Below are 272,715 nucleotides of genomic sequence, written 5' to 3' on the forward strand. Positions count from 1 at the left end.
ACAACAAATTATTTGTTATAGTTTTTCTATAGGCAGTAGTTTTTAGATTAAGTTTGTCAATATTAAGTGTAACATCCAAAAATGTAAAGATTTTCCCCCATATTTATTTGTAAACAAAATTTTTGCAATTTTTGAATTAACGTTTGTCCACACTCTCAGGAACCCCTTCACCTGAGTTGTGAAACAGTTCCTGAGATATGTGGATGACGTCTTGATAATTTGGGACGGTACAAAAAATTATTTTGAAGACTTTGTCAGATATTTAACCCCTTAAGGACCGGGCGTTTTTCGGTTTTTGCTCTTTTGTTTTTTCCTCCTTACCTTTAAAAAATCACAACTCTTAAAATTTTGCACCTAAAAATCTGTATTATGGCTCATTTTTTGCGCCACCAATTCTATTTTGTAATGGTATCAGTCATTTTACCCAAAAATCTACGGCGAAATGGGAAAAAAAATCATTGTGCGACAAAATTGAAAAAATACAGCCATTTTGTAACTTTTGGGGGCTTCCGTTTCTACATAGTACATTTTCCGGTAAAAATGACACCTTCTCTTTATTCTCTAGGTCCATACGGTTAAAATGATACCCTACTTATATAGGTTTGATTTTGTATTACTTCAGAAAAAAATCATAACTACATGCAGGAAAAGGTATATGTTTAAAATTGTCATCTTCTGACCACTATAACTTTTTTATTTTTCCGTGTTCAGGGGGCTATGAGGGTTAATTTTTATGAGGGTGATCTGAAGTTTTTGTTGGTACCATTTTTGCATTGATCTGACTTTTTGATCGCTTTTTATTCATCTTTTCATGATATAAAAAGTGACCAAAAATACGCTATTTTGGACTTTGGAATTTTTTTGCGCTTTGCGCGTACGCCATTGACCGTGCAGTTTAATTAGCGGTATATTTTTTTACATTTTTAATCAGACATTTCCGCACGTGGCGATACCACATATGTTTATTTTTGTTTTTATTTACACGGTTTTGTTTTTTTTATTATTGGAAATGCCGGGTGATTCAAACTTTTATTAGGGGAAGGGATAATTCAAAGGGTTAATGATTTATTTACACTTTTCTTTTGCAATATTATAGCCCCCATAGGGGGCTATAACATTACATTTACTGATCTTTAACCGTGTTCAATGCATCTCCATAGGGATGCATTGATCAGGGTTTTCGGTGATTGCTCAAGCCTGGATCTCAGGCTTGAAGCATTCAATCGGCGATCGGACTGCAGGAAGGAAGGTAAGAGACCTTCCTCCTGTAGTACAGCTGTTCGGGATGCCGCGATTTCACCGCGGCGATCCTGAACAGCTCCCTGAACTAACCGTCACTTTCTACTTTCACTTTTAGCCGCGTGGCTCAGCTTTGAGCGTGCGGCTAAAGGGTTAATATCTCGTGGCACCGCGATCAGTGCCACGCGCTATTAGAGGTGGGTCCCGGCTTCACTATGACGCCGGGCCCGCCATGATATAATGCGGGGTCACTGTGGGACCCCGCGTTATATCACGGGAGCGGGACCAAGGACGTACTCATACGTCCTTGGTCCTTAAGGGGTTACAGTAATGATATGGACATGTTGTTTACACATAAATATGGGGGGAAATCTTAAATATTTTTGGATGTTACTCTTAATATTGACAAACTTAATCTAACAACTACTGCCTATAGAAAAACTATAGCAAAACATTTGTTGTTACATTATCATAGTTCTCATCCTTTTATATATAAGAAACAACAGTCCCTATTCCCAGTTTATTAGATTAAAAAGCATTAACAGTGATAATACTCAATATTATACACAAGCAGAAGAACTGAAACATTGATTACAGGAGACAAAATATCCTAAATCCCTTCTTGAAAAAGGGTTTTTAAGAGCCGAACAGAGATAGAAAAAAGCTTCTGGTCCCAAATAGGTTTAAAAGAAAAGGGGAAAAAAAAGATTAAAAAAATTATTTTTTCTTTTGAGAACAGCCCCATGAACAGAATAATAAAAATGCCATTTATTCTAACTGGTATATGTTAGAACAAGATCCGTTACTCAACAATATAGCTAAAAACAAAGCTATAGTAACTTTCAGAAAAAATAAAACTATCCATAATTATATTAAAAATAACAAAAACATCAAAAACATACACTGAATCCAATTGGCTCACGAAAAATGTACCAGTTGGTTATTTTCCACGTGGGTATTGTAACTATTGGAAATACATTCTCAAAAAAAAAAGTACATCCAATTAGGCAGTTATACAGGTAAAATTAATCAATTTATCTCTTGCAGATCCAACTTTATAGTCTATTGCTTGACTTGCACTTGAGGTTGTTTTTATATAGGAAAAACAAAAATAAATCTTAATGTTAGATTTTGAGAACACCTATATTCTTTACGAACAAAAATAGGTGCTACTCGATTTATTACTCATAGAGACAACCATCACAATGGAAAAATTGAAGATATATACGTTTTGCAGGTTTACAACACATTCTACAACAACCGCAAGGTGTGGACAGACATATAAAATTGCTTCAATATGAAGCAAAGTGGATCATGAAATTATAAGCGCTTGGCCCTTTAGGTCTGAATGAAAGGAATGATTTCAGCTCATTTCTATGAAATAGCAGGATAATTTATGATCTCTATTGGTTTTATTATGTATATACACCTTGTAAGCTATGTATTCATGTTGGTGAAGGGTCACTCCTCCCCCTTTTCCCATATATAACTGGTCAGTAATCCAATGGATCAGGAACCGGATGATGTGTCATTGACACGAAACCGCGCTGTCCATCTTCTGTTACGCTCTGGCTGCCGGTTGGTAGCTGCCCTCCCTCCCTGCACCTGGGTGAGCTCCATCTGTTTATCGACATTGCTTGATTTCTGTCCGAATGTGTTTGGTACATGGACATTACTTCAATAAAGTCCGGACTTCTTGTATCTTATATGGTGAGTGCAGCCATGCTTTTTTCCTCTTTTTGATATCTTTGTGGAATTGCAGGTTTTCTATTATTGTGCTGCATTAAGGCTATCACACGTGTGCATTGCCCATCCCCCGCTTTGCTCCTTTTTCAATGTCAAAAGAGAGCCTATAGACCTCTAGAGATTCAATGATCATCAAAAGTGGGTATTTTAATATACTCAATGAATGTCAAGAGAGCCCATAGTTTTCTGTAGAGTCAGTTTATACCAAAAGAGGGTCTATAGAGCTCTAAAACCCAGTGATTGTCAAGAGAGGGTCCATAGACTCAGGAATGTAAAAATAGGGTCTGTAGACTCAATAATTTTCAAAAGAGGGTCCACAGACCTTTATAGACTTAATAAATGTCAACATTCGGTCGATAGACCTTTAGAGACTCAATTATTGTCAATATTGGATCCATGTACACACTCAATATATGTCAAAAGGGCATTTCTATAGACACAGTGATTGTAAAAAGAGACAATTCCATAGACTAACATTGGGAGTCCATCTCAGTCACTTGACACAGAGCTGGTAGAAAACATACTTAACTCACACTTCTTTCTGGCCCATTCTAGTAAACAGTTGAGGTCTGCAGACTCAGATCCTGAATGATCAAAACTTTTAACATTTCTCTACGATATGTCAAAAGTTGTTTAAAGTAACGGTGCATAGCAACCTCTCCTATTTATTGCTGCAGTGCTGGTTTAGGTAGGAATAGGGGACTCCACCAAATGTAATCAGTCTTTGTTTACATGGTCCCCCCCAGATTAAACCTTCCTCCTGTCTCTAGATGGATCCTGTTCGGGTCGAGACAACAGCTGATCACAGGGGGCTTGGCTTCTTCTTGTCTTCCCTAACAAGACAACCCCCTGTTGACATGTGCAGTCCAGCTGTATGAGCCACTGCGCCAGCCTTCAATGCATCGCCCGCTGTCTGCAGACTGCTCAGATCACATGACAGCAGGGAATCCATTGAATGCCAATGAGGTGGCACACACTACAGGACCACACACGTCATCATGGGGCTGACTTTTCAGGGAAGACAAGAAGAAGTCAGCCCACCTGATCACCTGTTATCTCTAACCAAACATGATCCCAGGAACGGCTTGAAATAGTCATTGACAGACCGGGGAAAACCATGAAAAGACAAAAAAGGGGTTCATCCACCCCACACATGGAAGGCAAGTAAATGTACTTAAGCCGTAACTTGGCATCACAGGAACTATGGTGAAAAGTTAATAAAACTTGGAATACCCCTTTAAAGATCATAGGGATCACTAGTGCAGCAGGTTCTGTGGATCTGGGGACTTGACTACACGGTATGTACACCAAAGACCAAAACATACTGCCCCAAAGCCCAAATGTGAATTGCCTCTATGGCACCGGGCCCCTTATCAATGAATTGAAGTCAGCGAACATGCCATCTAAATATATAAAGGACCTTTCTAATAATTCTCTAATTCCTATGCTATTTACGTTGGAGATCCCCCACCACCACCGTCTTGTATAGTGTTTAACTCTTCGTGAAGGGACTTTGTTTAGTTTCCTGCATTTGTATAGCCTTGTATAAATTTCCTTAGCCCCACAAGTAATTAGTGTATTGTTGAGCGAGTGATGCACAGGAAACCGTATCCCTGGAATTGTGTTCCACCCTATCTGTACTACAGGCCATGCACTTATATATTCTACTACTCACCCTGAGTCTGTACTCAGGTCCCTATGTCCCTCATGAGATGAAAAGGGCTTGAGAATCTCTGCAGACTGTAATGTAACTCATGGCAAACACAAGCGGTAAGAATACCCTGTCCATCTATTTGCTGATCTTGTGAAATTACCCGGGCTTTGAAGAGTAGCCAAGGAAACATACTATTCATATGACATCCCATTAAACACTTAGCTGTTGGGTGGGTCTGCATGGCTGTCCTTTTAAGCAAGGAATGGAACGTGCAGATCAGTCTTGAAGGGGACACTGACGTCCTACTATAGAAAGAGACTTTATGGCTTATTATAGGCTTATTATAACATAACCTGTATAGGCTTTTATGTGACTATACGATCGAGTACAGCTTTTGTTATCGGCCTCTGATCTGTATGATTCCAGGGAGAAAGCATGGATAACTTCAACTGGGGAGTACGCCGACGTTCTCTAGACAGCCTGGATAAGTGCGATATGCAGCTCTTGGAGGAAAGCCAGCTCTCGGGTAGCACGCACAGCCTGAGCAAAATGAACCAGGACGACTCAGATGAGTCCTCAGAAGAAGACCTCACCACAAGTCAAATCCTGGAGTCCTCCGACTTGGTAAGTCCAAGGATGGGGTTACTGGAGAATATGCTCAGCCCAGACAGAATTCCTTTCATATTTGTAATTGTTCACTGCATAGTAAAAGTCAGACTGTAGATTTTCTCGATAGGAAATGCTAGAATAACTGCAGATTTTGTGTTATACAGACTCCTTTATTAGGAGGGTGGGATGTATTTATATAGTTATTAGCCAATTTCAGCTTTGCATCCTTTTAGAAGCTACCGCACTTTAAGCAGTTTTTTCCAACCAGGGTGCCTCCAGCTGTTGCAAAACTACAACTCCCAGCATGCTGGGAGTTGTAGATTTGCAACAGCTGGAGGCATCCTGGTTGGAAAAAACTGACTTGAAGGATCGGTGGTCAGATTAAAAAATACCATTTTGTAGCGTCAGGTGCCCTGATTCAACACAATATTTATTTTGTTGCTACAATTCTAATATATAGGGGTAGCATTAACAACCCTTTTTGAAGTTCAAGACCATTTGACTATTCAGGTAAAACAACCAAATAGTAAAAATCCCTGTATTTTAGGAACAGTGGGTGTAGCAACTAGAGATGAGCGAAGTTACGGTACTTTGATTCTGCGCAAACCTCATGGCTCGGTGGTTGCTGAGTTTTGCCTGCATAAATTAGTTCAGCTTTCAGGTGCTCCGGTGAGCTGGAGACTCTCCTTGGACTGTATCCACCTTTTCCAGCAGGCTAAAGTCAGGAACCGCTGAGCTGCGAGGTTTGCGCGAGGTTTGTAGCAACAGTAAAAAAAAAAATTAAAACTTAAAAAAAAAAAAAAAAAAATTATAATAAAATATATATATATATATATATAAATATTTTATTATTATTATTATTATTATTTTATTGTACGTATTTCTTTATTTATAATTTTTCCCACTGGGTTCCCAATTTCTAATGCTCTTTTTAATTACCCGACCACAGGTCCTTTAAAAAAAATTAAATTAAATAAATAAATATTGCTCTTTTGCTGCATAAAGTGTGTGTAATCTAGATATATATATATATATATATATATATATATATATATATATATATATATATATAAAACTCAATGGGGGAGATTTATCAAAGCTGTCTATGTCCCGCATCAATATAGACCAAACAACAGAGGGTTAGGCCGGTCTATTGTGCGCCTAATTTATCAAAAGTCGTGATAAATTCTGCGCGCAGACTTCGGGATCTATGCTTTAGATTGTATTTAAACCTGCTCCAGCATGGTCTGACATTTCGGCGTACTTTCAGCCGATGTGACTTGTCGCTGAAAAGTTGCTTTTGATAAATTCAGCACCAATGCATTTCCGTCTAAAATAGACTAGAATGCATGTTCTAAAAATCCTCTAAAGCAAAAGTCGCGAAAAAGTCGCACATATTTAGACTGCGACTTTCTGTGCGACAAATTTAGACGGGAAAAAACAGTCTAAATCCTTTGGTAAATCTCCCCCAATGTGTGTATGTATGTGTGTATGTTCCAGCATCACTTCCAAATGGCTGAAGATAGTAACATAAAACTTGGTTCACATGTTACTTATATATCAACAACAAACATAGGATAGGTAAATTAACTCTTACCCACCCCCATTTGTTAGCGTTGGGGTTTTTGTTTAACCTGTTAATGACCATGGATGTGTATACTCGTTCATGTGCCATTAACGGGGTATGGCGAGCCCGCGTCATGCCGGCCGGCCCCCAGCTGTTTCCTGTAGCTGAAGGTCGGCCTTAATAGCCGACATTCGGCCGGCTATTAAACCTTTATATCACCACAGTAAAAGCTGACAGCGGCATCTAAAGGTGCCTTTATCCCATCCCTGGTGGTCCAGTGGGGTGGATCTCCCCGCCCCCCCCACAACGCGGGGGGGGCCATCCACTGCCGAGGTAGGCTGAGGGCTTACCTCTCCTTCCATTTTGGCTCCTGCACTGAGAATGATAAAGCCAGGCAGGACCAGGCTTTATTAATCGAGCACAGAGCACACAGATCTATGTGGTTTTACGGAACCACATTGATCTGTATGAGGAATCAAATGATTCATCCTAAAAGTCCCCTAAGGGGACTAAAAGTGTAAAAGAAAAAAAAAAGTTTAAAAAAAGTTTAAAAACACACACATTAACAACCCCTTCCTTTTGAAAAGTTTAAATCACACCCCTTTTCCCAAATCCCATATAAAAAAATATATAAATATAATAGAAATAAAAATATGTGGTGTCACCACGTGCATAAATGTCCGAACTATAAAAATATATTGTTAACTAAACCGCACTGTCAATGGCGTACGCGCAAAAAAATTCCAAAGTCCAAAATAGCGTATTTTTGGTCACTTTTTATACCATAAAATTTTTTATAAAAAGCAATGAAATGTCTGATCAAAACAAATATGGTACCGATAAAAACTTCAGATCACGGCGCCAAATATAAGCCCTCATAGAGCCCCGCATGTGAAAAAATACAAAAGTTATAGGGGTCAGTCAGAACACGACAATTTTAAATGTATTAATTTTCGTGCATGTAGTTATGATTTTTTCCATGAGTTGAGACAAAATCAAACCTATATAAGTAGGGTATCAGTTTAATCGTATGGACCTACAGAATAAAGAGAAGGTGTCATTTTTATCGAAAAATTTAATGCGTAGAAACGGAAGCCCCCAAAATTTACAAAATGACGTTTTTTCTTCAATTTTGTCGTACAATTATTTTTTTCCGGTTTCGCCGTACATTTTTTGGGTAAAATGACTGATGACATTACAAACTAGAATTGGTGGCACCAAAAAAAGCCCTCACATGGTTTTTTGGGTGCAAAATTGAAAGGGTTATGATTTTTAAAGGGTAAGGAGGAAAAAAATTAAAGTGCAAAAACAGAAAAACGCTTGGTCCTTAAGGGGGTAAAGCCCCATACAAGTATATGGGAAATTTATGTTACTGCATAACTTCCAAACAGCTGGAGATATTTTGATAATACTTGGTCACATGTTACTTAAATGTCAACTAAAAATATAGGATAGGTAAATTAACCCTTACCCACCCCTATTTGCGAGGGTCAGGTTTTTTGTTTAAAGTCCCATACAAATCTATGGAAAATGTTCTTGCATAATTTCCGTAAGGCTGGAGATATGATAATACTTGGTACACGTTACCTATATGTCAAATAAAAATATATGATAGTTAAATTAACCGTAACCTATCCCTTTATGTGAAGAATGGGGTATTTGTTTCAAGTCCCATGCAAGGATATTGTTACGCCGAGCGCTCCGGGTCCCCGCTCCTCCCCGGAGCGCTCGCTTCACTCTCCCCGCGGCAGCGCTCCGGTCACGTCCTCTGACCCGGGGCGCTGCGATTCCGCTGCCAGCCCGGATGCGATTCGCGATGCGGGTAGCGCCCGCTCGCGATGCGCACCCCGGCTCCCCTACCTGACTCGCTCTCCGTCTGTTCTGTCCCGGCGCGCGCGGCCCCGCTCCCTAGGGCGCGCGCGCGCCGGGTCTCTGCGATTTAAAGGGCCACTGCGCCGCTGATTGGCGCAGTGGTTCCAATTAGTGTGTTCACCTGTGCACTTCCCTATATCACCTCACTTCCCCTGCACTCCCTTGCCGGATCTTGTTGCCTTAGTGCCAGTGAAAGCGTTCCTTGTGTGTTCCTTGCCTGTGTTTCCAGACCTTCTGCCGTTGCCCCTGACTACGATCCTTGCTGCCTGCCCCGACCTTCTGCTACGTCCGACCTTGCTTTTGCCTACTCCCTTGTACCGCGCCTATCTTCAGCAGCCAGAGAGGTGAGCCGTTGCTAGTGGATACGACCTGGTCACTACCGCCGCAGCAAGACCATCCCGCTTTGCGGCGGGCTCTGGTGAAAACCAGTAGTGGCTTAGAACCGGTCCACTAGCACGGTCCACGCCAATCCCTCTCTGGCACAGAGGATCCACTACCTGCCAGCCGGCATCGTGACAGTAGATCCGGCCATGGATCCCGCTGAAGTTCCTCTGCCAGTTGTCGCTGACCTCACCACGGTGGTCGCCCAGCAGTCACAACAGATAGCGCAACAAGGCCAACAGCTGTCTCAACTGACCGTTATGCTACAACAGTTACTACCACAGCTTCAGCAGTCATCTCCTCCGCCAGCTCCTGCACCTCCTCCGCAGCGAGTGGCCGCTCCTGGGATACGCTTATCCTTGCCGGATAAATTTGATGGGGACTCTAAGTTTTGCCGTGGCTTTCTTTCCCAATGTTCCCTGCATCTGGAGATGATGTCGGACCTGTTTCCCACTGAAAGGTCTAAGGTGGCTTTCGTAGTCAGCCTTCTGTCCGGAAAAGCCCTGTCATGGGCCACACCGCTCTGGGACCGCAATGACCCCGTCACTGCCTCTGTACACTCCTTCTTCTCGGAAATCCGAAGTGTCTTTGAGGAACCTGCCCGAGCCTCTTCTGCTGAGACTGCCCTGTTGAACCTGGTCCAGGGTAATTCTTCCGTTGGCGAGTATGCCGTACAATTCCGTACTCTTGCTTCAGAATTGTCCTGGAATAATGAGGCCCTCTGCGCGACCTTCAAAAAAGGCCTATCCAGCAACATTAAAGATGTTCTGGCCGCACGAGAAATTCCTGCTAATCTACATGAACTTATTCACCTAGCCACTCGCATTGACATGCGTTTTTCCGAAAGGCGTCAGGAACTCCGCCAAGATATGGACTCTGTTCGCACGAGGCGTTTCTTCTCCTCGGCTCCTCTCTCCTCTGGTCCCCTGCAATCTGTTCCTGTGCCTCCCGCCGTGGAGGCTATGCAGGTCGACCGGTCTCGCCTGACACCTCAAGAGAGGACACGACGCCGTATGGAGAACCTCTGCCTGTACTGTGCTAGTACCGAACACTTCCTGAGAGATTGTCCTATCCGTCCTCCCCGCCTGGAAAGACGTACGCTGACTCCGCACAAAGGTGAGACAGTCCTTGATGTCTACTCTGCTTCTCCACGTCTTACTGTGCCTGTGCGGATGTCTGCCTCTGCCTTCTCCTTCTCTACAGTGGCCTTCTTGGACTCTGGATCTGCAGGAAATTTTATTTTGGCCTCTCTCGTCAACAAGTTCAACATCCCGGTGACCAGTCTCGCCAGACCCCTCTACATCAATTGTGTAAATAATGAAAGATTGGACTGTACCATACGTTTCCGCACGGAGCCCCTTCTTATGAGCATCGGATCTCATCATGAGAGGATTGAACTTTTGGTCCTCCCCAATTGCACCTCGGAAATTCTCCTTGGACTTCCCTGGCTTCAACTTCATTCCCCTACCCTGGATTGGTCCACTGGGGAGATCAAGTGTTGGGGGTCCTCTTGTTCCAAGAACTGTCTAAAACCGGTTCCCAGTAACCCTTGCCGTAACTCTGTGGTTCCTCCAGTAACCGGTCTCCCTAAGGCCTATATGGACTTCGCGGATGTTTTCTGCAAAAAACAAGCTGAGACTCTACCTCCTCACAGGCCTTATGATTGCCCTATCGACCTCCTCCCGGGCACTACTCCACCCCGGGGCAGAATTTATCCTCTCTCTGCCCCAGAGACTCTTGCCATGTCCGAATACGTCCAGGAGAATCTAAAAAAGGGCTTTATCCGTAAATCCTCCTCTCCTGCCGGAGCCGGATTTTTCTTTGTGTCCAAAAAAGATGGCTCCCTACGTCCTTGCATTGACTACCGCGGTCTTAATAAAATCACGGTTAAGAACCGCTACCCCTTACCCCTCATCTCTGAACTCTTTGATCGCCTCCAAGGTGCCCACATCTTCACTAAATTGGACTTAAGAGGCGCCTATAACCTCATCCGCATCAGAGAGGGGGACGAGTGGAAAACGGCATTTAACACCAGAGATGGACACTTTGAGTATCTGGTCATGCCCTTTGGACTGTGCAACGCCCCTGCCGTCTTCCAAGACTTTGTCAATGAAATTTTTCGTGATCTGTTATACTCCTGTGTTGTTGTATATCTGGACGATATCCTAATTTTTTCTGCCAATCTAGAAGAACACCGCCAGCATGTCCGTATGGTTCTTCAGAGACTTCGTGACAACCAACTCTATGCCAAAATTGAGAAATGTCTGTTTGAATGCCAATCTCTTCCTTTTCTAGGATATTTGGTCTCTGGCCAGGGACTACAGATGGATCCAGACAAACTCTCTGCCGTCTTAGATTGGCCACGCCCCTCCGGACTCCGTGCTATCCAACGCTTTTTGGGGTTCGCCAATTATTACAGGCAATTTATTCCACATTTTTCTACCATTGTGGCTCCTATCGTGGCTTTAACCAAAAAAAATGCTGACCCCAAGTCCTGGCCTCCTCAAGCAGAAGACGCCTTTAAACGACTCAAGTCTGCCTTTTCTTCGGCTCCCGTCCTCTCCAGACCTGACCCTTCCAAACCCTTCCTATTGGAGGTTGATGCCTCCTCAGTGGGAGCTGGAGCTGTTCTTCTACAAAAAAATTCTTCCGGGCATGCTGTCACTTGTGGTTTTTTCTCTAGGACCTTCTCTCCAGCGGAGAGGAACTACTCCATCGGGGATCGAGAGCTTCTAGCCATTAAATTAGCACTTGAGGAATGGAGGCATCTGCTGGAGGGATCAAGTTCTCCTGTTATTATCTACACCGACCACAAGAACCTCTCCTACCTCCAGTCTGCCCAACGGCTGAATCCTCGCCAGGCCCGGTGGTCTCTGTTCTTTGCCCGATTTAATTTTGAGATTCACTTTCGTCCTGCCGATAAGAACATTAGGGCCGATGCTCTCTCTCGTTCCTCGGATGCCTCTGAAGTTGAACTCTCTCCGCAACACATCATTCCACCTGACTGCCTGATCTCCACTTCTCCTGCCTCCATCAGGCAGACTCCTCCAGGAAAGACCTTTGTTTCTCCTCGCCAACGCCTCGGAATCCTCAAATGGGGTCACTCCTCCCATCTCGCAGGTCATGCGGGTATCAAGAAATCTGTGCAACTCATCTCCCGCTTCTATTGGTGGCCGACTCTGGAGACGGATGTTGTGGACTTTGTGCGAGCCTGCACTATCTGTGCCCGGGATAAGACTCCTCGCCAGAAGCCCGCTGGTTTTCTTCACCCTCTGCCTGTCCCCGAACAGCCTTGGTCTCTGATTGGTATGGATTTTATTACTGATTTACCCCCTTCCCGTGGCAACACTGTTATTTGGGTGGTCGTTGATCGATTCTCCAAAATGGCACATTTCATCCCTCTTCCTGGTCTTCCCTCTGCGCCTCAGTTGGCTAAACAATTTTTTGTACACATTTTTCGTCTTCACGGGTTGCCTACGCAGATTGTCTCGGATAGAGGCGTCCAATTCGTGTCTAAATTCTGGAGGGCTCTCTGTAAACAACTCAAGATTAAATTAAATTTTTCTTCTGCATATCATCCCCAGTCCAATGGACAAGTAGAAAGGATTAACCAGATCTTGGGTGATTATTTGCGACATTTTGTTTCCTCCCGCCAGGATGACTGGGCAGATCTCCTCCCATGGGCCGAATTCTCGTATAACTTCAGGGTCTCTGAGTCTTCCTCCAAATCCCCATTTTTCGTGGTGTACGGCCGTCACCCTCTTCCCCCCCTCCCTACTCCCTTGCCCTCTGGTCTGCCCGCTGTGGATGAAATTTCTCGTGACCTTTCCATCATATGGAGAGAGACCCAAAATTCTCTCTTACAGGCTTCATCACGCATGAAGAAGTTCGCGGATAAGAAAAGAAGAGCTCCCCCCGTTTTTTCCCCTGGAGACAAGGTATGGCTCTCCGCTAAATATGTCCGCTTCCGTGTCCCTAGCTACAAGTTGGGACCACGCTATCTTGGTCCTTTCAAAATTTTGTGTCAAATTAATCCTGTCTCTTATAAACTTCTTCTTCCTCCCTCTCTTCGTATCCCTAATGCCTTTCACGTCTCTCTTCTCAAACCACTCATCCTCAACCGTTTTTCTCCCAAATCTGTTCCTCCCACTCCTGTTTCCGGCTCCTCGGACATCTTCTCGGTCAAAGAAATTTTAGCTGCCAAAAAGGTCAGAGGGAAAAATTTTTTTTTAGTGGACTGGGAGGGTTGTGGTCCTGAAGAGAGATCCTGGGAACCTGAGGACAACATCCTAGACAAAAGTCTGCTCCTCAGGTTCTCAGGCTCTAAGAAGAGGGGGAGACCCAAGGGGGGGGGTACTGTTACGCCGAGCGCTCCGGGTCCCCGCTCCTCCCCGGAGCGCTCGCTTCACTCTCCCCGCGGCAGCGCTCCGGTCACGTCCTCTGACCCGGGGCGCTGCGATTCCGCTGCCAGCCGGGATGCGATTCGCGATGCGGGTAGCGCCCGCTCGCGATGCGCACCCCGGCTCCCCTACCTGACTCGCTCTCCGTCTGTTCTGTCCCGGCGCGCGCGGCCCCGCTCCCTAGGGCGCGCGCGCGCCGGGTCTCTGCGATTTAAAGGGCCACTGCGCCGCTGATTGGCGCAGTGGTTCCAATTAGTGTGTTCACCTGTGCACTTCCCTATATCACCTCACTTCCCCTGCACTCCCTTGCCGGATCTTGTTGCCTTAGTGCCAGTGAAAGCGTTCCTTGTGTGTTCCTTGCCTGTGTTTCCAGACCTTCTGCCGTTGCCCCTGACTACGATCCTTGCTGCCTGCCCCGACCTTCTGCTACGTCCGACCTTGCTTTTGCCTACTCCCTTGTACCGCGCCTATCTTCAGCAGCCAGAGAGGTGAGCCGTTGCTAGTGGATACGACCTGGTCACTACCGCCGCAGCAAGACCATCCCGCTTTGCGGCGGGCTCTGGTGAAAACCAGTAGTGGCTTAGAACCGGTCCACTAGCACGGTCCACGCCAATCCCTCTCTGGCACAGAGGATCCACTACCTGCCAGCCGGCATCGTGACAGATATGCTAGGAGCTTCAGAAACCGAACAACAGCGCAGTATTCTACTTCAGGATAAGAAAAGGAGAGTCAAAATGACAAGGGCTGCAGAGCAATTTGGCTTACTGTTTGAAGGATTTAACTACGCCCGACAATAGGTCTACTCACAACATGCCAGTGTTACCATTGGAAAAATGGACATAATTTGTAATCTCTGTCAAGCCAAGAAATTTTAATCAGAGTCACCTGGAATGTGCTGCAAAAATGGGAAAGTGAAACTATCTCAATTGGAATCACCACCAGATGGACTTTTGTCTTAAACATTAGGAGATACATTGGAATCAAAGCATTTTCTCAATAACATCAGAAGGTACAATTCATATTTTCAAATGACATCTTTTGGTGCCACATCAATAATTGAACATCCTGGCTTTTCATCAACATTCACTGTGCAAGGTCAGATTTACCACAAGGCTGGATCATTCCTGCCCTTGCCTAACCAAGCCCTGAAATTCCTACAACTATATTTTATGGGAGACGAGCAATTGGAGGCTGACCAATGATGTGACTACATTTTGGGAATAAGGCATCAGATTGTATTAAACTTACAAAGGATGTTTCATGAGCACAATTGTCTAATTAAAACATTTAAAACAGCATTGGAACGTATGCCAACGGATGAATATAAAGTAGTCATTAGAGCAGACCGAATACCAGCAGGACAACACGAGCGACTCTTCAATGCTCCTCAAGTAGAAGAAGTAGCAGTCATTATATCAGGCAACGAATTTGATAAACAAGATATTATAATTCAGCGATAAGGCGAGTCATTGCAATATATTTCAGAAACACATTGATCTTATGATGCTCTACAGTACCCAGTGATATTTCCCAGAGGGGAAGATGGGTATCACTTTAAGGCAGGTCAATCCAGCAACAGGTGAAACATGCATACAGGCTAATGGTTCGAGAAAATGAACAGAACCACATATTAAACTGTAGGCAGTTGTCTCATCAGTTCATCGAAAATTGAAAGTGAGCGCCTTCTATTTATTTGTTTAAATCAGAGTAAACTAAGAGTAGAAGAATATATTCACCTGATAGACACTGTGGCAAATTACGCGAACGTTGAAGACATTGGGACCTTAGTTACAGGCAGACACATGCACATATATACTCAGGATACTATGACATATGTGAGGACATATGGTAGACCAGATTTATTCATCTCCTTTACATGCAATCAAGGTTGGACTGAGATAAAGGAAATGCTCAAAAACGGTCAAGTACCCAGTGACTGCCATGACTTAATTGCGAGAGTCTTCTGACAGAAACAGTTAACATTGATCAAACTTATAACAAAGGCCCATGTGTTTGGAGCACCAAGATGCTGGATGTATACATTTGAATATCAAAAGCGAGGATTACCACACTCACACAATTTAATCTGGTTGGCAAGCAAAATCCAACCCACACAAATAGATGAGGTTATATCTGCTGAACTCCCAGACCTAGGAGAGGATCCCAATCTTCAAACAGTGGTAACTAAAAATATGATCCATGGACCCTGTGGAAATATAAACCCCAATTCACCATGTATGAAGGATGGAAAGTGCAGCAAGTGATACCCAAGGGAAATTATTCAAGAAACATAAACTGGAGTTGATGGTTATCCTCGATATAGATGATGAGCTCCACAAAATGCAGGGTTCACGGCGAAAGTAAAGTTACAAGGCACAGAAATAGAAAAAGACAACAGGTGGGTTGTGCCATTTTCACCTCTGCTTTCCAAAAAGTTCCAGGCACACATTAACATTGAGTACCTCAACAGTGTAAAATCAGTCAAGTATGTGTGCAAGTATGTAAACAAAGGCAGTGATATGGCTGTGTTCAGCCTAAACAATGAGAAGACAAACAAAGAAGTCATCCAGTATCAGTTGGGTAGATACATTAGCAGTAGCGAAGCAGTGTGGCGGATTCTAGGGTTTCCAATTCATGAAAGACACCCTACAGTTGTTCACCTGAGTGTTCATTTAGAAAACAGTCAGAGAGTTCCTTTTACAATGGAGAATTACTCCTAGAGTAGTTGAACAGCCACCAAACACAACTTTAACAGCATTCTTTAACTATGTCAAGAGGATCCTTTTGCAATTACATTGCTTTATCCTCACGTTCTTCGATACTATACATCGGAGGAAAGTTTTCTGTAGAAGAAAAGTTGGACAGCACCTCCCTGGACACAATATAGTTGAAAGTGATGCCTTGGGTAGAGTGCGTACAATTCACCCCAACAATGCTGAATGTTTTTTTCTAAGAATGCATCTTCACACAGTTTGAGGACCAACTTCTTTCTCAGCGCTAAGAACAATAAATGGCGAGGTGTGCCAAACATACAAAGAAGCCTGTCAGAAGCTTGGTTTGCTTGAAGGAGACCAACACTGCGATAATACATTGAGAGAAGCAGAATTAATTTCTTTACCAGACCAAATCAGAAACCTGTTTGCTATAATACTAACAACATGCAGTCCATCAAATCCAAACACTTTATGGGAGAAGTATAACACAACATTAGAAATTACTTTTTGTCCCAAGATTTTCAACAAGGTGTTAATAATTTTAGAGGACAAGTGTATTGCCATGATCAATAAGACATTAGTGCAGACATTGGTGCCTGCATGCACCAGTACGAGACCAACAAGATGTACTGAATGCAGATTACATGAGAGAGAAGAACTACAACATCGAAGAGCTGCGTGCATTTGTGGCAGATAAAAACACACTTCTAAATCAAGATCAAAGAAAGGATACCAAATCATTATTGATCATTTAACAAGAAAACAAGGTGGAATTTTTTTTCTCGATGTCCCTGGGGGTACAGGAAATTTTTTTTTACTAATTTACTTTTGGCCAAGATTCGTGCTCAGGGAGAAGTTGCTCTTGCTATTGCCTCTTCAGGAATTGCAATGATGCATAGAAGAAAAAGACGTATCCGCACTCACCACCGGGATTGGCGAACGGCGCTCCTAAGTGGAGTGGAACATCTGACCGAGACTGCAGAGACAGTTTGTGCGGTCAGAGGCTATAACCTGTTATTTTGCGCATCAGCGCTTCATCCGCTGGATGAAGCGCTGATGCGCGAAATAACCGGTTATAGCCTCTTAGCGCACAAACTGTCTCTGCAGTCTCGGTCAGATGTTTCACTCCACTTAGGAGTGCCGTTCGCCGATCCCGGTGGTGAGTGCAGATATGTCTTTTTCTTCTATGCACCATTGATATTACAAGTCTATCCTTTGTATTTATCACAGCACCACCACCCGGCACTTGAAAGCCTTGGCTCAACCTAGCGAATGCATCCAGCTGCAAGTATTTTACCCTGAAGTCTGTGTATTGTGCATTTGGTGCCTTCTTGTCATTCCTATCTACACGTATCTTCAGGAATTGCAGTTACACTTATGGAAGGAGGGAGGACAGCCCATTCTGCACTAAAATTGCCACTAGACATCGCAAGGCAACAAAATCCTTCATGCAACATAAGCAAGGCAAGTGGTCAAGCACAAATTGAATAAATTAATCGTCTGGGATGAATGCACCATGGCCCGCAGAAAATCTCTCGAGGCCCTTGACATAACTCTTAAAGATTTGACAGGGAATAACAAATTTATGGGAGGAGCTCTGGTGCTTCTCTGTGGAGACTTTAGACAAACCCTGCCTATCATTCCAAAATCAACACCAGCAGATGAAATATATGCCTGTTTAAAACATTCAGTTTTTGTGGAAAAGAGTCAGAAAAATCAAATTAAAAGAAAATATCAGAGTACTTCCAAGGGATCAGAACACTCAATTTTTTTCAAACACACTTCTTGAAATCAGAGAGGGTAGACTATCAGTTGAATCTTTGGGAAACATAAAACTTCTGTCTGATTTTTGCAAACTGGTATCCATAGTTGCAGAACTAATAAATGCAGTATACAATAATATTTCAGACAACTTAGACAATCTAAACTGGTTGTGCGAGAGGGCTATCCTTACTGCTAAAAATGAGGATGTCCATGAAATTAACAATCAAACACTTTCTATGATACCGGGAGCAGTTACTAAGTACAAATCTTTTGATACCATAGTAGATGCCGATGAGGCTGTGAATTTCCCACCAGAATTCCCTTGATCAGGCTGGATTGCCACCACCTCGTCTATCACTTAAAGTTGGATGTCTTATTACTTTATTACGAAACCTTGACCCACCAAAACTGCAATGGAACAAGGCTGTGTGTGAAAAACATGTTGCCCAATGTGTTGGAAGCTACCATCTTGACAGGAAAGGGAAAGCGAGAAACAGAATACCTCTTATTCCAACAGATCTGCCTTTTACTTTCAAGAGACTACAACTCCCAGTGACACTTGTATTTTCCATCACGATCAAGAAGTCACAAGGGCAGTCCATTCGGTACTGCAGAGTTGATTTAAGATCACCATATGTAGCGTGCTCCAGGGTGGGTTCCACTAATAATTTGATCATTTTTGCAAATGCGGGAGAAACTAAGAATATAGTATACAAACAAGTATTGCAATAATATGTTAGTCGAGTTAACCTCACTTTTTAAGGGTCTGTGAGTCAGTACTAATCGGCTTCATTGTACCATATTTTGCTCTGTTTCAACATTCAAACCTGAAAAGGAAGATGTTGTAAAAGGGCCTAATGTTGTAAAGAAGTTATGAAATACAATACTCTATAATCAAATAGAAGATATTTGTATTTTTATCTGTCATTTTTAAAATTAAACACTGTGTTATTTATATATTATTTATTTACATTACTATAATTTTCCTCCCCAAAAGGTTATGGTAGGAAGACCGGGCAACGCCGGGTATTCAGCTAGTAGATATATATAGAGAGATCATGGAAAGAAAATAATCCACTAGTAACATGGATGGCAAAATGCCTGTGACCTCTGTTACCTGGGGCCCAGAAGAGTCTCGGTTTGTTGCAATAGAGAGAGATGTAGATTAAGTTGAGAGATATATGTCCCAATACACATTTGAGGCTAATATAAGAAACTTTATATACATGGCTGCTGTACCGCTCTGTACAGTATTTACCAACCAGGGTGCACCTAGCTCTTGCAAAACTACAACACCCAGCCAAAGGCTGCCCATGCCCCAATAAGGAACCTGTGACTTCTATGTGGCCCTATTAAGCTTGAGGCCTAAATGAAAACAATTCCTAATATAGATTCTAACAAGTTACAATGTCTTTGTTTTCTTCTTCTAGATCATAAGCCTTTCTCCTTCAGAAGAGACAAATCACATGGAGTCTCCTTCCACATCATGTGACACAACTTCTGCTGATCCCCATTCCCTTAACACAAGAACCTCTAGTTTTGATGCGTCTTTGCCTGAAATCACTAATCCACTCTTATCTGAGGATTCTAAGGTGATGGAGTTTTGGTAGAACTGAAATGTTGGCCATGGCTGAATGAATGCTTCTTCCATCTGATTTCTCAGTAACCCTATCTATCAATTATAGTGGGAGACTAATACGCTGCCTAAACACCATAGAGCTAAGCTTCTCTTACTTCTCTAACTGGAAGAAGGTCTGGGAGATAGTTCCGGGTGCTTTATAGCCATAAAAAATTGACTAACATTGATGGCTACTAATTTTGATCTTGGCCTTGTAGCATATTTCACATGTATGGACATAAAAAAAAAAAAAAAAAAAAATTTTTGTTATGAAGAGACCACAGTAATGCCGAAGACGCTAAATGGTGTCTGGTGACGCATGTTGGTCTTTACAAACCTGTGCTAGAAAATCTCTTCCATGGCTTCCAGCCAGTATCTGTCCTACGTGTGTTGGAGGAAATCTACACTGTGAAATTTTACTTGAATCTAAAAAACTGAAAATTATGTTTTTTAAACAATTTTTCATATGTACATAGCATGGATCAAATACTTATCTGTTGTATTAATATTCTAGAATATAGTTAATAGGGTGTAGGAAAGAAACAGCAACAGAGGATTCTATTGGTCACTGATCAAGTTAATATAGGACCTTACATTGACATTGTAATTGACATTAATGAATAGGAACATATTGATTACTACAATAGTACTTTATTAGTAATAATTATTCATTATGTATGTACTGTACGGAGCACTAACATATTTCATGGTACATAAGTTCAGATAAAGTGACCCAGGGCCAAACCTCACTATATAATATTCAAATGTCTTCTACAAATCCGATTGACCTAATTATTATTTTTTTATTTATATGTAATTTTTTTTAACCCATGCAAACAGGAGCCCTGGTCAGATAAAACCCCATGTGCCAAATGCTGGAAAGTAATAATGTTTTTTTTTTGCATGGGAGTGTAGACATAGGGGGTACAAAGGTAGCAGTCACACTTCAGTCCAATTACCCCCTGCCATGAAAGAAGACGTCAATCGTACAACTGGCACATGTAGGTGAGGGGGCCTTGTGACACATTTTATATAAGTAGGTTTACAATTGGTCAGTGTAGAATCCTCAAAAAATCGACTTACTGTATACTGTAAAGATATATTACATGTGAAATATGAGTGCCTTCCATGATGAATCCACGCCTGTGTTCTGCTTGTTGCTTGTTCACACTTCTCTGAATTCCTGCTGCTTAATATATGACGCTAATCCGGCTGAAACACTTCTCACATAGACCTCAGTTGATTTTTTTATTTTGCATGTTGGACTATGAGATACACAAAGTTAGTGGTCACTGGGCACAAAATGCTTTTATGATGTGGGCTGCATGTTCTTTACGTGATTTATTTTCCTATGTGGGAGCCTATTGTGCATAATGCACATTTGAATCTATTCATGCCGTTCTGGCACACTATCAGAATATTAAATTCTGACCACAGTATTTTGCTAGATTTGCACAAAAACTGCTCTATGCTGCTGTTTGAAGGCATTGGTGCATTGAAGACTCCATTCTTTCATTATAAAAGGTTGGTGAAAGTTGATCAATGTTTTCTTTCCTATATATAAGCTATTAGCAGACTGCAGCATACACATCAGCACATTTCACCTAATGGAAGATCACAAACATACAAACAAAAGAACATCCATAGCTTTTTCAGTAGTCACATAATACAGGATCTGTTTATATTCTGACGTGTATAGTGTTAATGGGCTGGGGCCTAACATCATTTTACTATGTACCGAATGAGCATCTAAATGCAGACTCCTTGGATGGGCATTTGTTGGCATTTCAATTAACCATTTTCTGTCCTCACCCTCATAATGTTCCTTTCATTAAGGTGGTTCTGTAGTATTTGTCCGCATACACAATCTTGGTGACAGAATATTCCACTAACTGCATGGACATACTGGGGCAAATCTCTGAGAATAGCTACCGTACTCTGTATTTTAAAGTAGAGGGAGTAGAAAGTAATGCACAACATAAATTGCTACCAATTATCTGATGTCAGACCATTGTTTATTGGCTACGTCTGTAGATACATTTACAAAAAATTCAACTGTGTCTTGTTGACATCTGGATACTGTCAGTACTAACAGTATTGTCTGCTGTACTGTTTAGTGTAAAAAGAGTGAAAATGTCAGATGTATTTTACTACATTGGCTTATGGTTGAGCATAAGTTTTCTTTTAGGAAGAACAGTGACATAAAGATGAGCTGAGATCTCAGGTTAGGGGGCATCTTATTTTTTAAGTTAAAGTGAAACTTTTCCTTAAGAAAACTATTGACTTGTTATTGAGACATGGCAGAAGCTTATAGGGGTTGTCCAGGGAAAATGAACTTATCCCTATTCACAGGATAGAGGATAGGTGACTAACTGTAGGGGCTTACCGCTATGACAACCCGCCATCTCCAGAATGGGGCCCCGTTCTGATCCCCCTGTGATCAGACACTTATCCCCTATCCTGGTATACGTTGTTTTTCACTGGACAACCCCTTTAAGTGACATGCTGTCACTGCTCACTTGTCGAAGATTGGCGAGGAAGAACAGCACTCAGCTGAACTCTATTGTGCCCTTTAGCAATCATTTGGAGTCTCAAGACTTGAACCCCAACCAATCAAAACTTCTAATATGTCTCAATGACATATCTAGTTTTCTTAGTACAATTACTTAATATTTTTGGTGCAATATCTTAGCATTTTAATGTGTTTAAAGGGGTACTCCATTGGCCAGCGTTCAGAAGTAAATGTTCCGAACTCTGTTTTTGCGCTGCGGTGTTGGCCATGCCCCTCGTTACATCAAAGCCACGCCCCCTCAATACAAGTCTATGGGAGGGGGCGTGGTGGCCGTCAGGCCCCCTGTACCAATACAGCAATCTGACATGGCAAATTTCTTAGGTAGATTTGATGGTTTAGAGAAAGAAGTTTAATTTCTAGTATTAAAGTTAGTCGAATAACACATGTTAGGTGTTGTCTCTAACCTTATAAAATCTTACTGGTGGGTCAGTCCAACAATGCAAACTAGAGGCTTTCCTCCAGAGCCTGAGACCTCAAGACACTTGGTCCATCAGGATCCACCACATAATTTGTAAACAGAAATGGACTGAAGGAGAATTATTTTATTACATTGAAAAGCTATGTAACTATGACTTGGCAGGTTATTACAATAGCACCTACATGTCATGATCATTAAAAAAAAAAAGCCACAAATCAATGTTAACATCAGAAACCACCACGTAAATTTTTGTCAGGTAAGAGACCATACCAAGCTTATTTTCTCATGTTTGTCTCTCCAAATTACAAAGGGAACTACTCAAGTGGCATCAGTTTCGTCTGGCCTGGGGTGACATATACCGTACTTTGATATGTAAAGTAACTAGACATGAATACTTGATGATTATAGCTTGAAGTTGGGTCAACATATTAATATTTATCACATTTTTACATTTTAGGCGGATGCTGCTCTTGATGAAGATGATGCAACTGTCCAAGAAGATGACCTGTTGGGGTCAATGAGCGAAATGCCAGTAGTGTTTGAATGTAATGATAGCTTCAGCCTTGAGATGGCTGAGGAAGAAAAAGATGATCGAATGATGGAGCAGTATGCACTGACACAGTATGTTTTTAGATGTTTTTCTTTCCATCTATTTTTTTCAGACAATTTTTTACAATGTATATAGGTGTGGGAGCTCTACATAAAACGGAAGGGGCCTAAGTAGAGGATACTGTGTTGCACATACCCAATGTGCCAAATATAACACTATAAAATATAAATGAAACAGTCCTACTAGGCTATAGGCGGGAAAAAAAGGGAGAAAAATTGGGACAGTTAGAGTGAGAAAAGGAAGAAAGGGAAATCAGGATTGTGTCTAATAAAAATAAATTTATTGTGAATAGTAAATTATATAAAAGTGAGATCCCAAGCAGGGCCCTTGTTTAGGACACCTCACAATACAAGTAATTTATAAATAGTAATTGTAAACATTAAAAACTAGCGATGCACAAGATAGAATTAATGAAATAGTGGGGACATATGTAAACTGCGCTATAATGAGCGCGATACGATAGTCCAATTTATACTGGTGACTTATTGCTGGGGTGATATGAGTCACAGTTCATTAAACAGTTAGTTGGTGCAGTATGGGGCTGCTGTATACTTCATGGCTGTGCTCAGCAGCGCTGGAGACTCCTGAATGGGAGCCCACTGAATCCTTGTCTGTGCAAGGCTGGTCGGATGCGCTATACCCCGACGGCACAGGGACAAATGGTAAGGGAGAATAGGAAGTCCGGCACTATGTGCCTCTTACCAGGTCTGTTGGTGCCGGGTTGGTGATGTAAATCCAGTATATTGCAGCGTAAAAGGTCCTCAGAGATTCTCCCTCTCTACCCCTACGGCACGGGGAAAGGTGCGAGAGTGGGATGGAGGTCCTGTGCTGGAGGCTTCTTACCGGCTTTGCCTGTATAAGGTTGAGATACTTATCAATATCTGTAGTGATGGGTCCCAATCTTTGTGCATGCGTGCAGTCTCGGACCAGATGCGTTTCGGGGAGCCTTATCCCCCTTTTCAATGGTGAGAAGGAAAAGACTATAGCCTAGTAGGACTGTTTCATTAATATTTTATAATTTTTTACAATGGCCATGCAATATGTTAGATGTACTGTATAACCACAGTGTTAACCACAGACCTCCTGTGGTGTACCTGTGCTGGCATCTATATTGGTGGTCAGTGTTGTGTCTTCAGAAAAGTTATTTAGTTGGGTAGCAAGCAATATTGACATTTTTCTTAACGTTAAAGGAGCTACATGCCAGACCAACGCACAGTAAAAGGCCAAAAAGTGGCTTGTAAGCCGGACCGACACATTCACCCAGAGATGCGGAGAATATGACATATGGCCATCGTCAGTTTTCTTTTCCCAGAACTCATCCCATTCATTTGAATGGGACAGTTCACAATCATCCAGCGTCTCAGTTTAGACGCTGGATCATTGGACTAGTCGGACCGGCACAGACAGGAGAACGCATCTTGCTGCATTCCCCTGTCACAACCAATGGACGCCGGATGATGCACAACTGATGCACTTCTGGCATCAGTTGGTGCATCAGTTGTGGCAATTTTCACCCAGTTTCGCCAGAGCAGGATGCCAGATATGTGTAAATCTAGCCTAAGAGATAGTTGAAGGATCTGAGATGTGGGTGTATCAGGCGAAAATGTTGTTTTCAGCCTGAAGTCAAAACAAAAAATAGGACCTAAAATAAGAGGCATGGCTTGTGGGAGGGGCTTGCAAGCTGGATTGACACACTCTCCAGGAGATGGAGAGCTTGGGGAGAAAGGTACCGAAAGTCCCATAGACTTGTATGGGACTTTAGACTAAAACCCTCACCCTTATCCTATATTTTTAGTTGACATTTTTAGTCAACTAAAAGGAACAAGTTTATCGATATATATGGGGAGATTCATCAAAACTTGTGCAAAAGTTGAGGAAAAGTCGATTAAAACATGAGGAAAAGTCGACCAGTTGCCCATAGCAACCAATCAGCTCTCTTCTTTCATTTTTAAAAAAGGCCTCTGGAAATATACACGCACATTTACAATCCTTTTTTTTTTTTCACTTTTCTTCAAAGCTTTGGAGATGGAGACCGAATTACACCACCTCCTCCCTCACCCTTCTTCTCTGCCATCTTGGCTGCATTTCAACCAACAGCATGTGACGATGCAGAGGAAGCATGGCGGAGTCATATTAACCAGCTCATGTCTGATTCTGATGGGTCCTGCGCAGTTTATACCTTTCACGTGTTTTCATCTTTGTTCAAGGTGGGTTCTGCCAGTTACATAGTTACCTAGTTACATAGTTAGTACGGTCGAAAAAAGACATACGTCCATCAAGTTTAACCAGGGAATTGAAGGGTAGGGGTGTGGTGGGATATTGGGGAAGGGATGTGATTTTATATTTCTGCATAAGCATTAATGTTATTTTGTTCCAGGAATGTATCTAACCCTGTTTTAAATTTATTAATCGTTCCTGCTGTGACTAGTTCCTGAGGTAGACTGTTCCATAAATTCACAGCTCTTATGGTAAAGAAGGCGTGTTGCCCCTTGAGACTAAACCCTTTCTTCTCCAAACGGAGGGAGTGCCCCCTTGTCCTTTGAGGGGGTTTAACCTGGAACAGTTTTTCTCCATATGTTTTGTATGGGCCATTTATATACTTCTGTACATTGATCATATCCCCCTTAAATGTCTCTTCTCAAGACTGAACAATTGTAACTCCTTTGATCGCTCCTCATAGCTAAGATGTTCCATGCCCCATATTAGTTTAGTCGCGCGTCTCTGCACCCTTTCCAGCAACACAGTGTCCCTTTTATGGACTGGTGACCAAAACTGAACAGCATATTCCAGGTGAGGCCGTACCAATACTTTATAAAGGGGGAGTATTATGATAGACAGACTGAAAATATCTTGGATTTTCTTGTTATATTGTTGTGTGATTTCAAGGTGTAGTGCTTTCCAATCAGTGTGCCCCCTGCTGTTGCAAAACTACAACTCCTAGCATGAGCCAAAGGCTGTCTGGGCATTCTCGGAGTTGTAGTTTTGCAACAGCTGGAAGCACACTGGTTGGGAAACACTGATGTAGAGGTCCTAGAGTGTAGAATTGGTGAATCTATCCAATAGGGTTTGGTTGGAAATAGTATGCACACATATTATTTTTTTTTGTTATTTGTTTATCTGCGGCATCTTCACTGGCATCTTTTTTATGGCTATATGACTTTATTATATTTTAGATGGGTAGGATGTTGTTGTTTTTTTTTATTTTGCATTTTTTATAGGACTTCAAAAGTGCTCAAAGCCTGCATGTTCCTAGTTTTAAAGAAATAAAATAAATAAAAAAGGCAGCCAAAAGTAAAAAAAAAAATTCAATATGGATTCTTGAAATGTAATATATATTAGACTCGGGCTACAAGATTGCCAGGAAACTTCTTTCTTCCAGACTGCACAATCGGAGGACGATTTTCAGGAAGTCCCATAAACTTTGCATGGGACTTCCAGAAATGTGTCCACTGACAGCATCAGATTGCCTGGTAGCTTTAAACCTATGGAGCAACGTGTCAGGTACTATTTAACTAGAATTGTGGGATGACCACATATCACATCTTGCTATGGGACTGGCTTACTATGCTGATCCAAGTATTAATAGTATTAATAAACCTCTGTTCCCCACAGAATATCCAGAAGAGGTTCTGCTTCCTGACATGTGATGCTGCCTGTTATCTTGGTGATAGTCTTCGTGGTATTGGGTCAAAATTTGTCAGCACATCACAGCTACTGACAATGTGCTCTGAATGTCCAACTCTCTTTGTGGATGCAGAGACTGTGAGTACTGTAAACCCATTTTGAGTATGTTCGCTTTGTTGCAACACCCGTGACTTTCAGTATATCTTCACCCTTGGGGTTAATAGCAGCCCACATGCTTTCAAAGATTTTTTGGGACTTTCTTGTAGGACCATGAACACTCACGTGCCAACTACTGTCTTGCAACCTTACAGATGTACACTGCTGAGTGTTAATGTTTTATTATAGTGAGGACATGTCTAGTAAAAGCTTCTCTACCAATGAAACAAGGATCATCATGTTAGTTACTTCTTTCCCAAAATCTCAGCTGTCAGTCGTTCAACCCCCCCCCCCCCACCTCATACACATTTGTAATCATTAACCAGTTCCTCTGATATAGTCAAGCTTAGCTCTCCATCTATTTACAGTAAAGTGAGCCGAAAATAGTGTAAACCAAAGATGCTTACCAAATATAATCTTGTCTTTCAGCTGTTGTCATGTGGGCTTCTCGAAAAGTTGAAATTCAGTGTTTTAGAACTGCAGGAATACCTGGACACTTACAACAATAGGAAAGAAGCTACAGTATCTGTAAGTATAAGACTTAATTAACATGGTGGACAGAATAGAGTAAAAACTGAGTAGTAAGTTGTAGTACAGTCACAAATACACTGTATATATACATAAACAAACACACATCAACACATATCCAGAAAATGCTTGCTTACTCCTTTTGATATATTTTCTTTTAAAGCGAACCAAGCAGCAGATTTTACCATATATAATGCTTGACAATGCGTTATACAGTATGTGGTAACATTTTTATCCTCACCATTCCCAGGGGAAGGTTTTGTCCCCGGGATGATGAGGATAAGAAGTTATAAAGTTCCCCCCAGATGCCCTGTATGTAGTGCCCTAGGCGGGGAGTTAAACTTACCTAGTCGTGTTGCTGCGGCCGTGGTCCTGCCCCGCTTGATTGACAGCCCGCATCATCACTCTGCTCCCTAAGCAGACGGAGCAGAGTGGTGACACGAGCCATCAGTCAAGCTGAGGCGGCCAGGGGGGACTTTATAACTTCATATTCTCACCATCCCTGGGGGGCGAAAACATCCCCCGGGATGGTGAGGATAAAGATTTTACCAGATATAACATGTCGTCAAGCGTTATATAGGGTAAAAGTTGCTGCTTGGTTCCCTTTAAAGCACAACTGTCATGAAATCTGGGTGCAATAACCTGCACAGCCTTTGTACTGTGTGCAGGTGGTGGGTTTAGCAATGTTTTTACCTAATATTTGCAGGCTTTCATGACCCCAAAAAATGCTTTTGATCAAAGCCACTGACTGTCTGATAGGCATAGCGCGAGGTACGCGATGCCCCGCTGCCACACCCACCCCCTGTATGTCAGTGCTGGGACCGCTGTGTGATTGACACACAGGTCGCAGTGCATGCACCTTTCAGCTAATCTAACGTGTGCGCCGCTGTGTGTCATCGTGCAAGCGCTCGCTCCCACCGCCGTCTTCATCCTCAGTGCGCCTGCGCAGTGCTAGCTGGATGGCACGCAGTGGCGCGCACGTTAGATTAGCTGAAGGGTGCATGTGCTGGGACCTGTGTGTCAATCACTCAGCGGTCCCAGCACTGACGTACCTTGCGCCACGTCTATCCGACCATCAGTGGCTTTGATCAAAAGCTTTTTTTGGGGTCATGAAAGCCTGCGAATATTAGGTAAAGACATTGCTATACCCACCACCTGCACACAGTACAAAGGCTGTGTGCAGGTTATAGCACCCAGATTTCATGACAGTTGCGCTTCAAGGTTTTTTAAGAGTTGCCTGATGCTATATTTTTTATTTTTTTCAAGTTGACTTGAAAATAGAAATTTATCCATACTAACCTACCTGATAACCGAGGGTTCTGAACTTGCTCGATCCTTGCTGATCAGTGCTCCCTGGTGATGTTTTGACATAAGGAAATGTTTGCACAGCCAATTGCTGGCTGAGGCAATAGCCACACTGCTATAGCCACCGACAGGCTAAGCAGGTATTTTCTGTGTTAGGATATCACCAGGGATCGGCCACAGCAATGAGGGATTGGGTAGGTTAGTATGGCTTTCTTTTATTTTTAAGCCAGCCTGAGCACTTAACATATTTCCTCCTTAAATGTTATAACAGATGAGTTGACAGTGTTTGTATAATAATAATAACAATAATAATATTGTAGTAGTATTTTAATTAATATTGTTACTACTAATAATAATATGATTATTGTTATTTCAATTAATATAATCATTTCAAATTTTTTTCCAATCAGTGGCTAAAAAACTGTAAATCCACCTTTGCGGGGGGCTCAAAAGATGGAGTCATCACATGTCAACCAGGAGATTCAGAAGAAAAAGTAAGGAACCTCACTACTTTATCTATCATGAAGCATACTTATGAACAAGCTGTTGTATTTGATAATATAACTTTAGTCTCCAGTATAAAATACATTAATACAGAAAATAATGAATCTAAATTACACAGTATTATCCAAAAAAAGCTCCAGAATGAAATCTTGATGAGACAACCCCTTGTCAGATTGAAGATGTCCCAGCGAATAGTTGAAATCCGCAGGTGCTTGAAGATGAATGCCTGACAATGTAACATATGGACAGGCTATGTCTGCCAGTTGCTCTGGCTAATATAGAGGGTTAAAGGGGTATTCCAGGAAAAAAACTTTTTTATATATATCAACTGGCTCCAGAAAGTTAAACAGATTTGTAAATTACTTCTATTAAAAAAATCTTAATCCTTTCAGTACTTATGAGCTTCTGAAGTTAAGGTTGTTCTTTTCTGTCTAAGTCCTCTCTGATGACACCTGTCTCGGGAAACGCCCAGTTTAGAAGCAAATCCCCATAGCAAACCTCTTCTAAACTGGGCGTTTCCCGAGACAGGTGTCATCCGAGAGCACTTAGACAGAAAAGAACAACCTTAACTTCAGAAGCTCATAAGTACTGAAAGGATTAAGATTTTTTAATAGAAGTAATTTACAAATCTGTTTAACTTTCTGGAGCCAGTTGATATATATAAAAATGTTTTTGCCTGGAATACCCCTTTAAATATGGCAGTCATATGGAGATGAGTTGTCTTGATGAATTGACCTATTGTAGAATTGTTTATGATTTCAGCCCTAATACTGAACTCACTCTTCACATCTGCCTGTCTAAACCTAAGCATGCATGGTACGTCAGTTTACTTGTCCTTTATCTAAGGTTTGGTTCACACCACATTTTTTAATACAGTTCCCGTTTACGTTTTCAATTTGAAAACCATATGGAACCGTATTGTAAACCATATACACTGACTCTCCATTGAAAACCGTATACCAAAACGATGCATCCGGTTGCATCCATTTTGCGTCTTGTACGGTTTTGTCCGTTTTTTTTTTTCCCGTACCCAAAACTGTACCATGGTTTTTGGTCCGGGTGAAAAACCGTATTGAAACCATATATGTTTTTTTTTAACATGGGAGTCAATGGGAACCATGGAGAATTGTATGTGCGTACGGTTCCATCCGGTTTGCACTAGGGATCGACCGATATCAATTTTTTTAGGGCCGATACCGATAATCTGTGGACTTTAAGGCCGATAGCCGATAACTTATACCGATATTCCGATATAAATTATCAGCTATTTCAGCACACACATCCCCCAACATCCCCCAGATAATATCAGCCAAACCGATAATCGGTCGATCCCTAGTTTGCACCATACGATTTTTGACTTTGCACAGTTTTTTTTTCTTGGAATTTCAATGAAACAAGTGAAACTTTAATTATAATGGAGTGAAAAGTTAAAAACGTATCCTTTTTTTTCTTTAAAAATTGATGCCACCGGACATAATTTTTCATACCGTATATGGTTTTTTACACGTTTTGATACAGTTTGGTCCGGTTTTGAGGAATCCGTTTTTCATCAAATACCTGATACGGGAACTGTATTGCAAAAACGTGGTGTGAATGCAGCCTAAGGCAGTGTTTCCCAACCAGGGTGCCGCCAGCTGTTGCAAAACTACAACTCCCAGCATGCCCGGACAGCCTTTGGCTGTCCCTGCATGCTGGGAGTTGTAGTTTTGCAAAAGCTGGAGGCACCCTGGTTGGCAAACACTGATCAAAGGTAATACATGGGGGGGGGAAATCCTGCATTCATTGACATCTTCCCATCCTATGGACTTTGGTCCCTGTCCAATGTCAAGTGATCCTGGTGTTCAGATGTCCTTGGCATTGGATTTGTTTTTTAGGGCAATTATTGGATATGGGCAATGCTTTATATTTAGCAGATGCTTACTTTCATAGTACGGATGTTTTTTTTTTTTCATTTTTTGCCTTATCAGTTTTTATAAAACATGTCAGGTTTGTTCAGAATCTGTATGGTGCTGGTATTGCAAAGTATTGTAACCACTTGGATTGCTATATTGAACCTATTCATTCATTTGTATGGTAATGAAATTAGTTTCACCTAATTCTATTTATGCAAAAGTCAGGATGTGCTTGACACCACAAGTTGCATCAGGTTCCGTCGGAATTGTACGTATGTCATACCTTTCCGGTAATCCTGGCATGGCAACGGCAGTCTCCGCTTGCAATACGTATTCTATCCGCCCCCCCCCCCCCCCTACTGCTTCTATTAACCCTTTAATTTAATTTTTACACATATATATCATTAAAATTAAGCTGACATGGCAGATTCAGACTTTTCTGTATAGACAAATTTCCAAAATTCGACTTTGAACTTCTTAAACCCACATTTTCCCAGTGTATTTGCTTTTCAGTACATATTGCTTCTGAGTCACTTCTGCCGGAGCTTAATTTAATGTTTATCTGGAAAATGGTATTGGTGTCTGTATCCCCCTTGCTTTAAAATAGAATTCATGCCCTAGTCCATGCCCTAGGAATCAGGTGTTTATTGTAAGTAATATATGAAATTTAGTTTTTTTAGTTCCATTCCTTTTGGTAATTCCCTTTGAACTCCAGCTGAATATTCATTCCATTCAATATCTATTGGCACTTAACTCCGCCCCTAGACATCTTATCACTTATCCAAAGTGCGGGGGTCGTGACCCTCATGGCCACACCCCTTCAATGCAAGTCTATGGGAGGGGGCGTGAGGTGCGCCATGCCTCCTCCCATAAACTTGCATTGAGGGGGTGTGATGTCACGAGGGGTGTGGCTGTGGCGTCACAACCTCCGCTGCCCGCTCCAAACGTTCAGAACAAAATGTTCTGAAGGCTGGGGCAGTGGAGTACCCCTTCTCAGTCGCTCTTCATCAGGAGACACCGATATTGATGGGTATATGCTCTTGCCACTAGGAGGCGCTGACACTAGAAATAAAAGTCAGCTCCTCCATGGCAGGATATACCCGCCCTCTGGAAGTGAGGTAATCAGTTTTAGCTAGTGTCGGTAGGAGGCAAGACACGTCTGGGAGCTCCCCAGACCTGGTCTTTTTTATTATTTTCTAGTAAGGGCTGTTTAGTTAGGTTTTTCCTCCCTTTTGTTTCTCATTTTCAGGTGGGGGTTCAGGAGCATGGCGCTTCCTGTTCCCCCATATGCGACAAAGGGGCACGGAACATAAGAGTATGGGCTGTGAACCCCTTCTTGCCAGCGGCCAGCGCCTGGAGGTTGTACCCTGGGTCCAGGTCCCCCACTTGCCCCTTCTCGCCCCGCTATATTAGCCTGGTATGATGCAGTGTGTCCATAAGCTGGCTTAAGCCGTCTAGATGAGTATATGAAGTTGGAGTCCGCAGGTGAGTATATCCCCCCCCCCCCCCCCCTTTCCGGGGACTTGAGGGGTTAATATTCTCCCTGGGTATCTTTGAGCGCAATAACTTTGTGGACTGGCGTTTGTAGCTTGAGCATCTGCCAGTCCTCAACGGGGCAATTTAAGGGGCCATGGTCCCGATCTTAAATGGGGTCTGGATTCCCACCTGTAGTCTCACATGTCTACAGGTCGGGATTTACGGAGGCCATTCTGTGTCAGGGCAGCCACCGGCTTTTGCAGCAGCTCCGTGTACTTTCTGAGCTGCCGCAGATTCCCCCCCTTTTGTCGTGGCTCTTCAGCTCCTCCCGTGCTGTGCTGGCCAGCAGGAGCCATAATGGCAGCAGGTAGCTCCACCCCCTTCCGAGTTAAGCGCGGGAATCGGGGGGTCATTTGAGGTGGGACTCTCCCCCTGCCCTGTCGGCGCTGCCTTCAGAGTGTCCGTCAGGGAAGGATCGGCGCCTTTCTGCCTCTCATGAACGGAGCTAAGCTCCTCCCCTCTCTTCCCCCAGCAAGCCCCACAGGCCCCTTAGTGCTACCAGGGATGTCAGAGGCTTTATCCTCCTCTGACTCCCGGGTTCAGGGCTGTAGTCTCCCAGCCCGGTGGGAACCTTCCCAGCCCGGCACCGCAGTTACCCCCCTGGCTCGGAGCGGCGGGCGCTCCTACAGCACGCTGCTCGCTGCTCCTTTGAGGCACCAGCTGCTTCCCAGCAGACTTCTCCGCTATTTCCCCCTGTCAGCGCACGGTAGGAGCAGAGGTTGGCTGCTCTCTCTCCTGCTGCTGGACAGATGGGGACTCGGAGCCTAGCTTATCTCCGTCCCCTCTCCTTTAGAGCGGGACCTGGCAGTTTTATTTTTCTCCCCACCCAGCAGCCATTATGGTTGGGGAAAAGATAGCTCTGCCCTCCATTCACTCACAGGTGCCAGCAGCCGTGTTGCTGGACGGGGACTCGTAGCATATCTCCGTCCCCTGCCTCCTCTCCTGCAGTGGGAAAGTGGGGTTGTATTTCTCCTTCATTTCTCCTCCCTGGCAGATTGCTATTATGGAGGTGGCGGAGTCGGCATAGCTCCGCCCTCCTTCCTCTCCTCCCCCCGGGAGGAGGAAAACATAATACATAAATAAAAAATAAATAAATACATACATTCGCTTTATTGCTCAAACATTTGCAAAGTATCCGTACATTTAAACTTACATTTATGGATTCTTGTATAAGTGTCATTTGCTCAATGCAACTTCTTATATTTGGTGCATATTAATTAAAGGGGTTAACCAGGAAAAAAAACATACCAAGGCATATAGGAGCCAATTATGGCCCCAGAGGGATCTGAATCCTGGACACTGGAGCTGGGAAAGGGTACAAGACAGGACTACGAATGCAAGGAAGAAGCACACGCAGCAACCTATAGCGTTAGGTGAAACCCTGGACCCTGAAGGGGGGCAGAAAGTATATCAATGGAGCCATCCTGGCCATTGACTAAGGCAACAGAGCAGGCGCCTGAGCCACCCTGCACAGGAACCCAGGAAGATACCTTGAGGCAAAGAGGGGCTTCAGAACAGACTGTTGCCCCATCAGGCCCCCTGCCAGAACAGTGGTGCTTAACCGCTGCACACATTTGGAAACAAAATCACAGGAAAGCCCGAGGCACACTCCACTGAAAAGGAGGGGAGGGGGGCTCAACACAAGCAGAGTGTCCATAGCCTATGTAGGGACACCGACATGGTTACCTCACAAAAGTAGTGGGGTACCAAGACTACACCCACAAAGGAATCACAGACCTCCAAATGTCCGGCAGAATGGAAAACAGGCTCAGCGCCCAACGGCGTGTCACATTGATTCCCTTAACAGACCAACGTAACACCTGTAGAAAGGGGAACTGGGAGTGCTGCTGTTACTGTGCAGGTCCATAGAACCAGCAGGAAACACCCAGACCCCATCTCTCAACGGTGCCACACACCAGAACTGTGGTCGCAGACAAGGAGATGATGTCTGGCTTACAGGTATAAAGGTCCAATGAACCCACAGAGTTAATTTTCTGGAACTTTACTTTGAAAGTGAGTCACCGGACTTAAGCCGCGGGAGCGGCAGGAATGGGGGAGGTGACCTGGTGGATTAGAAAACCATGCAGACATAGTCTGGCCAATTGGCATAGGGACCATGGACTCACCGGGTCCCTCATTCAGAACCACACACTGTAAGTAGGTTACGAGCCCTATGTCGTGAGAGCGGCAGGCATGTGGAGAACGACCTGTGGAAGTAGGAAACCTTGCGAACCTCAATGTGGGGCATTGTACAAGTAGTAGTAAACCATGCAGACAACCGTCTGGCTGACTGGTATAGGATTCCTGAAGGCACCAGGTCACTTCTTCAAACCCTCCCACAGAAAGTGGGGTATTGGAGTGTGGCCAATCCAATGGGCAACCTGGTGGTGTAGGAGACCATGCAGACAATTGTCTGGCTGACTGGCATCAGTCCCGTGTACCTGCAGGGACCCTCTTCCAGATTCCTCCCACCAGAAGAGGTATGGGAAACCCCAGCCATGCACGCGGCCGCCCAGAGAAGGGAGACCGACTGTGGCGGAAAGCACGCAGACAATAGTCTGGCTTAACGAGTACAACTCCAGGCAATGGGGAAAAGGGGACAACTTCTAGATAGGAAAGTCATAGGCCCACATTTATCATTGTAGTGTAAGTGAAGCATTTTTTTACACCCTTTTTTTTGTGCTGCTAATGTGTAGTAGAACCAAATTTATTAAATGGTCAAAGAGCATTTGATAAATTTTGTGCAGGTCACATTTTCTGAAATTTCTGTCTACACATACACCAAAAAGCTACACCATGTCTGGGCTGGTGTAGTTTTAGAGACTTTTCAGTGGCTTTGCGCCTTTTTTTGCTCCTTTTTACAAAAAGGTACAATGATAAATCCCTTCCATATCATGTCTATTGCCAAAATTAGTGGATTGCAACTCAAAATCAGTGGATTGCAACTCAAAATCAGCAGAAATGTGTAAACAAAAAGGTGCAAAAATAGGCGCAAAAAACCCTGCTTGTGCCTTTTTTGCCCCTTTTTTAGACACAAAAAACTGTCTAAAGACAATGATAAATGTGGGCCATAGTATACAACAGGTTCATAGTATACAATGGGTAACTCCTTTGGACACCTTGCACTGGCAGTGGGGTACCGGAATGCCAGCTGCGGATGCGGCCTGTGGAGGAGGGAATCATAGAGTATAAATACGCCAAGAACCTTTCTCGATGGATGACCGGCAGATAAGAAAACCACTGCTCCGGATGCCCAGTACCCTCTCAGGAATAAAAGCCGTATGACGGACTCCCGAGGCACAGGAGCATGGTAAATGGCAGTAGGGGAAAACAGACAAAACGTGTATCCCCAGGGTCTTCCAAGGGAGCATACATCCCTGGAAATGACCCGCCACAGCGAGTTGCCTTAGTTCTGCCTGTGGGCAGGGGCTCAATTAGATAGGTAAAAGGGCCGACATGGAGTGGCTGCAAGGATGCAGCACACAAAGTTGCCATCAGAGGGAGGAATACAGTAAACGACCCCAAGGGGGCATTTGAACACACATTTATATATATATTTGTTTGTTCCAAAATTTTAGACAGTTTGACAAGATAGCCATAAGTAAGTTTCCCCCATTATCTCTGATCTATGCATGTTACATATGTATGTACTGTATAAAAGAAAGAAAGGGCTACTTTTCCCCCCCAGAAACAACTCTACTCTTGCCCGACAAAGCTCATAGACAATAGTGACACTGGTATTGGAAAAATAGATCAACACTTTTCTATGAATGGGACTGCAGTACCTTGCACAGCCAGTACTAAAAGTATGGTGATGCAGATATCAGTGCTGGCATTGCTACGGCAGTCACGTGAGCACTACGTGCCCCTGGCACAAAACTGATTGGCTGTGTGCCAGGGGTCCCACCTATCTAATTGTATTGGCCATTCATTTTATAGGGCTGGATAAACTTTTTTAAAGGGTTATTCCGGCTTTATACATCTTATCTCCTATCCAAAGTATAGGGGATAAGATGTATGATCGCAGGGGTCCCTCCGCTGGGGACCCCCACGATCTTGGAGCAGCCCCAGGCCGTCACGCCCCCTCCCATAGACATGAATGGAAGGGGCGTGGTGTGACGTCACTAGGGTCGTGGCCGTGACGTCACATCCCCGTCTCGGTAGCAGTGCCCAACACAGAATGCATCTTTTCCGCAAGATGTATAAAGCCGGAATACCCCTTTATCCATTGTAACTTTTTAGAATTGTGTTCCTGTACATTTAAGGACAGTTGGCGTGTATCTTGTAAGCGTATTCTGCATATATACTGTATGAGATTTTTCCTATTTATAATGTGTATTTTTTGTGTTTGCCACAGAAAAGCAGAAGTTTTTTTAACTGTTAAGTAGTATTCAGATTTTTAGGAAAATTTTCAAACAAACGATGGCTTTGCAGCAAATACTGACTCTAAAGTAAAGCTGTCTCATTCTGCCTCAGCCGCTAATATAGAGGACAATCACACGGAAGGAAGGAATCATGACTCATTTGGTATATTCTACAGGAATGTTCCAGAAAACTCAGCCAGCAGAACATTATTACACATAAAATTAAGACCTGACATTTGTGATTTTTTTTTTTTTTTTTTGTAAGTCAAAATGCAATTGACACGTAGAGTATCCTGCACATATTTGATGCGCAGGATTTTATGCTGCAGGAGTTAAAGGGGTTATCCAGGAAAAAACTTTTTTTTATATATATATCAACTGGCTCCAGAAAGTTAAACAGATTAGTAAATGACTTCTATTAAAAAATCTTAATCCTTTCAGTACTTATGAGCTGCTGAAGTTGAGTTGTTCTTTTCTGATGACAGTGCTCTCTGATGACACCTGTCTCGGGAACTGCCAAGTTTAGAAGCAAATCCCCATAGCAAACCTCTTCTACTATGTGCAGTTCCGGAGACAAGCAGAGATGTCAGCAGAGGGCACTATTGCCAGACAGAAAACAACAACTCAACTTCAGCAGCTGATAATTATTGAAAGGATTAAGATTTTTTAATAGAAGTACGGTAATTTACAAATCTGTTTAACTTTCTTGAGCCAGTTGATATAACATTTTTTTTTCCTGGAATACCCCTTTAATGTAAACTAAATGATTGAACACAGCTTCAAATCCTGTGCATATTTTATGCGCAGGAAATTGCATGTGTGAACAGACCCTTATAAGGAAACTGTCAGCAGTTTATACATGGTAATAGTGAGGGTGATGCTGAATCTAATACAGGTGATACCATTCCCGAGAAAAATTGATAAATATAAGTATACAAATGCTGGTTTTGACACCAGACCACAAGTGTGCATGCACCGCTTCCTCTTTTTGTGCTGAAGAGCAAAAGATGAATATTTAGGAAGGGGCTGGATTACAGGGACCAGCCGGATGGGCAGAGAAGTGCACCAAGGGTCTGGGAACGCCCCCCTGTGCGCCAAAAACGCCAACAGCTGTCCGGGCATGCTGGGAGTTGTAGTTTTGCAACATCTGGAGGTCCGCAGGTTGAAGACCACTGGTATTGGAGGTTATACTCACGTGTCGCCGCCGCTCCGGACCGTCACCGCTCGTCACCACTGCCCTGGATGTCGCCTTCCATCGCTCCGGCAAGGCCTCTGCTTCCCCGGCATCCTCGCTCTCTGTTGCCGCCATCACGTCGCTACGCACGCCGCTCCTATTGGATGACGATGATGGAGAGCGCCGACGATGCAGGGGATCCTGAAGAGGACGCCCCGGAGCCCCGAGGACAGGTAAGTGATCGTCAGCGGACCACACAGGGCACTGTAAGCGGCAGCTGAAGCAGTCAGTGCTGCCGGATAGCCGTTTATGCGATGGCCCCGACATACAAAAGCATCGTATGTTGATGCTGCCTTCAACATGCGATGGCCTCAGAGAGGCCATCGTATGTTGAAATGATCGTATGTCAGGGCCATCGTAGGTCGGGGGGGGTCACTGTATATACTTGGATTTAGCAATTTTTCTTAGGAATGGCGCAACAGCGGTAACCTGCATTAGATTCAGCATCACCCACACTATTACCATGTATAAACAGGTTAACAGATTAGAGGGGTATTCCAGTGAAAAAAAATGTTTTTTCATATAAACTGTCTCTTGAAAATTAAACAGATTTATAAATGACTTCTATTAAAAAATCTTAATCCTTCTAGTACTTATCAGCTGCTGATGTAAAATGTTTCTTTTCTGTCTAACAACAGTGCTCTCTGCTGACACCTCTGTCTGTCTCAGGAACTGTCCAGAGTAGGATAAAAATCCCCATAGCAAACCTATCCTGCTCTGGACAGTTCCTGACACGAACAGAGGTGTCATCAGAGAGTACTGTAGTCAGACTGGAAACAACTACTCAACTTCAGCAGCTGATAAGTACTAGTAGGATTAAGATTTTTTTTTTTTTTTTTAATAGAAGTAATTTACAAATCTGTTTAATTTTCTGGAGCCAGTGGATATGATATGTGGAGCCTCTTTGAAGAGACCTCCACAACATAGGAAAATAGTCTTCTGGAGGGGGGTTGTATCGAGCAGTGTACACAAGAAGAATGGGCACGGTCTTCTTAAAGAAGACATTTTTACTGAGTTTTGATGAATGGAAACCGGTTTGTAAAAAGAGGTAGAATTTAAAAAAAAAATTAAAAACAAAAAAATGGTGTCTTGTATTGAATCGTCAGATTAAAATTGTAATAAGAACTGCATCAATACTTTGTACGTATGGCCTGTCCTCAGACTAGGCCATCAATATCCCATTGGGCACAATGACCAGAGCAGTTTTTCTTCTGACTCCTTTCACAGTGTTTGCCAGTATTTCCCGAGCAGGTGCCTCCAGCTGCTGCAAAACTACAACTCCCAGCATGCACGGACAGCCAAAGGCTGTCCGGGCATGCTGGGAGTTGTTGTTTTGCCACAGCTGGAGGCACCCTGGTTGGGAAACACTGATGGATGGGGACGATGTGCTGGGAAGCAGCTGGTTGGACCTCCACCGGTCAGATCTTGATGGCCCAACATGAGGATAGAACATCAATAAAAAATTCATGGAAACCCCTTTTAACATATTTATTATGGGAATTGATTCCCGAATGGGGATTACATAATGGCCCAGATTTATCAAACTGTGTGAGAGAAAAAGGGGAGTGATTTTCCCACAGCAACCAATCACAGCTCAGCTTTCACTTTACCTCAGCTCATTAGCTGAGCTGTGATTGGTTACTGTGGGAAAATCCCTCCACTTTTTCTCTCACACAGTTTGATAAATCTGAGCCAATGTCGTTTTTACTAGAGGCTCGCCAGTGTTAAAAATGGCAATCTTATTTGACTTTTATTCATGCCTATAAATACCAAAGGAAACAATATATCTATACTCCTAGACCTTCGTATGTTAGACTCTTACTTCTAAGGCCCTAAATAATGCATGTCCCGATCCTGGAACTGGTGTTCAATTATTTAAGAAAAGGAGAACCTAGCTGGCTGCAGAATAGGAAATCTAGTTTTCGGTTTTACGGTTCCTAGATGGTCAGTCGTCTGGAGACTGCGGTAACCCATCGCCAGGACAGTGCCTTAAAGGGAACCTCTCATCAAATAAACTTTTGATATATTTTAGATCAATGAATGTTGAATAACTTTCCAAGAGCATGTTAATGAAAAATATGCTTCTTTCTATTGTATTTTTCCCGATCAGTCCTGTCAGCAAGCATTTCTGACTCATGCCGGAGTCCTAAACACTCAGAGCTGACAGCCTGCTTTGTTCACAGCCAAACAGGCTGTGAACAAAGCAGGCTGGCAGCTCTGAGTGTTCTCCTTTGTGAACAAAGCAGACTGGCAGCTCGTAGTGTTTAGGACTCCAGCATGAGTCTGAAATACTTGCTGCCAGGACTGGTAGGGAGACCCCTAGTGGTCATTTCTTCAAAGTGGAAAATTAAATAGAAAGAAGCATATTTTTTAATAACATGCAATGGTAAAGTTATTCTGCATACATTAATCTATAATATATCAAAAGTTTTTTTGATGAGAGGTACCCTTTAATACCAATGAGCATATGTCACCAAATTCTAACGTTACTGTCACTATTCCTTTTTATCAGCTTGTGTGACTGCCCTGCATGCTTTAGGTATATACTATTATGTTTTTCAACCCCTCCAGTGGTTGAAAAATGACTGCTAGCGCTGCTTTATGTCAAGCTATGCAGATCTGGGTACTTTGTATTGCATGAACTGACGTCAACCTGTCCTCTCTTCTCCTGTTGTCTCACACCATGCTGTCTCACTAGCAAATGGAATCTCTTGCAGTAAGTCTCCTTTTCTTTTCTATTGTACTTTGATGTTTCCTCAGAAGTGCTATAACTTTATACTAACATACCTAACTTGAAGTGTACATGACCATTCAGTGTTGGCATAGTCACCTACCCCACAAAATCTTAAAGGGGTATTCCAGGAAAAAACTTTTTTTATATATATATATATATATATATATATCAACTGGCTCCAGAAAGTTAAACAGATTTGTAAATTACTTCTATTAAAAAATCTTAATCCTTCCAATAATTATCAGCTGTTGAAGTTGAGTTGCTCTTTTCTGTCTGGCCACAGTGCTCTCTGCTGACATCTCTGCTTGTCTCAGGAACTGCACAGAGAAGAATAGGTTTGCTATGGGGATTTGCTTCCACTCTGGACAGTTCCCGAGACACGTGCCATCAGAAAGGACTTGAACAGAAAAGAACAACTCAACTTCAGCAGCTCATAAGTACTGAAAGGATTAAGATTTTTTAATAGAAGTAATTTACAAATCTGTTTAACTTTCTGGAACCAGTTAATATATATATATATATATATATATATATATATATATATATATATAAAAAAGTTTTTTCCTGGATAACCCCTTTAAATATCAGGGGCATCACAAGAGGGGGGGGGGGATTTATCATTGACCAGCTGTTTAATGGGCACTGTTATCAAATTTTATTTTTGACATATTATTCCTTACATTATTTAAAACATATTCTTAATATTTTATCAGTCAATTCTCTCTCTCAATTTGTGTTTTTTTTTTTTTTTTTTTGCCTTTTGAAAGGCCGACCACTAGGGATCTCCCTCCTAGTGCTGGCTGCAGCGCGGTTGACGTCACCTCTAAATTCGGACTGATCCAGGCCAGGCATCAGTCCAAATTCAGTCAGTTACCTACTGTCCTGTCTGATTGAAAGGCAGGGAGCAAGCGCTGGACAGTAGGTAACTGACTAAATTCGGACTGATGCCTGTCCTGGATCAGTCCGAATTTAAAGGTGATGTCAGCCGCACTGTAGCCGGCACCTAGGAGGGAGACCCCTAGTGGCCGGCTTTTCAAAAGGCAAAAAAAAAACACACAAATATATAGAGAGAATTTACTGATGAAATATATTTGGTATATGTTTCAAATAATGTTTCTAACAATATATCAAAAATAAAGTTTGATAACAGTTACATTTTAAGGTCAGTCTTTTGCTGAGGTAATGAATTTATCAGATTTTAAAAGAAAAAAATCAAAAAATGTTGCGCAAACACAAAAAAAAAAAAAAATAACAAAAATACACCAGCCCAGACATGGCTTAGCTTTGTGTTGTATGTGTAGAAAAGTTGCAAATGTTTGTGCAGCGGGTTAAAAAAAGAAAAATTTGCTAAATTTTGTGTAATGATTAAACCAGAGAAATTTCAGGAAACGTGTACCTGCGCAAAATGTAACAAATTCCCTTCAACCAGTCTTACCAGCACACAAAATAATGGTGGACTTAAATGCTTCACTTACCCCCCAAGGTTCCTATGAGTTCTCCTGGTCTTCTCCTCTTGAGCATGACCTAGTCGTCTGCATAACTAAATGGTTCCATTTTTATATCAGCAGAGGGATTATTTGTTTATTATGATTAATTGTATGGATCATGGAAATGCCATTTTGGGTGTCATGCTCCTAGTATAGTTGGATGGATGGCAACATTACCAGTTGGTAACGTGAGAGGACCAACACTTAAAGGGGTTATCCAGGAAAAAACTTTTTTATATATATCAACTGGCTCCAAAAAGTTGAGGAGGGTTGTATTGTTAATATATTTAACCCCTTAAGGACTGAGCCCTTTTTCACCTTAAGGACGCAGCCCTTTTAAATGACTTCTATTTAAAAAAATCTTCATCCTTTCAGTACTTATGAGCTGATGAAGTTAAGTTGTTCTTTTCTGTCTAAGTGCTCTCTGATGACACGTGTCTCGGGAACCGCCCAGTTTAGAAGCAAATCCCCATAGCAAAACCTCTTCTACTCTGTGCAGTTCCCGAGACAAGCAGAGATGTCAGCAGAGAGCACTGTTGCCAGACAGAAAACAACTCAACTTCAGCAGCTGATAATTATTGAAAGGATTAAGATTTTTTTAATAGAAGTCATTTACAAATCTGTTTAACTTTCTGGAGCCAGATGATATAAAGAAAAAAAATTTCCCCTGGAATATCCCTTTAATAAATAACTGCCTAGATCAGTGTTTCCCAACCAGGGTGCCTCCAGATGTGGCAAAACTACAACTCCCAGCATGCCTGGACAGCCAAAGGCTGTCCAGGCATGCTGGGAGTTGTAGTTTTGCAACACCTGGTTGGCAAACACTGGTCTAGATGCTGTGGTTGCTATTGACCGAGGCATCTAGATGGATAAACTGCAAGCAAGGGTTGGTCGTAATATACAAATGATAAGCGTCACATATAAAGCAGCTCAGCTAATGTTTCCTAATGTTCATAAAAATGCAGGAAAATAATATAAAGATGTGGATAGAAATAAAAAGACTTTAGAATAAAAGAACGCTCTATAGTGACTGTAAGATATGTACCATAAGCTTTCCTGAGACTTATGATCCTACATTTTCCTACCTCTACCCGTTGGTTCTTTCTCTTTTTTTTATTGTTTTACATGACGTACTTATGCACATAGCTTATGTTCAGCAGGAAATGATGCCTTCTGTGCTTCTAACATGATCATTTTCTCCATTCCTTTGCAGCAATTGGAACTCTGTCAAAGATTGTATAAGCTTCACTTCCAGCTGCTATTGCTTTTTCAGTCTTATTGTAAACTAATCGGACAAGTCCATGAAGTCAGCTCCATGCCAGAGGTATGAAAGCCAGATACTATAGTATCAGGAGCAGTGTTTCTCAACCGTTGTGCCTCCAGCAGTTGCTTGTTGGGAATTGTAGTTTTGCAACGGCTTAAAGGGGCACTCCGGTGAAAAACCTTTATTTATTTATTTATTTTTTTAAATTAACCAGAAAGTTAAACAGATTTGTAAATTACTTCTATTAAAAAATCTTAATCCTTCCTGTACTTATTAGCTGCTGAATACTACAGTGGAAATTCTTTTCCATTTGAAACACAGAGCTGTCTGCTGACATCATGAGCACAGTGCTCTCTGCTGACATCATGAGCACAGAGCTCTCTGCTGACATCTCTGTCCATTTTAGGAACTGTCCAGAGTAAGGGTACGTTCCCACATGGCGTATTTGCTGCGTATTTGCTGCTGCGTATTTTATGTTCCCTGTTGAAGTCAATGGGTAGGAAAATACGCAGCACCAAATACGCAGCAAAATACGCCACGTGGGAATGCACCCTTAAAGGAAATCCCCATAGCAAACATATGCGGTTCTGGACAGTTCCTAAAATGGACCGAGATGTCAGCAGAGAGCACTGTGCTCATGATGTCAGCAGAGAGCACTGTGCTCATGATGTCAGCAGACAACTCTGTGTTTCAAAAATAAAAGAATTTCCGCTGTAGTATTTAGCTGCTAATAAGTACAGGAAGGATTAAGATTTTTTTTTATATAAGTAATTTACAAATCTGTTTAACTTTCTGCCACCAGTTGATTTAAAAAAAAAAAAATAATAAAAAAAAAGTTTTTCACCGGAGTACCCCTTTAAAGCACCCTGGTTGAAACTCTGATCAGAAGGATAACATTTTTTATTTAATCTTTGCATGTATTTGGAGAAATATAATAACACCTAAAGTTATAGGTTGTTGGCAACACATGTCTGCAACATTGAATTTTGTGTCGCCACATAGCTAAAGTGACCTTCCATGCTCATTTTCCCCAGTATATAGGTTCTTCTCAAAAAATTAGCATATTGTGCTAAAGTTCATTATTTTCCATAATGTAATGATAAAAATTAAACTTTCATATATTTTAGATTCATTGCACACCAACTGAAATATTTCAGGTCTTTTATTGTTTTAATACTGATGATTTTGGCATACAGCTCATGAAAACCCAAAATTCCTATCTCAAAAAATTAGCATATTTCATCCGACCAATAAAAGAAAAGTGTTTTTAATACAAAAAAAGTCAACCTTCAAATAATTCTGTTCAGTTATGCACTCAATACTTGGTCGGGAATCCTTTTGCAGAAATGACTGCTTCTATGCGGCGTGGCATGGAGGCAATCAGCCTGTGGCACTGCTGAGGTGTTATGGAGGCCCAGGATGCTTCGATAGCGGCCTTAAGCTCATCCAGAGTGGTGGGTCTTGCGTCTCGCAACTTTCTCTTCACAATATCCCACAGATTCTCTATGGGGTTCAGGTCAGAAGAGTTGGCAGGCAGTACAGTAATACCATGGTCAGTAAACCATTTACCAGTGGTTTTGGCACTGTGAGCAGGTGCCAGGTCGTGCTGAAAAATGAAATCTTCATCTCCATAAAACTTTTCAGCAGATGGAAGCATGAAGTGCTCCAAAATCTCCTGAGAGCAGCTGCATTGACCCTGCCCTTGATAAAACACAGTGGACCAACACCAGCAGCTGACATGGCATGTTCAAAAGTGGCAGCTGACATGTTTCTGGTTCAAAAGTGGTTTGACCTGGGGAATGCGGCACCTGTAGCCCACGGTGGCTCTGGATGTTTCCACTCCAGACTCAGTCCACTGCTTCCACAGGTCCCCCAAGGTCTGGAATCGGTCCTTCTCCACAACCTTCCTCAGGGTCCGGTCACCTTTTCTCATTGTGGAGCATTTTCTGCCACATTTTTCCTCCCCACAGACTTTCCATTGAGGTGCCTTGATACAGCACTCTGGGAACAGCCTATTTGTTCAGAAATTCCTTTGTATGTCTTACCCTCTTGCTTGAGGGTGTCAATGATGGCCTTCTGGACAGCAGTCAGGTCGGCACTCTTACCCATGATTGCGGTTTTGAGTAATGAACCAGGCTGGGAGTTTTTAGAAGCCTCAGGAATCTTTTGCAGGTGTTTAGAGTTAATTAGTTGATTCAGATGATTAGGTTAATAGCTCGTTTAGAGAACCTTTTCATGATATGCTAATTTTTTTTTATAGGAATTTTGGGTTTTCATGAGCTGTATGCCAAAATCATCAGTATTAAAACAATAAAAGACCTGAAATATTTCAGTTGGTGTGCAATGAATCTAAAATATATGAAAGTTTAATTTTTATCATTACATTATGGAAAATAATGAACTTTAGCACAATATGCTAATTTTTTTTTAGAAGAACCTGTATATGTGTTGCTATACCATAGTAGGTGTGTGTAATGTATGATGATTATTTCTTTGCCATACTGGACATCCTTTCTCTATGCACTGACTTTTTGGTGAGCTTGTGATTGACTTGTGTTATAGACAGAATCTAACCTTCCACTGCTCCCCTGGTGTCACTGGAATTGCTCTCCCATCCTCCAGCCAGGTCCTTTTCCAGCTTTTAGGGCTGCAGCGATGTCCCGCCTTGACCAATGATAGGCTGAGCGACGGTGTCATGTATCGGGCCTGGCCTTTTTCCTGGTGCCTGTTACATTACATTGCTGCTCAGGCTATCACCGGCTGAGGCTGGACATTGCTTCGGCCAGTGTTTAGCTGAGCGCAGTGTGACGTCTTGGGCCCCAAATGCATGAAGAAGACCAGGGCCAGAGGGTGGGAGAGCAATTCCAGCACCACAGGGTGTAACGGCGGAAGGGAAGTTAAGGTTTATTATTTTACTTGCGGCAGCCCGGGAACAATGACAAAATAAACATTTTTAATAAATACAAAGGAGCCCCCCCCAGGGGTAACCAACGCTAAAAAAGTGAATTACCAAAAGAACCAATTTGTTTATGTGGATCAAGAATTATACTTTATTACAAAAATCTTGTAGACAAACAATTCAATACAATACATGATGAAAACATTTAAAATGACAAAAATGACCAAAAGACTCATCCAAAGATACTAGTTCAATGGACCAGAACCAAACGGGTGGGGGCTAAGACACATAAATAATGTATACACTTGGGATGACTGGATCAAAAAAGTATCTCTAAGTAAAAGACACCAGGATGTAACAAAATAACATAATAAAATAACAGTATAAAGGATTATGCAGCCAACAAAGTGCAACTTAATGCAATGCATAGAAGTACAAGGAAATTACAGAAATATAGTAGAAAAATAAATAAATAAACACTAAAGTACAATAATAAGCTAGTGTGAAGTAATACTAAGCTACAACAAAGTACAAAAAAGAGGCTCCTAACACCAGAGCTTAAACAAGACTAAGGTGCAAAAAAATGAGGTATGTGTATGTAACACTGAGCTCCAACTGACTTACCAAAGGCTGGTGCTAGGAGTAAATGGCTGTAAGTAAAACATAGACACACATCAGCATAGTAACCAATATAGCCTAATATACAACCTGGTGTATGTGACCTGGCAGACACACCGAACCTGACGTTTCGCTGGACACTTCGACTGGGGTGTCGAAGCGTCTAGCGAAACATTGGGTTCGTTGGTAATATAATATCGTATCGTCAGCTTATAAAAGGATCTTGTTATTCTCTACCTTTATACCAAACCCCCTTATATCTACCGACCTCCTAACTGCCTCATCCAGTGGTTCTATAAATAATACAAAAAGGAGCGGGGAGAGGGGGCAGCCTTGTCTAGTTCCCCTAGGAAGTAGGAAGGAGTCTGTCAATCTTCCATTAATTACAGTGACCCCCCCGACCTACGATGGCCCCGACATACGATCATTTCAACATACGATGGCCTCTCAGAGGCCATCGCATGTTGAAGGCAGCATCAACATACAATGCTTTTGTATGTCGGGGCCATCGCATAAACGGCTATCCGGCAGCGCAGACTGCTTCAGCTGCCACCGGATAGCCGCTTACAGTGCCCCGTGTGGTCCGCTGACGATCACTTACCTGTCCTCAGGGCTCCGGCGCGTCCTCTCCAGGATCCCCTGCATCGTCGGCGCTCTCCATCGACGTCATCACAATGCTGCGCACGCCGTCCCTTCATCCAATAGGAGCGGCGTGCGTAACAACGTAATGGCTGCAACGGAGAGCTAGGATACCGGGGAAGCAGAGGCCTTGCCGGAGCGCCGGGGACACCCCGGGGACGCGGCGACAGCGATGGAAGGTGACATCCAGGGCAGCGGTGACGAGCGGTGACCGTCCAGAGCGGCGGGGACACGTGAGTATAACCTCCAATACCAGTGGTCTTCAACCTGCGGACCTCCAGATATTGCAAAACTACAACTCCCGTTGGCTGTCTGGGCATGCTGGGTGTTGTAGTTTTGCAACATCTGGAGGTCCGCAGGTTGTAGACCACTGTCCTATACTTTACATTGCACGGATCCCTCAACATACGATGGTTTCAACAAACGATGGTCCATTTGGAATGGATTACCATCGTATGTTGAGGGACCACTGTATTATACTAGCAACGGGGTAGCAGTATAACAATTTCACCCATCTAATAAATCTTTCACCAAACCCAAACTGGTCCATAACTCGCCATAGAAACTCCCATTCCACCCATTAAACTCTAACTAAAAGTTACTGGTGATGGCAGGTGAGTGAGAAAGAGTTCAGGTTGGACCATGTAAAATAGGTTAGTTCTAGTTATTTTACTCAACCCCAGAATGCTGCAGTACAGTGGATAATAAACTATTTTACTTATTTATAAATATTCTTAGTCTTTCATAGAATAGCAATAAACATGGTCAAATAGTCCATTAACTGTTATGGTTAGAAATGTTGTTATTAAAGGGGTAGTCCATGAACTTATTAGAATTAGAATTAGACACTTATTCCTTGGGATAAGTGTCTGATTGCGGGGAGTATGACTGCTGTGATACCCGATATCTCCTGCTTGGTGCCCCGTCTACTTATCCTTCCTCTGTGTGCTCCGACCCCAGCCGTTGATTGGCTGAATGGGCCGTCACCTTCATCCAGGAAGGTGAGGGTTGGAGTGCGCAGAGAAGGTAAGTAGCCGAGTCCTGTACAGGAGATGGAGAGGTCTCAGCAGTCAGACCCCCTCAATCAAAAACGTATCCATTATCCTGTGCATTGGGGATAGGTGTTTGATAAGTGCAGTTCCCCGAACTACTCCTTTAATAGAAATTATTTAATCCTGTGATTTCATTAAGTAGTCAATTCATCCTTATTGATGCTTCTCTCTGCAGCTACTAAACATGTCAAGAGAACTGAATGAGCTCAAGAAGAACTTAAAGGAGGCAAGTTTATACATCGCAGCAGAGTCTCTCAATATAGATTCTGCACCATACGAGCCAACCTTCAGTTCCACAGAGTTCGCCATACAATCCATGCTGGAGTGCTTAAAGAGCAACGAGCTTGGGAAGGCAATACGTCAGATCCGCCACTGCAGGTGAGTCTCTGTGTAACTTCTCCAGCCTTTAGAGCAGTGTTTCTTCACCAATGTGCCTCTAAAAGTTGCAAAACTACAACTCTCAGCATGCCCGGACAGCCAAAGGCTGTCCGGGCATGCTTGAAGTTGTAGTTTTTGCAACAGCTGGAGGAACACTTGTTACAGGACACTGCTGCTCATCTTACCGCCGGCCACTGCCGATATCACTGCCACCAGCGATAATTATCAGTGAAAGGAGTACTCTGCTGGAAAACATTATTTTTTTTTTTTTTCAAATCAACTTGTGCCAGAAAGTTAAACCGATTTGTAAATTACTTCTATTTAAAATTCTTAATCCTTCCAGTACTTATCAGCTGCTTTTTGCTCCACAGGAAGTTCTTTTCTTTTTGGATTTCCTTTCTGTCTGACCACATTGCACTCTGCTGACACCTCTGTCCATTTTAGGAACCACAACCCCACACACACGTTTTAAAATTATCAGCAGTTCAATGGTGGTATCATGAGGGAGAGTGTTAGAATCTCCATAGAATGTGTCGGCAGATAAGTACCATTTGGCCCATCTAGTCTGGCCCATTAAACTCTCCATTTTTTAATGATGGGACACTTATAAGCTCAGATGATTACATGTGCTTGGTGTGCTTATGCTTCCTGCTCACCATTACTTACAAGCTTAGCCCCTATCTTACTTTCTAATAACACTGTTAGAACCGCTGTTTAAAACAAACGGCTAGCCTCCCCGACGTTTCGTTGGCGAATCAGCTTTGTCAAGAGCTATGAGGCTACTTGACAAAGCTCATAGCCCTTGACAAAGCTGATTTGTCAGTGAAAGGTCGGGTAGGCTAGCAGTTGTTTGTTTTAAACAGCTGTTCTAACAGTGGCATAAGAAGTTAAGATAGAGGCTAAGCTTGGAAGTAATGGTGAGCAGGAAGCATAAGCACACCAAACACATGTAATCATCTGAGCTTATAAGTGTCCCATCATTAATAAGGGAGACTCTAACACTCTCCCGCACGAAACTACCATTGAACCGCTGATCATTTTAAAACGTGTGTGTGGGGTAGTATTTAAAAAAAAATTATTATAATAAAGTGACAATTTTAAGGGAGGGTTTCTAGTAAGGGTTTTCCCCGCAAAGGGGCAACCCCTTAAAGGGGTACTACCGTGCTGACAACTTATCTCCTATCTAAAGGATAGGGGATAAGTTGCCTGGTCGCACGGGGTCCCGCCGCTGGGGACCCCCGCTCTCATCAGGCTCCGGGTCTGATGACCGGGCCGGTGATCGGGACGTCACAGTTCCGCCCCCGTGTGACGTCATGCTCCGCCCCCTCAATGCAAGTCTATGGCAGGGGCGAGACAGCTGTCTCGCCCCCTGCCATAGACTTACATTGAGGGGGTGGAGCGTGACATCATATGGGGGCGGAGCCGCAACGTCACAATACTCCGGCCCCGTGATCAGCAGTCATCAGACCCGGAGCGATGTTCGCTCCGGGGCCTGATGAGAGCGGGGTGCTGCGTGCGAGATCACGGGGGGTCCCCAGAGGCGAGACCCCGCACGATCAGGCAACTTATCCCCTATCCTTTAGATAGGGGATAAGTTGTCAGCACGGTAGTACCCCTTTAAGGCTAGGATTCCACTGAAGTTTTTGCACTGTGTTTTTTTAGGCTTAAAAACGCCAGAAAACTGCCACTGTTTTTCCCTGCGTTTTGGCATTTTTTTCTGCCATTTTTACCTTTGTGTGGAATTTGCCTTTTTTGGCCCCTTTGGCGTTTTTTTCCAAATTTTTTGGGCACCAAAAAAAGAAGAAAAAAAGGATGCAGTAGTGATGGAAAAATGTATTTAACGAAATTTTCATAAATTTTTAATAAAGTTTGTATGTTTCCCTTTTTTTTCTCTATTTTTTTACATTTTATAGGTAGTACTACTACTCCCAGCATGGAACAAACTGTTCCATGATGGGAGTAGTAGTACCTGTACTAATGGACAGATCACTCGGGGTGTTACTCCTGACACTTGATGTAATCGTCCATAATAAAGCAGAGATGCGGAGCAACTCTATACAGCGCTCACATCTCTGCACTATACTCCGGGCCGGTCAGTGATGTGAATAGAAATTCCCATCACTCATTGGTGGCAGTCAATCCCCGCTCTCAGCGGAAAATATGAATGAGTGATGTTCTATTCACATCACTGGCTGGAGTATAGTGTAGAGATGCGGAGTGCAGGAGAAAGCAGCTCCGCATCTCTGCAATAGAAAGGACGATCACAGCGGATGTCAGAATGGACACCCGCTGTGATCTGTCCTTAACTGCGGGTACTACTACTCCCTTCATGGAGCAAACTCTGCTCCATGCTGGGAGTTGTAGTACCTGCATTAAAAGACAGATCGCGGCGAGTGTCACTCCTGACACCTGCTGTGATCCTCCTTTATAATGTATAGAGGCGGACGCTCTTCTATGGTCCCCCGCACTGATGTATATATACACCTATTCATATTTCCCGTAGAGGGTTGTGATTGGCTGGAACCATCTGGTCAATCACAGCTCTCTGCGGGAAATATGAATAGGTGTATATATACGTGAGTGCAGGGGACCATAGAAGAGCGGCCGGCCGCATCTATAAATTATACAGAAGGATCGCAACGGGACCCATGGCGATCTGTCAATTAGTACAGGTAGTACTACTCCCATCATGGAACAGTGTGTTCCATGCTGGGAGTAGTAGTACTACCTACAAAATGTACGAAAAAAAAAGTGAAAACACACACACTACATTTTTATTATTGGTTGCTACATTTTTATTGCCCTGCCCGCACACATAAATTGATCCCTGTTTAAAAATTTATAAAAATTTCTTTATAAAAATTTTTTTTTCTTTAAATACAATTTTTTCCATCACTACTGTATCTTTTTTATTTTAATTTTTTTAATGGTACCCTATGGAATTTTAATAAAAAAAAAAAGGTATCTCAATCACTTATTTGGATCTTTAAAGTCCAAAAAAAGGATAAAAACCGCCGGCAAAAATGCCAAAGTTAAAATCAACATGGCATTTTTCTTGGTGTTTTTGCTCTCCCATAGACCAGCCTCTGAGCCCAAAATAGCTGAAAAACGCCAAAAGGATAAAAAAAAAAAAAAAAAAGGCCAAACTGAAAAACATCAAGTGGATCTGGCATTTTGCAGTTTACTATAGACTTGCAGCTAACATCTGGAAGCTGCATTTTTCACCAAATGGGCCAAAATGGGTGTTTTTTACTGCATTTTTGCTAGAAAATCCTCAGTGGAATTCCAGCCTAAAGGTTGTTTATGATTAATTTGCCCTGGAACCTTCAGGGACTTTTCATGGGTATTTCATTTTAGGAACTGTCCAGAGTAGGAGCAAATCCCCATAGCAAACCTGTCCTGCTCTGGACAGTTCCTGACATGGACAGAGATGTCAGCAGAGAGCACTGTGGTCAGACAGAAAACAAATTCAAAAAGAAAAGAAATTCCTCTGTAGCATACAGCAGCTGATAAGTACTGGAAGGGTTAAAATGTTTAAATAGAAGTAATTTACAAATATGTTTAACTTTCTGGCACCAGTTGATTTAATATTTTTTTTCCAGAGGAGTACCCATATAATATGCAGGTCACACATTCATTAACCATATAGCTTAATTGCTAACAATATGAATTGATAGGACGGGTTATCCATGTTTAAAATGTGATTAAACCAAATAGTCATTACTCACCAATCTTATGGGGTTACTCTGCCAATGTACAAGTTCCAGTGGGTGTCCCAGTCTTTATATACAAGTGGCTAGCCTGTGACAGCTGCAGTCAGTCATGTGCCAAACATTTTTTATTTTTTTGCTGTTCTTGTTGTTTTATTAAATTTCTTTCTGTTTTGTTGTTATTGTTGTTTGTTTTTTCTAACATGGATAACCCCTTTAAAGTTTGATCTTGCCCTAGTAATTTCTTGTTGGGGTACATGAATGCTGGAACCCTTCCTCTCTATCCAATGAGCTGATCACAACTGTCAGGCAATGGTGTTACCAAGGCACATAATGGATGAAGCAGTGGTGCATGGCTTCTAGTGACCCTGGAAGTTACTAAAACAGCTGAAGCCCCAACTTGCACTTATTCCCTATCCTGCTGTACATGATCTATAAGGCCAACCATAGCCTGCTATATTCTCCTTGGGGAGATTTATCAAAACCTGAGAGAAAAAGTTGCTGAGTTGCCCATAGCAACCAATCAGATCGCTTCCTTCATTTTTGAAAAGGCCTCTGAAAAATGAAAGAGGCGATCTGATTGGCTGCTATGGCCAACTCAGCAACTTTTCCTGTGAACAGGTTTTTATAAATCTCCCCACTTGACTCTATTATGTTACTATAAAGTGCATGATACTCATTGATACCTATTGTGTTTCAGGAAACTATGGCCTAATGACATATTTGGGAGCAGTGCTGACGATGAAGTGCAAACACTACTGAACATTTACTTTAGACACCAGACACTTGGACAGACTGGCACTTACGCCCTTGTAGGCTCTAATCAAAACTTAGCGGATATCTGCACCAAGCTCATGGACCTCAACATGGAGATTCGAGACATGATTCGCCGCGCTCAGAGCTACCGTGTCGTCTCAACTTACCTCCCTGACTCCAACGTTTCTGGCACTAGTCTCTGACAAGAAGCCAGCGTCTATCTTCTCTCCTCAACTGGAGATGCTGCCCTGTAGGACTGAGGTCGCTCAGTATCTACTCAATATTGGGAAGACTCCGTCACACTGTTACCATTCCTGCTAACCCTAGGCCTGTCTATCAAGAAAAGTAGACAGATGAAGGCTTCTGCAGCAATAGTGTATAGGGGTGTGTCGTGATGGCACAACAGCCCCGGGTGATCTTTTTCCCCCTGACCAACTACTTGGAACTGCTGTTCCGCTTGATCTCACTACTAAAGAAGTGACTTCCATTGTGTACCAAAGCCTATTATACCGAATCATTCTTCCTCTCTATAAACCTTAACCTTAGGAAGGCAAAAGTGCAATGTTTCACAAAATAATATATATATATATATATATATAAATACACTGCTCAAAAAAATAAAGGGAACACTAGGATAACACATCCTAGATCCGAATGAATGAACTAATCGTATGAAATACTTTCATCTTTACATAATTTTTGTGTGATTTTTGCGCATTCAACTATCAATGGAAATCAAATTTATCAACCCATGGAGGTCTGGATATGGAGTCAAAATCAAAGTGGAAAACCACACTACAGGCTGATCCAACTTTGATGTAATGTGCTTAAAACAAGTCAAAATGAGGCTCAGTAGGGTGTGTGGCCTCCAGTTTCTCTGTTCTGGCCGTTTGAGTGGACACATGCACATTTGTGGCCTGCTGGAGGTCATTTTGTAGGGCTCTGCCAGTGCTCCTCCTGTTCCTCCTTGCACCAAGGCGTAGGTAGCAGTCCTGCTGCTGGGTTGTTGCCCTCCTACGGCCTCCTCCACGTGTCCTGGTAGCGCCTCCATATTCTGGACACTACAATGGCAGACACAACCTTCTTGCCACAGCTTGCATTGATGTGCCATCCTGGATGAGCTGCACTACCTGAGCCACTTGTGTGGGTTGTAGACTCCGTCTCATGCTACCACTAGAGTGAAAGCACCGCCAGCATTCAGTGTTGCTTCCTGAGTGGACAGTGTGATTTCACAGACATGTGATTGACTTGGAGTTACATTGTGTTGTTTAAGTGTTCCCTTTATTTTTTTTGAGCAGTGTATATATAGTCTATTTTTTGTTGCTGTTAATATACTTTTCAGATACTTTTAATTTGTCAATGAACAAGTCAACAGGCAGAATGAGGCTGGCCGTAGAAGAATACTGTATATTGTGATTGGTCAATAGCTGAGAGCCTGTAGATATGAAGGCGGATTGAGAGCAGACTACAATGATGTTGTACACTGTAATTTGGAGGATTACTGTATTTCACGCTGCTATGACAGACATTTCCTAGAATTGCTAGGCTGCTGCGATTATTGTACTTGATCATAGTCGAGAACTGTACCAGATCACCCCCGATTGATTTAGGTCCATTTTAACTTTTTAAAGGATTCTGGCTGCCTTTTATTACACAGATTTGCTTTTTGAACTATTTATACAATGAAAAAGAAGGCTGATATGACTTGACTACCATATTGAAAGTGGAAGTTTGAAGAACGACGACATCTTTTTCATCTGTCGCGCATGCATTTTTTCCTCTTCTGGTTTTATTTAATGTATATTTGGACTATAAGTTTAATTGTTGCAATGAATAGTTTTGGGTTCTTTTTTTAAGTTGAAACAGCTTTTTTGATTTATTATATGCATATTATATTAATATATATAGATATATTGGTATATATGCATGACATTTTCCTCCTCGGAATTTCTGCTGTTGAGTGTGAATTGAATCGCATGAAATTCTTTTGCACATCTGAGTCATTTCCATTCACGCCTAATCTATGTAACTTATTCACTCTGTACATAATACTGAAAGTTTTGTGAAGTAATTAAGATTATTTTTGTTGAGTACATTCACTGAAATATATGATAAAGTTGTTCAGTCACTAAACGGATGCAAAAGTCTTTTTATGTTCTTTACCTTGTGAATGGCTGTTAATATACAAGTGTTACAGAAAATGGGATCAAATCACAGAAAAAAAGGACACACGTCAGTTGGCTATACGTGCTTTATAGGGGTACTCCCCCCCTAGACATCTTATCCCCTGTCACCCCAGGCCCCCTCAATGCCAGTCTATGGCCGCCACGCCTCCTCCCATAGACTTGCATTGAGGGGCCTGGTGGTGACGTCACAAGGGGCACGGCTGTTCCTGTCACGACCCCCGCCGCCCGCTCCAAGTGTTCGGAACAAAATGTTCTGAACACTGCGGCAGCGGAGTACAGCTTTAAGATATGTTTGCCAGCAGCTATCTCTTGATTTGCCCCATCTGGAACCAGGCGCACATGTACTCTGGCAGCAGCTTTCTACCCTCTACCTGTGTCAGCTTTTCTTGGCCCAAAGGGATTGGACATTTTGAAATCTCCAGCTGTGCCGGAACATAGCGGCAATCCGCCGCTACAAGCAGACATACAATGATCTGCAAGTCGACGCTCGCATGTGCAGTGTACTTGCAGACATTGCGGTGGCTCCCCCTGCTTTCTGAGCTAGGCCGAGAGCTGCCGGGTGTTTGTGAATATACTTTTCATGTGCACAGCGACTCACAGAACACTGTGTGTGTCTGCTCATAGCGGCAGATTGTGAGCAGGCACACTGTAGGGTCCTTCATCAGCGGATTTGCAGTGTAAAATATGTGGATAGGGGATAAGTGTAATGCCGCTGCAGTTGTCCTTTAAGCCACACATCACATAACGGAAGCTTGTATCTTATCTCATGAAAAGTAGGTGTAGGAGTATTTTGTTAGTATCTTGCACCTGTGCAACCTCCCCCATATTTCATTGCGGCCTGTCTGCATCTGGTCGGAAATTGATATTTAAAGCAAACTGTACCTGTTGTTTCGGGATAAGCTGCCCCCTGTGTGTCAGTACGTGATGAGTAGGGCTATTTTTTTTTTTGGCTATTTAAAAACTTACGGCATTTTTTTCCAGTTTTCTGCTATGTAGAATCCACCTCAAAATTTTAGTTGTTACGGAGTTTGTGGAGTCTAGCCTGCATGGCAGAGCTTTCCAAACTTTGAGACACAGTAATTCGAATCATTTTGAGACACAGTAATTCGGTCTTATCCTGTGTATGTATGTCTTATGTCATACTCCCATCTCTAAATTGAACCAAATAACACATACTGCGTATGATTCCTGAGTGTTATGACAGAAGAGGAAACCACAAAAATACATACAAGTTGGTATTGCTAATTTTTCCGTGACACACCTACAAACTGCAGCAGACACACAGTTTGGAAAGCTCTGCTCCCTGGTGTATGTCAGACCCTAAGAAACTGTAGCAGCTTGGAGGGCATTATAGATCAACAGTGAGCAGTAACTTATACTGACCATGTACATCTAATTATTATGCACCTAGATTTATTATAAAAATTCCTCTTTTCATTACCTCACAGGGTTAGGAATCCTAAGGCATGTCCCTTCTTTAGGTGATTGGTGTGTCTGCTCATGCAGCCTTGTCCATGGGTCATCTCTTGTCCATGATTCATGGACAAGCCTGATGCTGCTGTACTAGTGTCCCAGTAGGTATGGGGACCCCTAGTGGTGGGATTTTCAGGAGCGGTTTTATTAAATATTCAACATTTTTTAAACAACTATTACAAAAGGTCTTTATTTTCATCATTAACATATAGAAAGCTTTTGGATCTGACAGTGCCCTTTTAAGCTACTCCAGACTGAATGGGCGTTTAATGGGAAGAAAAGTGCCTTGCAGAAAAATTGCTAGAATGAAGGGACACCAAATGCTTCCCAGGGCCATCTTAGGTTCAGACTCTCACTTTGTTACATGCTCAGCCAGCCGAGCAGAAATGAAGGTACAAGGAAACTCAGTAAAAAATGATTATGGGTTTGTACCACACTCCAGAACTACTGCATAAACTTAACCCCTATATTCCCCCTCAGTGCTGGTGCTTTGGGGTGGGGTTGGGTACAGTGTTTCATATTTTCTGGTCCTGTCCTCTCATAACGGACTATTGGAGTATGGTGCAGCACGTAATTTCTGAAGCCCTGGGTGTTTCTGTTCCTCTTGACCCCCTTTACTATCTTCTTAACCTTTCTCACCCCACTTTATCTAAGAAACCTTTTAAACTCTTCATGACCATTGCTTTGGCTACTAAGACCCTAATAGCCAAATGTTGGAAGAGGACTCTCCCTCCCTCTGAAACTGACCTGTTAAACCGTATTTGTGAGATCCGCTCCTTGGAATTTCTCACGGCCTTTTTACATGACTCCATTCCCTCATTCCTCTCTGTTTGGGAACCCTGGGATCACTTTTCTGATCGTCAACCATCTTGATCCTCCTACCCTATCGTCTCTATTACTCTTCTCCTTATTTTTTTTTTCCTTCTTTTCCCTATTGGTTCTGTGATTGTTCGTCTGTTTGTCTGTGTGTTCCCTTTTGTTCCGTCCTCCCCCACCCTCCCACCCCCTTCCTCTGTTGTGGCCCTCTGGGTCTGTTTAATTCAACATACAGGTTTCTTTTTTTTTTTTCAACTGTAAATTTTTATTAAAGAATTTTTCAGAAATACAAATCCAAGAAAAGATAAGAGCATACAGGCCACATCAAAAGGGCTGAGGCCCAAAAAAACAGCAGCATGACAGGGTATATATATAAACAACAATAAGGAGTACCTCAGTAGGCAAAAGACACCCTATGCATATGAAGGAGGCCTCCATTGTTGGGGTGCCAATAACACAAAAACAACCTTTGCAGTAATTGTAAGAAAACTAAGGGAGCTTGGTACACCAATCCACAAAGACGCAGAATCGGTCCCAAGGTTCCCAAACAGAGAGGAAAGAGCGGATAGAATTGTTCACAGAGAGGCCGTGAGGAATTCCAAGGAGCGGATCTCACGTATACGGGCCAACAAGTCAGCTTTAGAAGGAGGAAGGGTCCTCTTCCAGCACTTTGCCACCAAAGTTTTAGCAGCCAAGGCTATATGCATAAATAACTTAAACAGCTTCTTAGAGAGAGTAGGATAGGTGAAGTAGGTATGTCAGAGGGTTCAAAGGGACCAACACACCCAGGACCTCAGATAATAAACGCTGCACTATTTTCCAAAAGTCTATGAGGAGAGAACAGGACCAAAAAATATGAAGCACTGTACCCAACCCCACCCCACAATGCCAGCATTGAGGAGGGATGTCAGGGTTCAATCTATTTAAAAACTCCGGAGTGTGATACCAGCCCATAATCAGTTTATACTGAGTTTCCTTATAGGCCGTGCAAATGGAGGCCTTGGAAGCCCTCTCCCATATGACACACCACTGTGGCAAGGTGATAGTAGTGTTCAGAGCTGCCTCCCAACGGCCCATATAACGGTGTGACGGGGGGGGGGTTCGCCATTAGGGGGATGAAGAAGCAAAGAATAGATCTCGGAGAGAAGACCCCTCGTCTGAGGTCTGCCACGGCACAACCTCTCAAAGCCAGTAGGCAGAGAGACCACAGCGGAACCAATCGTGGAGGACATAGAGTACCGCAAATGCAAGAAGTGGAAGCGCTCAGACGAGGGGAGCTCCCATTGAGCCATCAACTGATCAAAGGACAGGAGGGAACGAGAGATAGGGTCTACCACATCAGCACAGCAGAAAAAGTCATCGAGAACCCCATTCCCGGACCATAACAGATGACTGACCAGGAGGAAAGGCAGAATGATAGAGGAAGGACCGCAGAGGGGAGGAAGGAGAGAACAGCTTAAATTTGACTGAGCAGTACCCCCCACACATACTTAGAGAAGGATATAGGGCCAAGCAGAGGGGAGAGAGAGAGAGCAGATGCCGGGGGGACCATAAAAGAGCATTAGGGTGGATAGGGGCCAGCCAAAGCGTCTCCAGCTCCATCCAGCTGAACGCATGGTACGAGAACTATGCGGATAGATGGCGAAGGTGAGCTGCCCAGTAGTATTTCACAACATTTGGAACTGCCAGCCCTCCCATATTCCGACTAGCCATCATGACAGACATGGGCAAACGGTGTCTCTTACCATCCCAAAAAAAAAGAAAAATCGCCGATTGGAAGGAGTGAAGGGCCAAGAGCGGAACCCGGACAGGCAACGTCTCAAAAAAGTAGAGCAGTTTCGGAAGAATCGTCATTTTAACTGCTGCAATTAGACCAAAAAAAGAAATATATTGGGACCGCCATTTCTCCAGGAGTGCCCGGAGCTCCCGGAAAAGGGGATGATAGTTGGTAAAGAGAGGGCTAATATCAGGGGGGACAACAGATAACCCTGACGAGTTCCATTAAATAGAGGGAAGGTAAGGGGTGAGGCGTGCGGAAGTTTAAGAGAGGCAGTGGGAGAGGAGTAGAGACCCCGCAGTGCAGTCAAAAAGTTGCCTGTGATACCAAATTTCTGGAGAGTGGCAAAAAGAAATGGCCATCCCAACCTATCAAAGGCTTTCTCAGCGTCCAAACTTAAAATCAACTCCGATTGATCAAGTCAACAAGATCCACTACCCTCCTGGATAAACCCGACCTGGTCCTTATGGATCAGAGAAGGGAGAAAGGAGCAGAGTCTGACAGCTAAGACCTTAGAAAAAAGTTTTAGGTCAGAATTTAGGAGGGCAATAGGCCTGTAACTAGAGCAGTCATGAGGATCCTTACCGGGTTTAGGTATCAGGGTGATCAATGACTGCAAAAAGGACTGCGGGATCTCCTCTCCCCCAATGAAAGAATTAAAAAGAGGAACAAGGTGAGGAACAAGAATAGAGGAATAGGTCTTATAGTACAGGTATGTGAAGCCATCTGGGCCGGGGGAGCGACCTGCAGGAAGAGATTTGAGAACCTCCAGGAGCTCCTCCTCAGAAATGGGAGCCTTGAGAGCCTCACGATCGACCCCCGACAGGGTAGGAAGACCGCATCGAGAGAGTCTAAAGCGGCCGCTCGCGCCACCGGGTCAGACGGAAGCTGAGAGGGAAGAGAATAAAAACTAGCATAGTAATCTGTAAAAAGGCGAGAAATATCAGCGGGTGGTAGTGAAGAACACCAGAGGGGTCCTTCAAAGCAGAGGGAGATTGAGCTGCTGCACGATCCCGTAGGCGCCTGGCTAAAATGGTGTGCGCCTTATTGCCTTTTTCATAAAAGCGTTGCTTAGCAAACAAAATCTGTCTCTCTAATCTGTGGAGAGCCAGGTCACCCAACTGGGAGCGAGCAGCAATCAAGCGCCTCAGGGTGGACAGAGGGGGAGAGGACAGCAAGAGGGCTTCTAAGTGGGTGATTTGAGCACGAAGTTCCCAGGAGCGGGCCAGAGCGCCGCGCTTAAGTCGTGCACCCAGAGCAATACAATGGCCCCGGATGACCAACTTGTGAGCCTCCTAGAGGATGGCCTGTGAGGAGACCGATCCCCCGTTGGAGGCAAAGTAGTCCACCAAACACTGCTGGATGGACTCCCGGGAAGGTAGCGACTTCAGAAGAGAGTCATTAGGCCGCCAATGGCAGCTCCTAAGACAGTGATGGTGAACCTTTTTGAGCCCAAGTGCCCAAACCGTAATGCACGCCAATCTTTTGTTCCATCAAAGTGCCAGCACAGCAATTAAATCAGAATACTGATGTGTGTGGGGTGATGTATGTTTGAGGGGTGCTGTGTGTGTTTTTGGGGTACGGTTTGTCTAAAGGTGCTGTTTGTGGGGGTGCTGATTGTGAGGTGCTGTTTATGGGGGTGCTGTGTGTGTGTGTGTTTGAGGGGTACTGTGTGTGAGGTGATGTGTGGCCGAGGGGTACTATGTGTGTGTTTGAGTGGTGCTGTGTTTGAGGGGTGCTGTGTGTGTTTGAGGGGTGCTATGGGTGCTGTGTGGGGGATGGGGTACCTAATACAAAATACATACATAAAATACATTAAAAAATGTTATTTCAGCTACCGTGTTGCATACTAAGGTGGTGCTGCAGTAGTTTTTAGTATTTTTGCTGGTAGAAGAGCACGGACTGCAGAGAGTGGGCCGTGTCCTGTGTATCAGAACAAAGGAAACAAAAAAAGGTGCCTCTTTCAAGGTGCTTGCAGTTTTAAAACATCAAACCTTTAATCTGTATGCATTATAAATAGAAAAAGGGGGACATCAATCATAAAAGAGAAGCAAAACTCCAACACGTTTTGAGCTAAACGTAGTTTAGCTCAAAACGCACTGGAGTTTCACTTTTCTTTTATGATGTCCACCTTTTTCTATTTATAATACATACATATTAAAGGTTTGATTTTTTCATATTACATGCACTTTTATCCTTGGAAGAGCTGGAGGCAACTTTCTTTTATCTTTTGTTCTGATTCATAATACATGTATACATACGCCATACATACATACACAGATCATACACACATAACATACATTTTTATATATATATATATATATATATATATATACACACACACACACACACATCATACATACTATATGCATACATACAAACATCATACATATATAATACATGCATACATCATACATATATAATACATACATCATACATACATATGCACATTATACATACACAAAGCCATGATATATACATATACACATCATACATAAATACTTCATACATCCATAATACACACCATACATATTACACACATGTCCACGGTCGCCTTACCCCAGTCATTTCTCACCAGCTTTGCACCATCGCCCACTTCTTCCTCACGCCGAGGAATGGACACCAGGAGTTGCGGCCAGGATCATTCCAGGAGGTCTAAGCAGACGTGCGCAGCTGCGGGGCAGCCCCTGCGCCTTCCGTTAGCGCAGCAGTGTGCGCGGCCGGGGAAGGGGGGAGGAGTGGCCGGAGGATTGGGGGATAGAGCGTCCGGAAGACCGGGGGGATAGAGCAGCCGTAGAAGAGGGGGATAGAGCGTCCGGAGGACTGGGGGGGATAGAGCGTCCGGAGGACTGGGGGGATCGTGCGTCCGGAGGACTGGGGGGATAGAGCGGCCGTAGCCGCAAGTTAAAAATAAATACATTTTTAGACATTCCGCAAAGACAGACGGCCAGCCAACCGGTGTGCCCTCAAAGGCATCCATGGCGACCTATGGCCGCGTGCCCACAGAGGGGATAAGATGCCTGATCGCAGGAGTCCCGCCACTGTGGACCCCCTGATCTTGCACGCGGCACCCCATTTGTAATCAGTCCCCGGAGCGTGTTCGCTCCAGGTCTGATTACCGGCGACCACAGGGCCGACAGCGTGTGGCGTCATGCTCCGCCCCTCAATGCAAACCTACGGGAGGGGGCGTGACAACTAACACGCCCCCTCCCGTAGACTTGCATTGAGGGGCGGAGCGTGACATCCCACGCCGCCCACCCTGTGGTCGCCGGTAATCAGTCCCGGAGCGAACACGCTCCGGGGACTGATTACAGACGGGGTGCCACGTGCAAGATCCCGGGGGTCCCCAGCGGCAGGACTTCCGCGATCAGGCATCTTATCCCTATCCTTTGGATAGGGGATAAGATGTCTAAGCACCGGAGAACCCCTTAAACAAGGCAATGAGAACTTGGCGGGGAATTCCATTGGATGCAGAGCAAGGCCAGGGAATCATGGAGGTCCCGAACCAGGAATATCAGCAGAAAAATATGCGGGCCAATTCAGCCGCTCATGGGGGAGCCCAGGGAGGAGCCCCAGGAACCCAAGGGGGAGATGGCTTCTGAGCCCCCGACCGGCGGGACCGGACAGGTTGCCACACTGGAGGCAGAGGTGGAGGAGGAGATATCAAGTTCCAATCCACCATCTGGGGTTCCGAGGTGGAGCAGAAGGCTGGGAGATCGGAGAAGGAGCACAACATAGCAGAGCGTCCATCCCTACGGGCATGCAGGGCAAATGGAAAGTTCCACCAATAAGGCACTTGGTGAGAACGGAGGACTTCCAGGAGCGGTTGAAGCATCCGCCTCTTCCAGAGCGTCAGCCAGGACAAATCTTGGAACAGTTGGTCCAGACCCCACCGAGTCCAAGGATGCAGAGGCACAGAGGTCTGAGCCCCAGGTAGAGGGAGCAGAGTTGGGGAGGGCTGAGGCAGGGGAAGATGGAAGCAGGTTCTTCACAAGTGAGGCCCAAGATGGCGGCACCTTGCTCTGGCTGAGGGGGGAATGGGAAGCAGGGCAGCACTACAAGGGGCACAGTCACACAGAGCCTGGCTCGAGGAGGCACTCTTCACCGGGACTGGCAAGCTAGGAGCCGCAGCAGACCCCTCAACTGTGTCAGCAGCAGCTGCAGGGAGCTCACGAGGCATCACAGCGGCGCTGTGCAGGAGGGGCTGGACCACTTCACCGGAGCCGGGCAGAGCAGCGGAGGCCGAGTGCTGCAGCCTGAGAAGTGCCCCCAGGTCCAGTGGAGCAGGCTGGACGTAGGTACGAGGAGCTGGGCAGTTGCAGGGGAGCGGGGGCCCAGTACAGGGCCCATTGCAGCAGGGAGGCAAGCGGGTGCAGAGGCCAGGGGCGCCAGTAGGTATTGCAATATGCCTATGGGCGTGGTAGAAGGGAGCCGGGGTGCAGAGGGTGGATTCCGGGTCTTGTGGGAGGTCCTCCCCATCAATTTGGCTGGGTCACCAGGTGGAAAAAGCTGTGTTTAAGGCCTTCATGCGGCCATCTCCTTTGGCACCAAGCCACGCCCCCCTCAACATAAAAGTTTCTTGTGTCTTCCCCAGGGGCATTTGTTTAACTTGAATTGCTTTTATGGGCTTGTCGTGGCTCCCTTTATGTTCCACAGAAATGTCATTTTCTGACCGCTACTGGGTCTCGGCCCTTTGAAATGTTATAGGCCTGTTTTATTTTTGGATTGATTTTGTATACATGAAAAATCTTTAATAAAAATTTACAGTTAGAAAGAGAAAAAGAAATGGAGTTATGGCTGTCATGGGAGAGCTTGAATTTATTCATTGTAGTAATCGGTGTAAGGGCTCAAACCCCCACTGATCACAAAACTGGCACATCTCTACAAGAGATGAGTTATATGAATGTTTAGGTAAAACTTTTAAATCTGTAAATTTTGCAGTATACCCACAAGACCTACCCCATGTATGAGAGAACCCCAAAGAGAGCATATGGATAGTATAGATAGCTGACTGCCATTACCCCCTTTAATTTGAGGACAGGGACCCAAGTCCCCACTGATCCATTTCTTTTCAATTGGAGTTGCTGGAGATAGACACTGACCCTACACTGCGCCTCCTCGTAGCAGCAATCTGCCACTACGACAAGATAGACGCACAGGCGGAGATCTATCAAAACCTGTGTAGAGGAAAAGTTGACCAGTTGCTCAAAGCAACCAATCAGATTACTTCTTTCATTTTTCAGAGACCTTTTTAAAAATAGAAGCAATCTGGTTGCTATGGGCAACTGGTCAATTATTTCCTCTGCACAGGCTGATTAATCTCCCATAGTGTTCTGCAAATCGCCCTGTGCATGCGCAGTGTACTCTTACACATCGCAGCTGCTCTCTGCCTAGCTGAGGGTGCAGTGGGTTAATAAATTTGGGGACCCCCTGCAAGACCTACTGAGGAGGCCCCTAAGCTCTTCCCCCACAAGGTATGCCACACCCATGCCAATATCCACTACCCATACCAAATTGCTCTGCCTATACTTCTATGCACTGCCCATGGGCATTTTTCTGTGGATGTATGAAGAGCATCTGTAATTAATATTAATATCACCGTAGTGTACAATATATAGAAAGGAGGTATGGAATAGCGCAGTGTTAGGGACCTCCAAGTCCCTGGGTGCCAGTCCTCAAGCTTCACCAAGGCTATGTAACAAGTAGAAAGAAGATGGAAGACAGCACTCCAATGATGTGGTGTCCAAAAAGCGGGGCGTTTTATTGGCCCATCAATATACAAGGTGATCGCTTCTCGGCCTTTTGGCTAAGATCAAGTGTAGTATCTGTTCTTATCAGTGGACCAGACACCATCGATGAGAGACTGGTGAGGACAGGTGCTGCATGGAGGGGACAGGTGTACCAGGGCTGGTTCTGAAGAATCAGCTTGACTGTTGCCCAATGTAACCTGTTTCCCTCCAGGTCTCGCCATGAGGCCGAGAGGGTCTAAAGCTGAGGTACTTCAGTGCCTCGGAGAGTGGTGACCCCAAGGTGGCAAAACTCACTGGGAGTATTGGCTCACTGAGTGGAAGCACTGGCAGCATGAACTCTTCACCTTGTGGCACTCACCTAGTGATTCCCAACCTTCTGGCTAGGATCAGAGAAATTTTTATAAATCCAGCCGGCTGTCCGGGCAGTATATCTACACACACTTATTTCTTTGTCACTTTTTGCATTTTGTGTGACCACAGGATTTTCAGGATGCAGTAGCCCTTCTGGCAGTCTAGGGGAGGTGTGTGGCCATTAGGTTCCACACCTTCCTGCAAAAACCCCAGCTACTCCTGCATGGGCTGGGTACCATACCGACTTAACAGCTCTGCAGGCATATACCTTGTCTGACACCAAAGGGGGATGCCGGGAGCATTTGTAGTCCCTCAGCTTCAGCAAAAAGGGACATTGAACCTGGAACCTTGTAGGTACCTTTTGGTCCAGAAGCAAAGGGTAAGGGTTTGTCGGAGAAGGGCTTGCAATAGACTGCATCCTTTGTGCATGTTTCCACTTTGGTTGATTCGAGAGCACATTCCTCAGCTCTAAAACACGGTGATGCATAAGAAAGCCCATATTGTCAGGACAAGACGCTGCATCACCTTGTATAGTGATGGGCCAATGAAACTTTGCTATTTGGACACCACATCATTGGAGTGCCATCTTCTGTAGTGTACAATATATAGGGGAATATTTATCAAAACCTGTTTAGAGGAAGAGTGGTGCAGTTGCCCATAGCAACCAGATCACTTTTTTTAAGGAAGCCTCTGAAAAGTGAAAGCAGCAATCTGATTGGTTGCTATGGGCAACTGCTCCAATTTTCCGCTACACAGGTTGACAAATCTCCCCTATAGCCTTTAATTTTAAGAAAGTATGCGGGTTCTGCTCTCCATGGGTTTGTTGCAGTGTAAGGAGTTAAATAGTGATGCTATTATCTCTGCAGCCTGTACAGTGCACCGCTGTTTACTGTATAGGAGCCCTGACAGGAGTCCCTGCTCTAAAAGGGAATTCCAGTTCTCCAGTGCTTACACATCTTATCCCCTATCCAAAGCATAGCAGATAAGATGCCTGATCGTGGGAGTCCCGCCGCTGGGGACCACCAGGATCATGCACGCGGCACCCCGTTTGTAATCAGTCCCCGGAGAAGTCACGCCTCCGCCCCCGTGTGACATCACTCTCCACCCCTCAATGCAAGCCTACAGGAGGGGGCGTGATAGCTGTAACACCCCTTCCAGTAGGCTTGCATTGAGGGGCAGAGCGTGACATCACATGGGCACAGAAGTGACGTCACACACCACCAGCCCGGTTGGCGCCTGTATTCAGTCCCGGAGACTGATTAAACGGGGTGCCGCATGCATGATCCCGGGGGTCCCCAGCGATCAGGCATCTTATCCCCTATCCTTTGGATAGGGGTAAAGATGTGTAAGCACCGGAGAACCCCTTTTAAGGGCAGAAGGCTCCCGAGCTGGGAATAAAATGTAAGCATTCTGCCAAGAAGGAGTTAAGAGGAGATGCCGTTCCCCCTTACATCTTTTGTGGCCAGACAAAGCAGTAATATGGTGTATATATTAGCTATACAAAATACTTATTAGAAAGAAAAAAAAATGCCCCATGCCCCTCTATCCATCCAGATAGTGAAGAGGAAGGCATTTATCTATACTGAGGCTAAGGTCACGCGTACAGGATCTTCTGCATATTTGAAGGTGCAGGTTTCAATTTAAACTAATTGACTCATAGCTTCAAAGTGCACATCATATATGCAGAAGATCTTGTATGTGACCCTACCCCCAATAGTATTATACCTATATTTAAGGGGCGACAGGTGTAGAGGGGAAGGAGTGAAGTACCTGAAGCAGAGTTGGCCTCTTTGGATCCCAGCTCCATGCTCAGTGCCACACCTGCAGCATCCCCGTCCAAGAGCGTGAGCACCCAAGGCAAAAGCTAATTTTGCCGCCCCCCTGGACTCCCCCCTTTGACACACCTCACCACTGGGGTGACACAGTAACAAACCTCATGTAATCTCCTTACTACTGGGGGTGACACGCTGTAACAAATCTCCTGTAATATTACTATTGGGGTGACAGTAACAAACCCCCTCATGTAATCTTACTGCTGGGGGGGGGGGTTGAGAACCCCCAAAAATATGGATTATATTCAGGCTGGCTAGGGCCCCCACTACACCACTGTCAGTGAGCAGTCTACAAGTACACATCACACGTGCGGAGACTTTCCAATTGCAGCTACGAGCAGGCACAGCTGGAGGCACACTAGGGTCTGTCATCGGCAGATCTGCAGCATAAAATATGCTGCAGTTCCGTTCGGGTTCAATTGTTGGTAGGGATTAGGTTAAAGTTGTTATAAAACTAGTGTAAAAAGAAATTTTGTACAAGACACATTTGTAATAAAAGCACTGACCACCACCACCACCCCCACCCGCATCTTATAAGAGCTACACAACCTATACCATCCATAAGCTTTTGTTCTTTAAAGCTGCTTGTAAAACATCCCCAGTGATGACAACACTTTCGGCATTCTAATTTTTAAATAGACTTTATTTACATGTATACAAAAAATAGTGCCACTACAAGACCGATACAAAAAGCTTTAGTCCATTTTCCAGTGCCGGGTCATAGCCATGATTCGATGCCAGTTCAAGAAAGTGCTACATGCATGGAGCAAAGTGCGTGTCGGAGCCATCAAGCTGCGCTCTGCATCAGACAATGTACTTGAAGCTGTAAGTGTTGTCACACGAAAGCTTTTTGTTTTTGCAGCGACCACATAACTCCTGGCGGTGTGGCCTCTTCAGGTCTATGTGTCTTTTCTTTTGTGGACAAGAGCAGCGAGACTTTGAGCACATCTAGAGATTAGAGAATGGAAAGTGTATAACATGAGTTCCACGACACCAAATTTCTACATATTCATTAACCCCTTAAGGACTCAGCCCATTTTGGCCTTAAGGACTCAGACAATTTAATTTTTACGTTTTCCTTTTTTCCTCCTCGCCTTCTAAAAATCATAACTCTTATATTTTCATCCACAGACTAGTATGAGGGCTTGTTTTTTGCGCGACCAGTTGTCCTTTGTAATGACATCACTCATCATAAAATGTATGGCGCAACCAAAAAACACTATTTTTGTGGGGAAATTAAAACGAAAAACGCAATTTTGCTGATTTTGGAAGGTTTTGTTTTCACGCCGTACAATTTGTGGTAAAAATGACATGTGTTCTTTATTCTGAGGGTCAATACGATTAAAATGATACCCATTATTATATACTTTTATATTATTGTTGCGCTTAAAAAAAAAATCACAAACTTTTTAACCAAATTAGTACGTTTATAATCCCTTTATTTTGATGACCTCTAACTTTTTTATTTTTCCGTATAAGTGGCGGTATGGGGGCTCATTTTTTGCGCCATGATCTACTTTTTTTGATACCACATTTGCATGTAAAATTTAATACATTTTTTATAATTTTTTTAAATAAAATGTATTAAAAAAGTAGGAATTTTGGACTTTTTTTTCGTTCACGCCGTTCACCGTACGGGATCATTAACATTTTATTTTAATAGTTCGGACATTTACGCACGCGGCGATACCAAATATGTCTATAAAAAATGTTTTTACGCTTTTTGGGGGTAAAAAAGGAAAAAACGGACATTTTACTTTTTTATTGGGGAGGGGATTTTTTTTTTACTTTTACTTTTCAAAAATCCCCTCCCCAGCAGCCGGGATCAGCCGCGCATGACACGGGCATCGCTCTGATGCCCGCGGTTATGCTTAGGACGTAAATGTACGTCCTGGTGCGTTAAGTACCACCTCACCAGGACGTACATTTACGTCCTGCGTCCTTAAGGGGTACTCCGGCGCCAAGACAAAAGGATAGGGGATAAGATGCCTGATCGCCGGGGTCATGTCGCTGGGGACCCCCCCGTGATCTTGCACGCACCACCCAGTTACAATCAGTCCCCGAAGCATGTCCGCTCCGGGTCAGATTACTGGCGATCACGGGAACTAGAGCATTGTGACATCACAGCCCCGCCCCTGTGTGACGACACACTCCGCCCCCTCAATGCAAGCCTATGTGAGGGGGCGTGACAGCTGTCATGCCCCCCCTCACATAGGCTTACATTCAGGGGGCGGAGCATGACGTCACAATGCTCTGGCCCCCGTGATCGCCAGTAATCAGTCCCCGGAGCGAACGCGCTCCGGGGACTGATTCTAACAATGTGCTACGTGCAAGATCACGGTGGTCCCCAGCGATCAGGCATCTTATCCCCTATCCTTTGGATAGGGGATAAGATGTCTTAGCGCCGGAGTACCCCTTTAAATCTTTGTAACATAGCAATTGCTTGATGAGTCTTTGACACTGACTAGTTTACAGATTCTACAGCAGTGGTCTTCAACCTGCTGACCTCCAGATGTTGCAAAACTACAACTCCCAGCATCTGGAGGTCTGCAGGTTGAAGACCACTGAAGTACAGTGCTTTTGCTGAAATTGATAATTGGGATAGATATATCTGTAGGTATAATGATTTTTCTGGTCACATTGGGACAATAGACTTCATGATCAACTACCTGGGTGTCAGACATGTTCAGAGTCCGGTTAGTAAACCCCCTAAGGCAGTGTTCACACGGCAGAATTTCTGTATGTCAGCATCACTTCCACATCCGCATTAATTTTGGCAGAATTCTGTATCTTTCCCGCATTTGTGGAATCGATGCAGAATTCCCAGATGTTTCTGCATGATTCCGCAGCACAGTTAAACAGGGGGCCTTTTTTTAGGGTGCGTTCCCCCATGGCGTATATGCAGCATATTTCCCGCTGCGCAAAATTTACGGCAGCAGTGGGAAATACGCTGTGTATTCCTTGCTCACTATACACAGGGCTTTCCGGCGGCAGCTCTATGTGTGCAGTGAGTTTTGGAGGTGGAGCTGCGCATCAGTCATGCCAGCACACGGCCCCGCCTCTAAAACTCACTAAACGCATAGGGCTGCCGCCGGAAAGCCCTGTGTATAGTGAGCAAGGAATACGCAGCGTATTTCCCGCTGCTGCCGTAAATTTTGCGCAGCGTGAAATACTCTGTGTATACGCCGTATGGGAACGCACCCTTAAGCAAAGTTTGAATTTCACAAATTCTGCAGAAATACGAGCCCCATCGACTTCAATAGGATTCTGCAGCCAAAGTCCAGAAAAATTATAAGTCCAGACTTCTCTGCTATGTGACTGACCTTGCGGAATCCCATTTAAGCAAATGGGTAATAAATTTAGGTGAAATTCTGTGCAGAAAAATCATACAGAATTTCAGTGGAAAATTTCTGCCATGTGAACACTGCAGAATTTCTGCACGGAACTCTGCATGAATTTATTGCCAATTCACTGCGGTGGAAATTTTGTATGAATTGAACAGCAAAATCCCATTGAAGAGTATTTGCTATAAATTCATGCAGAAAGTGTTAACATAGCCTAAAAAGTACCTGGCGACAAACCAACAGAGCTGACGCTCATTAGGTCCAGAGGGAACCTACATGAAGATTTCCCAATTCTGAATATAGTGAATCAGCTGTTCATTTAGTCTTATAACTCATTCTGATTTCCAAGTGTTCTTAGTCATTTTTACTCCATTATGGAACATGGCCGGTCATTCTACAGAATGCCAGAACCAAAGTTCCATCTTCCCCATAAAACGTACCAATAAAGCTACAGTTTGGCATGTTAGAAAACAAGTCCAAAACAGATGACCCAGTGAGCTGCACATTAAAGGGGTACTCCACTGGAAAACATTCTTTTAAAATCAACTAGTGCCAGAAAGTTACAGATTTGTAAACTACTATTAAAAATCCCAATCCTTCCAGTACTTAGCTGCTGTATAATACACAGGACGTTCTTTTCTTTGAATTTCTAATGTCTGACCACAGTGCTCTCTGCTGACACCTCTGTCCATGTCAGGAACTGTCTAGAGCAGTGGTCTATAATCTGAGGACCTCCAGATGTTGCAAAACTACAACTCCCAGCATGCCCGGACAGCCGTTGGCTGTCCGGGCATGCTGGGAGTTGTAGTTTTGCAACATCTGGAGGTCCGCAGATTGAAGACCATTGGTCTAGAGCAAGAGCAAATCCCATAACAAACCTCTCCTGCTCTGGACAGTTCCCGACATGGACAGGTGTGTGCACGTTTCTACGGAAAAGGTGCAAAAAATAAAAAATAGCAAAGCCACAGAAAAGTCTATTACTACACAAAACCCAGGCTTAGCTTCTTGGTGTATGTGAAGAGTTAAACTTCAGAAAATGTGTACCTGTACAAAATGTATCAAATGCTGTGCTGCAGCAGCAGCAGCAGCAGCAACAACAACAACAACAACAACCACAACAAATTATATAAAAAAAAAAAAAAAAAAAAAAAAAATAGATGAGCGAGTTTACAGTAAATTCGATTAGTCACGAACCTCTCGGCTCGGCAGTTGATGACTTTTCCTGCATAAATTAGTTCAGCTTTCAGGTGCTCCCGTGGGCTGGAAAAGGTGGATACAGTCCTAGGAGACTCTTTCCTAGGACTGTATCCTCCTTTTCCAGCCCACCGGAAAGCTGAACTAATTTATGCAGGAAAAGTCATCAACTGCCGAGCCAAGAAGTTCTTGACGAATCGAATTTACTGTAAATTCACTCATCTCTACCTACAATGATGAATGTCCCCTATGTGATGAACCCCCACCTTTATTATCTATACATGCCTGTACCTCTTTAATGAGCCCATGGGTCACCTCAACTACCCGAGGCATTTCACAGCTGCCACTTACCTGGCATTGAATCGTCTCCACTCTGTAAGGGTTAAATCCTTTTTGGCACTTGCGACAAAGTTGTTTAAAATAGACCTGTAAGAGATTTGTTGTTAAAATGCTTGCAATATATCAAAAGAAAAAAAAAGGAATGAAAAAGCTTAAAGGACACCTGTAGTGCTCTGAACTTTATCCCCTAGTGGATAAGTTCTATATTGCGGGGGGGTCCGAGCGCTGGGGCCGCGGCAATGTACAGGAAAGGGGGCGTTCCGTCCCAGCATGATGCGGCAGCCGGTACGCCCCTCCATGTATCTCTATGGTATTCATGGATGCCATGTCACGCAGGGATGGAACGCCCCCTTCCTGCACATTACTGAAGCCCCATACAGGAGATCGCGGAGGGCACCAGCGCTCAGACCCCCGCGATCTAAAACTTATCCCCTATCCTTCAGATAAAGTTCAGAGCACTACAGATCTCCTTTAAATTTTGCTTTGACTATACTACATTGGGGAGAGGTTATCAAAACCTGTCCAGAGGAAAGTTGCCGAGTTGCCCATAGCAACAAATCAGATCATTTTCACTTTTGAAAAGTCCTCTGAAAAATGAAAGCAGTGATCTGATTGGTTGCTATGGGCAACTCAGCAACTTTTCCTCTGGACAGGTTTTGCTATATCTCCGCCCATGTGTAATACACCGGCATTACTGGGGCAGGTTTATCGTTACGTGTGTTGGTACACAAGCTGTAGGTCTATACAGAATCGCTGAAGTTGTACATGCGCCAATGTTATCCAAGCGTTGCACGGACTATGATAAATTGGTTGCACGTGGACAGGTGTGGTATTTTTGCATCTGTGACGTGGCCGTCAGTCTCACCTTGTTGCTTCCACAAATACACCACACGTAGGCGCTCTCCCATCGGGTTCGGCAGTCTTTGCAGTGGAAGTAGCCATATTTTTGTTCCAGGAACTGAAAGAGATCCCCAAGTTTAGCATCCATGGCAGTGTCCACTAAGGCTAGGTTCAGACTACGGAATCGCCGGGAAGAAAATTTCCGCCCGGAGATTCTGAGTTCCGCCTGCGCCGACTGAATAAGTCGGCGCTAGGACCTCGCGGACACTGCAGTCTCCCGTAGACTGCAATGTGTTCTGCGAGGAATTCCGCCTGAAGAAAGAGCAATGCCTTTCTTCAGGCGGAAATTTCTAAGCGGATTTTCCGCTTCACAAATTCCGAAGTGTGAATTTGTGAACAGAAAACCATTCACTACAATAGACATTTTAGCAAGCGGAATTTCTGACGGAAATTTTACGAGTGAATTTCTGTCGGAAATTCCGTAGTCTAAACCTAGCCTAATACATATAGTTTAGACCAGCTTTGATAAACCACACTATAGGGATGTCCTAAAGCAGTGGTCTCAAACTGTGGACCTCCAGATGTTGCAAAACATCAACTCCCAGCATGCCCGGACAGACGTTGGCTGTCCGGGCATGCTGAGAGTTGAAGTATTGAAATATCTGTAGGGCCAAAGTTTGAGACCACTGGCTAAAAGGTCATGCCATGTTACCCAACATAGAGCAACACCTTCACCAGGACCAGGGAGCATAAGGACACCCAAAGATGTCACTGCCTTTGCTGCAGGAGACCTGCTGGGAATAACCCTTACGTAGTTCCAGTTGTGTTTGGCCCAAGTACCAGAAGAGAAAACCAGCTGGGCAAGGAGTACATTACCCAAATTGAGGAATCATGCAACAAAGCTGGACACACTTCAGAAAGACATCAGCTATTCCTCCCAAACCTTCAGCCCAGCAGAGCACGAACTCAATGGAAAAGGAGAGTCGTAGGCAGATCTATGGTGGCAGCTTATCTACAATCATACCAAAGTGATCAGGAATGTTACACTCCAACTGCCTGATCCTTCTATACTAAAGATCGGCCATTGAGAGCCAGGACATCACTCCCCCAATACACATTAGACATCAGCTGGTTGAGCCAACAATGTTCAAGGCCACCTTAAAAAGGAGAAGAATAGTGAAATATAGCCAGCGGTTTCAACTGCTGGGACCCCCCCGTGATCTCCTGAACAGGGCCCTGGCATTCTGCTGGAAGGGGGCCTGCCGACCCCCCGCATGGAGCAGCAGCCAACATACCCTCTCTATGGGATACATGGAGGAGGGGTATGTTGGCCGCAGCTGTTCAGGAGATAGGGGACCAACCACGGGGACCAACCACGGGGACACCCCCCCCCCCCCCCGCTCTCCCATACAGGGCAATGGCTCTCCGGCCAGATAGCACGTGTGGACCACCACACAAAGCGGCAGCCGATACCCCCCTCAATACAGCACTATGGCAGAGTGGGAATTGCTGAAGGCTCTAGCTCTCTCCCATACAGTTGTATTGAGAGGGCTTGGCAGCCGCTGCTTCAGGCGGTGGTCAACATGTCCCCTTCCCATTGACTGCCCCAGCGGTCAGACCCCCCCCAGCTAAAAAAAAAATAAAAATTCTCTTTAGGATCGGAGGGATACGTTTTTTTTTTATCCTGGAACACTCCTTTAAGTCCCCATGGGAATGTATGCAGTTATTAGATTGCCATGTACAGCCTGCACAAGAGGATGGCCCATCCTACACATACAGGCAAGACCTCACTGCACCTGAGGGCCCCACTTAAACCGACATGTTTTCCTATAGATTCTGTGATCAATGCAGATCATGTCATCTATAGGGTTAATAGCAAACATACATAACAGATTATATCGGCCACTATCAATGAGTCCCTGGCTGCTAGGAGCTTCGTAAATACACGGTGCTGTGTAAGCAGCGCAGTACATTTATGGCCCATGTGCCTATAGGGATAAGGGGACCAGGGGTGTCAGATCCTTGTAAAATTTACTACACCCCAATACATGATCAGAGCCGAGTACCTGGAATGCCGATCTCTTCTCGTCCGTGTCCGGCTCCTTCTCCGGGACAGGCTCCGTGTTCTCCCGCTTCTCCACCACCTCGGCCGGTTCCTGCGGTTTTACCTCCGGCTGCTTGTGATCTGCCGCCTGTCCGCCCGCCTTGTACGGAGGCACAGCCGGGCTTCTGCGGGGTACACGGCCGCCCTGCGGGAGGGAGAACACCCTGCGGTCCACCACCGGGGAGTACAAGGCTACCGGCTGAGTGAACCGCACTGGGTCGGACGCCGGTCTGAGGGCGCTGTTGGCGGGCGGTGGGGGAGGAGGAGATCTGCGCAGTGTGCGGGGCCCTAGAGAGCACTGGACCCCAATCTCCACCCGAGGGTTCACCTGCACCCCGACCTCCTTGGTGTTGGCTTTGCGGAGCCGGGGAGAGAGGTTGGGGTTCACCTGGGACAGTATGGCCTTGAGCTGGGCCCGCTGGTAGTTGTCCAGGTAGTCCGCGGCCTCGGAGCCCTTACTCGTCTTCCAGGTCGTCTGCTTGTTCCTGGCTGCAGACTGCGGCGCCTGCCCGAAAGTGCCCCCATAATTCTGGTAGGTGTTATAGGGCGAATACATGAACCCCGCCATAACAACTCTGTATGTGAGGAGCGGTGTGTGCTGGGGCTCAGCTTTATCCTGAGCGAGTGCACCTGCCCCAGCTGCAACCAGTCACATCCTAATTACCCCTCATTACATCCCAATTACCCCATACTACATCCTAATAACCCCCACTACATCCCAATTACCCCCTCACTACATCCTAATTACCCCTCACTACATCCTAATAACCCCCCACTACATCCCAATTACCCCTCACTACATCCTAATTACCCCTCACTACATCCTAATAACCCCCCACTACATCCAAATTACCCCTCACTACATCCTAATAACCCCCACTACATCCCAATTACCCCTCACTACATCCCAATTACCCCTCACTACATCATAATAACCCCACTACATCCCAATTACCCCTCACTACATCCTAATTACCCCTCACTACATCCTAATAACCCCACTACATCCCAATTACCCCCACTACATCCCAATTACCCCTCACTATATCCTAATAACCCCCACTACATCCCAATTACCCCCACTACATCCTAATTACCCCTCACTACATCCTAATAACCCCACTACATCCCAATTACCCCCACTACATCCCAATTACCCCTCACTACTGTTACGCCGAGCGCTCCGGGTCCCTGTTCCTCCCCGGAGCGCTCACGGCGTCTCTCTCCCTGCAGCGCCCCGGTCAGTCCCGCTGACCGGGAGCGCTGCACTGTCATGGCCGTTGGGGATGCGATTCGCACAGCGGGACGCGCCCGCTCGCGAATCGCATCCCAGGTCACTTACCCGTTCCCGTCCCCTGCTGTCATGTGCTGGCGCGCGCGGCTCCGCTCTCTAGGGCGCGCGCGCGCCAGCTCCCTGAGACTTAAAGGGCCAGTGCACCAATGATTGGTGCCTGGCCCAATTAGCTTAATTGGCTTCCACCTGCTCCCTGGCTATATCTGATCTCCTCCCTTGCACTCCCTTGCCGGATCTTGTTGCCCTTGTGCCTAGTGAAAGCGTTCCCTTGTTTGTTCCTAGCCCGTGTTCCAGACCTCCTGCCGTTGCCCCTGACTACGATCCTTGCTGCCTGCCCTGACCTTCTGCTACGTCCGACCTTGCTCTTGCCTTATCCCTTGTACCATGCCTATCTCAGCAGTCAGAGAGGTTGAGCCGTTGCCGGTGGATACGACCTGGTTGCTACCGCCGCTGCAAGACCATCCCGCTTTGCGGCGGGCTCTGGTGAAAACCAGTAGCTACTTAGAACCGGTCCACCGACACGGTCCTCGCCAAACCCTCTCTGACACAGAGAATCCACCTCCAGCCTGCCGATCCGTGACAGTAGATCCGGCCATGGATTCCGCTGAGGTGCCGCTGTCAAGTCTTGCCGACATTTCCACGGTGATCGCCCAGCAAGCCCTAAAGATCGCCCAACGAAATCACCAGCTGGCATACTTGACCTCCGTGACACTGCATCTTCAGTCACAGATACAGCAGCTGCAGCCGCAGATACAGCAACTTCTGTCACAGACACAGCAGCTGCAACAACCATCTCCTCCGCCGGCTCCTGCAACTCCTCCGCAGCAACCGGCCGCTCCTAACCCCTGCTTGTCCCTGCCGGACAAATTTGATGGGGACTCTAGACTCTGCCGTGGTCTCCTTTCTGGAAAGGCCTTGTCTTGGGCCACACCGCTCTGGGACCGCAATGATCCTGCCACAGCCACAGTCCAGTCCTTCTTCGCTGAGGTCCGTGGTGTCTTCGAGGAGCCTGCCCGAGCTTCTTCTGCCGAGACTGCCCTGCTGAACCTGGCCCAGGGTGTTTCTTCCGTTGGCGAGTACGCCATTCAGTTCCGTGCTCTTGCTTCCGAGTTGTCCTGGAATAGTGAGGTCCTCTGCGCGACCTTTAAAAAAGGCCTATCCAGCAACATTAAAGATGTTCTGGCCGCACGAGAAACTCCTGCTAACCTACATGAACTCATTCATCTTGCCACTCGCATTGACATGCCTTCTTCCGGATGGCGTCTGGAGCTCCGCCTGGATATGGACTTTGTTCGCACGAGGCGTTTTTTCCCCCCGGCTCCTCTCTCCTCTGGTCCTCTGCAATCCGTTCCTGTGCCTCCCGCCGTGGAGGCTATGCAAGTTGACCGGTCTCGCTTGACACCTCAAGAGAGGACACGACGCCGCATGGAGAATCTTTGCCTGTACTATGCCGGTACCGAACACTTCCTGAAGGATTGTCCTATCCGTCCTCCCCGCCTGGAAAGACGTACGCTGACTCCGCACAAAGGTGACACAGTTCTTGATGTCAACTCTGCTTCTCCACGCCTTACTGTGCCTGTGCGGATATCTGCCTCTACCTTCTCCTTCTCTACTATGGCCTTCTTGGATTCCGGATCTGCAGGAAATTTTTTTTTGGCCTCTCTTATCAACAGGTTCAACGTCCCTGTGACCAGTCTCGCCAGACCCCTCTACATCAATTGTGTTAACAATGAAAGATTGGACTGTGCCGTGCGTTACCGCACGGAACCCCTCCTAATGTGCATCGGACCTCATCACGAAAAAATTGAGTTTTTGGTCCTCAGGTTCTTTGGCCCCAAGAAGAGGGGGAGACCCAAGGGGGGGGGTACTGTTACGCCGAGCGCTCCGGGTCCCTGTTCCTCCCCGGAGCGCTCACGGCGTCTCTCTCCCTGCAGCGCCCCGGTCAGTCCCGCTGACCGGGAGCGCTGCACTGTCATGGCCGTTGGGGATGCGATTCGCACAGCGGGACGCGCCCGCTCGCGAATCGCATCCCAGGTCACTTACCCGTTCCCGTCCCCTGCTGTCATGTGCTGGCGCGCGCGGCTCCGCTCTCTAGGGCGCGCGCGCGCCAGCTCCCTGAGACTTAAAGGGCCAGTGCACCAATGATTGGTGCCTGGCCCAATTAGCTTAATTGGCTTCCACCTGCTCCCTGGCTATATCTGATCTCCTCCCTTGCACTCCCTTGCCGGATCTTGTTGCCCTTGTGCCTAGTGAAAGCGTTCCCTTGTTTGTTCCTAGCCCGTGTTCCAGACCTCCTGCCGTTGCCCCTGACTACGATCCTTGCTGCCTGCCCTGACCTTCTGCTACGTCCGACCTTGCTCTTGCCTTATCCCTTGTACCATGCCTATCTCAGCAGTCAGAGAGGTTGAGCCGTTGCCGGTGGATACGACCTGGTTGCTACCGCCGCTGCAAGACCATCCCGCTTTGCGGCGGGCTCTGGTGAAAACCAGTAGCTACTTAGAACCGGTCCACCGACACGGTCCTCGCCAAACCCTCTCTGACACAGAGAATCCACCTCCAGCCTGCCGATCCGTGACAACTACATCCTAATAACCCCCACTACATCCCAATTACCCCTCACTACATCCCAGTCACCCCTCACTACATCCCAGTTACCCCATCACTACATCCTAATAACCCCTCACTACATTATAATTACCCCTCACTACATCCCAATCACCCTCACTACATCCCAAGTACCCCTCACTACATCCAAATTACTCCTCACTACATCCCAATTACCCCTCACTACATCCTAGTTACCCCTCACTACATCCTAATAACCCCTCACTACATCCTACTTACCCCTCACTACATCCTACTTACCCCTCATTATATCCCAATTACCCCTCACTACATCTCAAATTACCCCTCACTACATCCCAATTACCCCTCACTACATCCTACTTACCCTCACTACATCCTAATTACCCCTCACTACATCCTACTTACATAGTTACATAGTTAGTATGGTTGAAAAAAGACATACGTCCATCAAGTCCAACCAGGGAATTGAAGTGAAGGGTGTAAGGGGATAAGGGAAAGGGATGTAGTTTTATAATTCTGCATAAGCTTTAATGTTATTTTGTTCCAGGAATGTATCTAACCCTGTTTTAAAGCTGTTAATTGTTCCTGCTGTGACCAGTTCCTGAGGTAGACTGTTCCATAAATTCACAGTCCTCACGGTAAAGAAGGCGTGTCGCCCCTAAACCTTTTCTTCTCCAGACGGAGGGAGTGCCCCCTCGTCCTTTGGGGGGGTTTAACCTGGAACAGTTTTTCTCCATATTTTTTGTATGGGCCATTAATATACTTATATATGTTTATCATATCCCCCCTTAAACGTCTCTTCTCAAGACTAAACAATTGTAACTCCTTTAATCGCTCCTCATAGCTAAGATGTTCCATGCCCCATATTAGTTTAGTCGCATGTCTCTGCACCCTTTCCAACTCCGCAGTGTCCCTTTTATGTACAGGCGACCAAAACTGAACAGCATATTCCAGGTGAGGCCGTACCAATGCTTTATAAAGGGGGAGTATTATGTCCCTGTCCCTTGAGTCCATGCCTCTTTTGATACATGACAATATCCTGCCGGCTTTGGAAGCAGCAGCCTGACATTGCATGCTATTCTGTAGTCTGTGATCTACAAGTACACCCAGATCCTTCTCTACCAGTGACTGACAGTTTAATCCCCACTAAGACATACGATGCATGCAGGTTATTAGTACCCAGAGTAGAGAGACATGGAAAGAGTTAGGAATACGGAGAGAGGATGGCAGATGAAGTTGGTAAGAGACAGGGTTGATTTGTTTTTTGACTTTGAAAGGGCCTAAAAATCGGGGGCCCAACTTGTAACTGGGTACACGGAATCGAATGTACTTAGCAGAAAGCCATACCTTGTCACCAGGGGAAAATACCGGAGGAACCCTTCTCTTTTTATCAGCATGCCCCTTCTTTTGAGATGAGGCCAGTAGAAGCGACTTTTGAGTCTCACGCCAAATGGAAGAAAAATCTTGTGTCAATTCATCCACGGCAGGAACCCCAGAGGAAGTGAGGATGGGGAGGGGGAGAAGCGGGTGACGGGCGTACACCACAAAAAATGGGGACTTGGAAGAAGATTCAGAGTTTTTAAAATTGTACGAAAATTCAGCCCAGGGCAGGAGGTCCACCCAATCATCTTGGCGAGAGTAGACAAAATGTTGCAGGTAGTCACCAAGTATCTGATTTACTCTTTCCACTTGACCGTTGGATTGAGGGTGGTAAGCAGAAGAAAAATGTAGTTTGATTTATAATTGACTGCAGAGTGCCCTCCAAAATTTAGAAACAAACTGGACGCCTCTGTCTGAGACGATGTGCGTGGGAAGCCATGAGCCATTTTAGAAAAACGATCAACGACCACCCAGATGACTGTATTATTGTGGGATGGTGGCAGATCGGTGATGAAGTCCATAGCAATATGGGACCATGGCTTTTCAGGTACAGGTAAAGGAAGGAGGAGACCTGCCGGCTTCTGGCGTGGAGTCTTGTCACGGGCACAGGTAGTACAAGCCCGAACAAAATCAGTCACATCCTTCTCCAAGGAGGGCCACCAATAGTGTCTGGAAATCAACTGCACCGACTTCTTGACACCAGCATGTCCGGCCAAAAGAGAAGAGTGACCCCATTTAACCTCTTCAGGACATAGGGCGTATGGATACGCCCTGCATCCCAAGTCCTTAAGGACCGAGGGCGTATCCATACGCCCGTGGGAATTCCGGCCCCCACCGCTAGCCGGTTGGGGACCGGAGCCGGATTCCTGCTGAAATCGTTCAGCAGGCATCCCGGCATATCGCCCAGGGGGGTCATTATGCCCCCCCATTTTGGTGATCGCCGCAGATCGCTGGACAATTCAGTCCAGCGATCTGTGGCGATTCCGGGTCAATCGGGTCTCCAGTGACCCGGTGACCCGGAATTACTGGCTGTTCGGGGCCGTCTCTGACGGCCCCGAACAGCCAGAGCCTGCAGGGGTGAGGTGGCACTGGTGCCACCTCACGATCGCCCTGATTCGTCAGCCGGATTACCGGCAGACCAATCAGGGCGCCTGCTGCGGGTGTCACTCCCGCACCCGCTCCGCCCCTCTTCCGGAGGACGTGAGCGGGTGCGGGACGTGCACCCCGGGTGCTGGGGACCCTGATCCCCGGCGTCAATGTTGGGATCGGGGCCCCAGGAGCAGCGGCGGCGGCGGTACTGACTCTCCGGCGTGGATCGTTGGAGGTGAGTGACAGCCTCCTGCTGTTGCTTAGCAACAGCTCCCAGCATGCAAAAAGGGCATGCTGGGAGCTGTAGTTATGCAACAGCAGGAGGCAGACCACCACAACTCCCAGCATTCCCTTATGGGCATGCTGGGACTTATGGTTTTACAACAGCTGGAGGCACATTTTTTCTATGGAAAAGTGTACCTTCAGCTGTTGTATAACTACAACTCCCAGCTTGCACAAACAGCTAAAGTGCATGCTGGGAGTTGTAGTGGTGCATCTGCTGGTTGCATAACTACAACTCCCAGCATGCCCGTTGGCTGTCGGTGACTGCTGAGAGTTGTAGTTTTGCAACAGCTGAAGGCACACTGGTTGTGAAACTCAGAGTTTTTTTTTACCTAACTCAGTGTTTCACGACCGCTGTGCCTCCAGCTGTTGCAAACTACAACTCTCAGCAGTCACTGTACACCATGCACCGTACATGCTGGGAGTTGTAGTTTTGCAACAGCTGGAGGCACACTGGTTGTGAAACACTGAGTTAGGTCACAAACTCAGTGATACATAACCAGTGTGCCTACAGTTGTTGCAAAACTACAACTCTCAGCAGTCACCGACAGCCAACGGGCATGCTGGGAGTTGTAGTTATGCAACAGCTGGATGTCCCCCCCCAATGTGAACGTACAGGGTACACTCACATGGGCGGAGGATTACAGTATCAAGTATCTGGCTACAAGTTTGAGCTGCCGCAAACTTTCTGCTGCAGCTCAAACTGCCAGCGAGAAACTACTGTGAACCCCCGCCCGTGCGACTGTACCCTAAAAACACTACACTACACTAACACAAAAAATAAAATAAAAAGTAAAAAACACTACATATACACATACCCCTACACAGCCCCCCTCCCCTCCCCAATAAAAATGAAACACGTCTGGTACGCCACTGTTTCCAGAACGGAGCCTCCAGCTGTTGCAAAACAACTCCCAGTATTGTCGGACAGCCGTTGACTGTCCAGGCATGCTGGGAGTTTTGCAACAGCTGGAGGCACCCTGTTTGGGAATCACTGGCGTAGAATACCCCTATGTCCACCCCTATGCAAGTCCCTAATTTAGGCCTCAAATGCGCATGGCGCTCTCACTTTGGAGCCCTGTCGTATTTCAAGGCAACAGTTTAGGGCCACATATGGGGTATCGCCGTACTCAGGAGAAATTGTGTTACAAATTTTGGGGGGTATTTTCTGCTTTTACCCTTTTAAAAAATGTTAAATTTTTGGGAAAACAAGCATTTTAGGTAAAAAATTTTTTTTTTTTTTACATATGCAAAAGTCGTGAAACACCTGTAGGGTATTAAGGTTCACTTAACCCCTTGTTACGTTCCCCGAGGGGTCTAGTTTCCAAAATGATATGCCATGTGTTTTTTTTTTTTGCTGTCCTGGCACCATAGGGGCTTCCTAAATGCGGCATGCCCCCAGAGCAAAATTTGCTTTCAAAAAGCCAAATGTGACTCCTCCTCTTCCGAGACCTGTAGTGCGCCAGCAGAGCACTTTTCACCCCCATATGGGGTGTTTTCTGAATCGGGAGAAATTGGGCTTCAAATTTTTAGGGGTATTTTCTGCTATTACCCTTTTTAAAAATTAAAAATTTTTGGGAAAGCAAGCATTTTAGGTAAAAATTATTATTATTTTTTTTACATTTGCAAAAGTCGTGAAACACCTGTGGGGTATTAAGGTTCACTTTATCCCATGTTACATTCCCCGAGGGGTCTAGTTTCCAAAATGGTATGCCATGTGTTTTTTTTTTTGCTGTTCTGGCACCATAAGGGCTTCCTAAAGGTGACATGCCCCCCAAAAACCATTTCAGAAAAACGGACTCTCCAAAATCCCCTTGTCGCTCCTTCCCTTCTGAGCCCTCTACTGCGCCCGCCGAACACTTTACATAGACATATGAGGTATGTGCTTACTCAAGAGAAATTGGGCTACAAATACAAGTAAAAATGTTGTCCTTTTACCCCTTGTAAAAATTCAAAAATTGGATCTACAAGAACATGTAAGTGTAAAAAATGAAGATTGTGAATTTTCTCCTTCACTTTGCTGCTATTCCTGTGAAACACCTAAAGGGTTAAAACGCTGACTGAATGTCATTTTGAATACTTTGGGGGGTTTAGTTTTTATAATGGGGTCATTTATGGGGTATTTCTAATATGAAGACCCTTCAAATCCACTTCAAACCTGAACTGGTCCCTGAAAAATACTGAGTTTGAAAATTTTGTGAAAAATCGCAAAATTGCTGCTGACCGTTGAAGCCCTCTGGTGTCTTCCAAAAGTAAAAACTCATCAATTTTATGATGCAAACATAAAGTAGACATATTGTATACAATACAGGAATATGGGTGCACTACTGTGGTAGATGTAAACAATACATTGGCTATCCCTCAACACTGATGTTAAAATTGAGACATTCGCCAGTGTATCCTTATATGAAGGACACACCAGAGCCCGCACACCAACGCCAAGGTTTCTCAAATTGGTGCGAGACCTAACGCTAATCCTACCTGTGCTTGATAAACACTGGCCCCTGTTCTGTTTATCAAGCACAGGTAGGATTAGCGTAGGTCTTGCACCATCTTGAGAAACCTTGGCATTGGTGTGCGGGCTCTGGTATGTCCTTCATATAAGGATACACTGGCGAATGTCTCAATTTTAACATCAGTGTTGAGGGATAGCCAATGTATTGTTTACATCTACCACAGTAGTGCACCCATATTCCTGTATTGTATTCTAATTGTTACACATCCACACCGTTTATCTGGTGTAGGATTCTATTGTGGCACTTGTAGTCCGCTGCAGGCATCCTCCATTGTATGCATTTTTATGCTGGGGATCGCCCCTAGCAACGGACTACAAGGGCAGGATCTGCTCCCTCAGTATAAATGCACAACCGCATTTGGGGTTGAGCACCTCCAGCCATTTGAGACCACGTTTTTTGTTGTTTGTAGACATATTGTATATGTGAACAAAAAAAAATGTATTCGTAATATCCATTTTCCTTACAAGCAGAGAGCTTCAAAGTTAGAAAAATGCAAAATTTTCAAATTTTTCATCAAATTTACGGATTTTTCCCCAAGAAAGGATGCAAGTATCGACAAAAATTTACCACTATGTTAAAGTAGAATATGTCACGAAAAAACAATCTCGGAATCAGAATGATAACTAAAAGCATCCCAGAGTTATTAATGTTTAAAGTGACAGTGGTCAGATGTGCAAAAAACGCTCCGGTCCTTAAGGCCAAAATGGGCTCCGTCCTGAAGGGGTTAAGAATCTTGAGGCGAAGGCGTGGAGGTACAAAAGTCTTCCCTGGAGGAACTTGCACAAGAGTGGTAGGAGTGGAGGAGATGAGACACTCAGGAGGTATTATGTGCTGTGGAGGGGCTTCAGATTCGGAAACATCGGCTCTGACGTTCTTGTCGGCTGGACGAAAATGAATTTCGAAATTGAAGCGGGCAAAAAACAATGTCCATCTAGCTTGGCGAGGATTTAATCGCTGGGCAGTCTGGAGATACGATAAATTTTTATGGTCCGTGTAAATGATGATGGGATGCAGGGACCCCTCTAAAAGATGTCTCCACTCCTCGAGTGCCAATTTAATAGCCAAAAGCTCATGATCTCCAATCGAATAATTTTTTAATGCAGAATAGAAGGTCTTGGAGAAAAAAAAACACGTGCGATTTTTCCCAGTAGTGTTTTTTTGAGTTAAAACGGCATCGGCACCGACAGAAAAAGCATCTACTTCGAGGATAAAAGGCTTTGAGGGGTCAGGCCTGGACAGAACAGGTGCAGAAGCGAAGGCAGCCTTGAGAAGATTAAAGGCCTCCTCCGCCATTGGTGGCCAGGACCTCGGGTTCACGTCCTTTTTGGTCAATGCTACAATAGGTGCAACGATGGTGGAGAAGTGGGGAATAAATTGACGATAGTAGTTAGCGAACCCGAGGAAGCGTTGGATAGCTCGCAATCCAGAGGGGCGTGGCCAATCCAGAACTGCAGAAAGTTTGTCAGGATCCATTTGAAGGCCTTGGCTGGACACAATGTAACCCAGCAAAGGTAGACTGCTGTGTTCAAAGAGACATTTTTCAATCTTAGCATAAAGGTGATTTTTGCGTAGGCGCTGTAACACCTGACGGACGTGGAGGCGATGTTCCTCAGGGTTAGAAGAAAAAAGAAAAATTTCATTGACAAAGTCCTGGAAAACTGCTGGGGCGTTGCAAAGGCCGAAAGGCATGACAAGATACTCAAAATGACCATCACGGGTGTTGAATGCAGTCTTCCACTCGTCTCCTTCACGTATACGGATAAGATTATAAGCCTCTCTTAGATCGAGTTTGGTAAAAATTTTCGCTCCCCGCAGATGGTCAAACAGTTCAGAGATAAGGGGGAGTGGAAAACGGTTCTTAACGGTAATTTTATTTAAACTGCGGTAATCGATGCATGGACATAGGGTTCCATCTTTCTTAGCAACGAAGAAGATCCCTGCTCCAGCAGGAGACGAAGATTTTCTGATAAATCCTTTTTTTAGATTTTCTTGAACATACTCGGACATGGCTTGTGTCTCTGGGGCAGAGAGAGGATAAATCCTGCCATGAGGTGGAGAAGTACCAGGAAGCAAGTCAATAGGCCAGTCAAAGGGTCTGTGTGGTGGTGGTAAGACCTTGGCTTGCTTTTTTACAAAAAACATCGGAAAAGTCCTGGTAGACCTTAGGCAGGCCTGGGAGAGAAGAAGCAACGGTTGCTTGACTTATGGGTAAGGTCTTAAAGCATCGCTGGTGACAGGTAGGACCCCAACTTCTAATGTCCCCAGAAGACCAGTCGAGCGTAGGTGAGTGGCGCTGGAGCCAAGGCAAGCCTAGTAGAACTTCAGAAGTACAGTTGGGAAGCACAAAAAATTCAATCTCCTCATGATGGAGGACACCTACGTTCATGCGCAAGGGCTCTGTGTGATAGCGCACGGTACAGTCCAGATTCTGTCCGCTCACAGAGGAAATGAAGAGAGGCTTGTCGAGACGGGTCACAGGGATGTTGAATCTGTTGACTAATGAGGCATCAATGAAGTTACCTGTTGAACCAGAGTCCAGAAAGGCCACGGCAGAAAAGGCAGATTTAGCAGGCAAAGAAATCCGTACAGAAATAGTCAGGCGTGGAGAGGTAGAATCCACACCCAGTAACGCCTCTCCCACGTTTACTAGGTGCGTGCATCTTCCCAGACGCGGAGGACGAATAGGACAGTCCTTCAGGAAATGCTCGGATGCACAGTAAAGGCAAAGGTTCTCATTCCTGCGGCGAGTCCTCTCAAGTTGGGTCAGGCGAGACCGATCCACTTGCATAGCCTCCTCGGCGGAAGGCACAGTCACAGGTTGCAGCGGATGCTGGAAGAGAGGTGTTAGGCGGGGAAACCGCCTGGTGTGAACAAGATCCTTTTCTTGGCGTAGCTCCTGTCGCCTTTCTGAAAAACGCATATCATTGCGGGTGGCCAAATGGATTAGTTCAGACAGGGTTGAGGGTATCTCTCGTGCGGCCAGAACATCTTTGATGTGGCTGAATAAACCTTTCTTGAAGGTCGCGCAGAGAGCCTCATTATTCCACGCTAATTCTGAGGCAAGAGTCCGGAACTGAATGGCGTAATCGCCCACTGTAGAGTTTTCTTGAACAAGATTCAACAAAGCCGTCTCGGCTGAAGAAACCCTGGCTGGTTCCTCAAAGACAGAGCGTATTTCTGAGAAGAAGGTCTGGACTGAAGCGGTGGCAGGATCGTTGCGGTCCCAAAGTGGAGTGGCCCAAGACCGCCTTTCCAGAGAATAAGCTGACCACGAATGCCACCTTTGACCGTTCAGTGGGAAATTGGTCAGCCAACAGCTCCAAGTGCAGAGAACATAAGCCACGGCACAACTTAGAGTCCCAATCAAACCTGTCCGGAAGAGAAAGACGGTGCTGGAAGCGGCAGCTTGCAGTTGAGGAACTGGCGGAGAAGATGGCTGTAGAGGCAGAAGTTGCTGAACCATTGCACTCAGTTGTGACAACTGATGTCCTTGTTGGACTACCTGTTGAGACTGTTGGGCCACAACGGAGGTAAGGTCTCCAAGGCTTGGTAGCGGCACCTCAGTGGAATCCATGGCCGGATCTACTGTCAGGATCCGGGCTGGCGGAGGGTGAGGACACTGGAAGTGGATCCTCTGTGCCAGAGAGGTGATGGCGTGGGCCGTACCAGGGGAACGGAGTCTAAGGGGTTACTGGTATTCACCAGAGCCCGCCGCAAAGCTGGATGGACTTGCTGCAGCAGGTAACCCCCAGGTCGTTCCACCCGGTAGCGACTCAACCTTTCTGGCGGCTGAGATGGACAAGGCAAGGCAGGGTCAGACGTAGCAGAAAGGTCAGGGCAGGCGGCAAGGTTCGTAGTCAGGGACAACAGCAAAGATTCTGGAAACACAGGCAAAGGACACACTGGAATGCTTTCACTAGGCACTAGGCAACAAGATCCGGCAGGGACAGGAAGGGGAAGTGATGTTTTATAGGGAAAACAGTGATTGGACTTGATTGGGCCAGGCACCAATTAGTGGTGCACTGGCCCTTTAAATTTCAGAGAGCCGGCATGCGCGCCCTAGAGAGTGGGGCCGCGCGTGCCGGGACGGGACAGAGGAAGGACGGGGCAGGTGAGAAAAGACATGGGATGCGATCCGTGAGCGGGCACGTCCCGTCCCACGGATCACATCCCTTCCGGTGACAAAAGTTTAACCCCACTTCTTCACAGGGGCCAGGTGTGTTTACAAAGCCCCCATAGTGCCAAAACAGTGGACCCCCCCCCCCCATATGTGACTCCATTTTGGAAACTACACCGCTCATGGAATTTAGTGAAGGGTGCAGTGAGCATTTACACCCCACTGGCATTTGACAGATCTTTGGGACAATGGACTGTGCAAATGAAAAATAACATTTTTCATTTTTATGGACGACTGTTCAAAAAATCTGTCAGACACCTGTGGGGCGTAAATGCTCACTGCACCCCTTATTACATTACGTGAGGGGTGTAGTTTCCAAAATGGGGTCACATGTGGGGGGGGGTCCACTGTTCTGGCACCATGGGAGCTTTGTAAACATACGTGGCCTACAATTCCATATACATTCTCTCTCCAAAAGCCCAATGCACTCCTTCTCTTCTGAGCATTGTAGTTCGCCCGCAGAGCACTTTACATCCACACATGGATTATTTCCATACTCAGAAGAAATGGTGTAACAAATTTTGGGGGTCTTTTTTCCTATTACCCCTTGTGAAAAAGAAAAATTTGGGGTAACACCAGCATTTTTGTGAAAAAAATCACATTTTTCATTTTCACGTCCATCTTTAATGAAAATTCGTCAAAGACCTGTGGGATGTTAAGGCTCACTACACCCCTTCTTACATTCCGTGAGGGGTGTATTTTCCAAAATGGGTTCAAATGTGGGTGTTTTTTTTTTTTTTTTTTTGCGTTTATGTCAGAACCACTGTAATGCTGTAACAGCCACCCCCTCAATTTAGGCCTCAAATGTACATGGTGCACTCTCACTCCTGAGCCTTGTTGAGCGCCCGCAGAGCACTTTACGTCCACATATGGGGTATTTCCGTACTCAGGAGAAATTGTGTTAAAAATATGGGGTCTTATTTTCCTTTTACCTCTTGTGAAAATGAAAAGTATGGGCCAACACCAACCAGCATGTTAGTGTAAACAATTCAATTTTCATACGGGGTAAAATGAGAAAAAGCCCCCCCAAATTTGTAACACAATTTCTCCCGAATAGGGAAATACGCCATATGTGGCCCTAAACTGTTGCCTTGAAATTCGACAGGGCTCCAGAGTGAGAGAGCGCCATGCGCATTTGAGGTGTAAATTAGGGATTTGCATCGGGACAGACCCAGATGGAAGAAGTACACTTGCCTCCGCTGTCAAATTACGCTTCGGCAGTGTTTCCCAAACAGGGTGCCTCCAGCTGTTGCAAAGCTCCCAGCATGCCTGGACAGTCAATGGCTGTCCAGCAATACTGGGAGTTGTTATTTTGCAACAGCTAGAGGCCCCATTTTGGAAACAGTGCTGTACAAGATGTTTTTCATTTTTATTGTAAGGGGGTATAGTGTTTTACTTTTTATTTTCTGTAGTGTAGTGTAGTGTTTTTAGGGTACATGCACACGGTCGGGTTCACAGCAAGTTTCTTCCCACTGGGAGTTTGAGCTGCAGCAGAAGTCTGAAGATGTTGCAGAACTAGAATGCCCAGCATGCCTGACTGTCTGGCCATGCTGGGAATTGTAGTTTTGTAACATCTGGAGGGACACAGTTTGGAAACCACTGTATCTCCAGTTGTTGCAAAACTATAACTACTAGAATGCCCAGACTGTCCAGGCATGCTGGGAGTTGTAGTTTTGCAACTGAAGGGCCAGATGTTATAGAACTACAACTCCCAGCATGCCTAGACTGTCTGGGCATGCTGGGAGTTGTAGTTTTGCAACATCTGGAAGGGCTACAGTTTGGACATCACTGCACAGTGGTCTCCAAACTGTGGCCCTCCAGATGTTGCAAAACTACAACTCCCAGCATTCCCAGACAGACTTTGGCTGCCTGGGCATGCTGGAAGTTGTAGTTTGGCAACTCCTAGAAGGCAGCAGTGAAGATCACTTACCACTGATCCCCACTGCTGCCTCCGCCGCCGCCTCCTTACTGCAGTCGGACCCGCCGCTGCCTGTCACCGCTCCCTCTCTGCTCCAGCACCCGCAGCCATTCCCCCCCCCCCCCCCCCCGCTCTGCCAGGACATCCAGGTGTTGGGCAGAGTTGAGATTTCAACTTTAACCCTCCCCGCCCCCAACTGCCATTGGTCGGTCAGTCCTAACTGGCCAATGGCAGGGGATAAAGGGAGGAGGTGACACCCCTGCCACCTCGCTCCTATCCTTCAGGATGGTTGGAGCTGTGTCTGACCCTTAAGGTCCCATTGGTCCTTAAAGAGTAGCTATCACTAAACTAAATTTCCCTATTCCCCCTCCCCATCTGTCCCTGACACTAACTACATCTATCACTGTCTTTATTTCTGCCCAAATCCCCATGAAATTACCTTATCTAGAACGGCTGGAGGAGCTCAGAGTTGAGCTCTCTGGCGAGCACAGGAAGTGGGCGGTCCCGGCAGGCACAACGTTATCTGAAGCCTGGCCGGGGATCACTTCCGCCCGTCTTCTCTCTCTTTCCTGCAGCTCGCGCGCTGCAATGAATAAGGAGTGGGAGATGCAGGGGTGCGGGGATATTTAAATTTCGCGTGCACGCACGCGAACGAGCGCTGTACTCACTCTCTGCCTGTATAGGAAACAGGCAGAGCAGGAGCACAGCGCTTGTGCACGCGGGGCGCGCAAAATTTAAATATCCCCGCCCGCCTTGCATCTCCCTCCCCTCATTCATGTGAACGCGCGTTTCGGACCACGCTGGGCCACGCTGCCCGGCCAGTGTTGGTCCGAACGTGCTGAACGTGAGGGGAGGAAAAGTAATCTTGAGCTATATAAAAACGTAAAAAAAAACACATAAAACATGATTTTTTTTTAAAGGGTACCTCTCATCAAAAAAACTTTTGATATATTATAGATTAATGTATGCGGAATAACTTCACAATTGCATGTTATTAAAAAATATGCTTCTTTCTATTAAATTTTCCACTTTGAAGAAATTACCACTAGGGGTCTCCCTACCAGTCCTTGCAGCAAGCATTTCAGACTCATGCTGGAGTCCTAAACACTACGAGCTACCAGTCTGCTTTGTTCACAAAGGAGAACACTCAGAGCTGCCAGCCTGCTTTGTTCACAGCCTGTTTGGCTGTGAACAAAGCAGGCTGGCAGCTCTGAGTGTTTAGGACTCCAGCATGAGTCAGAAATGCTTGCTGACAGGACTGATCGGGAAAAATACAATAGAAAGAAGCATATTTTTCATTAACATGCTATTGGAAAGTTATTCAACATTCATTAATCTAAAATATATCAAAAGTTTATTTGATGAGAGGTACCCTTTAAATAAAATATATTAGAAACTTTTTTTTTTTACATAATCTTTTTAATACATTTTTTTTTTTTATGAGATTACCCATTTAAGCACCAGGGTGCAAGGGCGTACCTGTAACTTTAAAAAAAAAACTTGATATGTTGTAGAGGCATGTCAAAAGTTTTACTTGGTTGGGGTCTGAGTTGAACACAACCAATAGCTAAAACTAGCTGGGAGAAGACCTTTTGACATCTCTCTAGGACATGTTAGGACTGCAACACTTTGCAATGTTTTTTCAATCTGAACCTTTTGCCAGATTTTGGCATCAGGTGCAGGGCAGCCATTTGGGATCTTCTCTGAAACAGTTTTTCTCCAAAAGGCTGTCCGGGAATGCTGGGAGTTGTAGTTTTGCAACAGCTGGAGACACACTGTTTGGAAAACACTGCTCTGAAGGGATTTTTTGAATGTTCCATTGAGAGCGGACGACAGGTAAAAAGTTAGATGCCCCACAATGTCACTTTTTTTTATGGATTCAAAAAATACATCAATTTTTTTAATATACTGTGTGCACAGACAACCATTTTCCTATATACTTACACAGAGCACATTCATTTTGCAAAAACAAATGCAAATTTTTGCGATTTTACAGACACATTTTTTTAAATAAAATACACATGAAAATACACTGTCTGAACATAACCTAAACTGCACATATATCTTAATTCCACATTTATCAAGCACGGTATAATTATTGCACGTTACATAGTTACAGTGGTTGAAAAAAGATGTATTTCCATCAAGATCAGCCAGGGAATTGAAGGGAAGGGGTATGGGTAAATAAAGGGGAAGGGATGTGATTTTATATTTTTGCGAATGCATTCATAGTATTTTGATCTAGGATGTATCTAACCCTCTTTTGAAGGCCTTTAAAGGTGCACTCCGTCCCTATACATCTTATCTCCTATCCAAAGGATAGGGGGTAAGATGTCTGATCGTGGGGGTCCCGCCATGCCCGTGTCATCTGCTGCACGGAGTGAAGTTCGCTCCATGTCTGATGATGGACGATGCAGGGGCTTGAGTATCGTGACATCATGACCCCGCCCCCTTGTGACAGTTCGCCGGAATGGGGCGTCTCGACCACCGCACGAAGCGGAGGCTGACACGCCCCCCCAATACAACTCTATGAGAGAGCCGGAGCGCTGCCTTCGGCAATCTCCGACTCTGCCATAGCGCTGCATTGAGGGGGAGTGTCAGCCGCCGCTTCTTGTGGTGGTCAACATGCGCTATCTGGCCGGAGAGCTGGAGCCCCGTACTGGGACCCCCCGAGATCTGAAACTTATCCCCTATCCTTAGGATAGGTGATAAGTTTTCCAATACTGGACTACTCCTTTAAAGAGTAGCTCCCACTATCCTTTTTTTTTTCTTTCTGTCCCTGCCTATTGCCCATCTATCCCTAACCCCCTTCCTGCCTTTAATTTTTTTTACTAGATTAAAAATGCCTTTTTGTTTGCCTGGTAGTGTACTCACTAACCAGGCAGACTTCCCCAGCAGGCACAACATCACTGATGCCTGCTGGGGGGGCGGATTTCCGCCCTTAGTACACCTATACAGTGTACCTCCAGCTGTTTCACCACTACAACTCCCAGCTTGCCCTGACATCTATTGGCTGTCAGCATGGGAGTTGTAGTGGGGAAACAACTGGAGGCACCCTGTAGTGAAAACAATATCTGTGCTACGGTGATGGTCGCAGCTGCCGCACATCCCACTCCCCCGATCCCCACCGCGCAACCTGCTCCCCCCAGCCTCCCTCTCTACGCCCGCCTGACCCACAAAGACTAAAGTGCAGGGTGAAATTCTATCTCACCACGGGAAATGGGGCCGGCTAGTGAGGTCAGGGAGCCTGCGTGCATCCTCATAGTTCAAAGCGCTCGCTCCCGCCTGTCTGATTGAAAGGCAGGGAGAGAGCGCAGCCTGACTTAATTTGGTCCGATGCCTGGCTGGGATCGGTCCTAATTCATCTGTGACGTCACAGCAGGCTGCAGCCGGCCACTGGGAGGGAAACCCCTAGTGCCCGGATTTCAACATTAAAATAAAGTATTTTAATTACAAAAAAATAATTAAAGTATATTAGAAATATGTTGTAGTACATCAGTACTACAACATATATAAAAAATATGTGCCTATTTAAAGGGGTACTCTGGTGGAAAACATTTTTTTTTTTTTTAATGAACTGGTGCCAGAAAGTTGAACAGATTTGTAAATGACTTCTATTAAAAAAATCTTTATCCTTCCAGTACTTTTTAGCAGCTGTATGCTACAGAGGAAATTCTTTTCTTTTTGAATTTCTTTTTTGTGTTGTCCACAGTTCTCTCTGCTGACACCTGATGCCCATATCAGGAACTGTCCAGAGCGGGAGAAAATGCCCACTGCAAACCTATGCTGCTCTGGACAGTTCCTGACACGGATAGAGGTGTCAGCAGAGAGCACTGTAGACAAGACAAAAAAGAAATTAAAAAATAAAATAATTTACTCTATAGCATACAGCTGCTAAAAAGTACTGGAAGGGTAAAGATTTTTAAATGGAAGTGATTTACAAATCTGTTTAACTTTCTGGCACCAGTTGATTAAAAAAAAAAAAAATTTTTTCCACCGGAGTACCCCTTTAACTGTTCCAGCTTTGACCAGTTCCTGAGGTACAATGTTTCATAAGTTCACCATTCTTATGGTAAAGATGGCTTGTCGCCCCTGGAGACTAAACCTTTTTTTCTCCAGTCAGACGTAATGTCCCCTTGTCTTTTGAGGGGGTTTCACCTGGATCAGTTTTTCCCCATATTTTTTGTATGGTCCATTTATATGTATCTCTATGGAATTAGTGTTTATTTCAACAGTTCTTTATAAAGAAAACCTATTCATTTCTACAGTGTCCATTTTAGGACATCGTCAGTCGTACCTCCGTCAGGCGAAACAGTGTCCCGCCTACTCCCAATCTCCGTCAGGCATCAGCCGCAACTCCCTCCTCCCTCCTTTATCATCCTAAAGTCTCTCATCCAAAACTCTGTCATCCTAAAGTCTCTCATCCAAAACTCTGTCATCCCTCAGACGAAAAACCTTCCTGCCGTGTAGCAGAGTGTCAGTGTTGGCTCTGCTATACAGTGCTGTGCAGCGTTGGCTCTGCAATGCGTCTGAGGGAGAATTGTCTGAGGCATGACAGCGTTTTGGATGAGGGACTTTCGGATGAGGAAGTTGTGGCTGAAGGATGACAGCGATTGGTGTGAGGTAGGAGGCGGGACGCCGTTTCGCCTGACGGAGGACAGAGTCGCCGCTGACGACTGACGGCGATTGGTCCGAGGGAGGAGGTGGGACACCGTTTCACCTGACGGAGGTACGGCTGACGACTGACGATGTCCTAAAATGGACACCGTACATTTCAGGTCTAGCAAGAATAAAGAACTCATTACATCTTCTGTTATGTTTTTCTCTATCAGTAATAATGTTCATTATAATGTTGCGCCACTTAGTGGCATCCATTTTACATAGGGTCACATGTTAAAAAAAATGAATACTGTGCAGTCTGTTTTTTTCACAGAATTTCACAAAATAGAATAGCGCAGCAGTCTGGACTATGCAACAGGGAAAACCCTGGCATTTATGTCCCAAACAGTTGCAAAAAAATCCACACAAAAAAGTGGTTATGACAAAGATACTACTACAAAGATTTTAGGTCACAAAAGTGCCTTATGTGCTGCTCCAAAACCCATCCTACGTATAACGTCACCATCTAGTACCCCGCCCCCTTATTCCAGCGCCCATGCCTCCCTCCCTCACACGCCACGGTATTTATTTACGCGCCCCATCCCAAATCAGCATTATGGGAAATGTAGTTCCATTGGAGAACTGTGTGGTGTCAGCCAATCACAACTCACGTCTCCTACGTGTAGTGGGCGGAGCATCCTGTAAGCTGTACTGTGATTGGCTTAGCGTATTGAGGCAGTGCTGAGTGACGTAGTGTGCTGCTGCTGCCGCGGGAAGTTGAAGCTGTGTGACCGACCGGAGCCCCGTGCACTGATCTGTGCGGTACCGCTCCCTGAGTGTCTGTGAGGTGACGTGCGGTACCATGAGTGTGTATGAAGAATGACATGGCTTCTGTACAGCCCGCCACTTCTGTCTTCTTCCAGCTGTTCAAGGCGCACTGCAGCAACACAGGTGCATTGATTCATCACGACCACTTGTGCAACTTATGTTGCAAAACTACAACTCCCAGCACTCCCAGTAGTTTTGCAACAGCTGGAGGCACCCTGGTTAGGAAACACTGCTGTAGAGAATGACTAGATGTCTTGATACTTGTATCAGTACTGTGCAAATATCCCAGATACCTGCAGACCAGAAATTAAATAAAATGTCCTTTCTCCTCTCTATGCTCCCGCCTCTTCATAGTCTGTTATCCCCAGTGGCGCAGGACCTGCCGCATGATGATGTCACTTCACTACATGGCAGGTCCTGCACCACTCCGGCTGACAGGAAAAGGTCCTGCAGGTAGTATACTGAGGCCTCAGCACAGGAGTGGAGGGAAGGTGAGTGGGAATTCTATTATTTTCTTTGGAGGGGGGGAAGACCACTTAATGGGGGAATCTACCTGCCTACTGGGAATCTAATAGGAAGAATTCCCTACTTACCTATATTCTGGGGGATCTAGTTACCTACTGAGGACTTCTACCTAATAGGTGGATTCCTTACCTGCCAACTAGGGGCTTCTACCTAATAGGGAGAATTCCCTACCTAACTACTGGGGGCATATCTTAATTATGAGTAAGGGCCTAATGCTTGACTTTCGTCTACAGCCGCCTCTGCTGTCACATGACTTTAAAAAGTATTGGTAATTGGTATCTGTGAGTACTTAATACTTTTGGGAGGACAATTCTCCTGCGTTCTTGTAATCAGTGGTCAGTCCCCCACCAATCATCTTTTTCTCCCCCATTCAGAGGATAACTTAGAAATGGGAATACTTTGAAGGCAGACTTGCCATGGTGTATGTCTCATGGCTTTCTGTTAGCTGCAGCATACAGACATAACTTGATGTAAATGCCTTCTTAAAGGGGTACTCCGCTGCTCAGCGTTTGGAACAAACTGTTCCGAATGCTGGAGCCGGCGCTGGGAACTTGTAACGTCATAGCCCCGCCCCCTCATGATGTCCCACCCTGCCCCCTCAATGCAAGTCTATGGGAGGGGGCGTGATGGCTGTCACGCCCCCTGCCATAGACTTGCATTGAGGGGGCGGGGATATGACATCACGAGCTCCCGACACCAGCGTTCGGAACAGTTTGTTCCAAACGCTGAGCAATGGAGTACCCCTTTAAAGTGTGACTATCATTAGTAAAAACTTTAGAGTTCACACCTCACTGCGATTGTGTATTATAACCCTGTGAAGTGCACAACTGGCCGCTTTGTCCGACCCATTATGGGGGGGGAGATAAAAAAATAACAAGAAAGAAAAAACCCTGAAACACCCACCAATTCTAGGTGACATTGGTGACATAGTAAAAGTTTGTTTTGTGCTGTATTGATTGGACAACAAGGCTATACTTTAAACATTTCTTTCTTTACAGACTTGGGACCAATAAACGTAAACTGGTTTGAGGATCTGACCAGAGAGGCTCTACGTCTTCAGCCCAAGCTACGTGAGGAGGATGACAAGAGGGGAAGCTGGCAGGATGACAACCTCTTCAAGACCCCACAGCAGAAGCCATCCCAGAACAGCCAGCTAGAGTCTACACCCAATATTTTTAGAGAGCAGAGTTTGTGTTCCCCTCTGTTTTTCTCACCAACTAAAGATCATGATAAAAAAGTTACAGAGGGTGAGATTGTCTGTTTCGTTTTCTCATTGGAATAAAGTCGGCAATACTTAAAATGGGATTTTAATCTCTTTTAAAGGGGTTCTCCGGTGCTTACACATCTTTTCCCCTATCCAAAGGATAGGGGATAAGATGCCTGATCGCGGGAGTCCCGCGGCTGGGGACCCCCAGGATCTTGCACGCGGCACCCTGTTTGTAATCAGTCCCCGGAGCGAACGCAAGGATGCGACGATGCCAGGTCCTGTCAGGCTTTATCATGCGCAGCAGCCGACACAGAAGGTGAGGTTATACCTCAGCAGTGAATCGCCCCCCTGCGATCGTGCTGCATTGGGGAGGTTGCAATCCACCACACTTGACCACCAGGGAGCAGTTAAAGGTACCTTTAGACGCTTCTGTCAGCTTGGACAGTGGCGATCTAAAGGGTCAATAGCTGGCCGCAACGATCGCCGCATGTCGGCTATTAACTCAGGCCCTCAGCCACAGGAATCAGCTGAGGGACGACCTGTATGATGCGGGCTTGAGTCGGGAGCCCGCGCCATACCCCATTAAAGGGGTACTCCGGCGCTTAGACATCTTATCCCCTATCCAAAGGATAGGGGATAAGATGCCTGATCGCGGGGGTCCCGCCGCTGGGGACCCATGTCATCTTGCATGCCGCACCCCGTTTATAATTAGTCCCCGGAGCGTGTTTGCTCCGGGTCTGATTACTGTCGATCACGGGGCCGTGAGCAAGGCTCCGCCCCGTGTGACGTCACGCTTCACCCCCTCAATGCAAGCCTATGGAAGGGGGTGTGACAGCTGTCACGCCCCCTCCCATAGGCTTGCATTGAGGGGTCGGAGCGTGACGTCACGCGGAGGCGTAACCTCACACGCCGCCGGCCCTGTGGTCGCCGGTAATCAGACCCGGAGCGAACACGCTCCGGGGACTGATTATGAACGAGGTGCGGTGTGCAAGATCACGGGGGTCCCCAGCGGCGGGACCCCCGTGATCAGGCATCTTATCCCCTATCCTTTGGATAGGGGATAAGATGTCTAAGCGCCGGAGTACCCCTTTAATGGCACAAGGACGTGTATACATGGCCTTGGTCGTTAACCAGTTAATGGGCAGTGTCATAAAAAAAAACTAAAAACTTTCCACCTGTCCTAGAGACATGTCAAAAGTTTTGATCTGTCGGGGGCTCAGTGCTGAGACCCCCACCAATCAGAAGAATAAGCAAGTTATTGCTTTCTTTAAACCCTTTTGCGTTCTTTAATGCTTTTATCCTGGGAATAGGCATAAACCTTTTAAGACATTACCCCAAAATGTTATATACAGGTGCTGTCACCTCTAGCCTGTTTATTATCTTCTTTACTTGTCTTGTTGAAGTTATTAATAGTTATATATCTATATTTTTTCATATAAATTTTTTTTTTCCACAGAAAATTTTAGAAATGTTAAAACACAAAGGAGTCCTGGCACTTCAGCACCAGCCAATGAAGTCTTTGGTACCTCAAATAGATATTTACCTGACAGGTAAGACTTTACAGTCCTCGCCCTTAATGAAACAGAGACTATGCCTTGATATAGTAGCAGTCACAACATCTCTGCTAGGGGTCATTAAGGCTTGTTTGTGTGTCACACCTTCAGTAGTATGGAGAATAGGGGCAGGGTTATGATGCTATTTGACAGCATTGCATTCCAAGGCTCTGTTAGTTGTAGATCAGACCTTATTGTGTAATATGCATTATGGGCGAGATTTGTCAAAACCTGTGTAGAGGAAAAGGGGTGCAGTTGACCATTGCGACCAGATTGCTGCTTTTATTTTTAAAAAGGCCTATGAAAAATGAAAGAAGCCATCTGATTGGTTGCTATGGGCAACTTTTGTACAGGTTTTGATAAATCGCCCCCCCCCCCCCCTCTATGTGTCACTAGGCACCGTTGGCCTTTATACCTGCTGTGTTAACTTCCTGTAAAGACTTTATGAACTCCCATTTATACAGCATTTTTCAGAGAAGACACTGATGTATTCCTCAGCAGTTCCTTAGGTTGGGTTCACATCAACATTTATCATTTCCATTACTCAGTTTTGGTGAAGAATTTGAGAAACGAATGAAACGGAAGTTAACGGATCCCTTTCATTTCAGTGGGTGATTTTTTCATCTCCCGTATCCTTATATTTCATCAGTTACTTAATGTTTAGACATTTTAACGGAAAATATACCCAGCATCCACTATTTTGTTTTCTGTAAGAAATAACAGAAATTCTAATATAGTTAGTAATTTAACGTTGAATTCTGTGGTGTTGCATAATAAGAAAAAAATTAGTGGAAATGGTTAAAAAATAACTGACCTTAAGGGTGATAAACAGATGTTTAATGGATAATAACGGATGTTACCGGTCCATTATGTTATATTTAATTTTAACATAATCTTTTAGTATAATGGACTGATGACTTCCGTTAACAACCGTTTTAGATCCAATACGAATGACCTCTGTTATGTGACAGTAATGGACATATCATAATGGACTCGCCCAATACTGATGTGAACATGGCCTCTGTTATTAACCAGCTGTTATACACAGCGTTTTTATATAAAATCTGCCAATTACTGTTTGTATTTCAGCCCTGTTGTCATGGAACACTTGTTTAAGGCTCCCTATGATGATAGACGATACCTACAAAGAACACCACAGCAATATAGGAAGTTCGGTAAGTACTTGTCATTATCTTTGCAAGTAGTAGAATTATCCCAGTTTTCTGACATAATTGTATGGTAGAGAATAGGGCTCGGGACAAATGCAATATACACTCATTTACGCACAAAAAAACGAATCCAGAATTGTTGGAATGCTGCAAAACTCAGCATGCAGTTATGCTGACTATCCTGCACAGGCTATGTCAACCCCTTGTATTTTTCCTGGATTTTAATGTGTTTGTATTTTTTATGTGAATTTAAGTACGATCTCTCTATTTAATCATGGTTTGTGTATACCTATATTGTAGTAGGTTTTATTATTCCTGTTATAAGTCAAAACCAGGAGTGGTTCCAGGACACAGGAAAAGGTGGACCATTTTAGCATTATAACTTGCATTATAATCTCTGTCTGTTCCACCAACCAAAATACTGTGGAGGTCATATTCAAAAATCTTAAAGTCAAAAATTTTGCGTGTTTTACATGGAAATGATTCAAGGTTAACAATAGTCACGCCAGTTTTGCAAAAGTGGATGTGGTAATGTAAATTTCATGTTTACATATTTTCAAAGGGCTGAGAGTCCAATTTACATAAAAAAATTATTTGTTTTATGGTCACTGCCCCTGCACTTGCATTTAACCCCTGGATATGTTTTATTCATACAGTTATATCTTGTCTGGGCTCTAGTAATCATGGAAAATTATGTGAGATGATTCTGCCAGAATTTTCTGGGATTTACTATTTGGCACACAAGTCTGCAACTTTGGTGCCAAACTCTGCAAAATTTGGCAAATAAAATTCAATATGGTGGCAAAAAAAATTTGGCACCACATTCTGCTATTAACTCTCACATATTTTCAAAGCAGCACAAGAGACCTTTGAAAATGTGAGGAGAAAAACAGTGTGATTAATATAGCTGGAATAGAAATTACAGTAGTTTTTGAATATCTCCCCACCTATGTGTGAACTCGGACTTAAAATTGGCAGATAATGCCTGATGTAGCTATCTGTTATATCTCACAAACTGCTTTATCCATCTCAATACAGCTCAGTTGTATTATAATATCAGTAAATATTAGGGATCAACCGATTATTGATTTTTTTAGAGCCGATACTGATAACCTGTGAACTTTCTAGGCCGATAGCCGATAACTTATACCGATATTCCGTGCATTTTAATTTCCCCCCCCCCCCAAAGTATCCTTGGTAAAATGAGGGTGCGTGTGTGTGTGTGCGGATATACTCTGATAAACTGTTTCTGGCGGGCGCTTTAAATCAATGAACTGCAGCGACTTTTGCGGGGTCAGAGACTGCCGCCGCCGCCTCCCACCTCTCTCCCCCTGCCTGTTCTGAGTCCAACCACCGCCGCTGCCAGAGACCGCCGCCGCCGGTGCCCCATTGCCTCCCCCATCCCCGGTTTTATAATTTCCTGTTCCCGGAGTCCGCGCTACTTCTGGCTCCGGCGGCATCCCTGAGCTGTCACTGTGCGCCGCGCCGCGGATGGGGGAGGCAATGGGGCACCGGCGGCGGCGGTCTCTGGTGGCGGTGGTTGGACTCAGGACAGGCATGGGGAGAGAAGCGGGTGGCCGCGGCGGTCTCTGGCAGCGTCAGTGGTTGTACTCAGAACCCCAGGACAGGCAGGGGGAGAGAAGCGTGTGGCGGCGGCGGTCTCTGGCATCGGCGGTGGTTGGGCTCAGTACCCCAGGACAGGCAGGGGAAGAGAAGCGGGCGGTGGTGGTGTCTGGCCCCACAAAAGCCGCTGCAGTTCATTGATTTAAAGTGCCCGCATTATCGGCAAGGTAATTGCCGATATCGAATAACTTAGAAAATTGTGAATATCGGCCGATATTATCGGCAAAACCGATAATCGGTCGATCCCTAGTAAATATACCCCAATGTCGACCTAATGCTTAGTGTACAAACTTTTGTTTCTTTCAGATATTTCTGATAGTTTACTGTGCACACCACAATTGATGAGGGTAAGTATATACAGTACCTTACACCTACTTTTTCTTTTCTTTTGTCAGAGCATGTCTTATGGCATGGACTTCTGTCCATGTGACTTATTAAGGCATATGAATGGCTTGGACACCACTCTTTCATGCATTATATGTAGAGATGAGCGAACTTACAGTAAATTCGATTCGTCACGAACTTCTCGGTTCGGCAGTAGATGACTTATCCTGCATAAATTAATTCAGCTTTCAGGTGCTCCCGTGGGCTGGAAAAGGTGGATACAGTCCTAGGAGACTCTTTCCTAGGAATGTATCTACCTTTTCCAGCCCACCGGAGCACCTGAAAGCTGAACTCATTTATGCAGGATAAGTCATCAACTGCCGAGCCGAGAAGTTTGTGACGAATCGAATTTACTGTAAGTTCGCTCATCTCTAATTATATGGTTGGTCAACAGACCTGCGGTTGTCAGATGATTATTATGAATCTTATACACTTTCAGTGGAGCGGCACTGTGTATGGTTGACTGCTGCCCTCTGCAAACTTCTCACTACTATTGCACAATGAGAAGAAATGGAGAACTCTGCCCCATACTCAATCAGTGAGGGTTATACATTAAAGGAAAAAAATTGTTGAACCCTTACTGATTTTGTACATTTGCCCGTTGACGCGCTGACAAAAAAATTATAATTTTAGTGGTAGGTCTATTTGGACAATAAAAGATAACAACAACAAAAATTCAGAAAAACACATTTCAGATAAGTTGTGAATTGATTTGCATTTTAATCAATGAATTAGTGTTTGGTCTCATCAATCGGCAAGATTTCTGCTCCCCAGGTGTCTTATTAAAGGGAGTGCTCTCCACCAGAGACCATAGAGCTGTCCAAGGATGTCAGGGACAAGCTTGTAGACCAACACAAGGCTGGAATGGCCTACAAGACACCGTCAAGCAGATTGGTGAACAGTTTACAACAGATTGTGCAATTATTTACAAATGGAATAAACAAAAAATACCTGTCAATCTTCCTTGGTAGGGGCTCCAGGCAAGATCTCAACTCGTGGAGGTTTAATGATCATTAGAACAGGGAGAAATCAGCCCAGAACTACATGGGAGAATCTTGTCGATGATCTCAAGGCAGATGGGAACATAGTCACCAAGAAAACAATTGGTAACACACTAAGCCATGAAGGACTGAAATCCTGCTCCTCCTGCAAGGTCTGTCTGAAGTTTAATCATGAACATATAAATGATTCTGAGTTTCATTGGCAGACTTCAGTCTTGGCAACCTTTAGCTCATTTACAAGATCCTCCCGTGTAGTTCTTTGCTGATTCCTCACCGTTCTCCTGACCATTAAAACACCATAAGGGGAGATCTTGCATGGTGCCCCCAACTTCTTGGGCAGACTAGATGGGCCAAATGTCGACACATTCTATGTTTCTATGTAACTGAGGGAGATTTGTATTTTGTGTTTTTTCCATTTGCAAATAATGGGCAAACTTACAAAATTAGCAGGGGATCAAATTTTTTTCTCACTTTAGCAGTGCAATCCCCATTGAACACACGTTTATCACCTACTAGCTGAGTACCCGGCGTTGCCCGTTTTTTCCTTCCTAATCCTTGTTGGGGAGGAAAATAAACAAAGGAGGAAGCTTTTGACTTCATATGCAGTCCTCATATATTGTTGTCATATCCCGACCTCCTATCCCCTCCTCCTATCTCGACCTCCTGTCCCGACCTCCTATACCATCCTCCTGTCCCGTCCTCCTATCCCGTCCTCCTATCCCGTCCTCCTATCCGGTCCTCCTATCCCGACCTCCTATCCCGACCTCCTATCCCGACCTCCTATCCCGACCTCCTATCCCGACCTCCTATCCCGACCTCCTATCCCGACCTCTTATCCCGGTCCTCTTATCCCGGTCCTCTTATCCCGGTCCTCCTATCCCGGTCCTCCTATCCCGGTCCTCCTATCCCGGTCCTCCTATCCCGGTCCTCCTATCCCGGTCCTCCTATCCCGGTCCTCCTATCCCGACCCGTAATATGTGTACCAAGCATTGAAATAGCTACAGCCGTACGGAAATTATATGAGAAAATACATTTCCCATTGATTTGCATGGGACTTTAAACCAAAACTCCGACCCTCACAAATGGGGGTAGTTAAGGGTTAAATAAACTATCCTATATTTTAAGTGGACATATAAGTAACATGTGACCAAGTATTATCGAAATATCTCCAGCCGTTTGGAAGTTATGCGGTAACATATATTTCCAATTGACTTGCATGGGACTTTAAACATAAGCCCTGCCCCTGGCAAATGAGGGTGAGTAAGGGTTAAATCACCTATCCTATGTTTGTTGTTGGCATATAAGTAACATGTGTGCCAAATTTCATGTTAATATCTTTAGCCGTTTGAAAGTTTTTGTGGAACATACATACACACGTTGAGTTTTATATATACAGATTCTGTGTTTAACTGCCAGTGAAGTGGATCAAACATGGCTGCAAAGCAGAGGAGCAAGCGCAGACCCATACACTTCCCACTTGTTTTAATGATTGTGGTGGTCTGAGCATTGAGAGGGTCCATTCACATGGCAGAATTTCCACACATCTGCACCAATTCCGCTTCTGCATTCATTTGGGTGGTTTCTGGCTTGTGCATTCATTTGAGGTGGAATCTGCATGAGGAATCTGTGCGGAATTCCGCATGCGGAAATTCTGCCGTGTGAATAGACCCTGACTGATCCAAAACTGTTGACATATCTCTGTTTTTAACCCGTTAACGACCAAGGACGTATATATTTACGTCCTTGGCCGGCTCCCACGATATAACGCGGGGTCACGCGGTGACCCCACGTCATATAGAGTCGGTCCCGGCATGTATCTGAAGCCGGGACCCGGGGCTAATAGTGCGCGGCAGCGATCGCGGTGCCACACGTTATTAACCCTTTAGACGCGGCGTTCAAAGTTTAACGCCGCGTCTAAAACGAAAGTGGAAGCTGCCCGGCTGCTCAGTGTGGCTGACCATCGGAGTGAAAATACGGTGTCCCGATCGGCTGGGACACGATCAGAGGTCCTCTTACCTTCCTCTGGCGTGTCCCTTCGGCGATATTGATTGCTCCAAGCCTGAGATGCAGACTTGAGCAATCGACCGCCGATAAAAATTCCAAAGTCCAAAATAACGTGTTTTTGGTCAATTTTTATATTATGAAAAAATGAATAAAAAGTCTGATCAATACAAAAATGGTACTGCTAAAAACTTCAGATCACGGCTCAAAAAATTAGCCCTCAAACTGCCCCATAAGCGGTAAAATAAAAAAAGTTATAGGGGTCAGAAGATGACAATTTTAAACGTATAAATTTTTCTGCATGTAGTTATGATTTTTTACAGAAGTATGACAAAAATCAAACCTATATAAGTAGGGTATCATTTTAATAGTATGGACCTACAGAATAAAGATAAGGTGTAATTTTTACCGAAAAATGTACTGCGTAGAAACGGAAGCCCCCAAAATTTACAAAATGGCGTTTTTTCTTCAATTTCGTCGCACAATGATTTTTTTTTCCGTTTCGCCGTAGATTTTTGGGTAAAATGACTGATGTCACTGCAAAGTAGAATTGGTGGCGCAAAAAATAAGCCATCATATGGATTTTTAGGTGCAAAATTGAAAGGGTTAGGATTTTTAAAAGGTGAGGAGGAAAAACGAAAGTGAAAAAACGGAAAAACCCGTGGTCCTTAAGGGGTTAAATTAACAGGGACATTTTAACTCCTTAAGGACGCAGGGCATATCTGTATGCCCTGCGCCCTCTTCCCTTCTATTATGCAGGCTCAGGAGCTGACCCCGCATCACAGCAGGGTGTCTAATGCCAGACATCATTGATCGATGTGATGCCCAGCATTAACCCCTTAGACGCCGCAATCAAAGTTGATCACGGCGTCTAAAATAAAAATGTAAAACCACCCCGGCAGCTCAGTGGAGCTGATGGTTACCACCGTGGTAAAACCATGGTGTCCCGATCAATTGAGAGGACGACCGGACCACCCGATCAATAATCTGATGATCCAGCCAGCCATGCCAGGCTGGAGCAATCCAGCACCGATAACACTGATCAATGCTATGCTATAGCATTACATTGAGCAGTGTATGCAATCCAAGGATTGCATGTAATAGTACCCTATGGGGATTTAACCCCTTAAGGACCGGGGTTTTTTCCGTTTTTGCATTTTCGTTTTTTGCTCCTTGCCTTTAAAAAATCATAACTCTTTAAATTTTGCACCTAAAAATCCATATGATGGCTTATTTTTTGCGCCACCAATTCTAATTTGTAATGACGTCAGTCATTTTGCCCAAAAATCTACGGTGAAACGGAAAAAAAAAATCATTGTGCGACAAAATTGAAAAAAAAACGCAGTTTTGTAACTTTTGGGGGCTTCCGTTTCTACGTAGTACATTTTTCGGTAAAAATGACACCTTATCTTTATTCTGTAGGTCCATACGATTAAAATGATACCCTACTTATATAGATTTGATTTTTTCGGACTTCTGGAAAAAATCATAACTACATGCAGGAAAATTAATACGTTTAAAATTGTCATCTTCTGACCCCTATAACTTTTTTATTTTTCCGTGTATGGGGCGGTATGAGGGCTCATTTTTTGCGCCGTGATATGAAGTTTTTAACGGTACAATTTTTGCATTGATAGGACTTATTGATCGCTTTTTATTCATTTTTAAATGATATAAAAAGTGACCAAAAATGCACTATTTAGGACTTTGGAATTTTTTTGCGCGCACGCCATTGACCGAGCGGTTTAATTAATGATATATTTTTATAATTCGGACATTTCCGCACGCCGTGATACCATATATGTTTATTTTTATTTACACTGTGTTTTTTTTTATTGGAAAAGGGGGGTGATTCAAACTTTTAATAGGGGAGGAGTTAAATGATCTTTATTCACTTTTTTTTTTTCACTTTTTTTTTGCAGTGTTATAGGTCCCATAGGGACCTATAACACTGCACACACTGATCTTCTATGCTGATCACTGGTTTCTCATAAGAAACCAGTGATCAACGATTCTGCCGCATGACTGCTCATGCCTGGATCTCAGGCAATGAGCAGTCATTCGGCGATCGGACAGCGAGGAGGCAGGTAGGGGCCCTCCCGCTGTCCTGTCAGCTGTTCGGGATGCCGCGATTAGCCGCGGCTATCCCGAACAGCCCGACTGAGCTAGCCGGCCACTTTCGGTTTCACTTTTAGCCGCGCGGCTCAGCTCTGAGCGCGCGGCTAAAGGGTTAATAGCGCGCGGTGCCGCGATCGGCACTGCGCGCTATTAGAGGCGGGTCCCGGCTTCACTATGACGCCGGGCCTGCCGTGATATGACGCGGGGTTACTGTGTAACCCCGTGTTATATCAGGAGAGCAGGTCCAAGGGCGTACCTGTACGCCCTTGGTCCTTAAGGGGTTAAAAATAGTGTAAAAAAAATAGTTAATAAATGTGATTTAACCCCTTCCCTAGTAAAAGTTTGAATCACCCCCCCCCCCTTTTTGCCATTTGAAAAAAAAAAAATGTAAACAAAAATAAACATGTGGTATTGGTGCGTACTTAAATGTCCGAACTATAAAAATATAATGTAAAATAATAGAGTTCCCAGTCCTCAAATACCTCAGCCAAAAAGGTTGTACAATGGATGTTGGGAAAGATGCATAGATTTTATTATAAATAACTTTTACACGCAAAATTTATCACAGGGCCCGTGTGATATAACATAAAATAACATGAAAATATATACTTGATAATAAAAGGGAAACCTGTAAGATACAAGAAAAATGTCCAGTGTGTATGGAAGGACACTTCTGAATAAATATATATAACTGCAATAGTGATTGACCGCAATTCACATTCAATAGCAGTTCGTATTCAATAATGCGGTATCTGAATAACTGATGGTACTATGTATCTATCGCTCACCGCTCCTTGAATAATCGCCGTCCAGCACTCTGTAAAGCCTCCGCCGATGTATGAAAAAATTGCCGGTGTACAGTAAATAATATTGTGACTCTGCCGGAACAGTATACAGACAAGGTGCTCCAGACCGGGCGCGTGTAGATGATAAGCTGTTTCTGCTGCGGCCGGCAGCTGCAGAGCTCAGGTGATTTTGAAGCTCTGGAGTCACATGGTGGTATGCAAAGTAGTACCTGGCAGGGTACACAGATTGAAGCACACACAGTGGTGTGCGGTGGTATATGAAATAGTACCTGGCAGGGTACACAGATGGAGGTAGCTGGAACAGTGTGGTGGTAGGAGTGGCAGAATTTTCAATCTAATAGCGTTCAGATAGTAATCCAGGTAAAGTTCCTAAATAAAAAGTCCTTCCTTAGCACCTTGTTCAGACAGGATAGGTAGGCCAAACAGTGGCAGTTATTCAGATACCGCATTATTGAATACAAACTGCTATTGAATGGGAATTGCGGTCAATCACTATTGCAGTATATATATATATATATTTTTTTTTTTTCAGAAGTGTCCTTCCATACACACTGGACATTTTTCTTGTATCTTACAGGTTTCCCTTTTTATAGATTGTCCATTTATTATCAAGTATATATTTTTGTTATATCATACGCGCCCTGTGAGAAATTTTATGTGTTAAAGTTATTTATAATAAAATGTATGCATCTTTCCAAACATCCATTGTACAACCTTTTTGGCTGAGGTATTTGAGGACTGGGAACTCTATTATTTTACATTCCATTGTCATTTCACCTGATGGTACAGGTGTGCTCAGTTAACCTCGTACAATTTTTGTTGTGAGCTGTCCATCTATTTTGATATTTTTATAAAAATATAACTTTAATTAAACTGCACGGTCAATGACGTATACGTAAAAATACCAAAGTCCAAAATTGCATATTTTGGTCATTTTGTACACCTTAAAAAATGTATAAAAAGCTATCAAAAAGTCCCATCAAGACAAAAATGTTACCAATAAAAACTAGAGATCCCAGCGCAAAAAATAAGCCCCCACACATCGCTGTATAAAAAAATTATAATTTTTTTAACAGAAGTAAAACAAAATTCAACCTATATAAGTTAGGTATCATTCATTTTAGTGTCAAACAAAATAGTTTATTGAGAACGTAAGAAAAGGTACATACAGTAAATCCAGCGTCCTCATACTAGGGCGCAGCAAGTACAAAGTTTGAGTCTAAAACACAGTTGCAAAGTACTTCAAAACCGGGTTAGGTAATAGGAGTTGGGCAGGCGCGACATAAAATAGGGGAGTAGGGGATGAGAGAGGGGTAGGGCAACACAGGTCTACAAACAATCATATAGCAAAACACTAAATAGTGTAGGACAGACAAGCAATCCAAATATATACAGTCAAAGGCGCAAAAAGAAGGAGGCATATGAAGAATCCAGCCACGGCTGCCAAACTCTGAAGAATAGGTCAAGGTAATCTTCCCAAACTGCCGACATTTTCTCAGAAAGCATGATGACATTAATCCAGTCAATCACCATCGAGAAGGAGAGAAGAGGAAATCGCCATCTGGAAGCAATATGGATTCTAGTCGCCGATAACATGAACTGAACTAATTTTAAAGGGGCATATCGCACATGAGAGGGCCTGTCACCCAAGAGACAAGCTGCCAGGCTTAGTGGCCATCATGCACCCAAGATCGAGGAAATAAGGTTGACAACTTTCCTCCAGAGGGCGATAACAGGGCATTGCCACCAAATATGACTCATGGATAACAGAACAACCCCTAAAACAATCAGGAGAGACAGTAGAATATATAGAATGCAGACGGGCAGGGACATAAGTGTGGTGGAGAATCTTAAAAAGGTACTCCGGTGGAAAACTTTTTATCAACTGATGCCAGAAAGTTTAAACAGGTTTGTAAATGACTTCTATTAAAAAAAAATCGTAATCCTTCTAGTACTTATAAGCTGCTGTATACTACAGAGGAAATTCTTTTCTTTTTTGGATTTATTTTCTTTCACGACCACAGTGCTCTCTGCTGACACCTGTCCATGTCAGGAACTGTCCAGGGCAGGAGAAAATCCCCAATACAAACATATGCTGCTCTGGACAGTTCCTAAAATGGACAGAGGTGTCAGCAGAGAGCACTGTGGTCATGACAGAAAAGAAATCCCAAAATAAAATAATTTTCTCTGTAGTATTTAGCTGCTTATAAGTACTGGAAGGATTAAGAATTTTTAATAGATGTCATTTACAAATCTGTTTAACTTTCTGGCACCAGTTGATTAAAAAAAAAAAAAGTTTTCCACCGGAGTACCCCTTTTAACAGCTGTCTCCACTAAGGATACCTGCCACCTCCCCTTAGTCAGATGTTGACAACAAGAATGCCAGTGGGGTAACGAAAATGTAAAGTGCAATTCAGATTCCCACTTGGCCATAAAAGGAAGTTTAACCTCAGGAGGAGGAGAATATATTTGTGAAAGGGACCAAGGGAGTGGGGGGTATATAAGGCCATGGCTTCAAAATGGGTAGTGGATATGTCCGAGGCAGACCCCGTAATGGAGTGCAAAAAGGAAAAAAATCTGAGTCTAAATGACTCAGACTCTGGGAGAGAATCGGGAACGAAAAATAAACAGACACGAGCTTCTTCTCGACTAAGTCCTTCAGACGGAACAACTTCTGGGAATGCCACCAACTGAAGTTCACAGGACACAGACCAGGAGGAAAGGAGGGATTAGAAAAAAGGGGGAGAGATAGGAGACTGCAAAGAAAGCTTGACTGATCGCCATAAAAGGAGGGAATAAGGAGGAAGAAGAGCAGTGGTAGGAAGAAGTAGACTTGGTGAGCCACATCAAGGAAGAGAGTATAGGGCGCCACCAGATTGTTTTCAAATTCAAAAAGGTTTTTATAAAAAAAAAAAAAAAGTGAACATAAGAAAAGACAAGCAATACAATAACAATCAAGCCCTACGGCCAGGTGAGGCCGGGTATACAGAAGGCTACAAGTCACAACAATGTAGAAAAACATAGGCAGAAGCAGGTGCACCAAACAGTCCGCAAGGTACGGCACATATATAAAGAACATGACAGAAATTAGGATATAACCGTGAGCAATTATACATTTCAATAAACACAAAATGAAAAGACCAAAATCAATAGCTGCTCATCAGATGCACGTGCATACACAGGCAAAATCTCAATTCAGGGGGAGAACTATTTAAAGTCAACAAAGAACAGAAAGCACACTCATACATCGTAACACACAAAGAAAAGATCCCAAAGAGGGAGAACACAAGAGCGTAGAGAAACAGAACATACAAAAAAAGAGAGGGGGGGGGGGGGGGGGAGCCAAGAAGGAGGGAGGGAGAAGGAAAGAGAACACATATCCAGAGACTGCAGAGTTGGGTTCAGTAATGTGCGGAGGGACCCGCCAGCGAACAAGAACGCGCCAAGAGGCCAGGGGTAGAGGACTAAGGAGATGCAGAAGAGTGAGTCATGCAAACTAACCCTCCTCAAGACATGGAACTAGCGCACGGACAAGCAAAACTCGCCCCAGGGGAGCCAGGTGGCACCTACCCTCTCCACGTCGGCAGGGAGAACCGCAAGCAGTTCTTCCATACGATGGGTCTGCGCTACCTCAGCCAACCATTCCTCAATAGTAGGAGAGTCAGGAGACTTCCATCGCCGGGGTATAACTGATTTGGCCGCCTGGAGGAGGTGTCTTACTAGGGATTATTTATACCTCGCTTGTGCCATAGGAAACATAAACAGTAGTGTAGCTTCCGGAGTGTTGGGTATCCGCACCCCCGTAACCTCCGCCACCACCCGGAGAACCGTGCTCCAGAACTGAGTCAATGCCGGGCAAGCCCACCATATATGCGTCATCGTACCCTCCGCAGTGCCACATCTCCAACGCGTGCTAGGTACAGAGGGATACCAACGATGCAACATCGAAGGCACTCGGTACCATCTAGATAGAACTTTGTAGCAGGTTTCCTGGGATTTCGAAGCGATACCCGCATTGTGTGTCAGATGGAAGCAGCGTGACCATTCTTCCTCAGAGAATGATTTACCCAATTCAGTTTCCCAGGCCCGACAATACGCCGGAAGGGAGCGTGACCTAGGGGACAGTAATAGTCCATAGATCAACCAGATTGTTTTCGAGGGAAACCCACCTAGGGCAACCCGTCCTGGCATTACAAAGGAGAAGTTGCGCCAATCTGGCAGCCTGGTAGTATTTCACAAGATTAGGAACAGAGAGATCTCCAAGTGATTTGTGATAGTACATAAGCTTCCTCGAATTACGAGGAAGTAGGCCTCGCCATATTAATATAAAGACATTAGTTTGGAGAGCACGTACGTCCGAGGCCTGAATAGGAAGAGTCCGAAAAAAGTAACAAGGTGTGGCAGGAGGATCATCTTCACAGAGAGGATACTACCCATCCAGGAGATGTGCGGAAGATCCCATTTGGCAAGGTCCTCCCGGAGCGCCTTGTAAAGAGGAGGGTAGTTTAGTTTATAAATGGAGGAAAGAGAAGAGGGAAGAGCGACACCTGAATAAGTAATAGAAGAGGAAAAGGAGGGTAAATCAAAGTTAAGAGAGATAAGTTTTTGAGTAGGCCATTCTGAGGCTGGTGGTTGCTCCATGCGGGACTCTGTGACCCAGACCCCTTTATCTACTATAGTGGCGGCCAATGCTGCTAAAACATTTAGTCAGTTTTGCAGATCTGAGGAGCCGTCGGGCAGTGCCATGCCTATGCAGGTTGGGTCGGTGGCGGACTGTCCCTCTGCCCCGTCACCTCTTCCTTGTCCTCATAAGATGCCATATGATGGGGCTCTCATGGACCTGCCCTTTACGGAAATTCTATCTACCATAACCTCCTGTCATACTTCTATTATCTCTAAGGTGGATGAGCTTCGACAGGAATTTGTCATTCTACGCCATGAGACTCAAAAGCTAAGGGAATGCACCACGGAGGTGGAGTACAGAGTTTCTACGGTTGAAGACACTCCGCCCTATACCTCAACAAATTTCTGACATGCAGCGGCAGTTCTGGGGTATGGTGGATAGAGCGGACGACTTTGAGAATCGATTGAGGTGTAACAATATGCGGCTGATGGGCCTTCCAGAAAATGCAGAGGGTGCTGATCCGGTGGCGTTCTTGGAGTCCTGGCTGAGGGGGTGCCTGGGGGGCCTCCGTGACCATTTCTAGCAAGGGTTCTCCACTTTAGAGACACAGACGCTATCCTGAGAGCTTTGAGGATCAAGGGAGAGATGCTCTTTGGTGATAGCAGAGTCTCCTTCTACCCGGACTTCTCCGTGGAATTGAGAAAACAGTGCACCCAGTTTACGTAAGTCAGGGCCAAACTTCGCTTCAAGGGGTATCGCTATGCTGTACCCGGCCCGACTGAGGATGGTGGATGGACGTACTGCCAAGTTCTTCACCTCGCTTGCGGAGACGATGCAGTGGGTGGAGGCTGTACCCAGAGTGCCTCAGCCGCCGGACTGATGTTCCTGATGGACTGCCTGCTCTCTTAGTTAGCTAGTGGGTAGGGTGTAAGTGCTAGCTGGCCAAGGTTCGAGCTTCCCTCTAGGAAGTCACTTATTAGTGGGTCAGGGGGTTCTATCCTTAGTTAATGGGGGGGGAGGCGGTGGTTGGTGGATTGCAACAGGCTCCTGCACTTGCTACGAATTTCTAGTTTTGGTTACAGGTCTTTGGTAGGTATGTGATCTTGCATTGTGCGTTGTCCTCCTTTTGCTTTAATCTACTCTCCTTGTACGTGCCTCCTCCCTTTTCATGTGACCCTCTTAGAATCGATTGTGGAAAAGCTGACTTCCTTCCCTACTGACCCTGTTCTTTTTATAGGAGATTTCAATGCTGTTCCTGACCCTCGGCTAAATCGCACCAGTGCTCTGGACCCCGGATCCTCTGCATTTGCTTCTTGGCGTCTGGGGTGAAGCCTTACTGACCTTTGGAGATGGAAATTCCCGGAGGATTCGGTCTTTTGTTACTACTCATCGGTGCATAGAATCTTCTTCTGTATCGATCTCGCCTTTGCTTTGGCTGACCTGCTGCCGGTGGTGAATGAGTTGTGCTATACTAGTAGAGGGATCTCAGATCATTTTGCCTTGATAGTTACCCTGTCCCTGTGCCCTAGGCCCTCCTAACGTTTATGGAGAATGCATCCTGGGTGGTTTCAGGCGGATGAAATTTATTTTGCCTTGGAGTCTGCTCACTCTGACTATTGGGCCTCCCATCCGGATGTTCTCATCCAGTGGGATGCTTATAAAGCCACGGTTCGGGGAGCATTTATGGTGGGGTTGGTGGGCAGAAGGGCGTCATTGGAAGCCCGAGAGCGGGCGCCACAGACTGAAATAGGGGTTCTTGAGGCGGAGGTGGTGAGGGACCCTACTCCAGAGGACGTCAGGGAATGGACTAGGGATCAGAGGTCTCTGCTGATTGTCCTGAAAGATTGGGTACATTTGAAACTAGCAGCAAGGGAGGCATCCATATTTGAATTTGAAGATAAGAATAGGAATTTTTTGGCCTACCTGTCTAGGGAGAGCCGCCCTGTGGCCTCTATACCATGTGTACGCGCTCAGGATGGGTTCCTCAGATCTGATCCCTCGGTCATTAATGAAGTATTCCGCTCCTTCTATAGCTCCTTATATTCTTCCTCCTCTGGGATGGCCCCTGAGTCTATAATGTCCTTCCTGAGAGAGCTGCCCCTTGTCCCGCTGACCTCGCTCCAGTCCTCTGGACTGGAGGCTCCTCTGACGGATGACGAGGTGTCCAGAGTTATAAAAGACTTGCCCTCTGGGAAGACTCCGGGACTTGATGGTTTGGTGGGGGACTGGTACAAGCTGAATGAGGAGAAATTGATCCCCATACTACTTAATTTATATACGGTGGCCTTGGAGTCTGGGGCCCTGCCTGACTCTGAGGGAGGCTTTGATTGTAGTATTACCTAAACCTGGTAAAGATCCGACTTTGCCAGACTCTTATCGCCCCATTTCCCTCCTTAATGTTGATATCAAAATTCTAGCGAAGGTCCTGGCGAACAGGCTCAGAGGGGTCATTTCCTCAGTAGTTCACCCTGACCAGACTGGGTTCATGCCTGGGAGGGCGACTGATGTTAATGTTAAAAGACTCCAGCTGAACATTTCCGCAGCGGAGGAGGGCAGTTCCCCTGGTTACGTGGTTAGCCTTGATGTCTATAAGGCTTTTGATTCCGTTGAGTGGCACTATATTTGGTGCCTGATGCGCATCCTCCGCTTCGGACCTGTTTTTCGGAAATGGGTTCAGTTACTGTATGACTCCCCTAGGGCCCATGTACGAACTAATTTAGAGATCTCCGGGGCGTTCCAGTTGGGCAGGGGCACTAGGCCTTTCTCTTTGCTTTAGCTGTAGAGCCCCTGGTGGCGGCGATTCGCTCCTCTACCTCAATTATGGGGATCACTGGGGGTTCCCTGACCGAGAAGATATCTCTATATGCAGATGATACCTTAGTGTTCTTGGCTGACGTGTAGGACTCCTTAGATGCTTTATTCTGTCTCTTGGAGAGGTTTGGGGAGGTCTCGAGTTTAACAGGGCTAAGTCATCCTTAATGTCCTTGTCTCGTACTGGGGTTTTGCCCTCTGTACTTTCTAATGGGTTGCAGGCTGTTTCCCGCTTTAAATATTTGGGAGTGGACGTGTCCCCTACCAACTCTGAGTTTATGGCCCTTAATTTGGATCCCCTACTCACCACTACTCTTACTCGATTGCAGGTGTGGGACTCTTTGCCCTTGTCTTTGGCTGGTAGGGTCAACATTTTTTTAATTATCTTTCTTCCCAAGTTCCTCTATTTCACCTGTCCCCTATTATTCCTCCCAAGGTTTTTTTTTTTGTTAAACTTAACCTGGCTTTGAGATCCTTCTATTGGCAGAATAAACCTCGAGGCTGGGACAAGCTCTGCTCCAGGCACCTAAGCAGCAGCACCTAGCCACCCCTAATATGCATAATTATTTTCTAGCCTCACAGCTGGTGTACGCGGCCTGGTGGATCGACCTGGACCTTTCCAATACCTTCACGGCTTTGGCGGGGGCTCTTTTGGGTTCTTATGAGATGCTGACTAATGCATTATACAGGTATGTTGCCTATTATGACGGTGGCGGTGGTCTGGTCGGTGGTTACCGGTCGCTTCCCTCAGCCGGTTGTCTCCCCAAGAGCACCCCTGTGGGGTAATCCACATTTGGAACACCTACGGGAGTTGGAGGCAGATGGATTTTGGAGCTCCCTGGGAATCAAGTTTGCCATGCACCTGTTTTGAGATGACTGTCTCTTTCCTTTAGGAAATATCCGAAGAAATTTGACAGGGTTTGGGCTCCATGGTTATTGTTAGATGTATCTACTTGTCCTCCAAATCGGGGAGCCTCTCAGACGTAGATTAACTGAATGGGAACCGAGGAGCACTTAGGGAATGTTTGGATGTGTGTGGGTGAATGGAATTGTCTGCAGTGTGGTGTTTATGTGTTGTTGCTCTGTGTGGCCTCCCTTCCTCGATTATGCAAATTAGTTTGTTCTTGTATAGCTGTTCCTTTGGCATGTCTATGATGGGAATGGAGGGGGAGGATCTATTGGAACTGTTTCTATGTCTGTTATTCAGTTGATGGAAAACCAATAAAAACATGTTTAAAAAAAAAAAAGGAGGTAACCCCGGATTTGATCTGGATCCTGTGAACTCTGATAATGCATTGCCTCTGCCTCCGCATGCCAGCCAGAAGTTTATCCGGTTTGTTCGGCCATCTATAGTAAGTGGCTTGGGTCCAGTGAAGACCCCTCTCCATACGGTCAGATAGGACGGCATGTAATTGCTGTTTAGTAGAACGGATGGCATGAAAGAGATACGGGCTAGGGAGTTGTTGGTGGACTGTAACTAAGGGAGCCAATTTGTGCTCAAGGATGTGCTGAGTCTTCCAGCGGGCACGCTTAAGACCGGAGGCAACAGCAATCAGCTTCCCTCTAATCGTGGTTTTGTGAGCCATCCACGTCCACCCAGGGTCTGCCTCAATGTTGGCATTGTTAGTAAAATATGCAGTCAGCGAGGTACCAATTTCATCCCTAATATGAGGGTGGCACAGCAACGACTCGTTCAGCCTCCAGGAGTAAGGGGTGGCATCTCTAGGTTGGAAATGAAAGACAGCAAAGACTGTCATTGTCCGACCATACACAAAGAACATGGCAGGCATATTGCAGCACCGGAAGAGAAGACTTTTTCACTAACACCCAATCAATGCGTGTGTCTAACTTATGGCCCGGGGAGTGGTAAGAATAACCTTGTTGGGATAAATTATGCTCACGCCAGGTGTCTGCCAGATCAGTCTTGCGGAAAGAGTGCTGAAGGAACCGTTGCTGGACTCCTGACCACCTAAAGGCCGTGGTATGGGACCTATCCAGGACCCCATTAAACACCATATTAAAGTCGGGTATTATTGATTTTAATCGTATAGACCTACAGTATTAAGTTGTCATTTTTACCAAAAAGTGCACTCCGTAGAAACGGAAGCCGCAAAAAATTACAAAAGGTGTTTTTTTATGTCACTACAAAGTAAAATTGGCAAAAAACATGCCCTCATATAGGTCTGTAGGTGGAAAGCTGAAAGCTTTCATGATTTTTAGAAGGTTAGGAGGAAAAAAGTTTAAGGGGTTAAACAACTGAAACAAAAATAAACAATGAAAAGAGAAAATATGTACACCAGTGTTATATAGTCAATGAAAATTACTGCTACCGTAAAATAGGAAAAGATGAAACAAAACAGCTCTCACTGCCAACCTTTCTCATTATTTTATAGAACCAAAGCGCAAAAAGTATATCAGAGAGTCTTGGTGTAGAAGTAGATCCCGAGATGTCCTGGTCGAGTTCATTAGCTACACCACCCTCTCCAACTTTGATTATTGGTAAGATATGTAAGATATATACATTTATTTCACATTTTGTGTAGTTGTAAGTACATGTGTCAAGTAAAGGCATGTAGGTGTTTTGCCCATATGGTGGAAACATTATACTTTAAGTTTCAATGGATTTTTGTGAAGTATACAGGGAATGCTTTTTTAGTAAAGCTTTTTGTGAACTATTTTGTTTATAAAATATTATCTATATTATAGTATAGTCATATTGTAATGGTTGGATGAGAATTAGATGAACTTTTTTTATGTAAAATATTTTGACTTGCATGTGTCTTTACTTCCTCACTCCAAATAGTTATGAGGGTTATCTCAAGAATTAAAAGTATCCCCTAGGACACAAGAGAAGTAATTGAATGGTAGGGCTTGGCACTCCCAACCTATAATGAGAACAGATATCAGTTGCCCCCTAAGTGAATGGAGAAGCGTGTATGTTCAACCACAAGCCATTCACATTGTGTTGGAATTCCGAACTTTGCTCAACATTAAACTCTGCAATGAAAAGAGGAGTGGATGATCACATGCGCTGCTGCTTAATTCACTTGTAGGACATTTATGGAAAGGGGATAACTTTTAACCTTGGGATAACGCTTTTTAAGTGTCTTTCAGCGAATATTTACCTATGTTTTTGTGAGATAGGACTTTAAATTGTGAGCCCCATTGGGGTTAGGTTCTGATGTGATAACAACCTCGGTTCAATGCCGTAAAATATGTTGGTGCTATATAAACAGCAAGAAATATACACTGATGGATACTCTTAACACCTTGGCGCTATGGAAAAAATGATGTGCCCCACAGCAGCTTATATTGCCGATCTAATGGATCCCTGTATAACCATTAGAATAATAGATACAAAACAAAGTTATTTGACTGGCAGTAGCGCTAGTAGAGGTCTTACAAGAGGAGGAAACTATATTTTCCAATTATCCAAAGCTGAATGCAGGTGGACTTTCAACCTTAACACACTGGTACCGTATGGCCTCAACGTGCACTTTGAGATGTTCGCCTTTTTGGAACAATAAACCATAAAAAATTTGGAAAATTACACAAAAATCCTTACGACTGTATTCACATGTTTTTTTTTGTGTGCGTTTTTGTGCACAACAAATATGGATTGTGCTAATTATGTCCAGAATTCAGAGTCAGACAGCTGAATATGAACTGTGTACAAACTACAACATCTCCTTAATACATGTAGATAACCAGGTAATCAGGGTGAATGATATATATAGTCCAGTCTTGAGAGGCCAAGTCATCCCTGAGGAAGGAGAACGATATTCTCCGAAATGCTGTTGGATTTTTTTGGCCCAACTATCTTTGTAGTGACGTCACTCAAAGCTACGGGACTTACTATCATCTTCACTCTGAAGCACGCAGGTAGAGACGCCGCCGGCCGGGGCAGATCTCCCTGCAAACGGCAAGGATTACTATACAGTCCAGTATCATCGGCAGAAACATTGCGGTTACTGGAGGAATAGGATCGGACCAGAAATACACTTCGATAAAGGTAAAATATCTTCCCATATATATTCAAAAACTTGGTTAAGGTGTGACAAGTACATCTCGCTCTGTAACATAGAGGCGCGGGTGTGCATACACTACTGTGCGCACTTATGCACATACGTATATCTGACAGCAGAACAATTTGTAAGACCTCTACTAGCGCTACTGCCAGTCAAATAACTTTAAGAAATATACACTCACTGGCAACCTAAGTACACCTGTTCAATTCAGGCAGTCTGCCAATCCACATGACAGCAACTCAATGCATGCAGACATGGTCAAGACAACTTGCTAAAGTTCAAACAGAACATTAGAATGAGGAGCAAAGGGGATTTAGGTGACTTGGTTGTTGGTACCAGATGGGCTGGTCTGATTATTTCAGGAACTGCTGATCTACTGGGATTTTCACACACACCTTTCTCTAGGGTTTACAGTAAATGATCCGAAAAAGAAAAATATCTGTGAGCTGCTGTTGTGGGGACAAAAAATGCTTTGTTGATGTCAGAGGAGAAAGGGCAGACTTATGTGACATGATAGAAAGGCAACAGTAACTCAAATAACCACTTGTTACAACCAAGGTATGCAGAATACCATCTTTAAATGCACAACACATCCAACAGGAAACTGAGACTACGATTCACACAGACTTACCATAATTGGACAATGGAAGAATGTTGTCTGGTCTGATGAGACTTGATTCCACCTGTGACATTCATATGGCAGGGTGAGAATTTGGCTTATGGTGTGGGACATTTTCTCTGCACACCTTGGGCCCCTTAGTACCAATTAATTAAGTCCATTGTCCAATTAAGTCCATTGCTTAAATGCTTTGGCTTTAAGTACTATGTAAGCGGAAATGAAAATCAGCGGCACAGCAAGGAAGAGGTTACTCTAAGCACTGAAGTTCTGCTGGTAATTATGATGACTTTTTATGAGATAAAAAGAAGTGGGTGCTAACTTTATGGTCGCTGCGTTGTGCACATAAAGTAGTATGATCATAAGGAACAGCTGCCTAGAATTTAATGGTTGGTCAGAGATAAGAGGAAAGCCCCGATTTCTCTCTTCCAGCTCAATGTAGATTCTCTAGAAGAAGCAGATAGGCTCAGATTGCAGGTACACAGCCCAGGCTCTCTCCACCTCTTTTGCACATAGCAGTAGCTCAGCCTTAACTTCACTTCCTGTGCACAGTCTTGGTTTGTCTGTTACTAGAGACAGATTTCACCGAACAGTCCGTACACAGTAGATTGCAGACAACAGAGATGCCTAGTGAGCTAAGATTTAAGAGATTTATTTTCTTGTGTAAGGAATTTTTTTGGTTAATGAAGTTACTTACAGATATTAGAGATGAGGGAACTTTTGAAAAATTCGATTTGGCCGATTTGCCAAAATTTCCGAAAAAATTTGGTTCGTTCGTAATTTATTCGTGGCGAATCTGTATTTCTGGCCTACAGGGAGCCTCAGTAGGGGTGTAGAACACTTTGCCTTGCTGGGTGTGTGCTGGGTTAGTGAAATAATACTGTTATTCAGTATGAAATGCAGATTAGAGGCGTCGCTATTAGAATCACCGGCACAATCACAAAGCCTGGAGGTGGCATCAGTATGAGTAGACCATATAGTGTCTGAATGACACAGACTGGAGTTGGCAGCAGCAAGAGCAGACCATATAGTGGCTGGCTGACACAGCCTGGAGTTGGCGGCAGCATGAGGGGACCATATAGTGGCTGAATGACACAGCCTGGAGTTGGCGGCAGCAAGAGCAGACCATACAGTGGCTGAATGACACAGCCTGGAGTTGGCGGCAGCATGAGGAGACCATATAGTGGCTGAATGACACAGCCTGGAGGTGGCAACAGCCTGACGAGACCATAGAGCGTCACAATTAAAAAGAATAAATATATTTTTTAACATTTACATTGAAGATTTCAAATAGATGAACCTAAAAAGTTTTATTTAATGTGTCAGCAGAATGAGGAGACCACATGGCGGTACAGTGACACAGCCTGGAGGTGGCGGAAGCATGAGGAGACCATATAGTGGCTGAATGACACAGCCTGGAGTTGGCGGTTACAAGAGCAGACCATATAGTGGCTGAATAACAGCCTGGAGTTGGCGGCAGCATGAGGAGTCCATATAGTGGCTGAATGACACAGCGTGGAGGGGGCAGCAGCATGAGGAGACCACATAGTGGCTGAATGATCCAGCCTGGAGGTGGCAACAGCCTGATGAGACCATAGGGCCTCGCAATTGAAAAGATTAAATATATTTTTTTACATTTAAATTGAAGATTTCAGATAGATGAACCTAAAAAGTTTTATTTAATGTTCCAGCAGCATGAGGATACCACATGGCGGTACAGTGACACAGCCTGGAGGTGGCAAAATCATGAGGAGACCATATAGTGGCTGAATGACACAGCCTGGAGGTGGCAGCAGCATGAGGAGAACATATGGTGGCAGTTTGAGACAGCCTGGAGGTGGCATCAGCAGCATCAGGAGTCCTGAAAGTGACGCGGTGACATAGTAGGAGTGGTGGGTGGCAATACCAGTAGCCGGTGACTAAAGTGGGTGAGAAAAGGAGAACTTGGCATCTGATGTGTGGCATCAGGCGGGTGGCAGGATCAGAATATTAGCTGAGGCAGGTAGGCAGAAGAAAACGGTCTCTTTTCTAAAAGTGTTAGTGTGCACAAGTAAGTATTGAGTATATGCATTACGTAAAACTTAACTTTTAATAATATTTTTAGTATAAAATATATGTACCCAAATTTATTTTTTAAATCAAACAAAAGGAAAGGTGTACAAAAAACACCATGTGCCACCTACACCACCAAGTATTGATGTGATGCAAAGACCTCTAAAAGGTGGAAGGGAATAACGTATGGTTCATTGTAACCGGTGGGGGTAAAACTTCCCCCGGAAGGCCCTACTCTCGCACTATTAATTCCCTTCTTGGCAAGTGTTACTCGCCCTTAAAGAGTGGCCCCACACAGGAACCTCTCCCTATTTCCACCTAAAAACCCTGGGAAATGGCAGTGTTTGTAGGTGGAAATAGGGAGAGGTTCCTGTGTGGGGCCACCCTTTTTAGGGCGAGTAACACTTGCGAAGAAGGGAATTAATAATGCGAGAGTAGGGCCTTAGAGGGGAATTTTTTTTTACCCACACCTGTTACAATGAACCATACGTTGTTCCTTTCAAACTTTAAGAGGTCTTTGCATCACATCAATACTTGGTGTAGTAGGTGGCACATGGTGTTTTTTGCACACCTTTCCTATTGTTTGATTTCCCAAAAATTTTGGGTACATGTATTTTATCCTAAGAAAAGTTAAATGGGTTATCCACCATAAGGTGATTTTAGTACGTACCTGCCAGACAGTTATGGACATGCTTAGGAAGGATATGCACTTGTCTTGGGGCTAAATGGCTATGTTGTGAGATTACCATAACACTGTGGCTAGCTTTTTGTGAAGTAGTATTTCCTGTTTGATTTTTCTTTTTTTTCTTATTGCCTACAAATCCCATAATTCCATTTTCCTCCCTCCTACACATCAGCCACCCCACCCATTGAAACATAAATTAGCTGCATCCATTCAACAGACCTGTGGTTTCAATCAAGGTGCCTACAGCTGTTGCATTAGTTGCAGATTGATCTCTCTCCCACCAAGCGATCGCTCCACCCATTGAAGCAGACAGGCTCCCTGTCATCAGCTGACTAGTGAGGTCAGGTCTCGGCCGCATTGCAACCTAGGAAAAATCTGAGACAACAGTCATTTTGTATGCTGGTAAAAATAAATATTGGGGTTAAAATCACAGAAGAATTGTGAGAAAACCATCACACACAGGTACAGACACTATATTATGAACTACACTAACTTTACAGCCCCTGTAGCATAGTCAAATAAAAGAAATTCCTGGAATACCCCTTTAAGTTTTAGCTAATGCATATCCTCAATACTTATTTGTGGTCTGATGCGGAGGAATGTCTGTAACTGGGGAGCAGCACCTTAACCCCTTAATGACCAAGTACGTATATTTACGTCCTTGGCCGGCTCCCGCGATATAACGCGTGTCATATCGGGTTGGTCCTGGCATGTATCTGAAGCCAGGAAACGGGGCTAATAGCGCGTGGCAGCTATCGCGGTGCCGTGTGCTATTAACCCTTTAGACGCGCCATTCAAAGTTAAACATCGCGTCTAAAACGAAAGTGTTACCTTCCCGGCTTCTCAGTGGGGCTGATCGGGACAACCGCAGTGAAAATGCGGTGTCCCGATCAGCTGGGACGCGAGCGGAGGTCCTCTTACCTGCCTCCGGCGTGTCCCTTCGGCGATTGATTGCTCCAAGCCTGAGATGCTGGCTTGAGCAATCGACCGCCGATAACGCTGATCAATGCAAAGCTATGGCTTTGCAGTGAACAGTGTTATAGCCCCCTATTCCAAAGTACAAAATAACATTTTTGGTCACTTTCTATATCATGAAAAAATAAATAAAAAGCGATCAAAAAGTCCGATCAATACAAAAATTGTACCGCTAGAGATCACTTCAGATCACGGCACAAAAAAATTAGCCCTCATACCGCCCCGTATGTGGTAAAATAAAAAAGTTATACGGGTCAGAAGATGACATTTTTAAACGTATAAATTTTCCTGCCTGTAGTTATGAATTTTTCCAGAAGTACGACAAAATCAAACCTATATAAGTAGGGTATCATTTTAATCGTATGGATCTACAGAATAAAGATAAGGTATAATTTTTACTGAAAAATTTACTGCATAGAAACGGAAGCCCCCAAAATTTACAAAATGGCGTTTTTTCTTCAATTTCATCGCACAATTAATTTTTTTGTTCCATTTTGCCGTAGATTTTGGGGTAAAATGACTGATCTCACTGCAAAGTAGAATTGGTGGCGCAAAAAATAAGCCATCATATGGATTTTTAGGTGCAAAATTGGAAGGGTTATTATTTTTAAAAGGTGAGGAGGAAAGAACGAAAGTGCAAAAACGGAAAAACCCGTGGTCCTTAAGGGGTTAAACATGTTTTGCACTATATGTATTTGTGAAGTGTTGGTGTGGCACCATGGTCAATCTACTCTGATGAATCTGGCATTAGTGGGTGGAAATCCAGGCTGATCCATGCCTGATTCATCTTCACAGAGGTCAGTCTTTCCACATTTTTCGTGGACAGACTAGTTCTCCTTGGGGTGACTATGGCCCCCGCCGCACTTAACACCCGCTCTGATGGCACACTACTGGCCGGCAGGACAGCTTTTCCAGGTCAAAATCTCCTGGTTGCAGCAACGAATCAAGTTTGGCTGCCCAGAAGTCCAGCGGATCTTCAAGGTGTGTTGGCATCGTCATGTCAAGTAATGCCACCACCTGCTGGTTCAGGTCCTGCTCCATGTCTACCTGCTTCTACATAGTAACATAGTTCATAAGGTCGAAAAAAGACCAGAGTCCATCACGTTAAACCTATAACCCTAATGAGTCCCTACTGAGTTGATATAGATCTAGAATCCATAACGTTGTTGTTGTTGTCCAAAAATGCTTCCAGACCCCTTTTAAATTCTTTTACAGAGTTCACCATGACCTCCTCCTCAGGCAGAGAATTCCACAGTCTCGCTGCTCTTACAGTAAAGAACCCCCGTCTGTGCTGGTGTAGAAACCTTCTTTCCTCTAGACATCGAGGATGCCCCCTTGTTATACATACAGTCCTGGGTATAAATAGATCATGGGAGAGATCTCTGTACTGCCCCTGATATTATTTATACATAGTTATTGGGTCGCCCCTAAGCCTTCTTTTTAAACTAAATAACCCTAATTCTGATAATCTTTCTGGGTACTGTAGTCCTCCCATTCCCCGTATTACTCTGGTTGCCTGTCTTTGAACCCTCTTCAGCTCCACTCTATCTTTCTTGTACACTGGTGCCCAGTACTGTACACAGTATTCCATGTGTGGTCTGACTAGTGATTTGTACAGTGGTACAGTTATTTCCTTGTCATGGGCATCTATGCCCCTATTGATGCACCCCATGATTTTATTTGCCTTGGCAGCAGATGCCCAACACTGGTCACTACAGCTAAATTTACTATTAACTAAGACTCCCAAGTCCTTCTCCACGTCAGTCATCCCAAGTGTTCTCCCATTTAATACATAATCCCAGCCCGGATTTTTCTTCCCCATACCTTACATTTATCAGTGTTGAACCTCATCTGCCACTTCCCATCCCAAACCTCCAACCTATCCAGATCCATTTGTAAAAGTGCACTGTCCTCTATAGTGTTTACCACTTTACAGAGTTTAGTATCATCTGCAAAGATTGCTACTTTACTATTCAACCCCTCTTCGAGGTCAATAATGAATACCGTATTTATCGGCGTAAGTAAATTTAAGTAAAAAAAATAAAATGTAAAATAAATGACTTGGACTAAATGCCACATCATCCCCCCAACTTCATTTTCTTCTGCACCTCAGTTTGGTCCTGTCCCCTCCAGTGCCAGATCATTCCTTCCCTTTTATCAGTCCCTGTGCCACATTTATCCCTCTCATCGCCACCCCCATGTCTCATCATTCCCCCATGTCTCATCATTTCCCCCTGTCATAGACCACCACTAGCCATACAGACATTAAGCATTTAATGCCTCCCCCACCATCATTTCCTCCTGTCTCATCATCCCCCACCCTGTCTCATCATGTCCCCCATCATTCCTCCTCATCATCCCCCCACCCTGTCTCATCATGTCCCCCATCATTCCCCCCTCATCATCCCCCAACCCTGTCTCATCATGTCCCCCATCACCCCCCCCCTCATCATCCCCCCACCCTGTCTCATCATGTCCCTCATCATTCCCCCCTCATCATTTCCCCCTGTCTCATCCCCCCATCATCCCCCCCCTCATCATTTCCCCCTGTCTCATTCCCCCCCCCTCATAATTTCCCCCTGTCTCATCATCCCCCCATCATGTTCCTCCTATGGCATCCAGTGGTCTTCAACCTGCGGACCTCCAGATGTTGCAAAACTACAACTCCCAGCATGCCCGGACAGCCAACTGCTGTCTGGGCATGCTGGGAGTTGTAGTTTTGCAACATCTGGAGGTCCGCAGTTTGAAGACCACTCTTCCCCTTTCCTTACTTGTCTGCGCTTCGGCTGTCTTGCGGGGTCAGTGAAGCAGATGAGTTACGTCCTCTCCCGGCTTCTCTGTGCGGCATGTCACTTTTCGTCGGCGACTACAGGAAATGAAAAGTGACGTGGGTGATGCCGCACAGAGAAGCCGGCAGAGGACGTAACTCATCTGCTTCACTGACCCCGCAAGACCCTCCGCCTGACCTGACCTGCCGAAGCGCAGACAGGTAAGGAAAATAAACAAAACTATAAAAAGCTGGTAAAGGGGGAATGATGAGGGAGGGGGGAGGGAGGGAAAATGAAAAGTAAAACTCACTTGTCTCCCGCACGATCCACAGGTACTGGTGGATTGTGCGGGAGACGCTGATTAAAAGGTAGCGCAGATCCGGGCAAGGTAGAACTCATTTTAATCAGCGTCTCCCGCACTATCCACTACACCAGTACCTGTGGATAGTGCGGGAGAAAACAAGTGACAGTGCGGGGAGGAGACGCCGCTAGTCACTGATTTAAAGTGGCCGCGGCCGTGCTGTTAATACTTAACAAGCAGACGCTGCTGCAGCCGCTTCAAATCAGTGACCAGAAGACTTACCGGCGTATAACACGCAGGCAGGCTTTTTGCCTTAAATTTAAGTTTTAAAAGTGCGTGTTATACGCCAATAAATACGGTATATTAAATAGAACAGGACCCAAGACTGACCCCTGTGGTACCTCACTAGTAACAGTCACCCAATCGGAATAAGTACCATTGATAACCACCCTCTGTTTCCTATCATTGAGCCAGTTACTCACCCACTTGCACACATTCTTCCCCAGTCCAATCCTTCTCATTTTATGCACCAACCTTTTATGTGGCACCGTATGAAATGCTTTGGAAAAATCCAGATATACGATCCCTCATAAAGCCATTCAGATGTGGAGTCATACATTTATTTTTATCAAAATACTCCAAAATAGCATCCCTTAGAAAACCCTCAAACAATTTACATACAATGGAGGTTAAACTAACAGGCCTATAATTCCCGGGGTTACCTTTTGACCCCTTTTTTAAATATTGGCCCTGCGCCATTCCCATAAGGTATATACATCTTACAGTGAGAATTTAAGATATTTTTAAAAGTCTCCCATTTAGTGTCAGTATAAGTTGCTTCACTATGCGGGTGAAGAAAGCTACTCATCAGCAACGGTAGACTCAGGCTGCTGCTGATGGAGCTGGTACTGCTCCTGCCACCCCACCCCTCCCCAGCAGCCATGGCAGTGGAAGGTGAGTGCAGATGGCCCCTCGATTCAGACCTTCGAGAGGATGGACGATGGTGCAGATAGGCATCGACCAACTGACTACGGAGGATGTCTCTGTAGTAGGTCAGTTTGTCCTCTCTCTCAGTGGTTGTACAAAACCCACCATTTTGTGTCGGTAGCAAGGGTCCAATAAGGTAGAGAGCCAGAAGTCATCCCGCTGCCGAATGGTGACAATTCGGCGATCACTATTCAAGCAAGTGAGCATACATCGTTCCATTTGTGCAAGTGACTCGGAGGGACTCCCTGTGTCTATCTCCACTGCATACTGCCACAGTGTGTCTGGATCCTCTGTCTTGCCTTCCTCATAACCCTCTAGCCACTCTGGCTGCTCCTGCTCCTCCTTTCCTGTCAGATGACTAGAAAAGCACATCTCGCGAAACCTAAACTGTGCTCCACCGTGCCTTCCCCCTCCACCTTCAGTTCAGCTCCCACAGGGCTCATGTGGCCGTGAGATGTGGGCGCCACTTCACCAGAGCAATGACCAGTCATTGTTTTAGTTTCAACTTGTGTTGTAGTAAATGAAGCAGTGGAATGATGTCGTTCATCCCATAATTCTGGCGACTGACTAATAATGTGGCTTCCTTAATGGGCCTGAGCAAACAGCAGGTTTCATGTATGAGCTGCCACTGGTTGACATTGAAGTTACACAGGGGAGTCCCCCTATCCGCTTGGATCATCAAGAAATCGGAGATGGCTTTTCTCTGTTCGTATAGTCGGTCCAATATATGGAGGATGGAATTCTAACATGTGGAAATGTCGCAAATCAGACTATGTTGGGGGATACCGTTCTGACACTGTAGCTCAAGGAGGGTGTGCTTTGCGGTGTACGAGTGGCTGAAGTCCATGCAAAGTTTCCTTCCCATTGTTAGGATATCTTGCAGATGGGGGGGAACACTTCAGGAACCGCTTGACAACCAGATTGAACACATGTGCCATGCAGGGCATATGCCTCAGGCTTCCTTGTCACAGTGCAGACAAGATGTTCTTCCCGTTGTTAGTCACCATGGTTCCCATTGCCAGTTTTTGTGGAGTAAGCCATGTTTCGATTTCTTGATGAATTACTTTTAGTAGTTCCTCCCCTAAGTGACTCCGTTCGCCAAGGCAAACCATGTAAAGAACTGCGTGACACTGCCGTGCCTTGCACACATGGTATGCTGGAGGGACACTGAGACCTGTCTGTGCAGTGAAGGCTGAGGACACGGTGGAGGATGAGGAGGCGAAGTCGCACACTGTCACAGAACCAACGACCTGAGAGCATGGAGGCGGAAACGGCGGGACCTTTCCAAGTTGCTGTTGTGGCTGTGCAGGAACCACATTCACCCAGTGGGCCGTAAAGGACATGTATTGTCCCTGACTGTAGTTACAGCTCCACACGTCGGCACTGCCATGAACTTTGATACACACAGACAAGCTCAAGGACTGGCCCACCTTCTGTTCCACAAAATTGTGCATGGCTGGTACTGCCTTCTTTGCAAAGAAAAGAGTGCTTGGGACTCTCCACCCCGGCTCGGCACAAGCCATCAGTTCTCAGAAAGGTGCAGAGTCCACCACTTGAAAAGGAAGGGACTGCAGCACCAGCAACTTGGACAGGAGCACATTCAGCCTCTGTGCCGTTGGATGAGTGGACGCATACTGTTGTCTCTTGGACATGGCTTTGCTGATGGATTGCTGGCAGAATGACTGACTCGAAGTAGGGGGAGCAGGAGCATCTGGAGTGACAGAAGATGGGTATGACACACAGCTCCCTTCGGCTGAGGTGGTGGAGCCTTGGCTGGCTGAAACAGGGAGGGGCGTGCCACTGGGTGATGCAGCAGGCTCGACCACCACATCGGAGCCACGGTTCTCCCAGGCCGCTTTATTCTGAGGCTGCATATGTTGACCCAGGGCCGTGGTGCCAACATTGGGACAGTCTTGCATGTGGCCAGGTTAACATCCTCCGAATACTTGATGGAAAACTACCACACGGCTGAGTAGCTGATTTTCCCACAAACAATCTGCATTGACTGCTACTGCTGCTGACTCCAGGAACCCCTGTTCCACTACCTCTGGGGAAGGTAGGCTGCCGCAAAGCAGGTGGTCTACCCCGGGCACGTTTGGCTCCAGAATTTCCACTTCTGCCACCATGCTGACTGCCAACCATGCTACCACCTTGTTGGTTCAGCTGCTGCCTCACAGGCAATCTGCAACCCTCTTCTGATGATGATGAAGCCCCTTTTGCACCCAGCTCCCAGATCGGCTTAATCATAATTAACAAGTGTCTGCACGTCACTGATGTCCTCCTTAGGTTCCTCAACAGTGTCTGCTTCAGGAGCCTGAACGCTCGTAACACCACCTCCCACGCCACTCTCCTCATCACTACTTGCCCCCCTAGCGGAAGAAGCGGCGTATGTCTCCTCCACTTCTTGGCTGGGCAGTAGCTGCTGACTGTCCTCTAGATCGTCCTCACTAAATAGTGGAGCTGAACCCACAGCATAAGATACTTCTGTGGGGGAAGGAACAGCATAGTACAGAGGCAATGGAAGGACAGGGACTGCTCCCAGGCCATGCCAACTGAGGGTTGTGTCTGAGGAACCCCCAACTGTTGACTGGGGGTGTCAGATGTCACTTGTGATGAAGATGACCGTGCTAACCATTCGATGATGGCAGTTGGTTTGCTGGTAGAGACACTACCGCTAGCTGATACCGGGAGCTCAGGCCTCTGGATGCGACTCCTGCTGCCACTCGCCCCTAGTCTGCTGCAACTTCTGATGAATTTAGGCCTCTGCCAATCCTCTGTGCACGTCCTTGCACTTCTCTGCCTAACATACTAAGTGCATATATGAGGGGAGTACAATACGCTTCCCTACACTTTAAACAGTATTTGTCTAGAACAGTAGCAGGTGTGTACCTTTGCCCGGCCTTTCACAGTATCTAGGCCCTTAAGACTCTAAAGGGGTAGTCCAGTGGTGAAAAACTTATCCCCTATCCTAAGGATAGGGGATAAGTTTGAGATCGCGGAGGGTCCGACCGCTGGGGCCCCCTGGTATCTCTCTGTACGAGGGCCAGGCTCTCGGGCTAGATAGCGGGTGTCGACCTCCGCATGATGCGGCGGCCGACACGCCCCCTCAATACATCTCTATGGCAGAGCCGGAGATTGCCGAAGGCAGCGCTTCGGCTCTGCCATAGAGTTGTATTGAGGGGGCGTGTCGGCCGCCGCTTCGTGCGGAGGTCGACACGCCCCTTCCCACGGGCTGTCGGGGCTCTGTACAGGAGATCGCGGGGGGCCCCAGCGGTCGGACCCCCCGCGATCTGCAACTTATCCCCTATCCTTAGGATAGGGGATAAGTTGTTTACCACTGGGTTCACCACTGGACTACTCCTTTAACAGGAACAAAATGGTACACCACTTATATGTACCTATGTGGTATGCACTTATGAGGGGAGGACAATGCGCTCCAGTATGCTTAAAGGGGTACTCCACTGGAAAACATTTTCTTTTAAAGGAAAACTGTCAGATATTTTCTCCCGCACTATCCACAGTACTGGTGGATAGTGCGGGAGACGCTGATTAAAACGCGCCCTACCTTACCCAGATCCGCCTGGCTGTTCGCCCGCAATTGTAGTTTTATTCTATGTGTATATCTTGCTGTAACTGGCACCGGCGGGGCTTCTGCAGGTTAACTGGCACTGACGTCAGCGCCGCTTATGAATATTCATCCCTCCTCCCTCCAGTTCTCCCTCTCTTTGCCGCTCCTAACTGGAGGGAGAGCGGATGAATATTCATAAGCGGTGCTGACGTCAGTGCAGGTTAACCTGCAGAAGCACCTTTCACAATATCTAGACCCTTAAGACTTTAACAGGAACAAAATGGTACACCACTTAGATGTACGCACAGCTTACACTTAATAGAGTACAATATGGTTTTAGTGCTCTGCTCACCCTAAATGGCTGGCTAGTATTAGCTTTTCAATTGTTGTACATACCAGTGCTGTAGCACGCAGTCACTGTGTACTACCCCAAAATTGCACTCTCTCTCACTCCCTTCCCTATCAGTGCTTCTAGGCTAGATTAGGGCTTGAGGTGAATCACCGCTGTAATACACCCAAAATTTCACTTTCTCTCTTAATCTCTCACCTTTCCCTATCAGTGCTTCTAAGCTGGATTTGGGCTTGAGGTGAATCGCTGCTGTAAAAAAAGCTTTTCTGTGCAACACACGCTGCTCTCTGTCCCTCTCTCTGCAATAGAACGCGTATGTGACTGGGAGGTGAATCACTGCTGTAAAAAAGCTTTTCTGTGCAACACACTGCTCTCTTTCCCTCTCTCTGCAATAGAAAGCGTATGTGACTGGGAGATGAATTGCTGCTGTAAAAATGCTTTTCTGTGCAACACACACTGCTGTCTGTCGTTCTCTCTCTGTAATAGAACGCTGATGTGACTGGTCGCAAGATGGCTGCTGATTATATAGGGCTGTGACATCACGGGGTGGCTGGCTGCTGATAGGCTGCATGTGATTCAGGGTCATCCCGCCTTCCCAAGATTCCTTGCCCCATATCCTCACATGTGTATCTGCCATTTTAGATGTCCTGGAGCCTGGACCGCACTAAATTAAGTTTAATGAAGCGATTTGTGCAATCTAATCGCGGTGATATTCGCATTCGTTGCAAATCAAATTTATCCTGAAATTCTTAATGAATTCGCATTCACCACATTCGATTCGCTCATCCCTAACAGATATGTTAAGAATCACAAAAGCTATCACATGGTGTGACCATTTAATATGCTGGTTTTTAGGATTATGTGGCTAGTAAATATTTTTTATTTTATTTTAAACCTATATGTACTAGTATCTAGTGATAATAGTGTATGTACCTGTTCATTATGACTGTAAAAAAAAAAGAATACTATTGAGGTTCTTGAATATAATGCTTTTAGACAACAGTGGGTCACTGCTAATGTTTCCCCCTCCCATACAGCAGGTCCTGATCTTGAGACCCTGCAGAAATAATGTTATAGGGAGAAGCTGAAAAATAATAAAGCATATACTCAAATCTCTTCCCTTCCCCAAATTCTATACTTGCTTCACAATGTTTTGGCTTTATTGCTTTGCAGATCAAGCAAAAGAAGTTTCTAAAGCAAGGGAATTTGGTAAAGAAGATGTAGTGGTAAGATACTTTTTTTAAGTTTAGTACTTAGTACAAAATAATTTTCATTTGTTATCAAAATATAATAAATTATGTTGTTTGCAGTGAAAATATATAATAATTGATGTGCCCTTAAATAATTACTTTGTATAAGGGACTCTGTCAGCTCTAGATGATGCTCAGAGCTTAAAGGGGTACTCCGGCGCTTAGACATCTTATCCCCTATCCCTGCGGCAGGACCCCCGTGATCTTGCACGCAGCACCCCAGTTAAAATCAGTCCCCGGAGCATGTTCGCTCCGGGTCTGATTACCGGCGACCACGGGATAGGGGATAAGATGTCTAAGCGCCGGAGTACCCCTTTAAGTGCCAAAGAGGCTGAGCTGCAGGATGCATAACTACTCCCTCCCCCACCCCTCCCTGTCTTGATTGATTGACTTACAGGACTTAATTTCCAGCACTGAAATGTGTACGTCAACCCTAGGTCGAGGGAGGGGGAGTTAATCCTGTAGCTCAATACAGCCTTCTTGACATGTGATCTCTGACCATGATCTACCACTGAAAGATTTTTATGGGCAGTTTCAGTATTTTTCAACAGATCAATTTGCATCAGCTTGGACCCATGAGGATTCAGCCAAAGGGTGGGGAGAATTGATTTTGTTTTCTGCATACCAGAGCATGACGGCAGCAGCTACATCTAAAGTATTTGTTTACTCACTGAAGTGCTGCCCTCTCAATTCTGCTGCCCTAGGCACAGGCCCATGGGTGCTTAATGGCAAATATAGCCCTGACAGGATTACTCCATGACAAAAATCACCAGATTTGTTTCCTGTATTTGTCAGGATCAGTAAAGAAAAGACGAATACGTCACGTCTTTCATTTACAAATTTTCTAAGCATTATGATTTATGTAATCTTTTACAACCAACACATCTCTGGAATCTCTAATTTATTACTTTTAGATTGTACGAAGTCTGTTTTCCAACATGAACGGTGTTGCTCAAGTTTCCTCAGCTCCACCGTCTGATCAAAAGATTGAAAGCAATAGCTCAAAGCTTGGTGAGTTCTAAAAGAAGTAGAACCTTAATGTTTGGGAGGCCAAGCAGTTATTAGCTCCAGAATCCCTACAAAATATATATTTGCTCACTATTGTTTAAACTCATAAGCCAGTACTGGCCTTTCTGCTGTCAGCTTTTACTGGTTGATACATTCTTCTGCTTTAATTGGGCATAATAATAAAAGTTGAATCAGCAAGTGGTATACCGTACAACCATCTACTCCACTTGCGGGGTGTCTCTTAAATGGAACCTTTCATGTAGGTTATGCTGCCCTCGCTAAGAGATGACATCCTTTTTTCAGAAGTCTGTCAATGGCACTGTAGCATGCTGTAGTTCCCGGCACTGTGCATAGGGAAATCATCGGTGAAAGGGCTGGGTCTGCTCCAGCGGATTCACCTTGTAATCTGCTGTTGCAGATCAGAATTACCCAGGATGCTATGGTGTCAGGGACAGACAAACGGCGTTGTTGTCTGTATGTTATGCTGCCCTCAGCAAAGAAGGTGCTAACACAATGGTATACCTTTCTCGCCTCATTGGGGAACACAGAGACCATGGGTATTATGCTGCTGTCCTCTAGGAGGCAGACACTAGGCAAAAAAAGAAGTTGGCTCCTCCCCGCAGGATATACCCGCCCACAAGCACTGAGCTAATCAGTTTTAGCTTAGTGTCAGTAGGAGGCAGACACAGGTCTGGAGCTCTCCAGACCTGGTCTTTTCTCTTTTATTATTTTCTAGCTAGGGATGTCTAGTTAGGTTTTTTTCCTTATTAGTTTTCTAGGTTGGACGACAGGAGCATGGCGCTACCTGATCTCCCACATGCGATGAAGGGACACCGTGCATAAAGTATGGGCCATCAACTCCTTCTCGCCAACGGTCAGCGCCTGGCGGTAGTACCCTGGGTCCGGGTCCCCCACTTGCTCCTGCCCACCTCGCTATGGCAGCTTGGCATGATGCCGCTCGGCCTTTAGCTGACTGAAGGCTTCAAGGATGAGTATAAGAAAATGGAGTCCGTAGGTGAGTATGAACTACATTTCCCCTCTCCCTCCCTCCCTCCCTCCCTCTCCCTTCTCTATGCTCTTCTGGGGCTCCCTTTTGCATACAGGCCCAGCTCCTCAGCCACCATTACACGTGATAGTGCTGGCCCAGACCCCTCATGACTAGCAGCGCATTACTCCAGGGGATGGTCCTCCCCCCTTCATCGGGCCACGGATTTCTGTATTTCCTCTCCCCCTCCCTGACGCTCCCCTGTGTGCCTACTGCGCTCCTTGTCGGCTAAAGGGGGGGGTCATAGGTTCTCCCATCCTTTCGCTGCACATGTTTTGCGGCCACTCTTACATGCTGACTGGAGACCCTCTGACATGCTGCCCCAGGTCTCCTTATTTATTAAAAATTATAAAAAATAAAAAAAAGATTGTCATGGGCGCTTTGCACCCACCAGTGGCTGGATGGTGGTACAGCACTGTCCTCTCTCTTCGGTTAGGCTCCCCTCTAGTGGACAAAAATAGCTATCAGTCTGCATGGCTTTTCTTTGGTATTTCCCCAGATCCTTTGCCTTTTGGCTGTTCTCAAGTCAAGTTTAGTATTTGTTCTTGTCAGTTTACCTCCTAAAGTACTTGCTTTTGCAGGACCTATACCAAATAAATAAAAAATAAGTAAATAAATAAATATAAACATATCTATATATCTTGGAATGCTACAGAGTAGATTAGCTTGACCCTGCGCTAGGATGATGCAAGTTTGTGAAGCGTTCCATATGAGTATGGACCATATATTAAATAGATTTTTGAGGACAGGGGCTGATTTCGAAGCTTGCTTCCATCACCCTATGCATTGCCCGCTATCGCAGTATCTTCAGTTGCAGTGCTCTAATTCACCTTGGCTCATAGCTTGAGCATGAGTGAATTGCCATATGGGGTTGTATCAGTCAGAAGTGTTACACCTGACCGTCCCCTTCCAGCATTTGAAGTGCTCGGCCTTGGGTCCGGGTGTTTGGCACATGACCTTCTGTACTGTACCTATTTGCATTTGTTGCCTGGAGTCCACACTACGTGCTTTCTAGCCTGTTTCCTGAGTAACTTCTTCATCTTGGTCTGTTTTTTGCAGCAACCTGTTGGTCTGCTTCACGGGGGTTATGTCTTTTTTTTTTTTTACACGTGCACAGACTTAGGGATGATTTTCAGCGTGGCTCGCCACACTGCCCTTATCGTCCCTTGGGGAATACCAAGTAACCTGGTGGTAGCCTGCCTGTTTCCTTCTCCATCGGTCGCCTATACCGATTTGTGGCTTACACTCAATCACCCCACTACCTGTGCGAGGTAGCTGGATGGGGGGCCCTGGCGTGTGCAACGGACTCTTTGCAGCTACCACGGGGGTAATGTCAAATGGACCCTCTGCCATTTGCCGCAGTTCCGGTTCCTCACTATACGTGTGAGTAGACCAATGTAGCATGGTCCCATTACTACGCCCATGGAGAGCATGATGTATCTCGCAGCTGCAGTACCGGTACTCCACTGTGAGTGAGAGTTGACAGTTGTGCAATGGACCCTCTACGTCTCCTGCGGGGAGCGTGTTGCTTGCCGGATCCGCGGTTGCAGTTCCGGTACCTCACTATACGTGTAGGTAGACTGATGTAGCATGGACCCAAGGAGAGCAAGAGGTCTCCCGCAGCTGGAGTTCCGATACTCCACTATGAGGGAGAGTTGACCGATGTGCAATGGACCCTCTACGTCTCCTGCGGGGAGCGTGTTGCCTGTCGCATCTGCGGCTGTAGTTCCGGTACCTCACTATACGTGTAGTTAGACCGATTTTGCATGGACCCATTACTGCCCCACTGAGCACATGATGTCTCCCGCAGCTGCAGTTCTGGTACTCCACCTGTTTGTGTTGCTGAAGGGGTGACCCTGCGTATTCAACGGACTCTCTACACCATCCAGAGGATTGCGCAGTCCTCCGCTACCAGTGGCAGTTGTCCACTGAATGTGTCCCGGGAGATGCAATGTAACTTCTACAGCGGTGGTGACCACTTTTCTGCCTCCATGGATGGTGTACCTTTGGTTTGTAGAGTAATCGGCCACTGTTCTGGCTGGAGGCCGTGCCATAATTGCCTCTGCGGTAGCAGTTGTGGTGCCCTGCCACTAACATGGGGGGTCCAGTGGAGTGGCCCTGTGTATACATTGGGCACATGTCAGTGATGGCATGTGCCCCCATCCATATGTTGAGTATCTGTGGCCTTCCATGGGCAGTAATTCGCATGTTATTTGCTGTAGCCCTCACAGCCAGCGCACTGCGGTGTACCTGCACTACAGACATTTAGTTTTCATCCTTCACTTTCTCCCTTCCATGCAGTGTGTATTTGTGGTCTTGCGACCTGCTACTATTGCTGGTAGGGTGTCTATGATTACTCATGTGGTCATTGTTGCCCCCCCCCCCCCCCCGGTATAAGGGCACGTGTTGTAGGTTGCCTACTATTTCTCATGTTTTCATTGCATTTCTCCTCTCTATGGGAGGTATTGTTAGCCTTATATGACCCCTGCTATGACTGGTGCAGCCATCTCGTTAACCCCTTCCTCTGCTGGACACCCAGTAGCTTGGTGGGCTGTCGGGCTTTCATCCCTTCCACTTCCCCTGCCTTGAGGGAGTTATGCAGGTCTTGTGCGTTTCCTGCCTTTGCTTTTGCAGCCGTCGTCCTTTGGCCTCCTATTATCCGATGGTTTGCGGCTTTGGTTTCTGTTCTTCTTCTCCCTGCCATTGGCCTTCACCTTCGACAGAGTGCTGCAGGATTTGGCATAGTTACAGTTGTTTCTGTCCTAACCTTCTTTTTGCCTTTCCTTAGGGGCTCGTTGGCGCTGCTGGGGAAGGCCTTTTGGTCATCCAGGTTACCCCTGTCAGGCCAATATGCGCTTCCTACACAGGCATAGTCCTTCCTGTGATGCACTTTTCCCCACCTTCCAATGTACTCTTTGAGTTCCGCCTTCTTGCTGAGCGTGCTCCTGTCGTTGAGGCTGGCCTCCTTGCAGGGCTTTCCCTTCGAGCATTTCCAGACAGTTTCTCTTATGGCGGTTGGTGTCTCCTCGCCATGTTTGCTTGGATGTATCTCTGAATTGGGTTCTCTTATCGCTCTCGTCCACGTTGGGCCAGGCCTTGGTGGTCCTGCGTCTTGTGTCTTTTCGTCGGAAGGCAATTCCGCTCTCCTTCCAGGACTTTGTTTGGCCCAGCGGGCCTCCAGGGCGACCATTTCTCGTCGCATGTGATCGGCTGTAGGGTCCCAGTCTCTAGAAGGCTTCCTCCTTCGTGTCCTAGTCTCACCTCATGTTTTGTGGGGGCTTCCAGGTGGTTGGTTTCTGGATTCCAGTTTCCTCTGGGTCTTGACCACATTCCTCTGCAGATGGATCTATACAGTCTCTGGACTGGCCTTCCTTTCTCTGCCGGTTGTTTTTCCCACCCCGGGGACTGCTTTGGGGACATCCCATGGTCTCGGTGTTCCCCAATGAGGCGACCGAGAAAAGGAGATTTTTTCTTTTGTACTCACCGTAAAATCTCTTTCTCGTAGCCTTCATCGGGGAACACAGCACCCACCCATTTACGGTGCCTGTTGTTACTTTCTGATGTCCTTCGGACGTATCTACTTTGTAGTTTGGCTTCTCCTACTGCTTTGTGACACAACTGATTAGCTCAGTGCCTGTGGGGCAGGTATATCCTGCTGGGAGGAGCCAACTTATTTTTTTGCCTAGTGTCAGCCTCCTAGTGTACAGCAGCATAATACCCATGGTCTCTGTGTTCCCCAATGAAGGCTACGAGAAAGAGATTTTACAGTGAGTACAAAAAAAAATCTTCTTTTCTCCCTGCTTGAATGGAGCAGGCTGGGTTGCTGGCACTTGTGCTATGTTGAGACACCACATGCGGATAAAACCATGCTTGCATGCAATGGCCCCATGATGTTGCTGCTACATATGGCTTCCGCAAAAAAGTACAGGTTTCGGCAACAGTGGGGGATTGATGGTAGGCAAGTTCCATGTTTCCATTTTTTTTTTTAAAGAGGTACTCTGCCCCTAGACATCTTATCCCCTATCCCCTGTCCCAGCAGTTGGACCCCCCAGCGATCAGACATCTTATCCCCTGTCCTTAACCCCCACCATTAGCACTTTGAAACAAAGAAGTATAACATACAGAGTTTATATTTTCTAACATGCACTATTGATTTATGGGAAAATAATAAATAGATATGAAAAGTTGAAAACCATCCTGTCTAACTGTGTTCCTATCTGTTATTTTACAGCAGACACTATTACTACTGAAAACATGGCAAAGTCATCTGATTGTCTGAAGGCACAACAGAAGAGAACTGTTCTGAATGCCGTTGGAGATGGGGACGCCTGCCAGGTGGTGGAGAATGCAATTGAAGGAATGGAGGATGTTTTATCCATCTTTTTTACCAATGAAAAACCACAAGAATTGAGAAAAGTAAAAATCGATAGACGAATTAAAAGAAAAAATAAACCATTCAATAGCATGCATGAAAAAAATGATTCACTGATAGAAAAAACAGAGGAGCAAAATACATTGTTAGATTCAGACAAACTTAATGTAAACAGCAATTTAGTACAGCAGAAGACAAGAGAAATATCCTTATCATATGAGTGGACTCCACTGAACCTCCCGGATACAACACAAGAGAAAACTGTAACTATTGAAATTGGTGGTTGTGGAGATCGTAATGCGATAGAAAATTCAACATCGACCGATTCAGAACAGCACAGGAATGAGACTAAAACAAAAGGTTGTAATGAGACCGATTACACTAATGGGGATTGCATTATAACCATTTTACAACATAAGGAGCACAAAACCAAATCTGAAAAACTACCTCACAATTTCTCAGGCAACAATAAACATCTTGTGGGACTTATTTCCGATGATCACTCGTCATCTTTGGCAGCTGATGGTGACATTTCTTGCAAAAGTAGCAGTATAGCTGACCAGATACCTAAAGCCATCCTGCCTACACTGAGAAAGACGACCAAATTCTTGTATAACCTTAAAACGGATTGTCAACAAAGTCAAACTACTGAGAATATTAATAGGACTGTGTACAGCAAACCTTTATATGGCCTGGAAATACCTGATGCCAAGTCCAGAAGTATGTGTTTTCTGTTCATTTATTCTTTTACCATTTCATAGGTTGTTCATTACATAATTACTTTCAGGATAGTCTAGTTTACAGCATGGCTGGTGTCCTAGACAAAGGAGACTTACTTTGCAGTTCTTCCAGACATTATTGCTAATTGCAGCAGAGCCATTTGTGATCATTTATATGCTAGCTACCAAAACAGAACAACTCCTTCAAATAATTTTTTTTTTATAGGATAAGACAATTAAATGTTTACTTAAATGTATAGCAATTTATTTTTATATTAAATTTTGGCTGGGCTAAAAAAATATATATTAAAAAGCTGTTTTTGCCTCCCATGGTCCCTGCTGCTCACCATCTCCTTCTGTCCTCTCTACACAAGAAAGTGCCCACTCATTGACCGCACTGGTGACCTGCCTCAGCCAATGCTTAGCTGGCTGGGCAATTCCTTATCTCAAAAAGACAGTATGGCCACAACCCCTTTTAACCCCTTAAGGACCGGGGGTTTTTCCGTTTTTGCATTTTCGTTTTTTGCTCCTTGCCTTTAAAAAATCATAACTCTTTCAATTTTGCACCTAAAAATCCATATGATGGCTTATTTTTTGCACCACCAATTCTACTTTGTAATGACGTCAGTCATTGTGCCCAAAAATCTACGGTGAAACGGGAAAAAAAATCATTGTGAGACAAAATTGAAAAAAAAAACGCCATTTTGTAACTTTTGGGGGCTTCCGTTTCTACGTAGTACATTTTTCGGTAAAAATGACACCTTACCTTTATTCTGTAGGTCCATATGATTAAAATGATACCCTACTTATACAGGTTTGAATTTGTCGCACTTCTGGAAAAAATCATAACTTCATGCAGAAAAATTTATACGTTTAAAATTGTCATCTTCTGACCCCTATAACTTTTTTATTTTTCCGTGTATGGGGCGGTATGAGGGCTCATTTTTTGCGCCGTGATCTGAAGTTTTTAACGGTATCATTTTTTGCATTGATAGGACTTATTGATCGCTTTTTATTCATTTTTTCATGATATAGAAAGTGACCAAAAATGCACTATTTTGGACTTTGAAATTTTTTGGCGCGCACGCCATTGACCGTGCGGTTTAATTAACGATATATTTTTATAATTCGGACATTTCCGCACGCGGCGATACCATTTATGTTTATTTTTATTTTTATTTACACTGTGTTTTTTCTTTTATGGGAAAATGGGGGTGATTCAAACTTTTAATAGGGAAGGGGTTAAATGATGTTTGTTCACTTTTTTTTGCACTTTTTTTTTGCAGTGTTATAGGTCCCATAGGGACCTATAACACTGCACACACTGATCTTTTACATTGATCACTGGTTTCTCATAAGAAACCAGTGATCGATGATTCTGCCGCATGACTGCTCATGCCTGGATCTCAGGCACTGAGCAGTCATTCGGCGATCGGACAGCGAGGAGGCAGGTAGGGGCCCTCCCGCTGTCCTGTCAGCTGTTCGGGATGCCGCGATTTCACCGCGGCTATCCCGAACAGCCCACTGAGCTAGCTGGCATGCTTTCGGTTTCACTTTAGACGCGGCGTTCAACTTTGAACGCCGCGTCTAAAGGGTTAATAGCGCGCGGCACAGCGATCAATGCCGCGCGCTATTAGCCACGGGTCCCGGCCGTTGTTAGAGGCCGGGCCCGAACCGCTATGACGCGGGGCCACGCCGTGGCCCCGCGTTATAGATCGGGAGTGGACACATGACGTTCCAGTACGTCATGTGTCCTTAAGGGGTTAAGGGATTTTTTGACAAGTGGCTTGGGTTGCACTAAAAGTAATAAAGAATTATACTTACTCAGCCCCCACCGCTGCTGTTTTCCTGATCACCATCCCCACTGTGGCCCTCTTTTTACTGGTGTGACATTTAGAATTAGCAGGAACAGTGTTTGGCTTTTCCCAGTCTAAACATACAGTGGTCCCTCAACATACGATGGTAATTCGTTACAAACGAGCCATCGTTTGTCGACTCCATCGTATGTTGAGGGATTCGTGCAATGTAAAGTATAGGAAGCTGTACTCACCTGTCCCCGCCGCTCGAGATGGTGTCCCCGCCGCTCGAGATGGTGTCCCCGGGCCTCCGCTGGGCTCTCCTGGTCTTCTCCGGTCCTCCGCTGTCTTCTCCGGTCCTCTTCTGTCTTCTCTGGTCCTCTTCTGTCTTCCGAAAGGCCTTACTGGGCCTGCGTAGTGACGTCATTACGCCGCTGCGTACGCCATTCCTATTGGATGGCGTGCGCAGCAGCGTATTGACGTCATCGGAGAGGGCCGAGAAGACACCGGAAGACCAGCGCTGGACCTGGAGGGCACCCGGGAGCATCGTGGAGGGGTGAGTAATACTGACCGCACCACACGGGGAACATTAAGCTTCTATCCGGCAGCAGCTTAAGCATTTGGCGCTGCCGGATAGCACTGCGATGGCCCCGACATAAAAAAGCATCGTATGTCGATGCTGACATCGACATGCAATGGCCTCTGAGAGGCCATCATATGTCGGGGCCATCGTAGGTCGGGGGGTCACTGTACTTAGAAATCCACATCAGAGATGCTAAATATTAGATTGATGAGAGTCTGACTGTTCAATATCCCAATGCCACCAAACTGAGAGACCCTGGTTCACTGCAATACTGACGGCTGCCCAGAGAAGCGAAAAATGGATGCAAGGTTTGCTCCACTAACAGAAAAATACTATTATACACTGCTTTGCGGTTCCTTTTCTATTTTCTCCCCTCCTTAGCAAAATTGACACTGAATGAGAAACAAGGATCATACATTTCTTTTCTGCTCCTTTTAATTAGACTGCCATGGTGCCTGTACTTTATATGCTCAGCTTTCGACATAAAGCTAAGCAGAAAGTGAGGTAAAAAGCTCTCAGCCAAGTGCTTCTTTCTCTTCTATCTACCAATTAGTGGGGGTCTCGACAGCCGAACCCCCAAATTACAATTTTTAACATGCCCCTATGACATACAAGAAGTTGTTTAAGACTTAAAGGAGATCTTTGGCAAAAAAAAACAACGTATCCCCTATTCACAGGATAGGGTGTAGATGATCGCTGCGGGCCCCTGCTATCACTGTGACGGGACCCCAGTGCTCAGTGAGGAGCGCATGCTGCAGCCAGCATGTGCTCCATTCATTCCTATGGGAGTGCCGAAAAGACCAGAGTAAAGCTCTTGGGAATCATCAGCACTCCCATAGGAATGAATGGAGCGTGTGCCATTTACCGGTAGGTTACACGCTCTCCTGACTGAGTGGTCAGACCCCTGCGATGAGCTACTTAAACCCCTATCCTGTGGATAGGGGATACTTTTTTTTTTTTTGCCGGAGTACTCCGATTAGCCTCACTTTCGGCTTTTCCAGCTCCTACAGCAGCCGGAGGTTGTCAGGAAAGCCACTGAAAGCCGCTGACTTTAATAGGAATTACGCAAATGACGTAAGTGACTCCCAAAGTTACGTAGACAGAGTAACCTGTGGGGCTACGCCATTTGCACAACTCCCATTAAATTCAATAACTTTCCCACTTCGGCTGCTTTCAGCTTTTTCGGCTGCTTTCGGCATTTGCGAACAGGCCGGAGGAGCTGGGACTACGGAGATGGGACAAACCCTTTAAGTTACCATGGGGATTCCAGCAGATGGACCTACACTGATCTGTCATTTCATATCATCTGTCCTATGGCGTATATTTCTGTTGCACTTACTTCTGAATTAAACTTTTTATAATAAACTTATGGATTTGACCTTCTCTTTCCCCACAGGATCATTGGATTTAAAGAATACTTCCTTGGCTCATCACCTGACAGAAGTAAAGCTAGTTGTAAATGAAGATGATGATGACTTTAAAAATAACAGTTTAGATCTCCAAGAAATTGAAGAGACTTTCATGAATGTAATGCAGACAGGTCCCACAGATTCAATAGAAACCTCTGGGGTGAAATCGATCTTAAAAAGAACAGCTGTTCCCTCAGATGGAGGTGATTCTATAGAACTTCAAGTGTCAGAAACAAAAAGCATCTCACGGCTACAAGATGGAGCATTACAGCACTCAGAGGACATGTTGGCTCACAACAGTAACAAAGTCATTGTCTTAGAGTCTGTGGCAAGTCATCGGGATAAAAAATGTAACTCACAAGAAAATCCTTGTATCTCAAGGAACAATTGTGATTCCTTTTGCACAACTCCGCACTCTGAAAAAGCAGAAAGTAAATCAATTAAAACAAGCTGTAATTTACCGGTGGACATAAATTTGGAAGGCTTTAAAGGATTTGAAACAGCCTCAAATAAAAAGATAAACATCTCAGAAGAAAGTCTAAGAAAAGGAGAACTTATGTTACAAGAGGATAGCGCTGAAATCGGAGTCAAAACCCCTTTAATTTTAATGGCTAAAGCTGATGATACTATGATGCATAAAGAACTCCAGACGCCATTACCTAAGGAAATAATAGTCACAGAGAGTGGAATTGCTAAAGAAAGTATTGTATGTCAGGTTAATGAACAGGAAACAAACAAAAAACACAAAACAAATAATGTCAACATGAAGTCTGAATGGGATGAAATGGCTAGCAGCATAAAACCGCTTGATTCAATGCAATTGGATGGAGAATTGTATAAGGAAAACAAACCATGCAAACTGTCCTCTTCGGACAAAGGAGACATAGGCATTCAGATGTCAAAGGAAAATCCTGTAAAGATTTTGAATGCTTCCTCAAAGATCAGCAGTAGGGGCTTGCAGGGTTTATCCAATGGAAGAGAATCTCAGTTAAATGACATCTTTACTGAAAGTCAGAAAGCTGAAATCAGTGAACTTTCTTCTCTTTTAGAGAACGCAGGCAGTCAATTTGACTTTACACAGGTTAAAAAGCTAATTATACCTGGATTAGATAATGTGCAAAATCCAAAGATGAGCGACAGTGACTCTCAGAAGCTCAACACGTCAGATGTCTGGAAGGACGTGGACTTTAATGATAGTTTTGCTGCTGGAGAAGGAAATGCAGAAAGCAACGGTTTTAGCGTCACATCAGGATCTGAAAATAAAAGTAACATTGGATCAAATGCCTGTGACACTGCAGATAATAAATCTGTACTAGATTCATTTGTCAAAAACAGAGAAAGCAATGTTGGTGGAGGAACAAGTGTTAACATTACTGATGAGGATCTAATAAAAGCGATATTTTGTGATTTAGAAGAAAAGGCGAAAGAAAAAACTACAAAGACCACACAAGATATGAATTGTTCACCTAATCCTGAAATGTCCAATGTTTTACATGTTACAGCTGAAGGCATGACCGCTACACTACTTGTTAATAATTCATCAAATATTATACAAACAACTGCTGTATCATCTCCTTCACAGACCAAAAAGAACTATTTCCCAGATACCAGACTGTCCGATAAGCAAGAACTTAATTGTAAGAGTGATGAAAACCATGTGACCAAGCAGGCTGAAATGAAGAATAGTGAGAAATGTTGTCTATTAGAGTCAGCACATGTGCAAAATTGTGAGGATGCATCCAATAGCAATGGAAACCACACTTTAGCTTTAGGTCTGTCTACAGCTTCAGTCGGTTTTGCTACTGCAAAAGGAAAACTGATTAGTATTAACAAAGCTTCTTTAGATAAAGTAAGCCCCATGTTCTCTGATATATTGGATACGTCTGACCCACGTGAAGATCACTGCAGAACAGGCACAGTGCACAAACCATCAAATGTGTTAATAGAAAGAACGTCACATAATGCTAGTACCAACTTTGTAGGAAAGGAAAGACGTCGGTCAACGTCTGACCAGCCTCCAGTGATCTTTAGCAAAGAAAATGATGCATCTAAAGTAATTTCTGATGGTCCAGTCCAGAAACCAAAGCAGATAACACATGTATTAAGAAAAGAGGCAACCAGAGAGTCATGTCCTCCTCAGCAAAATAATCCAATATCAAATATGTCATTGTTTAGTACTGCAAGTGGTAAACCTGTTCTGTTGTGTGAGGAGAGTCTCAAAAGGGTTCACAAGATATTTTCTGAAGTAGATGGTAGTCATGTAGAAGAGCAGCAAAATAATGAAATTGTTTTGACAGATTCTGTAGTAAATTCTGTTAGGTCACATGACTTACAGAACAAAAATGTTCAAGTGCAAGAAAGCACTTTTAACATTTTACAACCAGGTTTCAGCACAGCAAATGGTAAAATGATAGGTAATTCTAAAAAATTTCTCCAGAAAGCACAAAAATTATTTGCGGATATTGAAGAACCTAATGTTTTAGATGTTTTCCAAAGAACTCATAGTAAATCTGAAGTCAGTGATCAGGAAAAAGACAAAGATTGTGATGTTACGGATTCCCTAGTTCACAGAATTAACTCCAATATAACACAAATCAGAAAAATTGAACCTTTAGTTAAGAATTCAGCAGGGCTCAGCTCTGAAGTATTGGCAGATATATCACCATTAAATGAGATCTCCCATAAAGAAGGGTCTAATAAAGTTGGTTCACACAAAAGGGAAGTTCCAAACTTAGGCATACCATCTTTTATCAGTGCATGTGGGAAGTCTATTCAGATGTCTGAAGACTCATTGAAGAAGGCTCAGGGAATTTTTCATGATATAGATGACAGACTTTTGTCAGATAAAGGAAAACTTGGTTCTTCAGTCAACCAACATGAGAGCAGGAATCCCAAATTTACTGTGCCATCGCTAGGTTTCAGTACAGCAAGTGGTAAATTGGTAGAAGTGTCTCACAACTCCCTCCAGAAAGTAAGACAAATGATTGCAGATGCTGATGATGCTGTATTAGAAGCAGGATGTATATTTCAGTCCAACAAGACCACAACTAAAAATGTTGATTCCTTGGAGCCCAACCAAAGTGTATTCTCCACTGCAACAGAAATGAAAAATAGAAAACCTTCTGCAAACCAATCTTCTAATGCTCTTCTAGGAAAGGTTCTAGTAAAAGGAGTGGATAAAAGCACGCGTTTACCTCAACAAGAGACAAATAAAAAGATGGCATTTTTTAGCAAAGCAAGTGGTGGTCACTTTAACGTGTCAAGTAAGGCTTTACAAAAAGCTAGAGAGATGTTCTCTGATTTAAGTGATGTACAGGTGAATGATGATTCACACAAGGAAAGTGTCCCAACTGGTCCTGTAATGAAGGAAAATGAAAGATTGCCTGGCATCTCTTCCATCACCAGTAGGAATGTTGATAACATACATTCTATGAAAGTAAATGCCCCAGTTGTCATCCCATCTTCCATAGCTTTCAACACAGCAAGCAAAAAGCCTGTGACAGTCTCCCTTGATTCACTACAAAAGGCAAAACAACTTTTCGTTGATACTGAAATTATTCAGAAATTATATTCTGAAGTAGATAACGTATCCACCTCAAAGCAAGATGTTCCTGTAGATGTCCAACTTAGATCAAAGTCTTCCACAGAAGAATCTCCACAAGAAAAATCTGTGGTGGCCAACGCATCAGAAACAAAACATTTTTCTAATGTGCCCGCCAAACATTCATTTGGATTTAGCACTGGTAATGGAAAACAAGTGTCTGTATCAAACGATGCGCTGCAGAAAGTTAAAGGCTTGTTTAAAGAATGTAATACTAACTTAGAAGGCAGTCTAAATGAACCTCAACCCAAGATGCCATGTTTTAGCACAGCTGGCGGTAAGTCTGTAACTGTGACTGAGGAGTCATTGAAAAGGACACGGAAATTATTTTCTGAATTAGATAATGTATCCTCACCACATGATGTTCCTGAAGATATCCAACCTTATCTTAAATCAACATCTGCCACAAAAGTATGCCTACAAGAACAAACCATGGGGGCTAGCACATCAGAAATAAAACATTTCTCCAAAGTGTCTGCAATCAATTCATTTGGATTTAGCACTGGAAGTGGGAAAGAAGTGTCTGTATCAGAAGATGCACTAAAGAAGGTTAAAGGCTTGTTTGAAGAATGTAATACTAACTCAGAGTGTAATCTTAATGAAAATCAGGATTGTACAAGAATGAACACACACAACCCATTACTGAATAAAAAACCTATAAAAGACTCTGTTCACAAGCTTGGCTACTTACAGAAGAACACTGCTGAAGGTAATGGAGGGAAACTAAATGCTTCAGCTAGGTCTTCTGCCTTTTCTATCAGTAATGTTCAATTGCCAAGGTTTGTAAAACATTTAACACCTCTCTCTACTGCTGGAACAACAAATTTGTATTTTACATCGTCCCACACTCCAGAAAATGACTTTGAGATCGAAGCAGCAGAAAGCGCAAAAGCATTTATGGATGATGAAGATCTGACCGACGCTGAAATAAGGACAGATGTTGTATTTCCATGTTCAGACAAGCTTCCAAATATTAGAAATGGAAAAAGATTACGATCTGATGATGGAGTTCCACGTGGTATGTAATTTCTTTGTATTGTATACTTAAAGCCATGGGCTCCTTTTTAGTTCATCATTTTTTTATATATTTTTTTGAACCGGGTAGATCAAGTGCTAAAAAATGTTATAGTTTTTTTATTAAACAATTTGCACCATTTAAAGAGTACCTGTCACCAAACTAAACTTTTCATATATTGTTCCTTATATAATTATAAGACATATTGTTACCTACTTGCTGTTAAAATTCTCAACCTTTATTTTTTTTATGTGATTGAGATTGGTGCCTCTGTTCTGTTCCCTGCGCAAGTCAAAAGTTTGGTCTCCTCCCTGCCTGGCAGGAGACCAAACTCAGGAAGTGCATGCAGGGCATGGGGAGGCACAGCTCTCGCAGGCTTCAGTGACGTTGCGCCTGCTGGGGAACAAACACTTTCTCCTACCATGAGCTCACACAATGTGAACAAGGGGAAAGGTATGATACAGAACTTTTTAAAGCTCGGAATTTTATTTTTTTTTAAAGGGTACTACTACCGTGGAAAACTTTTTTTTTTTTTTTTTTTTTTTATCAACTGGTGCCAGAAAGTTAAACAGATTTGTAAATGACTTCTATTTAAAAAAATCTTAATCCTTCCAGTACTTTTTAGGGGCTATATACTACAGAAGAAATGCTTTTCTTTTTTGATTTCTCTGATGTCACGCCCACAGTGCTTTCTGCTGACCTCTGCTGTCCATTTTTGGAACTGTCCAGAGCAGGAAAAAATCCCCATAGCAAACATATGCTGCTCTGGACAGTTCCTAAAATGGACAGCAGAGAGCACTGTGGTCGTGACATCAGAGAAATCTAAAAAGAAAAGCATTTCCTCTGTAGTATACAACCCCTAAAATGTATTGGAAGGATTAAGATTTTTAATAGAAGTAATTTACAAATCTGTTTAACTTTCTGGCACCAGTTGATTAAAAAAAAAAAAAAAAAGTTTTCCACGGGAGTACCCCTTTAAGGGCAGGAGGGGTGTTAGGAGTAGTTAGGGAATATAATCCCTAGTTAGTTTAGAAAATATGGTTTGATGATAGGTACTCTGAAGATTTAACTTCTGAAGCTTACACGTTTTATAATAAGGCTAGGTCCACACTGTTTTGTGGTTACAATTAAAGTTGCAAAATTTTTTCATAGTTTAATAAAACGATTGCCTTGTAAAATCTGCAATTGGGGATTTTACAACTGTAGATGCACAACTTCAAATCAGCAGTGAATCCGGTGTGGGAATACACCCTTATGTTTCTTTATGTAATTTTGCTGTATATTCAACTACGCTATTATATAGAACAAATCATGCAGCATATGGCATGCACCAGGCAATGCATCCGTTTGAGGTAAAGGTTTTTATCTCTTTTAATAGCATAAAATGCATATGTTAAACGTAAATATTCAAGAGTATAAAAATATGTTAAATGTAAACATTCAAGAGTATAAAACATTTATGTTAAACATAAACACGAACGCAGTGGGAACCCAACCTAAACAGTTCGATGGCATTCAAGCACATCTAAGCTAAAATGTAATCAAATTAAAGGTAATTGAAGAGATTATACCACACGATATGGCATAAGTGTCGGATCGTGAAGAAGTTTGACCACGGGGACCTCCTATGTGATCTTAAAAGCTCTTTAAAATGGAGTAGCAGTCATGCACGCTCACTGTGGCTTCATTCATTGTTTGTGGGTGCAGCCAGATATGAGTGCGGTACTCGGCTATGTAGGCTGTAATCGGTTCCCATAGACAATGGAGCTGCATTGTGTATTGTAATATGTACAACCTGCAGAAGCTAAACTGCATAATTTTGGGATTGGTAAAGCAGCTGTTAACACCTTAAAGGAGAACTCCAGAATATAAAAATTGTCCCCCATGCTGGCAGTAAAAAAATTAAGATGTACATACCTTCCTCCGCTCCCCCGGTGCCTCCGGTAAACGGCTCCGGTCTCCGCCACGATCCTCTTCCGGGTTGCCGGTGGTGGGAGAGTCTTACTGCGCTCAGCCAATCACCAGCTGCAGTGAAGTCCCGACTCGGACGGCGATAGGCTGAGCGGCAATGTGACGTTTTCGGCCCCGGCAGCAGGTGCCGGTGTAGTGAAGTATTTTGTGTCCTGAAGCGTTCTCACACTGCCACTCAGCCTATCGCCGGCCGAGTCTGACTTCGCTGCGTCTGGTGATTGGCTGAGCGCAGTATGATTCTCCGACCACCGGCAACCAGGAAGAGGATCATGGCGGAGACCGGAGCCGGAGGAAGGTATGTACATGTTTATTTTTTTACTGCCGGCAGTATGGGGGACAATTTTTATATTCCGGAGTTCTCCTTTAATAATGTTTTTACACACAGGAGAACCTCCAATCAAAAGGCAACTTTTACCAGAATTTGACAGATCCTTGGAGAATGAATTTAAAGCAGCTTTGAAGCCCCTCACAAGCAGTCCTTATGGTATGTTTTCATTACTATGAAATTATGTTTTATGGGGTGAATTTATTAAGCACCTACACCTGCTTTTTAGGCATGAAAAACTCACACATTTTTGGGCAAACTTTTTTCCCATTTTACCCTACTCACACTGGTTTTTTTTTTAAGTGGGTGTGGCCTGTTGTAAAATGGGGTGTGTTCTAACCCACACATCTAATGTAATACAATATACACCAAGCTAGTGTATATTGTAGCTAAAAATCTACACCAGCTTGGAGCTGGTGTAGATTTCAAAGCAAGGCATGCGGACCGTAGCCTCTTGTGCAGCTTAGGTTTTCTTTTGAGGCTCCTTGGTTGGATCCATTGTAGTTAGTGACTGACAAGGTGGCCATAACATCAAAGTGAACCCATCTGAGTCAACTTGGCACAGTGCGTTCCTGTTGTTTCTGCCACTTCATTCAAGCAATTGGCAGGAGTCACAACAGCTAATCAGACTTTAGTGGCAACCGCAGCGTTGGGCTACCACTGTCTGATGAGACAATCTCTGTATGTTATTTTACCATTCTATTTGCCACTCAGTTTGTTAGCTTTTGTGTAGTGGAAAATAAAATGCAGTGTTTAGATGTTACAATTTTTGTTGAAACAGATTCATTTGTAGCAGTGCACTGTACTCTATTGTTAACCACTTTACAGAGTTTAGCATCATCTACAAATATTAACACTTTACTATAAAATCCCTCTACAAGGTTAATTATAAATATATTAAAAAGAAAATATATAGAAGTGCAAATTTTCAAACTTTTTTTCTTAATAGAAACATTTATGCAAATAAAATCCAAACTGTTTTAACTTGCATACAAGTAAAAAGCAAGTGCCCTCCTCTGATGCTTTTGTACCTATTTTGAGTTATGTTTTTTTCTCCCCTACTTTCATATTCCCCCTGCTTTACAGAGAGCCTAAAGGACAGAAAAAAGTATTTCCAAAATGTTACCTTACAACCGTTATCCTCTGATCCTGCCAGGTAAGTGCAATCCTCGGGATCTATATGTAGTTCTGAGTTTATAGCCAGTGAGGACGTACTACTGTCCCTTTTTATTCCTTCATATTGTTTCATTGCCTTAAAGGGGTACTCCAGTGCTTGCACATCTTATCCCCTATCCAAAGGGTAGGGGGATAAGATGCCTGATCGCGGGAGTCCCGCAGCTGGGGACGCCCGTGATCATGCACGCGGCACCCCGTTTGTAATCAGTCCCCGGAACGTGTTCGCTCCAGGTCTGATTACGCTCGACCGCACGGCCGGCGGCTATCACGCCCCCTTCCTTAGGCTTGCATTGAGGGGCGGAGCGTGACGTCACACAGGGGCGGAGGCGTGACGTCACACGCCGCCAGGCCCTGCGGTCGAGCGTAATCAGACCCGGAGCGAACACGTTCCGGGGACTGATTACAAACTGGGTGCCGCGTGCATGATCACGGGCGTCCCCAGCTGCGGGACTCCCGCGATCAGGCATCTTATCCCCTATCCTTTGGAAAGGGGATAAGATGTGTATGCACCGTAGTACCCCTTTAAAGGTAATGTGTCATCAGAAAATGGCCTATTGTCTAAATCAAGATTTTATGTTGAACTTATTCTTGAAGAATTTTTAGTTTTTTTTGTTTTTTTTTCAGTCTGGCCAGTAGGCCTAATATTAAGCTGAGAATTCCTGTTCAGTTTGTGAGTATGAGGGGGCGGCTGCTGGAAAATGGTCTGTACAGAATCACAGTAAAAGGTGACATTAGTAGATGGTCCTGGTGTCATCACCAAGATGTGATTAATTCAGGTCACTTGATAACCAATCATGTCTCCCACAGCAAAAGTATTACTTTCTCGTTTGGCTCCATTGGGGGACACAGGAACCGTGGGTATATCTTGCTGCCACTAGGCATTAAAAAAAGAGGTTGGCTCCTCCCGGCAGGATGTACCCCACCCACTGACTCTGAGCTAATCAGTTTTTAGCTTAGTAGGAGGCAGGCACAGGTCTGGAGCTCTCCAGACCTGGTCTTCTTTTATTATTTTTTAGTTTTATAGAGTTTCGATTTTCTCTCCTTTTGTTATTTTTTCTAGGTTGGGGCGAGAGGAGCATGGCGCTTCCTGATACCCCCACTTACGAAGGAAGGGCACGGTCCATAGAGTATGGAACGTTAACCCTTTCTCGCCACCGACCAGAGCTTTAAGGATGTACCTTGGGTCCGGGTCACCTATTGCCTCTGCTCACCCCGCTTCTTGCAGCCTGCTATGATGCACTTGGCACCTGGCTGGTCGAAGACTTCAGGGGTGAGTATATGGGATATCTTCTTAGGTAAGTATATGTCCCCTCTGATCCTGACCTCTAATTAGGGCTCTCCCTTTATCCTGTGGTCACTCTGTAGCTGCATGCTGCTCCTGTGACCGCTCTCTCACCTGGGGCATAGCCTGTAGAGAAGTCTTCCTTTTATTTCACAGAGTGCAAAAGAGCGCTCTCTAGTCCTGCTTCGCGGCAGCCTTCTGGCTGTCGCATATGCGTCCGCTCAGTGCGGACCTTGTGATTAGTCCTGGCTGCCATCTTCTCCTATCGGAAGACTGCTGCCAGGCTCTGTACTCTCCCACAAAGTGAGGCATGGGTAGCGGGAGTCGCGGCAGGCGGCCGCCCTAAAATTTAGCCCGCGGCTTCGGCCTGTTCTCCTCCCCGGGTAGCTCCGCAACTTTTTGTCCGCATGTTACTGCGCTCCCAATCCCATGCTAGCGTGCGCAGTCTCAGCCTCTCCCGGTCTTGCGTACGCTGCAGGGGTCACCTGTCTCCTCCCTTTGTTTCTCTTAGCCTATCGGAGGCCATTGAGATCCGGCACAGGGGGTTACTTGCTCTGCACTGAGCGCGCTGGTGCTGATACTGTGTTCAACAACTCACTTCACCACAGGTCTGTCCGCATGCTATTACATCTGTTGCTGCAAGCTGCTCCTGTGACCACTGTAGGCTGTCCTGTAGGCTGTTGCTGCAAGCTGCTCCTGTGACCGCCGACTGCTCCTGCTGAGGCTCCTCCTGTTGCTGCAAGCTGAAGCTGTTCCTGATACTGCAAGCTGATCCTGTTGCTACAAGCCGCTCTTCTGCTTGAGTTCTGCTCCCTGCAAGACTACTGCGACTTCAGGACACAGGAACCTGGGTGAGCTTGTTCCTTTTTCTTTTTGTCTCTGGGATAGCTGACTTATCTGTTCTGCAATGTCCATACCCAGTTCTGAACCTTCTAACAGATTGGCGGTCTCCGCTTTGGTCACTTACTATGCTGCCAGGTGGTTCGGCTGAGTCCACCTGTCCTGCCTGCTCTGCCTCACGTCCCAATCCCCCTGCCCAGGATAGCTCCCTGAAGCGCATGGTCTCTAGGTGGCTACTGCCTTAATGCATTCCTCCTTGCATCCTCCTTCCCAGGAGGCGAGTTCGGCATCCTTGGGCCACCGGCACTCTCACAGGCGTCCCAGGGTCATTTATACTGATTCCTCCCCTGAGTGTAGGTCTCCTCGCCGCTCTCGCTCCAGGTCGCCATCTTCTAGGCAGCATCCTCGCTCGCGCGGTCGCTACCCTAGGGGCCGTTCCCGATCTCCGACCCACCTAGCCAGATCCTTGTCACCTAGATCTTGAGCCTCCACTGCGCGTTCCCGGTCTCCTGGGGAACTGATGGACTCAGACTCTGATCCGCAATCGGAATCTGAAGAGCTGTCATCCATGTCTGACATGGTGGACAGCTTGGTGTCGGCTGTCAGGGACACCTTTCACCTACAGGACCCTGGAACTTTGGATCCTGCTCCAGAAGTTTCCTTTCACCACACCCACGCTCTCCCAAGGTCTTCAATTCTCATAAGGAGTTTGATGACTTGCTGGAGACTGCCTGGAAGCAACCGGAGAAGCACTTCCAAGGGTCTAAACGGCTGAAGGCTATGTTCCCATTTACCTAGGACCTGGTCTCCAAATGTACAACCCCCCCCCCCCCCCCTTTAGTGGACCCTCCAGTCTCTCGCTTATCCAAATCCACCACTCTTCCTCTGGCGGATGCGGCTTCTTTCAAGGACCCCGTGGACAAGCGCGTCGGAAATTTGGCGAAATACGCATTTGAGGCGGTTGGCTCATCCCTACTTCCGGCCTTTGCTGTGACTTGGATATCCAAAGCCCTGTCGGCCTGGGCCTCTCAACTTTGCCAAGGTGTTTTATCTGGGGCTCCTCCTGATGATCTTGCTGACATAGCACTCCAGATCTCCAATGCTGGTGATTATTTATGTTTGGCTTCCTTAGAATCTGCATGCTTTGCGGCCTTTGCTTCTGGCAACTTGGTGGCTATTCGCCGCTCTATGTGGTTGAAGGCTTGGAATGCTGACACGGCCTCCAAGAAATCCGATTCTCACCGTAAGGCTTCTTCCTTTTGGTCCTTTCGTTCCCTTGGCTCAGGGCGTCAGGATAATCCAGATTCCGCACAGTCCAGGAAGGCTCCTAACTTCAAGCCTCGCCCCTCCTGGAAGCAGGACGGCCGTTCTGGACGTTTCTCCGCCAAGTCAGGTACTCACAAGCCTACCTCAGCCTGAAGGGGTGCCCCTACCCGAGTTTTTCCCTCGGGTGGGCGGTCGCTTGTCCCACTTTCGGGACACTTGGTTGGCGCAGGTCCAGGATTCCTGGGTTCTGGACATCGTTTCCGACGGCTACCGAATCGAATTTGGTTCTTTTCCCCGGAATAGTTTTTTCCGGTCCTGGCCTCCCAGCTCGCCGAACCTGGCTGTGGCCTTTCAGTCTGCACTTCACACCCTTCTGGCACAGGGAGTCATTGTGCCGATTCCGGTCCAGGAATGTTTTTTGGGCTTCTATTCGAACCTGTTCGTTGTTCCCAAAAAGGGGGGAACGGTTTGTCTGATTCTCAATCTGAAGCTCCTCAATCAACATCTAAGCCTGCGGCACTTCAGGATGAAATCTCTCCGTTCGTTTTTTGCATCCATGGATATGGGCGAATTCCTGTCTTCGGTGGACATCTGGAATGCATACCTGCACATCCCCATTTTTCCGCCACACCAACGTCTTCTGCGGTTTGCCGTTCCAGCAGGTCATTTTCAGTTTGTGGCTCTGCCTTTCAGGCTGGCCACGGTCTCCAGGGTCTTTAGCAAGGTCCTGGCAGCAGTGATTGCCATCCTCCTCTCCCGAGGAGTGTCAGTGCTTCCTTATCTGGACGACCTGTTAAAAAAAAGCCCCGTCCTTGGCCCAAAACAGAGAGAGTCTCCACATCACGCTTCAGACTCTGACCAGTTTCGGGTGGTTGATCAACATGGAGAAATCCAATCTTTTCCCCTCCCAGTCTCTGCTTTTTCTGGGCCTTTGATTCGACACGAGAAGGCTTGGGTTCTTCTTCCATCGGACAAGTGGAGTGCTCTTCTGCCTGGGATCCGCCTCTTGCACTGCCCGCATCCGGTGTCCATCCGCTCTTGCATGGAAGTGTTCAGCAGGATGGTGGCGGCCATGGAAGCCGTTCCCTTTGCTCAGTTCCGGTTCCACCCTCTTCAATGGGCCATCCTGACTCTTTGGGACAAGTCTCCACTATCCCTCCACCGCTGGATCCGTCTGTCCACCACGACCTGTCGGTCACTTCTTTTGGTGGCTCTGCTCTCCTCTCCTTTGGGAGGGTCGCTCGTTTCTCCCACTGCGTTGGCAGGTCTTAACGACCGATGCAAGTCTCCTTGGCTGGGGAGGTGTTTTTCTATACTAGACTGTTCAGGAAGCTCGTCTGCCCATCAATGTCCTGGAGCTCCGTACCATCTTCCTTTGTCCCCTTCATTGGGAGTCGATTCTCCAGGGCCGTCCGGTTCGAATTCAAACAGACAACGCCACGGCTGTGGCTTACATCAATCGGCAACGGGGCACTCGCAGCCTCGCTGCCATGGCCGAGGTGTCCAAGATTCTGACCTTGGCGGAACACCACGTTCACTCCATATTGGCGAGCCACATTCCAGGTGTGGAAAAATGGGAAGCAAACTTTCTAAGTCGCTCCTCACCCGACCCGGGGAGTGGTCTCTCCACCCGAAGGTGTTCGCGACCATTTGCGACCGTTGGGGGATCCCGGACGGGGACCTCTTTGCGTCCCGTCTGAACCGGCAGGTTCCAGCCTTCGTGACGAAGTCCCGCAATCCTCTGGCTCTGGCCTTGGACGCGTTGGTCATTCCTTGGTCACAGTTCACCCTTCCTTACCTTTTCCCTCCGCTTTCCCTTCTGCCCAGGGTGCTGGCGAAGCTCAAGGCGGAAGGCGTCTCGACAATTCTGGTGGCGCCAGATTGGCCCCGGCGCTCGTGGTTTGCTGACAGGGTTCGTCTTGTAGCGGACATCTCCTTTCGGCTTCTGGATCGGCCCGACCTTCTCTCTCAGGGTCCTTTTTGCCATCCCAATTCACTGCTACTGCATTTGACTGCATGGCGGTTGAAACCGCGGTGCTAAAGGCTCGAGGTTTTTCTTCCCGGGTCATTTGCACCATGCTTAGGGCGCGTAAACAGTCCTCTGCTAGGATTTATCACAGGACCTGGCGGGCCTATTTTCGCTGGTGTGAGGCCCGTTCTCTGTCTCCTGTTCGTTTTTCCTTACCGAACCTGCTTGTGTTTTTACAGTCGGGGCTGGAAACGCGTTTGGCACTCAGTTGCCCTCAAAGGGCAGGTGTCTGCGCTTTCCATTCTTTTTCAGCGCCCCCTGGCTTCTAATTCTCATGTTCACACCTTTCCACAAGGGGTGGCACATGAGATTCCTCCCTACAGGTCTCCCACGTCTGCTGACGCCAGTTTGGGGCGTAAGGTTCTGCAGGCAGCAGTGGCATTGCCATCCGGCTGAATTCTGGTTGGTTTTGCTTTCCCACCCTGGGGACTGCTTTGGTACGTCCCATGGTTCCTGTGTCCCCCAATGGAGCCGAACAAGAAAAGGAGATTTTTTTAGACTTACCATAAAATCTCTTTCTCAGTTGGGGGACACAGCTCCCACCCTTTTGGTTCTTAGTTTGTTGACCTGAGGGTCGGTTGCCTGTCTGTAGGTTGGTTCACTTGTTTTTGACTGCGCCTTTCTCGGACTCTTCTGGTATTATCGGTTCCTCCTACTGCTTTGGGACTAAAACTGATTAGCTCAGAGTCAGTGGGTGGGGTATATCCTGCCGGGAGGAGCCAACCTCTTTTTTAATGCCTAGTGTAAGCAAGATATACCCACGGTTCCGGTGTCCCCCAATGGATCCTCCGATCCATTTTTAGAGTATGTCTAAAAAACCTCCTTTTGTTTTGCTCCATAAATAATTACATATGATAAAGAAGAATGGTTTGCAAAACATGATATATATTTGTTTTGCAGATTCTCAAGAGGACAAAAGGATACCATGGAATCTAGGAACACTCTCCAGAGGACTCTTTATCCTAAATTAAATGTTTCCCGAAGTACTTTACCCTCCAGTTCAACACCTGTTCCAGCAGATTGTAGTAGAAGTGACTCAAACAACACATCTAGAACGACTACAAGCTCATTTGTCATCCATTCTAAGAAGAATCTTCACATGTCTTTGGGTAATCAAACAGTTAACTCTCCAAGACAAGATGAGGATCACAACAAAGATCTTATATGTGAGGGTCAACTAGAAATTGGAAGGACAGAGAAGGATGCATCAGGTAGTCACAGGCTTACAAATATGTTCTTGCTGTTTGCAGCAAGGATCTATTTTTCTCCTTGTGATACGATTATTCGATTATAATAGAACAACCTAGACTAATCTTGTGTTATGTTTTGTTCAGAGGCAGATCTCTCTGATTTGGTTGCAAATATCTGCTGTGCCAGGGATATGCAGGAGATGAGAATACGAAAGAAACAAAGACAGAAGATCAAACCACAACCTGGATCATTATATCAGCAAAAAACCTCTTCTATCGACAGAATTAATTTGGAAACAGCAGTAGAAGGAAGGAAACCGACAGTATATACACAGGCTGAGGTATAGAACTGCTGCAATGGTTATATTAGTCTGTTGATATAATACAGTATATGTAAGAAATTGAAGTTGGGAATTGATGGAAAGATGCGCTGCTGATCTGAGTACTGATCGTGTTCATTATAAGGAAGCTGTCAGACATTCAAATGAAAGTTTTTTTGAGAGCAGCTGTATAGTGTGTATAAGACTTTGTTCACACACAGTTTATTGAGGCATAAAACGGTTTTATTTCCCCCCCACCCCCCACCCCCTTTTTAACGCTCGGAAAAAATGCATGTCACTTAATTTGGATGTAATGTGGTGGTTTTATATACCACTAACGGAGGGCAATTTTAGATGTATATAGCCTTATTTTTATTTTGGGGATAAATATATGATAACCAGTATATCTAATCTGTCATATTCAGTAGCCAGTGTGACTTAATACATGGGCATTACCTTGGATTGAGTAGCCTCTTCCTTCTATCTGTCTGTCTTCGCTCCATTCTATGAAACAATCTTAAAGGTGTACTCCACGTAAGATAAAAAAGAGACACAAGCATATAGCATTGCTTACCTGTCTGTAAACAACAATAAATCCATTTGTTTTGGGGGCCTTAGTCCTGGATTTCCTGGTTGACTTCCTGGTTGAATAGTGGCTTAGGACTACAATTCCCATAATGTATTAGATCCCCTCAGCTCTTCATCACAGCTTTCCCACCCTGCCTTCTTCCCTCCCACAGCAATCCTGTTGCCTGGAAAGAGCTGCTGTAGAAAATTGCATAGCACAGCAGACGCTCTCCACACAGCCTGCAAATCTGCAGCACCTGTTATATTCATTTCCTGTCTGCTCCGCTTTTTCAGTATAAGGCAGCATTCTGTAAACACTAGTTATTCTTCTTAATATCCCCATAAAGATATATATATATATATATGTGTGTGTGTGACAGGGAGATGATGTAGGCTGTAGGGGCTGGCTAGAGGCGATGACATTACCCAGGGTGGGACTAGAGCTCAGAGAACAGATCCAGCCAAACCTCCTGAGACTGCAGATGATGATGCATCCTCTCAGGAAAGAGGTAGGCGCCAGGGAGCTGCACACAACACCACATTGACAATGAACTACACAACTTCCTGCCAGGGGTGAATAATGCTAAATCACACTGAAGCCTGTACAATTTGTGATAACACTATATTAGTAATATTGTGTGTATATATATATATATATATATATATATATATATATATATATATATATATATTTTTTTTTTTTTTTTGTATTCTTATTTAAATACAATTTTCTGATAACAGAATACCCCTTAAATACTATGTAGAAGAAGCACTTATGTTTCTCATCTTTTAGTTGTACAGATTCGGTGTTATAAAGAATCAGATTGGCATTACTAGTGAAAAAGCAAGAACCTTTGAATTCCACTGTATGGATTATTTCACAAGGGAGCATTTCCTGTCTGAAGGTGGCGTGCACATAGCTGATGGCGGCTGGCTGGTACCCACGGATAAAGTAACCGCTGGTAGAGAAGAGTTCTACAGGTGCTGATGACATTACACACATGTGTATCTGGTATTTCTACTTACATTAACTTTCCTATTACAACAAATAGTGGGGACTGAGATCAAATCACAACAAACCAGAATCTCAATGCGGCACTGTTTAGTAGTAGCACTGGGTATCCATAAAAAAATATTGAGCAGACTATTCTGTTTATGGGCAATTATAAAACTACTAGAAGTCTACAAGGAGTTCTATGAGGCTGCAGGCTCATGTATATAGGTTATGGAATTCCAAGGTGATCACTTTATTTTAGTAGGGGACACATTATTGCTTATACAGAATGCACATCTGATACAGAACCTCTTTTTAAGAAAAAAGGAGCTTCCTGTGTACCATTGATTAATATTAAAGGAGTGGGTCCGACTGCTGGGACCCCCTGCGATCTCCTGTATGGGGCCCCAGCAGTCCACGGGAAGGCGGTGTGTCGACCACCACACGAAGCGGCGGCTGACATGCCCCCTCAATATAACTCTATGGGAGAAAGCCGAAGCCATAGCGCTGTATTGAGGGGGTGTGTCGGCCGTCACTTTGTGCGGTGGTCGACACACACTATCTGGCCATAGAGAGCTGGGGCCCCGTACAGGAGATCACGGGGGGTCCCCATCAGCGGTTGGACCCCTGGCGATCTGAAACATATTCCATATCCTTGGGATAGGGGATAAGTTTTCCAATCCTAGACTACCCCTTTAACCCCTTTCGTTTTTTCCTCCATACCTTTTAAAAATTATAACCCTTTCAATTTTGCACCTAAAAATCCATATGATGGCTTATTATTTGCGCCACCAATTCTACTTTGTAATGACATCTGTCATTTTACCCAAATATCTACAGCGAAACAGAAAAAATAATCATTGTGCGACAAAATAAAAAAAACGCCATTTTGTAACTTTTGGGGGCTTCCATTTCTATGCAGTACACTTCTCTATCGGCTCCATTGGGGGACACAGTATATGCTGCTGTCACTAGGAGGCTTGACACTATGGCAACAAGAAAAAGTCGTCCCCTCCCAGCAGGGTATACCCGCCTACAGGCACCTGAGCTAATCAGTTTTAGCTTAGTGTCTGTAGGAGGCAGACGCTGGTCTATGGTTTCCCAGACCTGGTCAAACATTTTTTGCTTTCTAGATTAGGGGACGTTTAGATTTTTCTCTCCCTTTTCTTTTCTGTTTTCAGGTGGGGACTGAGGAACAGAGCGTTCACGGTTTCCCCATTTGCGATTGAAGGGGCACAGACATCGTGGATGTACTGTCAACCCCTTCTCACCGACGGTCAGCGCCTGGGGTTGTACCTCACGGGGTGCAGGTGACCAAAGCTGACTGAAGACTTCATTAGGTAAGTTCTTCTGACTAAGGTGAGTATTTCCCCCCTTTTTTCTTACAGGTCTTAGGAACTTTCAGCCTCTGGAGACCCCCTATTTTGAACCCACTCATCTTTATCATTGCTGTGGATGTGGGGAACTCTTATCAGTGGTGTAGGACTGTGAGCCCACTTCTCTTTATTATTACTGGTTCACCCCTACCAGCTCTGGGAATGGGGGGAACTCTGTTCAGTGGCGTAGAACTGTGTCTTCCTCCCTGTACAGACAGGCGCCGGTGCTTCAGGCATGCAGTTTACCTCCTTCATTCGGCAGCCACGTGCTGCCAACTTTTCCCTTCCACTCTCCTGGAGAACTGGAAGATGAGGTTTCTGTTTCTGCCTCTGACACCGGCCTGGTGGACACCTTGGTCTTGGCCATAATGGACACATTTCATCTGGAGGACCCAGGAACTTTGGACGTAGCTCCAGAAGTTTCCTTTCACCATTCCCGACCTGCACCCAAGGTTTTCAACTCTCATGCTGAACTTGAAGCCTTGCTGGATTCTGCCTGGAAACATCCTGAGAAGCAGTTTCAAGAAACTAAGAAGGTTTAGGCACAATTTCCCTTCGCCAGGGATTTTATTGCTCTGTGGACCGCTCCTCCCACAGTGGACCCACCGGTCTCCCGCCTTTCAAAAGCTACTACTCTACCATTGGCAGATGCGGGTTCCTTCAAGGATCCTGAAGACAAGAGGGGAGAGACCCTGGCAAAATTCGCCTTTGAAGCAGCGGGCTCTTCCCTTCTCCCTGGTATCCTTCTGCCCGGGTATCTAAAGCTCTTTCAGTCTAAGGCTTCTCAGCTCCGCTAGGGTATTCTTTCCGTATCTCCAGCAGAGGAATTGGCTGATTTAGCTCTCCAACTCTCTAAGGCTGGAGACTATCTATGTACTGCTTCCATGCAGTCGGCCCATTGTGCGGCTTTTGCCACAGGTAACCTGGTGGCTCTTCTTAGAAGCGGATGCCGCTTCTAAGAAATCTCTGACAGAACTTCCTTTTACCGGTTCTCGACTGTTTTACCGTCGCCTCAATGAGATCATCTCAGAGGCGATGGGTGGTAAAAGTTCCCTGTTACCTCAAAATAAGGCTTGCAGTACTACTTCCTGTTGAAAGTCGACCTCCTTACGGGCATTTGGTTCCACTAAAGTGTCCAGACAGGCGCCCTCGTGGGACAAGAAGGCTCCCTCCTTCTTGACCCCTCCCTCGGATAGCCGTTCAGGTCATTTCGCGGCCAAAGCGGGCAACCGCAAGCCTACCCTTGCCTGAAGGGACACCCCCACCCTCTTATTTTCTCAGGTGGGAGGTCGTCTGTTACTCTTCCGGGACATCTGGTCCGCGCACGTGCAGGACTCCTGGGTCAGGGATGTGGTATCCAACGGATATCGGATCGAGTTTGCCTCCCTTCCAAGGGATCGCTTTTTTCATTCCCGGGCCCCCCAGGTCCCCCTCTCTGGCAAGGACCTTTTGGGGCGCGCTCCAGTCCCTTCTCATTCAGGGAGTAATTGTCCCTGTTCCTCCCATGGAGCGTTTTTGGGGTTTTTATTCCACCCTCTTCATGGTCCCCAAGAAAGGGGGTTCCGTTTGCCCGATCCTGGATCTGAAGCACCTCAACCAACATCTTCCGGAAGACCATTTTCAGTTTGTGGCCCTTCCCTTTGGTCTGGCCACTGCTCCAAGGGTCTTCACCAAGGTCCTGGCACCTATGATCGCCCTCTTACGGTCGAGGGGTGTCTCAGTGGTTCTGTACCTGGACGACCTCCTGACCAAGGCTCCAACCAGGAACCAGAATCTGGAAAGTCTCTGTCTTACCATTCAGGCCTTGTCCCGTTTCGGCTGGATGGTCAATCAGGACATGTCCAAACTAACTCCCACTCGGTGTCTAATTTTCCTGGGACTCCAGTTCGACATTGCGATTCGGCTTCATCCGGACAAGCGGCTGACTCTTTTGTCGGGGGTTTGAATACTCCATGCCCCTGTTTTTTCAACTTGGGCTTCTATCATGGTGGGATTGCTCTCCGTTATCCCTCGATCGCAGGATCATTCTTCCTCAGAGGGCTCGCCAGTCCCTTCTGTGGTGGCTTCATTCCCCCCTGCTTTTACAGGTGCGCTCCTTTCTGCCCCTCTGTTGGCAAGTCTTCATGACGGATGCCAGGCTTTCAGGTTGGGGAGGTGTCTTCAGGGACCTGACAGTCCAAGGCCTTTGGTCCCCCCCCCCCAGAAGCCCTTGTCCCCATCAACATTTTGGAACTGAGGGCAATCTATCTTTGCCTATGCCATTGGGAGATCCTTCTTGGGGACCATCCTGTTCGTGTCCAGTCGGACAACTCCTCTGCTGTGGCATATATCAGTCGCCAGGGTGGCACCCGCAGCTCGGCTGCGATGGCCAAAGGTGTCCAAGATTCTTCTCTGGGCGGAGCTCAGAGTGCCGGCCATCTCTGCAATTCACATTCTGGGAGTGAACAACTGGGAAGCGGACTTTCTCAGCCGATCCTCAGCCGACCCCGGCGAGTGGTCCCTTCCTCCGGAGGTGTTTGCAGAGATCTGCAACCTCTGCGGCACTCCGGACGTGGACTTATTCGTGCCCCGCCACAACCAGAAGGTTCCTCACTTTGTGGCGAAGTCCCGGGATCCCTTGGCTCTGGCCGTAGATGCCCTGGTGATTCCTTGGTCGGACTTTGTCCTTTATCTTTTCCCTCTTGCTCTCCTTCCCAGGGTCCTGAGGAAGCTCAAAGCAGAGGGCATTCCCACCATTCTCGTAGCTCCGGACTGGCCCAGGAGGTCATGGTACGCTGATGTGGTCCGACTACTGGACGACTTTCCGCTGTGCCTCCCTATTCTTCCAGACCTTCTCTCTCAAGGTCCCCTTTGCCACCCCAATTTACCGTCACTGCATTTGACGGCATTCAACCGCGGTTCTCAGGGCTCAGGGTTTCTCTCCCCAGGTGATTCGCACTATGCTCAGCAGGGCTGTGGAGTCGGAGTCGAGGAGTCGGACAAAATTTTGGGTACCTGGAGTCGGAGTCGGCAAACAATGCACCGACTCCGACTCCTACAAAATTTAGATTGGAATAAAAAAAATAAAAAAAAGCAAGTTTAAATGTCCCAATTCACAAAAAGTTATAATTAATGACTTCTCTACTTTAAGAATGAAGACCAATGCATGCAGTGCCTCACGTAACCGCAAAACGAACACGTTAAGTGACCGTGAAGAAGCATGCTTTTCATGTGCTTTACTATATGGCACACAACGCACAATTAGTAGCGGTAATACTTATAATTTCCATACTGTTGTGTTCTGCTGTTACAGGGAACCCATGGGTAACCTAGCCTCTCACTGATAAGGGGTTAAGGAAATATGTTTTTTGCAGGACTAGAGACACTTGTATAAGTGAAGGGAATGGAGGGTCAATAGTTGTCAACTGAAGTTGTAAACCATTGGAAAAACTGCTGCCATTCAGCTAAGGCTATAAAAACTTGTAAACTCGATTGTTAGCTTAAAGGGGTACTCCGCACCTAGATATCTTATCCCCTATCCAAAGGATAGGGGATAAGATGTCAGATCGCCGGGGTCCCGCTGCTGGAGACCCCCGGGATTGCCGCTGCGGCAACGCGCTATCATTACTGCACAGAGCGAGTTCGCTCTGTGCGTAATGACGGGCGATACAGGGGTTGGAGCACCGTTACGTCATGGCTCTGCCCCTCGTAATGTTACGGCCAGCCCCCTCAATACAAGTCTATGGGAGGGGGCGTGGTGGTCTTCATGCCCCCTGCCATAGACTTGCTTTAAGGGGACGGGCCATGATGTCACTAGGGGCGGAGCTATGACATTAGGCTGCTCCGTCCACTGTATCGCTCTGTATCCGTCCCCCGAACTCGCTCTGTGTAGTAATGAAAGCGCGGTGCCGCAGCGGCGATCCCGGGGGTCGCCAGCAGTGGGATCCCGGGGATAAGATGTCTAGGGGCGGAGTAGCCCTTTAAACATGACTATGGGATTCTACTAGGGAAATCCTGTTTTATAATAAATGCCCCTTCCTTGATCCTCCCACTGCCCTATCTTCAACAGCAGATCAGCACACAAACTGTTCAATACAGTAGACTGTTGGCTTCCCAGTCAGTAGTCCTGTGGTAATGACAGGTATGTTACCTTTCTTTCCTTCAAGGAATGTATAAAATACATTCGCATATTAATACAGAGGAGTCGGAGTTGGAAGTACAGAAAACTCCGGAGTCGGAACATTTATCTACCGACTGCACGCAAGCACTCTTCTGCGAAGATTTAACACCGTACTTGGCGGTCTTATTTTCGTTGGTGTGAATCTCACTCTGTTTCTCCTGTTTCGTTCTCTCTCCCTCGACTTCTTTCCTTTTTACAGTCAGGGCTAGAACAACAGTTGGCTCTCAGTTCCCTTAAGGGTCAGGTTTCGGCAATTTCCATTCTTTTTCAACGTCCTCCTGAGTCCGATCCCCATATCCGGACTTTTCTTTAGGGAGTGTCCCATGCGGCCCCTCCTTACAGGTCCCCTACACCAACTTGGGACTTGAACTTAGTTCTTGGTGCTCTGCAGGGTACTCCCTTTGAACCTCTCAGGGACATTCCTCTTCGCCTCCTTTCCTGGAAGGTGGCATTCCTTATTGCTATTACCTCTATTAGGATAGTTTCAGAGCTGGCAGCTCTCTCCTGCTGTTCTCCCTTCCTGATCATACACCAGGACAAATTTGTTTTCTGTCCAGTTCTGTCCTTCTTACCAAAGGTTGTTTCTGTTTTTCATCTCAATGAGGACATCATCCTTCCGTCCTTCTGTTCGGCTCCACCTCATCCCAAGGAAAGTTTGCTCCACAAACTGGATGTGTTGAGGGCGGTTCGTACTTATCTCTCAGTCACTTCTTCTTTTCTACAGCGTGACTCGCCGTAAAGAACAACCTGCTTCAAAGGCCACTATTTCTCGGTGGATCCGATCTGCTATTTCTGAAGCTTACCGCTGCAAGGGGAAGACCCCCCCCCCCTTCAGGGTTTTTGCTCATTTCACTCGTTCTGTCAGGGCATCCTGAGCTCTCCGCAACAAGGCTTCGGCCTCGCAGATCTGTAGAGTGGCCACATGGCCGTCTTTACACACTTTCACAAGGTTCTACCAGGTTCATACCTTTGCATCCGCTGATGCTAGTCTGGGCCGTAAGGTGTTGCAGGCGGCGGTGGTCCACCTGACTGATTTTCCTTTGCCCACCCTAGGGACTGCTTTGGTATGTCCCATGGTCTGTGTCCCCCAATGGAGCCGATAGAGAAAAGGAGATTTGTATGCTTACCGTAAAATCTCTTTCTCAGAGGATCCATTGGGGGACACAGCACCCACTCTTCTTTTCTCTGGTGTTCCTGGTTCGGTTACCTGTCCGAGGGTGTGTTCAGTTAATTTTTATGCTGGTTTCTTTGACAGTTTGTGGTTTTTTCCTGACTAGTCGGTCCTCTCCTACTGCTCTGGGACTAAAACTGATTACCTCAGGTGCCTGTAGGCGGGTATACCCTGCTGGGAGGGGCCAATTTTTTCTTGTTGCCATAGTGTCAAGCCTCCTAGTGAGAGCAGCATATACCCATGGTCTGTGTCCCCTAATGGATCCCCTGAGAAAGATTTTACGGTAAGCATAAAAATCTCCTTTTTTTCTGTAAAAATGACACCTTATCTTTATTCTGTAGGTACATACGATTAAAATGATACCCTACTTATATAGGTTTGAGTTTGTATTACTTCTGGAAAAAATCATAACTGCATGCAGGAAAATGTATATGTTTAAAATTGTCATCTTCTGACCCCTATAACTTTTTTATTTTTCAGCGTACGGGGCGTTATGAGGGCTCCATGATCTGAAGTTTTTAGCAGTACCATTTGTGTACTGATTGGACTTTTTGCGCTTTTGAAAAAAATTTTCATGATATCAAAAGGTGACCAAAAATATGCAATTTTGGACTTTGGATTTTTTTTTGCGCGAACGCCATTGACCATGCGGTTTAATTAACGATTTATTTTTATAATTTGGACATTTCCGCACGTGACGATATCACATATATCTATTTTTATTTACACTCCCATAGGGGGCTATAACACTACACACGCTGATCTTTTTTTTTTTTTAATCAGATCTTTTTTATTATTAAACTCCTTTTTCATTTCAAACAAGAGTACAACACAGAAACAAACCGTGTGAGTCACATTCCACAGAGGCCGCACAATTGGCAGAGCGACCCAGCCAAGTAAAGAAATTGCAATAGCGATAGTAGTCATCCTGAGTCTTCAGTAGCATTATACATATATTGGTGATATTGAATTCTGCACACGTGACTCTCACAAAAAAATTTTTTTTTAAAAAGGGGGGAGAAAACAAAAAGGGGGGAATAAAAAATACATGAGCACAAAAACCAAACAAAAAGGGGAAGATATCCCCATAATAAACAGTGCAGTCAAAAATAACAGCAGTCCCCTGATGTACCGCCCGACCAGCCAACCAAGATAAGGAGCTTATAAAAGTAAGGACAAAGTCGGGAGGCACCAGTCAGTTTAGGAGAAATAGCAACACATTTTGAAATAGACAATACAGGTAAGGAGACAATCCCATGAAGCCAGACTACAAAAAGAGAGACAAGAAGAGAGGCCAGAAGGAAAAAGGGAGAGACTTACACCACACAGAGGAGAGGGAGTCAGATGCACATCTATAGCCTCAGGTACACCAATGTACGAGTAAACCCCAAATAATAAATCCTGGTAAAGGAGCAACCCTGGCATAAAGGAATTTATCTATTACCAGCGGAGGAGAAGACCTGCATGGGGCCCCTACACAACCGCAGAAGGAGCTGGGAGGGTAGTCCCGCAGTGTCTAGCCATGGTCCCCAGATCCGCTCAAACTTAGCCATGGCATTCCTCTTCAAATATACCCCCCGTTCAAGTCTAATAATGGCATTCATCCTATTCAGGAACTCCTGCTGTGTCGGAGGGGCTGAGTGCGTCCAGTGTGATGCAATCAGTTTGCACGCCTGGTACAAGATACGCTGCACACCCAAGAGGGAACTGCCATCCTCCTGAGTACCAGCTATGCACCCCAACACACAAGCAGCAGGAGTCAAGGGGACAGTCGCTGAGTAGGCCCTAAGTATGATTGCCACTACACCCCTCCAAAACTCCTCCAACTCTCTGCAAACCCAAAACATATGAAGGAGATCAGCATTATCAGCGGAGCATCGGGGACAGGAAGCATCAGCACGCCAACCTATTTTAACGAGACCCTATGTATATGGAATAGTTGAGAGAGACGAAGCGGCTCACTCAAGGACAAGAGAGGTACAGTTTCCAGCTACTCACTCCACTGCTCATCAGAAATGGGTCCAACCTCCCCCACCCAACGATCCCTGACCGTCAGAGGAAAGGCGTCAAGATGTTTGTCGAGTAGCGTGCGCACACACTGATCTTTAACATTGATCAATGGTTTCTCATAGGAAACCATTGATCAATGATTCTGCCGCTTGAATGCTCGTGGCTGGATCTCAGGCACTGAGCAGCCATTTAGCGATCGGACAGCGTGGAGGAAGGTAGGGGACCCTCCTGCTGTCCTACAGCTGTTTGCGATGCCGCGATTTTGCCGCCGCGATCCCGAACAGCCCACTAAGCTAGCCGGGAGCAGTTTACTTTAATTTTAGACGCGGCTTTCAACTTTGAACGTCGCGTCTAAAGTGTTAATAGCGTGGGGCACCGCGATCAGTGCCGCGTGCTATTAGCCACGGGTCCCGGTCGTTGTTAGAGGCCGGGTCCGACCCACTATAACTTGGGGCCACAGCGTGGCCCCGCGTTATAGAAAGGGAGTGGGCATAAGGCGTACATGTACGCCCTCCGTCCCCAATAGGTTAAACACTCATTTATTTTACTTGTAAGTTGTGTTCTATGATCTGCAACAGCTTTAAGTACAGTACAATATAAAAAATATTGCAGTTCCTGAAGAACTACATATCAGTCAGTAAGTGGCTGACTCAGGAGAAGGAACTGTATGAAAATGTGATCTGTGATGGATTGCATAAGCAGAATTTATGTAGCCCCTCTCCTCTTTATAATTGTCAGGGGCAGACATTATAAAGGAATGTTTATACAAATATTTATTACATACCAATAGAAAGCTTTTATTGACATGTATAGACAATATTATCATGCATAGCTATGGCGGGGTTCACATCTGCATCTAAGGCTTCTTTAGGTGTCTCGGTCCCAATTTCTGTCAAAAATACAATTTTTTTTTTGTCCAGTCAATTGATGGGCCCATTAAGTCAAGGGGATCCTCAGGCACCATTGGTGTCTGGCGTGCTATGGATCCACCAACTCTTTAAGTTTATCTGCTTCAGTAATGGACCAGATAAATGGAATAAGCAATGTAGATGTGAACCTAGCCTTAAGACCATTAGGACAAAAAAAAAATCACTATATTCATGAAAGTCCATTGCCTTACAGAGCCCTGTGTGACACTCCAGGAGTGGATCCTAAGCTGATCAGTCCAGAATGGGTGTACAACCACTACAGATGGATTGTGTGGAAACTATCGGCCATGGAAGTGATGTTTCCTATGAGCTTTGCTGGCAGGTGCTTGACACCAGATAGGGTTCTCTTACAGCTCAAATACAGGTATATTATTATATTATAAGATTAATTATATTAATATCTTTCCATGTATATACAACTTCAGATCTTCCTGGTTTAATACAGTCTATTGAGAAAGGGTTAGGCCTTTTGTATATGGGAATGCTTTTCGCTTTTACATTGTGAGCAGATTGTTATTGGCAGACTGCAAACATTCACCTTTATGGAAGCTTAATATCTCAGACACCAGAATGAGCAATAAGGCTGGAAAGTGATGTTATCACAGCATTTACTAGTAAAAACAAATTGTCTTCTTTTCAGATATGATGTTGAAATTGATAAATGCCAACGATCCGCTGTCAGAAAGATAATGGAGAGAGATGACACATCGGCTAAGACGCTAGTTCTGTGCATTTCTAAAATCTTAACACTAGGAAATGGTGAAGCCAATGATACAAAGCAGACATCTGCTGTCATTGAAGTGACTGATGGCTGGTATGGTATCAAGGCCCTTCTGGATCCTGCACTCACATCTTTGCTAAAGAATGGACGCATGTTCATAGGCCAGAAGATAATGGTACATGGGGCAGAACTGGTGGGCTCCGAAGATGCATGCACACCCCTTGAAGCTCCAGAGTCTCTTATGCTAAAGGTAGTAGAACATGCGTGTCTTAAATAATTTATTAGGCCAGACTGGGGATTATTTTTTTTCTGTTACTGTAAGTATTCCTCTTTTTCACGGGACACTTGGGGAAAACTAATATCAAATAGGCAATCTGAATCTTGCACCTTCTCTCAAGATCTGCAATAGGCATAACAGTGAGTGTTCTTATGAAAGGGTATAACAACCTCATTAACCTTTTCAGGACGCCGGGCTTATGCACACACCCTGCATCCCGAGTCCTTAAGGACGTGGGGTGTATGCATACGCCCATGGGAATTCCGGTCCCCGCCGCTAGCCGGTTGGGGACCTGACCGGGATGCCTGCTGAAATAATCGCCGAGGGGGGTCCTGAGACCCCCCCCCCCCCCCCATGTCGGCGATCGGAGAAAATCGTGTGTCAATTCAGACATGCGATTTTCTGCTATTCCGGGCTGATCGGGTCTCTGGTGACCCGATCACCCGGAAAATAGGGATGATCGGAGCGGTCATTGACAGCCCCGATCATCCTGAGGGCTAAGAGCGAGGTCGCAGTGCTGCGATCTCCTCCTATCCCCTGCCATTGGTCAGAACTGATTCTGACCAATGGCAGCGCAGGACAGTGGGTTGCCATGGCAACCCCCCGTTCTGCCCACCCCTGGATGTCAGGCAGAACAGGGGGAGAAGATGGAGGCCGGTACCTGCAAAGAAGATGCGTGGGGACCTCTGATCACCGGAGACATCAGGGGAGATCCCGGCTCAGGTAGGCAAAGGAAGGGGGCAGTAAGCGATATTTACTGCTGCCCTTCCTAGTGGGTGCCAAACTGCAACTCCCAGCATGCCCAGACAGCCAAAGGCTGGATCCTCCGGTTTCCCTCCGTCGTTCCATTTGGCTTAAAACTTGGAATGCGGACGCTGCATCTAAGAAGTCTCTCACCAAGATTCCTTTTACTGGTTCTCGACTTTTTGGCAAGCACCTGGATGAGATTATCTCTGAGGCGACAGGGGGCAAGAGCTCTTTATTACCTCAAAATAAGTCTAGTACTTCCTTCCGCAGGAAGTCTTCTTCCTTTCGGAGGTCTGGCCCTTCTAAAGGGTCCAGCCAGGCGCCTCCACGGGACAAGAAGGTCCCCTTTTTCAAGGCGCGTCCCTCGTGGAAGTCGGACACATACCGCACCGACCGTTTTGCAGCCAAATCGGGCAACGGCAAACCCACTTCTGCATGAAGGGACACCCCCACCTGCAGCTTTTTCTCGGGTGGGAGGTCGCCTCTTGCTTTTTCGAGATGTTTGGACCACGCACATTCTGGACTCCTTGGTCAGGGACGTGGTATCCAACGGATATCGGATAGAATTTGCCTCCCTTCCGAGGGATCGTTTTTTCCAGTCCCGTGCTCCCCGATCTCCCTCGCTTTCGAGGGGATTTTGGGAGGCTCTTCAGTCCCTTCTCGTCCAGGGTGTCATTGTCCCAGTTCCTTCAAGGGAACGCTTTCGGAGTATTTATTCCGATCTTTTTGTGGTTCCCAAGAAAAACTGTTCTGTGCTGCCAATCCTGGATCTCAAACGTCTCAACCAACATCTTCTTCTCCGCCATTTCCGAATGGAATCTCTCCGTTCGGTGGTGGCATCTATGGATCAAGGGGAGTTTCTTTCCTCGGTGGACATCAAGGATGCCTACCTCCACATTCCAATTTTTCCCGGCCACCAGTGGTACCTCCGCTTTGCGGTTCAGGAAGGTCATTATCAATTTGTGGCTCTCCCCTTCGGTCTGGCCACAGTGCCACGAGTCTTTACCAAGACTTTGACGCCTGTGGTAGCTCTGTTGCGGTCAAGAGGGGTCTCAGTGATACCCTACTTGGACGACCTCCTCATCAAAGCCCCCACCAGAGCCTAGGCCCTGGAGAATGTGAGTCTCACTCTTCAGACCTTATGTCGCTTCGGGTGGATGGTGAACCGAGACAAGACAGTTCTCTCCCCCACCCAGTCTCTGGTCTTTTTGGGGCTTCAGTTCAACTCAGCCTCAGCTCGGATTCGCTTTCCGCCGGACAAACGTCTGGCCCTTTTGTTGGGAGTCCGCTCCCTCCGGATACCATCACCGTTTGCCATCCGTTATTGCATGGAAGTCCTGGGTCGGATGGTGGCAGCCATGGAGGCCGTGCCCTTTGCCCAGTTTCATTACCGTCCTCTTCAGCTGGCGATTCTTGCACGATGGGACAGGTCCCCTCTCTCTCTCTCGATCGCAAGATTGTTCTCCCTCTCCGGACCCGTCGGTCTCTACGCTGGTGGCTCCGCTCCCCCCTTCTTCTTCAGGGGCGTTTGTTCCTCCCCCTCCACTGGCAGTTGGTCACAACGGATGCCAGCCTGTCGGGCTGGGGGGGTGTTTTCAGGGATCAGACGGTTCAAGGCCTCTGGCCTCCCCAAGAAGCCCTTCCTTCCATAAACATTTTGGAACTGAGGGCGATTTATCTTTGTCTGAAGCATTGGGAGTCCCTGCTTCAGGGCCACCCTGTCCGTGTCCAGTCGGATGACGCCACGGCTGTGGCGTACATCAATCAGCAGGGCGGCACTCACAGCTCAGCGGCCATGTCCGAGGTGTCAAAGATCCTCCTTTGGGCGGAACAAGTAGTTCCAGCCATTTTGGTGATTCACATTCCGGGAGTGCCCAACTGGGAAGCAGATTTCCTCAGTCGGTCCTCAGCCAACCCCGGAGAGTGGTCTCTTCTTCCGGAGTTGTTCGCGCAGATCTGCAACCTCTGGGGGTCCCCAGACCTGGACCTCTTCGTGTCTCAACACAACCGAAAGATTCCGACGTTTGTGTCAAAGTCCAGGGACCCCCTGGCTCTAGCCGTGGATGCCCTAGTAATTCCGTGGTCGGGCTTCATACTGCCCTACCTGGTCCCTCCTCTCCCCCTCCTTTCCCAGGGTTCTGAGGAAGCTCAAGACGGAAGGAGTCCCCGCCACTCTGGTGGCTCCAGACTGGCCTCGAAGGGCATGGTACGCCGACGTGGTCTGGCTTCTGGACGAGGTCCCGTTCCGTCTTTCACTTCGTCCAGACCTACTGTCACAGGGTCCCCTTTGCCACCCCAATTTACAGTCGCTGCATTTGACGGCATGGCGGTTGAGACCGCGGTTCTAAGGGCCCGCGTATTCTCTTCCCAGGTAATTCGCACCATGTTCAGGGCTCGCAAGCCCTCCTCTGCAAAAATTTATCACCGTACCTGGCGGGCTTACTTTCGTTGGTGCGAAGCTCAGACTTTTTCTCCAGTTACCTTTTCCGTTCCCCGTCTCCTCTCCTTTTTGCAGTCGGGGTTGGAACAAGGGCTGGCTCTCAGTTCCATTAAGGGTCAGGTTTCCACCCTTTCCATTCTCTTTCAGCATCCTCTGGCTTCCAATTCGCATGTCCGGACCTTCCTTCAGGGCGTGGCACATGCTGCCCCCCCCCCCCCTTACCGGTCCCCTTCTCCCCCTTGGGACTTGAACTTAGTTCTAGGCGCTCTCCAGGACGCACCTTTTGAGCCTTTTAGGGAGGTTCCCCTTCGCCTCCTATCCTGGAAGGTGGCTTTTCTTATAGCCATTACCTCCATTAGGAGAGTATCTGAACTGGCAGCTCTCTCCTGCCGTTCCCTTTCCTGATAGTTCATCAGGACAAGGTTGTTTTCCGACCAGATCCGTCTTTCTTGCCTAAAGACGTTTCGGCTTTTCATCTCAACGAGGACATCGTCCTTCCGTCCTTTTGTCCTGCTCCTTCTCAGCCTGCTTCTAAGGCCACCATTTCTCGGTGGATCCGATGTGCTATTTCGAAGCTTACCGCTGCAAGGGGAGGGCCACCCCCCACCCTTCAGGGTTTTGGCTCATTCCACCCGCTCTGTGGGAGCATCCTGGGCTCTCCGAAACAAGGCCTCGGCCTCGCAGATCTGTAAAGCGGCTACCTAGTCGTCTTTGCACACTTTTCTAGATTCTACCAGGTTCATACTTTTGCATCAGCTGATGCTAGTCTGGGCCGTAAGGTGTTGCAGGCGGCGGTGGTACAGCCGACTGCCTGACCTTTTTTCTTTGCCCACCCAAGGGACGGCTTTGGTACGTCCCAGAGTCTGTGTCCCCCAATGGAGCCGATAGAGAAAAGGAGATTTTTTAGACTTATCGTAAAATCTCTTTCTCGAAGGATCTGGTGGGGGACACAGCTCCCGCCCTTTTTCTGGGGTTCCTTTTCGGTTATCTGTCCGAGGGAGTGTTCAGTTATTGTTTCTTCTGGTTCTCAGACAGTTAATGTTTTTTTTTCCTTTGACCTGTCGGTCTCCTCCTATTGCTCTGAGACTAAATTGAATTGCTCAGTGGCCTGGAGGCGGGTATATCCTGGTGGGAGGAGCCGACTTTTTGGTTACCATAGTGTCATGCCTCCTAGAGGCAGCAGCATATACCCAGAGTCTGTGTCCCCCAATAGATCCTTCAAGAAAGTGATTTTACGCTAAGTCTAAAAAATCTTCTTTTTCCTTACAAGCTGAGAGCTTAAAAGTTAGAAAAATGCTAAATTTTCTAAATTTTCATGAAATTTTGGGATTTTTCACCAAAAAAGGATGCAAGTAACGCCAAAAATTTACCACCAACATAAAGTAGAATATGTCACGAAAAAACAGTCTCAGAATCAGAATATTCGGTAAAAGCGTTTTCGAGTTATTAATTCGTAAAGCAACAGTGGTCAGAAATGCGGAAAAGGGCTCAGTCCTTAAGGTGAAAAAGGGCTGCGTCCTTAAGGGGTTAAAGGATCTTTGGGATCCTCACCAATTTCAAAACTAAAGAGGCTTCAGTGTTATGTAATGCTGCGGCTTTGACCCTTCTAAAGCCAGTTTGCTGCTGAGTGGGGATTCTACATTCAAGTGAAGGGGGCGAGCTACAGTTCCTTGCACACCTAAACAGTTGTGCGTCTGAGCATTTAGAGCAAGTGGGCTCCTCCTTACACCACATTTGCTGGGTGACTTGATCAAAGGTTGCCATTAGGCTATAATGGCAGCAAAGCGACATACAGTATGAAGGTCCCCAGGTTAGGGCATGGTGGTAGTTGTAGTTTTGCAACAGTTGGAGAGCCACAGATTGAAGAACATTGCTATAGGGCAGGGGTAGGCAACCTTCAGCATTGCAGATGTTATGCACTACATCTCTCTTCATGCTCCTACAGCCAAAATGCTGCCAAAGCATCAAGGGAGATGTACTCTAAAACATCTGCAGTGCCGAAGGCTGCCTATGCCTGCTATAGGGCTTCAAAGATACTAGAGAAAAACACCAATACAAAATGTCACAAGGTAAAGAATGTTTGTAAAAAGGCCAATAAAAATTTTGAAATGCATGCCGTTTTTTATACATGCATTTATATATTGTAAAACACTGAAGGAAAAGTGTGTAAAGCTTATCTAATACATCATTTTGTAATCTTAAAATTTTTAAAGCACTGATTTAATTTGTTAAAACTAAAGCCAATGGCCAGACAAACAAAATGTATTGTATATGTTTCTACATTGCTGTTTTTTTGAGATTGGGGAAGCAAATAGACATTGCTAAAGGCATTGCTCGCATTACATATGTAATTTACTTACTCTGTGCTAGTTTTTTGCTTTGTAAAATCATCAAGTCTTCTGTTCAGTGGCATGCTATTTACTGGGCAAACCCTAAGCTAGGTATATGGGACATCACTGAGCAGAAGAGATAATGACCTCTCAGGTCATGTAATTCCCTGGCATAGAGAAGGACATGCACATTTTCAAGAGTGAAAGTAAATTACTTATTTGGTGTGAGCAAAAATGATGGAATAATGGAAAAAAACGATGCTGACAACACCATTAAAGAAGAAAATAATGCTTGCTCAGATTGTAAAACATGACAGGAGATTTTTTATTTTTTTCCCCCCAGATTGCAGGAAACAGCACTCGGCCTGCTCGCTGGTATGTCAGACTTGGATACTTTCATGATCCCAGACCTTTCTGCCTCCACCTGTCCTCCCTCTTGGCTGATGGTGGCATGGTGGGATGTGTTGATGTACTTATACAAAGAATTTACCCCATGCAGGTATAAACTGTCCTGAACTTTCTTATTGTTTTATATTGCTATTTATAGCTTGATGGAAACACAGGAATGCAGCCACAATACACTAGCTTCCTATCTAAGCCTACCCCTGCTGTCTAACAAATCCTTAGTAGTCTATGTACAAAGCTCTTTGCTCACTAAATATGCACCTTTTTAGCCTGTCTGCACTGTAAACAAGACTATATCCAGATATACTTCTAATATTGTGTATTAAGCGTATCTGTGATTCCACACAGTTCCAATTGGTCTTGTACTACAATAAATACTGAAATATTATAGAGACTGAAAACCACTCATTTTATTAATTCTTATTAAAATATCAAAACACTCAAAATCATAAACCATCGGCCGCCATCAATTATTCACTGTATTTCCACACTATTCAAAAAATATTAATAAAAAAAAATTCATTTCGTGCACAATTGCATGTATCGGAGCTAATGGCTAGAGGTATGGGCTATTGCTCATAAAAATATATAAATAAGGACCGTATTATCCGATACCTGCAATTGTGCATGAAATGAATGCAAACATTTTTGAATTGTGTGGAAATACGGTGAATAATTGATGGCGGTCGGTGGTTTATGCTTTAGAGTGTTTTGATATTTTAATAAGAATTAATAAAGTGAGTGGTTTCAACCTCTTGGTGACGCAGGGCGTATGCATACGCCCTGCATCCCCGATCCTTAAGGACTCAGGGCGTACCTGTATGCCCTGAATATTTCCGGTCCCTGCTGCTCGCCGGCCAGGGACCGAACCGGGATGCCTGCTGAAATCATTCAACAGGCATCCCGTGACAACGCCTGGGGGGGTCCTGAGACCCGATCAATTCAGATCATCGATTTGCGGCAATTCTGAGTCAATCGGGTCCCTGGTGACCCGGAAAAAAAGGATGATAGGTGCCGTCCAAGACGGCACCTATCATCCTTTAGCAACAGAAGTGAGGTGGCACTGGTGCCCCCTCAACGTTCGTCCTGATTCGTCGACCGTTACCGGCTGATGAATCAGGACGCCTGCAGTGGAGATGTCCCTAAAGGCACCCACTCCGCCCCTGTTCCAGAGGGCGAGAGCGGGTACCTGTGACTGGGGCCCCCGATCCCCGGCATCGGTGGCGGGATCGGGACCCCAGGAGCGGAGTCGGCGAAGGCAGGCGGATCGTCAGTGTGCAGCAGCAGGAGGTAAGGCTGGCCTCCTGCTGTTGCTTAGCAACAACTCCCAACATGCACACAAGGGCATGCTGGGAGTTATTGTTATGCAACAGCAGAAGGCACAACTACAACTCCCAGCATGCCCTTTGGTAGTTTGGGCATGCTGGGGGTTGTAGTTATGCATGTAGTTAGGCATTTTTGTGTCTCCAGCTGTTGCATAACTACAGCCCCCAGCATGCACGGGCAGCCAAAGGGCATGCTGGAAGTTGTAGTTATGCAACAGCTGGAGGCACACTACTGCAACTCCCAGCATGCCCTTTGGCTGTCCGTGCATACTGGGGGTTGTAGTTATGCAACAGCTTGAGGCACACTACTGCAAGTCCCAGCATGCCCTTTGGCTGTAAGTGTATGCTGAGAGTTGTAGTTTTGCAACAGCTGAAGGAACACTGGTTGCGAAACAGAGTTAAGTAATAAACTCCCAGTGTTTTGCAACCAGTGTGCCTCCAGCTGTTGCAAACTACAACTCCCAGCATGTACTGATAGACCGTACATGGGAGTTATAGTTTTGCAACAGCTGGAGGCACACTGGTTGCGAAACAGAGTTAAGTAATAAACTCCCAGTGTTTTGCAACCAGTGTGCCTTCAGTTGTTGCATAACTACAACCCCCAGCATGCACGGGCAACCAAAGGGCATGCTGGGAGTTTTAGTAGTATGTCTCAAGCTGTTGCATAACTACAAGTCCCAGCATGCCCTTTGGGTGTCCGGGCATGCTAAGAGTTGTAGCTTTTTGCAACAGCTGAAGGCACACTGGTTGCAAAACACTGAGTTTGTTACCTAAATCAGTGTTTTGCAACCAGTGCCCCTCCAGCTGTTGCAAGCTACAATTCCCAGAATGCACTGATAGACCGTACATGCTGGGAGTTGTAGTTTTACAAAAAAAAAAAGCTGGAGGCACACTGGTTGTGAAACACTGAGTAAAGTAACAAGCTCTCAGTGTTTTGCAAACAGTGTGCCTCCAGCTGTTCCATAACTACAACCCCCAAAGGGCATGCTGGGAGTTGTAGTTTTGCAACAGCTGGAGGTTTGTGCAATATCTGGAGGTCCAAAGTTTGGAGACCACTGCTCTAGAGATACAGATTGCTCACACTGTGCATTTTGTTTCTTTTCCTGTCCTATTGCTGAACAAGTCTTTCCTGGATGATTTTCAGGCCTTGCTGGCATTCGTATCTCTATAATATGCAGCAATTGCCATTCACCCTATACTGACACATGCTCATTGAGTCACTTTACGTCTCAAATTGGTGTTTTACAGCAAATCAATAGATGTCATAGGTCTCTGATCAGGGTGGGGCTGGCCGGTTTCTCTTCACTACTTGAGGGCATTAGCCTGTTTGGATCCTGACCCACTATGGGGTTTCCATCGCCTGCACCCTCCCAGTTCAATACTTTGTTAACTTGTTGTTTTTTCATTGTTGTAAAATATCTGTCTTTTTACCCAGTGGATGGAAAAAATGGGCAATGGGACATATGTATTTCGCAATGAACGTGCCGAAGAAAGAGAGGCAGAAAAACATTCTGCCAAGCAACAGAAGAGTCTGGAAGCCTTATATGATAAGATTCAGGAGGAATGTGAAAAGCAGCAAGGTAAGAATGTTAAAACAGCTAATGCTTGGCAGCTATTCAAGTGAAGAGCTGGTTGGGTAGTATGAGGTTGGCTCACATCTGACAGAATGAGAGCCACTTGGCTTGTAGCGTGTCTCTACCATAAGCAAAGGAACCGCTTCTAGGCAGTGACCATAGTTTATGGGTGTTTGTGCATGATATTTTCTCTTTTTAGGTTAGGGTAGGGTCACTCGTGTGGGCTTTTGCTGCATATTTGCTGCTGCGTATATTTATACCCATTATAGTCAAAATCAGCAGGTGTCACAGAGGTGAGGCCAAACAGCTTAGAGTACCAAGCCCTGTCTCCAAAGCCTTGCCCTTAAGCAGATTGCCTCGCCTCTGACACCCTGTTCACCCGCACTAAACCTAATATACTGGGTTATAGTCTGAATGAACAGCTTAACAAAGAGGGGTCACTTGCTTAAATTAATTCTGGCACTGTAATCTTCATTGCACTCTAGCACGCATTGAAGGCAGGGAGTCAGCTTACCCAGCTCCCCTGCCTACTCCATATTCTCCATCTTCCCCTGCCCCCGACATTATTATGCTGATGAAGGCAGCGAGCGATCGCACAGAGAGCAGAACTCTGTATTGAACGGATTTAAGGAAGTGACCTCGCTCTTCACGCGCACTATAACCCAGTATATTTGAGTGTGGGTAAACAGGGTGTCAGATTCTATTTAAGCTCAAATAGAAAATATCCATTAATATTATCAAAAGTATGTTTGATATCTCGTCCTAACAGTGTCTGCAGCTCATATCATAAATATTAGCTGACAGATTTTCTTTAAATATATTTTGGTATATTGGCCCTGATTTATAAAACTGTGTGAGAGAAAAAAAATTGAGTGATTTTTCCACAGCAGCCAATCACAGCTCAGGTTTCACTTTACCAGAGCTTGTTAACTGGGCTGTGATTGGCTGCTGTGGAAAAATCTCTCCACTTTCTCTCACACAGTTTTATAAATCTGGGCTTTTATCGTTAATAAAATAGAACTGTGATCATTTTTTGTACGAAGACCAGTTTTGTTTGAATCCATGATAGGCTGGGTGCCTTGATTTTGCCAAATTTGTATGGTTTAGAATAAATGACAGCCAAACAACATGAATATATATATATATATATATATATATATATATATAAAATTATACTATTTATTAGAGTATGGAAATGTAGGTAGCTAATACAGTTATATACTCTTTTGTAGTCTGTGCTGTGAAAAAAAGACCAAGACGTCAGTCTTTAAGTGAAACCCAAATCCGCGCTCTCCAGGATGGTGCAGAACTCTACGAAGCCCTTCAGAATGAGCCCGACCCGAGCTACCTTGAAGTAAGAGTTACCATAACATATACATCTAGGAGGATAAGTGTAAAAAATTTTGAAGGGACTAGAAATGAATATAGCACTATAAAAAGTTAGTGTACAAAATATGTTGGTTTGAAACATTGCTGATTCTGTAAATACTTATGGGTAAATAAAATTCTATAACTGGACTGGAGTGCTGCCTCCTCTCCTTTTGGATCCTTGAATTGTTCAAAATAGGGGTTAAGCCTTGTGAAACACGTGTCACAGCTCAAATCACAGTGCCTGATCTAATGTCTTTTTGTTGGAATTTTTTTTTTTTTAATATATTACCCTTATGTTATTTGTAGAGAAATTGCTGGTAAATACATTGTATCTATATTAGGGATCGACCGATATCGTTTTTTTAGGGCCGATACCGATAATCGGTGCAGGTTAGGGCCGATAGCCGATAACTTATACCGATATTCCGGTATAAGTTATCGGCTATTTAACCCCCTGCGACACCGCTGCAGATCATTGATTTAAAGCGGGCGCTTTAAATCAATGATCTGCAGTGTCTTTTGCGGGGCCATAGACCGCCGCCGCCACCACCCGCTTCTCTCCCCTACCTGCCAGGGTGCTTCGAGCCATCCATCCATCGTTCCTGTAGTGTCCGGGGGCGTTCCGGGTGGAGGGTGGTCCGGTCCGGGCTGTCCTTCTTCTCCGGCGGTCATCTTCTCCACTCCGGGCAGGCTCCGGCCTAGTACGCTGCATAGACGTCGCTGCACAGTGACGCCCGTGCGCAGCGACGCACCTGGCGTAGCGGCGTCTATGCAGCGTACTAGGCCGGAGCCTGCCCGGAGTGGAGAAGAAGACCGTGGGAGAAGAAGGACAGCCCGGACCACCCTCCACCCGGAACGCCCCCGGACACTACATGAAGGAAGGATGGCCTGGACCACCCCCATTACGGGTAAGTTTAATTTTTTTATTGACTCAGAGGGTGGGGGAGGGGCCCGACCGGTATAGCGGTATGGGAAAAATCCATACCGGTATACCGCATCACGGTGGGGGGGTGCGACGCGGTGCGGTGGGTCGGGCGTGCGGTGCGACGGGTCGAGGGGGTGGCGGTCGCGGTGCGGTGCGGGGGGCGGGGCATTATCGGCAAGATAATTGCCGATAACGATAATGCCCAAAATCGTGATTATCGGCCGATAATATCGGCCATACCGATAATCGGTCGATCCCTAATCTATATGTCTATCTATCTGCACATACAATCTAATTACAGCATTTGCCCCTTTACAAATAGAATGAGTAAAAAGGTTATCTGTAATTGACTTGTATGGCCTGCTCAGTGCAGAATAAGCAGGGGAGAGAGAGGCCAGTTCTATTGATGGCCCTAACCCTGCCTCCCAGTACTCGGCACACTACACAGCAGTGAGGAGCTGCTTCTGAAAGAGGATGTGGCTGTAGCTTCTGGGGACCAGATTCACCATAAGCGGGTATTATGTGACTTTTAAGTTTGACGGAAAGATTCCTTAACTCTTTTACAGTCTTGCCTTAGTAGTGATCAGCTGAGGGCCTTGAACCATCACAGACAGTTACTAAATGACACGAGGCAGGCTCAGATCCAGGCTGAATTCAGGAAAGCCATTGAATCCTCAGAACAGGAAGCTGGCAGCACTACACGAAGGGATGTTACTCCAGTATGGAAAATACGGATTGTGGATTACAAAGACCATGACTCTACCTCAGGTTTGTTTTCACTCATTTTTATAGTTTTTTTGAGATTCCAGGCAACTTTTCATGTAAAATGTAATAAAAACAAACAAACTGTTAATACTAAGTAGCCATGTTAAGGTTACAATCACACGTACAGGATCCTGCACAGATTTGATGAGGATTTGTAACTGCAGATTAGAAGCTGTGCTCAGTCATTTAGTTTACATTGTAATCTGCAGCAGAAAATCCTGTGCATCAAATCTGCGTACGTGTGAACGTACCCTAAAGATTCATACTTCTAGGCAGAGACCTGACTATGAGGAGGTTGACTGAGCATGTGTGTCCACGAGCACTTAGCTCAATAGGTGGATGTGCACATTGCAATGCGCTGTACATAATCTATTATAATCGGTTTAGTTTAAACCCATCCCAGCATTTGATATGCTTATATGTCAGGTTGGGAGTGTACAATTGGTTCAGGAGCAGAGCCCGCTGCATGAATGGCTCTGTATTACAGATGACAGATGCCTGTCAGTCGGATGTTTGAACACTTAGATGTTGTATTTAATAGTAGCTATGACATCTAAGCCGATAGACAAGAAGGGCCTCCTCTGTCACCTGACACTACAAATCCCCCCCCCCCCCCCTAGAAAGTGATTGTATGATGCCTAGTTCTTTACATGGCATCTAGAGGCCTAGTTAATTTCCCCAAGTCTCCAATGTCAGTATTGCTGTTACACCAGAACACTGATCTGCAGAAACATATGATTTCTACTGCATTGTGAAAAAAACATTTTTTTAATTAATCCCGTTGCTAGATTGCATTTTTTATTTCATCCACTTCACTTAAAAAAGGTTTTTTAAAGAATAAGAAAATTATTTATCCTAACTCTCAGACTGAATCCTTGCAAGCACATCCATACACAAGTCACGTGATCACATCATCCATGGCTCAGAACAACTGTGCATTTTCTTACATGCTCTAAACCAAGAACAAAACAGGTAACTGCTGATGTTTACACAAGACCCTTTCAGAGAACCCTACAGAATCACAAATTTTATTTATTATTATTTTTTTCAAATCTTCCTGCAACCAATAGAACGAAAATCACATGTAATAAAGATTTTTGGATTTATAAAATGTAAAAGAAAATATATTGATTTATTCCTTTTCTGTGTTGTAACATTGGGTAAAAAAGAAATACATAAATAGTGCAGATGTTAAAGGACCTGTGAAATCCATTAGGAAATGCACCGAAAACCTTGAGCACTCAAGTTGACCCTTTAATATTGAGAGCTATATATTTTGTATCCCTCTTACAGCCTACATGTTAAATATATGGCGACCATTACCTGATGTAGTGTCACTGCTAAAGGAAGGAGGAAGGTTCAGAATCTATCAGCTGGCAGCCTCCCAGTCAAGAGGAAAATCAGACACTGGTGCAGTGCAGCTGACAGCCACCAAGAAGACGCAGTTCCAGCAGCTGCAGGTGAGAGGAGCTGCGAGAGAGCCATTTCTAGGGGGGGTATATCCTCACTGCATATGCTCACTGAGAATGTTTATGATCAGCCTCTACAGCACGTCCTCGAGCAGATCTACACCGAGAGACAAGTCACAGAGTTCAGTCAGTTCCTGGAGCCTCATTTCACAGCTGCATATGGAGAAGTGGATGTGGTGGGAGTGGTGATATACACACAACTAAAACCAGGTATAATCACACATAAATATAACAGCCTGAGTAAATACTCTCCTAACATTGCATGTTTGCATGCCAGATGGAAACTGTATACAGTATCACTCGCAAGAAAACATTTGCAAACACAAAATGAATAGCATATAAAACTTTTAGACATGCCATCCAGTTTGTAGCCCAAAATCAAGATAGTGAAGGGTTTAGATGACATTTACACATCACATAGATCCCGTGGATCCAGACTAAACTTTGAGATGACATTTTGTTACATGCAGATTTTGTTTATTTTGGTGTGGATGTCACTCTGTGTTGCAGATGTTTAGTACAATGCAGATAGGACATCTGCAGCATTTATCAGATCCATAAGATCACGGAGAATGAATGGACTAAAGCTCACTGGCATTGTGCTGTACTTTAGTGGGGAAATTAAGTACAGATTCTGCAACTGAAAATTCTGCAACAAGAACGCAATTTGTAAACCCACCCTTAAAGGAAAACTGTCAGATATTTTCTCCTGCACTATGCACAGGTACTGATGGATAGTGCGGGAGACGCTGATTCCAACGAGCCCTACCTTGACTGGATCCGCCCGGCCGTTGGCCTGCAATTGTAGTTTTATTCTATGTGTATATCCTGCTGTAACTGGCACGGGCGGGGCTTCTGCACTGACGTCAGCGGCGCTTATGAATATTCATACCCCCCTCCCACCAGTTATCCCTCTCTTCGCTGCTCCTAACTGGAGGGAGGGGGGATGAATATTCATAAGCGGCGCTGACATCAGTGCCAGTTAACCCGCAGAAGCCCCACCCGTGCCAGTTACAACAAGATATACACGTAGAATAAAACTACAATTGCGGGGGAATGGCCAGGCGGTTCCAGGCAAGGTAGGAAACACAAATGAAAAGTGTCAAAAAATCGTTCACCTGCACCAACCCACCATCCTTATTGATTCCAGAGTAGAAGCCTGTATAGTGAGTTGTTTAGGTTTTGAGTCTTTAATGATAATGTCCCTCTGTCTGCAGAGCAGAAAACCTGACTCCTGGTTAGATGAATTCAGTCGCTCAGCAATCTTCATGTTTCTTCTCATTCATTCCACAATTATATTCTGCGAATAATATTCCCATTAGTAAAATGAAAAATCCCTTAAAAATAGCAAGAACTAAAGTATTGAAATGTACCAATTTTTTATCTAAATACAAAAAAAAACTAAACTTTTTAGGTGCTGCCCCACTGGTTTATTTGTCAGATGAGAGGTGTAATATTGTGGCACTGAAGTTCTATACAGATCTCGGACAACTAGCCCTGGAAGATCTCACCAGACCGTGCACCTTTATCGCTGCTGCTAACCTACGCTGGAGGTCAGAGTACACGTATGGAGTTCCTGTACTGTACGCTGGAGATCTGTCCTTTTTTGCAGCAAATCCTAAAGAGCATCATCTAATGAAAGCTATCCAGAAACTCCGTCAGTTCATACAGGTAACTAAAGGTGGAGATTCTGTGAAAACCTGGTATGATAGAGATTTCATTGTGATGTGTAGGGATTTAAAGGGGTTATCCAACATAAGGTGACTTTACTACTTACCTGCCAGACAGTAATGGACATCATTAGGAAAGATCCGTGCTTGTCTTACAGCTAAATGGCTGTGTTGTGAGTCCACCAAAAATCTACTGCTTTCTTTTTGTGAAATGGCTATTTCCTGTTGGAGTTCCCTCCCTCCAATTACAAGTCCTAGGATCACTTGTTTGTAAGTGTACGGTGACTTTTTCCCTCCCACACATCAGCCACCCCACCCATTGCAACACAGATAAGCACCCTTGCATGCATGCTGTGCTTGAAACTACAATTCCCTGCATCTCTGTGGAGAATGATCTCCTTTTCACCCAGCGGTAGCTCCTCCTATTAAAACAGACAGGCTCCCTTTCAACACCTGACTAGTGATGTGATATCTCCTACCGCACTGCAACCTGGGAAAATCTTAGACAACACTTAACTTGTATGCTGCTAAAAATTGCAAGACCAGCCGTCAAACACAGGTACAGACACTATTCTGAACTACAATAATTTTACAGCCCGGAATACCCCTTTAAAGGGGTATGCCACTTTGTGTTGGCATCTGTCTTGAACATAATGGCCTCCTTTGAAAAACACTGTGCATAAGAAACTAGTGCAAGTGCTATGTGAAGATATTCCTGGTCACATGCCCCTCCATCAGCAGCCATGTTCAGAACAGCGGCACCATGCTTTCTGTTTGAACGTAAAATCTCCAATCTTATTGTTAGTCAAAATTACAATTGAGAGGACGCAGAAGTATCTTGGCCTTTTCCCTTTCATTGCAATCTTCTTTAGAGGACATGTTCCAAATTTGTACTATTGTTAAAGCATACCCATCAGATACAACAAAATTTTTTTTTTTAATATATCACTCAGTACCTAATCCTGACCATGTACATCTAATTTTTGTGTCTAGCACCTTTATTTATTTTTTTATTACACTTTTAATTTGGCTCACTAGTCTGAATTCCTCTCAAAGGGAGGGGGCGTGGCCTCACTGTGCAGGTCTCCGCCCCCTCCCTCAGTATGCTGTCTGCTCACACCTCCACTAGCATTAGCAAAACTACAACTCCCAGCTTGTCCTCACTGACAGTAGCGGGACACAAGCTGACAGTGGGAGGATTTTTCCTCCAGATATGAGCCCTGCACTCACAGCTGCCAATCAAGGAAGTGTGTCCATGACATAGGTGATGACGCATGGACACAGCAGGACTAGTATGTGTCCAAGCAGGCAGGGAAAGCAGTTGTTTGACTGGCTTTTTCAGTATGAAATACAGAAATGTTTCTAATGAAAGCAATTGCAAAAACCTGTTGGTTATACATGCTTTATAACATATCAAAAGTTTTTGTATCTGACAGTGCCCATTTAAAGCAAATTAAATACTTTTTCCTTTTCACATAAGGCTGCACACACAATGTTCCCACATGATGTGTACGATAGCCTATAAAATCCATATGGTCTTGTATGTACCAGGTACATAATCAACCTGATGTATCATAGCCATTGAGGGACTTACATTTGTTTGCAAGATGCAGGAAACACATAGAAGGTATTAAAGGGATATTCCAGCATTATATTTTTTACATTATGCTGGTGAGGCAGTAAAAAAAAAAAATCATACTTGTCTACCCTGGATCCCTGCAGGCGAGATGAAAAAAATAAAAAAAAATTGGCCTGGTCCTTAAGGGGTTAAGAGATTTTCCAATAAACACTGACATGTCACGCTTCTTCAGATATACTGAGCATACACTGTAAGTTCTATCTGTACATGTTTTCTATGGACCTCATTTGCTGTATGAAAACCAGATCAGAATCCCCCCGTCTTGGAGCCATTTATTAATCTATATGGGAGAAGAAGCCTCCCTGTGGAGGTACCAGTCTTCTGAAAGTGAAGAGGAACATTCTACAACACGAATAGGGGAATATATACATTTGTATTAACACAGAAGATACTCTAATGCCATAGCATAAATGAAAGGGAATCAATCCCATAAAGTCATCAGGGAGGGGATTGGATACGTACATTTGATCTCAATAATGCTACTTGCAGGACCAAGCTAAATAAAGTGGCCCAGCTATTGCCGCTGCAAAATGCAGGCCTTTCTTCCCTGAACCTGACTCATGTATGACTGACAGCACTGGTATCCAATCAGAAGACTGCCAGAGCTGTCAATCATACATGAGGGGAAGGGCCTGGCACACACAATGCAGAGAGCTCTGGACATGGAGAAGAGCCTGCCTCTTTGACTCTGACTGCAGCACAGGAGAATATGTATCCCACATGTCATGCAGGCACCCAGCTGGGGTGAAGATAAGAGCAACAACATTGGTCTGAACACAGAATAAGCTTAGTTAGGGGAATAACAAAGGGTTAGGCGTGAATCTTGGTGGTAAAACCCATTTAATGGGTTCTGAGTTTTGAGATCAGAACTAATTTAAAATTATTAGGAAGATGCAAGTAACCAAAACATTTCCTATACGCTCAGTATGTTACAGAATTTGGCAAAGAAATGGAGAATAAACTGATGAACATCCTGGAAACTCAAAATCCACAGGAGAAAGGGTCCTTGGCAACCTGCAGTGTGGACCCGTGCTCTCGTGGAGCTGCTGGAAATAGATGCTCTGTAAGTGAATCCTCTGTTGTCTCTCTCACTTTGTAGTTTTGTGCACCATTTCTCACACAACAATTCAATTATATGGTTCACGTCAGGAATAAGCCCCTTATTGTGATGTTGATCACACATTATACAGCATATAATGTATATAGGAGGCAGACTATGACTATAGTTCATAATAAATGCACATCTTCTGGCAAACAAAAAATAATACACATAAAACAGCAGGCTCCATAATACTTTATTTCCTATTCGGAGTCCCAGAATGCTTACATCGGCCTTCTTCACTATCGCTGCTGCAGATGGATGTTTACCAGTTGTGCTGTGAGATGAAGTTGGCAAAATATATCAAAATAACAAACATGTTAAACTAAGACCCCAAAAAAAGACACTAAGACCAAAAATAAATTACCAAAATGTATATGTGACATTTTAGGACTACTGATAGCCCCTCCCATTTTTCTAGACACTTTTCAAAACTGTCAGGGCAGGAATAAAGTTTCTAGGTCTCTTATTTAAAAATAATAGGCTCCTTAATTATCCTTACAGGGGCCTCAGTGGTCTTAGAGATGTGTCACTCACTCCCTGCAGCCTGCAACTATTTAGGTTAAACAGGTATTCCACCCCAAGACATCTTACCACCTATCCAAAGGATAGGGGATAAGATGTCTGATCGCAGGGAGTCCAGCCACTGGGGACCCCCTTGATCTCCAGCCCAGCACCCTGTAATCCACATGTACAGAACGAACTCCGCTAAGTGCCAGATGACCATGGCTGCCTGCAGCCTAGCAAAGCACAGCTGGTGTTCTGAACATAAATGCTCAAAATCCTGGGGTGCTGGGCTGCAGATTGCTGGGGTCCCAGCAGCCGGACCCCTCATAATTAAACTTCCTATCTCCTATACTTTGGATAGGGGTTAAGATGTCTAGAGGTGGAGTACCCCTTTAAGGCTCAGCAAATGGAGAGGGCAGTAAGGCCCCTTTCAACACGTAAAGGACATTTCTTGGTCGCTCTTCATTGGGGGACACCGTTACTGATGGGTATATGCTCTTGCCACTAGGAGGCGCTGACGCTAAGGAAAAAAATATATAAAACTCGTCTCCTCCCTGGCAGGATATACCCACCCACTGGAAGTGAGATAATCAGTTTTAGCTTAGTGTCAGTAGGAGGCAGACATAGGTCTGGAGTTCTCCAGACCTGGTCTTTTTCTTGTTTTAGTTAGGGATGTCTAGTTAGTTTTTTCATTCCTTTTAATTTCCGTTTTCAGGTGGGGGTTCAGGAGCATGGAGCTTCCTGTTTCCCCTTACGCAATGATGGGGCACAGGGCATATAGTATGTGCTGTTAACCCCTTCTTGCCAGTAATAGGGGTAGTACCTTGGGTCCGGGTCCCCCCCATAGTCCCTGCTCGTCTTGCTGTTGCAGCCTGACATGATGCAGGTGACACCTAGCTGGTTGAAGACATCTGCATGTGAGTATTGGCAATTCAGGTGAGTATGCCCCTTTCTCCTCCAACCCCCCCCCCCCCCCCCCAACCCCCCCCCGACTTCCCTTTCCAATGATCGGGCAAGGATCCTTTCTTTATTCTGCTGTGGGGCTGTGCTTCCTCTCTGCTGGGTCCTGCAGGGGTTAACACGTGGGTACAGGGGAGCCTTAGGGGGTTAATGCATGCCCACCGGCATTTTACTGTAGGGAGCTGGGGTCTCACTTGCGCAGCGCTGTGCGGTGTTCTCTCGGGGATGCTGGCACCTACCGCGGCTGAATTCCCTGCACCGATCCTCTATAGGGGGCAGGCATTTTCGTTATCTCCCCTTCCTCCCGCGGCAGTTTTCATTGTCGGGTGGCACCTCCACCCGGCACCTTCCCCCAATACTGGCTGCAGAGTAGCGCTGGCTGGCGTTTTTTACTTTAGTTTCTGTCCGTCACTTAGCTCGGGCGACCGGAGAGCGGGGGTACTATAAATCTAGGCCGCGGCTTTGGCCTGTACATTCGTGCACGAGCTCCGCCCACTTCCCCATCTGGCTGTGTGCTTTTTCAGGACTCCCTCCCTCTTCTCCTGCCGGCCTATTGTGTTCCAGTGCGCGCACCAGGGGTCACTGACCGCCCTATCAGAGTGGTGGCTGGGACATCCCATGGACACTTTGGCTCCGCCCCCCAGTGAGCTTCTCTCGGGCACTCTACACCTTCCAGTGGCTGTATACTACATTGTTGTCAGCATTTTTTTCTCTCTCTTGAGAGTGTTAGGCTCTACGTCGGGTCCACTACCATACACTTCCCACACCGTGGCGGAAGTTGAGGCAACCCACTGCCAAGGTGTAGTCCCGAGTGAGTCATCCCATGTTGCTCCATGGGCCCTATACAATGCACCACATGTTGATTTGCGGGGTTCCCTACTTTACCAGGTCCCTCTCCACATGCCTGCTGCTCTCACGGTTGAAAGCTGGTATCCCACCTTTAGGGTGTGGTTCCAGGCTGTGTCTGCATGGCTTTCTCATCCACCAGCTCACCTCCCCCATTCCTGCCGATTCCCTTACTGGAGTGTCCCTGTGGGTTCATTAGACCCTCTTTCTACCTGTAAGTCAGACTGTGTCAGCATGTTTCCTTCCCCACATACATCCTTCATCTCTTATGTCAGCGACAGCAGTCTTGGCGTGTGGCACCATTAAGAGATGTTATGTGGGCGTTTTCCTGCAGGCGCCACAAACTTTCACAACAACAGCAGCACTCTCTCTTCCCCTTTCTAGGGTACAAGGTTGGTCTGCTAGGGGCATGGTTGTGACACACCGTTGGGTGCTGAGCCTGTCTTCCATATGGCCGGACATTTGGATGTTTGCAGTTTATATCGTGTCTGCAGTCTTGGTACCCACACTACTATCGTGAGGTCACCATGTCTGTGTCCCCACATATGCTACGGCCACTCTGCATGTGTAGAGCCCGCCTCCCCTTCTATTCAGTGGGGTGTGCCTCGGCCCTTCCTGTGACCTTGTTTCCTCAGGTCTTTGGCAGTTGAGCACTTTTGCTCTGGCGTCGGGCCTGATGGCTTTGTTGACGCACTGGTCCAGGGTTTCACCCCGATGGGATGTTCCTCTTAACGCTGTTGGTCGTGTGGGCTTCTTCCTTGCATTCGTAGTCACATCTTTGTATTTTTGTATATCACCTACAAAAAAGGCTTAGCCATATAGGAATAGCCACCACTGGTTTGTGCAAAACGCACGAACAACCACCAAAGAAAACCAGTTATGTAAAAAAAAATAACACTTTATTTGACATATATGCAAATTATGACATACATTTACAATGAAGAGGAAAATATAAAATCAAGGCACCACATAAACAGCTACAGAATTTTGTATTTTTGCCCAGCCCGTGTCCAGGATTCCAATCCCTCTTGGGACACAAATTAACTCCTCCATGCCTCGACATGTTGTTGCAGGGTTCCTCCTGGGGGCTGCGTCCACCCAGTACTTTGTCCATTGCCGTAGGGTGACATTTCCCTAATCTTACAGTGCCTGGTGTACTTTGACAACCCCCCTTCCACAGGGGTTACAGGGATCAGGGAGCTTGGCACGGTCAGTGCCTGGGTTTCATCTCGACCACCTCTTGTTTTCCCCTCCACTAGGGGGACTATTTTGCTGAGCACTTTCTACTGCCCAGATGGAGCCATCTCTCTCTTCCCACTCTATAGTTGGGTTATCTGGCTGGGCCCCTCTTTTTTGCTGTGATTCAGAAGAGCTTTTTGCAGTCTGTTTGTGTGCTTACTGCCCACTTTTGCAGCCTTGCTCTCTCCCGTTTTCTTGTTTGTTTATTGGTGCTCGTGCAGGTATTCCTTTTTAGGGTTCTTTGGACATATGTCCTTGTTGGCTTCTCCTGCTTTGTGACAAAACTGATTACCTCACTTTCAGTGGGCGGGTATATCCTGCCAGGGAGGAGCCGACTTTTTAATTTTTTTCCTTTTGTGTCAGCGCCTCCTAGTGGCAAGAGCATATACCCATCAGTAACGGTGTCCCCCAATGAAGGCTACGAGAAAGAGATTTCACGGTGAGTACAAAAATCTTATTATCATTATAGATTGTCTGTCAATTATTGTCTTGTTGGATTTAACAGCAATTGGTTTTATATCTCACAGTTTTTAGAAGCCATGGATAAATGCATTTTGCATTATAATCTGGTTTTTCAGAATAACAGTGTGTTTAATTTCTGTATTTGAGTAGTTAATCATAATAGTTAAACACTCGGGCCCCTTTTACACTGCAGTATTTGGTCAGTATTCTGCATCAGTAGTTGAAAGACCGGACAAGTGGGCCCAAAAAACACAGAGGAGATACAAATATATGCATTATAATTTTTCTTGGCTCGACTCCTGGTTTTGGTTTCCAAATACTAATACAGAATAGTGCCCTGTGAATGAGGCCTTACTCTTCATGTTAGAAACATTTGGGGAGATTAAAGTGTTTAAAGGAAATCACTCTTCAGTGTCAACTGCACTAACCTGTCTGTACAGACTAGAAGTGCAGGTGACACTGATACCATAATTACTTGTCCCCGCTCTGTACTCCTGTTATCTTCCTCCATATCTTCAATACCGATTTGGAGCATAGACAGAGCTTCCTGATGTCACCCCTGCTGTTCTCTAATGGGTCCCACTTCTAGCAAACGGCAGTGTTGATGTCAGGAAGCTTTGCCCATGCTCCCAGTCAGCCCAGGAATGGAAGATAGCAGGAGAACGGAAGCACGGAGTGGAGACAGATAAGTATGGTTGTCATCAGTGTCACTACCTGTCTGTACCGACAGGTTAGTGCAGGTGACACTGATGACAGATTTCCTTTAACATGTCTAGTAAGTTTCACAGAATTTATCATACAACATGAACATTTGTGATCAGTTTGGCGCAGTTTCCACTAGTCTGGTCTATCTTTTTCCTGTCTTTAAGACAGAAGTAATAAATGTTTCCATTGTATTTTTCTTTTCAATCAACCTGTTTATTTTATCCTTTATACAATTAGACACCCCTGCCGAAAATCAATAACCCCCAATTGAAACACATGTCAACGCCTGACGGTCAGAATTTGACTCTGAGCACAAGTATTGGAACCGACCCAAAGACCTGCAAAAAAATGAAAGGGTTGGATTATCTCAGTCGGATACCATCCCCCGCTCCTCTAAATCCAGTGCAGACTTTACTGTCTCCTTCATTGCAAAGGGCATTCCGACCTCCTCGGAGCTTACATAAAGAAAACCGCACATGTGCAAAGACCCCGCTAAATCCCAGTTCTTGTACACCAAGTAAACTAGACGGAGACTTCATTGCTGATGAAGAACTGGCCATGATTAATACACAAGCCCTTATATCAGGGATGGAAGGAGGCAGGAAAGTGACCACTGGACAGGACACCCAAGCATCGGACGTTCAGAAGAAGACAACCCCCAATATCCGCTGTCCCGAAAGCCAAAAGACCCAGAAGAGTCAAGAAGTAAGTGAGGCACCCCATCAGAGACAACTGTCCAGGAAAAGAAAGAAACCCTAAAAGTTTTGTATATGGTGCATTCAATAAGAGGCGGAGTCTGTGTATATGTTTAATAAATTGTACATAAATTTATAAAAATGATTTTCTATAAAATCTAACGCTATTCTACTAAAAACTTAAGGTTAATAATGAGTGATTCATAGGAACTTGTACATTTGTAAAAATAAAAAAAAAAAATAAAAACAGATAGAAAAATACATCTTACAAACTGATTTTGTTTGGTTTTTAAGATTAATTTACACAAGACTAGGAAACCTTAGTGTGTATCCAGTCTGACTGTAGTCCAAGGAAAGGGAACTACAGTATATTGTAAGTCTATTGCGGTATTTCCAACCAAGGTTCCTCCAGCTGTTTCAAAACTACAGCTCCCAGCATGCCCGGACAGCCTAAGGCTTTCCGGGCATGCTGAGAGATGTAGTTTTGCAACAGCTGGAGGCACCCTGGTTGATAAAAACACTGGTCTATATTGTCAGATACTCCAGCATGATAAAACCGAATGAATTATTATCATTGGTTTTAAGGTAAAGAAAATTCTGCAGATTTTCTGTATAAAATGAAAGATTTCCTTGTAATTCTTAATTCTCTATGGGTTTAGCGCAAGTGTAAATACCACTTCCTTTCGCATTCTAAATGGACATTAGATGTTTCCGGGTTCACACATAGTATTTTGGTCAATATTTGTAGCCAAAACCAGGAGTGGTCCAAAACACAGAAAAATGTGCAAATCTTTCCATTAATGTTTTCTCTGTCTGTTCTAATCCCGGTTTTGGCTGCTACGTGTGTAGGATGATCCATGTAGCGGTAAGTGGACGTAATCTGCAGTTTTTTTTTTAGATATAAGCCCAATTTCTTCCTTTCAATAGAACAGGCTGAGGCTGCACACAGTTTGTTGCTCATCATCTTCCAGTTAATCAATATATCGATAGGAGAGACATATGTATGTGGTCCTGTTTTGTGCACTGTGTATAACTAATAGCACCAGCCTGCTAACATTCAGGACAATTGTGAACCATGGCTTTATAATAGAGGTGTAACAATAAAACTCACAACTTTGGTCAATACCCACCTATATAGTAACACTATAGAATCTTCTTAACATATGTAAGTGACACAATATATATAGTATTGTGTATATATAGTAGAAAGAGGCATCCCCGAGCCACACTTGGTGCAGAAATTACAGAAAGATGCAGCTATATTCCCTAGCTTCTTGGTCACTTTATTTGGGCATTACAATCAGGATTGTATTATTTAGGCACTATATGATATATTTATTTGCACACTGTGGGATTGTATTATTTGGGTACTATGTCATATATTTATTTGCACACTGTAGGATTGTATTATTTGGGGACTATGATATATTTGCACACTGTAGGATTGGATTATTTGGGCACTATGGTATAATTAGTTGCACACTGTAGGATCGGATTATTTGGGCACTATGGTATAATTAGTTGCACACTGTAGGATTGTATTATTTGGGCACTATATGATATATGTGCACACTGTAGGATTGTATTATTTGGGCACTATATGATATATGTGCACACTGTAGGATTGTATTATTTGGGCACTGTGTGGTATATTTAGTTGCTCACTGTAGGATTGTATTATTTGGGCACTATATGATATATGTGCACACTGTAGGATTGTATTATTTGGGCACTGTGTGGTATATTTAGTTGCTCACTGTAGGATTGTATTATTTGGGCACTATATGATATATGTGCACACTGTAGGATTGTATTATTTGGGCACTGTATGATATATTTGCACACTGTAGGATTGTATTATTTGGGCACTATATGGTATATTTGCACACTGTAGGATTGTATTATTTGGGCACTATATGATATATTTGCACACTGTAGGATTGTATTATTTGGGCACTGTGTGGTATATTTACACACTTTAGGATTGTATTATTTGGGCATTATGGGGGAGATTTATCAAAACCTGTGCAAACCAATCAGATCACTACTTTAATTTTGCAGAGGCCTTGTTAAAAATGAAAGTAGCGATCTGATTGGTTGCTATGGACAACTGGGCATCTTTTCCTCTGGACAGGTTTTAATAAATATATATATAATGTACACACACCATGACATAGAATGTTCTGCATAAAGCAACATCCAACTTAAGACTAGTCCTGCTTTACAAGTTGTATAAGGCAGGAGAGTTTTGTAATTCAGATATTGCACGTTTTATTCGCCCTGGCAGTGATGTAATGTTGTAACCCAGGGGGTTTGGTTGCATCATTCACCTCACATAGCTTACAGCCAGCGCTGCACTCACCTCTTGGTACATACTATTCTAACTTGGAAAATCTTAGCACCTATTTATTTGCACATTTAGGGTCTATTCACATGCACAGTATTCTGCGCAGATTTGATGCGCAGGATTTCAAGCTGTGGCTGTCTGGGCATGCTGGAAGTTGTAGTTTTGCAACAGCTGGAGGCACCCTGGTTGGGAAACACTGCTCTATACATAGGGAGCTCTGGAGATAGCAGAGGGCTGTACTTGGGTATCTTCAGTGCTTCCGTAGACATTGCATGAGTGCCGATCCATGCAATGAGAGCCAGGGTCTCTGTTTTAGAGAGTATGAGTGGTATGAACGGTCAGACCACCAGCAATCAGACATTAAAGGAGATATCCAGTGGTGAACAACTTATCCCCTATCCTAAGGATAGGGGATAAGTTGCAGATCGCAGGGGGTCCGACCACTGGGGCCCACCGCGATCTCCTGTACAGAGCCCCGACAGCCTGCGGGAAGGGGGTGTGTCGACCTCCGCATGAAGCGGCGGCCGACACGCCCCCCTCAATATAACTCTATGGCAGAGCCGGAGCGCTGCCTTCGGCAATCTCCGGCTCTGCCATAGAGATGTATTGAGGGGGCGTGTCGGCCGCCGCTTCGTGCGGTGGTCGACACCTGCTATCTGGCCGGAGAGCCTGGCCCCCGTACAGAGATATCGCAGGGGGGCCCAGCGGTCGGACCCCCGCAATCTCAACTGGTGCCAGAAAGTTAAACAAATTTGTAAATTACTTCTATTAAAAAAAATCTTAATCCTTCCAGTACTTATTAGCTGCTGAATACTACAGTGGAAATTCTTTTCCATTTGAAACCTAGAGCTCTCTGCTGACATCATGAGCACAGTGCTCTCTGCTGACATCTCTGTCCATTTTAGGAACTTTCAGAGTAGGAGAAAATCCCCATGGCAAACATATGCCACTCTGGACAGTTCTTAAAATGGACAGAGATGTCAGCAGAGAGCACTGTGTTTCAAACGGAAAATAATTTCCACTGTAGTATTCAGCAGCTAATAAGTACAGGAAGGATTAAGATTTTTTAATAGAAGTAATTTTCAAATCTGTTTAACTTTCTGGCACCAGTTGATTTAAAAAAAAGTTTTCCAATAGAGTACCCCTTTAAGGACCCCTTAACATCACATATTGTGGCTCTGTTGCCACTAAGCCTTTTAAAAAGGTATTCTATGTGTAGCTGCAATGACCATAGTAACACACCAAACTTAGTTGGGTCTATAAAAATCTATGGCCACACTGAAGTATAAGAAGTAATACCTTTTATAAAAAGAATAGCCGCAACACAACCCAGAAACATAATGGGGCACACAATTTGGTGTTCGCTTTTGAAGGCTCACTTGGCTCAGTATATGTGCAGCAGGGGTTAATTTTTCTTATTGGTCATTTAGTTATATCTTTTGATCATTCTATCCTTGATGTAAAAGAAGTCAGATCTCCATGCGTAAACGTCCGGCTCAGATTGTGGCATATTGGGCATTGATTATACACAGTTGATAAAGCTGCAGTGTAAGGGTACGTTCACACGCGCGGATTTTCGCAGCATATTTAGCTGTGGATCTGCTGGTGAAGGCCCCGCTCTATGCTGTCTTTACATGTGCCTGCTGGTAGCGGCAATACTCCGCTATGAGCAGACACACTGCAGTGATATGCGCGGCGTACTCGCACATCGCAGCCACTCTCCCTGCTCTGAGCTAGGCAGAGAGCTCCCGCGATGTGCGAGTACATGGCAGTGTGTCTGCACATAGTGGCGTATTGCCACTACCAGGAGGCACATGTAAAGACAGCAAAGAGTTTGCCTTCACCAACGGATATGCAGCGTAAAATACGCTGCAAATCCACACGTGGGAACGTACCCTAAAGCGAACGGGTCAAAGGCAGAAATAAAGAAGTAACAGCCTGAGATTCTCGCACCTCCTGCATCATTTCTGAAGCTGTCTTATTTACTACAATGTGTTCTGTAGATGAGCATGACTCAGGGAGCTCTTACAGTACCAGCGGCCATGGCTAGTGCTTACAATTTTGGAAAGAAGGGCTCCTGAGCCATAGGGCGTAATGTAAGACCTATTATAACGTACCTTGATGTCTGGTTAGAAGGAATGCTTGTTGTTGGGATCAGAACTATTAAAGAATATTCCGTCTCCAGCTGTTTTGGGTTTTCAGTCATTTAAAGCACAACTGTCATGAGGTTTGGGGCATATAACCTAACCACAGTGCATGTGTATGGTGTGTAAAATATGTCTCCAGTCTTACTTCTATCCCTCTTATTAAGGATTTTATTAGCTTAAAAACACTTTGATATGCAGCCACTGACATCAGGATAAGCGCGGCCAGGGGTTCGCTAAGCCCCTTGGCCACCACGCCTATACAACACCGCTGGGACCGCTGTGTGATTGACACATAGGTCCCAGTGTATGCACCCCTTATCTTTCGTATGTAAGCGCTCTGTCTGACACCTCCGTGCACCCGGGCAATACTGGAGGCAGAGAGTGAGCGCTTTCTACCTCTAATGGATGCAGAAGAGCCCAGCACGTCTCCCGCGTGAAGAAGAGGAGAAGGCGCACAGAGGCGTCAGACAGATGAAGTGAGCGCTCGCTCTGTAAAGAAATGTCGGTCAGCGCTTACATATGATAAGGGGCGCATGGCTGGGACCTGTGTGTCAATCACAGCGGTCCCAGCACTGTTGTATAGGCGTGGCATAGCGAACCCCTGGCCATGCCAGCGGCTGCATATAAAAGTGTTTTTGAGCTAATAAAATAAGAGGGATAAAAGCAATGCTGCAGAGATATTTTACACACTGTGGTTAGGTGATATGCCCCAAACCTCATGACAGTTGCTGGTTCGCCCCTTTCTTCTGTTCTTCTTCTCCAGCATATATATGGGGTTCACAGAAGCAGATGACAATTTTTAGTTTGGCTTTTCTGCGTGGAGGACCATATTGAAGGTGACATCGTGCTCATAGGCGTTCTTCATGCGCTGGATCTTTTCTCTGGGGACACCATGACTATTCCTTCTAAACACAGAGAAATAAGATGATTAGACCTAATATAGAGGATGTGATGGGGGCAGACACTGACAGAGGTCCTGCTGAAGGGTAAGACCAGGTCTGGACATTCTCTTATAATATACAGCTGACCAAGTTGTGAATGAGCGTTCCACACAGAGAGTAAAGCAAGGTAGTCTATTTAAATAAGTGTTTATAGTTGGGGGCACAAGAGGGTTACCTAACCTTTCCCTTCTCCCCTGTAGTGCTGTTTTATATATGAAAGAATGCATCTCCTCTACATGAAATGAGCCTTGCTTTAGTTCTTAAAGGGGGTACTCCGCCCCTAGACATCTTATCCCCTATCCAATTGTATGTGGGGCGGAGGCTTGTGATGTCACAGTTACGCCCCACTCGTGACGTCATAGCCACGTCCCTCAATGCAAGTCTATGGGAGGGGGCGGGACAGTCGTCATGCCCCCTCCCATAGAATTGTATTGAGGGGGCTTGGCCGTGACGTCATGAGCCTCCGGCACTGCACCCAACGCTCTAAACGAACGCTGGGTGCAGCAGGGAGATCACGGGGGAATCCCCGTGATCAGACATTTGAGATGTCTAGGGGCGGATTACCCCTTTAAAGGGAACAATTCACATTGAAACTGCAGTCCAAATGTTATAGAGCAGGAGGAGCTGAGCAGATTGATATATAGTTTTGTGGGGAAAAATCCACGATAACTTGTTATTTATTCATGTAAACCTCTTCTCATACTGGGAAAAGTAGTCGTGGGCTACAAGGTAGCAAGGAGGACTGCAGCACACCAAGATGGACAGTGAAAAAACAAGGTGTTTATTCCATCACAACAGAAGCATGCTTGAAAATGGCCGCATTGGGCGACCGAAACGTCGCATCTCTTGTGATGGAATAAACACCTTGGGGGACATGTATCAAAGATTTTACCCCTGTTTTGTGTGTAATTTTTTTGCGCACGTTTTGGTAGAGCATGTCCTCCAGATGTGGCCTAATCAGGGTACCTTGGAGTGACATCTATAGTACACATGGATTTATTAACTGCATACTTTTCCTTTACACCAAAAATTTTGCCGCAAGAGCTGTTTTTTTTTTTTTTGCGCAAATATAAGCCATCTTGGACTTAACGTGGCAAGATGCTCTAAATCATTGATTCTATTTTCCAAAGAGTGGATTGAGGAGATCACTATATTTACCCACAATTTATGAAGCTCATTGCGCTTGATTGACAAATTTAGCGCTTCTGCTCATAATTTAGAATTCGGGAAAAGGGGTAAACTGCTTCTACCATACACAAAAAAATGATACATGTCCCCCCTTGTTTTTTCACCGTTCATCTTGGTGTGCTGCAGTCCTCCTAGTTACCTGACGCCTGGGACCCGGCTATCCTACTGCGTGCACCCATCTCATTGTTTTCTTAGGAGTGCTGCCCTATGCTTGCTTTCTAGCACGTGGGCTACAAGTTATCCTGGGACTTTTCTTCCAAAACTATATATAAATCTGCTCAGCTCCATTTATATACCAGGATCTAAATATTACCCAAGCTGAGACTTCAATTCTATATAAGCTTAAAAATAGTGAGCATTTTCATCACAATGTATAAGAGCTTTGCTTGATTTCAGTGGATGAATTCATTGTATATACCAAGAGGCTGAAATGCTGACATTAATCGAAGTAATCGCAAGTTTATCCACTTGTAAATTTGGTCATAAACATCTAATTACTAGTAGATGGTGGCACCAGCTTATCTCCATCAGTGATAACAAAGGTCCATGTATAAAGTCCAACATTCTGCTAAAGCTGGCAGGTTTGGACAAGGTATCTGTAAGTCAGTGTTTCCCAACCAGTGTGCCGCCAGCTGTTGCAAAACTACAACTCCCAGCATGCCCGGACAGCCAAAGGCTGTCCGGGCATGCTGGGAGTTGTAGTTTTGTAACAGCTGGAGGCACCCTGGTTGGAAAACACTGCTGTAAGGTTTAAGGCTGGCTTCACACTACTTTTTAAGCAATTCGGGACTGTATACGGCTGGGGGGGGAGTGTATGCGGTTCTCTAACCAGACCTAAAACTGTGGTAAACCACGGTTTTAGGTCCAGTGGGAAAACCGCATACGGAGCTAAAATGAGCCAACCGGAGTCAGCGTTTGACTACACTCAGCTCATTGAAATGCGTTACATACGGGCCTCATGCGGCTGGGATACGGGAGCGCCCGGTTTTTACTCCCCCACCCCCAGCCGTATACGGTCCCGTATTGCTGAAAAGGTAGTGTGAACCCAGCCTAAGGCAGTTGTCTCCAAACTGTCAACCTCCAGGTGCTCAAAAACTACAACTCCCAGCATGCCCGGACAGCTGTTGGCTTACAAACTGAGATGACTTAAACCAGTCTCCAAATTGTGAACATCCAAATGTTGAATAAAGACAACTCCCAGCATGCCTGTGCAGCCTTTCAACATCTGGAGGTCCATAATGTGGAGACCACTGGTCTAAATCATTTTAGTTTGTATGTCATCGGCTGTCCGGAATGCTGGGAGATGTAGTCTTGCAACAGTTTGGAGACCACTGGTTAAAGTAATCTTAGTTTGTAAGCTGTCCAGAGGAAAAGTTCTGGAGTTGCCCATAGCAACCAATCAGTTCGCTTCTTTCATTTTTTAGAGGCCTTGTTAAAAATGAAAGAAGCGATCAGCTTTTCCTCTTTACAGGCTTTCATATATCCCCCCCCAGACACTACCATTTTACCTAGTGATATACAGTGATCCCTCAACTTACAATGGCCTCAACATACAATAGTTTCAACATACAATGGTCTTTTCTGGACCATCGTAAGTTGAAACCAGACTCAACATACAATGCTAAAGACAGTCCAGATTTGTGAAATGTGTCAATGGCTGAAAGAACCGACCAATCAAAATGGACATTTCACTGGTAAAACCCCTGTGTTACTGAAGTGTATGGACTGACTTGGTGTCTGGTAGCGCCCCCTACAGTACAGGGAGGTATTACATGTTCTGTACACTTTACCTGTCCCAGGGTTACCTGCTCCTTTGGACACCAGGTGAAGGCGACTCCATTACTTTTTGGGACACTGTGTTCTGTACAGGACCCCGAAGAAGCTTCTGTCCTCTACATAGACCAGTGTTTCCCAAGCAGGGTGGCCCCAGTTTTTGCAAAACTACAACTCCCAGCATGCCCGGACAGCCTTTGGCTGTCCGGGCATGCTGGGAGTTGTAGTTTTGCAACAGCTGGAGGCTCCCTGCATGGGAAACGCTGACTTAGACAGTGATTTACAGCTCCCAGCAGATCTTTATTACTTTTATATGTAAGGACTTGCTTTATCTATTTAGTTATCTACTTATTTTTCTTCAATTCTCACTTTTTCCTATTTTTGGATGACATTTTGGTGCCTTTAGAACCAATTACCAGGTTTCCATAGAGTTCTGGTCTCAACATACAATGGTTTCAACAAACAATGGTCGTCCCAGAACCAATTAATATTGTAACTTGAGGGACCACTGTATTGTATCAACATAGCTGGCAGATTCCCTTTTAAGCCTCTGCCACATACAAAGAATTTTCCCATTCATTGTCAGCAAGCAGAGATCTTGAATACAAGAAATGTACAGTATATCAGAAAGTTGCATAACGTTTCATTAAAGGAAAACTGTCACCCTGATCACCCACATTAAACCCAATACACTGGGTTATAGTGTGGATGACCGGGAGTCCAAAGAGGGGGTCACTTACTCAATTCTGTGCAGTGGTTCTTGTGATATGGGCTTCAGAAGATCTCTTGCTATATTCACTTAATTGCGCGCAGAAGGCGGGGCTCCGCTGGCCGCCCCTGCCTCTGTCCTTCTCCTCCTACTGGCCCCTCAACTTGCATAATCTTCTGCGCTTGACGTGACCGGAAACCTCACATCACTGGGTCGTGGAGTTGCAGTAGATTATACAAATTGAGGGGCCAGAATGAGTTGGACAGAGGACGCCAGCCGGAGGGGGCCCTGCCTCCTGCAATAAAGCTCCGCAGGGGCAGTCGTATCATTCTATTATTCACTGAACAGCCACTTTATTAGACATACCGGCCCCTTCAGGGTTGGAGTTTCCCCATACAGAAATTCTTCTTCTTTGCAGTAAATATAAACGTTACATCTTGTCTATGAATCAGTTTCATTATCAATCCACATTCCATTAAAAAAAAAATCTAATTATCTGAAAAACTTCAAATGATGCCTTGTGAATGGGCAGTAGGGCCTATCTAAGCATTTTGGCAACTAAGTTCATTCCTTCATGGCAGCTGTTCACCCTATTGCAGAAGGACACTTAGCAGGACAGTGCACTACGTCACAAGGGTTGTGATTCCAGGAACCTTGCTATGGCTGCATTCACACCTTGTTTTTTACATAAGGGTGCCGGATCCGGCTGGGGGAGGGGAAAATCGGGCGCTCCCGTACCCCAGCCAGATCAGCCCGTGACTCCATTTACTTTAATGAGCCGACCGGAATCAAACGGTGACTCTGGTCAGCTCAGTTTTGACCCGTATCCGGTATTGGACTGGACCTAAAACCGTAGTATACTAGGTTTTAGGTCCGGTCCAAAACCGGATACGGGTCAAAACTGAGCTGACCGGAGTCACCGTTTGATTCCGGTCGGCTCATTAAAGTAAATGGAGTCACGGGCTGATCCGGCTGGGGTACGGGAGTGCCCGATTTTCCCCTCCCCCAGCCGGATCCAACACCCGTATGTACAAAACGAGGTGTGAATGCAGCCTATCCCGGCCTTCACAGTCCCCAGATTGTGGAAAAACAGCATCAATTGTTTTGCATCAAATAATGCTACACTGTCAGGGGTGTGGAAATTTAATAAACTACTTGTCCAAGGGAGTAAAACAGAGCACATTCTACTTGTCCTTCATGACATTTTGCTTGTCCTGGTACAAAAAAATATTTCATCCAAAATAGGATGTAAAAAAGGTCTTTATTAGTTTATTTAGTTTTTGCACTTTCATTTTTTCCTTCTCGCCCTAGAATAGCCATAACTCTTATTTTTCCATCTACAGATCCATATGAGGGCTTGTTTTTTGCGGGACCAATTATACTTTGTAATCACAACTTTTATTTTTCCGAAACATATGCTCTGAAACAAAAAAATATATATTTGTGAGGTGAAATTAAAAAATAAAAATGCAATTTTGCAAATTTGGGGTTTATATTTTTTACGCCCATTCACCTTGCGGTCTGACTTACATGGTATTTTGATATTTTAGGTTTCCCTGATTACAGCAATACCCAATTTGTTTAGTTTCCGTCAAGTTTTATTAATTAAAATTATAAACTTTTTCAAATTTTTTTTTGTTAATTGCCATTTTCTGACCCCTATAACATTATTATTTTTCGATATACCGAGCTGTGTGAGGGCTCATTTATCGTGCCGTAATCTATTGTTTGTATTGGTAACATTTTGGTATTGATAAGACTTTTTTTGTATTTTTTTTTTATAGCTTTTTACTTTTATTTTTTCTGGGATATGATGATATAAAAAAACACAATTCTGTGTTTTTAGTTTTTTTTTTTACATTGACGCCATTGACTGTATGGGATATACGATATGTTATATTTTAATAGTTCGGACAATTATGCATGCGCGAATACCAAATAAGTTTATTTTTATTATGTTTACATGTTTTTTGTATGGGTAAAGAGGGGTGTTAAGAACTTTTAATATGGAAGGGGATAATGTGTGTTTTTTTTTTTATTAAACTTTATTTATTTATTTTTACACTTTATTAGATCAATGCAGCACCATAGAACTCCATTGATCTGTGCTCATTTGGTTGAGCCTGCTCGAGATTCATAGCAGCCATAGGATGAGAGGTAAGCCCTCCGGCTACCTCTGTAGTGGATAGTCACTCACACACACTTGTTCCTTGGTGGCAGAGGCAGATGTCGACAAGAGTTAAATCAAAACCACAATGTAAAAAGTCAGAATGTTGAAGGGGTAAAAGTACACTGTACCTTAAAATGGTACTCCGGAGGAAAACTTTTTTTTTTTTTTTAATCAACTGGGGCCAGATTAGTAAATGACTTCTATTAAAAAAATATATTTATCCCTCCAGTACTTCTTAGCGGCTTTTTGGACTTCTTTTTTTTTCTTTTCTGTCCACAATGCTCTCTGCCGACACCTCTGTCTGTATCAGGAATTGTCCAGAGCAGCATATGTTTGCTATGGGGATTTTCTTCTGTTCTGAGCAGTTCCTGATACGGACAGGGGTGTCAGCAGAGAGCACTATGGACAGAAAAAAAAAGGAATCCAAAAAGAAAAGAACTTTCTCTGTAGTATATAGCAGGTAATAAGTACTGGGAGGATAAAGATTTTTTTAATAGAAGTAATTTACAAATCTGTTAAACTTTCTGATAAAAAAATTAAAAAACATTTTTTTCCACCAGAGTACCCCTTTAAGGTTTAACCAGTTAAGGACCACGGACCTACGTGTATGTCCTAGCTCCCTGGTACTTAAGGATCAGCAGGCACCCCGTGCAAATGCCCAAGGGGGGGTCATCGGAACCCGGTGACCCGGAAAATAAGGGGGATCGGGGTTGTCCAAGACACCCACAATCCCCCTGAAGGGATAGGAGTGAGATGGCAGGGGTGCTATTGGTCATCTAGAAGTGACGACCAATAGCAGATCGGGGGCGGGGGGGTTAAACTTTCGGTTTCCCCGTTCTGCCCACCCACTGTAGGCGGGGCAGAACGGGGAAACCGACGAGGACCAGCGCCTATGTCCACTTACCTATCGGCGGCGGCAGCGGGCGACGATCGGTGGCGGTGATTGGCGGTGTGGCTCCCAGGGTCCTACGGAAGCCGGTGAGTGGTCTCTATACAGTGGTCTCTAAACTGTAGCCCTCCAGATGTTGCAAAACTACAACTTACAGCATGCCAGACAGCTGTTTGGGCATGCTGGGATTTGTAGTTTTGCAAAAGCTGGAGGGTCACAGTTTGGAGATCACTGCACAGTGATCTCTAAACTGTGGCCCTCTAGATCTTGCAAAACTACAACTCCTAGCATGCCCACAGAGCAGTTTGTTCTCTGGGCATACTGGGATTTGTAGTTTTGCTACATCTGGAGGGCCACAGTTTGGAGATCACTGTGCAGTAGTCTCTAAACTGTAGCCCTCCAGATGTTGCAAAACTGCAAATCCTAGCATGCCCAAACAGCTGTCTCGGCATGCTGGAAGTTGCAGTTGTGTACCTCCAGCTGTTGCATAACTACATCTCCCAGAATGCCCCAGCAATCAGTACATGCTGGGAGTTGTAGTTTTGCAACAGCTGGAGGCACACTGGTTGGAAAATACTGAGTTAGGTATCAGAACCTATCTGAAGGTTTTCCAACCAGTGTGCCTCCAGCTGTTGCAAAAGTACAACTCCCAGCATGCACTGTTTGTCAGTACATGCTGGGAGTTGTAGTTTTGAAACAGCTGGCGGTTCCCCCCCCCATGTGAATATACAGGGTACATTCACACTGGCGGGTTTACAGTGGGTTTCCTGCTTCAAGTTTGAGCTGCAGCAAATTTTTCGCCGCAGCGCAAACTCCTAGCGCTAAACTCACCATAAACCTCCACAAGTGTGAATGTACCCTAAAACACTACACTACACTAACACATAATAAAGGGTTAAACACTACATATACACCCCCTTACATTGCCCCTAAACCCCCCCCCCCAATAAAAACGCAAAAAAAAAAATACCCACATGTGACCCCATTTTGGAAACTACACCCCTCACAGAACATAACAAGGGGTATAGTGAGCCTTAACACCCCACAGGTGTTTGAAGAATTTTCATAAAATTTGGATGGGAAAATGGAAAAAAATATATATTTCACTAAAATGTTGGTGTTACCCTAAATTTTTCATTTTCACAAGGGAAAATAGGAAAAAAAAGCCCCCATAAATTTGTAACCCCATTTCTTCGTGGGTTTACAAAGCCCCCATGCTGCCAGAACAGTGTACCCCCCACATGTGACCCCCATTTTGGAAACTACACCCCTCATATAATGTAATAAGGGGTACAGTGAGCATTTACACCCCACAGGTGTCTGACAGATTTTTGGAACAGTGGTCCGTGAAAATGAAAAATAAAAATTTTCACTCACTCACTGCACCCCTTATTAAATTCTGTGAGGGTGTAGTTTCCAAAATGGGGTCACGTGGGGGGGTCCACAGTTCTGGCACCACGGGGGGCTTTGTAAACGCACATGGCCCCTGACTTCCATTCCAAACAAATTCTCTTTCCAAAAGCTCAATGGCGCTCCTCCTCTTCTGGGTATTTCCATACAAATGGGATCACAAATTTTGGGGGGCATTTTCTCCTATTACCCCTTGTAAAAATGTCAAATTTTTCATTTACACATCCAACTTTAACAAAAAGTCATCAAACACCTGTGGGTAGTTAAGGCTCACTGTACCCCTTGACCCCTTGTTACATTCCTTGAGGGGTGCAATTTCCAAAATAGTATGCCTTGTGGGTTTTTTTTTTTTGTTTTTGTTTTTTTGCTGTCCTGGCACCATAGGGGCTTTCTAAATGGGACATGCCCCCCAAAAACCATTTCAGCAAAATTTGCTTTCCAAAAGCCAAATGTGACTCCTTCTCTTCTGAGCATTGTAAGTCGCCAGCAGAGCACTTGACGTCTACACATGCAGTATTTCTATACTCAGAAGAGATGTGGTTACAACTTTTGGGGGGCATTTTCTCCTCTTACCCCTTGTAAAAATGTAAAATATGGGGAAAACTAGCATTTTAGTGGGGAAAAAAAATTTCATTTACACATCCAACTTTAACGAAAAGTCGTCAAACACCTGTGGGGTGTTAAGGCTCACTGGACCCCTTGTTACGTGCCTTGAGGGGTGTAGTTTCCAAAGTAGTTTTTTTTTTGTTGTTCTGGCACCATCGGGGCTTCCTAAATGTGACATGCCCCCCAAAAACCATTTCAGAAAAACTCACTCTCCAAAATCCCACTGTCGCTACTTCCCTTCTGAGCCCTCTACTGCGTCCGCCGAAAACATTACATACAAATATGAGGTATTTCCTTACTCGAGAGAAATTAAGTTACACATTTTATACCTTGTAAAAATTCAAAAACTGGGTCTACAAGAACATGCCAGTGTAGAAAATTAAGATTTTGAATTTTCTCCTTCACTTTGCTGCTATTCCTTTGAAACACCTAAAGGGTTAACACACTTACTAAATGTCATTTTGAATACTTTGAGGGGTGCAGTTTTTATAATGGGATCATTTGTGGGGTATTTCTAATATGAAGACCCTTCAAATCCACTTCAAAACTGAACTGGTCCCTGAAAAATTCTGATTTTGAAAATTTTGTATAAAATTGGAAAATTGCAGCTGCACTTTGAAGCCCTCTGATGTCTTCCAAAAGTAAAAACATGCAAACATAAAGTAGACATATTGTATATGTGAATCAATATATAATTTATTTGGAATGTCTTTTTTCCTGATAAGCAGAGAGCTTCAAAGTTAGAAAAATGCAAAATGTTAAATTTTTTAAAAGAAATGATACAAGTATCGATGAAATTTTACCACTAACAAAGTAGAATATGTCACGAAAATACAATCTCTGAATCAGAATGATAGGTAAAAGCATCCCAGAGTTATTAATGTTTAAAGTGACAGTGGTCAGATGTGCAAAAAATGCTCTGGTCCTTAAAGGGTACCCGTCAGAATAAAAAAAATTTTTTTTTCCATATATCACTCAGTACCTAATCCTGACCATGTATATCTAATTTTTATGTGTCTAGCACCTTTATTTATTTATTTTTATTACACTTTTAATTTGGCTCACTAGTCTGAATTCCTTTCAAATGGAGGAGGCGTGGCCTCACTGTGCAGGTCTCCGCCCCTTCCTCAGTATGCTGTCTGCTCGCATCTCCCCTAACATTAGCAAAACTACAACTCCCAGCTTGTCCTCACTGACAGTAGGCGGACACAAGCTGACAGTGGGAGGATTTTTCCTCCAGATATGAGCCCTGCACTCACAGCTGTCAATCAAGGAAGTGTGTCCATGACATAGGTGATGACGCATGGACACAGCAGGACTAGTATATGTCCAAGCAGGCAGGGGGGGCAGTTGTTTGACTGGCTTTTTTAGTATGAAATACTGAAAATTTTCTAATGAAAGCAATTGCAAAACCTATTGGTTATACATGCTTTACAACATATCAAAAGTTTTTGTATCTGACAGTGCCCATTTAAGGCCAAAATGGGCCTGGTCCTTAAGGGGTTAAAAAGTGTGTAAGTCTGTAATCTTTACTCATTCTCATTTTTAGGCCTCCTGTCATTTGAGTATGGAATTGTTTCCCAACCAGAGTGCCTCCAGATTTTGCAAAACTACAACTCCCGGCATGCCTGGACAGCCTTTGGCTGTCCAGGCATGCTGGGAGTTGTAGTTTTGCAACACCTGGAGGCACCCTGGTTGGGAAACACTGGAGTATGGTAACAGGTTCAACCCAATACACCAAACTCCAATAACAATGGCAATACAAAAGGGCTTGTAATAAAATAATCATCCAGATGAGAAAATCTTACAGTTCTATTCTACCTCCTACTTTATAAAATGGAACCCAACGGCTGATTCTTGTGTAAGCACATCTTATTCTGTATTATTCTCTGTTGCACTCTGAACTATCATTGTGTAACGCACTTTCAAGCTCTACTTTCTCCGTGCAAAATTTCCCTTGACTAACAATAGTGTCATAAACTACTTGTGAAAGGTTATGGTGCGTAGAAAGCGCCCCATCGCTCAGGAAATAATGCCATGTTTCTATGTAGCATAACATCCAAGTTGGTTTATGACATTGTTGTTTTTCATACTGTAAATAAATATAAACCGCAATGTATACTCCTTTGGTCTCCAATAGGTCTATGGCAGGCACAGGCAACCATTGGTATGATGATTTGGTAACATTTTGGCTGTAAGAGCATCATGGGAGATATAATTCAAAATATCTGCAGTGCCAAAGGTTGCCAATGCCTGATCTATGGAAATGGAGGTCTATGGAAATGATTACTGTAAATGTTGGGACTTTTCTCATTTGGTAGACAGACACTGCTAACAAAAATGTGATAAGAGAATTGTTTACACACACCAAACCAATCTATTTTTACACTGCACACATCACTTGCCACATCCTCAGGGACCCCAACACCTACCCTAGTTCCATTTTTCGATGTGGCCTTGACAACCTTCTTCCCTTCCCTGCTGCTATGTCTAATACTGATAGAAATGAGAGGAAAGAACAGAGTACTGTTGAAGGCATGTGAGAAGAAGCAGCACAACCAGCTATGTAAAGGAGCTGCACAGCTTTTACAGCAATAGACTGGTAGGGAATGTTTTGGAAAGACTATTTGGAAAGTTGCTTTATTTTTCATTTAGAAATCAAATGAACATGAAAACAAATGCAATGCAAAGGCATGCACATGCTTCAGTTATAATATGTGGCCATACCTACATTGTAGCAGCTTAGCAGTACGTGTAAAGTACGTATCATCATATCGATGTCTCAGAACCAAAGCCAAAAACATGCTCATTGTGCCATATGCTACATTAACCCTGTTTTTTATTAAGTTCAGTAGGTGCAGCTGTTTTAGTGATTTAAGGCTTAAAAGAACAAACCATATATTAGAACTATTCATTAGGAAAAAAGGAAAGAAAAAAGAGTTGGCGGAAAGGATGAAACTAGAGTGAATTTAACCAAGCTCTATAAAAACCGCAAACAGAAACATTATGATTCAGACATGTTGTTGCTATGGTTAGTTACTCCACTATAAAATGATTGAGAAGAGGTTATGTTTTTTTTATGTGCATGTTATACCTGTTATTTGTCAGACGTTACATACCTTGCTAGTTCTCTGACATCAAACTTCCAGTGTGTGTTAGGTTCCAGGAATATGACTCCATATCCATTCTCCAGGGCCTGATAGAACAATGTACAAGAACATGAATTACAGATATATAGCAATAGAGGTTGTTGCAGCCGCTCTGCACATCACATGTTCTTTTGTAGGATGCCAGGAATCAAGTTCATCTTCCTAGTTTTTTTTTTTTTTGTCCTTTATTTCTGATGTGTAAGCACTTTTTATTTTAAACCAGGTTCACATTGTGACATTTATATTTAAATGCGCGCTGTCAGACACACAAACTTTTTATATGTTGACATCTTAGCAAAACATTAACCTTTCTAATATACTTCATGAGAAAATGTTATTTCCTTTTTATAGAAAACATGGCTTATAAAACCATGGCTTTGTCCAAGCTAAAGCACAGGCATGGACAAATTCCAGTAAATGAGGGTGGGCTAGCACTCCTCTGTGCTCTCTCCTGTCTGATAGCACTCCTCTGTGCTCTCTCCTGTCTGATAGCACTCCTCTGTGCTCTCTCCTGTCTGATAGGACTCCTCTGTGCTCTCTCCTGTCTGATAGTACTCCTCTGTGCTCTCTCCTGTCTGATAGGACTCCTCTGTGCTCTCTCCTGTCTGATAGTACTCCTCTGTGCTCTCTCCTGTCTGATAGGACTCCTCTGTGCTCTCTCCTGTCTGATAGGACTCCTCTGTGCTCTCTCCTGTCTGATAGGACTGCTCTGTGCTCTCTCCTGTCTGATAGGACTCCTCTGTGCTCTCTTCTGTTTGATAGTACTCCTCTGTGCACTCTCCTGTCTGATAGGACTGCTATGTGCTCTCTCCTGTCTGATGGCACTCCTCTGTGCTCTCTCCTGTCTGATAGCACTCCTCTGTGCTCTCTCCTGTCTGATAGCACTCCTCTTTGCTCTCTTCTGTTTGATAGTACTCCTCTGTGCTCTCTTCTGTTTGATAGTACTCCTCTGTGCTCTCTTCTGTTTGATAGTACTCCTCTGTGCTCTCTTCTGTCTGATAGTACTCCTCTGTGCTCTCTCCTGTCTGATAGGACTCCTCTGTGCTCTCTCCTGTCTGATAGCACTCCTCTGTGCTCTCTCCTGTCTGATAGGACTCCTCTGTGCTCTCTCCTGTCTGATAGTACTCCTCTGTGCTCTCTCCTGTCTGATAGGACTCCTCTGTGCTCTCTCCTGTCTGATAGTACTCCTCTGTGCTCTCTCCTGTCTGATAGGACTCCTCTGTGCTCTCTCCTGTCTGATAGTACTCCTCTGTGCTCTCTCCTGTCTGATAGTACTCGTCTGTGCTCTCTCCTGTCTGATAGTACTCCTCTGTGCTCTCTCCTGTCTGATAGGACTCCTCTGTGCTCTCTCCTGTCTGATAGGACTCCTCTGTGCTCTCTCCTGTCTGATAGGACTGCTCTGTGCTCTCTCCTGTCTGATAGGACTCCTCTGTGCTCTCTTCTGTTTGATAGTACTCCTCTGTGCACTCTCCTGTCTGATAGGACTGCTATGTGCTCTCTCCTGTCTGATGGCACTCCTCTGTGCTCTCTCCTGTCTGATAGCACTCCTCTGTGCTCTCTCCTGTCTGATAGCACTCCTCTTTGCTCTCTCCTGTCTGATATTACTCCTTTGCGCTCTCCTGTCTGATAGTACTCCTTTGTGCTCTCTCCTGTCTGATAGTACTCCTCTGTGCTCTCTTCTGTCTAAGGGTGCGTTCACACGGAGTAATTCAAGAGGAATTTACTCGAGTAATTCCTATTGAATTCTCCGCTCCAAACTAATGCACATGTCCTCTGCCCATTGACTTTAATGTTATTTCTGCTGGCCTGTTCACACTGCGGAAATTCTGCTAGCAGAATTCCGATGCTGAATTCCGTTCCGCTTGAAGAAAGAACATGTTCATTCTTCAAGCGGAATCCGCTAGCAGAAATCAATTGAAGTCAATGGTAAAAAAAAAATTCCGCCCGACATCGTTTTCACGCGGAATTGGCCCGCAATTTGCGGGCAATTTGCGCGGCAATGGCTGAAAAACCCTTCACTTTTTCTCCCCCATGTCAGCGCGCAATTCCGCGCAAATTGCGCGTTAATTTCCCGCAATTTATTTTTTATTTTTTCCGCCCGTAAATTTTCAGCGTGAATTACTCTTCACTTACTCCGTGTGAACGCACCCGCAATAGAATTCCTCTGTGCTCTCTCCTGTCTGATGGCACTCCTCTGTGCTCTCTCCTGTTTGATAGCACTCCTCTGTGCTCTCTCCTGTCTGATAGCACTCATGTGCTCTCTCCTGTCTGATAGCACTCCTCTGTGCTCTCTCCTGTCTGATAGCACTCATGTGCTCTCTCCTGTCTGATAGCACTCCTCTTTGCTCTCTCCTGTCTGATAGTACTCGTTTGTGCTCTCTCCTGTCTGATAGTACTCCTCTGTGCTCCCTCCTGTCTGATAGCACTCCTCTGTGCTCTCTCCTGTCTGATAGCACTCCTCTGTGCTCTCTCCTGTCTGATAGCACTCCTCTGTGCTCTCCCCTGTCTGATATGACTCCTCTGTGCTCTCCCCTGTCTGATAGGACTCCTCTGTGCTCTCCCCTGTCTGATAGGACTCCTCTGTGCTCTCCCCTGTCTGATGACACTCCTCTGTGGTCTCTCCTGTCTGATGGCACTCCTCTGTGCTCTCTCCTGTCTGATGGCACTCCTCTGTGCTCTCTCCTGTCTGATGGCAGTCCTCTGTGCTCTCTCCTGTCTGACAGGAATCCTCTGTGCTCTCTTCTGTCTGATAGGAACCCTCTGTGCTCTCTCCTGTCTTATAGCACTCCTCTGTGCTCTCTTCTGTCTCATAGGACTCAAAGGGTTTTATACAGTAAAATCTTCTTCCTCACCATCTCCAGGGGACATACCTGTCCACCGGGATGGTTAGGATATGAAGATAAAAAGTCTCCCACGCAGGCCCCTTAAGTAGTCCCCTGGGCAGGAAGCTATACCCACCTAGTCCCGTCTTGCCCAGCTGTAATTGCACCCCCTCTGCATGATTAAAGCCCCTGCTCCCTAAGCAGGCGGAGTTCAGCATTGATGCGGGCTGCGCCCGGGCAGTGATTCACGCTATGTGGTAGTAATTATAGTCGGAGAATACGGGACTAGGTGGGTATAGATTTCTGCCCAAGGGACTACTTACGGGGCACGCGGGGGAGACTTTTTAACTTCATATACTCACCATTCCTGTGGACAGGTACCTCCTCCAGGGATAGTGAGGAAGAAGATTTTACCATAGATAACACATTGCCATTATCTATGGTAAAATCTCATGATTGGTTGCCTTTAAAGGGGTTATCCACCATAAGGTGATTTTAGCACCTACCTGCCAGACAGTAATGTACATGCTTAGGAAGGATCCGTGCTTGTCTTGGAGCTAAATGGCTATGTTGTGAGTCCACCATAACACTGTGGCTAGCTTTTTTTGTGAAATGGCTATTTACCTGTTGGAAATCCCTCTCTCAAACTACAAATCCCATAATACCTTGTTTGTAAGTGTGAGTTAATTTTTCTCCATTCAACACAACATCCACCCCACTCATTGAAGCACAGGTGTGCTGCCTTCCATGCTGTGCTGTGAACAATAGACTAGTGTTTTCTAACCATGGTGCCTCCAGCTGTTGCAAAATTTACTGCAGAATGATCTCCTTCCCACCCTGCGGTCACTCCACCCATTGAAGCAGATAGGCTTCCTGTCATCACCTGACTAGTTATGTCGAGCCGCACTGCAATCTGGGAAAATTATGAACAAACTACACTAACTTTACAGCCTCTGTAGCATAGTCAAATAAAATAAATCTTAGAATACCCCCTTTAAGGGTATGTTCACATGCTTGTAACAAGTAGTAGGTTTCATGCTGCAGGAAATCCACAGTGAGTTAAGCTACTTTTGTATGGGACCCCAGACAGTCCGCAATAGTGGCAGATCTGCAGATTGTCAGTAGACCCATTGAAGTGAATGGTAGCGTAACTTGCAGTGTTTTACCGGGAGCGGGGAACCCTAAGGGACCATGGGGCTTGTATGAGCGGTGCCGGGCACGCTTTCCAGGACAGCTGCAATGCCACAACAAAAGGATCAGTGTTCAAACCAACCTTCAGGCCATATAAACACCGAACAGATTATAACATGGATAGCCAAACCTAAGATTATAAAGCAGCATCTTCTGATTAATTTAGTCTTGCAAAAGTCGTTCAGCTTTCTAAGGGTCTATTCACACGGGCGGAATTTCCTCACCAATTCCGCTTCCTTGGGTGGTTTCTGGCTCGTGTGGCTTTTGTGTGGAATTTTGTGCGGAATTCGGGTGGAAATTCAGAAGTGTGGTACCCATAGAAGTCTATTGGGCATTCATTTGAGGTGGAATTCTGCCAGTGGAATTCTGCCTCAAATGAAAGCCTAATAGACTTCTATGGGACTCCACACGTGGAATTTCTGCACAAATTCCGCACCAATTCCACACAAAATTTGCACAAGCCAGAAACCACCCAAGGAAGCGGAATTGGTGTGGAATTTGTGCCTGTGTGAATAGACCCTTAGAGTTCTGATTCCTCGGAGATGTCTGGAATGAGACTCCAGACTGTCTTATTCCAGACTTTTTTGTGGAATTGAAATACTTGGAAAGTAGGACTTTTACAAAATTAAATAAATTGTCGGACAATTCATTAAAGGGGTACTCTGGTGGAAAAAAAAATTTAATATCAACTGGTGCCAGCAAGTAAAACAGATTAGTAAATTACTTCAATTAAAAAATCTTAATCCTTCCAGCACTTATCAGCTGCTGTATGCTCCACAGGAAGTTCTTTTATTTTTAATTTATTTTCTGTCTGACCACAGTCCTCTCTGCTGACACTTCTGTCCATGTCAGGAACTGTCCAGAGCAGAAACAAATCTCCATAGCAAACCTCTCCTGCTCTGGACAGTTCCTGACATGGACAGAGGTGTCAGCAGAGAGCACTGTGGTCAGACAGAAAAGAAATTCAAAAAGAAAATAATTGCCTCAGTAGTATACAGCAGCTGATAAGTACTGGAAGGATTAAGATTTTTAAATAGAAGTAATATACAAATCTGTTTAAAGGGTACCTCTCATCAAATAAACTTTTGATATATTTTAGATTAATGAATGTTGAATAACTTTCCAATAGCATGTTAATGAAAAATATGCTTCTTTCTATTGTATTTTTCCCGATCGGTCCTGTCAGCAAGCATTTCTGACTCATGCTGGAGTCCTAAACACTCAGAGCTGCCAGCCTGCTTTGTTCACAGCCAAACAGGCTGTGAACAAAGCAGGCTGGCAGCTCTGAGTGTTCTCCTTTGTAAACAAAGCAGACTGGCAGCTCGTAGTGTTTAGGACTCCAGCATGAGTCTGAAATGCTTGCTGCCAGGACTGGTAGGGAGACCCCTAGTGGTCATTTCTTCAAAGTGGAAAATTAAATAGAAAGAAGCATATTTTTTAATAACATGCAATTGTAAAGTTATTCTGCATACATTAATCTATAATAGTGGAAAGAAATGGAGTTGTCCAGAGCAGGATGTCAAGCAATGCAATATTTATTCAGCGGTAACTGTGGGTGATGACAAGGTGACGCGTTTCAGCTGCACTCAGCAGCCTTAGTCATGACTAAGGCTGCTGAGTGCAGCTGAAACGCGTCACCTTGTCATCACCCACAGTTACCGCTGAATAAATATTGCATTGCTTGACATCCTGCTCTGGACAACTCCATTTCTTTCCACTATTATATGGACTGAGGTCCGGTCCGGTCCGTGAGCGGGAGGGGCGATCGAGTGAGCTGTGCCGCACCTGTTGTACCTATTAATCTATAATATATCAAGAGTTTTTTTGATGAGAGGTACCCTTTAACTTTCTGACACTAGTTGATTTAAAAAAAAAAAATTCCACCGGAGTACCCCTTTAAATTCGGGTTTGCCGAATCTTACTGTGGAGTTGCTAACTTCATTTAGGGGATTTAACACTTGTTAACTATTCATTCTACAGAATATGAAAACTCGTTTACTTTAATATGGTCCAAAAATGTTACATTAATAGTTGTAGATACTATGGACACAGCAAGCACCCAAAAAAAGAAATCGTTTTCTTACCATAACTGCGTATGGCTTCATGTGCCAGGCCAGTATGTTGGTGTTATCTATGATTATCGGAGTCCTCCCTTTGCTCATGGCTTTACGTGCTAAAAAGATACAAAATTATGAAAACATACATCCTGCCAATGGCAAACACCAACGCTTCCCAACAACCTACTGAAAAGTCTAAATATCATTACTAATATTAGGCCGCCATCCCACACAGAGTTCATATGCCAGGACCCCCACCAATCCCGAAAACAGGGACATAATTATCCCTAGAATAAATAGTGGAGTGCACCACTACATATCACTGTGTATGGAACCACCGAGCACTAAGGGGGAGAGTTATCAAATCCCGTCCAGAGGAAAAGTTGATGAGTTGTCCGTAACAACCAATCAGATCGCTTCTTTCATTTTTTAAAAGACCTCTGCAAAATGAAAGAAGAGATCTGATTGGTTACTATGGGCAACCCAGCAACTTTTCCTCCAGACAGGTTTTGATAAATCTCCCCCATTGTTCAGCCACCCAAGAGAGAATGAATCAAGCATGGTATGCGCCATTTCTTCTGGTAACTGGGGGGGTTGGACAACTGGGAATCAGCTTGTTATCCCAATATCCTATGGTCTTAAAGGGGTACTCCGGTGAAAAACAACATATATATACATATATACATATTATTTTTATTTTTTTTAATCAACTGGTGCCAGAACGTTAAACAGATTTGTAAATTATTTCTATTTAAAAATCTTAATCCTTCCAGTACTTATCAGCTGCTGTAAACTACAGAGGAAGTTCATATATTTTTTAATTTCTTTTCTGTCTGACCACAGTGCTCTCTGCTGACACCTCTGTCCATGTCAGGAACTGTCCAGAGTAGGAGCAAATCCCCATAGCAAACCTCTCCTGCTCTGGACAGTTCCTGACATGGACAGAGGTGTCAGCAGAGAGCACTGTGCTCAGACAGAAAATAAATTCAAAAAGAAAAGAACTTCCTGTGGAGCATACAGCAGCTGATAAGTACTGGAAGGATTACGATTTTTAAATAGAAGTAATTTACAAATCTGTTTAACTTTCTCGCACTGGTGTATTTTTTTTTTTTTTTTTTATTTCACCGGAGTACCCCTTTTAAAGAAAACAGTCAACGGCCATGTTCACATGACCGAAAATGTGCAAAGTGTCCGCCCGAAAACAGAACATTCTGCATATTTGAATGTTCCGGAGGTTCCTAGGGTATAATATTGTGAATGTGGAGCATGAAGGACAGCACGGTGGCTCAGTGGTTAGCACTATTGCCTTGCAGCGCTGTGGTACAACATCTGTAAAGAGTTTGTATGTTCTCTCTGTGTTTGCATTGGTTTCCTCCCACACTTTAAAAACATACTGATAGGTTTAGATTGTGAGCTCCAGTTTGAGTGTACAGCGCTGCGGAATGTGTGTGCGCTATATAAATAAAGAGTTTATTATTATTATGAAGGGGTCACCTCTCTTCTGATTCCACTTGTGAGCGTCCAGCAGTAGATCCGGATTGTAGATGTAACTTCCGTCTTCCATTAAAAAATAGTCGTCGGTGCTAAACACAAGAGCGCTGGGGAATTCTTTCTTCAGCTTCCTAGACATAGAAAACAAAAGGGCTCGTATATAATGATACATCATGTTGTGTTCATATTCCCTCTCAATCTGGAGAACACCACACACTTGTATAAATGTTTCCCCCCAGAATCAGATCTCTACATCGGGGTATATATATATGTATATATATATATATATATATATATATACACACACACACACACCTCGGTATTGTCTGCAAACCTAGCCCCATGAAAGTTTTTCTTCCGGGCATGCTGGAAGTTGTAGTTTTGCAACAGCAGCCAGGGACCCGCTGGTAATAGCGGGCATTAACGATCACGCTGTTGTCTGCTATTAACCCCTCAAATGCCGTGATCAATACTGATCACAACATCTGCAACAATGTGGTGCTTCTATAGGCTGATCGGATCACCCACGGCCCGATTGCAGGGATCCGATCAGCCAAGATGGCGGATAGAGGTCCCCTCGACCACCTCTTCGGTTCTCCCGGGATGATCTGCTAGAACAGTATTAGCAATCTAATAAATGGGGAAATAAAAAATGTAAAAAAAAAATAAGTAAAAAAATGAATGTGAAAAAGCCCCTCCCCTAATAAAAAAATGTCATCGTCCCTTTTTCCAATTTTACCCATAAAAGTGTAAAATATATATATATAACATATGTGGTATTGCCATGTGTGTAAATGTCCAAACTATCAAAACATAATGTTAATGATCCCGTACAGTAAACGGCGTAAACATAAAAATTAAAAACAAAGTCCAAAATTGCTGCTTTTTTGTCACATCACATTCCTAAACAAATGTAATAAACCAGTAAAAGGTCTCAGATATGGAAGATCACGGCTACAGATCACAGCGCTAAAAATGAGCCCTCATACAGCCTCGAATACAGAAAAATAAGAAAGTTATAGGTGGTCAAAACTAATCGTGGTTATCATATTAATCCTATTGATGCACAGAATAAAGAAAACGTCTTTTACCGTAACGTGTACAGTGTGAAAACGAAACTGTCCAAAATTAGTAAAATTGCGGGTTTCTCTTCAATTTACCCACACAAATAATCTATATATTTTTTTTGTTTTGCAATACGTTTTATAGTAAAAGGAGTGATGTCATTACAAAGTACAATTGGTCGCTCAAAAAACAAGCCTTCCTATTGGTCGATGGATAAATAAGAGTTATAGCTCTTAGAAGGTGAGGAGGAAAAAACAAAAATTCAAAAATAAAATTGGCTGTGTCCTTAAATTCCCCTGTAAATCAACTGGTGCCAGAAAGTTAACCCCTTAAGGACCAGGGTTTTTTCCATTTTTGCACTTTCATTTTTTCCTCCTTACATTTAAAAAATCATAACTCTTTCAATTTTGCACCTAAAAATCCATATGATGGCTTATTTTTTGAGCCACCAATTCTACATTGTAATTACGTCAGTCATTTTACCCAAAAATCTGCGGCGAAACAGAAAAAAAAATCATTGTGAGACAAAATTGAAAAAAAAAAAACCGCCATTTTGTAATTTTGGGGGCTTCCGTTTCTACGCAGTATATTTTTTGGTAAAAATGACACCTTATCATTATTCTGTAGGTCCATACGATTAAAATGATACCCTACTTATATAGGTTTGATTTTGTCGCACTTCTGGAAAAAATCATAACTACATGCAGGAAAATGTATATGTTTAAAATCGTCATCTTCTGACCCCTATAACTTTTTTATTTTTCTGCGTATGGGGCGGTATGAGGGCTCATTTTTTGCGCCGTATTGATCGGACTTATTGATCGCTTTTTATTTATTTTTTCATGATATAAAAAGTGACCAAAAATACACTATCTTGGACTTTTGAATTTTTTTGCGCGTACGCCATTGACTGTGCGGTTTAATTAACTATATATTTTTATAATTCGGACATTTCCGCACGCGGCGATACCACATATGTTTAATTTTATTTACACTTTTTCTTTAAATGGAAAAAGGGGGGTGATTCAAATTTTTATTAGGGAAGGGGTTAAATGATCTTTATTAACTTTTTTTTCACTTTCTTTTTGCTATGTTATAGCTCCCACAGGGGGCTATCACATTGCACACACTGATCTTTTACATTGATCAATGGTTTCTCATAGGAAACCACTGATCAATGATTCTGCCGCTTCACTGCTCATGCCTGGATCTCAGGCACTGAGCAGTCATTCAGCGATCGGACAGTGAGGAGGCAGGAAGGGATGCTGCATTGTTTTACTTTCACTTTAGACGCGGCGTTCAACTTTGAAAGCCGCGTCTAAAGGGTTAATAGCGCGTGTCACTGCGATCAGTGCTGCGCGCTATTAGCCATGGGTTCCGGGCCGTTGTTACAGACCGGGCCCAACCCGCTATGATGTGGGGCCCCGCGTTATAGAAAGGGAAAGGACTCAGGACGTACCGGAACGCCCTTGGTCTTTAAGAGGTTAAACAGATTTGTAAATTACTTCTATTAAAAAATCTTAATGCTTCCAGTACTTATCAGCTGCTGTATGCTCCACAGAAAGTTCTTTTCTTTTTGAGTTTCCTTTCTGTCTGACCACAGTGCTCTCTGCTGACACCTCTGTCCATTTAAGGATCTGTTCGGAGCAGGAGAAGTTTGCTATGGAGATTTGCCCCTACTCTGGACAGTTCCTACTCTGGACAGCAGAGAGCACTGTGGTCAGACAGAAAGGAGATTCAAAAAGAAAAGAACTTCCTCTGGAACATACAGCAATTGATAAGTACTGGAAGGATTAAGATTTTTAAACAGAAGTAATTTACAAATCTGTTTAACTTTCTGGCACCAGTTTATAAAAAAAAAAAAAAAATGTTTTGGAGTGTAGTACCCCTTTAAAGGGTCACGGGGTGTCTGTGACAAAACAAAAGTCACTTTATATTTTTTGACGGTATTATTCTGCACTACAGAGAAGACTCCTATTGACTGCCTACTTTCTGAATGTACAGAGAGGGATTTTTTTTTCCACTTTTGCAGCAATTTGTAATCTTGTACGCTTCCTACATCCTGGGGCTGTGCATGGAAGTGAAGAATCTGAACACCTATAACTGGAGTCGGCAGATCGTGGCTCAGCAAATGTCTTTCATGTTACCTCCGGGCTTTCTGCTTGTTCTCTGGAATTCAATTATAAAGCGCTAAAGGGAAATAAATCATCAGCAGGAAATATAGTCCAAAAATACTACAGTACCATGAGGTGTGTGCTCAAAGTGACCACAATATCTTACCTATGGGACAGTGTTTCCCAACCAGGGTGCCTCCAACTGTTGCAAAACTACAACCCCCAACATGCCCGGCCAGCCATTGGCTGTCCAGGCATGCTGGGCGTTGTAGTTTTGCAACAGCTGGAGGCGCCCTAGTTGGGAAACACTGCTTTGGAACTTCACATTAAGTTCTAAAATGAAATAATGTTACTTCCTTTTCATAGAAATCATGGCTTATAAAAAAGACCACTAGGGGTCCCTATACCATCCAGTACATAATCCAGCTGCAGCATCATCTTTGTCCCAGCTAAAGCACAGACAGGGACTAAAGCCCAGAAAGTGAGGGTGGGACTTGAACTCCTCTGTGCTCACTCCTGTCCTGTCTATCAGACTCCTGTCTGAAAACAGAGAGGAGGGGGTTACAGAGAAACCTGTAGTGAATGGATGAAGAGGAACAGCACAGCAGACATAGGGAGGAAGTGAATATATGGTGAGTGAGGGCGGCTCAGTGCTTTCTTAGGACATGCCCCTTTCTGAGCTGTGGATGTCAGAATACTGAGCAGCAGAGTGGGGGAATCGGTGTGGGAGTTTACAGGGTATTTAAGAAGTACCTGTCACCAAATAAACTGTTCTAAACTACCTCAGGCTATGTTCTCTAACTACTCCTAACATCCCTCCTGCCCCTAAAAAAATGTTTTCCAGAGATTTAAAGGGGTACTCCAGTGCTTAGACATCTTATCCCCTATCCAAAGGATAGGGGATAAGATGCCTGATCGGGGGAGTCCCGCTGCTGGGGACCCCCGAGATCTTGCACATGGCACCCCGTTTGTAATCAGTTTGATTACCGGCGACCACATGGCCGACAGCGTGTGACGTCACGCCTCCGCCCCCGTGTAGCTGTCACGCCCCCTCCCATAGACTTGCATTGAGGGGCGGAGCGTGAGATCACACGGGGGCGGAGACGTGACGTCACATGCCGCCGGCCCCGTGATCAACAGTAATCAGACCCGGAGCAAACACGCTCCGGGGACGGATTACAAACAGGGTGTCGCTTGCAAGATCCCAGGGGTCCCCAGCGGCGGGACTCCCGCGATCAGGCATCTTATCCCCTATCCTTTGGATAGGGGATAAGATGTCTAAGCACAGGAGAACCCCTTTAAAAAGCTGTGTATCTTACCTTTCTTCTTGCTCACATAATGTAATTTCCCAGCAGGAGAAAGTTGGCATTTCCCAGCAGGCATGACATCACTGAAGCCTGCTGGGGGACCACTTCCGCCCTTACATGGTTGCAGTGCTGTGATGAATAGAAGACCTCAGGCTCTATGCATGTTTCAGTCTGTGTTGCTATCAGTGAGGCTCTCCTGCAGCCTTCAGTCTGTATAGCTTACTGTGAGAATCTGTGGAGCTTTCATTTTCTGTGCAGCTGTCAATCAAACTCAGTGCAGCCAGAAGAGCTTCCTGAGTTTTTACTCCTGCCAGGCCAGGAGGAGACCAAACTCACTGTATTAATTGTGGTAGGGAACAGAACAGAGCCACCTAGTGGCCGTTTTTTATATTACATTTTAAACATATTTATGTTGATAACTTTAAAAGCAAGTGAATGGGAAAGTGTCTGCTAATTACACAAGGAAAGTTTTATTTTGTGACAGGTACTGTTTAATGATGGCCTGTTAGAAAGACAGGCCACTAGTATCTCATTGGAGTGATTTCAACATCCGGCATGCCCGCTGATCAGCTGTTTGCCAGAGCCATGGTGCCCACCTACACAGCTAACAGGACCAGACAGCTCCATACTTTATATAGTGGCCCTGCTGGGTTACTGCAGACCAGCTCCCCTTCACTAACACAATGTACAGTCATGGCCGTAAATGTTTGCCCCCCTGAGATTTTTCAAGAAAATGAAGTATTTCTCACAGAAAAGGATTGCAGTAACACATATTTTGCTATACACATGTTTATTCCCTTTGTGTGTATTGGAACTAAACCAAAAAAGGGAGGAAAAAAGCAAATTGGACATAATGTCACCAAACTCTAAAAGTGGTCTGGACAAAATTATTGGCACCCTTTCAAAATTGTGGAAAAATAAGATTTTCAAGCATGTGATGCTGATTTAAACCCACCTGGGGCAAGTAACACGTGTGGGCAATATAAAAATCCCACCTGAAAGCAGATAAAAAGGAGAGAAGTTCACTTAGTGTTTGCATTGTGTGTCTTTGTGTGCCACACTAAGCATGGACAACAGAAAGAGGAGAAGAGAACTGTCTGAGGACTTGAGAACCAAAATTGTGGAAAAATATCAACAATCTCAAGGTTACAAGTCCATCTCCAGAGATCTAGATTTGCCTTTTTCCACAGTGCGCAACATTATCAAGAAGTTTCTGAAATATCGAGTAGAAGTGAAGGGCACTAGGCACTGCAAGCTGTTTGTGTAGTCAAGGACGTCTAGGGTAAGTCTTGCTAGCTTCTGTGTGGGGGGGGGGGCAACTTCTTCTAGCAAACAATCATAAATATGAAGTGTGTCAAATAGATTCGAGAAATGCACTCACCACACCTAGAGGTTTGCTGTATAACGTTGGCCTCTTTATTGAAGTCCCGGCTTGATACAGTATACAACTTCAGCTGCTAGACAAGGATACAGCGGGGAGGACGGGAGTGAGTGCAGGGGAGGGATCGCAGACAACAGAACTGATTCGCCCCATGGCACTGTAGCTAATCTCCCTGGGCGTGGACGGAAGAGAGAAATTTATGAAAGGTGTCAACGCAGGATAGTCCAAACAAGTTCCAAAGATATTCAAGCTGTCCTGCAGGCTCAGGTAGCATCAGTGTCAGCGTGAACTATCCGACAACATTTAAATGAAATGAAACGCTATGGCAGGAGACCCAGGAGGACCGACACTGCTGACAGAGACATAAAAAACACAAGACTACATTTTGCCAAAATGAACTTAAGTAAGACAAAATCCTTCTGGGAAAACATCTTGTGGACAGATGAGACCAAGATAGAGCTTTTTGGTAAAGCACATCATTCTACTGTTTACTGAAAACTGAATAAGGCCTACAAAGAAAAGAGCACAGTACCTACAGTGAGATATGGTGGAGGTTCAATGATGTTTTGGGGTTGTTTTGCTGCCTCTGGCACTGGGTGCCTTGAATGTGTGCAAAACATCATGAAATCTGAGGATTACCAACGGATTTTGGGTCACACTGTACAGCCCAGTGTCAGAAAGCTGGGTTTGTGTCCAAGATCTTGGGTCTTCCAGCAGGACAATGACCCCAAACATACGTCAAAAAGCCCCAGAAATGGATGGCAAAAAAGCGCAGAAGAGTTCTGAAGTGGCAGCAATGAGTCCAGATCTAAATCCCATTGAACACCTGTGGAGAGATCTTAAAATTGCTGTTGGGAAAAGGCGCCTTCCAATAAGAGAGACCTGGAGCAGTTTGCAAAGGAAGAGTGGCCCAACACTCCGGCTGAGAGGTGTAAGAAGCTTATTGATGGTTATAGGAGGCGACTGATTTCAGTTATTTTTTTTCCAAAGGGTGTGCAACCAAATATTAAGTTAAGGGTTCCAATAATTTTGTCCAGACCATTTTTGGAGTTTGGTGTGACATTGCGTCCAATTAGCATTTTTCCTCCCTTTTTTGGTTTAGTTCCAATACACAAAGGGAATAAACATGTGTATAGCAAAATATGTGTTACTGCAATCCTTTTCTGTGAGAAATACTTCATTTTCTTGAAAAATTTCAGGGGTGCCAATATTTCCGGCCATACAGATTTCACACTTTTGTCATTTTAATATAATTTCTAGAATTCTGTAGAGAAAACTTGTTAGTTAATAAAGTCATGTGATCACGGCAGCATCAGCACTTTATAATGGACCCTGGTGGGAGGACGGGAAACAGGTAAGCAGGGCTGGTGCAAGGATTTTTGTCACCCTAGGCAAAAGCTAATTTTGCTGCTCCCTTGACGCCGCCCATTGGCCCGCCCTCTGACTCTACTTACTTACTACTGGGTTGACACACTGTAACAAGCCCCCTCCTCATGTAATGACCTTACTATTGGGGTGACACACTGTAACAAACCTCCTCCTCATGCTGCTGGCTGTGCAAGTGGTTTGGATGCTGGTTGTCTAACTTACTTGTGGCAGGCAGAGCGGTGCCCCCCCCCCCCCCCCCCATCAAGAAAGCGCTCTAGGCGGCTGCCTATATTGCCTATAGGCAGAGCCGGACCTGCAGGTAAGATAGAGACTGAAACCAAGCTGCGACTCCACTGTATCTGTAACATTGCAGACAATAATTATGTTGCGTTAGTAAATAAAACGTGCAAACGACTAAGCTTTGATGGCAGAACCCATACTGAATATTAGAACAGAAACAGTCTATTTTATGTATATGTGTGTGTGTGTGTATATATATATATATATATATATATATATATATATATATATGTGCCCTGGTGATAGTTCTTACTTCCAGCAATGGTTATGACTCTGGTTCTATGTTCCAATCTTTAAAGAGCAGTTGTCTCAAACTGTGGCCCTCCAGATGTTGCAAAAGTTCAACTCCCAGCATGCACTGAGCACCTACAGTTCCCCCCTATGAGGCAGCCATATAGGTAGTGGTCTCAAACTGTGGCCCTCCAGATTAGGGATCGACCAATATCGTTTTTTTAGGACCGATAATCGGTGGAGGTTAGGGCCGATAGCCGATAACTTATACCGATATTCCGGTATAAGTTATCGGCTATTTATCCCCCCGCGACACCGCTGCAGATCATTGATTTAAAGCGGGCACTTTAAATCAATGCACTGCAGTGGCTTTTGCGGTGCAGTTGGGAAAAGGCGCCTGTCAGGGTGGTCCGGGCCATCCTTCCTTCCTGTAGTGTCTGGCGGCATTCCGGGTGGAGGGTGAACCGGTCCGGGCTGTCCTTCTCCGGGGGTCCTCTTCTCCACTCCGGGCAGGCTCCGGCCTAGTAACGCAGCATAGACGCAGCTGCGCAGTGACGCCCGTGCGCAGCGTCTATGCAGCGTACTAGGCCGGAGCCTGCCCGGAGTGGAGAAGATGACCCCCGGAGAAGGACAGCCCGGACCGGTTCACCCTCCACCCGGAATGCCGCTGGACACTACAGGAAGGATGGATGGCCCGGACCACCCCCATTACGGGTAAGTTTAATTTTTTTTATTGGCTCGGAGGGTGGGGGAGGGGCCCGACCAGTATAGCGGTAAGGGCAAAAATCCATACCGGTATACCGCCCAGCACTACGGTGGGGGGTGCGACGCGGTGCGGTGGGTCGGGGGGGCGGTCGCGGTGCGGTGGGTCGGGGGGGGGGGGGGGGATGGCAGTCGCAGTGCGGTGGGGGCGGTGCGGGGGCCGGGGCATTATCGGCTTATCTGCAAGGTAATTGCCGATACCGATAATGCCCAAAATCAAGATTATCGGCCGATAATATCGGCCATACCGATAATCGGTCGATCCCTACTCCAGATGTTGCAAAACTTCAACTCCCAGCATGCCTGGACAGCCGTTGGCTGTCCAGGCATGCTGGGAGTTGAAGTTTTGCAACATCTGGAGGGCCACAGTTTGAGACCACTGTTATAGCACCACTAGTGCACAGCAGTATCTGCGCTCCACTCTGCACATGTTTTTGGCTAAACAAATCTCATGAAAAAATAAAACACCTTATCAATATGCAAAGTATACACCAGGCCTAATGACAACAGTCATCTTATCTTTCCTCTTACACCTGTAAATATCACTGAGCACCTGCACTGAGCCTAACAACAATCCATCTCATCTGCGGCACAGTGTCAGGCGTGTAGGAGAGGGCCCGCCAGCAGTTCTTATCATCTTTTCCCAGCTGGTATTTGGATGCTCACAAGCTGCTAGATGAAATAAGAGAATCTGCCAAACCCCAGCAAATAAACAGCGCTGAAGTATATGGCCACAAATCCCATTATGCAATGCTTTCTTCTCACTTTAATAGACTGGTTTTCCAGTGCATAATATTGTGCACTCTAGGGGACACGCCGCACCCCTGCCCTGCATGTGATTATGACTAAGCACAGACCTTCTCTTTTTATTGTTTTTAACCCCTTAAGGACCAAAGCGTTTTTTGCACATCTGACCATTGTCACTTTAAGCATTAATAACTCTGGGATGCTTTTACTTTTCATTCTGATTCCGAGACTGTTTTTTCGTGACATATTCTACTTTATGTTAGTGGTAAATTTTTGTCGATACTTGCATCATTTCTTGGTGAAAAATTCCAAAATGTTATGAAAAAATTGAACATTTAGCATTTTTTCAACTTTGAAGCTCTCTGCTTATAAGGAAAATAGACATTCCAAACAAATTATATATTGATTCACATATACAATATGTCTACTTTATATTGGCATCATAAAGTTGACATGTTTTTACTTTTGGAAGACATCTGAGGGCTTCAAAGTTCAGCAGCAATTTTCCAATTTTTCACAACATTTTCTAAATCAAAATTTTTTTATGGACCAGTTCAGGTTTGAAGTGGATTTGAAGGGCCTTCTTATTAGAAATACCCCACAAATGACCCCATTATAAAAACTGCACCCCTCAAAGTATTCAAAATGACATTCAGTAAGTGTGTTAACCCTTTAGGTGTTTCACAGGAATAGCAGCAAAGTGAAGGAGAAAATTCAAAATCTTAATTTTTTACACCTGCATGTTCTTGTAGACCCAGTTTTTAAATTTTTATAAGTTGTAATAGGAGAAAAAGACCCCCACAATTTGTAACCCAATTTCTGTCGAGTAAGGAAATACCTCATATGCGCATGTCTAGTGTTCGGCGGGCGCAGTAGAGGGCTCAGAAGGGAAGGAGCGACAATGGGATTTTGGAGAGTGAGTTTTGCTGAAATGGTTTTTGGGGGCATGTAGCATTTAGGAAGCCTGTATGGTGCCAGAACAGCAGAAACCCCCCACATGGCATACCATTTTGGAAACTACACCCCTCAAGGAACATAACAAGGGGTTCGCTGAGCCTTAACACCTCACAGGTGTTTGACGACTTTTTGTTAAAGTTGGATGTGTATATGAAAAAAAAAAATTTCACTAAAATGCTGTTTTTCCCCAAATGTTACATTTTTACAAGAGGTAATAGGATAAAATGACCCCCAAAATGTGTAACCCCATGTGTGGACGTCAAGTGCTCTGCTGGCGCACTACAATGCTCAGAAGAGGAAGAGCGCCATTAAGCTTTTAGAGAGAGAATTTGTTTGGGAATGGAAGTCAGGGGCCATGTGCGTTTACAAAGCCCCCCGTGGTGCCAGAACAGTGGACAGTGCACATGTGACCCCATTTAGGAAACTACACCCCTCACAGAATTTAATAAGGAGTGCAGTGAGTATTTACACCCCACTGGCGTTTGACAGATCTTTGGAACAGTAGGCTGTGCAAATGAAAAATTCAATTTTTCATATTCACGGACCACTGTTCCAAAAATCTGTCAGACACCTATGGGGCGTAAATGCTCACTGTATCCCTTAATACATTACATGAGGAGTGTAGTTTCCAAAATGGGGTCACATGTTCTAGGAACTATAGGGGCTTTGTAAACACACGTGGCCTTCAATTCCGGACAAATTTTCTCTCCAAAAGCACAATGGTGCTCCTTCTCTTCTGAGCATTGTAGTGCGCCCGCAGGGCACTTTACATCCACATATGGGGTATGTTCTTACTCAGAAGAAATCAGGGTTACAAATTTTGGGGGGCTTATTTTTCCTATTTTCCCTTTTGAAAATGAAAAATTTAGGGTAACACCAGCATTTTAGTGACATTTTTTTTTTCATTTTCCCATCCAACTTTAATGAAAATTCGTCAAACACCTGTGGGGTGTTAAGGCACACTATACCCCTTGTTACGTTCCGTGAGGGGTGCAGTTTCCAAAATGGGGTCTCATGTGGGTATTTATTTTATTGTGTTTATATCAAAACCGCTGTTAAATAAGCCACCCCCTGTGCAAATCACCAATTTAGGCCTCAAATGTACATGGTGCACTCTCACTCCTGAGCCTTGCTGTGCGCCCGCAGAGCATTTTACACCAACATATGGGGTATTTCCGTACTCAGGAGAAATTGCGTTACAAATTTTGGGAGTCTTTTTTTTTTCCTTTTACCGCTTGTGAAAATAAAAAGTGTGAGGCAACACCAGCATGTTAGTGTAAAAATTTAAAATTTTTTTACACTAACAGGCTAGTGTAGCCCCCAACTTTTCCTTTTCTTAAGGGTTAAAAGGAGAAAAAGCCCCCCAAAATTTCTAGTGCAATTTCTCCCGAGTACGGAAATACCCCATATGTGGCCCTAAACTGTTTCCTTGAAACATGACATGGCTCTAGAGTGAGAGAGCTCCATGAGCATTTGATGACTAAATTTGGGATTGCATAGGTGCCTTCAGCTGTTGCTAAACTCCCAGCATGAGTTTCCCGCTAGGAGTTTGCGCTGCGGCGAAAAATTTACCGCAGCTCAAACTTGAAGCAGGAAACTCATTGTAAACCCGCCCGTGTGAATGTACCTTGTACATTTACATGGGGAGGGCAAACCTCCTGCTGTTTCAAAACTACAACTCCCAGCATGTACTGACAGACCGTGCATGCTGGGAGTTATACTTTTGCAACAGCTGGAGCCACACTGGTTGGAAAACCTTCAGTTAGGTTCTGTTACCTAATTCAGTATTTTCCAAACAATGTGCCTGCAGCTGTTTCAAAACTACAACTCCCAGCATGTACTGATCGCCGAAGGGCATGCTGGGAGATGTAGTTATGCAACAGCTGGAGGTACACAACTACAACTCCCAGCATGCCGAGACAGCTGTTTGGGCATGCTGGGATTTGTAGTTTTGCAACATCTGGAAGGCTACAGTTTAGAGACCACTAAAATTTAAGTTTAAGTGGTGTCAGACTGTAGCCTTCTAGATGTTGCTAGGCAACTCACCGGCTTCCGTAGGATCCAGGGAGCCGTATGGTCACCCGCTGCACCGGTCCCCCGTTCTGCCCTGCCTACTTTGGGTGGGCAGAACGGGGGAACTGAACGTTAACCCCCCCGCCCCCGATCTGCTATTGGTCGATCGCTTCTGATAGACCAATAGCAGGGATAGGAGGGGTGGCACCCCTGCCACCTCACTCCTATCCCTTCAGGGGGATCGTGGGTGTCATTTGCACGGGGGGCCTGCTGATAGATATACACATATACGCGTACGTCCTTGGTCCTTAAGGGGTTAAAGGGGTACTCCGGTGAAAAACTATTTTTTCTTTTTTAAATCAACTGGTGCCATAAAGCTAAACAGATTTGTAAATTACTTCTATATAAAAATCTTAATCCTTCCAGTACTTATCAGTTGCTGTATGCTCCACAGGAAGTTCTTTTCTTTTAAAATGTATTTTCAGTATGATCACAGTGCTCTCTGCTGACACCTCTGTCCATGTTAGGAACTGACCAGAGCAGGAGAGGTTTGCTATGGGGATTTTGTTCCTGCTCTGGACAGTTCCTGGACATGGACAGAGGTGTCAGTAGAGAGCACTGTGGTCAGACAGAAAAGAAATGTAAAAAGAAAAGAACTTCCTGTGGAGCATACAGCAGCTGATAAGTACTGGAAGGGTGAAGATTTTTCAATAGAAGTAATTTACAAATCTGTTTAACTTTCTGGCACCAGTTGATTTAAAAAATATATATTCCACCGGAGTACCCCTTTAAATGTTATTCCAAGCAAGGAGTTACAGGAAGCCTACTGATCTTCTACAAACACATGCCATGCAGTAATAAGGGTGCATTCACATCACAATTTTGCTATAACAGTTCCCGTATATTGTTTTGTATAGGAAAACCATATACAACCGTATGGAAAACCGTACACCTAGCCCTCCCATGCCAAAATGTATGCAACAAGATTCATCCGGTTGTGTACGTTTTAAGTCGCATACGGTTTTGTGTATTTTTTTTACCGTACACAAGACTGCAGTCTACTACGGTTTTGTGTCCTGTATGAAAAATAGTATGCAAACTGTATTTTTTTTTTTACATTGAAAAATGTTCTACAGTGCCATACGGTTTTTGTGATACGTTTTTTTTTTTTCTTGTACATGGCAAACCACACCTACTTTCCTTGGTATTTCAATAAAACAATTGGAACTTTATTGCACTAAAACCTATGCAACCGGACCTCTAAATCCAACCACATACGGTTTAAAACCGTATGCATTTTCATTTCAGAGCACACGTTTGCATAGTTTTGTCAGTTTTTCGGGCAAAAAAAAAAACTTAAACTGATGCAAAACAGTATGGCCAAATAGTGATGTGAATGCACCCTAAGTGATGAAGTCTTATGCCTCATTCTTAGGGTTGGTTAACACCACAATTTTACTATACAGTTTCGGCATACGGTTTCATAAAAAAAAACCTATGCAACCGTACAGAAAACCGTGCCCAAAGACTTCCCATTCAAAACCGTATGCACCATAATATATACGGTTGTCTCCATTTTTTTACTTTTTTTTTCCGGACAGAAAACCGTGGTCTCCCACGGTTTTTGGTCCAGGTGAAAAACTGTATTAAACCGTAAACATTTTTTTTTTTTTAACATGGGAACCGTACAGAACTGTATGTGCGTACAGTTCCATCTGGTGTTCACCATACGGTTTTTGGTTTTGGTCAGTTTTTTTTCTTGGAATTTCAATCAAACAAGTAAAACTTTATTCATAATGGATGGAAAAGTTAAAAACGTTTAAATTTTTTTCTTAAAAAACTGATGCAACCGGACATAATTTTTCAAACTGTATACAGATAAAAATTTGTACACAAGTTTTGATACAGTTTAGTCAGGTTTTGAGGAATCCGTTTTTTTTTATCAAAAACCTGATACAAAACTGTATTGCAAAAACGTGGTGTGAACCCACCCTTAAAGGGGTACTCCGTACAAACCGTTCCGAATGCTGAAGCCGGGAGCTTGTGACATCATAGCCCCACCCCCTCAATGCACGTCTATGGGAGGGTCACGCCCCCTCCCATAGACTTGCATCGAGGGGGCGGGGCTATGATGTCACGAGCTCCCGTTGCTGGCTCCAGCATTCGGAACAGTTTGTTCGAAACGCCGAGCAGCGGAGTACCCCTTTAAAATCCATCACATCAATCCGGCGCTAGGACCGCTCAAAAATGCGCCATCTCCACTGACAGCAATGCATTTCCTAGCAGATTTCACATAGAGAGTTGACATGTCACTACTTGGCTGATGTTCCCACTGGAAGAATGTTGCTGTGTGCGCGGTGCAGCTGAATCCCAGTCTGCTGCAACTGAATGTCTGAGCGGAATTTTTCCGCCAGATTTAGTTTAGGTGCAAAATTGCAGTTTTCTTTTCAATTTCCCACAAAATAATATTTGTTGGTTGTGTCATACATGTTATGGTAAAATAAAAGGTGTCATATCAAAGAAAAATTGGTTGTGCAAAAAACAAGCCCTCACGTGGGTCTGTGGATGGGAAAAATAAGAGAGTTGTGTCTCTTAGAAGGCGAGGAGGAAAAAACGGAAACGCATACATTACAATTAGGGATGAGCAAACTTACAGTAAATTTGATTCGTCACGAACTTCTCAGCTCGGCAGTTGCTGACTTATCCTGCATAAATTAGTTCAGCTTTCAGGTGCTCCGGTGGGCTGGAAAAGGTGGATACATTCCTAGGAAAGAGTCTCCTAGGACTGTATCCACCTTTTCCAGCCCACCGGAGCACCTGAAAGCTGAACTCATTTATGCAGGATAAGTCATCAACTGCCGAGCCGAGAAGTTTGTGACGAATCGAATTTACTGTAATTGAGGACAATTGAGGACAATTGTCTGTGTCCTCAAGGGGTTAAGGTGAGGCTTCAGTGTAAGTAGCTGTAAGGTGTGTATGTCATGAGGAAGACGAGAAGGAAAAGGTGCAGAGCGCCTGGCACTTAATCCAGAAGTATCATTAGCCTGAGAGCTTCCAGAATCAGGTGAGATTCTAGAACAAACACCGGTGAGAACAGCCGCCCGGGAATACAATGAGACTTCTATATACCATGTCAGTTGTATCATCTTACAGCTCAAAAGTATCCAACACTGTACATAATAAGTCATTACAAAGAGTAAAGAACCGAGGGAAAGCAAATTACTCCACAAAGGACACTCCACTGATTTTAGTGAGCGCCATGCAATACCTTAAAGGGGTACTCCGGTGGAAAACATATATATATATTTTTTTCAAATCGACTGGTTCCAGAAAGTTAAACAGATTTGTAAATTACTTCTATTAGAAATTTTTTTTATCTTTCCAGTACTTATCAGCTGCTGTATACTACAGAGGAAGTTCTTTTCTTTTTGAATTTTTTTGTCTGACCACAGTGCTGTATGCAGAGCAGGCTAAGTTTGCTATGGGGATTTGCTCCTACTCTGGACAGTTCCTGGCACGGACAGAGGTGTCAGCAGAGAGCACTGTGGTCGGACAGAAAAGAACAACTCAACTTCCTCTGATAAGTACTGGAAGGAAAAAGATTTTTTTACTAGAAGTAATTCACAAATCTGTTTAACTTTATAAAGCCAGTTCATATGAAAAAATAAAAATAATAATAATGTTTTTCACCGGAGTACCCCTTTAAATCCCCTGTGGTGGTGCTGCAGGAAACTCAGTGGTTGGTACGCCACAAATTACAACAGTGGGATATCCTGTGATCAACTGGGGGAACTTTCTAAGAGGTTTGGTCCAGTAGTCTCCAAGCTGTTCAAAACTACAACTCCCAGCATGCCTGGACAGCCATTGGGTGTCCGCCCATGCTGGGAGTTGTAGTTTTGCAACAGCTGGAGGTGCTCTGCTTGTGGACCACTGGTTTCTTTAAACAGGTATGTATCTTACAAGCAACAGACCGCTGGAAACAGCCACCTAATTTGTTCCCTTAGGGTAGGGTCACAAAGCGGATCCGCAGCATATCTGACACTGCGAATGCGCTACCGGCAGTTACATAGTGACTGCAGAGCAAGCTCCCTGCTGCGGATGAGTAGCTCTGTGTCAGCTGGTGACTGCCGGCGGGAAATCCACTGCTACAAGCGGGCGGGAGGGAGCTCACTCTGCAGTTGCTCTGTGACTGCTGACAATGCATCTGCAGCTTCAAATACTCTGCGCATGCGCAGTGTGTGACTCTACCCTTAAAGGGTGTGTAAACACTGAGGAATTAAAATCTGAATGTTTATTTCTCGTTCGGTTCCATTGGGGGACACAGGAACCATGTGTTTATCTTGTTATCTTGTAGGAGGCTGACACTAGGCATTAACAAAAAAGAAGTCGGCAGAATATACCGACTACTGACTATAAGCTAATCCGTTTTAGCTCTCCAGACCTGATCGTCTTTTTCTTATTTTATAGTTTTGGGTCCTATCCTGCCCACCCCCCTTTCTTGTCCTTCACCAGGACAAGGCTGTGCTTTGGCCGCTGCCATCTTTTCTGCCGAAGGCTGTCTCTTTTCATCTGAACGAGGATATCGTTCATCCATCCTTCTGCCCAGCTCCGTATCACCCTAAGGAGCGTTCTCTCCACAACTTGGACATGGTCAGAGCTCTGCAGGTTTATCTCTGGGCCACTTCTTTTCGGCGCTCTGATTCGCTGTTCGTCATTCCAGAGGGCCAGCGCAAGCAACCATATCTAAAGCAACCATATCCCGGTGGATTCGGTCTGCCATATCAGAGGCCTATCGTTCTAAGGGGAAGGCCCCCCTTTTTCGGGTTACGGCACACTCCACCCACTCTGTTGGGGCCTCCTGGGCGGTCTTCAACAGGACTTCGGCCCTGCAGGTGTGTAAGGCGACCACTTGGTCCTCCATGCACACGTTCACCAAGTTCTACCAGGTTGTTGCAGGCGGCGGTGGCGTTACCATCCACCTGATTCTGACTGGGTTCTGCTTTCCCACCCCAGGGACTGCTTTGGTACGTCCCACAGTTCCTGTGTCCCCCCCCCCCCCCCCCCATGGAGCCAAACAAGAAGAGTAGATTTTTTTATACTTACTGTAAAATCTCTTTCTCGGAGGATCCCTGGGGGACACAGCTCCCACCCGTTGGTTATTAGTTTGTTGACCTGAGCGTCGATTTTAGAGATGAGCGAAGTTACAGTGATTTGATTTGTCACGAACTTCTCGGCTCGGCAGTTGATGACTTATCCTGCATAAATTAGTTCATCTTTCAGGTGCTCTGGTGGGCTGGAAAAGGTGGATACAGTCCTAGGAGAGAGTCTGAAAGCTGAACTAATTTATGCAGGATAAAGTCAGCAACTGCCGAGCCGAGAAGTTCTTGACGAATCGAATCACTGTAACTTCCCTCATCTCTAGTAGCTTTCATGTCTGTGGGTTTGTTCGGTTGATTTTTGTCTGGGTCTTCTTTAGACTCTGTAGTGATTTGTCTGTTTCCTCCTACTGCTTTGGGAAAAAACCTGATTAGCTCAGAGTCAGTGGGTGGGTATATCCTGCCAGGAGGGGGCGACTTCCTTTTTGTTAATTTTGTAAATTCTCATTTCTTAAAATTCTGCGCTTAACTCATTTTGTCAGGAAAAAAAAAACAATAAACATTGACTTCAATGGTCTTTTAGCCGCAGATGCCACCTGAAGAATGAACATGTCCAATCCTCTGCCGGCGGAGATTCCTCAGTGTGAACAGGGCAGCGGAAAGTCCAATAAAGTGAATGGAACTTTCATTTAAAGTGTACCTGTCATTAACAAAAACTTTCTATACAATGTAGAAAATAACACGTACTTGTTCTATACCAAATTTGTTTCCCCTTGAATGTAAACAGAAACGTCAATGCACCTGTCCCAGGAGATGATGTCAGGAGACACTTGACTTGGCACCACGTTGTGCTGGGATCAGGCACGGATGGATAGATACAGGCAAATATTTGGTATCTAACGTCTTGGACTCTTCATAGTTATTCAAATCTTTTCCTTTGAGGCAAACCTGTAACCCAGTAGAGTTCCCAAATGTCCTAGTCTGGATATACAACATAGTGCTGGGCGGTATACCGGTTCATACCGAATACTGAAATTTTTGTGCTGCACGATATGAATTTTTCCCCCATATCGCAATACCGGTTGGGCCCCTCCCCCTTGGGGAACTACTCACATGTCACCCGCGATCGCTGCCCTCCTCATCCACCTGTTTGTTGCGGCCGCCGGCGCTGGAACTCTGTACTGTACGCTGTATCCCTACGCACCTTCCTACGTTCCCCCATCGGTCCAGACCTACATTCCCGTACCCAGGAAGAGCGTGAGGCCGACGTAGGAAGGTGCGTTAAAATTTATTTTGTTTATTTTTTGCAGCCCGGGCATAGGGATACAGCGTACAGTACAGAGTGTCAGCAACGGCGGCCGCAACAAACAGGAGGACGAGGAGGGCAGCACTTGCGGGTGACATGTGAGTAGTTCCCCGATGGGGACAGCGCAGCGCTTGGCTAATAATTAACTTGGGGGGAGAAGCAGAACAGCACTCGCGGGTCACATGATTTGGGGGGGGGGGGGAGAAATACCGTTATATACCGTGGAACCGCCATAAGTTACAAAAATACCGTGATTCACATATTTGGTCATACCGCCCAGCTCTAATACAAGACGGACATTGTAGTATCTTTGGTTATAAAGTTTGGCCTCACACTGAGAAGCCCTCTATATGGATTTTGGGGTAAATTGTTGTAGCGCCCCCTACCTTCCTCCTAATAAACAGGATAATCTACAACAGGGGGATTCTATACTTTGAACATCCCTACTTGTAAGGCTAAGTTCACACTGTCGAATTTCTGGTCCTAATTACTGCCGGAGATCGAGTTGGCAGCACTAGGACCACGTGGACTACATTGCCGTCCCCATAGATGGCAATGCATTTCTGAGCAGATCTCCCAAAAGATCCACCCAGAAATGCACTGCAGTCTATGGGAGCAGCAATGCAGTGTGCTCGGTCCTAGCGCCACCTGCTCATTCTCCGGCAGAAATTCTGCAGTGTGAACCTAGCCTAAGGGGCCATTCACACTACGGATTTTTCTAGCAGAATTCCGCTTAGAAATCTTGGTGCAGCAGCCTCCTAGTGTTCCCAATGGTTTTCTGCTGCGCCGTTCAGACTACGGAATTTCTGCCACAAAATAATTATTCTGACCCTAGACGGACATGCTCATTCTTTCGGCGGAATCTGCTCTGAAATGCATTGTTGTCTACAGAGACGGTTCATTTCGGAGGGGTCCGAGCACCCGCTCCAGAAGCGTCCCTCGGCAAAATGTTGATCACAACAGGGATCAGCTGTAATCTGTGAAGAAACCTGGCACTGAGGCTGGGCTTAGACTGAGGAATCTCCAGTCGGAATAATTCCCGTCAGAGATTCCGAGAGCGGGCGATGTCAGGAACGAGCAGACGCTGCCGTCCCCCTAGACGGCAATGTATTCCATGTGGATTCCGACGATTAAATGAGAAAGATCATTCTTATGGCAGCAACATTTCCAATCTATAACTTGACTTTAAAGGGGTACTCCGGAGAAAATTATTATTATTTTTTTTTTTTTTAAATCAACTGGTGCCAAAAAGTTAAACAGATTTGTAAATTACTTCTATTTAAAAATCTTAATGCTTCCAGTACTTATCAGCTGCTGTATGCTCCACAGGATGTTCTTTTCTTTTTAGATTTATTTTCTGTCTGACCGCAGTGCTCTCTGCTGACACCTCTGTCCATGTCAGGAACTGTCCAGAGCAGAAGCATAACCCCCACAACAAACCTCTCTTGCTCTGGACAGTTCCTGACATGGACAGAGGTGTCAGCAGAGAGCACTGTGGTCAGACAGAAAAGGAATTAAAAAAGAAAAGAACTTTCTCTGTAGCATACAGCAGCTGATAAGTACTGGAAGCATTAAGATTTTTAAATAGAAGTAATTTACAAATCGGAGTACCCCTTTATAGCAGTATTTCCCAACCCATGTGCCTCCATTTTTTTTTTGCAAAACTACAACTCCCAGCATGCTGGGGGTTGTAGTTTTGCAATAGCAGGAGGCTCGCTGATCAATATGTTAGTTTTTGTAATGCTGCTAAGAAGAAATAGATCAGCGTACAATATGTGAACGTGCCGCCATGTCTTTCTTTCAACATTTGCGCTACCTTAAAGCAGCGCTCCGGATTTTTGTGTATATATATATATATATATATATATACTGGGTGTATATATATATATATATATATATATATATATATATATATGTGTGTGTGTGCGTGTGTAGAGGTTCTTGTGTATGCCTTGTGCCACCTAATTCGATCCTACAGTTTACAGGAAGTCAGCTAACCCAGGACAGACCACTTCCTCTGTGATTTTCTGTGGGTCAGACTGGTGATCACATGACCCAGTTACAATAATGTCTTGTCCGGTGGAAAACTTTTTATTTTTTATTTTTATTAAATCAACTGGTGCCAGAAAGTTAAACAGATTTGTAAATGACTTCTATAAAAAAAAAAATACGTAATCCTTCCAGTACATATTAGCTGCTGAATACTACAGAGGAAATGATTTTCTTTTAGGAACACAGTGCTCTCTGCTGACATCTCTGTCCATTTTAGGAACTGTCCAGAGCAGCATATGTTTGCTATGGGGATTTTCTCCTACTCTGGACAGTTCTTAAAATGGACAGAGATGTCAGCAGAGAGCTCTGTGTTCCAAAAAGAACATTTCTTCTGTATTATTCAGCAGCTACTAAGTACTGGAAGGATTACGATTTTTTTGAATATAATTAATTTACAAATCTGTTTAACTTTCTGGCACCAGTTGATTTAAAAAATAAAATAAAAATAAAAAATAAATAAAAAAAAAGGTTTCCACCGGAGTAACCCTTTAATCTCTGGCTGTCTAGCTGTTGCACAACTACAACTCCCAGCATGCCCATTAGTCAAAGCTTTTCCACAGCTGCAGAGCCGCTGGTGGAGGCTGTGTTCCTACATATGCATTGGAGAAAACACATAGTAAAAAAACAAAAACAAAAAAAAACGCATGCGTTTATAATATTGAGGAGCAGACGACAAACACATGATTTACCACCAGTGAGTTCTTGCAATCCGACAAGCCTGGATATGCTGATCACATGGCAGAGCCCGTATGATCCGGTTTCGATTAAGTAAATGAAAAAAAAACGCAACGAAACCGCAAATGTGAGAACACAGCTGTAAGCGTGCCCCTAATGATGCTGGTATGTGCCCCGATACTACCTGGCCAGGCTGCTCTTGCCGGAGCCCGGGAGACCCCGCAACAGGTAGATGTGCTTGGTGAACCTGGAGGGCGGGGGGCGCTGCTGAGTCGGGGGTCTGTTCTGTTGCTGCCGCTGGGGGCGCCGTTCGTCCAGCCGCAGATTCCCAAACGAGTGGATGAGGCGCTCTGCCATGGTGCTCCGCTGCGGGCCCGTCGCCGCCCCGTTACCTCCAGTGTCAGGGTCCGGGGAGGCGTCAGGGCGGTGACCGGCGGGAGGGGAAGGTGTTTGTGTACAGTGTGTGAGGACGGTACGGCCACCGCTGGCTGCACGGAAAACGACATGTCCGAAAGCGACCCCTTTTATCTGTCATGGTTCCGTTCAGTCTATGTGCTTGAACCAGTGTGGAGCGTACCATGGCACGGGGCTGGGGGGCGGGCGACACAGTTTATGTAGCGCAATCATAGTCGGCTGTAAATGGCTTTTTTTTGCTTTCACTTTCTAAAATGACTAAATATTTTGGAATCTGTAGACAATAGGGACATGATGGGCCGAGATAGGCCTCATATAAATGTGCTGCAGACTCTGTATGCTCAGCTGTCTCCATAGGGAACTGTTCACACTTGTTTGAGCTGCCTGCGACATTGTAAACGATGGAAATCCATTGTCTGTGTATTTTCATCAAAGTACAGTGATCCCTCAACTTACAATGGCCTCAACATACAATAGTTTCAACATACAATGGTCTATTCTGGACCATTGTAAGGTGAAACCAGACTCAATATACAATGTACTGACAGTACAGATCTGTGATACCTGTCAATGAATGGAAGAACTGACCAATCAGAATGGACATTTCAGTGGTAAAACCCCTGTATTACTGAAGCGTATGCACTGACTGGTGTCTGGTAGCGCCCCCTACAGTACAGGGAGGTATTACATGTTCTGTACTCTTTACCTGTACCAGGGTTACCTGCTTCTTTGGACACCAGGTGAGGGCGACTCCATGTTACTTTTTGAGACACTGTGTAGTGTACAGGACCCTGAAGAAGCTCCTGTCCTCTACATAGACCAATGTTTTCCCAAGCAGGGTGCCCGCAGCTGTTGCAAAACTACAACTCCCAGCATGCCCGGACAGCCTTTGGCTGTCCAGGCATTCTGTGAGTTGTAGTTTTGCAACAGCTGGAGGCTCCCTGCTTGGGAAACACTGACATAGACAGTGATTACAGCTCCCAGCAGATATTTCTTACTTTTATATATAAGGATTTGCTTTATCTATATTAGTTATCTACTTATTTTTCTTTAATCCTCACTTTTTCCTATTTTTGGGCCTTTAGAACCAATTACCAGGTTTCCATAGAGTTCTGGTCTCAACATACAATGGTTTCAACATACAATGGCCGTCCCAGAACCAATTAATATTGTAACTTGAGGGACCACTGTAATATCATCACTCTAGCAGTGTTTCCCAGACGGGGTGCCTCCAGCTGTAAACAACTCCCATCATGCAATCATCCTAGGAGTTGTAGTTTTGCAACAGCTGCAGGCACCCTGGTTGGGATACACTGCTCTAGTACAACGATCTCCATCCAACCTGTTACTCCACCAGCTGTTGCAAAACTACAACTCCCAGCATACCCGGACAGCCGAAGGCTGTCCGGGTATGCTGGGAGTTGTAGTTTTGCAACAGCTGGAGACACTGTTTGGAAACCACTGCCTTAGCAAGTCAAAATCCTAGATTTATCCAATGCTGGGAGTTGTAGTTTTGCAACAGCTGGAGACACATTGTTTGGAAACCACTACCTTAGCAAGTCAAAGTCCTAAGTTTATCCAATGCTGGGAGTTGTAGTTCTGTAACAGCAGGGGAGCCACCAGTGGATGTCTGGTGTATTAGGGCCCATTCACACTACGGAATATCAAGCTGAAATTATTCCAATTCTATTGTATGATTCCAATGACCTGTTCTTTTAGCAGAATCCCATTTGTTCAAGGGGACTAATTCCCCCACCTCCCGACACCTCTGCAGTAAAATTCCGTATAAAAATAAGTGACAATCTCACAAGGGTGTAAGCGAAATTCTGTAGTGTGAATAGGCCCTTAAAATCTGCTTGCATTGTTACGCACAGCGGCTGATTTTAGATATTTGTACAAATCCAGACCTGCCTGGCGCGGATTCGCCCGTATTCACAAGTGCATAATACAGACACCTTATGGATATTGGGGGAAATTTATCAAAACCTGTCCGGAGGAAATGTTGCCCAGGTTTTGATAAATCTCCCCCATTGTTCCCGACCCGACTGCAGGTCTGGAGACCTAAACTGAAGGCATCATAGGGATCTATCATATTGCAATAATTGACAAAAAACGCAAATCTTGCGATGCCATTGCGATATACCGTGCAGCCCTAATTCCAAGTTTTTAGATTATTATTTTTTTTTTTTTTAATCTATATTACAGACATGTTCACACTAAAGAATTTCCAAGCATGGAAATTCCGGTGCAGCAGCCTCCTATTGTTTTCAGCAGGATTTCGCATACTGCTGAATTTCTGCCGCTGAAAATTCTAATTCCAGACTCTGCTGAAAGAATGAGCATGTTTAATCTTAGGCTGCGCTCATACGGCCGTCTAAACCCGTCCCGTTCTTCTCCTGTAAAAGGAAAAAACAGACAATAATGGATGCAAAAGGATGTTACCCATTTGGATCCCTTATTGTTCAGTTAAACCAAAAAATATATATATATTTTTTTTTGTTCTGATCATGCTCAGAAGTAAAAACGGATCAAAAAAATTGATTGAAAAAACAGATGCAAACGGATGACATTAAAGGCTCATCTGTTGTCCGTAGACTTCAATGTTAAATTTACTGTATCAGTTTTTTGTTTTTTATGGAAGATAAAATACCACATGTGCCGTTTTTTCTGCTGTCAAAAAAACGGAAATGAGTGCAGACGGGTACAAACTGATATAAACGGATTGTAAAAAAAATCCCATTGACATGAAACCGTTTTTAATCCGTTTACAGCCTGAAAGAACGGAACTGAAACGGGGATTTAAAAAAAAAACTGGGACAGACGGCCGTGTAAACGCACTCTTACACCGGAATCCACTGGAATATGCATGTGTAGGGAGCCAGCGCATGTCCCAGCAGTCCTTGCACCAACTGATTCAGTCAGCGCCTGCTGCAGACAGAATCTCCACCCAGAATATGTTCAGGCGGAGGTAACATAGTGTGAACGTGTAACCCTAGCCTTACAGCTGTGTTTTCTAACCAGGGGGCCTCCAGCTGCTGCAAAACTATAACTTCCCGATTCCCCATTAAAGGACTTGACAAAAGGGCAGAAGTGCAGGGGCCTCCAGCTGCTCCAGGATGAGGAAAATAAGTGCTTTAAAACTTCACATTTATTTCAGCATGGGATATTCACTATGGATATCCCTTGTTTAACATGCTGAAATAAATGTGACGTTTTAGGGTGCATTCCCACAGGGCGTATACGCAGCGTATTTGATGCTGCGCAAAATTTATGGCAGCAGCGGGAAATACGCTGCGTATCCCTTGCTCACTATACACACAGGGCTTTCTGGCGGCAGCCCTATGTGTGTAGTGAGTTTCAGAGGTGGGGCCCTGTGCCGGCGTGTCTGTGACGCGTGGCTCCGCCTCCAAAACTCACTACACACATAGGGCTGCCGCCAGAAAGCCCTGTGTGTATAGTGAGCAAGGGATACGCAGCGTATTTCCCGCTGCTGCCATAAATTTTGCGCAGCATCAAATACGCTGCGTATACGCCCTGTGGGAACGCACCCTTAAAGCACTTATTTTCCTCATCCTGGAGCAGCTGGAGGCCCCTGCACTTCTGCCCTTTTGTCAAGGTGACTCCCGGGATCCGGCCCGCTGTTTGCCTGCCCTGCTCTCCAAATCTACTTCTCCATTGTGGCGAGCTGAATTAAGTTCTTCCTTTTTTCCCATTAAAGGAAAACTGCAGCGTTATTACACTTATCCCCATCCTTTGGGAAATAAGTGTTTGACCACTGGGGCCCCTCACAATCTCCTACATTAGTGCTCAGTGAGAACGCTAATGCGCGTAGCGTCCACCTAGAGAGGTTGACGGTTACTCCCCCTGCCTATACAGTTCTATGGGAGAGGCGGGGAGGCAAAAACGCTGCACCTCTCCGCCTCTCCCATAGAACTACATGGAGGAAGCGTGTCGGCCGCAGCGTCATGCTGTGGCCGGCACGCCTCCTGCGCGGGAGAGCCGTAACAGAGCAGTGGCCCCGTGCAGGAGATCACAGGGGGGGGGGGGGTCACAGGCGGGTTCTGCTGCCAAAAGAATGAGCACACTCAATCTTTAGGCAGAATCTGCACCACAGACATTGCCGTCTATGGCCACGGCAATGTCAGCGCAGTCCCAGTGTTGACAGATTCAGTCTGACAATGTCACGATTATTGCACTGTTGGTTGTCCGGACATGCTGGGAGTTGTAGTTTTGCAACAGCTGGAGACACACTGTTTGGAAAACACTGCCTTAGTATGTCAAAGTCCTAGATTTATCCAATGAATGTCTAGAGTGCTAAAGAAGGCTCTTGTCTTTTATTTCCAGTACAGGAGAAAAATCTATACCACATATTGTTTGATAAACTTTATTATAAGGCCACATGTTGTTACTTTGCTGGTAGAAACTTGTATTTTACCTGTAAAAAAATTAAAATACAAAAAGAAAAGTTTATGCCGTATGATAGAATAGATTATATTCCAAACCGTAGAATAAAGGCCAAAGTAGCATTATCCTACCTGGTACATTGATTAAAGGGATACTCCAGGGAAATGATATATATTCCAAAGCCTGGATATGTTCCCTGTAAATAATCCTGCCTGATATGCATGGTTCCTGTGGCCCCTGTTGTCCCCTCTGGCTGCTTGATATTCTTTGCCATCCTTCTTTTCCCTTGTCTACATCTCCCAGCAATCATTGCAGCTCTGCTCTGCCAGCCCGCACCCTCCTGCTCTAAGCAGTAGAGAGAGATTCAGTGTCTGATTGGCTGAGGCTGTACACACCTCCCAGTTCTCAGCACTAAAGAGAACATGACTAATCAGTGCAGGACAGACAACACATGGTCTGTCTCTCTCAGGAGAATGGGGGCTGCTTTCAGAGAGGGATTTGGACAGAGACCAAGTGAATGGCTGGATGATGTAATTTCCTCACTTCATGCATGTAAGTGACAACCAACGAGGGAAAACTACTTTTTTTTATAGCTAATAAATTATATTTAGACAATTAAAAAAGTTGATGATAGAGAAAGGATGGGCTGTGTGTTTAGTTCCCCAGAGTACCCCTTTAAGATTAAGTCATGAAGATGCTTCTCTACAGATTAAACAACTAAACATTTTCCTAGCTTTAGGGCTCATTCACACGGGCAGATTTCATAGCAAATTAGCAGTGTATTTCCCGAATTTCCGATGTGTAAATACCACCACAGACCCCATTGACTTTAATGGGGTCTGTGTCAGATTTTTTGCAGTGAAAATTCCGCTGCCGAAAATCTGCCGTGGAAAGCCCACCCCCCATTTAAACTCGCAGCGGGAAATACACTGCTAACTCGCAATAAAATCTGCCGGTGTAAATAAACCCTTAGGGTATGTATACGTGGGGCATGTACATAATCTGATGTGGATTTTATGATGCAGATTTTATCATTGATTTACCAGCATAAAAGCTGCAGCATGAAATTTGCCGCAGATTATGTACGTGAGCATACCCTGTGAGACCAAAATCCAAAGCATATATTAGTACCAGCAAGGTGGATAACATTTTTCCAAATCTCAAGCAGTTGTTCAGCAAGGATTTTCTTTTTCAAAAAGAGGTTCTGCAGCAGCTGAGGAGTGTATTATAAGGTTCTGAGCACAGTATAGTGATACAGTTTCTGGTGTGCCCTTTTTAGCAAAAACATATTTTGGGAATTTAGCAAGATTGTTTTTTCCATTTAGTGACCGTTTTAGGAAATGCTCTTAAGGCTTCTTCACACCTCCTTCGATTTTCTGCTCTTCTGCTCAGTCACATGACCGCATCATATTGTGACTGTTTTTGGCATTTTATCAGACAACCCAGTAATGGGATTTTTGATGGCATCTGTAATGGAGGCTCCTAATGGGACATCTGATGCAGATGTGTATGAGGCCTTAAAGGGGTACTCCACCCCTAGACATCTTAACTCCTATCCAAAGGATAGGGGGTAAGATGTCTGATCACGGGGATCCCACACTCCGGACCCCTGCGATCTCCGTGCTGCACCCGCCAGAGGCTAGTGACGTCATGGTCGCGCCCCACTTGTGATGTAACAACCACGCCCCCTCTCATAGACTTGCACTGAGGGGGCGTGGTTGTGACATCACAAGTGGGGCACGGCCATGATGTCACGAGCCTCCGCCCCACTCACAGGCAATGCCTGCTCAGCCAGTCACCAATAGTGGGAACCCACCTTTGCCAGTGTTTGGCTACACAGGCATTTCCTATGTTTTGAGATGAAAGCTCAAAGTGCTGATCAGTGGGGACCATGCACAGTTGAGGGGGGATCTGTTTTTTTAAGCCAGACAAAAAAAGATATTGTATACATACACTATAACACCAGTGAATCTTACTTCAGCAACAGACACTCTGATCACGGAATTCCTTTAAACTTGCTTTATATGTAGACAGTAGTAGACAATATAAACTTCAATAACATATTATATTCACCCAAAGTGCACAGATCGCAGTCCTTTCATGGAGTAGCTGTAGGGCAGTTTACTATATTCACTCCATCAGGAGCCTTTGACTTGCTTCGCTGCCACTTACTCCGCGTCTACATCAGACTTGACAAAGGGGGCGAAGCTCCTGAAACATCATCGTTGCTCACACTGAGTTCATACTATGATGTGAACGCTCAAATACTCAAAATCAAAGTGGAAAACCACACTACAGGCTGATCCAACTTTGATGTAATGTCCTTAAAACAAGTCAAAATGAGGCTCAGTAGTATGTGTGGCCTCCACGTGCCCGTATGACCTTCCTACAATGCCTGGGCATGCTCCTGATGAGGTGGTGGATGGTCTCCTGAGGGATGTCCTCCCAGACCTGGACTAAAGCATCTGCCAACTCCTGGACAGTCTGTGGTGCAATGTGGTGTTGGTGGATGGAGCTAGACATGATGTCCCAGATGTACTCAATCGGATTCAGGTCTGGGGAATGGGCGGGACAGTCCATAGCATCAATGCCTTCCTCTTGCAGGAACTGCTGACACACTCCAGACATATGAGGTCTAGCATTGTCTTGCATTAGGAGGAACCCAGAGCCATCCGCACCAGCATATGGTCTCACAAGGGGTCTGAGGATCTCATCTCGGTACCTAATGGCAGTCAGGCTACCTCTGGCAAGCACATGGAGGGCTGTGTGGCCCCCCAAAGAAATGCCACCCCACACCATTACTGACCTACCGCCAAACTGGTCCTGCTGAAGGATGTTGCAGGTAGCAGAATGTTCTCCATGGTGTCTCTAGACTCTGTCACGTCTGTCACATGTGCTCAGTGTGGACCTGCTTTCCTCTGTGAAGAGCACAGGGCGACAGTGGCGAATTTGCCAATCTTGGTGTTCTCTGGCAAATGCCAAACGTCCTGCACGTTGTTGGGCTGTAAGATCAACCCCCACCTGTGGATGTCGGGCCCTCATACCACCCTAATAGAGTCTGTTTCTGACCATTTGAGTGGACACATGCACATTTGTGGCCTGCTGGAGGTAATTTTGTAGGGCTCTGGCAGTGCTGCTCCTGCTCCTCCTTGCACAAAGGCAGAGGTAGCGGTCCTGCTGCTGGGTTGTTGCCCTCCTACGGCCTCCTCCACGTCTCCTGATGTACTGGCCTGTCTCCTGGTAGCACTTCCATGCTCTGGACACTGCGTTGACAGACGCAGCAAACCTTCTTGCCACAGCTCGCATTGATGTGCCATCCTGGATGAGCTGCACTACCTGAGCCACTTGTGTGGGTTGTAGACTCCGTCTCATGCTACCACTAGAGTGAAAGCACCGCTAGAATTCAAAAGTGACCAAAACATCAGCAAGGAAGCATAGGAACTGAGAAGTGGTCTGTGGTCACCACCTGCAGAACCACTCCTTTATAGGGGGTGTATTGCTAATTGCCTATAATTTCCACCTGCTGTCTGTTCCATTTGCACAACAGCATGTGAAGATGATTGTCAATCAGTGTTGCTTCCTGAGTGGACAGTGTGATTTCACAGAAGTGTGAATGACTTGGAGTTACATTGTGGTGTTTAAGTGTTCCCTTTATTTTTTTGAGCACTGTATGTTATTGAAGTTTATATTGTCTACTACTTTCTACATAAGCAAATATAAAAGAATTCCGTGATCTGAGTGTCTATTGCTGAATTGCCAACCACACGGATCCAGACCACACGGGATCCACCCAAGGACTGTGCTCCACTTATCCATCCCAGTGAATCGTACAGCAGGCCTCCAGTCCTTACATCATGTATATTAGTAAATACGTTTTCCATACCTCCAGTGACATCTTCCATCTTAGATATATTCTTTGAGCCAAGTCACATCCAAGAGGTACGATGAAGTCCTTCGGTTGAAATGCATCTGTAATATGGTATTAATGGTTCAGTGTCATTGATAACTGCTGAGCAAACAGAAAACAGCAGCAGAGCAAGCAGCTGCACACCGCGGGCGCCGGGATATATGCAAACAATGAACATCTGAAGTAGAGATGAGCGAACTTACAGTAAATTCAATTCGTCACGAACTTCTCGGCTCGGCAGTTGATGACTTATCCTGCATAAATGAGTTCAGCTTTCAGGTGCTCCCGTGGGCTGGAAAAGGTGGATACAGTCCTAGGAGACTCTTTCCTAGGACTGTATCCACCTTTTCCAGCCCACCGGAGCACCTGAAAGCTGAACTAATTTATGCAGGAAAAGCCAGCAACCGCTGAGCCGAGAAGTTTGTGACGAATTGAATTTACTGTAAGTTCGCTCATCTCTAATCTGAAGCATCAACTACATGATTGGTAGATTTAGGACACTGTTCTTTGTCTGGGACATTCAGAACTGCTAAGCTGCACAAATAGAATTCTATACAGGGTTCATATGTCCACCCTAAATACCATTTGATTTTTTATCATCTAAATCAGTGGTCTGCAACCTGCGGACCTCCAGATGTTGCAAAACTACAACTCCCAGCATGCCCGGACAGCCGTTGGCTGTCCGGGCATGCTGGGAGTTGTAGTTTTGCAACATCTGGAGGTCCGCAGGTTGAAGACCACTGATCTAAATAGTCAATATTTTGTGCCGGCAGATTTCTTCATACAACTATAAAGCAATCACAGCCCCAGTATTCTAATACACAGGCCCAAATACCCTGTGTATATGCAATTATGTGAGCCAAAACAGCACATCCATGAACTACATCTATGGCCATATATTAATGTTCGTGCTGCAGGGAAATGAGCGCAGATCGCCCCTTCAATCTGCTTCGTGTGGTCAGCAGGAAGAATACTGTATATATTATGTTCAATGAACTTAAAGGGGTACTCTTGTAGAAATTATTATTATTTTTAATCAACTGGTGCCAGAAAGTTATACAGATTTGTAAATTACTTCTATTAAAAAATCTTAATCCTTCCAGTACTTATTAGCTACTGAATACTACAGAGGAAATTCTTTTCTTTTTGGAACACAGAGCTGTCTGCTGACATCATGACCACAGTGCTCTCTGCTGACATCATGACCACAGTGCTCTCTGCTGACATCTCTGTCCATTTTAGGAACTGTCCAGAGCAGCATATGTTTACTATGGGGATTTTCTCCTACTCTGGACAGTTCTTAAAATGGACAGAGATGTCAGCAGAGAGCACTGTGCTTGTGTTGTCAGCAGAGAGCTCTGTCTTCCAAAAAGAAAATAATTTCCTCTGCAGTATTCAGCAGCTAATAAGTACTGGAAGGATTTTCTTTTTGGAACACAGAGCTCTCTGCTGACATCTCTGTCCATTTTAAGAACTGTCCAGAGTAGGAGAAAATCCCCATAGCAAACATATGCTGCTCTGGACAGTTCCTAAAATGGACAGAGATGTCAGCAGAGAGCACTGTGCTCGTGATGTCAGCAGAGAGCACTGTGTTCCAAAAAGAATTTCCTCTGTAGTATTCAGCAGCTAATAAGTGCTGGAAGGATTAGGATTTTTTAATAGAAGTCATTTACAAATCTGTTTAACTTTCTGGTACCAGTTGATTTAAAAAAGAAAAAAAAACAAAAAAAGGTCTTCCACCGGAGGACCCCTATAATAATGAGGACAATGCAGTAGGTTGATCCTGATGGCAGCTGCAGGCAACCAAAATTGTGACATTTAAAGGCTATGGACACTCAAATGCTTTTTTTATTCTTATATTCTACTAAAAAAAAAAAAAATTCCTATAGGTGTTTATTAAAAATGATACTTACTTTCTCTTCTACAGACTCCTGCATTGTCTCTTTTGAAATGGAGTACATCACAGATGCTGGGTTTCTTAGCCCTTCTTTGCTCTCCTGAAGGAATTTCTAGGGCAGTGGTCTTCAACCTGTACACCTCCAGAATTTGCAAAACTACAACTCCCAGCATGCCCGGACAGCCGTTGGCTGTCCGGGCATGCTGGGAGTTGTAGTTTTGTAACATCTGGAGGTCTGCAGGTTGGAGACCACTGGTCTAGGGTAAGTCTAGGGTAAGTTTGAACAAGATACAGCAAAGAGCTGTAAAAGAAAAAGTAAGCTAAATTTAGACCTAAGGAATTTTTTTTGTAGCACAATAGGTTAAAAAAAATGCATTCAAAATGTGTCCACAGCTTTTACCAAGGGAATTCGAATTCTAAAATCAGAAAAACACAAACGTTTGGGTGCTATAAAGATATTAGAAATAATAAGCACAGAAATTCGGACCTAAAATGACATGGTAATAAAAAGAGAAGATTTACTTCAAATTCAAGGGGTATTCCAAGAAAAAAAACTTTTTATATATATAAATCTTAATCCTTCCAATAATTATCAGCTGCTGAAGTGGAGTTCTTTTCTGTCTGACAACAGTGCTCTCTGCGGACATCTCTGCCTGTCTCGGGAACTGCACAGAGTAGAAGAGGTTTGCTATGGGGATTTGCTTCTACTCTGGACAGTTCCCGAGACAGGTGTCAGCACTTAGACAGAAAAGAACAACTCAACTTCAGCAGCTCATAAGTACTGAAAGGTTTAAGATTTTTTTTAATAGAAGTCATTTACATATCTGTTTAACTTTCTGAAGCCAGTTGAGATATATATATATATATATATATATATATATATATATATATAAATAAAAAAAAGCTGGTTGATATATAAAATAAGTTTTTTCCTGGATAACCCCTTTAAGAACGTAAAAAATAAAATTATTTTAGTAGACATTCTTTAGAATAATGTATATAATGCTCTCTTGCTTCGTACACCAGACAAAAGAATAAAGGCTGCTGTTACAAATTGAGGGTCTTCTGCCTCATCCTGAATATGCATGTTATGGGGGGGGGGGGGGTAGATACAGGAGATAGCGGTCAGTCATTTCAACCAAAATGTATATAAAGTACATGGCCAGCTTTACACAGCAAGGATACTTGTTGGATACTTTAAATGTATAACCCATAATGTGGTGGACTGCTTTATGCTAAAGGGGTTGTCCAGCATTAGAAAGATATAGCTACTTTCTTCCAGAAACAGCACCATTCTTGTCCTCAGGTTGTGTGTGGTATTGCAGCTCAGTTCCATTAAAGTTAATTTAGCAGAATTGTAATAGCCCGAGCACTTGTCTAGAGGCTGGGTGTGGTGTTTTTATGATCTTGGATAACCCCTTCAACACTTAAAGAGGAATTAATTTATGCAGGGATTTTAGCACTGTGTAATGAGTTCTTTGTCATGATCCTATGGAGCGGAACAAAGTAATGTTTGACATTCTTTAAAACGGACAGGGAAGTACTCAGGCTAGAAATTAGGCCGATGAGGTCAATTTGTTTGCCACCCGTGGTTCTGTTTAAAGGAGTACTCCGGGATAGAAAAATGTATTCCCTATCCTAAGGATAGGGGAGAAGTGACAGATCGCAGGGGGTTCAACTGCTAGACCACCCTGCGATCTCACACATGGTGCCCCAGCTCTCCTCCTAAATGGCCAACATGCCCCCTCCATGCAGCTCTATGGGAGAGCCAAACTCCAGCTCTCCCATAGAGATGTATGGAGGGGCAGTGTTGTGCGGTGGTCAATACACCCCATTTACTAGGAGTGTCGGGAGATCATTGGGGGGGGGTGAGTCCCAGCGGTCAGATCCCCCGCGACCTGACACTTATCCTCTATCCTCAGGATAGGGGATACATTTTTCTATCCCGGAGAACCCCTTTAAGATCTGATTGAACTTGAATTACTGCATTACTACACCATTACTGCAACGTGATAAATATGTAAATTGCTAGATGCACCTTGATCAGTGTTTCCCTCCCAGACTGCCTTCAGCTGTTTCAAAACTACAACTCTCAGCATGCCCCGAGTTGAAGTTTCACAACAGCTGGAGGCACACTGGTTTGGAAGCACTGATCTAGAAACTTAGAGTAACCTTTACCAAGTTCAACACCAGGGCATCCAAATAGTTCCACCATCCGTCTGGCAAATTCTTCTGGTAAACAAAGTTGGGCACACGACTGAGCTCCTAGATGGAAAGGTCTTGTCACTACAGAATTCTCTGGACAATCTGAGGACTTGGAGGTCACATCTTTTGCCCTGCAACGTCTGTCTCTTCTGGTCAGATCATTTTTCGGTCGATAGCTTGCTCCCTCTCCGCAGTTAGTTATTTGGGGCGCCGATAAGATTCTCGGATGTTGAAATGTTGGCGCCAGTTTGTAGATCTTTCTTTGGCGCTTAGGATGTTTCGGAGTTATCTGTTTTGTCTCCACGTAAGTTTTAGTATTGTCCATGATCAGAACCAGTTCCTGTTGTCGTGTTTCTATCTGTAAATAAGGAGCTTTCATTCTTTGGGCCTTTTTCTTTGATTTCTCTTCCCGATTCTCACTGACCCTAAAGTGAAGTTGATTCTTTGGGAAGTTCAAATTTCGAAGCTTAAAACATTTCACCCCACGGAGCCGCAAAGTATGTCCTACAAAAAATGTCATAAGACTATGATACAGATCAAGGTCAGTGATAAGGTGTGGGCCCCTAGATTGGACTGGATTATACTGGTCTGTAGCATCTTTGGCATATGCTTGAAGCCACCGGAGGAGAGGACTTCCATGGTTTGTTTCTTTGCAGACATTACTAGCTACCAGCAGAGTAAGCAGAAAGGAAGGAAGAAAACACTCTCTCCGGGTAACTAGCATATCACTCACGGGTAGTCTAGATAAGGGACTGTCCAGAAGATCCTTCAGTCTGGATACCATTCCAAATAACGTAACCGTACTAAGATTCGAGCAGTGAGACAAAAATGCTGTAATAGAATCAGATAAATATCCTTCTTTTCCAGAATAAATCTTCACCTGCCCTTTACTATTTCCCTCATTGTTTACTATACAATCCCCCACATTATAGTCACTCGTCAGGTCTTCTACTGCCAAGCTCTCCAGTCCTTCATCCTCTTGGAGTGATGGACTCTGCTTCCTACTCGACATTTTCCTTCCCTTCTTCCGACGTCTTTTCCTGAGATGTTTCTCTTTCACACCTGGTGTCCTTTAAAAGACAGAAATATTATCTTATTCATTTATTTGTTTAAATTTTATTTAATTTTTTTGCAAAAACTGATATTCTAAATAAACTTCTATATCACTTGCACACTTGCGTCATCTGCACCTTAAAGGGGTACTCCGGTGGTGGAAAAAAAAAAATCAACTGGTACCAAAAAGTTAAACAGATTTGTAATTTACTTCTATTAAAAAATCTTAATCCTTCCAGTAAGACTGCATTATCATACAATATCTTCGGGTGCCCTGATCACACACCTTTTTACAGTCTCTTGACACGACCTTCTGTTCCTGAGATATGAGGGTCTATATTCTGTCTGACAATTCAGGGAATCAGTCAGATGGGTGGTACGTAATTTAAATAATGAGAGTGAATATCAGGTGATGGACGGAATTATACCTTCAGGGGGTGAATATTAGGCATACACCCCTCAATGTACAAAAGCTACACCCAAAGACTGTATAATCAAGCCCATTACCTTAAAAAGTCCCACCCATCTGACTGATTCCCTGAATTATTAGACAAATTATAAAACCATAGATGTCAGGAATGGAAGGGCGTATCAAGAAATTGTAAAAAGGTGCGTGATCAGGGTGCCCTAAGCTATTTATTGGAAGTAAAATCTCAATTTTGAGGTCTACCTTAAAAAGGGGTAAAAAATTTTTTTAAATGGGGTGGGTAAAAAAAAAATCTTATGAATACCCCTTAGGGGTATTCCAGGAAAAACAAAAAATGTTTTTATATCAACTGGCTCCAGAATGTTTTGTAAATGACATCTATTAAAAAAAATCTTAATCCTTCTAATAATTATCAGCTGCTGAAGTTGAGTTGTTCTTTTCTGTCTGGCAACAGTGCTCTCTGCTGACATCTCTGCTCGTCTCGGGAACTGCACAGAGTAGAAGAGGTTTGCTATGGGGATTTGCTTCTACTCCGGACAGTTCCCGAGACAGGTGTCATCAGAGAGCACTTAGACAGAAAAGAACAACTCAACTTCAGCAGCTCATAAGTACTGAAAGGATTAAGATTTATTAATAGAAGTCATTTACAAATCTGTTTAAAGGGGTATTCCAGGCAAAAACTTTTTTTTATATATCAACTGGCTCTGGAAAGTTAAACAGATTTGTAAATTACTTCTATTAACAAATCTTAATCCTTCCAATAGTTATTAGCTTCTGACGTTTTCTGTCTTAACTGCTCAATGATGATGTCACGTCCCGGGAGCTGTGCATGATTGGAAAATATCCCCATAGGAGCTGGACAGCTCCCGGAACGCGAGTCATCAGAAAGCAGTTAGACAGAAAACAGCAACTCAACTTCAGAAGCTAATAACTATTGGAAGGATTAAGATTTTTTAATAGAAGTAATTTACAAATCTGTTTAACTTTCTGGAGCCAGTTGATATATAAAAAAAAGTTTTTGCCTGGAATACCCCTTTAACTTTCTGGAGCCAGTTGATTGAGATATATACATATCTATCATTTTTTTTCCCCCCTGGATAACCCCTTTAAATTAAAAAAAACATCTACAGAATCTGCCCATTTCTTGCTGTTTAAACAGTCAAAACTCCTATTTTGTCCCTACTGTGACTCATTACTCATCGGTCTTCTCTTCTTCAGTCTGTCTTGAATGCACCAGCAAGACACATCTCTCTGTCCGGCTGCCACTGGAATGTGTTCCCCTTGTACCAGTCACTACACCAGTGTATCCCAACCAGGGTGCCTCCAGCTGTTGCAAAACTACAACTCCCAGCATGCCCGGACAGCCAAAGGCTGTCCGGGCATGCTGGGAGTTGTAGTTTTGCAACAGCTGAAGGCAACCTGGTTGGGAAACACTGCTCCTGTCTACCATCCTACCCTGGCTCTGCACTCAGACTAACAACCTGCAGAATCCAAACCTCTCACTCTTGCCTCCATGACTTTTCTCATGCGGCACCATCAGACAAATACACTTACATTTATTTTTAAACACAACAACAGTATGGTAGCTCACTGGTTACTACTAAAACCCGTATTTAATTTTCCTAATACATTGTTTTATTTAATTATACAACTCTAGATAAAAGGGCACAAACTGTAGAGAAGAACTATTCAAAGATAGGAACCAGCGCAGCCGACATCTGTGAACCCTGTGCTACCAGGAAATTGAGGCTATAGTAAAATCAGCATTAAAAGGGGAACTCCACTGGAACCTTTTTTTATTTATTTATTTTATTTTTATTTTTTTAAATCAACTGGTGCCAGAAAATTAAACAGATTTGTAAATTACTTCTATTTAAAAATTGTAATCCTTCCAGTACTTATCAGCTACTGTATGTTCCAGAGGAAGTTCTTTTCTTTTTGAATTTCTTTTCTCTCTGACAACAGTGCTCACTGCTGACACCTCTGTCCATTTTAGGAACTGTCCAGAGTAGGAGCAAATCCCCATAGCAAACCTATACTACTCCGGACAGTTCCTAAAATAGACAGAGGTGTCAGCAGAGAGCACTGTGGTCAGACAGAAAGGAAATTCAAAAAGAAAATAACTTCCTGTGGAGCATACAGCAGCTGATAAGTACTGGAAGGATTAAGATTTTTAAATAGAAGTCATTTACAAATCTGTTTTACTTTCTGACACCAGTTAATTTAAAAAACATTTTTTTTTCCAGGGGAGTACCCCTTTAACATCTTTAGATGTCTAGTCTGAAGGCCACCGTACACAGTCAGGTTCAGTTGACTTTTCTTTTTCCCTCTATTTTGAGGGGACTAAACTGTCTAACGTGTATAGGACCCATCTAACGCTCCCCTGACACATGATGTGGGTATGAAAACCGATCAGACATGCTCCATTTTTAACTGTCCCATCCTTTTGTTCTTGGGGACATAAGATGCCACCACAGTTTTTCAGCAGTGGTTTATCCTCTTCTCTCCTTTTACAACACAAGAACTCTCTAATGAGACAAACACTCCTGTTTATGGAGGCTTTTGGGAGAGAGACAGCCTTGGGCAAAAGTTTAGTTATGCCGTGTATGGGTACCTTAACCCCTTCATGACCAGGTGTGTTTTGGACCTTCTGGACCAGGGCAAAATTTCACCTCTGTTCTGTTCAACTTGTAGATTCACACGGGCAGATCTTTTGCAAAATTCACGGTGCAGGTTTTTAGCCCGCGGCAGAAAATCCGCAGCAGATTACATTGATTCCGATGGGGTCTGCTGCAAATTTTCCTCAGTGTAAATTCCACAGCAGTGGTAAACTCACAAAAACTTAGCGCCCATGTGAACATTCCCTAAAAGGTTTTTTATTTTTTTTTTTTTTTTTTGGGGGGGGGGGGGGAGATGTTTCCTTAGTTGGGGGGCACATTTGGTTTTAAAAATAAATAATCAGAAAAAGCTATTATGTGGGGACAAAAGGGAATGTAAATTCAGGCATGGTGAGAAACCATGCATCGGATGCCTTTGCTAAGAGCAGTGTTTCCCAAGCAGGGTGCCTCCAGCTGTTGCAAAACTATAATCAGGCATGGTGAGAAGACACGAATCAGATAGCTTTGCTAAGGGAAGTGTTTCCCAACCAGGGTGCCTCCAGCTGTTGCAAAACCACAACTCCCAGCATGCCTGGACAGCCTTCGGCTGTCCGGGCATGCTGGGAGTTGTAGTTTTGCAACAGCTGGGGGCGCCCTGGTTGGAAAAGACTGGCTAAGGGGCTTCCTGTTCATTATTTCGGTAAAAAACACCGTCACCTATCCAGCTGGTCGTCTCTACAGCAAGGCTGCTACTGACTACAATAGAAGCAGCATGGCGAGGCTTTGTACACAGAGCACAGGCCATCCGTCTGCTGCCGGAGATTTTCAGTGCATTGTGCAGTGCAGCAGGGTGTCCGCTGCCAGAGCTCAGAATAGGAGATGATTGTGAGCACTTTCATTTATAACCAGTGTTGGGCTGCGTTCACACCACGTTTTTGCAACACAGTTTCTGTATCAGTTTTTTGATTAAAAAAAAACTGATTCCTCAAAACCTGACTAAACTGTATCAAAACGTGTGTACAAAATTTTAATCCGTATACGGTTTGAAAAAAGATGTCCGGTTGGATCTGTTTGTTAAGAAAAAAAAAAGTATACGTTTTTAACTTTTCACAACATTACGAATAAAGTTTAACTTGTTTGATTGAAATTCCAAGAGAAAAAAAAATGTATGGTGAAAACCGGATGGAACTGTAAGCACATACGGTTCTGTACGGTTCCCAATGATTCCCATTAGAGATGAGCGAAATTACAGTAAATTTGATTCGTCACGAACTTCTCAGCTCGGCGGTTGCTGACTTTTCCTGCATAAATTAGTTCAGCTTTCCGGTCCTCCCGTGGGCTGGAAAAGGTGGATACAGTCCTAGGAAAGAGTCTCCTAGGACTGTATCCACCTTTTCCAGCCTACGGGAGCACCTGAAAGCTGAACTAATTTAAGCAGGAAAAGTCATCAACTGCCGAGCCGAGAAGTTCGTGACGAATCGAATTTACTGTAAGTTTGCTCATCTCTAATTCCCATATTTAAAAAAACCTTTAAGTTTCAATACGGTTTTTTACCCGTACCAAAGACCGCGGTAGACTGCGGTTTTGGGTGCGGGAAAAAAAACTAACAAAACCGTACAGGATGCAAAACGGACACAACCGGATGCATCTTTAGGTATACGGTTTTCAATGGAGAGTCAATGCATACGGTTTTCAATACGGTTCCGTGCGGTTTTCAAATTGAAGACGCATAAGGGAACTGTATTGCAAAAACGTGGTGTGAACCCAACCTTATACTGTAACCTTATAGTTATTCAAGAATGAGACTGATGTAATGGTATTATACATTAATAACCAGTAGAAATCAATACAATGTTACCATAACACCAACCACTGTACATCAGTACAAATACTAAGCACGTCAATAAACATAACTCTTCTACGTTCACACAGCACAAACTACAATCATAAAACTCAACACTAAGACAATGAAGAAAACTGGTACAAAAAGACACTTACCCAAGAATTCATGAGCAATCCTTGAACTAGAAAGTATAGCATCTCCAAAGGAATAGTGAATGTGTCAGAAATGAATATAAAAATATACAAAATGCAAAAACTCAACTGCAAAAACTAAGTTAGGCCCCTTTCACTCTACAGGTATCATCCTGTTATTTTACTGCCGTTATTTTACAATAACGGATGGAAAAAAAAACGGATGCAATAACTGATAATAACTGATGATAACTGATGACCATCATCCATTATTTTTAATGTTTTTTTCTTAAAAAACCTGATGTTGTTCATCTGTTATTACCAGTTACATCAGTTTTTTTTTTAAATCAAGTTTTTAACCCTTTTTTTTGTAAAGCTGTACGGAGCATGCTCAGTACAAAAAAAACGGATGTTAAAAAAAACCTGACAGTAACTGATGATAATGGATTTTTTTATTTTTTTTTGAACATCCAGTTCCCATAGACTCCAATGTTAAATTGTAACGCCCGGTTTTTCACCATTTTTTTTGCCGGACCAAAAAATTAGTTCATGCACCGTGTTTTGTCTGTCATTGGTAAAAATGGACATAGCTGATGCAAAAGGATGGTCAAAAAAATCCCTTCCACATGAATGGGATTTTTTGACGGCCGTTTTCAGGCCTTCTTGCCAGGAGTAATAACAGAGGGGTTTTTTTTTACAGGAGGATACCTGTATTGTGAAAGGGGCCTAAAAGAGGTTATCCAGGATTAGAAAAACAGGCTGACGTCTTATTAAAAAAACAGCACCACTCTTGTCCTCAGGTGGTATTGCAGCTCAGTTCTATTCAAGTAAATAGAGGCAATTGGTAGTACCACACACAACCTGAGGACAGGAGTAGTGCTGCTTTTCTATAACTGGATAACACCTTTAAAGTGTACCTGTAATTTGCAAAAACTTTTTTTTTAAATGTAGATAATTATGCATACACAGATATATCCATATATCTCTATCTACATTGGTAATATACATGGGCAAAAAAATGTGTGTGTGTGTGTATATTTTTGGGTAAAAAAATTATGTCTTTGTCCCTTACATGCAGGGAGTGAGGAAAAGACGTCATCCACCTTGTCTCTGTCCAAATCCCTCTCTAAAAACAGCCCCCAACCTCCTAAGAGACGCAGACCATATGGTTTCTGCCCTGCACGCATGGGTCATTCTTCCTTCAGTGCTGAGAGCTGGATGATGTGTGCAGCCTCAGCCAATCAGACACTGCTTTCCGAGAGGGAGTTGGACGGCAGTGAGAGCAGAGCTGCAATGGCTGCCAGGAAATGTAGTATACTTGCTGAAGAGGAGGGCATGATGGCAAAGAATATCAAGCCGCCAGAGAATACAACATGGGCCACAGGAGCCACGAATATCAGGCAGGATGATCTATAGGGAACATATCCAGGTAGTGTGGTGGCTTTGGAGCTTTTCTTTTACTTTTATATATACTTGCTCACATTTGCCCACAAAGTTTAGCGTGGAGAAATGCAGTACAGTTGCCATGACAACCGCGCAACACCCAGGCAGTTGTGTACACCAGCCTTCTAATTGATATGACTGGTGGACAAAACTCACCGAGTGTTGCTTTGGCAACCCGACCACCCAGCATTTGTCAAAACCAAACTGTACAGCAACACTGGAGATGCACATGAAGACCAGGAAAATTGTAGGAAACCTTAAAGGGGTACTTCCTCCAGTAAGTCAAACTTGCCCCCTATCCATGTCTGATTGAAAGGGTTCAACTTCTGGATTCCCCTGCTAAATCTCCAGAACTGGGCCCTGGCTTTCCCTGTGCATGGAGCGGTGGGGTCTATGGGAGCATTGGAAACACATGAGTGCCGACCCCAATGCTACATGGACAGCAAGAGCCCCGATCTGGAGATCACAAAAGTCTAAAGATAGTGGGGTGTCTCACAGGTCAGACCTCCTGTGATCAAACAATTATCAAATATCTTTACAGACAGGGGATAAAGTACTGGAGTACCCCTTAAAGCATGACCATACACATGGCTGAACCCACTGACTAACAGGACAGGGGGGGAGAAAAAGGGTAAAGCACCGCTACCAGGTGTGTCTGGCAGTGGCTTACACCCCTTCCTCTCCTCTGAGAATATATGCATGTTATTTGTTGTGACCTAAAGCAAACCCAGTCTCCATATAAGAGGACTTAAAGGGGTATTCCAGGCCCAAATTTTTTTTATATATCAACTGGCTCTGGAAAGATAAGCAGATTTGTAAATTACTTCGATTAAAAAATCTTAATCCTTCCAATAGTTATTAGCTTCTGAAGTTGAGTTGTTGTTTTCTGTCTAACTGCTCTCTGATGACTCACGTCCCGGGAGCTGTGCAGTTCCTATGGGGATATTTTCCCATCATGCACAGCTCCCGGGACGTTACATCATCAATGAGCAGTTAGACAGAAAACTTCAGAAGCTAATAACTATTGGAAGGATTAAGATTTTTTAATAGAAGTAATTTACAAATCTGTTTAACTTTCCGGAGCCAGTTGAGATATAGATATATAATAAAAAAAAGTTTTTGCCTGGAATACCCCTTTAAGGGAATTGTCAAGGATTAGAAAAAGAGGATCCAAAACAGTGCCATGCTTTCCCATAGCGCTATCTATTACTGCAGCTCAGCCCTACTAAATAGCATGAGAGAAGTCTGAGTGGAGTTGCAGTACTGTGTGCACTGCCCATAGACCATTTTCCATTAGGTTTCCATTACTCTTTGACAGAATATGGTTAAATAAAGTACATCATAATGGTCCATCATTGCTGCTATAAAAGCACTCCATATTACAGTTAGATTTACACTATTAGGGTAGGGTCACATGTGCCGTATTTTTCTGTGTATTTTCTGCAGCTGATTTTGCTACACGTTTACTTTAATGTGTAGGAAAATATGCAGCAAAATACAGAAAATGCAGGTGACATGCTAAAGTAGTGGATTGGATTGATCCCATCTCATCGCACCAGTCACCTTGTTTTCGTCCTCATAAGGCCTTTTGATAGCTGTAGCTGGCACTGGTTCGTTGACCGTTTTATCCATTGGTGGAGAATAAAAAGAGGACCCCAAAAATAACAATGTTTTTTGTTTTTGTTATTTTTAAATATAGCAGATTGTATGAACACACTCCCAGCTGTGGTTCTCAACACATTAGCACTTGCACATTTAAAGGGGTTCTATGGAACTTAAACATTGATGGTTTGAGGGTCAAAAATCTTCAATCTAATACAAGAAAACAACACTAAAGGGAAACTCCAGTACATAAGTACCACCCCATTCAACTTGGTTGTGGTGACACTGTTTGCATAATATATATATATATATATATATATATATATATATATATATATATATATATATATCCTGCTGGATGTGGGTCAAGCGACTGATGAGACCAGTGTTTGGCCGCACCATCACACACACAATGTACGACATAAGTAAAGCTAAAGTGCCCAGGAAGGCACTTCAGCCTCCACAGCACAGCGAGAACAAAAGTCCAGCCCAGGTTTTCTTTATCTAGTGGATGAGAGTCAAACGGGGCAGGTGGATACAAACAGGCAATAATAAAGAAGACAGGAGGTGGCCTTACCTAGCCATTGGCTTATTTACACCCCTGTTGTTCTGCTGCCAGGTCATTTTTAACCCCTTAAGGACCCAGCCAATTTCAGTGTAGGACCCGGCCATTTTTTGCACATCTGACCACTGTCACTTAAAAAAAAAAAAAAAAAATCAACTGGTGCCAGTAAGTTAAACAGATGTGTAAATCACTTCTATTAAAAAATCTTAATCCTTCCAGTACTTTTTAGGGGCTGTGTACTAAAGAGAAATGCAAAAAAAAGAAATGCATTTCCTCTGATATCATGACCACAGTGCTCTCTGCTGACTTATGCTGCTCTGGACCGTTCCTAAAATGGACAGCAGCTGTTTGTTATGGGGATTTTTTCCTGCTCTGGACAGTTCATGAAATGGACAGCAGAGAGCACTGTGGTCATGACATCAGAGGAAATGCATTTATTTTTTGGATTTCTCTTTAGTATACAGCGCCTAAAAAGTACTGGAATGATTAAGATTTTTTAATAGAAGTGATTTACAAATCTGTTTAACTTTTCCACGGGAGTACCCCTTTAAGCATTAATAACTCTGGGATGCTTTTACCTTTCATTCTGATTCCGAGAGTTTTTTCGTGACATTCTACTTTGTTAGTGGTAAAACTTTGCCGATACTTGCATCATTTCTTGGTGAAAAATTCAAAAATTTGATTAAAAAAAAGCAACATTTTCATTTTTTTTCAACTTTGAAGCTCTCTGCTTATAAGGAAAATGAATATTCCAAATAAATTATATATTGATTCACATAAACAATATGTCTACTTTATGTTTGCATCATAAAGTTGACATGTTTTTACTTTTGGAAGACATCAGAGGGCTTCAAAGTTCAGCAGCAATTTTCCACAAAATTTTAAAAATCGAAATTTTTCAGGGACCAGTTCAGTTTTGAAGTGTATTTGAAGGGCCTTCATATTAGAAATACCCCACAAATTACCCCATTATAAAAACTGCACCCCCCCCAATGTATTCAAAATGACATTAAGAAAGTGTGTTAACTCTTTAGGTGTTTCACAGGAATAGCAGCAAATTGAAGGAGAAAATTGCAAATCTTCATTTCTTACACTGGCATGTTCTTGTAGATCCAGTTTTTGAATTTTTACAAGGCGTAAAAGGAGAGAAATCTTCCTAAAATGTGTAACCCAATTTCTCTCGAGTAAGGAAATACCTCATATGTGTATGTCAAGTATTCGGCGGGCGCAGTAGAGGGCTCAGAAAGGAAGGAGCGTCAGTGGGATTTTGGAGAGTGAATTTTTCGGAAATGTTTTTTGGGGGGCATGTCACATTTAAGAAGCCCCTATGGTGCCAGAACAGCAAAAAAAAAAAAAACACTTGGCATACTATTTTGGAAACTAAACCACTCAAGGAAAGTAACAAGGGGTCCAGTGAGCCCTAACACCCCACAGGTGTTTGACGACTTTTGTTAAAGTTGGATGAGTACATTTTTTTCTCCCTAAAATGCTAGTTTTCCCCCAAATTTTTAATTTTTACAAGGGGTAATAGGAGAAAATGCCCCCCAAAATTAGTAACCCCATCTCTTCTGAGTATGGAAATACCCCATGTGTGGACGTCAAGTGCTCTGTTGGCGCACTACAATGCTCAGAAGAGAAAGAATCACATATGTCTTTTGGAAAGCAAATTTTGCTGAAATGGTTTTTGGGGGTCATGCCGCATTTAGGAAGCCCCTATGGTGCCAGAACAGCAAAAAAAAAAACACATGGCATACTATTTTGGAAACTACACCCCTCAAGGAACGTAACAAGGTACAGTGAGCCCTTTTTTTTTAAGACTTTTTTTTTAAGTTGGGTATGTAAATGAAAAAAAAAAATTTTTCACTAAAATTATGGTTTTTCCCCAAATTTAACATTTTTACAAGGGATAATAGGAGAAAATGACCCCCAAAATTTGTAACCCCATTTCTTCTGAGTGTGGAAATACCCCATGTGTGGACGTCAAGTGCTCTGCAGGCGCACTGCAATGCCCAGAAGAGGAGGAACGCCATTGAGCTTTTATAAAGAAAATTTGTTTGAAATGGAAGTCAGGGGCCATGTGCGTTTACAAAGCCCCCATAGTGCCAGAACAATGGACAATGGACCCCCCTCCCCAACATCACCATTTTGGAAACTAAACCCCTCACAGAATTTAATAAGGGGTACAGTGAGTATTTACACCCCACTGGCGTTTGACAGATCTTTGGAAAAGTGGGCTGTGCAAATGAAAAATTTAATTTTTCATTTTCACGGACCACTGTTCCAAAAATTTGTCAGACACCTGTGGGGCGTAAATGCTCACTGTACCCCTAATTACATTACATGAGGGGTGTAGTTTCCAAAATGGGGTCACATGTGGGGGGTCCATTGTTCTGGCACTATGGGGGCTTTGTAAACACACGTGGCATTCAATTCTGGACAAATTTTCTCCTTAAAAGCCCAATGGCGCTCCTTCTCTTCTGAGCATTGTAGTGCGCCAGCAGAGCACTTTACATCCACATATGGGGTATGTTCTTACTCAGAAGAAATGGGGTTACAAATTTTGGGGGGCTTTTTCCTATTTTCCCTTGTGAAAATGAAAAATTTAGGGTAACCAGCATTTTAGTGATTTTTTTTCTTTAACCCCTTAAGGACCAAGGGCGTACAGGTACGCCTTTGCTCCCTGGTACTTAAGGCACCCCGCCCCAGCACCCCAGCAGGCACCCCGCGCCAATGCCCAGGGGGGTCATCAGACCCCCCCCCCCCATGTAGGCGATCGCCGAAAATCGCAAGTGAATTCACACTTGCAATTTTCGGCTATTCCGGTGATGCGGGTCACAGAGATACAAGGTGATCGGGGGTGTAGGATACACCCCCTATCACCCTCTGTATCTATGGGGAGGTGGCGATTTCGCCAACCCCCCCAGGATCGCTGCTATTGGCCAGACGATCGTCCGGCCAATAGCAGCCTGCAGGGGAGGGGTTTACGGCCCCTTCTCGCGGCTCTGCTTGCTCCCCGAGTTCATTCAGTGGCCAGAGCTGCGAGAAGGAGCCAGGGAAGATCGGAGCCCCTCACAGAGGAAGACCCCCCTTAGAGCAGGGAGAGAGTACAGCCCCAGAGACAGGTAGGGTTAACCAGTAAAAAAAAAAAAAAAAGTGTAAAAAAAAAAATTAAAAAAAAATTCCCCCCTGACCCCCTAATAGGACCTAAAGGGTCCGCCACAATTTTTTTTAGTGTGACCCGGGCCCTATTAGGGATTCAGGGCGCTGCATTTGGCCATTTTTTTTTTATTTTTGGCCGCAGCGCTTTTTCCCCCCATACAGATAGTTACACCAATCACACACTACATACTCATACCACCCCCCGCCCCCCCCCCCCACCACCACCACCGTAGAAAAAAGGCGATGGCTCGCCGGGCATTTTCGGCAGCGGAGGCATACGCTTTTCTTGCCTCCGACTCCAAATCTGTCAGTCAGTGAGGACGATGAAGATCCAACATTTCTGTTTTCTTCATCGTCCTCCTCATCATCTAGTACTGATGATGAGTCACCTATACGGCAGCGGAGACGCCGCCAGGCGAGGCCACGCACCCCCCATGATAGTGGCCCAGTGGCCGGCACTAGTGCGAGTGGTGATGCTGCTCGTACTAGGAGTCCGACCCCCAGACAAGTTTACCGGAGCCCCCTTCCGGTGAACCTGTCTGGAGACCCCCAGAGGCTTATCAGCCAGGGGTTCCGGAGTTTGTTGGCGACTCCGGAATCCGGATTGACAATTCTGGATTCACTGAAATTGACTATTTCAGTTATTTTTTCAGTGACAGTTTTGTTAATTACATGGTGGAGCAGACGAATCTGTACGCCAGGCAGTTCATCGCCCACTACCCTGATTCTGTTTTGGCCAGGCCCAATGAATGGTACGCCATTGATGCAGCAGAGATGAGGACATTTTGGGGCCTCTTGCTGCATATGGGCCTGGTCAAAAAACCAAGTGTCAGACAGTACTGGAGCGGGGACATCCTCTACCAGACCCCGCTTTACAGTATGGTCATGGCACTGAGGCGGTTCAAGGTCATTCAGAAATGCCTGCATTATGCAGATAGTGCGGCATGTCCGCCCCAAGGTGATCCCGCCCATGACCGGCTTTACAAAGTGAGGCCGGTCACCGATCACTTTGGGGCCAAATTTTTGGAGGCCTACGTACCCCTCAGGAAGCTCTCGGTTGATGAGTCTCCTATCAGTTTTAAGGGGAGACTCATCTTCTGCCAGTATATTCCCTCGAAGCGGGCGCGGTATGGCGTGAAGCTCTATAAACTTTGTGAGAGTACCTCCGGGTACACTCTCAAGTTTAGAGTGTAGGAGGGACGAGATTCCCGTATTGAACCCCCAGATTGTTCCCCCACTCTGGGTGTTAGTGGGAAAATAGTTTGGGAGCTTGTGCACCCTTTGCTGGATAAGGGTTACCACGTGTACGTGGACAACTTTTATACCAGCATTCCTTGCCGCCAGATCCAAGTCCGCTTGTGGGACCGTGCGGAAAAACCAGAGAGGCCTCCCTCTAAATTTTCGCCAGACACCTATGCCCAAGGGTGTGTCCCGTGCCCTTACCCATGAAAACCTGTTGCTGGTCAGGTATAAGGATAAGAGGAATGTCCTTATGCTGACCACTTTTCATGGTAACGGCAGCTCACCTTTCCCTGTGCGAGGTACCACAACACCGGTCCTCAAGCCCGATTGTATTCTGGACTACAATCGGTATATGGCGGGAGTTGATCTTTCTGATCAAGTCCTCAAGCCATACATGGCCATGCGGAAAACACGGGTATGGTACAAAAAAGTTGCGGTCTACTTGGTACAGGTTGCCATGTTCAACGCTTTTGTACTGTCCAAGTACGCTGGCAACACAGGGACATTCCTCCAGTTCCAAGAAGAAGTCCTAAAGGTCCTGATCTTTGGCGACCAGGAAAGAGCAGGCCGGACTTCCCAAGGAACTGGAGTTATAGGTGCCAGGATCGTCCCAGGCCAACACTTTCCAGGTGAGGTCCCCCACATTGGAAAGAAGGGACGATCCCAGAAAAAATGCAGAGTGTGTAACAGGAGGTGGATTCGCAAGGACACCACCACTCAATGTGACACTTGCCCGATAATCCGGGCATCTGCATTAAAAACTGCTTCAGGGAGTATCACACTTCCATGCAGTACTAAATTTTCCCTTTTCATTAAAATTTTCCATAATTTGACCCCAATGTACCAAGTCCAGAGTACATTCCAAATTTTAAAACCATAAAACCACTAAATTGCCCAAAACAAACTCATCTAAAAAAAAAAAAAAAAAAAAAACTGATAAGACCTCTGGGGGTATTTTTTTCTCTGGGTCATGGGTCACTGAGTCACTATCATTGGGGACTTTTTTTGTTGCCTCAAATGCGCAGCGCTCTCTCTCCACCTGAGCGGGGTGCGCATTTGAGGCAACAGGTTAGGGACGGCCACACACATCACATTCCCAGAAAGATGATTCAGAGCATAGGGTTTGGGACAGGCATATTTTTTAGTTTTGGCTATGTTCTGGGTCATCATTCTGGGAACATAACCTGTTTTATAATTTTATGTCCCACTGTACCCCATTTTAGTTATTTAGTGTACCCCAGTTGTTATTTACCCCATGTAATGCCCCTTGAGGGGGGGTTCCACTGTTCTGGCTCCATAGGCCGCAACGCAGAAGCTCAAGGCCCCTGAATGCGACCTGCTCCTCTCAGACCAGTGTGCAAGCTGTTTACGCCCAGACTTAAGGTACCGTATATACTCGAGTATAAGCCGAGTTTTTCAGCACGATTTTTCGTGCTGAAAACACCCCCCTCGGCTTATACTCGAGTGAACTCCCCCACCCGCGGTGGTCTTCAACCTGCGGACTTCCAGAGGTTTCAAAACTACAACTCCCAGCAAGCCAGGGCAGCCATCGGCTGTCCGGGCTTGCTGGGAGTTGTAGTTTTGAAACCTCCGGAGGTCCGCAGGTTGAAGACCACTGCGGCCTTCAACATCATCCAGCCCCCTCTCACCCCCTTTAGTTCTGAGTACTCACCTCCGCTCGGCGCTGGTCCGGTCCTGCAGGGCTGTCCGGTAAGGAGGTGGTCCGGTGAGGAGGTGGTCCGGGCTGCTATCTTCACCGGGGAGGCCTCTTCTAAGCGCTTCGGGCCCGGCCTCAGAATAGTCACGTTGCCTTGACAACGACGCAGATACGTCGTTGTCAAGGCAACGGCTCTATTCCGGGCCGGAAGCGCGGAGAAGAGGCGCCCCCGGTGAAGATAGCAGCCCGGACCACCTCCTCACCGGACCACCTCCTTACCGGACAGCCCTGCAGGACCGGACCAGCGCCGAGCGGAGGTGAGTACTCAGAACTAAAGGGGGTGAGAGGGGGCTGGATGATGTTGAAGGCCGCAGTGGTCTTCAACCTGCGGACCTCCGGAGGTTTCAAAACTACAACTCCCAGCAAGCCCGGACAGCCGATGGCTGCCCGGGCTTGCTGGGAGTTGTAGTTTTGAAACCTCTGGAGGTCCGCATGTTGAAGGCCGCAGTGGTCTTCAACCTGCGGACCTCCGGAGGTTTCAAAACTACAACTCCCAGCAAGCCCGGACAGCCGATGGCTGCCCGGGCTTGCTGGGAGTTGTAGTTTTGAAACCTCTGGAGGTCCGCAGGTTGAAGACCACTGAGGGCGAATGATGAGAAGAGGATGATGAAGGGGGGGGGGGTGTGGGGATGATGAAGGGGGGTGGGGATGATGAAGGGGGGGGGTGTGGGATGATTACAAGGGGATGATGAAGGGGGGATGTGTGGGATGATAAGGGGATGTGTGGGATGATGACAAGGGGATGATGAAGGGGGGATGTGTGGGATGATGACAAGGGGATGATGAAGGGGGGATGTGTGGGATAAGGGGATGTGTGGGATGATGACAAGGGGATGATGAAGGGGGGATGTGTGGGATGATGACAAGGGGATGATGAAGGGGGGATGTGTGGGATGATGACAAGGGGATGATGAAGGGGGGATGTGTGGGATGATAAGGGGATGTGTGGGATGATGACAAGGGGATGATGAAGGGGGATGTGTGGGATGATAAGGGGATGTGTGGGATGATGACAAGGGGATGATGAAGGGGGGATGTGTGGGATGATGACAAGGGGATGATGAGGATGTTAATGACGGGTCTGGATGATGACAGGGGGGGATGAGGTATTTCCCACCCTAGGCTTATACTCGAGTCAATAACTTTTCCTGGGATTTTGGGTTGAAATTAGGGGTCTCGGCTTATACTCGGGTCGGCTTATACTCGAGTATATACGGTATGTCCTTACTCCAAAGAAATGTATTTACACATTTACAATAACATTTTCTCCTTTTACCACTTGTCAAAATGAAAAATTTGGGGTAACCCCAGCATTTTAGTGTAAAAAAATCAAATTTTTCATTTTCACATCCCACTTCATGAATATTGGGGGTGGGGTGTTAAGACTCATTGTACCCCTTGTAATGTTCCTTGAGGGATGTAGTTTCCGAAATAGTATGCCATGTGTTTTTTTTTGTTTGTTTTTTGCTGTCTTGGTACCATAGGGGCTTCCTAAATGCGACATGCCCCCTGAGCAAAATTTGCTCTCAAAAAGCCAAATATGACTCCTCCTCTTCTGAGCATTGTAGTTCGCCCGTAGTGCACTTCAGGTCAACTTATGGGGTACCTCCATACCCAGAAGAGATGGGGTTACAAATTTTGGGGGGTATTTTCTGCTATTAACCCTTGCAAAAATGTGAAATTTGGGGGGAAACACACATTTTAGTGAAAAAAAATAATTTTTTTTTTACATATGCAAAAGTCGTGAAACCCCTGTGGGGTATTAAGGCTCACTTTATTCCTTGTTACGTTCCTCAAGGGGTCTAGTTTCCAAAATGGTATGCCATGTGTTTTTTTTTTGCTGTTCTGGCACCATAGGGGCTTCCTAAATGCAACATGCCCCCCAAAAACCATTTCAGAAAAACGTACTCTCCAAAATCCCCTTGTCGCTCCTTCCCTTCTGAGCCCTCTACCTCGCCCGCCGAACAATTTACAGACATATGAGGTATGTGCTTACTCGAGAGAAATTGGGCTACAAATACAAGTATACATTTTCTCCTTTTACCCCTTGTAAAAATTCAAAAATTGGGTTTACAAGAACATACAAGTGTAAAAAATGAAGATTGTGCATTTTCTCCTTCACTTTGCTGCTATTCCTGTGAAACACCTAAAGGGTTAAAACGCTGACTGAATGTCATTTTGAATACTTTGGGGGTGCAGTTTTTATAATGGGGTCTTTTATGGGGTGTTTCTAATATGAAGACCCTTCAAATCCACTTCAAACCTGAACTGGTCCCTGAAAAATAGTGAGTTTGAAAATTTTGTGAAAAATTGGAAAATTGCTGCTGAACTTTGAAGCCCTCTGGTGTCTTCGAAAAGTAAAAACTTGTCAATTTTATGATGCAAACATAAAGTAGACATATTGGAAATGTGAATTAAATTTTTTTTGGGGGGAATATCCATTTTCCTTACAAGCAGAGAGCTTCAAAGTTAGAAAAATGCTAAATTTTCAATTTTTTCATCAAATTTTGGGATTTTTCACCAAGAAAGGATGCAAGTTACCACAAAAATTTACCACCATGTTAAAGTAGAATATGTCACTAAAAAACAAACTCAGAATCA

The 272,715-nt window shown here is 44.7% G+C and overlaps 4 protein-coding genes and 1 pseudogene across 11 annotated transcripts in view; 3 read left to right on the forward strand and 2 right to left on the reverse strand.

Annotated features, from left to right (window-relative positions):
• The window catches only part of FRY (FRY microtubule binding protein), a 526,666-nt gene extending 470,669 nt beyond the window's left edge, over positions 1–55,997 (forward strand). For 5 of the 6 annotated variants that reach the window (XM_056561876.1, XM_056561877.1, XM_056561878.1 and 2 more), the window contains 11 exons: positions 5,066–5,263; positions 19,377–19,538; positions 23,012–23,175; positions 25,182–25,371; positions 26,777–26,926; positions 27,374–27,472; positions 29,188–29,271; positions 41,006–41,023; positions 43,742–43,852; positions 49,176–49,378; positions 53,789–55,997. In XM_056561876.1, coding sequence (XP_056417851.1) covers positions 5,066–5,263; positions 19,377–19,538; positions 23,012–23,175; positions 25,182–25,371; positions 26,777–26,926; positions 27,374–27,472; positions 29,188–29,271; positions 41,006–41,023; positions 43,742–43,852; positions 49,176–49,378; positions 53,789–54,047 — 1,638 coding nt within the window. In that variant the 3' untranslated portion in view covers positions 54,048–55,997. The remainder of the gene's footprint in view (positions 1–5,065; positions 5,264–19,376; positions 19,539–23,011; positions 23,176–25,181; positions 25,372–26,776; positions 26,927–27,373; positions 27,473–29,187; positions 29,272–41,005; positions 41,024–43,741; positions 43,853–49,175; positions 49,379–53,788) is intronic. The other variant, XM_056561875.1, reaches the window with a different exon arrangement.
• A 9,885-nt stretch (positions 55,998–65,882) lies between these two features.
• Positions 65,883–66,048, forward strand: LOC130359806 (U2 spliceosomal RNA; annotated as a pseudogene).
• Positions 66,049–68,661: 2,613 nt separating this feature from the next.
• On the reverse strand, positions 68,662–76,421 carry ZAR1L (zygote arrest 1 like). The gene is made up of 4 exons (XM_056561889.1): positions 75,813–76,421; positions 73,772–73,864; positions 72,919–72,993; positions 68,662–68,977 (listed from the first exon to the last, which is right to left on the reverse strand). Exons 1-4 carry the CDS (start codon positions 76,416–76,418, stop codon positions 68,834–68,836), a joined length of 918 nt encoding a protein of 305 aa, XP_056417864.1. The 5' UTR covers positions 76,419–76,421; the 3' UTR covers positions 68,662–68,833.
• A 19,980-nt stretch (positions 76,422–96,401) lies between these two features.
• Positions 96,402–198,114, forward strand: BRCA2 (BRCA2 DNA repair associated). 3 transcript variants are annotated; one of them, XM_056561886.1, is made up of 26 exons: positions 96,402–96,642; positions 98,043–98,291; positions 99,708–99,801; positions 100,894–100,979; positions 102,903–102,943; positions 118,735–118,840; positions 133,844–133,896; positions 134,835–134,931; positions 140,205–141,065; positions 144,840–149,471; positions 151,825–151,923; positions 152,851–152,920; positions 159,258–159,568; positions 159,692–159,888; positions 161,228–161,415; positions 171,267–171,437; positions 171,714–172,044; positions 177,932–178,087; positions 180,754–180,898; positions 182,125–182,246; positions 183,755–183,956; positions 185,247–185,413; positions 185,494–185,632; positions 186,837–187,093; positions 189,657–189,794; positions 194,787–198,114. In XM_056561886.1, exons 1-26 carry the CDS (start codon positions 96,564–96,566, stop codon positions 195,306–195,308), a joined length of 9,513 nt encoding a protein of 3,170 aa, XP_056417861.1. In that variant the 5' UTR covers positions 96,402–96,563; the 3' UTR covers positions 195,309–198,114. The 3 variants fall into 3 exon arrangements, with proteins under 3 accessions (XP_056417861.1, XP_056417862.1, XP_056417863.1); XM_056561887.1 differs by having other exon boundaries at positions 140,208–141,065; XM_056561888.1 differs by lacking the exons at positions 96,402–96,642; positions 98,043–98,291; positions 99,708–99,801; ... (1 more) ...; positions 102,903–102,943; positions 118,735–118,840 and adding an exon at positions 131,559–131,634.
• A 565-nt stretch (positions 198,115–198,679) lies between these two features.
• Positions 198,680–242,025, reverse strand: N4BP2L1 (NEDD4 binding protein 2 like 1). Its single transcript, XM_056561890.1, has 5 exons — positions 241,693–242,025; positions 220,138–220,265; positions 218,671–218,759; positions 212,544–212,620; positions 198,680–200,643 (listed from the first exon to the last, which is right to left on the reverse strand). Exons 1-5 carry the CDS (start codon positions 241,863–241,865, stop codon positions 200,538–200,540), a joined length of 573 nt encoding a protein of 190 aa, XP_056417865.1. The 5' UTR covers positions 241,866–242,025; the 3' UTR covers positions 198,680–200,537.
• Between the last annotated feature and the right edge of the window lie 30,690 nt (positions 242,026–272,715).

Source organism: Hyla sarda, chromosome 2, assembly GCF_029499605.1.
Source record: "Hyla sarda isolate aHylSar1 chromosome 2, aHylSar1.hap1, whole genome shotgun sequence".
Taxonomy (NCBI): domain Eukaryota; kingdom Metazoa; phylum Chordata; class Amphibia; order Anura; family Hylidae; genus Hyla; species Hyla sarda.

Coding starts and splice junctions, on each gene's coding strand:
- N4BP2L1 (XM_056561890.1), bottom strand. CDS start 241,865: ATGGCAGAGCGCCTCATCCACTCGTTTGGGAATCTGCGGCTGGACGAA. Junction 220,266..241,692: donor GGCAAGAGCAGCCTGGCCAG/GTAGTATCGGGG, acceptor TTCTATGTCTAG/GAAGCTGAAGAAAGAATTCC. Junction 212,621..218,670: donor TGAAGCCATACGCAGTTATG/GTAAGAAAACGA, acceptor TTGTTCTATCAG/GCCCTGGAGAATGGATATGG.
- BRCA2 (XM_056561886.1), top strand. CDS start 96,564: ATGAAGAATGACATGGCTTCTGTACAGCCCGCCACTTCTGTCTTCTTC. Junction 98,292..99,707: donor TGATAAAAAAGTTACAGAGG/GTGAGATTGTCT, acceptor TTTTTTCCACAG/AAAATTTTAGAAATGTTAAA. Junction 134,932..140,204: donor AAGCAATAGCTCAAAGCTTG/GTGAGTTCTAAA, acceptor GTTATTTTACAG/CAGACACTATTACTACTGAA.
- ZAR1L (XM_056561889.1), bottom strand. CDS start 76,418: ATGGCGGGGTTCATGTATTCGCCCTATAACACCTACCAGAATTATGGG. Junction 72,994..73,771: donor GTATTTGTGGAAGCAACAAG/GTGAGACTGACG, acceptor AATCTCTTACAG/GTCTATTTTAAACAACTTTG. Junction 68,978..72,918: donor TGGAGACGATTCAATGCCAG/GTAAGTGGCAGC, acceptor TCTAATCTCTAG/ATGTGCTCAAAGTCTCGCTG.